At 42.4% G+C, this 271,711-nt stretch overlaps 3 protein-coding genes and 1 long non-coding RNA gene across 26 annotated transcripts; 2 read left to right on the top strand and 2 right to left on the bottom strand.

The window, feature by feature from the left end:
- The first annotated feature begins 54,997 nt into the window (after positions 1–54,997).
- On the top strand, positions 54,998–132,049 carry LOC101446258 (uncharacterized). The gene is made up of 6 exons (XR_011646415.1): positions 54,998–55,107; positions 58,270–58,337; positions 64,931–65,057; positions 65,267–65,362; positions 65,469–65,580; positions 126,273–132,049. It is a non-coding gene; the product is annotated as an uncharacterized lncRNA (long non-coding RNA).
- Positions 132,050–154,943: 22,894 nt separating this feature from the next.
- Positions 154,944–194,033, bottom strand: ZNF582 (zinc finger protein 582). Of its 2 annotated transcripts, XM_004480118.5 has the most exons (6): positions 193,941–194,027; positions 192,029–192,093; positions 191,849–191,932; positions 190,490–190,616; positions 189,897–189,992; positions 155,196–157,836 (listed from the first exon to the last, which is right to left on the bottom strand). In XM_004480118.5, exons 3-6 carry the CDS (start codon positions 191,855–191,857, stop codon positions 156,515–156,517), a joined length of 1,554 nt encoding a protein of 517 aa, XP_004480175.2. In that variant the 5' UTR covers positions 191,858–191,932; positions 192,029–192,093; positions 193,941–194,027; the 3' UTR covers positions 155,196–156,514. The 2 variants fall into 2 exon arrangements, with proteins under 2 accessions (XP_058136908.1, XP_004480175.2); XM_058280925.2 differs by lacking the exon at positions 192,029–192,093 and having other exon boundaries at positions 154,944–157,836; positions 193,941–194,033.
- A 16,405-nt stretch (positions 194,034–210,438) lies between these two features.
- On the top strand, positions 210,439–224,427 carry ZNF583 (zinc finger protein 583). Of its 3 annotated transcripts, none has more exons than XM_071209484.1 (5): positions 210,439–211,901; positions 212,781–212,881; positions 215,901–216,027; positions 217,395–217,493; positions 221,643–224,427. In XM_071209484.1, exons 2-5 carry the CDS (start codon positions 212,873–212,875, stop codon positions 223,118–223,120), a joined length of 1,713 nt encoding a protein of 570 aa, XP_071065585.1. In that variant the 5' UTR covers positions 210,439–211,901; positions 212,781–212,872; the 3' UTR covers positions 223,121–224,427. The 3 variants fall into 3 exon arrangements, with proteins under 3 accessions (XP_071065585.1, XP_023440868.1, XP_058136904.1); XM_023585100.3 differs by having other exon boundaries at positions 217,398–217,493; positions 221,643–224,241; XM_058280921.2 differs by having other exon boundaries at positions 210,444–210,580; positions 217,398–217,493; positions 221,643–224,241.
- A 17,110-nt stretch (positions 224,428–241,537) lies between these two features.
- ZNF667 (zinc finger protein 667) lies at positions 241,538–270,142 on the bottom strand. Of its 20 annotated transcripts, XR_011646414.1 has the most exons (9): positions 269,362–269,501; positions 266,296–266,420; positions 264,290–264,392; positions 263,200–263,380; positions 262,000–262,078; positions 258,791–258,866; positions 253,607–253,733; positions 250,894–250,986; positions 241,538–244,320 (listed from the first exon to the last, which is right to left on the bottom strand). XR_011646414.1 is itself a non-coding variant. In XM_058280917.2 (8 exons), coding segments are annotated over exons 2-8 (591 nt in total). In that variant the 5' UTR covers positions 266,306–266,420; positions 269,362–269,483; the 3' UTR covers positions 241,538–244,319. The 20 variants fall into 20 exon arrangements, 18 of the variants coding, with proteins under 18 accessions (XP_058136900.1, XP_058136896.1, XP_058136895.1 ...); XR_011646413.1 differs by lacking the exons at positions 266,296–266,420; positions 269,362–269,501 and adding an exon at positions 269,752–270,136; XM_058280917.2 differs by lacking the exon at positions 262,000–262,078 and having other exon boundaries at positions 269,362–269,483.
- Positions 270,143–271,711: the final 1,569 nt, after the last annotated feature.

Here is a 271,711-nt window from a genome sequence, read left to right as displayed (position 1 = left end):
TGCAAAATATGCAAAGGAAGCTCTTTAGGTTGAAGAGAAAGAATATCAGGTGAAAACACTGATTTTCAGGAAAGAATGAAAATGATCAGAAGTAGTTTGAAATGTGGAGGAAAGCTAGAGTGACCTTTTGTGTAGAGCCCTCTGGGTGCATTCAATGTGTAATGAAATTGATGTATTACATACCTGTAACATAAATGCTCACAAAAGATCAGAGATTTCCCACTCAGGGATTGCTGCATGTAGAGGTAATCCTTATCCCCTCCCCCAGAGATCTAAAGAAACAATATGGGAAAGCAGACATGGCTCAACTGATAGAGCATCCACCTACCATATGGGAGGTCCAGGGTTCAAACCCAGGGCCTCCTGACCCATGTGGTGAGCTGGCCCATGCGAGGTGTTGCCGCTGCCACCACTGCTGAGCACAAGGAGTGCTGTGCCATGCAGGGGTGTTCCCCAGATAGGGGAACCCTACGCGTAAGGAGTGTGCCCCGCATTGAGGTGCCCGGCACGAGAAAAGCACAGCCTGCCCAGGAGGGGCGCCACACACATGGAGAGCTGATGCAGCAAGATGATGCAACCCCCAAAAAAGAGACACAGATTCCTGGTGCTGCCGAGAATACAAGTGGACAAGGAAGAACACACAACAATGGGGGCTGGGGGAGACAAATAAAAATAAATCTCAAAAAAAAGAAACAATCTGAGGGAAGCAGACATGGCTCAACTGATAGAGCATCCGTCTACCATATGGAGGGTCCAGGTTCAATTACCAGGGCCTCCTGACCCGTGTGGTAAGCTGGCCCATGTGCAGTGCTGCTGCTGTGCTCAAGGAGTGCCATGCCATATAGGGGCGTCCCTGCATAGGGGTGCCCCATGTGCAAGGAGTGTGCCCTGCAAGAAGAGCCGCCCCATGTGAAAAAAGTGCAGCCTGCCCAGGAGTGGTACCGCACACATGGAGAGCTGATGCAGCAAGACGGCGCGACAAAAAGCATCAGTTTCCCAGTGCGACAGGATAACACAAGTGGATGCAGAAGGACACAAAGCAAATGGACACAGAGAGCAGACAATGGGGGGGATGGGGAGAGAAATGAATAAAATAAATCTTAAGAAAGAAAAGAAACAATATGACATTCCAAGAAGAAAGAAAAATAAATAATTCTTTAGGTAAAGTGCTACTGGTTGCAGTAGGGCAGAGGCCATTCCCCAGTACAGCACTGCCATCTGCTGGACGTAGGCCCAAGGACAACCCTTTCAAAAGGGTAACCGCTGTTAGGCTACTGCTGAGCTCTCTCTACAGCTGAACTCTTCCTCCATGGAGCCTTGTGATTCTCTGGTGTGACTTCTCCATTCTGCAGTAGATCAACTTGGACTTGATGATGAGCATCAAGGAGCCTGACGGGGAGTGAATAATGTATTCCACAAAAGACATTTTCGAGACCTCATCCACAGTCCAAGACCCTAATCCTGCGGGTGTGAACCCACTTGTAAAAATCTTTGAAAATATTAAAGTGAGTCAGGGTATGGCTAAGGCCCCATCTGTGAAGAGGATCTTCAAAGAGGCTATTTATGTAAGGCCAAATGGAAGCAGGCTGGCCCTTAATCCATATAACCGGGATCCTTATATGCAGAGGAAACTCAGATGTGGTCAGTCAGTAGAAGCCAGAGAGTGCAGGTAGAGATGCAAGCTGAGGAGCCGCACAGATTATGCAAGCCTGCACACAGAATGCTACAGACTTGGGAGAAAGCACGGCCTGTCAAGACCTTGATTTTGGACTTCTAATCTCCCAAACTGTTAGACAACGAATTCCTGTTGTTCAAACCAACCACTTTGTGGTATTAAGAAATTGCAAGAAGCACTATTCCCATGAAATATATGTCCCAGAGACTTAAAGCTTTGTCTGTTCATGTGCTGGTGGAGCCCTGAATCTCAGCAGAGTTGCAGCCAACTCCTACTCTCCAGTTCATCAGACTTGCCCAAGACAACTAACAAAATGATGATGATGGACAATGCCCATCCCCAAAAACAGTATGTACAACTACATTTCCATTCACCTGCCCTATGGGATCTAAGCCCCCTCTCAATCGGAAGCAGAGTGGGCACCCCCCCCCCAAATCCTTCAAGACTGAGGAATGAACAAACACAAGGGGGAATGCAACTATGGACCAAAGTAGACTTATTATTATTATAGTAATGGAAGAACTTGTAACATTGATATAAAGGCAGTGGTCATCAGAGGTTCTGAGGGGAGGGAGAGGGAAGAATAGGTATAAAATGGAGTATTTGGGGGACATTAGAATTGTTCTTCTTGATATTGCAATGACAGATACAGGCCATTATACATTTTTCAAAAGCTATAAAATCATACTTTGCAAAGTGTAAGCCATAATGTACACTATAAACCATAGTTAGTAGCAGTGCTTCATTATTTGTTCATCAATTATAACAAATATACCACACTAATGAAAGGTGTTATTCATAGGGGAAAATGTGAGAGGAGGAGTGGGGTATCTGGGAATCCCCTATGTTTCTTATGTAACTTTTCTATAACCTAAAACTTCCTTAAAAATTAAGAAAAGAGAAAAGAAAAAGAAATGGCGCTGTGACAACCAGTTAGTCATTTGGAAAAAGATAAAGTTAGATCTATACTTCAAACAATACAAAAGAATACCAAAAGGATAAGGGATCTATATGTAAAAACTAAAAGCATTTAAGTACAAGTAGAAAACATGGTAAAATCCTCTGCAACTTCAGTGTAAAGAATGGCTTTCTAACTCAAACTCAAACTCTAGAGGCAATAATTTTGATGACAATTTTTTATGCATTGCAAAAAAATGTACATAAACTCAAAAGATAACTGATAGCACAAGCAAGTGGAGAAAATTAATAAACTAGATAAATCCTTCTAATCACCAAAATTAAAAAAATTTGTGCATCAAAGGAAATTAACAAGAAAGTGAAAAGATAACCTGCACAGTGGAAGAAATCTGATAAGGGTCTCATATACAGAATATATGAAGTATTCCTACAACTCAACAAAAAGACAATGCAATTAGAAAATGAGAAAAGGACTTAAATGGACATTTCCCCAGTGATATACAGATGGCCACTAAACACATGGAAAGATGCTAAGCATCATTAGTCATTAGGGAAATGCAAATCAAAACCACAATGCACTATGTCTGTGTTACCACAAGAAAAATGGAAAAATCAAACAAACAAAACAAAACAATTCACAATGGGATACCACTCTACACCTGCTAGAATTGCTATTGGTAAACAAATGCAAAGCAAGAGGTGGTAAGGATGATAAGAAATTGGAACCCTCAGACACTGTTGTTGGTGGGAACATAAAATGGTGCAGCTGCTGTGGAAACCAATTTGGTGATTCCTCAGAAAGTTAAGTATAGAATTACCATATGACCCATCAATCCTCTTTCTAGGTATATATCCCCAAAGAATTGGAAAATGTGGACTTGAACAGATATCTGCACACTGATGTTCATAGAGACATTATTTACAATATCCAAAAGGTGGAAGCAATCCATGCATCCATCAATGGATGAATGGATAAACAAAATGTGATATTAATGCATAATGGAAAATTGTTCAGCTCTGAAAAGGAATGACGGGAGCGGATATGGCTCAATCCTGCTTTCCCCATGGGAGGTCCCAGGTTCAGTTTCTGGTGCCTCCTGAAAAAATAGAAAAACAAGCAACAAGCATAACAAGCAAAAAAACCCCACAACAGCAACAACAACCCAGGAGAGCCAATGTGGCTCAGTGGTTGAGCACCCGCTTCCCATATACAAGGTCCCAGGTTCAATCCCTTGCAGTAGTACCTAAAAAAAATGTATTAAAGTTCTGATACATGTGACAACATATATGAACGTTGAGACATCATGTTGAGTGAAATAAGCCTGACACAAAAGGATATATTGTATGATCTCACTTGTATGAAATAATTAGAATATGCACATTTATGGTAAAAAATTAGAATACAGGTTACCAGGGACAGGGGTGGGGATGGGGAATGAGGAGTTTGCATGCTTAACTGGTACAGAGTTTCTGTTTGAGGTGATGGAAAAGGACGGGTAATGGATGGTGTTGATGATTGCACAATATTTTAAATGTAATTAGCACCAGTAAATTGTATACTTGAAAGTGGTTAAAATGTAAAATTTTATGTTGGTGTATATGCTGCCATGATAATTTTTTTTTTAAATCTGTAGAACAGTACAAGACAAAGAGTGAACCCTAATGTAAACTATGGACTATAGTTAGTAATATAATTATAATATTTGTTCATCAGTTGTGACAAATGTTTACACCAACTCAAAATGTTCATAATAGGGAAAAATACATATGAGGTTTTATATGGGAACTCTAATTTCTGCATGATAAGTCTATAAACTTAAAAGTGCTCTAAAAACAAAAGAGAAGTATAAAGGAAAAAAGGATACCTGATATTTTGGGAGAAAATATCTGCAACATATGTAACTGGGAAAAAAAGTACAATGTAGCTGTTCATTAGAGCAAAAAGTAATGCTGGAAGGATAAACCAGAGACTAATGTAATAAGATGGGTTACCTCCACTGCATGGGTGAGAACAAGGTGGAAAGAACAGCAGGAGTGGGCGTGAGGAAAGGCATATCTCTAAATACAGCTATTTAATACTGTCCCAGCTTCAGTTGCACACGCTCAAATCAAATCACCAAGGATGAGGGGGAAACCTAAAATTGAATACAAACAGAAACATAGGAACCAAACCATATTTCAAATGAAAACACAACCACACCACACGAGGGTCAGGGGAGAACCAATCCAAATCACATTTGTACACGGCATTTTTTTCTTTATAACCTCAGCTAAAGACAAAAAGAACCCTAAATGGATACTGAACTGTAATTGGAAGGCTTGCCCCCATCCCGTACTGAGGAGTGTGTATTAGCAATTCTACTACTCCTTCCTGTGTTCTATGACTAAGTAAACAAGTAAGTATATTGTGGGTAATAGGAGCCAGGTTTCTCTGTGAGAGAAGGGTGTTTTAAATGTAGAAGTGTGCAAATACAGAATAAACTTTGTGGTGGTATTTCAGAATTGGAGTTATATCTGTGAACCATAGGTTTTAATATAAGCAATCAAGATACCCAAATATACAGCTGTATGTGGGTATGGATATATACATTAGGGTAGGCTGTCCTATTTGTCCTCTGACAGGACACCCAAGCAGTACCAGCTCACAAAAGCCCCAGATGCCGGTTTCTGGTTCAAAGTCCAGGCTGTCCTTGGTGGGAGGTGCCCACAAGCTCTTGTCGTTGACCCCAGCCTAGGAGTCATACATGGCTGTTGTCCATACCAGCACCCCAGCATCTAGTCTCTGCTGTTTGAGCAAAGTAAATGGACTGCCTGGGATCAGGCTATCTTATTGGTTCCCATTTAGCATTTCCAATTAATATTGACTAAAGGATGAGCTTATATGCCTTCTGTTTTATAATAATAGGGAAAACACTTCCCAATCGAGCACCATATTGATCTCCATAATGCATTCAGGTAATGAATACACTGCCACTTTACATAAATTCTGTTCAAACATTCCCATTTTCCCCTTAATCCTACCAACCATTACCAGGTGTGGCTTCCAGGTTCTTGGCTGCATCGCAGAAAACAATTTAAGGACATACCACAAATTAAGCAATCAAGCAGAGAGTTTATTGCAAAGTGAGAAAAAGTAAATGTACACACTCGAGATGTGAGTGTGGGCACTCTTAGTAGTGAAGAGGAATGCCAGTGACTTGGGGCCAGGGTTTAAGCAGGGATGAAACTGGAGAGTCTTCTTGCCTTGTGGCTTCAGTTGGTAGGGAAGAGGTTAGGGCCAGAGTGTTCTGTCCCTACTGGTTGGGCAGAATAAGATCATATCAGTTATTTTCTGAGTTTTGTAATGCAATAGCTCAGGCTTGGCTGCCCACAGTGGCTTGGGTCTAACAGCCTGTGTTAGTCAGCCAAATAGGTACTAATGCAAAACACCAGAACTCTGTTGGCTTTTATAAAGGGTATTTATTTGGGGTAGGAGCTGACAGATACCAGGCCATAAAGCATAGGTTACTTCCCTCACCAAAGTCTATTGCCACGTGTTGGAGCAAGATGACTGCCAACATCTGCCAGGGTTCAAGTTTCCTGGGTTCCTCTCTTCCTAGGGCTTGTTTCTCTTTCCTCACAACCAAGCTCCTCTGTGTGTGCTTACTTCCCAGGAGTCCAGCATCAAAACCCCAACAGCAAAATTCCAACTCTGTCCTTTGCCATGTCCTTTGCCACCAACTGGTAGGAACTCAACACCCTACTGACATGGCCCAATCAAAGCCTTAATCATAATTTAATCATGCCCAGGTACAGACCAGTTTGCAAACAATCCAATACCTATTTTTGGAATTCATAACTATATCAAACTGCTACACAGCCTATAGTGGTTTTTGTTGTCCCTGAGATACTGTGTTCACTCTCTCCCCTCCTTTCCCAGTTCCCTATTCTGACCTGCCTCAACTTCCCCCTCAGAGAGTTTTAACCCTTAATCTTTTATATAATATTTCTTTATTTATGCATTTATTTTTTCTAAGTTTTCTACAATGCACATGTATATATGTATATATATATATATATTTCCCCCCAAGATGGCTCCTTCATCTGTTTGCTTATTGGTTTTGCTCATTGTTTGCTCATTGTTTTTTGCTCATTGTCTGCTTGTTATCTGTTTGTTTTTTCTTTAGGAGGCATTGGGAACTAAGTCTGGGACCTCCCATGCGGGAGGTGGGAGCTCAGATGCTTGAGCCACATCTGCTCCACCCTCATTTTGTTTTTTTGTTTTTGTTTTCGTTCATTGTCTGCTCATTGTTTTTATTATCTGCTTGTTGTTTTTGCTCAATGTCTGCTCATTATTTGTTTGTCTTCTTTAGGAGGCACTGGGAACTGAACCTGGGACCTCCCATGTGGGAGGTAGGCACTCAACTGCTTGAACCACACTCACTCCCCTCACCCTTCATCTTAAGGGATACTGAGAGTGGAAGATCTTTTCTTCTGTGGCTACTTCCTGCTGGTTAGGGGCAGTAGTCCCTGCCTGACAAGGTAAAACTCTCTGGCTATTCTACTGGGGCCAGGGGAGTTTCCCAGAGTAGCAGCGAGCACTGACCCAAACTCGTGCAGGAATATTAACTTTTCTTGGAAAGCTTGTAATCTGGATGAGATAAATTTAATTAGAATTTTGAAGATACATGGTCCTACAAAGAGGATAAAGAAGATGGTAGTAAGTGGCCCTAAAAAGGGGTCAGCCATGACAGACTGCACCATGGGAGAAAGGCCAGGTACCTCCAGAGGCCACATTGTTCTGAAGCTACTGCACTTGATCTTGTAGGTTTTGAATGCTGTCTAGAACCGTTCTGGAGCAATTTACATAGAAACAGCATTCCTCTGAGGAAGAGGCAGTTTCCTCCTTGTGCCGCTGTTAGCGTGTTTAGGGCTCTGCAGTTTTGCAGCACCACAGCAGCAAGGGAGTCTTATTTGTTGTGTCAGGGCTCTAAGGTGCAGCTAGTTTCTTTTGTGCTCTTGGCTAACTCTAAGGAGAGATTGTGGTAGACCTGCTGGGTTCAGTATAAACTGCTAATTCTAGTTCCCGTGGTGGTGATGATGCCTAGCACAGCTAGAAGAGGGATGAGGAGAGGCACTGCCCTCTTAGTTACTGTATGGTTAGAAAATATGGGAAATGGGAGGGTGGGGTTTCCAGGACCATAGTACAAGGAGGGGGTGATGTATGCTGGTGACCACAAGCCTGTCCACAGGGGCAATAAGGAAAGTAAGACTTACCTCTGCAAAGAAAGAAAATGGCATGTGATAAAGTAGCAGCATGTGTGAGCTTGGTTCTTGGTGAGCTGGAACCCTGTTGAGAGCTTATGTTTACAGCTCGCTCATCAACCTACTAGTAGACAGTACTGACATATACCCATTGGGCCTGGGTCTTGAAACAGGATGCTTCTCTGGGCATCCCAGACAAGATTGGCTTCTCCCCGCAGGCCATAGGGGTCAAGTTTATGACATGCCTGTGACATCTTTGGTGGAGTGTTTTGGTCAGCATAGGTTGTGTTTAGAAGTATAGAATCACAAGAGCTGGCAGGGAGTCCCTCACGAGTCCCTCTTTAGGCCACCAAGCCTTGAGTGGATCACAAAGGTGAGCATTGTGGTGTTGATGAGGTACCAGATTAAGTAGGCATTTGGTCCCAGACTTGGGGGGAAGCAGCCAACATACCTAAGGGTTTGACCGGCTGAAGTGCTGTTACAGGAGGAAAAATTAAGTTCAATAAGAGTGTTGGGAATGTTCTGGGGTTAGAAGGGGATTGGCAGGGAACCAGGAGGCCAGTCTCCAGGAACTTTTAAATCATGGGCTGGAGGCCTTGACAGTTTGCTCCTTTATGGCATACTGTTTTCTGTTGGGTATGGGTGGGTGGTTGGGGTAGTGTTATAAGAGATGGAAACCTGGGAGACCTGGAGGGCCCATCCTGGAACTCTTGTGTCCCACACTAGGGAATTTATTTGATTAGCTATTTCCCAGGGAATTGTGCTTAAGGGGCATCCTGGACTTGGTCCAACACTGCGGCCAGGCAAATAGTCTTAAATCCCAGCTCACCAGTTTCCCCATCTGGGGTACCAGATGCTTCAGGGACCAGGCTAGGGTTTATTAACTGAATGTTGGCTCCCAGGGAGTGTGGATCTCATCCAAGTAGAGGAGCTGGGTCTTCTGGACTATTTAGGAACTGGTGGCTTATGAGGAGATGACCTATTCTTCAGGGGAGGGGTTTAGTAAATGGCCTGCCTCTCGATTTTCCATCAACTCCTACTATCAGGCACTACAGGGATGAGAGAGGTCTGGAGTGGCAGGTTAGACTGAGTAGGTGGCTCCCATGTTGATTAAGAAATTAACAACAAAGAAACAGATGCAGCTCAACTAATTGGGCTCCCGTCTACCATATAGGAGGTCCAAGGTTTGATGCCCAGGGCCTCCCAGTGAGGGCAAGCTGGCCCACTTGAAGTGCTGGCCCATGCAGGAATGTGGCCCTGCACAGGAGAGCTGCCCTGCATGGGAATGCTGCCTCACCTGGGAAAAGCTGCCCCATGCAGGAGTGCCGGCCAATACAGAGAGCTGGTGCGGCAAGATGACACAAGAGATACAAAGGAGAGAAAATAAGAAGACATAGCAGAACAGGGGAGCTGAGGTGGCACAAGAGAGTAATCACCTCTCCCACTCCAGAAGGTCACAGGATCATTTCCTGGAGCTGCCTAATGAGAATACAAGCAGATACAGAAGAGCACACAGAGAATGGACACAGAGAGCAGACAATGGGGGGGATGGGGAGAAACAAATAAAAAAATAAATCTTTAGGAAAAAAAGGAAAGAAATTCATAGCCTTACCTGCCACGTCAAGGGTCACCCAAGGCTCCTTCTGGTTGATGGTTTGCCTTGTTGCCCAAGGTGCCACGCTTAGCCTCAGGGCCCTTAAGTCCTCCTCGGTTGCGGTGACCAGGGCTTGTGGAGACTCCCACCCCTCTCTGGGGAACACTGCATTCCCAGGCCCAGTCCCCATCCTATCTCTACCTGGGGCAGGGCCCTGGCAGGTCTCGATGGCAAGGAAGCCTGGGTGGTCATGTTTCCAGTGGCCAGCCTCTCCACACTTGAAGCGGGTTCCTGCTGATTTGGAGCCTGGGTTTGGGTGGTCCCAAGGTGGCAGGGTTCCTTTAATGGCAGTGGCTACAAGGTGGGCCTGTGCCTGGGCCCTGCCTGCCCCTCCTTACCTATTCCTCCTCAACAGCATGATCATGATGTTGAAGACTGAAATGACTGTTCCTAAACAGGTATTCATGGAGGTCTGGGGACCCATGGGAAGTTTTGCAGCTTTCTATGAATATCTCTAATAGCCTGGCTATTAAAGTGAGTTCTCAGGAGGATTTGTTCTTCTCTAGAGTCAGGATTTACCAGACTGTATCCTTTCCTTGCCTTCACCAACCTTCTATGAAACAAGGCTGGCTTCTCGTCCTTCTCCTGAGTGATTTCCTTAAGTGAGTTATAACTGACCAGTTTGGTAGTATACTTTCTCATCCCTTCGAGGACTCTAGTCTTCAGATCTGCCTGTGCTCTCTGATAGTTCCACCCAGGCTCTGCATTTGGGATTACTACTGCCCCTACCACATGCTCATCAGACTGTTGGGCATCTAGTCTATTGGCAAGCCCTTGTGCCAGATGTGGAGCTTTTCCTCTGGAGTGCATCAAGTTGAGAGAATAATGTACATGTCACCTTGGGTTAGTTCAAAGGCCAGTGTGAGGTGCTGGAACTCTTCAGTCCTAGTAGGGTCTTCAGAGAATCAACCCAACTGTTTCTTGCATTGTGCCAAATCAGTCATGGAAAAGGGGACACCCTGATGGTGCCTGCATCCCCACCGGCCTTGAAGGACTCAGGGAGTGATCTAGGAGGGAATATTAATGAGTGCCCACAAGACCAGGGATTGAAGGTCTGGAACATGACTTAAAGTCTTAGCAAAAGACTGCAGTCTGGGGTCAGGCCAGATGTCTAGGAGCCAATAAGAAATAGAATGGCTAGGGACCAGGGGCCCTTTTGACAGGCAAGATAATAGAGAAGGGATTGTAAGGCTTCCAGACTACTAGGGAAAGGAGAGATAACTGGGCACGGCCATGGATGGGGGTCCCTCTTGGGGCCAGACTGGGGATGGCTACAAACACTGCTTCCACCAGCCTAAAGGCAGAAGCAGACCCTACAAGTTTTGAGAGAGTTCTGAGCAGAGTTTTGGGGTGGTTGGAGAAGGCACCAGAGGAAATGATAGTCATGTTCTAAAGGGAGGCATAAGGAGAGAATAGAGAAGTCCCTGAAGAGATGGAGAAGAGAGCAGAAAAAGGGCACATGCTGTGATCAGTTAGTCATGAACAGGGGAGGTATTGACAAGAGAGGAATTAAACAGGTCTGGTGGACCCCCAGTGGACTCCTGGTTGACTCAGGAAATGTCCCAAGTCAGGTTTCAAGGAGGGTTTCACCCACTGCTCAGAGTCTCCTTGAATCTGCACAGTGCAGGGCTAGATCCTGCCACCTCCATGGAAGGAGCCAGAGGACTCTGAGTAAATCAAAGTTATGTCCTGTGGGAGCTGAACCAGAAACCTGTTTGAAATGGTAAGAGGAAATGGTGGACAGACAAAAGAGGGCACAGACAGGCTCTGAATAAAACCTAGACTTATCTGTCTTCATCAGGTGGTGTAGAGTGTTACCTCCTGGCTGACTCACCAAAGATGTTCCTGGATGTGATGGCTAGGCTATTGTGTCAACTCTGCCAGGTAATTGTGTCTAGTTGTTTGGTTAAGCAAGCCCTGGGCTAACTATAATACAAAGGAATTTATGGACTTTTAGTCATCATTGACTTTACTGCAGTGGTAAATCACAGATAGCTGATTACAATTACATCAATCAGGGAAATTGCCATCAGCAAGAGTGATGCTCAACCCAATCAGTTGACCTTAAAAGGGGGAAATGATTCCAGCATTGAGAGAGAATTTCCCAGCTCATCTTTGGACAACCAACATCTCCCACAATTCATCAAGAACTTTCACTGGACTTCCATTGCAGCCCCTGGTTGCAGCCTGCCTGTGGAACCTGGACTTGTGCATCCCCATGGCTGCGTGAGAGACTCTTATAGAATTGCATACTATTGGCAGATATCTCTTGTTGATTCTGTTTCCCTAGAGAACACTGACTAATACTCTGGGTGTGGCTTGCAGGTTCCTGGCTACATCACAGAAAAGAATTTAAGGCCACACCACAAATTAAACAAGCAAGCAGAGAGTTTATTGCAAAGTGAAAAAAAGTGAAAGTACACACTTGAGATGTGTGAATGCTCTTACTAGTGAAGAGGCATGCCTTGTGACTTGGAGCTAGGGTTTAAGTAGAGATGAAAAGGGAGGGTCTTCTTGCCTTGTGGCTTCAGCTGGTAAGCAAGAGGTTAGGGCCAGTGTGTTCTGTCCCTATTGGTTGGGCAGAATAAGATCTTATCACTGAGAAATGGATGTGACTCAAGTAATTGGGCTCCTGTCTACCAGGGTTTGATTCCTGGGGCCTCTTGGTGAAAGGTAAGTTGGCACCCGTGGTGAGCTGGCCTGAGTGGAGAGCTGGCCCATGCAAAGTGCTAGCCCATGTGGAGTACTGGGGTAGGAAGACGATGCAACAAAAGGAGACACAGAGGAGAGACAATAAGAGATACAGCAGACCTGGGAGCTGAGGTGGCACAAGAGATTAAGCACCCCTCTCCCATTCTGGAAGGTCCCAGGATCAGTTCCTGGTGCCTCCTAAAGAGAAGTCAAGCAGACACAGAAGAACACAGAGAGCAGACATTGAGCACAAAACAACGAGGCAGGGTGGGGGGAGAAATAAATAAAGTACATCTTAAAAAAAAAGATCGTATCACTTTTGAGTTTTGTAATGAGATGGCTCAGACTTGGCTGCCCACAGTAGCTCAGGCTTGGCTGCCTACAGTGCTTTTTGTTGTCACTGAGATGTTGTGCTCACTGTATCCTTTCCTCTTTCCTTGTTCGCTATTTTGACCTGCCTCACAACCATGAGTTGTCTATTTTCCCAATCTAATTGTAGCTCCTGTTAGGGCTTCACCAATAGGGTTTGGTTTTACCTAGGAAAGGGAAGTTTTCCCTCATCAGACATAATATCCAAACCCATAAACAGTCCAGTAAGGGAGACACTACCACTTCATAGAAAGCATGTCCAAACATTACAACTTTCATCTTAATCCCATGAACCATTGCATCTTCATATTCTCCTTCAGGTTTGATAATTTGCTAAAACAACTCACAAAACTTACTGAATGTTATATGTACAATTATAAATATAAAGAATATAAATAAAAAAGAAGAGACACACCAGGGCATGGTCTGGGAGAGTCTCAGGGATGTATCTATCAATTGTGGAAGCTCACCAGAGCTTTGAGTGTCCTGAGTTTATATGGAGTTCCATTAGAGGTGTGGTGGAATCAATGCCTATGTGGTTTAACTCCATCTCCAGACCCCTCCCCTTCCAAAGGGGGTCTGAGAGAACATGGCTCAAATGCTCAGCCTTCTAATCACTTGGTTGTTTTTTCTGGTGTTTGCCTTCAGACTGCAGGTGTGGCTGGCCCCTCCCAGTCATCACCTTAGCAGATGAACTATCAGGTGTAGTCCTGGGCTTAAGGTGAGAATAATAGACACTTCTACCATAGGAAATTCCAAAGATTCAGAGGTTGCTTTCTCAGGAACTGAGAAAGATCAGCCAAGTTTTTTCATTATACTTTACTAAATGAAGTATCAATTTGATATGCTGAACAAACTTCTCTGAGGGAATAATGAAAGCCCATGAAGAAGAGCAATGAACACTTCAGGCATGAATAGAAACAAGAATACCTACTAAGTATCCACTCAGTCAAGACAGAAAGGGACAAATGAGGGGACGAACAGTTGGAGAGCTCCTGGGCTGGGAAAAATCCTTATATGAGGCCAGGAACAATTTGAGGAGAAGACCTGCAGGGTAATAGCACTCTTCTCAACATTACTGGCTCTCTACAGAACTTTGTGAACAGTTGTAAGGTAGTGAGATCTTACATATGAATTCATGAGGTCTCTAATGAGAGAATTTGAGAATTAAGTAAATAAATTAGTTTTTGTAGATAAATAATAAGTCAGAATATTTGCCTCATAAAAAAATTAGTTACTACCTAATGCCCACCAAAAAGGCTAAACATTTTTAGAAACTAACAATACAAAGCATTGGCAAGGATGTGGAATGACTGGAATTCTTATACATTGGTAGTGAAAGTATAAAGTGGTACAAACACTGTGGAAAACCTGAGTTTCTAATAAAGTTAAACACACAGCTATCCTCTATCCCAGTAATTCTACTGCAAGAGAAAGGAGTGCACATGTCTACAGTGGGAAGTGTTCACATGACTTTATTCAAAGTAGTCAAAAACTTGAAACAAACCAAATATCCATCAACAGGTGAATGGATAGCCCAACAAACTGCTACAGTCACTGAATGGAATTCTACTCATTAGTAAAAAAGCAAGTTCTTGATATAAACAGTACCGGGATGAACCATCAACATTATGTTGATTAAGAGAAGCCAGACACAAAAGAACTATAGCAGTTTGATATTATTGATGAATTTCAAAAAGAAATACTGGATTATGCTTATAAACTGATCTTTTCCTCTGGGCATATTAGATTTTATTGGATTCAGAAGTTTACTTGATTAATCAGGTAAATCTCCTGTGCCAGTTGAGTCCCTACCCACCAAAGGGTAGGGACTCACAGATAAAAGACATGGCAGGGAAGCGGACTTGGCCCAGTGGTTAGGGCATCTGTCTACCACATGGGAGGTCCACATTTCAAACTCCGGGCCTCCTTGACTCGTGTGGAGATGGCCCATGCGCAGTGCTGATGCGCACAAGGAGTACTGTGCCACGTAGGGGTGACCCCCATATAGGGGAGCCCCACGCGCAAGGAGTGTGCCCCATAAGGAGCGCCGCCCAGCACTAAAGAAAGTGCAGCCTGCCCAGGAATGGCACTGCACACATGGAGAGCTGACACGACAAGATGACGCAACCAAAAGAAACACAGATTTCTGTGCCACTGACAATGACAGAAGCGGACACAGAAGAACACGCAGCAAATAGACACAGAGAACAGACAACTGGGATGGGGGAGGGGAGAGAAATAAATAAATAATCTTAAAAAAAAAAAGACATGGCAAAGGACAGAGCTGAGGGTTTTTGATGTTGGAGTCTGATGCTGAAGTCTTAAGCTGGAGCCCTGGGAAGAGAGGAACCCAGGAAGCCTGAACACTCGCAGACGTCAGCAGCCTTCTTGCTCCAACACATGAAAATAGACTTTGGTGAGGGAAATAACCTATGCTTTATGGCCTGGTATCTGTAAGCTCCTATTCCAAATAAATACCCTTTATAAAAACCAACCAATTTTGCATCAAAACCCATTTGGCTAACTAATACAAGAACACATACTGTATACTTCTTTTTCTAAGAAAGCCAAGGACTGGCAAAACTAATCTATTAAGACAGACATTACAATAGTGGTTACTCTAGAGGGTTGCTGAATGGAAAGGAGCCCTAGGGAATGTTCTGGAATGAGGGAAATAACATTCTGTATTCTAGATGATGGTTATATGTGTATGTGCCCATATAAAAATTCACCCACTGTACTTATTAAGATTTGTGCATTGTGTATGTGAATTATAATCCAATAAATCATTTCTTTAAAAAAAGAAATTCATCTGTTGAGACAGGACAGACATTGACCCACAGAGATACACAGAGTCTTAGTTTGCCAAAGGCTGCCAATGCAAAGTACCAGAAATGGGTTGGCTTATTTATTTATTTATTTATTTATTTATTTATTTATTTATTTATTTATTACATTCAGAAAATACGAGGTCCCCATATACCCCCCACACCCTCACCCCACTCCTCCCCCCATAGCAACAATCTCCTCCATCATCATGAGACATTCATTGCATTTGGTGAATACATTTCTGAGCACAGCTGCACCTCATGGTCAATGGTTGACATCATAGCCCACACTCTCCCACGTTCCATCCACTGGGCCCTGGGAGGACATACAGTGTCCGGTAATTGTCCCTCCAGCACCACCTAGGACAACTCCAAGTCCCAAAAATGCCTCCACATCTCATCTCTTCCTCCCATTCCCCACACCCAGAAGCCACCGTGGCCACTTTCTCCACACCAATGCCACATTTTCTTCAATTACTAATCACAATAGTTCATGAATAGAATGTCAGTAAGTCCACTCTAATCCATATTCTATTCATCCATCCTGTGGACCTTGGAATGGTTGTGTCCATTCCACATCTATATCAAGAGGGGGCTTAGATTCCACCTGGATACTGGATGCAATCCTCCTGCTTTCAGTTGTAGGCACTCTAGGCTCCATGGTGTGGTGGTTGACCTTCTTCAACTCCATGTTGGCTCAGTGAGGTAAGTCCAATAAACCAGAGTGCAGGAGCTGAAGTCTGTTGAGGCTCAGGGCCTGGCTATCATATGGTCAGTCCAGAGATTCAGATCCTCTGGGTATGTATTAAACCCCAGCACCAACTACAGTTCTGGTAAACGTAACAGGAGAGGCTTGTGAAAAAAGACCACATCTGAGTTCAGCTCCATCACACAGAAACACCAACTCCAAAGAAGGGCCAACTGACATGGCACTGAACTCCATCTGCCATGACCATAGAACCTGTGGGTCTCTGTAGCCCTCAGAAGAACCAATACCCGGGGTTGTATCTACTTTATCTGTCTTTGAAACTCTGCTGAGGTGTGCATAAGGGCGACCCCTCTGATAACCTTCCAGCTCTTTTTTGGAGACTCATAGCCATATGAACTCATGTGTCCATTCCATTTCCCCCTTGATTCAGGTCAAAAAGCATTTTTAACTCTTAGTATTATATGTAGACTGAGATATTCTGCTGGTCCAAGTTTACTCTTGTATTCAAGGTCATTTTCTAGTTACATCATCAGCTGGTACTTGGTAGTAATCCCTTGGTGTCAGGGAGGCTCATTCCCAGGAGTCATGTCCCACGCTGGGGGGAAGACAACACATTTACATGTTGAGTTAACTTCAAGACTGGCTACATTTGAGCAACATGGAAGCTCTCAGAAGGTGACTCTTAGGCACCCTGCAGCTCTAGGCCTTGTGCTTATTTCAGGTGCACAGGCTCACAAGCATATTCATTGGTATCAAGGGCTCATTGTTGGATCTTCCTTCTCTTTTAGTCTTTGCTGTTGCACTTGGGGGATTGTTGCTGTTCCTTTAGGGACTGTGATAGAGCTCCCTTGGCTAGGAACTCAGCACTTCCTCAGTTGTTTTTAATTGTATCCACTATGAAAATATCCAAACATTTTTATGTACCTTGGATATATGCCCTAAAGAACTCCCTGCCAACCATGTGTCCCCTGTCAATAACATCCCACACCAGTATTCCTCCGCTGCAATTGTTGAACCTCTCTGTGATCCAAAACTTCTTGAAAAGCGAAGCCTAATATAATGCCAGGTTCCCTTATTTGTAAAATGGAATATAGCAATGAATGTAGAGGTGAGATATAGAATACATATTAACTTGGAAAAATTAAGGTAAAAATACATTGGGGTATCAAAAAATTAAAAAATGCAAAAACTTTTTGATGTTTTGCCTTCCATCACTGCAATAAGTGTTGCCCTGTATGCTACTTAGCAAGGCAACTACTTCAGTCTTTTCCTCAGTGTCTATGTCCTATCTTTTTCTTTTCTTTTTTCTAATTATTAAGCTTATCTTCACAAAAGTTTTAGATCACAGTAATTCATATGTACAATATACAGTACTCCCACATATCCAACATAAAACCTTTTCCCTTCAATGGCAATAATCTTTTTACATATTCATACTATATTTACTGAAACTGATGTACAGATATTGAGACAATAACTTACAAAAAAGGTAACATTTGTGTTTACATTGTGGTTTATATTTTAGACTATACAATTTTCTAAATTTTTAGTTATCTTATGTTTTACATTATGATTTACATTTTAGCCTATCAGCCCCTATATATTTTTGGTGTAATTTTACATATCTTCTATCCATCCTTGTGTACTCTTGTGAAACACTCCTATTGCCCACACAGTTACATTGGTTCCATCTATTTAATACTTCTTTCCCCCTCCCCTTAGGGCCCACAGTGACACTCAATCTTCATTGCTTGAAGGGCTATGTTCAGAGATACTTGCAACAATGTTGAGTACTTGATGCTCAACTGCCCTAATGCACTGGGAGCCACCATTTCTCTTGAGAGATACAGTTTCCTCTATTTGATGGCATCAGTCCTCCCCAGGATGTGGGTATACCTTCACTCTCATTATATGGGTCTCAATCCAATGGTATAACCCACTATGGCAAAATGAGCATTCACATATTCCTTAGTAGCCTGTCCTGCATCAGATTATCCCCTTTAAGCATCTTAAACAGGTAACTTTCCTTATTATATTTTCGAAAAGGTTTTCTCACCATTATACTCTCAAACAAATATCTGACAATCTCCTATGTTCATATGTTGCCCCACCCTCCCCCCAATTTCTTGGGCAATATTACCCATCCTCCCATTCCTAGCCCTCCTCAAGCCTGCAAAGCCCCACCCAAAGGTAACCTTATTCCCCTATTTTATCCCTTCCCTGTACAAATACTTACCTCCAGCTTATCATAGATTTCACTCATGTAGTTGTTAGCTTACATCCTTCCTCTACCCCCCAATTTCCTGTAAGCCTATCATCCAGTCTCTAGCTCTCTGAGGCAGTTTGGTTTACTCATTTCATATCATTGAGGTCATGTACTATTTGTCCTTCAATGCCTGAGTTGCTTCACTCAACATAAGGTTCTCAGGATTCATGCATGTTATCTCGTATGTTTGTAGTGTATTTGTTCATAAAGCCGAGTAGTATTCCATTGTATATATACCACATTTTATTTATCCATTCATCTGTTGATGGGCATTTGGGTTGGTTCCAACTTTTGGCGATAGTGAACAATGCTGCTATGAACATTGGTGTGCATATATCAGTTTGTGTCCTTGTTTTCAGTTCTACTGGGTATATACACAGCAGTGGAATTGCTGGGTCACATGGCAAATCTACGGTTAGTTTTTTGAGAAACCACCAAACTATTCTTCAGAATGGCTGGATCCTTCTGCATTCCCACCAGCACTGGATGAGTGTTCCCATTCCTCCACATCTTCTCCAGCATTTGTAGTCTTCTGTTTTTTTCATAGCTGCCAATCTTATGGGAGTAAGATGGTATCTCATTGTAGTTTGGATTTGCATTTCCCTGATAGCTAAAGATTTGGAGCATTTTTTCATGTGCTTTTTAGCCATTTGTATTTCTTCTTTAGATAAGTGTCTGTTTAAATCTTTTTACTATTTTTTAAATGGGTTGTTTATCTTTTTATTTTCAAGATATAGGAGTTCTTTATATATGCAAGTTATAAGTCTCTTATCCAATATATGTTTACCAAATATTTTCTCCCATTGTGTAGGCTCCCTTTTTACTTTCTTGACAAACGCCTTTGAGGTGCAGAAGGCTTTAATTTTGAGGAGGTCCCATTTATCTATTTGTTCTTTTGCTGCTAGTGCTTTTGGTGTGAAGTTCATGAAGCCATTTCCTATTACAAGGTCTTGTATATGCTTCCCTACACTGCTTTCCAAAGTCTTTATGGTCTTGGCTCTTATATTTAGGTCTTTGATCCATCTTGAGTTGATCTTTGTATAAGGTGTGAGATGGTAATCCTCTTTCATTCCTCTACATATGGATATCCATTTCTCCAGGCACCATTTGTTCAATAGGCCACTCTCTCCCAGTTGAGAGGGTTTGGTGGCTTTATCGAATATTATATGGCTATGTATATGAGGATCTATATCAGAACTCTCAATTCGGTTCCATTGGTGTGTGTGTCTCTCCTTGTGCCAATACCATGCTGTTTTCACTACTGTAGCTTTGTAGTATGTTTTGAAGTCAGGTAGTGTGATTCCTCCAATTTCCTTTTTCTTTTTCAATATGTCTTTGGCTATTCAGGGCCTCTTTCCTTTCCAAATAAATTTCATAGTTTTTCTAGTTCCTCAAAGAATGCTGTGTTGATTTTTATTGGGATTGCATTGAATGTGTAGATCAGTTTTGGTAGGATAGACATCTTAATATTTAGTCTTCCTATCCATGAACAGGCAATATTCTTCCATTTATTTAGGTCTTCTTTGATTTCCTTGAACAGTCTTGTGTAGTTCTCTGTGTATAAGTTTTCTACATCTTTAGTTAGATTTGTTCCTAGGTATTTGATTTTTCAATTTAGTATTGTAAATGGTATTTGTTTCTTGATTTCCTCCTGAACTTGCTCATATAGGTGTACAGAAATGCTACTGATTTTTGTGCATTGATCATATAACCTGCGACTTTACTGAGCTTATTTATGAGTTCTAGAAACTTTGTAGTAGTGCTCTCAGGGTTTTCTATGTATAGGATGATGTTATCTGCAAATAATGAAATTTTGACTTCTTTCTACCAATTTGAATGCCTTTTATATCTGGTTCTTGCCTCAGTGCTCCAGCAAGTACTTCTAAGACAATGTTAAGTAGAAGGGGTGAGAGGCAGCATCCTTGTCTTGTTCCTGATCTTAGAGGGAAGGATTTTAGGATTACACCATTGTAAACGATGTTGGCTGTGGATTTTTCATATTTACTCTTTATCATGTTCAAAAAATTTCCTTGTATTCCAATCTTTTGGAGTGTTTCTATCAAGAAAGGGTGCTGTATTTTGTCAAATGCTTTTTCTGCATTTATAGATATAATCATGTGATTTTTTTCCTTCAATATGTTTATATGGTGTATTACATTGATTGATTTTCTTATGTTGAAACATCCTTGCATACCCGGAATGAATCCCACTTGGTCATGGTGTATAATTCATTTAATGTGTTGTTGAATACGGTTAGCAAGTATTTTGTTGAGTATTTTTGCATCTAGGTTCATTAGAGAAATTGGTCTGTAATTTTCCTTTCTTGTGGTGTCTTTGTTTAGCTTTGGTACTAGGGTAATGTTGGCATCATAGAATGAGTTAGGTAATGTTCCTTCTGTTTCGATTTTTTGGAAGAGTTTTAGCAGGATTGGTGTTAGTTCTTTCCAGAATGTTTTGTAGAATTCACCTGTGAAGCCATCTGGCCCTGGGCTCTTCTTAGTTGGGAGGTTTTTAATGTCTGATTCTATCTCTTTTTTGTGATTGGTTTGTTGAGATCATCAATTTCTTCTTTCATCAATATAGGCTGCTTATGTGTGTCTAGGAATTTGTCCATTTCCTCTGAACTGTTGTTTTTGTTGGAATATAGTTTTTCACAATATCCTCTTATGATAGTCTTTATTTCTGTGGGGTCAGTGGTGATATCGCCTTTCTCGTTCCTTATTTTGTGTATTTGCATCTTCTCTCTTTTTTTCTTTGTTAATCTCACTAAGGGTTTGTCAATTTTATTGATCTTCTCAAAGAAGCATCTCTTGGTTTTGTTTATCTTTTCAAGTGCTTTCTTATTTTCTATTTCATTTAGTTCTGCTCTTTTCTTTGTTCTTTCTTCCTTTCTTCTCCCTGTGGGGTTACTTTGTTGTTTTTTTACTAATTCCTCCAAATGTGCAGTTAGTTCTTCAATTTTGGCTCTTTCTTCTTTTTTGATGTATGAATTTATGGCTATAAATTTCCCTCTCAGTACTGCTTTTGCTGCATCCCATAACACATAAAGATAATGTGTTATCATTATCATTAGTTTCAAGGTAGTTATTAATTTCTTTTGAGATTTCCTCTTTGACCCACTGTTTTTCTAAGAGTGTGCTGTTTAATTTCCATATCTTGGTGTGAAATCTCAGCCTCTGGCCCTTGCAGGTTTCCAGCTTCACTCCACTGTGGTCATAGATATTATTTTGTATGATTTTGATCTTTCTGAATTCATTAAGCCTTTCTTTGTGGCCTAGCATATGGTCTATCTTGGAGAATGACCCATGTCCACTTGAAAAAAATGTATATCCTGCTGTATTCGGGTGTAATGATCTGTATATGTCTATTCGATCCAGCTCCTCTAATACACTGTTCAAATATTTTGTTTCTTTAGTGATTCTCTTTTGAGATGTTCTGTCCAAAGTTGATAGCAGTGTATTAAAATCGCCCACTATAATTGTAAAGGCATCTATTCTTTCACTTACTTTTTCCAGTGTTTGCCTCATGTATTTGGAGGTGCCCTTGTTAGGAGCAAAAATATTTATGATTGTTCGTTCTTCTTGAGAGATTTTCCCTTTCACTAATATATAGTATCCTTCTTTGTCTCTCACAATTGTTTTGCATTTAAAGTCCATTTTGTCCGATATTAATATAGCTACTCCTGCCTTTTTTTGGTTATTGTTTGCTTGTAAGATTGTTTTCCAGCCATTCACTTTAAACCTCCATGAATCACTGGGTCTAAGATGTGGTTCTTGTAGACAGCATATAGATGGTTCATATTTCCTTATCCAATGTGCCAGTCTGAATCTTTTGATAGCTGAGTTTAATCCATTGACCTTCAGTGTTATTACTTTCAAGGAATTATTTATGTTAGCCATATTTTGATTGGACTTGTATTTGTCATATTTTGTTTGTTTTTTTCCTTCTCTTTTTGTCTTTTTTGTTGCTCTTGCACTCTCCTCCAACTCTGCCTCTCCTGTTTTTTCCTTTCTTCCTGCAGAACTCCCTTTAGAATTTCTTGAAGGGGAGGTTTCTTGTTGGCATACTCTTTTAATTTCTCTTTATCTGTGAATATTTTGAACTGTCCATCATTTTTGAATACTAGTTTATCTGGGTAGAGTATTCTTGGTTGGAAATATTTTTCTTTTAGTACCTTGACAATATCATACCACTGCCTTCTTGCCTCCATGGTTTCAGATGAGAAATCAGCACTTAATATTATGGAGGCTTCCTTGTATGTGATGGTTTTCTATTCTCTTGCTGCTTTTGGAATTTTCTCTTTGTCGTGAGCATTGGATAATTTGACAAGTATGTATCTTGGCGTGGGCCTGTTGGGATTCATGATGTTTGGGGTGCATTGTCCTTCCTGGACATGTACATCCATCTCTCTCAGTAGATTTGGGAATTTTTCAGCCATTATTTCCTGCAACACCCTTTCTGTCCCCTTTTACTTCTCTTCTCCTTCTCGGATGCCTATAACACGTATGTTTGTGCATTTTGCATTGTCATTCAGGTCCCTAAGTCCTAGCTGGATTTCTTCTATCTTTTTATCAATCAAATTTACTATCTGTTTGATTTCAGATGTACTGTCTTCCAGTCACTAATTCTCTCCTCTGCCTCTTCTAATCTGCTGCTATTTGCTGAGAGAGTATTTTTGATTTCTTGAACTGTGCTGTTCATTCCCATCATATCTGTTATCTTCATGCGTATGTCTGCAATTTCAATTGCAAGTGTATTCTTCATGGTGTTAATCTCTCCCTTCACTTCATTAAGCTGGTCTCTAATATATGTTTTGAGATCTTTAATTACTTGTCCAATGTTTTGCTCCCCTTCTTGGTTTTTAGTTTGTTCATTGGATTCAGCCATATTTTCCTGATTATTGGTTTGGTTTGTAGTTTTTTGTTGCTGTCTGGTCCTCATTTTATCTTGATGGGTTTAATCAGTTCCTTAGCTTCTTTGTCTAGTTTTGGGGATTAATTAGTTGTTGTTCTTGTGTAAGGGTTATGTCTTCTCTTTGTCACTTTGTTCTTCTTACTCTAATTTCTTGTTGCTAAGTTCACTTTGAAGGAAAATATTAGGGCCAGGGAAAGAAAAATGTGTAAGAAAAGAAAATGTGTAAAGTAGTATTGGTAATAAATGTTAACAGAGCAACAATGGAGATCTGGGAGAATGGATATTAGACTCATGTAAGTTGTGCAGAGTTATAGCAGTAATTAGAGTACCTATAATGAAATAGTCAACTGAATATGGGGAGGAATATAGTATGAATTAAAAAGTCAGTGTTTTCAAGAGAGAGGGAAGGAGAAAAGAAAGACAAAAATATCAAGAGTGGATAAAAGAAAACAGAACAAAGGTATTAGAAATTAAAAGTTAGACAATTTGGGGACCAAAGAAAGGGAGGTGGAATGTAAGAGAGACAGTAGATGATTGAGGATAGCAAGATGTGGGGGAAAGGGGATAGTGTAGGTGGCCAAAATCAATTCACACAGAAACGAGGAAATGTAGAATGAGGAAACACAAAAATGTGAAGCACTCCCTGCAGCTCCTATTATATAAATAAAATAAAATAAAATAAGAAGAGAGAGAAAAGAAAAAAAAGAGAAGAAAAAAAGGGGTGGGCAAAGAAAAGGGAGGGAAACAAGCAAGAAAAAGAAAAGAAGAAAAAAAAAACCTAAATAAATGAAAAAGGACCTTGGGGGATAAAATGGGAGAAAAGACCAGGAGATAATGCAATATTAGCAACCAAGACAATAAAAAAAGAGAGAAAAAGTGAAAAAAAAACCACAAATGCCGAGGCCTCAGACAATCAAGGACCTCAGATGGACCTCAGGGCATGGTGGATTCAGGGATTGGAAGTCTGTGATATTGCAGAGTCAAGAGGTGTGAGTTTCTGGAGTGTGGGCCACCAGGGTTTAGGGGACACAGAGCTGGGAACCATGCATCTGGTTAACAGGTGGCCTGGGAGCACCACAGCACAACACAGCCTTCAGGGATCCCCACAGCTGGGCATCAGCCCTAGGGGGAGGGGTCCAGCCTGCAAACTCTGACCTCCATGTCAGAAACCCAAAATTCCACCTCTCACAAGAATCTCCTCCGTCACTGTCTCACCAAATCAACTTCCAGACACCTTCCGCCCTGCAAGCCCACAAAATAGCCTGCTGAGGGCACTGCTGTACTACAAACAGCTCAGGGACCACCACAGATGGGTCGCCAGCCCTAGGGGGAGGGGCTCTAGCTGGAAGCTCTGACCTCCATGTGAGAAACCCAAAATTCCACCTCTCGCATCTCCTCTGTCACTGTCTCACCAAATTGACTGCCAGACACCTTCCACCCTGCAAGCCCCTCAAGCAGCCCACTCAGGGCTTGGGAACTCCTCAGTGCAACACAGCCTCCAGGAATCACTGCTCCTGGGCTGCCAGCCCCAGGGGGAAGTGTCCTGTGTCCAGCCCTGCCTCTGTGAAAGAGACCCAAAATTCTACCTCTTACAAGAATCTCCCCTGTCACCATCCCACTAAATCAACGTTCAGACACCTCCTGCCCTGCAAACACCTGAAACAGCCCAGTCCAGCAGGACCCCAACCCTACTCAGCCGCTTCTTTGCAGGAGAGATTATAAGGTGCACTCACTCAGACGCTATCTTGCCCCACCTCCTGGGTTGGCTTTTATAATGGGACATTTGGGTATAAGCTTAGTTCTGAGGCCATGAAATGTACAAATCAAGGCAACATCTGTTTCGTAAATGTCTTTGCATTTTTCCCATAACCTTTCTGATTCTTCCCCCTTTTAGTCAGCATTTCATTTCTTGGTGTTACAGGAAGTCTTTTTTTAAAAAATTATTTTATTTTTTTATTTTATTTTATTTTTCTCTCCCCTTCCCCCTCATTGTCTGCCCTCTCTGTCCATTTGCTGTGAGTTCTGCATCTGCTTGTATTATCCAGTGGCACTGGGAAACTGTGTCTCTTTTTGGTTGTGTCATCTTGCTGTGTCAGCTCTTCATGTGTGTGGCACCATTCTGGGGCAGGCTGTGCTTTTTTCACGTGGGGCAGCTCTCCTTATGGCACTCCTTGCATGTGGGGCACCTCTACAAGGGGGCACCCCTGTGTGGCATGGCACTCCTTGTGTGCAGCAGCACTGTGCATGGGCCAGCTCACCACATGGGTCAGGAGGCCCTGGGTTTGAACCCTGGACCTCCCATGTGGTAGATGGATGCTCTATAAGTTGAGCCATGTCCACTTCCCTACAGCAAATCTTGAGAAATAACTTTGTGAGTTCATGACTAATAAAGTATGCTTAGATTTCTCTTCTAGGAAACTCTAAGAATAATGTGATCTGTATACTGCTTGAATACCTTTGTATCAATAGATCCCTTATGTAATTTCTGTGAAAGTGTAATTCCTGTCCTGCTGGGAAACACTGAATGTCTCTTCCTTATCTGTCCTGAGCACTGCACTTTTCAATCATGTTCCCCCTGCACATGCCCTCCCCATCTGTACATAGACATGTAGTATATAATACCCCTTGTGCTTTGTGGAAGTGCAACTTGAGCCTCACAAGTGCAATGCTCTCTGCCTGCCACCATGGATCAGGATTTATGCCACAACCAGGTTTGGACTCTCCAAGACAGAGAGGATCTCCCCTTTGACCATCAAGGGCAAGGATGTAAGCCCCCTATTAAATGCCCTTTGTTCATCAAGCTCGACTTGTCTGAGTATTTCTTTGGTCTGCTGTATCCCTCTCAGTATGGTGGGAAGCTGTCATTTCACATGGCTCCCTGCTATACTCAGAACATCATCAGAGATGCTTTCTTACCAAAGTCAGCTGCCATGTGGTAAAGCAAGATGGTGGGCGATCTCTGCTTAGGTCTCTGCCTTCTCCTCCTCCAGGCTTTCTGTTTCTTTGATCCAAGCTCCTGGAGTTCAGCTGTGAGCTACCAGGCATAGGGCTTGTCTCTTTCTGGGCTCCTCTCTCAGTCTTGGCTGCTCCACTCTCTTCCTGAGCTATCAGGCTTATGGCAGTGCTTGTCTAGAGCCTTGAGCTGCTCCATGGGTCCAGCCCTTTGGAGACCTCTTTCCACACCTCTACTCTGCTTGTTTGTTCCAGACTCTGGGACCTCTCCCAGCCCTCAGGACTTCTGTTTTCCTGCAATTCTTTCTCTCACATGGCAAGATCAATAATATGGCAGTCTCCTTTTCTTCTGTGTCTTCATTTATATCAGACCCTACAAGAGAGTGAAGACTCAACCTTAGTCCAATCAAAAGCAATCAAGGCAGCGGACTTGGCCCAGTGGTTAGGGCATCCGTCTACCACATGGGAGGTCCACAGTTCAAACCCTGGGCCTCCTTGACCCGTGTGGAGCTGGCCCATGTGCAGTGCTGATGTGCGCAAGGAGTGCCCTGCCATGCAGGGGTGTCCCCCGTGTAGGGAAGCCCCACACGCAAGGAGTGCACTCCGTAAGGAGAGCTGCCCAGTGTGAAAGAAAGTGCAGCCTTCCCAGGAATGGCACTGCCCACACGGAGAGCTGTCACAACAAGATGACGCAACCAAAAGAAACACAGATTCCTGTGTCACTGACAACAACAGAAGCAGACAAAGAAGATAACAGCAAATAGACACAGAACAGACAACTGGGGTGGGGGGTGGGGAGAGAAATAAATAAATCTTTAAAAAAAAAAAAAGCAATCCAGTCAGTATTCTAAAGAGAATCTAATGCAATCAAAGGGTACCACATCCACAGGAATAGATTAGTTTAAAAACATAACCTTTCTATTTTTGGATTCATAAAAGAATTTCAAACAGTCACACACAGACACACATGCATGTGTCAGGGGGATTTTGGTAGTCAGCCCACTGCAGAGTTAGAAGAAAGAACCAGGGCCAATGCAATTTGGGTCTAGACTTGATAGTGAAATTATGAGATTTCTGGGACAGAAATTGGTTAGATCTAGCAGGCTAAAAGTACAATTCCATGTGTAATGTTCTGTAGTTTCTCAAATGTGTAAATAAGATTTACCTATGCCTAGGTCAATTCCACATTTAATAATAGTAATAGCAATTGTATTTGTCAGCTGAAGGGGTGCTGATGCAAAATACCAGAAATTGGTTGGTTTTTATAAAGGGTATTTATTTGGGATAGGAACTTACAGATACCAGGCTATAAAGCATAGGTTACTTCCCTCACCAAAGTCTATTTTCATGAGGTGGAACAAGAAGGTTGCTGATGTCTGCAAGGGTTCAGGCTTCCTGAGTTCCTCCTGTCGAGGGTCTTGCTTCTCTTTCCTCTGTGAGCTTACTTCCTGGGACTCCAGTGTAAAGCTTCAGCATCAAACCCCAATATCAAAACTGTAACATCAAAAACCCTCAACTAAGGGAAGGAGGAGAGAGGTATAGAATAGATGAAAGCAGGGCAACTGGAGGGCAATGGAAGTACTGCACGAGATCATGTAATGATGGATATAGGATATGTTAAATTATACCAAAAGTGTATAAAAGTCTATAAGCTAAAATGTAAACCATAATGTAAAACATAAGGAAACTAAAAATTTTAAAATGTGTGCAGTCTAAAATATAAACCATAATGTAAGCCAAAATGGAACCATGTTTGGTAGCTATGTGTCAAAATCTGTACATCAGCTGCAGCAAATATAACATAAACAGGTAAAAAGATCATTGCTGGGGAAAGGGTAAAGTGTTTGATATTGGATATATGGGAGTCCCCTATATTGTATATGTGAATTACTGTGATCTAAAACTTTTTGAACACAAAATTTAAAATTAGAAGGAAAAAATAGACACTGAGGAAGAAATGAAAGAAAGTGCCTTGCCATTGTACATACAGGGCAACACCTATTACAGTGATGAAAGGCAAAATGTTAAAAACAAAGCTTTATAATATTTTTCATTTTTTAATACTCCAATTTATTTTTACTTTATTTTAATTTTTCTAAATTAGTATGTATTCTATTTCTAAACTTTAAACCCATCACTGTATTTCAATTTCCTATTAACTGAATTTGGGAATATATTATGCCACCTTTTTGAAGATGTTTTTGACCACAGAGATGTTCATCTATGGCAGGGGAGGATTGCTGGTGTGGGGTGTTATTGATGGGGGGCACGTGGGTGGGAGGAAGTTCTCCAGGGCATGTATATAGGGGACATAAAAATGTTCATAGATATGTTGGGTATTTTCATAGTAGTTACAGTTACAAACATCAACTGAGGGAGTGCCGAGTTCCTACCCAGGGGAGCTCTGCCACATTCCCCAATGAAACAGCAATAATTCCCCAAGTGCAAAGGCAAAGACCAACAAGGAAGGATGGTCCGATAATGAGTCCTTGATACTGATGAATACGCTTATGAGCCCGTATGGCTGAAATATGCACTAGGCCTAGAGCTGCAGTGTGCCTAAGAGTTACCTCCTGAGACCTCCATGTTACTCAAATGTGGCCACTCTCTAAGCCAATCCAGCATGTAAATGCATTATCTTCCCCCCAGCATGGTTCATGACTCCTGGGGATGAGCATCCCAGGCTCTGAGGGATTACTACCAATCACTAGCTGGTGATGTAACTAGAAAGAGACCTTGAATAAATGGTCAAATCAGACCAGCAGAATAACTCAGCCTACATGTAGGATTATGTATTAAAAACTGCTTTTTGACCTTGAATAAAAGGGGGAAATGGCAAAGACAAATGAGTTTGTATGGCTAAGAGTCTTAAAAAAAAAAGTCAGGAGGTCATCAGAGGGGTCACATTTATGCACCCCTCAGCAGGACCCCAGAAAAAGCCAAAGTAGATACAACTCTAGGTACTGGTTATTCTGAAGGCTGTGGAGACCCACAGGGTACATGGTCATGGTGGATGGATTTGGAGTTCTGTGCCATGTCAGAGGGCCCTACTTTGGAATTTGTGCTCCTGAGTGTGATGGAGCTGGACTCAGATGTGACCTTTCTACACATTTCTCTTTTGTCACTTTTACTGAACCTGCAGTTGGTGCTAGGGATGTGGTATACTCAGGGGACTTGAATCTCTGGACTACCCATGTGCCAGATGGACCCTGAGCCTCAGCAGAGTTGCAACTCCTACTCTCTGGTTCATTGGACTTACCCAGGTCAGCTAACAGGGAGGTGAAGATAGTCAACCACCACACTAGGGAATCAAGAATGCCTACAACTGCAAGCAGAAGAATTGCATCCATCATTCATGTGGAATCTAAGCCCCCTCTTGATCTAGAGGCGCAGTGGACATCACCACCCCAGGGCCCACAGAATGGAGAAATAAAATATGGATTAGAGTGTACTTACTGATATTCTAGTATAAAACTATTGTGACTAGAAATAGAAGAAATTGTAGCATTGAGGTGGAGAAAGTGGCCAGAGTAGTTGCTGAGATCAGGGAGAGGGAAGAAGAGATGTGATGTGGGGGCATTTTTGAGACTTTGAGTTGTCCTAAATGATATTGCAAGGTCAGATGCTGGACTTTATATATCTTGCCATAACCCACTGAATGTACTGGGGGAGAGTGTGAACAACAGGGTAATCTATTATCCATGTAGTGCAGCAGTGTTCACCGATTGCAATGAGTGTGCCACAATGATGGGGGAGGTTGTTGGTGTGGGAAGAGTAGGGTGGGGAGGTGGGAGGTATACAGAAACCTCTTACATTTCTTTTTTTAAAATATTTTTTAAATAAAATTTTTAAAATTCATTTCTCTCCCCACCCCACCCCCAGTTGTGCTCTCTGTGTGCACTTGCTGTGTTTTCTTCTGTGACTGCTTCTATCCTTATCAGTGGCACTGGGAATCTGTTTCTTTTTGTTGCATCATCTTGTTGTGTCAGCTCTCCATGTGTGTGGTGCCATTCTTGGGCAGGCTGCACTTTCTTTTGTGCTGGGCAGCTCTCCTTACGGGGCGTACTCCTTGCATGTGGGGCTCCCCTACACAGAGGATACTCCTGCATGGCACGGCACTCCTTGCATGCATCAGCACTGCACATGGGCCAGCTCTTCATGGGTCAAGGAGGCCTGGTTTTGAACTGCAGACTTCCCATGTGGTAGGCGGATGCCCTATCCATTGGTCCAAGTCAGCTTCCCTTATATTTCTTAATGTAACATTTTTCAAGATGTATATATCTTCAAAAAACTACAATTTACAAAAATGATCGGGTGGGGGGTGGGGAGTGGGTTATATGGGAACCTCTAATGTCTTTTTTTTTAAAGATTCATTTTTATTTATCTCTCCCCTTCCCCTCAGCCCCCATTGTCCACTCTTTGTGTCCATTCGCTGTGTTTTCTTCTGTGTCCACTTGCATTGTCATTGGCACTGAGAATCTGTCTTTTTATTGCATCATCTTGCTGCATCAACACTCTGTGTGTGGTGCCACTCCTGGGTGAGCTGTGTTTTTTTTTACGTGGGGTGGCTCAATGCGGGGTGTACTCCTTGTACATGGGGCTCCCTACACAGGGTACACCCCTGTGTGGCACTGTACTCCTAGGGCGTGGCAGCACTGTGCATCGCCCAGTTCACCACATGGGCCAGGAGGCCCTGGGTTTGAACCCTGAACCTCCCGTATGGTAGGCGGACACTGTATTAGTTGAGCCACATCTGCTTCCCTGTTTTTTAGTGTAACATTCTTTGTGATCCATTAACTTTAATTAAAAACAGTGTAAAAAAACAACAACCCTCAACATTGTCCTTTGCCATATCTTTTATCTGTGAGTCCCCACCCACCAAGGAGCAGAAACTCAATGACCTACTGACAGAAGAGGTTTACTTAAGTAATCCAATATAATCTCATATGCCCAGAAGAAAAGACCAGTTTACAAACATAAGCCAATATTTCTTTTTGGAATTTATCAATAATATCAAACTGCTACACTCCACCCTCTGAATTCCAAAAAGACATTACAATATATATTTAAAAAACCAACACCTTAAATCAGTTACAATGCAAGTACTAAAACATATCATGATCAATTAAATAAATGCAGTTTGTGCTGGGACAAAGTTCTGTCTGCTATAGACCTCTGAAACTTACAAAACAATCCATATACTTCGAATACACAAATGGGCAAAAGATAAACACTTTCATTACAATAAGGAGAAATTGGGAGGGAAACATGGGTCATGGGTCCCCTACATTTCAGTAATCCTGCAGGGCATCCTCCATTCGATTTCAGCCTGAGAGTCATTCTTATGATGATGCTGTCTTCTCCTTGAGGCCATATGGAGACCCACCTTTTCCACCTGCTTGCCCAATGGCCATTTTCTTGGTTCCACCGTCATCAATCATCTGGATGTTGACCAAGCTCCAGACCTCACCCTCCAAGAGTGTTGGGGTGATTGCCACACCTTATCCAATCTTTGGGTTACAGTATTAACCCCCCTAGTAAAGTGACATGAAGACATTCCCCCTAACCTTTGGCATACAGGCTCAATGCTCTCAGGGCAACAGGTTGACTACCTTGCCTTCCCTAATCCATGGGGGACAGGTCCACCCCTCTCAGACTTGTGGGGTGCTGACCTTAACCTCCATAATCCTTGGGGAATGTGTTCCACCCTCTCTGCACCCTGGGGCAGCAAAACTTTCCCAGAACATTGGGCTGGGGCACACTCATCCTCTTTGTAAACATGGTGGGATTCCTCTCTTGGTCCAAGGTGATGTCTTAATTCCAGATCTCAGCTTCCATGGTTTTCCTCTTGAAGTTGTTTCCCCTTCCATCTCTCCTTTTGATCTTTCCATGTCCATTTATTCCATGCTAATGGTGGTTTTGTTTCATACAGCTCTCTCAAAAACCTTGTTGGTTTAGCATGCAAGAAGCAGGGGTCCAAGCCATCAGACAGTATGACTTTCCACAAGTCTTTCCTGGATAACTAGATCTTCAATCCTGATTTACAAGTTCCAAGCTTAGGTAAGTCCTCAAATGGGGCACCATCGTTTGGGAGCTTGATTTCCAGAGGCTTGGAATTCCTGGAATCAGTTTCTGTTTTTTTTTGTGCCCAACAATTCAGTTCTCAGCTTATCTTGATCTTCTAGCATTTTGCTATAAGCCACAAGCAGAAGCCAAGCCGCATTCTCCGAGTTTACTTTGGAAAGTTCTTCAACTAAATGCCCAGGCTTGCCATTTTAAAATTCTGCCTTTTATACACCACCAAGAGTTAATCTTGCTAAGTTCTCTGTGACTGTAGAACATGATCACCTTTCCTCCAGTTTCCAATAAGTTTCATCATTTACTTCTAAGGCATCATAAAAAGTCTCTTTAGCATCCATATTGCTATCAACAATCTCTTCAAAGCTCTGTAGGTCTTTTCTTCCAAGTATCTCACAATTACTCCAAAAAAATATCCCTTAACCATTTGTAAAACCATCCCAGAATTTTGGTAATTACAAAGATACTTCCCCATTCCTCAGTACCAAATTCTGTATTATTCAGCCAAAGGGGTGCTGATGCAAAATACCAGAAATTGGTTGGTTTTTATAAAGGGTATTTATTTGTGGTAGGAGCTTACAGATACCAGGCCATAAAGCATAAGTTATTTCCCTCACCAAAATCTATATTCGTTTGTTGGAGCAAAATGGCTGCTGACATCTGCAAGATTTTAAGCTTCCTAGGTTCTTCCCTTCCAGGGTCTTGCTTCCCTTTCCTCTGTGGGCTTACTTCTTGGGGCTCCAGCTTAAGGCTTCAGCATCAAATTTCAACATCAAAACTCCAATATCAAAAGCCCTCAACTCTGTCCTTTGACATACCTTTTAGTTGCAAGTCCCCACCAACCAAGGGGTGGGTATTCAATGTCCCTTAACATAAGAGGTTTACTTGATTAAGTAATCCAATATAATCTCATATGCCCAGAGGAAAATACCAGTTTACAAACATAATTCCATATTGCTTTTTGGAATTAATCAATAATATCAAACTGCTATAGCAATAGTATAATAATTGAAATAAGCCTTTTATATGCTATCTTTCTTAACCTGCACAACCATGATATAGAGAATTAATTTTCCTAACTTGAAAGATCTAAGTGCCAGAGTTGATAATGAAATCCAAGATTTGCTGAAAGTTAAACATTCCATTTTCAGTCAAGCCTCTGGGCCATAACTGTCATGCACATTGTAGCGTCTCCAGCAGCATCTGTAAGAAGTCAATTTAGTGCATTTTTTGCAGAAACACTTTCATAAACAAGGACACTTAGTTCTTTTTATTTTTTTATTAAATCATTTATTTAAAATATTACATACAAAAAATATGAGGTCCCCACGCACCCCCCACCCCTCCCACCCCACCACTCCCCCCACAGCAACAATCTCCCCCATCATCATGACACATCCATTGCACCTGGTGAATACATCTCTGAGCATCGCTGCACCTCATGGTCAATGGTCCACATCATAGCCCACACTTTCCCACTTTCCATCCAGTGGGCCATGGGAGGATCTACAATGTCCAGTAATTGTCCCTGCAGCACCACCCAGGACAACTCCAAGACCCGAAAACACCTCCACATCTCATCTCTTCCTCCAATTCCCCACACCCAGCAGCCACCTTGGCCACTTTTTCCACACCAATGCCACATTTTTAAATTTTTTTTTAAGATTTCTTAAGCAAACTTTATTAAGTAAACAGAGCTAATATAGGTGTATGTTTGACAGGTAAATGTAAACTCTAGATACCCAAGTCTTCATTTTTTTTTTCAAATTCTACTCAATTTATTCATTTTTTAAAAAGATATTACATTTAAAAAAATATGAGGTCCCCATTCACCCCCACCGCCCCCACCTCAACACTCCCCCCACAATAACACTCTCCCCCATCATCATGTCACATCCATTGCATCTGGTGAGTACATCTCCAGGCATCGCTGCACCCCATGTCCCGTGTTTCACACCATAGCCCACACTTTCCCACGTTCCATCCAGTGGGCCATGGGAGGACATACAACATCCAGCAATAGTCCCTGGGGCACCACCCAGGACAACTCCAAGTCCTGAAAATGCCTCCACATCTCATCTCTTCCTCCCATTCCCCACACCCAGCAGCCACCATGGCCACTTTTTCCACATCAATGCCACATTTTCTCAATTATTAACCACAATAGTTCATGAATAGAATATCATTAAGTCCACTCTGATCCTTACTGTATTCCTCCTTCCTGTGGACCTTGGCTTGGTTGTGTCCATTCAACATCTATGTCAAGAGGGGGTTTAGATTCCACATGGATATTGGATGCAATCCTCCTGCTTTCAGTTGTAGGCACTCTAGGCTCCATGGTGTGGTGGTTGACATTCTTCAACTCCATGTTAGCTGAGTGGAGTAAGTCCAATAAATCAGAGTGTAGGAGCTGAAGTCTGTTGAGGCTCAGGGCTTGGCTATCATATTGTGAGTCCAGAGATTCAAATCCCCTAGGTATATCTTAAGCCCCAGCACCAACTACAATTCCAGTAAAGTAGCATGAAAGGCTTGTGAAAAGAGATCCCATCTGAGTCCAGCTCCATCATGCAGAAACACCAACTCCAAAGAAGGGCCAACTGACATGGCACTGAACTCCATCTGCCATGACCATAGAACCTGTGGGTCTCTGTAGCCCTCAGAAGAACCAATACCTGGGGTTGTATCTACTTTATCTGTCTCTGATACTCTGCTTAGGTGTGCATATGGGCAACCCCTCTGATAACCTCCAGACTCTTTTTTTAGAGACTCATAGCCATATAAACTCATTTGTCCTTTCCATTTCCCCCTTGATTTAGGTCAAAAAGCATTTTTAACTCCTGTTATTATATGTAGACAGGGATATTCTGCTGTCCGAGTTGACCCTTTTATTCAAGGTCATTTTCTAGTTATGTCATCAGCTGGTACTTGGTAGTGATCCCTCGGCACCAGGGAGGCTCATCCCCAGGAGTCATGTCCCACACTGGGGGGAAGGCAGTGCATTTACATGCTGAGTTTGGCTTCAAGATTGGCCACATTTGAGCAACACGGAGGCTCTCAGGAGGGAACTCTTAGGCACACTGCTGCTCTAGGTCTTGTTCTTATTTCAGGTGCACAGGCTCACAAGCATAGTCATTAGTATCAGTGGCTCACTGTTGGACCCTCATTCCTTCCTGGTCCTTGCCATTGCACCCAGGGGACTGCTGCTGCTTCCCTAGGGACCACAACAGAGCCCCTCCAGCCAGGAACCCAGCACCCCCCCAGCTGTTGTTTTTAATTGTTTCCACTATGAGTATATCCAAACATTTCCATGCACCCTGGACACATGCACTGTATAACTTCCTGTCAAACATATGTCCCCTGTCAATAACATCCCATACCAGTATTTCTCCTATGCCATTGTTGAACCACTCTGTGATCCAAAACTTCCTGAAAAGTGAAGCCCAATATAATGCCAGGTTCCCTTAAAAGTAAAATGGAATATAGCGGTGAGTTTAAAGGTTAGATATAGAATACATATTAATTTGGAGAAATTCTACATCCTATCTTTTTCTTTTCTTTTTTCTAATTATTAAGCTTATCTTCACAAGAGTTTTAGATCACAGTAATTCATATGTACAAGATACAGTACCCCCACATATCCAATATAAAACCTTTTCCCTTCCACAGCAATAATCTTTTAACATATTCATACCATATTACTGAAACTGATGTACAGATATTGAGACAAAAGCTTTCAAACAAGGTAACATTTATATTTACATTGTGGTTTATACTTTAGGCTATACAATTTTCTAAATTTTTAGTTATCCTATGTTTTACATTATGACTTACATTATTAGTCTATCAGCCCCTATCTATTTTTGGTGTAATATTACATGTTTTATATCCATCCTTGCGTACTCTTGTGAAACACTTCTATTGCCCTCACAGTTACGTTGGTTCCATCTATTCAATACCTATTTCCCTCTCCCCTTAGGGCCCACAGTGACAGTCAATTTTCATTTCTTGAAGAGCTATGTTCAGAGCTACTTGCAAGTGTTGAGGGCTTGACATGCTCAACTGCCCTAATGCACTGGGAGCCACCATTTCTCTTGAGAGATACAGTTCCCTCTATTTGATGGAATCGTCCTCCCTAGGATGTAGGTATACCTTCACTCTCATTGTATGGGTCTCTACCCAATGATATAACCCACTATGGCAAAATGAGCATTCACATATTCCCTAGGAGTCTGCCCGGCATCAGATTATCCCCTTTAAGCATCTTAAACAGGTAACTTTCCTTATTATATTTTGAAAACGTTTTCTCAGCATTATACTCTCAATGAACATCTGACAATCTCCTATGTTCATATATTGCCCCACCCTCCCCCCAATTTCTTGGGCAATATTACCCATCTGCCCACCCTTACCCCCCTCAAGCCTGCAAAGCCCCACCCAAAGGTAACCCTTTGCCCCCGTTTTATCCCTTCCTTGTACAAATACTTACCACCAGCTTATCATAGATTTCACCCATGTAGATGTCAGCTTACAGCCTTCCTCTACCCCCCAATTTCCTGTAAGCCTATCATCCAGTGTCTAACTCTCTGAGGCAGCTTGGTTTACTTATTTCATATCATTGCATTCATGTAGTATTTGTTCTTTAACGCCTGGGTTACTTCACTCAACATAAGGTTCTCAAGATTAATCCATGTTATCACGTGTGTTTTTAGTGTATTTGTTCTTAAAGCCGAGTAGTATTACATTGTATGTATATACCACATTTTATTTATCCATTCATCTGTTGATGGTCATTTGGGTTGATTCCAACATTTCGTGATAGTGAACAATGCTTCTATGAACATTGGTGTGCCTGTATCGGTTTCTGTCCTTGTTTTCAGTTCTGCTGGGTATATACCCAGCAGTGGAATTGCTGGGTCATATGGAAAATCTATGGTTAGCTTTTTGAGAAACCGCCAAACTGTCCTCCAGAGTGGTTGGATCCTTCTGCATTCCCAGCAGGAGTGGATGAGTGTTCCCATCTCTCCACACCCTCTCCAGCATTCGTAGTCTTCTGGTTTTTTTTTCATAGCTGCCAATCTTATGGGAGTAAGATGGTATCTCATTGTAGTTTGGACTTGCATTTCCCTGATAGCTAGAGATTTGGAGCATTTTTTCATGTGCTTTTTAGCCACTTTTATTTCTTCTTGGGAGAAGTGTCTGTTTAAATCTTTTTCTCATTTTTTAAATTGGCTTTTCATATTTTTATTTTCAAGATATAGGAGTTCTTTATATATGCAAGTTATAAGTCTCTTATCCAATACATGTTTAACAAATATTTTCTCCCATTGTGTACGCTCCCTTTTTACTTTCTTGACAAACTCCTTTGAGGTGCAGAAGGCTTTAATTTTGAGGAGGTCCCATTTATCTATTTGTTCTTTTGCTGCTTGTGCTTTTGGTGTGAAGTTCATGAAGCCATTTCCTATTACAAGGTCTTGTAGATGTTTCCCTACACTGCTTTCCAAAGTCTTTATGGTCTTGGCTCTTATATTTAGGTCTCTGATCCATCTTGAGTTGATCTTTGTATAAGGCTTGAGATGGTAATCCTCTTTCATTCTTTTACATATGGATATCCAGTTCTCCAGGCACCATTTGTTCAATAGGCCATGCTTTCCCAGTTGAGAAGGTTTGGTGGCTTTATCGAATATTATATGGTTATATATATGATGATCTATATCAGAACTCTCAATTTGGTTCCACTGGTCTGTGTGTCTATCCTTGTGCCAATATCATGCTGTTTTCACTACTGTAGCTTTGTAGTATGTTTTGAAGTCAGGTCGTGTGATTCTTCCCATTTCCTTTTTCTTTTTCAATATGTCTTTGGCTATTCGGGGCCTCTTTCCTTTCCAAATAAATTTCATAGTTAGTTTTTCTAGTTCCTCAAAGAATGCTGTGTTGATTTTTATTGGGATTGCATTGAATGTGTAGATCAGTTTTGGTAGGATAGACATCTTAATAATATTTAGTCTTCCTATCCATGAACAGGGAATATTCTTCCATTTATTTAGGTCTTCTTTGATTTCCTTGAACAGTCTTGGGTAGTTCTCTGTGTATACGTTCTTTATCTCTTTAGTTAAATTTATTCCTAAGTATTTTATTTTTTATTTACTATTGTGAATGGTATTTGTTTCTTGATTTCCTCCTGAGCTTGCTCATATTGGTGTACAGAAATGCTACTGATTTTTGTGCATTGATCTTATAACCTGTGACTTTACTAAACTCATTTATGAGTTCTAGAAGCTTTGTTGTAGACCTCTCAGGGTTTTCTATATATAGGATCATGTCATCTGCAAATAATGAAATTTTGACTTCTTCCTTTCCAATTTGAATGCCTTTTATATCTGGTTCTTGTCTCAGTGCTAGAGCAAGTACTTCTAAGACAATGTTAAATAGAAGGGGAGAGAGTGGGCATCCCTGTCTTGTTCCTGATCTTAGAGGGAAGGATTTTAGGATTTCACCATTGTAAACAATGTTGTCTGTGGGTTTTTCATATTTACTCTTTATCATGTTCAAAAAATTTCCTTGTATTCCAATCTTATGGAGTGTTTCTATCAAGAAAGGTTGCTGTATTTTGTCAAATGCTTTTTCTGCATCTATAGATATAATCACGTGATTTTTTTCCTTCAATCTGTTTATGTGGTGTATTACATTGATTGATTTTCTTATGTTGAACCATCCTTGCATACCTGGAATGAATCCCACTTGGTCGTGGTGTGTAATCCGTTTAATGTATTGTTGAGTACGATTAGCAAGTATTTTGTTAAGTATTTTTGCGTCTAGGTTCATTAGAGAAATTGCTCTGTAATTTTCCTTTCTCATGGTGTCTTTGTTTGGCTTTGGTACTAGGGTAATGTTGGCATCATAGAATGCGTTCAGCAATGTTCCTTCTGTTTTGATTTTTTGGAAGAGTTTTAGCAGGATTGGTGTTAGTTCTTTCCAGAATGTTTTGTAGAATTCACTTGTGAAGCCGTCTGGCCCTGGGCTTTTCTTAGTTGGGAGGTTTTTAATGACTGATTCTATCTCTTTACTTGTAATTGATTTGTTGATATCATCAATTTCTTATTTCATCAATATAGGCTGCCTATGTGTTTCTAGGAATTTGTCCATTTCCTCTGAATTGTCATTTTTGTTGGAATATAGTTTATCAGAGTATCCTCTTATGATGGTCTTTATTTCTGTGGGGTCAGTTGTGATATCTCCTTTCTCATAACTTATTTTGTGTATTTGCATCTTCTTTTTTTTTGTTAGTCTAGCTAAGGGTTTGTCAATTTGATTGATCTTCTCCAAGAACCAGCTCTTGATTTTGTTTATCTTTTCATGTGCTTTCTTATTTTCTATTTCATTTAGTTCTGCTCTTATGTTTGTTCTTTTTCTTTCTTCTTCCTGTGGGATTACTTTGTTGTATTTTTACTAATTCCTCCAAATGTGCAGTTAGTTCTTCAATTTTGGTTCTTTCTTCTTTTTTGATGTATGAATTTATGGCTATAAATTTCCCTCTCAGTACTGCTTTTGCTGCATCCCATAAGTTTTCGTATGCTGTGTTATCATTATCATTTGTTTCAAGGTGGTTTTTTATTTCTTTTGAGGTTTCCTCTTTGACCCACTATTTTTCTAAGAGTGTGCTGTTTAATTTCCATATCTTGGTGTGAAATCTCAGCCTCTGGCCCTTGCAAATTTCCAGTTTCACTCCACTGTGGTCAGAGATATTATTTTTATGATGTTGATCTTTCTGAATTCATTAAGCCTTTCTTTATGGCCTAGCATATGGTCTATCTTGGAGAATGACCCATGTCCAGTTGAGAAAAATGTATATCCTGCTGTATTCGGGTGTAATGATCTCTATATGTCTATTAGATCCAGCTTCTCTTATATACTGTTCAAATATTTTGTTTCTTTAGTGATTCTCTTTTGAGATATTCTGTCCAAAGTTGATTTAGTGGTGTATTCAAATCCCCCACTATAATTGTAGATGCATCTATTCTTTCACTTAGTTTTTCCAGTGTTTGGCTCATGTATTTGGAGGCCACCCTTGTTAGGAGCATAAATATTTATGATTGTTAGTTCTTCTTGAGAGATTGTCCCTTTCACTAATATGTAGTATCCTTCTTTGTCTCTCACAATTGTTTCGCATTCAAAGTCCATTTTGTCTGATATCAATATAGCTACTCCTGCATTTTTTGGTTATTATTTGCTTGTAAGATTGTTTTCCAAGCATTCACTTTCACCCTCCGTGAATCTCTGGGTCTAAGATGTGTCTCTTGTAGACAGCATATAGATGGGTCATATTTCCTTATCCAATGTGCCAGTCTGAATCTTTTGATAGGTGAGTTTAATCCATTGGCCTTCAGTGTTATTACTTTCAAGGAATTATTTATGTTAGCCATATTTTGATTGGACTTGTGTTTGTCATATTTTGTTTTTATCCTTCTCTTTTTGTCTTTTTTGTTACTCTTACCCTCTTCTCCAACTCTGCCTCTCCTGTTTTTTCCTTTCTTCCTGCAGAACTCCCTTTAGTATTTTTTGAAGGGGGGTTTCTTGTTGGCATACCCTTTCAATTTCTGTTTATCTGTGAATATTTTGAACTTTCCATCATTTCTGAATGCTAGTTTAGCTGGGTCGAGTATCTTTGGTTGGAAATATTTTTCTTTTAGTACCTTGACTATATCATACCACTGCCTTCTTGCCTCCATAATTTCAGATGAGAAATCAGTACTTAATCTTATGGAGCCTCCCTTGTATGTGATGGTTTTCTTTTCTCTTGATGCCTTTAGAATTTTCTCTTTGTCTTGAGCATTGGATAATTTGACAAGTATATGTCTTGGCATGGGCCTGTTGGGGTTTATGATGTTTGGTGTGTGTTGTGCTTCTTGGATATGTACACCTGTCTCTCTCAGTAGATTTGGGAATTTTTCAGCCATTATTTCCAGCAACACCCCTTCTGTCCCCTTTCCCTTCTCTTCTCCTTCTGGGATGCCTATAATACATATGTGTGTGCATTTTGCATTGTCATTCAGATCTCTAAGTCCTAGCTGGATTTTTTCTATCTTTTTATTGATCAATTCTACTATCTGATTTCTGATGTACTGTGTTCCACATCGCTAATTCTCTGCTCTGCCTCTTCTAGTCTGCTGATATTTGCTGCAAGTGTATTTTTGATTTCTTGAACTGTGGTGCTCATTCACATCATATCTGTTATCTTTTTGCATATGTCTGCAATTTCCTCTCCAAGTGTTTTCCTCATATTTTTAAATCTTCCTTTACTTCATTAAGTTAGTCTCTAATATATGTTTTGAGATCTTTAATAACTTGTCTGAACTTCTGCTCCCCTTCCTTGTTTTTAGTTTGTTCATTGGATCCAGCCATGTTTTCCTGATTACTGGTTTGGTTTGTAGATTTTTGTTGCTGTCTGGTCATCATTTTATCTCGAAGGGTTTAATCATTTCCTTAGCTTCTTTGTCTAGTCTTGGGGATTAATTAGCTGTTGTTCTTGAGTAAGTGTTATATCTTCTCTTTGTCACTTTGTTCTTCTTATTCTAATTTCTTGTTGCTGGCTGAGTTCACTTTGAAGGAAAATATTAGGGCCAGGGAAAGGCAATTGTGTAAAAAAGGAAAATGTGTAAAGTAGTATTGGTAATAAATGTTAACAGAGCAACAATATGAGATCTGGGAGAATGGATATTAGATTCATATAAGTTGTGTAGAGTTATAGCAGTAAGTCGAGTACCTATAATGAGATAGTCAATTGAATATGGGGAGGAATATAGTATGAATTAAAAAGCCAGTGTTTTCATGAGAGAGGGAAAGAGAAAAGAAAGACAATAGTATCAAGAGTTGGATAAAAGACATAAGAAAACAAAGGTATTAGAAATTAAAAGTTAGACAATTTGGGGACCAAAGAAAGGGAGGTGGAATGTAAGAGAGACAGTAGATGATGGAGGATAGCAAGATGTGGGGGAAAGAGGATAGTGTAGGTGGCCAAAATCAATTCACACAGAAGTGAGGAAATGGAGGTTGAGGAAACCCAGCAAATGCGAGGTGTTCCCTGTAGCACCTATTGTATAATTAAGATAAAATAAAATAAGAAGAAAAAGAGAGAAAAGCTAAAAAGAGAAGAAATAAAAATGGGGGGGTGGGCAAAGAAAAGGGAAGGAAACAAGCAAGAAAAAAAGAAAGAAAAGGAAAACCTTAAATAAACGAAAAGGACCTTGGGGGATACAATGGGAGAAAAGACTAGGAGATAATGCAATATTAGGAACCAAGACAATAAAAAAAAAAAAGAGGAAAATGAAAGAAAAGAAAAAAAAAATGCAAATGCTGAGGGCTAGGACAATCAAGGACCTCAGATGGTCCTCAGGGCTTGGTGGATTCAGGGATGGGAAGTCTGTGATTTTGCAGACTCAAGAGGTGTGCGTCTCTGCGGTGTGGGCCACCAGGGTTTGTGAGTGAGCTGCAGGTGCCACTCCTTAAAGATGGTGCTGAGTCTCACAGTAAACAACTATGAGCCACCCCTAATTCTTCCCCACTCCTCAGCAACAAGATCCCATGAGCCAACCAGCCTCACTGAGTTAGCATAACCAATCGGGTGCTTCCCCCTGGCCACCCATAAAAGTTGTTGCACTTCCTCAATAAACTAGACCTGTACCACCAGCCTGCATCTCCAGAGTGGTCACTATGTGTGTTTCCTTGCTCTGCCGTCCTTACCTGTCCGGCTGAGGGGGTCTGCTGGGCAGACCCTGTCAATGACAGTTGGCGCCCAACGTGGGGCCTCCAGCCTCCGGACGATCTCACAGCGAGTCATCGAGTACGACTCTTGTTGCAGCCGGTAAGTGACCCTAAGTATGGGGAATCTTTCCTCATCTGAGAAGGCCCCTCAAGCCAGTGCGCTGTGCACCCTTTTAGTGAACAGATGCATCAAAATATCTGAAAGGGAATTCAATCAGTATTGGGATCTTGTTGTATATTTTAATGCATGACTTTCTACCACCACAATTTGGGATCCCACCACATGGGCAAAGCTGCTTAAGCGCGTTCACTCAGTCAAAGTCCATGAGGGTAAGACCTTTCCCCTTGGTCTTATTCCTGCCCTTTTAGCTGTCCATGCCTGTCTTACTGGCACCCCTCTAGAAGAACCTTCCCCCATTCCCCTCGAAGATCTAGCCTCTTCTTCTCCCTCTACTCCTGCCCTGCCATATGAACCTCTTCATCTTGAACCTCTATATCCTCTGCTTGTTAATCCAGCTTCCAATACAGATTCCCTCTCTTCTCTGTCTCCTGCCACTCCCCCTTTATAGTCTCCCCTCTCCTCGGCCGATCATTCCCGTGAGAAACAGCTCAGCCCTTCCTCTTTGAAACCACCAATTCCTCCTTCTACTCCTGCTGATGCATCTTCTCACCAAAGCCCTGCTTCCTCCTTTGAGGAAGAAAAGGAATTTATCTCTTTGGAGCCAGACAGGCTGCCACCTTGTGGCCTCTGTCCATTTCTCTCTAGGCCTAAACCTAATCTGCCTAATCCACCCACGTCTGCCATTTCACCTTCTGCTTCATCCTCATCCGCCATTTTCTCCTCTACTTCCCCTTTCCCCGTGCATTCCACCCCTCCTCCTCTGGCTTCCCCTTTTTCCCCGACCACTCCCATTCATCCTCCTTATCCACCAGTGCATGCCTTCCCTGTGAATTTTGCCCCTTCAGACACTGCCCCCTATAACTGGTATCCATGAGATCATAAAACTATATCTAATCTCTGCAAAGCTGTCCAAGAGGATGACCTTAACAGCCCCTATGCACAGATGTTACTAGATAATCTCTCCCTTGAACATAATTGTGCTGCCGATTGGAAGAATCTTGCCCATGCTATTTAACTCCTGGGGATTATGTTACTTGGAAAGCACTCTATATGATAAGGCTGAGACAGTTGGTGCCCGTAATCTCACCAACAACCTTACCACAACCCCCCCGATGCCTTGAAAGGAGAAAGGCAATGGACCCTCTCCACAATCCAAGCCACATGTCCTACCCAATATTTTGATCAGTGTCTGACCATAGCCAAATCTGCTTTTCATAAACTCAATCCACAGGGTAGACCTGTATACCTTGCCAAACTCTTACAGAGTCCTAATGAACCTTTCCCTGACTTTTATAGCCGAGTCAAAGAAGCAGTAGATAGAAAAGTTTCCCATGCTGCTGCAGCAGACACCCTCTTAAAAGATCTCCTTTGGGAAGGTGCAAACACTGAGTGTCGACAAACAATTATGCTCATTTGCAATAAATCCCCTGATAATTGGGTCCTTGCTTGTAGAGATATTGGCTCTACCTCCACATCTGCTATAGCAGCTGCCACCAACTCTGCAACAATCCTCGCCGTGGCCTTAGCCGATCAGTTGAGACTCTAAACACAAAATAGAACTTGTTACTGGTGCCATAGGACTGGCCACTTCACCAGGGACTGTCCAGAATCCAAAATATCTAGACCATCGAACACTCCTCCATCAATCTGTCCTAGATGCTGTAAGGGCTTGCATTGGAAGAGATTGTCACTCAAAAACCGATTTTCAGGGCAATCCTCTCCCACCTTTAAATGAAGTCAGGGGTACCTCTCAGCCCCGCAAGTAAGAGAGGAAACTTCACCTACCATATTTTGGACAATTCCCATTATGCAAGGAAAAGCTTTCCTCACCCTTACTGTTCAAGGAAAGCCCATTACAGAACAAATCGACACAGGTGCAGATTTGTCAGTTCTTAGCCTGTCTGATACTGACCCTTCCTGGCAGCTTAAACTAGGCCCTTTGGTCCAAGGTGTAGGGGGATTAAGACCCTCACACCAACTTGTGGATCCCCTCACATGGACCGACCCAGGCGGTAGGACAGGAACGTTTCATCCCCTTGTTAAGTATCACACAAATTTTGTGGGGATATGATATTCTTCCAAAGTTAGGAGCCATCCTTTCTACATCCTCTCAGGAGCACCCCCAAGCATAAAGGCCACTGGTCTTCCACCAATCAGTAAACCCGCACCTATCAAACTTATTTGGAAAACTCAAGAGCCTATATGGTCAGACCAGTGGCTGCTGCCCCGAACTAAATTAGAACAATTGGAAGTCCTTGTGCAAGAACAATTAAATTTACAGCATATTGAACCCTCCACCAGTCCTCATAACTCACCTGTCTTTGTAATTCAAAAAAATCTGGCAAATGGAGGCTATTACATGACCTTAGAGACATTAATGCTGAAATGACAAAAAATGGCTCTCCTCAACTGGGCCTTCCTCATCCATCAGCCATCACGTGCGATCATCACATCATTGTGGTAGATCTTAAAGACTGTTTCTTTTCCATCCCTCTTCATTAGGATGACCGTCAATACTTTGCCTTTTCTGTATCCGTTACAAATAATACAGTCCCTCAACAACGTTTTCAATGGAAAGTCCTCCAACAGGGAATGAAAAACAGTCCTGCTATATGCCAAGTGTTTGTTAATGAAGCCACTCATCCTCTTTTACCCTTTTGTGAGGTTGTTCACTATATGGATGATATTCTTATTGCTCATGCGGACTTGATTCATCTACAAAAATGTTTGCAATCTCTTCTGCACAACTTCAAACAACTAGGTCTCACTGTATCACCTGAGAAAGTGCAGAAATATCCACACTATACCTTTTTAGGCTATACCATTACAAAAGTTATCCAACCTGCCATCCCTGTATTACAACTGCCACAAAAATGTACCCTTAATGCACTCCAACGTTTGTGTGGCGATATCAGTTGGCTACGTCCGCACCTAAACCTGACCACCCATGAACTTAAACCTCTTTTCGACCTCCTGGAGGGTGACTCTGATCCCTCCAGTAGTCGTACTATCAGTGAAAAGGAATGCAACTGTCTCAAACTCTTGAAGGACAAAATGAAAAATCTCAGCCTAGCCCGTTTTCAGCCTGACCTCCCTCTTCTTGCTCTAATCATCAATACCCCTGAGACACCCACTGGTCTCTTATACCAGAACTCCCCCCTTTGTTGGGTACATTTATCCCTTAGTCATATGGGCAAAATTACTTCTTATTGTAATGCCATGTGCATCCTTGGAAGAAAACTCAGAAAAACAGCTCTTCAGTTATACGGCTTTGAACCCGATGTTTTAGTTCTACCTTTCACTCATGAACAGATACAACATCTTATTCAAACTGATTTAAATATGCAAATTCTCATATCAGGATTCACAGGTCTCCTTGACAACCACCTGCCAAAAGACAAACTTATCACTGCCATGACTCTCCTTCCCTTTGTTCTTTCCTCTCACCCCTTCCCTACAACTTCTCCCATTCCTCATGCTGTTGTAATCTTTACAGATGCTAATAAAACTCATAGTTCTATAGTTGTAAAAACCCCTGGTACTTCAGATTCTACCCATGTTGAGCGACATACTGGGCCCGTCCAACAAGGAGAAATATATGCCCTCTTCCTGGTTTTACCACACCATCAGTCCATTCCATCAATATCTTCACTGACAGTGCATATGTGGCCAATACTATCCGTGCACTGCCACATGCTGTCTTTAAAAATAAAACAACTGTCCAAGATGATTTGATGCTCTCCTTAAAATCTCTTCTTGAAAATCGCAAGCATCCCTGGTTCACTCAACATATTCGTTCCCATACTGGGCTGCCAGGACCTCTTGCCAGTGGCAATGCCTTGGCAGATTCCTTGCTTGTAATAAGATCAGTAACCACAGGTCTAGACCAAGCTAGAGCCCTTCATGCAAAGTTTCACATGTCTGCTCATTCTTTCCATCAACTCTTCCCCTCATTGACACAACAGCAGTGCAAACACCTCACCCACACATGTAAACATTGTGGCCCTCTCCTCCCCATAGGCCCTCTTCAACTCCAAGGAGTAAATCCTTGTGGTCTCCATCCAAACGCTATTTGGCAAATGGACGTTACTTATGTTCCTACTTATGGCCACAATAAATTTCTTCATGTCATAGTGGACACCTTTTCCAAATTCACCTTCGCCACTGCCCTTAGAGGAGAAAAAGCAAAACATGTCATTTCTGCCTGTCTTCAGGCTATTAATCAAATGGGCATACCATGGACCATAAAAACTGATAACGGACCCTGCTATTCTTCCAAAATTTTCCAAGATTTCTGTGCCTCATGGCGCATCACACACAAAACAGGTATCCCATACAATCCCCAAGGTCAAGCTGTCATAGAATGCACTCATTCCACTCTCAAACAACAAATTAAAAAATTAAAGGGAGAATATCCCCAAGACACTCCCCGAGATATACTAAACAAAGCCTTAATTACTATAAATTTTCTCACATTTGACAATGAATGTTGCACCCCAGCCATCCTACACTGGGGAGGACTAAGAAATGCCCCCACCCCCTTACCATTAGTTAGATGGAAAGATCTACTTACAAATACCTGGAAGGGACCTCATCCCCTATTAACCCAAGGATGAGGATATGCTTGTGTCTTATCAGAAACTGCAGAACAGTCAATCTGGGTCCCTAGCCAGCTCGTGCAACCAGTGGACAAAAACGATGTCACCTCATAATGACCAGGCGCCTCAAGACAGAACTGAACCACACCTCTCCTGTTTCCGGAGTGCAGCTAAACCCCTATTTTTCTTTTTTTTATTTCATGTTACAGCTCCATGGTACCTCCAGTGCAGAGCTTTGGGCCGCTATCAGAAACCCCCCTCTCGTTATGCCACTAGATGCTGAGTCGCTTCAATTTCCTGCCATTCTTACCAGTAATTGCACTATTGGACTCCCCTGCATAGAAACAGAGGTCCTCCAAACCAACTGGAGTTCTAATGTTAATGTCACAAGCCCCAAAACTCTTATATTTACCACCCTAAATATCTCTGTGGCATCCTATACCCAGGGAACAAACGCCACTTGTAATTCCTCTGACTTCCCACAACATGTTCAATTACTTCACTAGGAAACTGGTGACTTCTATCAAAATAAGTCTAGTAACAATTCTTATCGCCACAGCTCCTTCAAAGCAGTTTCAGGTTTCTTTCCCCTCACCACTTGGGGCAACAGATATCCATGCAATGTCAATAATACTGCAACTCCCAACTCCCCCTTGGACTAGATGCCCCTTCCTCCTAACTAGTAGTCCAACACCTTATCATACCATGCCGTCCCCAGAAAATAACTGGGACAACTGTATTTCTTGGAGCAGACCAGACCCCATTACAAAATACCTTTGGGCATCCAGCCCATTCCTTCCTATATATGGACCAAAGCATTTTTGCTGTGATCCTATCACGCTAAACATACAGCTTTTGGGTGATGGACTCTTTGTGGTGCAAATGCATGCTTAGATCTTTGCCCGTTCATAGTAATGAATGCAACTATTTCTAATGGAACATGGGCCTTTAATAATTCAAATGATTGGGCATTTAATGAAACTATGAATACCAGCACCTCCTTTGCAATATGTGCGTTGCCCTGTCTTTTTTTTTTTTTTTCGTTTTTTTTTTTATTGACTTTGTAATAATATTACATCAAAAATATATATGTGAGGTCCCATTCAACCCCGCTCCCCCCACCCCCCCCTCTCCCCCCCCAACAACACTCGTTCCCATCATCATGACACATCCATTGGATTTGGTAAGTACATCTTTGGGCACCTCTGCACCTCATAGTCAATGGTCCACATCATGGCCCATACTCTCCCCCATTCCATCCAGTGGGCCCTGTGAGGATTTACAATGTCCGGTGATTGCCTCTGAAGCACCATCCAGGGCAGCTCCATGTCCCAAAGACACCTCCACCTCTCATCTCTTCCTGCCTTTCCCCATACCCATTGCGTTGCCCTGTCTTGATCTCCCTTTTCTTTTTCTAGTTTCCACCAATGAGTCCTTTCAGTGCAATTCCTCTATGTGTCAGCTTACCAATTGTTGGAACCATTCCACACACTCCTTCGCTCTTGTTGTTAGAACTCCATCCCTAATATGGGTTCCTGTCAATGCTTCTGATTGGACTGGTCCCTCTGAAATAATAACTCATTTACATTTCAGGAGAAAAAGAGCTATCGGTCCTATCATAGCACTTGTCACTGCTATAATTACTAGCCTTGCTGCAGCTGCCACTAGCATTACTGCTATAGTACAGTCTAGTTCCAATGCCCAAACAACAAATGATCTAGTACAAAAGGTTGTTATTCCATTTCAAATGCAAAATTTAATTAATAATCACATTCATGGAGGGCTACTGAATTTACAACAAGTAGATTTACTAGAAGAGGAAATACAAGTATTAGCTCAGCTCATTAGAGTACCCTGTGATATAAACTATCCATACATCTGTCTCACTACCATCAATATAACTAGTATGCTTTACAATATAACCACAGCCAGATCAGAGTTATGACAAAAATTACTTGGACATTGGAACAGTGATTTCCTAAACTTCACCACTCAACTCACTTACCAAATCATTACACTTAACAATACCTGAGCAACCGTCCTGGACACCACTCTATTATCAGAAGTTTTCTCAAAAATAACCTCTCTTCACTCCCCAGAATCTAATCGTGTACATGATTATTGAAGCCATGTTTTTAATTTTCTTTTGCATTATAAAATACATGCTTTGCAAAGTGCAGTACCTCCGGAAAGATATAAAAAACTTAGTTCTTATACAGCAGGCTATGGTAAATGCTCTGGACACAAAAGAGGACAATGAAGAAGTTCTGCAGCATGCCGCAAATATCTTCAGTCTCACGGTACTGCGCAACATGTGCAACTAAAGAGTAGCACCAGTGTGCTTGACTGGTAGTCAATGATGGGTAAGATCTCCAGAGGGAGACAACCTAAGACAGGCACAGTCACCTTGGTGCTCATTCAACCACTGCCTAATGCTTCTTAAAAAACAAAAACAGGGGAATTGTGAGTGAGCTGCAGGTGTCACTCCTTAAAGATGGCATTGAGCCTCACAGTAAACAACTGTGAGCCACTCCTAATTCTTCCCCAGTCTTCAGCAACAAGATCCCATGAGCCAACCAGCCTTGCTGAATTAGCATAACCAATTGGGTGCTTGCACAACACCTAGCTTCCCCCCCGGCCACCCATAAAAGTTGTTGCACTTCCTCAATAAACTAGACCTGCACCACCAGCCTGCATCTCCAGAGTGGTCACTGTGTGTGTTGCCTTGCTCTGCTGTCCTTACCCGTCTGGCTGAAGGGGTCTGCCAGCCAGACCCCATAAAATTTGTTTCACTTCCTCAATAAACTAGACCTGCACCATCAGCCTGCATCTCCAGAGTGGTCACTGTGTGTGTTTCCTTGCTCTGCCATCCTTACCTGTCCGGCTGAGGGGGTCTGCCGGCCAGACCCCATCAATGACAAGGGTTTAGGGGACACAGACCTGGGAACCATGAATCCAGTTAACAGGGAGCCTGGGAGCACCACAGTGCAACACAGCCTTCAGGGATCCCCGCAGCTGGGTGCCAGCCCTATGGGGGGGGGGGGGTCACATCAGCAAACTCTGACCTCTGTGTCAGAAACCCAAAATTCCCCCTCACAAGAGTCTCTTCTGTCACTATCTCACCAACTCTCCTTCAGGATACTTCCCACCCTGTAAGCCCCCAAAACAGCCTGCTGGGGATGCCTCTGTATTACAATCAATTCAAGGACCACCACAGATCGGCTACCAGCCCTAGGGGGCGGGGCTCTAGCCAGAAGCTCTGATCTCGGTGTCAGAAACCCAAAATTCCACGTCTCACAAAAATCTCCTCCGTCTGTGTCTCACTAAATTGGTTCCCAAACACCTCCTGCCCTGCAAGCCCCTGGAATAGCCCACTTAGGGCTTATGAATTCCCCAGCGCAGCAGAGCCTCCAGGAATTGCCGTGGCCATACCACCTGCCCCAGGGGGAAGTGTCCCACGTGTAGCCCCGATCTCCATGAAAGAGACCCTAAATTTTACATTTACATGAATCTTCTCTGTCACCGTCCCACCAAATCAATGTCCAGACACCTCCTGCCTTGTAAAACTCTGGAACAGCCTGGTCCAGAAAAATTTCCAATGCTGCTCAGCCGCTTCTTTGCAGGAGAGACTATAAGGTGCATTCACTCAGACACCATCTTGCCCTGCCCTGACACTTAGTTCTTATAATCATTTATTATTTCATTTGAGGTCATGTGGTTTAGGGAAAACTGGATCAAATAAAAAATCTGGCACCCTTAAAAAAAAGTCTTAAAACAAGGTCTCTGGTGCTCCACATAGAACTTTTCATGCAGAAGTTTGACATAGTGCTGATAGTAGAATATAGGTATCTGAGTCCCTAACTCAAGGTTTCACACTACACTTCTAGAAGTGAAAAGCTATTTTTTTTAAACAGGGAATATAATTTGTCTCTATACTGTCCACCAACAATACGTAGAATTGTTGGGTTCCTCAAATGTCTGTGACTTGGATTTCTCATCTGTAAAATGGGCATAATAATACCCACGTCTAGGATATTACAATTCACGTCTAGGATTTTACAATTCAATACGATATATAATAAATGCATAAATATTGCTGGAAACAAAAAAAAAAGAATGACACGGAATTGTTACCGTAAGTGTGGCCATCTGCAACAGAAGGGACTGCCTGATATGGTACCACAAAGAAGAAACATGTTTCTTAATGAGAAGGTGATTTATTGTGAGTGCACAAGCAAGGAAATAGGGGGAATCTCCCAAAACCAGTTCAAAGTGAGAATGAGGGCTAGGGTTTTTATAGGTAAAGAAAAAGGGTAGGTGAGAAGAAAAACAAATTTTAAAAAAAGAAAAATGTTGCTTCCAAGGGCCTTGTGAGGAGGGTATGTGTAATTTCTTATTCCGGTGTTGTCTCAAGCTCATCAATCTTGTCCTTTGTTTCAGCAGCTAACAAACCACAATTTAGATATTGTTGTGTGGATGTCCATGTGAAAGGTCTTCCTGTTGGAAACTGAGGCATGGTGTTCTCGCAAAGGGAGACGTGCTATTTCCATGGCTACACTTTTAACATAGGAATGCAGCAATTAAGCCTTTCGAGTCAACAGGATAGAGCTGTCCAGAGCAGGGAGAGATACGAGCAAACACACTTCGTAGTTTGAAAGGAACACTAAATCTTTGTACTTTGAGATAAGTTCTTTAATTTATGAGTCTTGTTAATGTGTAGTTACACTGTTATCTCGATAGTTGGAGTATATATAATGTCACATGCAGTAAATAGTTGTCTGAGGAGTGATTACTCGCAGACCCCCTGATCCCAGCTCTCTTTCTTTCTCTCTTTGTTTCATTCTCTTTTCTCTCTTTCTTTCATTCCCGATACCCTTCAGGTCCAAATCTCCAACATCTTCCCAACTCCTCTCTCAGCCAACAGCTCAAGGATATCAAGATTTTTTTTTTCCTGAGGACAGCTACAGATTTACTGGGTCATAAGATGCTCCCAACACCATTCTGTCTGGTTTGCTTTGAAATGTTATCTTATTCCTGTAAGCAGAACTGAGGTCTGGTTAATAATCTTCAGGAAACTAAATGCAAAGAAGATACTTCTAAAATTAAATGAATAGAAAACCAGCTCAATTAGCTTGAAAGAAGGGTATTAGAAGGTCCAGGGCTGCTTAATTGAAATAATTTTAATAAGTACAGTTTTTAGCTATCAAATCCCCCCTTGTGTTTATGTTCTTCTTTTTAAAAAAATCTTTTTAAAGGAGATATCAAGGATTGAACCCAGGACCTCATAACAGAAAGAAGAATCTCAACCTCTGAGCTACAGCTGCTCCCTTCTTTTTCTTCTTATGAAGATATGTTTGTGAGCATTCCTTACATAAGGAAGAAGGGTGAAAGTCTCATTTTCTATAGTTACTTCCTATTGATTTTTTTTTTAAGATTTATTTCTCTCCCCCCCCCCCCACCCCAGTTGTCTGTTCTCTGTGTCTATTCGCTGTGTCTTGTTTCTTTGTCTGCTTCTGTTGTTGTCAGCAGTACGGGAATCTGTATCTCTTCTTGTTGCATCATCTTGTTGCGTCAGCTCTCCGTGTGGGTGGTACCATTCTTAGGCAGGCTGCACTTTCTTTCGTGCTGGGCAGCTCTCCTTATGGGGCGCACTCCTTGCGCTTGGGGCTCCCCTATGCAGGGGACACCCCTGCATGGCACGGCACTCCTTGCGCACATCAGCACTGTGCACGGGCCAGCTCCACATGAGTGAAGGAGGCCTGGGGTTTGAACCGCAGACCTCCCATGTGGTAGACAGATGCCCTAACCACTGGGCCAAGTCCATTTCCCCCTATTGATCTTTAGTAAAGAAATTTTCATCTAGATATAAACTCACAAAGACAATATAGGCAATAACAAGACAAGCATATGGGAAGCAAAATAAAGGCAGTACTTAAGGGAGCTAGGAGAGATTATCCTATTCAATAGGTATAGTACTTAATACTAATCAGTGCACAAGTATCTCTTTGCACTACAATTAATACATCTAAATTCCACATTTGCAAATTACAAGACAGGTTTGTCTGTCCATGGGAGCAGGCCGTAATGCCAATTGTGTTTGTTTAGGTTATAGTCATATTTCTATGATAATTATTGCTCCACTAGGTATATCCTTCACACAGCCAGCATACTGCAGCACCAATGTTCCTTGATGAAACAGGGAGTGTTCTATGGTCTGGTGCATAGCACCCTCAGGCACTATGAAACAGAGCCAGTCTGGGGGCAATGTCAAGCCATCTCCACCTCGCAGAGCCTCAGGAGACTGAAGCAGCATCTTTCCATCTACTTCAGGAGCAAGACTAGATGTTCCTATTCTTATTTTGTGCTAGGCGCTATTACAAGCATTTAATCCTCACAACCCTATTAGTAGAAATGTCCCATTTTACACATGCACAAACTGAAGCTCTGGACGGTTAAATGATTAGCAAAAATGGTCACATAGCAATAGCCTCTCTGCAGCTCTCAAAACAAGTCATCCTTAAAACACCCACAAAGATGCATAAGGTGTCTAACACACCAAATCCCATAACCATACATACAGTCACGAAAGGCACAGAGAATACAGCAGCAGGTATACCAACATAGACACAGAATTCCTTGCCCAGGAGGCGAGGGCCATCACGAGGGCCATCACGAGGGCCGAGTTAGGGAAGCCTCTACGTGGTAGCAGAGGAACCAACTGGAAAGGGGAAGAGTGGCGCTCTATACGCCTGCGCGGCACTCCCCCACCAGCTCGGTAACGAGGCCACGCCTCTCAGGATGACCCCGCGCCTGCGCACAAGGGCCGTCGCCCCCGCAGATGCTGGCACGCCTGTGCGGCCGGATCCCGGCACGTCCGTTCTCGCCACTGTAGAGAGGCGCCGCGCTGAGGACGCGCCTCGCACTACTGTAGGCCTGCATGTTCAACGCTCCGAAAAACCACTTCTTCCACGCCATGGCCTGAATGGATGGTGGCGCCCTGGCTCGCGTATCAAATCAGAAACTCCAAGTCCTGCGCACGCCCGTCGCTAGCAGAAGCCCTCAGGAGTCTCCACCGTGGGACAATGGCTGCGGACGCTGCACATGCGCACAGAAAGCGTCGGAGATTCCCAGAAGGCACCGGGCGCGTGGGCGTGCCCTGGGGTGCGCCCTGCGTTTCCGGCCAGGCGGGATCCTGAGTCCCGGAACCCTGCGCCGCAGCCTTTTCGTGGGATCATGCGGTGGGCTGAGGGGTTTGTGTCGCGCCGGGCCGCGTCGGCCGCGCCTCGGAGTCGCTGCGAGGAGGTCGAGAGGCTGGAGGTTCCGGAGCCTGTGAGTTGTGAGGCGCCTCGCGTGGGTGGGTGACGGCGATGTTTGTTTGTAGTCGGTTTGTTGGTGTCTGTGAAAGAGGACACCAGAATGTGTGTGCACAGCTCGTGTTACTAAGCTCATTTCAATTTGCTGTATTAACGATTCTGTCCCAGAATAGGCGACTGAGGCATTGAAAAAGGCCCCATTGCATTTGGGAGAACCGACACTGCACATTAAACAGTGCTTTCTTTTTGCTCTGCGTCTTTTATAGTTTCACTGAACATTTTCTCTTGTATGCTATTTTATATCAATATGTAAAGTTGTCCCAACCTTTTTACCAATTACATAATATCCCGTTTACTGGCATATTACAATATATTTTACCACTTGCCTATATCAGTGCCTATTTAGGTGATTTACAATCTGTGATATTAAAAACAATGAGTAATTTGTACAAATGTCATTGTAAACATAAGTGATCTGTCTCTAGGACAAATTCCTTAGCCTTTGAGTGTCTCAATATTGAGGTGTCTGTTTCTTTCAAAAGTTGAAAGACCAGGTTTGTACCTTCCATCCAGAGCGCCAACCCATAGATCAACTATCTATTTATAATATCCGCATGGCTATCTCAAATCTATTATGTCATAAATTGACTTCCAGCCTTCCCCTTCATATAAATGGCACCTCCGTTCACTCACAATGAAGTATTATTCAGCCAAAAGGAATGATGTTCTGATAACATGCTACAACATGAATGAACCTTGAAGTTGTCATGTTGAATGAAATAAGGCAGATACCAAAAGACAAATATTGCATGATTGTATGATCTTGCTTACATGAAATACTTAAAATAAGCAAACTTCATAGAGCAGGTTGGGGAGTGGCGGGGATAGAGGGATTGAAGAGGGAGTTATTGCTTAATGTGTGCATAGTTTCTGTTTGAGGTGATGAAAAAGTTGAGGTAATGGATGTTAGTGATGGAAGCACAATATTGTGAATAGTATTAATGCCACTGAATTGTACACTTGAAAGTGGTTAAAATGAGAAAATTTTGAGTTGGGTATATGGTAATACACTAAAAAGTAAAAAGGAAAAAAAAAACATGAAAAACAGTTGTATCTCCCATCCTAGTTTTCTACCTCTCTTCCCAAGAAATAACTGATGTTACCAGTCTCTTGATCATCTTTGGAAAGAAATTTTAGGCATAAACAGGTCTCAGAATTTGTGTCCTTTTCCCCACATGCTACAAATGGATGATAAGTCATCAGGAGACCTATCTCTATGTCCTGAGTTAGCATACTTTCTCTCCATCCTTCGCAATTAATCAATACACGGTTGAATATTGGAGGCCTGTTACTTTGTGGAAACTCACTCAATTTTGCTTGTCTGGCATTTCCTTATCATTAAATTTATGCACTTTTGGTTGACAGTAAGGTGTCCTTAGATGAGTCACATCAGAGGGCACTTCAGGTCAGTCTGTGTTATTGTTAGTGAAATGAATTTGGAGCATTTGGATAAGGTGGAGTCTGCCAGTTTGAAAATTGACCAGTTTTCCTTTTGTAACTAGTAAGTAATCTGTGGGGAGGTTCTTTGAGACAATATATATCGTGTTCTTCCTAAAACATTCACTTCAGTGTTTCTTTTACACTATTTTTTCCTAAATAAGTTATTACTGTGATGATTACAAAATTATATGTATTAGTTTTATTTTCCCTGTTCTCAAGCTTTGCTGAATTCTAGAGTCAGGCTGGGTTAGTAGCACTGTAGAGTCCCTCTTGGACCTGTCTCTGCCTCCTGGAGTCTTGTTTACTGGTTTCAGGATGCTCAACTTGCAGTCCAGAGGAAGGGTGCATTTCCAGAAAGACTGAGAGAAATATTTGGGGCCCAGAGTAATGGTATCAGTTAAAATCAACTTGTTTCTGTCACCTCTCATTCTGGTTCCAGAGAAATAAAACCATTGCTAGTGAGATTGGTGATATTTTGTGTAGCTTCTATGCCTCTATGAACTCTTCCAGCTCAGAGATTTTTGTTTCCAGTCTTTTTTTTTTAAGATTTTATTTTTTAAATTTCTCTCCCCTTCCCCCCACCGTATTGTCTGCTCTCTCTGTACATTTGCTGTGTGTTCTACTTTTTTTAAAAAGATTTATTTATTTCTCTCCCTTCCACCCCCTCACTGTCTGCTCTCTGTGTCCCTTTACTGTGTGTTCTTCTGTGTCCACTTGCATTCTTGTCAGATGGCTCCAGGAATCTGTGTCTCTTTTTGTTGAATCTCTGTCTCTTTTTGTTGCATCATCTTGCTGCTCAGCTCTCCGTGTGTGTGGTGCCACTCCTGAGCAGGCTGCATTTTTATTTTCATGTGCGGTGTCTCTCCTTTCAGGGTGCACTTCTTGTGCAAAGGGCACTCCTATGTGGGGTGCCCCCTGTGTGGCACGGCACTCCTTGCATGCGGCAGCACTGCGCGTGGGCCAGCTAACCACACAGGCCAGAAGGCCCTGGGTATCAAACCCTGGACCTCCTATATGGTAGGTGGATGCTCTATCAGTTGAGCCACACCTGCTTCCCAGTCTTGTCTTTTTTCTAAGATCTCACCAGTTCTTTTTTTGCTTGACATGGAATCTAGATCTTTGGTTTTGAAATGAAATTTGGACTCTTGACTCTGGAACCCCAATTTCTTTAGCAAATTGTTCTCTGGAATGAATCCCAGGGTAAGAGTTGTTCTTAGATGACTTTGAGAGCATAACTGGGAAGAGGTTAAGAGGTATGGCACTGTCTGGCTTCTAAGACCTGTGTCTGATTCTAAGACCTTTTCATGTTCTATTCTTCTCTGAAATGAGTTTCTAGACCTTTGATTCTGAAACCAAATCTGGATTCTAGTCTCTTCAGTATTAATTTGTAAAGCAAGTTTTTTTGTTGGGTAGCATAACCCAGGAAAGGTTTGTGATTGAAAGCGTCAGTGAGGATTTTCAACTGATCCACTTTGAATTTGGTGTGGCTGTACTTTTGATGTGTAGTTATGATCTTGTTTGAGGAGTTGTCCTGGACCATGGTGTTCAAACGTGTGACTAGGATTGTAATCCATCCACAGCGTTGTATTTTGATAGTGACATTTGTACAGAGGCATGGTTGAGAATGGGTGGCAGTGGTTTGAGGGCTGGTCTCTTAAGTTTCTTTCTTTCTCCTTAGCTTTGCATTCTAAGGCCTTTCTTCTTCAAAATTGGGACCCAGCAAAGTGAGGCTCATCCATGGCATAGGTAAGTTGTTTTATCTTTGTTTCTGGCAGTATCATCTTATTTTAAGTCCTAGGAACATCCACTCTCAACTGTACATCTTGTTTGGGCTGTAGAGACTGACACAGGGACAAGGTCCGGGTCCTTCTATTCCACCCAGTGTTCTTTGCTCTACTTTAAATGTTCACTTATTCATTCAGTTAATTACTGTGAATCTCCATTTCTATATATAGAATTGTGTGATCAGCAAATACTGAAAGTTTTATTTCTTCCTCTCCAGTTTGGATGACTTTGATTTCGTTTTTTTGTCTTTAACTGTTCTAACAAAAACTTCTAAGGCAGTGTTGAATAAGAGTGGTGACAGTAGGCGTCTTTGTCTTATTCCAGATCTTAAAGGGAAAGCTTTCAATCTTTCACCACTGAGTATGATGTTATCTGTGGGTTTTTCATATATACCCTTTATCATGCTGAAGAAGTTTCCTTCTATTCCTGTCTTTTGAAGTGTTTTTAATCAAGAAAGTATGTTGCTGCTGGGTATATACCCATCAGATCTGAAAACAAGGACACAAACCGATATATGTACACCAATGTTCATAGCAGCATTGTTCACTATCGCCAAAAGTTGGAATCAATCCAAATGTCCATCAACAGATGAGTGGATCAATAAAATGTGGTATATACACACAATGGAATACTACTCAGCTGTAAGAACCAATACACTACAATCGCACGTGATAACATGGATGAACCTTGAGAATCTTATGTTGAGTGAAGCAACCCAGGCATTGAAGGACAAATACTATATGACCTCAATGATATGAAATAAGTTAACTGCCTCAGAGAGCTAGAGTCTGGAAAAGTGGCTTACAGGAAATCCGGGGGTGGAGGAAGGATGTGAGTTAATGTCTGCAGGGGTGGAATCTGTGATGAGCTGGCGGTAAGTATGAGCACAAAGAAGGGACAAAATGGGGGCAAGGGGTTACCTTCGGGTGGGGTTTTCTGGGTTTGAGGGGGGCTGGGGATGGGAAGAGGGGTAATATGGTCCAAGAAATAGGTGGGAGGGAGGGGCAACATACGAACATGGGAGCGTGTCAGAAGTTCGTTGAGAACTAAATGTTGAGTAAAACGTACCAAAGTATAAGTAGGAGGGTTACCTGGTTAGGACGCTCAGGGGGTATGGTCTGATGCGGGACGGACTCCGGAGGGAATAGCTGAAGGCTCATTTGGCCAAGGTGGGTTCTACCATTGGGTGGGGTGGACCTATATCCTGGGGAAGACTAATGCCGTCGAATAGAGAGAACTGTATCTCTTGTGAGAAAGGACGGCTCCCAGGGCATTAGATTGGCAGGCGTTGTGGGCCCTAAGGGGGGGGGAAAATGGATGTGCAATGGATGGAACAAAGGTAAATAAGGGGGCAAAAGAGGAGTTATGTGAGAGTACACGAGGATGAATATAAAACAGCTAGTGGAAGGGAAAAGGTTTTATGGTGGATCTGGGGAAATACTGTATATTGTATATATGAATTTTGGTGATCTAAGACTCTTCTGAAGCTGACATTATGTTGGGATTCACTTTACGGGAAGTTTTGGATCACAGAGTGGTTCAACAATGGCAGTGGAGGAATACTGATATGGGATGTTATTGACAGGATATATCTGGTTGACAGGGAGTTATACAGGGCATATGCCCAGGGTATATGGTAATGTCTATATATACTCATAGTGGAAACAATTAAAAACAACAGCTGGGGGGGTACTGGGCTCCTGGCCGGGGGGTCACTGTTGTGGGCCCTGGGAGAGCAGCGGCAATCCTCCAGGTGCAACGGCAAGAACCAGGAAGGAAGGAGGGCCCAACAGTGGGCTCTTGATACTAATGGCTACACTTTTGAGCCTATGCACCTGCAATAAGAACAAGGCCTAGAGTAGCATTGTGCCTGGGGGTTTCCTCCTGACAGCCTTCATGTTACTCAAATGTGGCCACTCTCACAGCCAAACTCAGCGTGTAGATGTGATGCATTCCCCCCAGCGTGGGACACGACACCCGGGGATGAGCCTCCCTGGCACCGAGGGATCACTACCACATACCAGCTGAAGAAGCAACTAGAAAATGACCTTGAATTAAAGATTCAATGCGGAGCAGCAGAATATACCTGTCTACATATAATAACATGACTTCGGGAAGCGGTTTGACCTAATGTAAGGGGGAAATGGAAAGGAGAAATGAGATTATAAGGCTGTGAGTCTCTAAAAAAGAGTCTGGAGGTTGTCAGAAGGAATACCCCTATGTACAACTGAACAGAGTCTAAGAGACAGATAAGGTAGATACAACTCCAGGTATTGGTTCTTTTGAGGGATAAAGAGACCCACGGGTTCTATGGTCATGGCAGAAGGGGTTCACTGCCATGACAGATGGCCCTTCTTTGGAGCTGGTGTTTCTGCGTGATGGAAATGGACTCAGAGGGGATCTCTTTTCACAAGACTTGCATGCTACTTTATTGGAATTGTAGTTGGTGCTGAGTTTAAGATATATGTAGGGGATTTGAATCTCTGGACTGATAATATGACACCCAGGCCCTGAGCCTCAACAGACTTCAGCTCCTACACTTTGACTTATTGGACTTACTCCACTCAGCTAACATGGAGTTGAAGAAGGTCAACCACCACAACATGGAGCCTAGAGTGTCTACAACTAGAAGCGGGAAGAGTGCATCCAGTACCCATGTGGAATCTAAGCCCTCACTTGACATAGGTGTGCAATGGACACAACCAATCCAATGTCCACAGAGGAAATGTGAAATGGGTGTGGGAACGGTAGCCATGGGGGCTGTTGGTGTGGGGAACGGGAGGAAGAGCTGAGATGTGGAGGCGTTTTCGGGACGTGGAGTTGTCCTGGATAGTGCTTCATGGACAATTACGGGACACTGTAGATCCCCCCAGGGCCCACTGGATGGAACGTGAGAGAGTCTGGGCTATGATGTGGACCATTGACTATGGGGTGCAGTGATGCTCAGAGATGAACTTACCAGGTGCAATGGATGTATCACGATGATGGGAGAGAGTGTTGCTGTGGGGGGAGTGGGGGCCGGGGGCGGTGGGATTGAATGGGACCTCATATATTTTTTTTAATGAAATTAAAAAATAATAATAATAAATAAATATTTAAAAAATATATGTATATATAAAACAGCTAATATTACACCAAAAACATATAGGGGACGACAGACTAATAATGAAAACCATAAGACAAAACATAGGATAACTAAAAAATTTAGAAAACTGTACAACCTAAAGTATGGACCACATAGTAAGCACAAATGTCACCTTGTTCGTAAACTATAGTTTCGGAATCTGTACATCAGTTTCAGGAAATATGATATGAATAAGTTAAAAGAGTATTGCTGTGGAAGGGAAAAGGTTTTATGGTGGATCTGGGGAAATACTGTATATTGTATATATGAATTTCGGTGATCTAAGACTCTTCTGAAGCTGACATTATGTTGGGATTCACTTTACGGGAAGTTTTGGATCACAGAGTGGTTCAACAATGGCAGCGGAGGAATACTGATATGGGATGTTATTGACAAGATATATCTGGTTGACAGGGAGTTATACAGGGCATATGCCCAGGGTATATGGTAATGTCTATATATACTCATAGTGGAAACAATTAAAAACAACAGCTGGGGGGGTACTGGGCTCCTGGCCGGGGGGTCACTGTTGTGGGCCCTGGGAGAGCAGCGGCAATCCTCCAGGTGCAACGGCAAGAACCAGGAAGGAAGGAGGGCCCAACAGTGGGCTCTTGATACTAATGGCTACACTTTTGAGCCTATACACCTGCAATAAGAAGAAGGCCTAGTGTAGCATTGTGCCTGGGGGTTTCCTCCTGACAGCCTTCATGTTACTCAAATGTGGCCACTCTCACAGCCAAACTCAGTGTGTAGATGCGATGCATTCCCCCCAGCGTGGGACACGACACCCGGGGATGAGCCTCCCTGGCACCGAGGGATCACTACCACATACCAGCTGAAGAAGCAACTAGAAAATGACCTTGAATTAAAGATTCAATGCGGAACAGCAGAATATACCTGTCTACATATAATAACATGACTTCGGGAAGTGGTTTGACCTAATGTAAGGGGGAAATGGAAAGGAGAAATGAGATTATAAGGCTGTGAGTCTCTAAAAAAGAGTCTGGAGGTTGTCAGAAGGAATACCCCTATGTACAACTGAACAGAGTCTAAGAGACAGATAAGGTAGATACAACCCCAGGTATTGGTTCTTTTGAGGGATAAAGAGACCCACGGGTTCTATGGTCATGGCAGAAGGGGTTCACTGCCATGACAGATGGCCCTTCTTTGGAGCTGGTGTTTCTGCATGATGGAATTGGACTCAGAGGGGATCTCTTTTCACAAGACTTGCATGCTACTTTATTGGAATTGTAGTTGGTGCTGAGTTTAAGATATATGTAGGGGATTTGAATCTCTGGACTGATAATATGACACCCAGGCCCAGAGCCTCAACAGACTTCAGCTCCTACACTTTGATTTATTGGACTTACTCCACTTAGCTAACGTGGAGTTGAAGAAGGTCAACCACCACAACATGGAGCCTAGAGTGTCTACAACTAGAAGCGGGAGGAGTGCATCCAGTACCCATGTGGAATCTAAGCCCTCACTTGACATAGGTGTGCAATGGACACAACCAATCCAATGTCCACAGAGAAAATGTGGAATGGGTGTGGGAACGGTAGCTGCTGGGTGTGGGGAACGGGACTGCTGGGTGTGGGGAACGGGAGGAAGAGATGAGATGTGGAGGCGTTTTCGGGACGTGGAGTTGTCCTGGATAGTGCTTCACGGACAATTACGGGACACTGTAGATCCCTCCAGGGCCCACTGGATGGAACGTGAGAGAGTCTGGGCTATGATGTGGACCATTGACTATGGGGTGCAGTGATGCTCAGAGATGAACTTACCAGGTGCAATGGATGTGTCATGATGATGGGAGAGAGTGTTGCTGTGGGGGGAGTGGGGGGCGGGGGCAGTGGGGTTGAATGGGACCTCATATATTTTTTTAATGTAATAATGTAATAAATAATTAAAAAAAAAAAAGAAAGTATGTTGGATTTTGTTGAATGCCATTTCTGCATTGATAAAGATGATCATGTGATATTTCTCCTTCCCTTCATTAAAGTGGCATATTACATTATTGATTTCTTTTGTTAATATATTAATATTTAGCTGTACTTTTTCAGCCATTTTATCCCTAGGCTTTTATATGTCATATCTTATTTTTGTCTCTCTTTTTATTCTTTCAGTTACTTTAACTAATACTCTTTTCTACACTTTCCTTGCTCTCAATTTTACTTAATTTTCTTAAAGAATTTCTATTAACATTTATTATTATTTTTAAAGAAGCTTTAGGCTATATAAATGGTTCATTGAAAATATAAGGATTCCCGTATCCCTAACCTCTCCCCTGCACTTTTCCTCATTAACAATATCTTTCATTAATACGGTACATTTGTTACATAGAAATGATCCCTGAAAGTATAGTCGTTCTCTGTTTCATTTTGACAGAATGAAATATTTGTGCCTATAACTCTTTAAACCACTAACCCTTATCCTATTTATCCCATGCTTCCCTCACTTACTTGATATTTTTGTGTACTATCATTCTAATTTGGAAATAATTTATATATAAAATAGGCAGATTTTAAATGTGCAGTGCAATTTACTACACCCAGATAACCACCACAAAAATCAACATAGGTTTCTGTCACTCCAGTAACTTCCTTCATGCCTTGTACCATTAGAGGAACCACTTTCTTGTTTTTAATTGTATGGGTAAGGAATTCAGTCTGTGCACACTGGGAATGACTTTTTGCTAGGGCTGGTTGGTCCCAAATAGCTTCTTAATTAATATTTCTAATACTTAGAACAGTTGGGTTCATGTTTCAGAGGCCTCTACTTTTGCTCTCTCCCTCAGGTCTTCATGTGGTTTTTCCAGTAGGATAGCTGGACTTCACATGTGGCAGCTCCAAGTTGACAAGAAGGCACAACAGAAGCTGCCAGGCCTTCCAGGGCTTTGACCTGGAAGTGGTACAGTGTCACCTGTGTCACATTCAGTTTGTTAAAGCAAATCATGGTCCCGCTCTGGATTCAAGGAAATAGGACTACGTACAGGTGTAAATACTCGGAAGTGTAGATTATTGGAGACCACTGATGTAATTGACTGCCACATACATGGAGGATGAAGATGAGTTTGCTTCTTGTCTCATGTTCAAGGATGAGGCTACATTTCATTTCAGCCAAAAAGTGAACTATCCTGGTAGTCCAAAGAGCCGTGGCAGAAATGAGCATGAGAGGCTATCAGCAAAATTGAAGTGTTAAGTTCTTTTTGAATCACCTGTTTGCCTTGGACTTTTTCCCTGTCAAATATTTTTCTACATCATAATTTTAATAAACAAATAGTATTTGCTCTTTCCTGGTTTAACAGACTGCCCTTGTGAGACATAGAGTCCTGAGTCTCTAAACATGCTCCCAACTTTTAATTCTTTATCCTTCAACCAAGGACCATTAAGGGACCTGGGCTCTTTTAAGAAAGTGTTTGTCATTTCAGGGACCAGTAATAATCCAGGATGTGGCCATTTACTTCTCCAAGGAAGAGTGGGGATTCCTGAGTCTTGTTCAGAGAGATCTGTACAAAGCTGTGCTGTTAGAGAATTATCAAAACTTAGTTTGCCTGGGTAAGTGCATTGAACACTTGATACTGCATCTGGTCCTGAGTGTGTCTCCCTTTTTCTATTGGGACTCTTTGGTGAGGTTCTGAATTTCCATGAAATTTCTTTATCTCATCTGTCAGACATTCTTCTAAAATTTTCAGTAATGATTACAATGTTACTATGTCAAAATTCTTTAATAACCACATAGCCAATTCTTGTATTTATTTTCATAGGACTTTCCATTTTTGAGTCAGATGTGATTTCACTATTGGAACATGGGAAACTGCCCTTAATGACAGAGAAAGAAAAAGCAAAATGTCCATGGCCGGGTGTGTAAGAGGAACCATGTAGGGGTAAATGATATATTGAAGACCACCTGCTTCTAGAGGGCAAAGCACATTTAAAATGTGAAAAATGCTCCCTTCTCTACTTCAGACTTGCAAGAATTGAGGCTCCTTGAATTTGAGCTCCTAAAAGATTCCTGGTCATCTGATCATCTGACACTTATATCTGTTTTTACAAATGCCTGCAGCCTCAGAAATTGAAGGTATGTCCTTCCTCCTTCTCTATGGTAAGCTTCCTTTTTAACTGAAGTTCCTGTTCTTCAACAGCTTATCTGGTTTTCATTTGTATTGTGTAAGGCTCTGTATTTCAACAAAACACTCTTTACTATAAAATTTATTCATTAATAAACATTTCATTTGTAAAACTGGCCAAGTATGTTGGGGTCCCCAAGACTACCCCCAATATCAGTGATTTGCTAGGAGTCTTCAATGGACTCAACAATGGTAGTATTCATGGCAAAGATTTATTATAGCCCAAATATATAAAACAGAATCAGCATAGGAGAAAGGCTTATGGAGCAAGCTCTGGAGGAAACAATGAGGAAGTTTTTAGAGTCCTATTCCAGTGGAATCACACTAGATTGGCTTAATTACTCTACAACGAGTTGTAACAAAATGCGTGAGATATTATTTTCCATGTAAGTGACCTGGCCCACACACCAGGATGTCTCCTGTCCGACTAAGTTTGGGGAATCTAGAAACAAAGCAGACGACACAGAGACGGGGACAAGAGACACGAAGAATGGAGACAAGACAGGATTTTGATCAAGTCTCGTGTATTGAGGGTTGGTCAGGGGTATATATAGTCAGGGATGAAGGAAGTGACACATACTGACGACAACATATGTGTCGGTAAATGATTGGGTAACTAGATTTTGATTTTCGCAGCATACGCATGTGCAGATAGTTGTTTTGCAGCGTCTGTGGAAAGATTTTCGCGCGCTTTAGGGAGTGCCCAATCGGAGCGTGTCGCCTGAAACAGTGGCGGGAGAGGGAGAACAAAGGGGAAGAAGAAAGAGGAAGTAGGAAACCAAGGAATGACGGCCTTACAGCGCGACACAAATGAATCATGGCATTTTGTGTCGAGAGTGAAAGAGAGATGGCTCCCTACAGGTCCCCCTTCTCTCTAATAATTTTTTAGAGAGAGGAATAAAGGCTGGGAACGCTGATTCTGGGGGGACTGTGCCTGTCTTAGGTTGGGGCATGCAATTGACCAGCAGCATTAGTCTTTACCCGTCATTGGGAATTGTGGCAGCGAAAGGCCACGTCCCTGTCTTAGGTGGTTTTCGCTTGCTTGATCAATCAGCCCAGTTGCCCATCATTGGCTAGCCAGTCCAGCACCTCAGAAGACTGCTGCCTTTGTATAGGCTCGAGAGCATTGCTTGATGTTACCCAGGACACTTGTTAATTTTTGCAGGGGACCTTGGACTAGGATCAGTCGGGAGCTTTCCTGTATATCAATATGGCTCATCAGCTGGGTCACCAAGACAGAGCGGGAATAAGAAAAGGGTGATTGAAGCAGATAGACAGGGGGCGGATAATCCAGAAAGTAGGGGTGAGAGAGTATTAAAAGGCAGTCCCGGCCGCCTCTTCGTTCTCATCGTTTTCGGGCTGCTCTTCTTGTTTCAGAGGGTCATACTGCCGCAATCGTGCCAAATATACCGCATAGGCTGATATGGCTTCCATACGTTTTTGTAAGAATTTAAGAAGACAGGGTGCGAAGGCACAGACTATCATGATTATGATAAAGGGGCTGATTAAAGGTGCAAGCCAGGCCATGACCGGAGAGGTGATCCAAGCTGAAAAGGGGTGAGAGGGAGTAGGGGGCAAAAGTCCATTTCGTAGGTCTTTAAGTTTCTTGACGTTTTGCTCTACGATGCTAGATTCGTTTACATAGTAACAGCACTCTTCCTGCAAGAATAAACAGGTACCCCCTGTTTTGGCTGTAAGTAAATCTAAGGCTCTGCGGTTTTGTAAGGTTACTTGGCAAAGGAGGTTAGTTGCTGCTGCAGAGAGTTAAGGGATTGTGCAGTGGATTCTATACTGATTTGTTGTTGTTCAAAGTATTGTAAACTGATGAGGCCATGACTGAGGGCACCATCTGCTGTGGCGGCTGCAGGGACTGAAGCTGTGAGGTTAATTCCTACCACTATAAGGAGGAAGGCGGCTCTCTTTGACACAGATGGGGATAGTAAAAATTTTTTTGTTTGCCTTCTCCATAGTATGTTAGTTGCGGGGTGGTGGCTACTAGGAGGCAAGGCCTTATTTTTATAGAATAGAGCGTTTTTGGGTTATAGTTAATTTTCCGACAATTATAAGTAGGATTTTTGGTTATGATTAAATTGTAAGAGGGAAACAAAGTTACAATAAACTGAGTATTATTATTTTTGAAGATAATTATGGCCTGATTTTTAACATACATACAGGAAATATGGTTACCAATGCATAAGGGTTGATAATCAAATGGTAATATGAGGTTATTGATTCTTTGTCTTTCTTCATAGGGTTTAATTGGCAATCATTATTAATTGGTTTAGGGAGTATATGGGTTTTATTTAGATATATATGAAAGAATGGATCTTTCTAGGTTAACACTCTAAGTAATGGGGGATTAGGTATATAGGCCCGATAAGTGTAATTACCGGCAGCTTCCTTATTACTTAACGATCACCATCATCAGAAGTTGTAGAAGACTCCATCTCTTCATTCTGGGGTTTAATCCTTTTCGCAGATAACTAAATTTGTTCTCCATTTTCTGAAATGATAAGAGCATAGCCTCACCCCCTTACTTTAATCCTGCCTTTTTTTTTCATTCATTGCTTAAAATATCTTTCTAGAATATTGGTTGATCTTCATTTCCTGTGTCTACTGTAGATGTTTGACATTTTCCAAAGTGACATTCTGCAGGTGTTAATGAATTATAAACATTAAGAAAATGTAAAGTAAATAAAGCTTTTGCTAATTAATCTTTTGGTGTTATAATACCATTATCTCTCCCTTTTTGTTTTAAAAGCATAGTTTTTAGGGTATAATGGCTGCGTTTAACTATGGCTTGACCTGTAGGTTTATAAGGAATACCAGTAATATGCTTAACAGCATATGTAGAACAAAAAGAAATACAGGACTTACTAGTGTAAGAAGGGCCATTATTAGTTTTAATTTTCAAGGGGCGTCCCATTACAGCAAAAGCAGACCATAGATGTAAACGAACTTGATGAAACCGTTCTCTACTTTGAGCAGTAGCCCACATAAAATGAGAATAAGTGTTAATATAAACATGAACATATTGTAGTTTACCAAAGGATGGTATGTGAGTAACATCCATCTGCCATAATTGATTAGGAGTTAGGCCTCTGGGATTAGTTTCAGCTTGAAAAGGCACCGCTGTTAGTGGTCCACAAGTAGGACAAATGCGAATAATTTTTTGTGCCTGTAGTTTTGTTAACTTTTAATATTTATTTCGTAGGCCTTTAGCATTAATGCGAGTTAAAGCATGGTAATCACGAGCACTTTGTAAACACCCTACTAATAAATCAGCTTGAGCATTATTTGCTGTCATAGGACTAGGCAAAGGTATGAGAGCATATGTGAGTAATGTAAATAGGATGCTGTTTTAACCTGATGAGATGTCGCAAGTCAGTGAAAAGTTGAGATAACTCATCAGTAGCAAAGATATGAGCTGTTTCAATATGCTTGACAGTAAGACTTACATATTTAGAGTCAGAGGCAATGTTTAAGGGCTTTTAAAACATTTGTAAAACTTTAATGACGGCTGAAAGCTCCGTGCATTGAGCAGACCAATAAGGAGTTTGCCAAACCTGTTCTTTTTGAGAACGTATACTGCTTTTTTATTACTATTACTATTAGTAAATACTGTACAAGATGATTGGGCTATGCACACAGCCCTGAAAAGCACTGCAAAAGTCTATTGTTGGGCTTTTTACAGATAGAGGAATGCAGCTGGCTTGAGTTGTTTAAGAAGACACTAAAGAAAGTTTTAGCAAGTTTTAAAACAAAGTGATAGCAACACAGCGGATGTTAAACTCTTGCCATAAACTAGCAGTGTTTGGGATTGCTGCATACTACAGTGTGGTTACTTTAATCTATGATAAGAGGTTGTTTCTGTGACATATACTCTTTTATTATAATTAAAACTATAAATAACCACATTGTACTTTTCTTTAATATTATGCTGAAATATTGGTAGCTTTATATACTTTTAAGCATTTATAGAAACTTTTTACTCACACAACTTTAATTAACAGAGGATTAAAGGAAAGAAAAAACTTGTTAATTTTATAACACTTTAAAACACCTTTTATTCAACTTATAACATATTAAATGAACTCAATTATTACTTTAATTTTTCTTTTAAGGTAAAAGAACAAATCTCTTATAATTAGTTTGTAATAAAAGGCTCCTGTTCAGGATTTGGTTTTGAGAAAGCAGTTTTGAACATTATGTTCCTTTAAAAGAGAGAAAACTTTCCTTTCTTGGAACACCGAGGAAATGAGCACAAGAAGCACAAGGAGCTATTTTGATAAAACAGACTTTCTTTGTATACTGATTATTGAGGATAAAAACTTTAACCAAAACAGATTGATTTGAGAGGCCTTGAGAAAGGACAAAATTTTTAACTTTTCATCAGCATACTACTTGATACTAAAGCTTTTAAAATTTTATAGATAGACTCATCAAATCTTATTCAACTTTACCCATAAAAATTCCTTTTCCACCAACCTCTTGCACTTTCAGTATTTACTCAGGTCCCACACTACTCTTTCCAATAATCAATTATTTTATCTTAGGACGAAATCATCTTTTGTTTCCTTAACAATAAAAACACGTTCCATATAGCCTACATACGAAGTTATCAAGCAAACTTTTTATAACATAATACCATCAACACTAAACAAGCTTGTTAAAATAATGAACTTTTCTTTAAATGCAATATCAGAAACAGTTTCCTAGAAGCAAGTTGGCAGGGGAGGCTGGCTGTTGCCAATTTTTCCTGTTATAAAATTACCTTTTATTATTATTAATTCAGGTTTGTTTAAACACTTTAAACAATGCTTTATAAAACTTTTTATAATTATAACCATATAGACTATATTATTTTAAGACAAATTTTATCTTTACAGAACACATTTCTTTACTTAAAGTTACCACAATACTTTTTATAACTTGCCACATGCATTTAAGTTCCAAGAGTTCATGAAAATTAGCCATCCTACTTTAGGACAAAACGCACTTTTTTGCAAAAACTTATTAAATTTCAGTTAGCATTTTCACAAACTTTTAACCAAATATTCATTTAAGTTTTACATCCTTCATATTATCCTGTGAAGAAAAATAAGTTATTTATTTCAATCTAGGCAAGAACAACTTCTTATAAAAAGGCTTATAGTAATTTTGTTAATCGAGACTTATGATTTTTATCATTGTAGAGATTTTGTTAACATTTAAACTTAAGTATTAATATTAGCGCTTATTTAATTTTTGGCCTTTTGAATAGAGCTCTTTTATAAATTTTTATTAATTTATATTACCATCCAGAGGTATCAAAATATACACTGAATTTGAACAGACAAACACAGAACAATTACAACACATTAACAGAAACATACAGTTTGCAATTAACTCATAATTCTTACTTTCTTGTTATAGCTGCTTTTAAGTCCTCTGTTATATATCACATCTTAGATTGTACTTTTTAAGATTTCTTCTGGAATCCTTGTTGCCTGTAACATGCAAGCTTGTGCTTGGAAACATTTTTTATTAGTTATCAGCAATCAGTTAAGATAACTTGAGCAGCATAAATGTAGTTAAGTTTTTTTTTTTTTAAAGATTTATTTATTTATTTAATTTCCCCCCTTCCCCTGGTTGTCTGTTCTTGGTGTCTATTTGCTGCGTCTTGTTTCTTTGTCCGCTTCTGTTGTTGTCAGCGGCACGGGAAGTGTGGGTGGCGCCATTCCTGGGCAGGCTGCTCTTTCTTTTCACGCTGGGCGGCTTTTCCTCACGGGCGCACTCCTTGCGCGTGGGGCTCCCCCACGAGGGGGACACCCTTGCGTGGCACGGCACTCCTTGCGCGCATCAGCACTGCGCATGGCCAGCTCCACACGGGTCAAGGAGGCCCGGGGTTTGAACCGCGGACCTCCCATATGGTAGACGGACGCCCTAACCACTGGGCCAAAGTCCGTTTCCCTAGTTAAGTTTTTATTTTGCAGTTTAGACAGACCATTAACACACATTTTTGGATTATTACTCTGTAAGACTATACTGAGACTTGAAGTTTTGGAGAAAACTATTGATTTAAAACTGAAAATTCTTTTTAGACTTTGATAAAAATTTGGTACTAATTTTATTATTTTGGTTAAATAAGCCCAATCAGAATCAGCATGGAAACAAAACAAAACACAAATGTTGCCACGTTTTTGTTTTTTTTCCAGTGGCTTAACTATATTGGCCCCCACTAGCCCACAGCTACATTGTTATGTAGACAGCAGGGGGTTTGCAGAGTTGCTGCCAGAATAGTTTCCTTATCTTAGTTAACATTTTAACAACAGAGTTTTCTTACAAGCCTGATTTCACTGACTTTATTTAGTATTTTTACCTGTTTTAAATCTTTCAATAGTTTAAAAGGTTTTGGCTCAGGATGAACCTCAACACCCCTTGCAGATTATTTGTATCTGGTGGTATTAATAGCATGTAATGTTACCGGGAAAGCAGATAATAATTGTTTAACATAAGGCAAAGCATCGGCAACATCTGAAAAAGCTTTTTTAAAGATTTAAAGGGGGAAGTGGAATGCACACGAACTACCCTCACCTCATCATTTGCTTCATTATCTGCCTCATTGTTTTGCCTCTTGGTTTGCCTCTTGGTGACTGGATATGCAAAAAAAGGGGGGTTTTTCACCACAGGGGATGCAAGCCTTGGGTGGCCTTTTTAAGCAGGCACAGGTAGGCGGGAAGTCGATAAAAGGATTGTGGTTAACTGCCTTCCTGCATTTATGGTGTTCTAATTCTTTTAGCTGCTCTAGCTCCTTTAGGAGTTGTAAATGTTCCCTCTATAAGCGAATTTGCTCTTTTGTTTTCTCTATTTTTGCTGTGATTCCTTGGTTATCCTGACTTTCAAAATTGCCAGCACCGGTAGGGCGATTGGGCCGTGGCGCAGAGGGGGAGGGAGCATATGGTGGCGGGTAGTCAATGGCAGTGAGTTTCACTGACTCTGACCAGAGGTCAGAATCAGAGGTTTGGGAGCTTGAGCTTGCGCCAGTTTTCTTTTTGCGCCTATTTTTATTTCTCCTACCTGTTTTGGGTTTGGCCTCATTATTTTGAGATAGGGGAATTTCTTCTTCACTTTCTATCTTAATAGAGACTGAATCTGAATCGATAGGAGGCAGGCTAAGGGCAGTAGAAGGACTGGATCCGGGGGGAATCCGGCCCTGTGACACAATCTCTTCACCCTTTATAATTACATTTGCCACGACTGCGTCTCTATGGCGGACACAAACTATATCATTGATAAGGTTCCAATAGTTGAAGGCAGTTACGGGGATTTTTTCAGGACCAAAAGTTTTATAGAAATCCCGTAGGGCATCTCCTACTCTCCTCCACCACTGTTCATTTATGCTCCCTTCCTGTGGAAACCAGAGACAAACTTCTTTTAGGAAATCAAAGAATTCTAGGAGCTGTTTAACTTTAACCCTTACTCCTCGTGCCTTTAAAGCCTCACGTAGACCTTCTACAAACACTTTATGCTCACTCACTGCTTGTCCCATACTTTCGCCGATCACTTACTGAGATCCTGACCGTGCAGCAGGCTACTGTGCGGTGTCTCTTTGTACTCCGAGATCCTAACTGTGTGATTGACTCACATGGTGTCTCTTTAAATATCTTCTTTTGGGCCCATCAATCGGCGTTTTCCATATCATTGCCTGATTTGATTTGTCCCTTCGTGGTCGCCACTTGACCCGACCCGCCCGCGGGCCAGGCCAACACGACAGGACGTCTCCTGTCTGACCAAGTTTGGGGAATCTAGAAACAAAGCAGATGACACAGAAATGGGGACAAGAGACACGAAGAATGGCGACAAGACAGGATTCTGATCAAGTCTCGTTTATTGAGGGTTGGTCAGGGGTATATATAGTCAGGGATGAAGGAAGTGACACATACTGACGACAACGTATGTGTCGGTAAATGATTGGGTAACTAGATTTTGATTTTCGCGCCATACGCATGCGCAGATGGTTGTTTTGCAGACGTCCGTGGAAAGATTTTCGCGCACTTTAGGGAGTGCCCAATCGGAGCGTGTCGCCTGAAACAGTGGTGGGAGAGGGAGAACAAAGGGGAAGAAGAAAGAGGAAGTAGGAAACCAAGGAATGACGGCCTTAGAGCGCGACACAAATGGATCATGGCATTTTGTGTCGAGAGTGAAAGAGAGATGGCTCCCTACAGTAAGCTTATTAGAGGCTTAGTGCTCAGGGTTTTTATCAGGGGCTGGTCTCACAAGTACCTTCTGCCTAACATGACAAAATTCCAGACTCCCAGAAGAAGAGCTGGTGTTTAGCATGCACCACATTGTACAGACCATTTAGGCATAGTAAATTACTTGTAACAGTTCTGGGAATGGTGGAATCCCTCCCAAATTCCAGTTTCCTAGAGGCCAGTCAAGAGCCAACCTTGCAAATAGGTCTAAGGATAGCAATCTCAGGTCTACCATTGTAACAATTTTCTGCTCTCCAAGTTTTGTTTACTCAGAGTATTAAATCCTGCAATGACCTTCAGTTGTCTTGTCTTCAAGTTCACTAATTATTTCTTCTTACAGCTCCAATCTGCTGTTGAACCCCTCTAGGGAATTTTTAATTCCTGTTACTTTGGTCTTCAACTCTGTTTGGTTCCTTTTCACAATTTCCATTTCTCTCTTGATTCTATTCGTGTTCATCTATCATTTTCCTAATGTCCTTCAGTTCTTTGTACACATTTTCCTTTAGCTCCATGAGTCTATTCAGGGTCATTTTTTAAAAAGTCTTTACCTGGTGTTTTCTAGAGCTGGTCTTCCTCACTGATTTCTTTTTTTTTTTATTATTCATTTTTTAAAAAAATATTACATTAAAAAAATATGAAGTCCCATTCAACCCCACTGCCCCCACCCCCCACTCCCCCCACAGCAACACACTCTCCCATCATCATGACACATCCATTGCATTTGGTAAGTACATTTCTGGGCATCACTGCACCTCATGGTCAGTGATCCACATCATAGCCCACACTCTCCCACGTTCCATCCAGTGGGCCCTGGGGTGATCTACAATGTCCCGTAATTATCCGTGAAGCCCCACCAAGGACAACTCCAAGTCTCAAAAATGCCTCCACATCTCATCTCTTCCTCCCATTCCCCGCACCCAGCAACCACCATGGCTACCCTTCCCACACCAATGCCACATTTTCTCTGTGGACATTGGATTGGTTGTGTCCATTGCACATCTATGTCAAGAGGGGGCTTAGATTCCACATGGATACTGGATGCAATCCTCCTGCTTTCAGTTATAGGCACTCTAGGCTCCATGGTGCCTCACTGATGTCTAATGTTTTAATTTTCTCTTTTGCCTGAGCCATCACTTCCTGTTTCTTTGTATGTTTTGTAGTCTTTTGTTGAAACCTGGACATTTTGATATTTTCATGTGTTATCACTGGAATTTAGACTCTGAGGCATATGTTTCCTTAGCTTGTATACAGCTACTGTTATGACAGAGCTTTCCTTGAATGCCAGGAGCTCACAAAAAAAAACAAAAACGAAAAGTAAAAGTAAATACTTTTCCTAATTCTTACAGATTATTCTGAGTGTTCTCCTTCAGGCTTTATCTGTACAATGAGTTTAGAGAATAGATCCAGGTCAAAGTATAAGGGCCTGTGGAAAGCAGACTTGGCCCAATGGATAGATAGGGCATCCGCCTACCACATGGGAGTCGTGGTTCAAACCCCGGCCTCCTTGACCTATGCTCCAAATCCTTTCCCCCTCTGCCTTTCACTTGACTTACTTATTTTTCCTATTTATCTAACAATCTCTTCAGTCTTAGAACTTCTGTATCACCAAGTAATTATACCATGTTTGCCCTTGGTTATTTCTTTTATTTCATAATTCTAGCATTATTCCAATATTTTTTCTGTACTAAACTAATTGGAGATTAATTCTGTGTCCCAAAGCTGGACACATTAATTGCTGAAGACAATACATTCATATATGGACACAAACAACTATGATTTAGCTTTGTGTATAATATAAAACTGAATGTATAATTCAATTTGTATGTCTGCAAATTGCTCTTTTCAGTTAATAATACAACATCCCTGCAGGAATGAAGACATAATTAAGTTCAGTCTTTTTTAGTATCTGAGTATACTTCAGGGATAGATATACCATGATTAATTAGATGGGGTAGTCAGTTTATTTTCAATATAAAGAGTATTTCAATATGTATTCCCAGTATATCCTTAAAATTTTTTTTCTTTGTCTTCTCATTGTTTCTTTTATTATTTTTTCCCATTATATCCTTAAAAACTGGTGTCTTCATTTGTAGAGTAGATTCCTAATAGTGAGATTCAAAGGTCAAAAGACATATGTGTTTTGACTTAATTTAATTTGTTTCTAGTCTTATCTTTGTTTTTCTTGCTATTTTAAGATAAGGAATCACTTGTGGAAGTTAAGGAGTTATGTGCAAAGAATGATATTAATGATGTATCCAAGTATGATATGGTGATAAAACACATGGAAAACACATGTAAAGAATGTGGAAATGTTCACTGCCACCATACCCACCTTGCTGTCCATCAGAGAAAGCATATACAAAAAAAAAATTCAGTCGTTCAGATTGTCGTAAGTACTTTGGTCGTCACTCAGCTCTCATTCAGCATCAAAGAATTCACACTGGGATAAGACCCTATAAATGTAATGAATGCAGTAAATCCTTCAATCAAAGGGCACACCTCACTCAGCATGAGAGAATTCATACAGGTGAGAAACTTTATGAATGTAAAGAATGTAGGAAAACCTTCAGCCAGATGACTCATCTCACTCAGCATCAGAGTACTCATACCAGAGAAAAGTTCCATGAATGCAATGAATGTGGGAAATCCTTCAGCCATTCCTCAGCCCTTATTGATCACCAAAGAGTTCATAGTGGAGAAAAACCCTATGAATGTAAGGAATGTGGCAGAGCCTTCACTCAAAATGCACTTCTCATTAGACATCAGAAAATTAATTTTGGAGAAAAGCCCTATGAATGTATTAAGTGTAAGAAGTCCTTTGCACGTTTCTCTTCCCTGACTGAACATCAGAGAATTCCTCTGGAGAAAAACCATATCAATGTAAGGACTGTGGGAAAATCTTCACCCGGGGCATGCAACTTACTCTACACAGGAGAGTTCATACTGTAAAAAACCCTATGAATGTAAGGAATGTGGAAAAACCTTTACCTGTAGATCCAGTTTTGTTGTTCATAGGAGGAGTCATACAGGAGAAACACCCTATTAATGTTGCATATGTGGGAAAGCCTTCAGTACTCACTCTTCCCTTGTTACTCATAAGAGAACACATAGTGGAGAGAGACCCTATGAATGCCATGCATGTGGAAAGGCCTTTAACACCTCTTCATCAGCATAAGAGAATTCATACTGGTGAAAAACCCTTTGACTGCAATGAATGTGGGAAGTCCTTTAGATGCAGCTCTCATCTTACTCGACATTATAGACTTTATAAAGGAAAATGCTAGAAAGTAATACCAAAAGTAAAATTGTTAATTTTACTTGTTCTATGCCCTTGCCAGTACTTTGAACTGTCTGTATTTTAAAAGTTAACTGTTTTAGTGATACCTCATTGTACTTTAATTTATATTCCCCTGGTGACTGTTCATGCTGTCAATCTTTTCATAAACTTACTGGTTATATTCTCTTTTGTAAAGTGTCTCTTGAACTCTTCTGTTTATTTTTTATAATTGGGAATTCTCTCAGTTGTAAGAGTTGTATGTTTTGCAAATATTTTCTGTAGATTGCCTGGGTTACATAATGGTGATTTTTGAAAAGCAAAAGGTTTAGTTTCATCATACTCAATTTATCATACTTTTCTTCAGTGGTTGTGGTCTTTTGTGCTCTAAGAAATACTTGTGTATTCCTACTAACAAAATTTCTTGTATTTCTTTAGCTATTTTGGGTTTTCCCTTTTTGTCAGTCTATTTTTTATGACTAGTATAAGGGTTAAAGTTCTTTTTGTAGTTATTTGCTATGAATGCATTAACATGCAAGTGAGTTTTCTACCTTTATCTTGTATTTGGTCTCCTTGAAATTTCACTTACTAGTCCTTACTAGTCTTTTTAGTTGGTTTGTAGGTTTTTTGGACTTTTGTAAGCAGTGATGTCATCTGCACATAGAGTTGGTTTAATGTTTCCATTTCTGATCTTTATGACATTCGTTTTGTCCTTTTTGCCATTGCAGTGACCTCCAGAACAGAGTTGAATGGTATTGGTAAATGCTGGTGCCTTTGCCTTGCTCTCAATCTAAGGGAGAAACAGTTCATTATTTTACCATTAAATGTTATATTACGTATAGTTTTCTATATATTCTGATAAGGTTTTCAGTTTTCCTTCTTTTTATATTTTACTTAGAGTTTTTACCAAGCATAGTTGTTGAGTTTTGCCCTGTTTTCTTCCATCTATTTTAGTAATTATAGGATTATTCCCTTCATTCTCTTATTTCCCCCGTTTACATGTATTGATTTTCAAATGTTAAACTAACCTTGCATTTCTGGGATGAACACAGCTTGATCTGATCTATTACATTTTGGTATACTGTTGAATCTGACTTTTTAATAGCCTTAAGGATTCTCATATTTGTGTTCATGAGGGATATTCATGTAGAGTTTCAGTATTTTGTAATGCCTTTGTCAGGTGTTTTTTCAGAATTATGTTGAGTCCCTCCTTACTGTGTAGTAGCCTTGAAACTCTCCAGACTGTAAGTGATGATTCTCACTTTATTTCCCTTCTTATATTATTGTCCTTTATTTCTGATGTCTATTGTCTTAAAGAAACAATTGTTTCAATTTTTGTTATATTTAATTGTTTCAGGTAGGAGGGTATATCCAGTTTCTGATACTACATATTGACTGGCAGTAGGTATTTCATTATAATGTATTACTTAATTGTATGCTTATACCATAATTTATATATATATATATCACTATTAATAGCCATGTGGATTTTTCATTTTTGAGATTTCAAACAATTTTGTTCTGAGCATTCTTCTCTGTGTATTCTCATGTTTCTTAACAAGCATTTCTTCAATGACTATATCTAGGACTAATGCTATTGATAGGTTATCAGGTATATATTCAACTTGGCTAGCAAATAATCAGGGTTTTAGTAACTTAAGAATTATGTTGGTAAGAAGGGTTCATCTGGCCTGTAATAAATCATTTGGGCTAGCTGGTTATCTCTTAACATAAGATAGCCACCTGAGCAAGTTTACTCTGCAGTGACCAAACTGAATTCACTTTCTAACAAAGCCATGTTAAAATGACCACATTTGATAGTCAGTGGTTAGACTCACATTTTTGTTTTTATTTTTCCTGTCCCTTTTCCTTTTCTCTGTTTCCCAGGCTCTGATAGGTGCTGTTTAGATGAAACATATGATATTACCAATATTCTCCCACTTTCTCATTTACTCCTATACTTTGAGGTCACCCTGATTTTTTTTCAGTGATAGATTGAATCAGATGCCAACTTTATATCTCATATGTTTTGTAGATAAATAAGTGGAAATGTTTAGCATGTCTCTTTTCAGGTTGAACCAGTAATCAGTATTACTTAGAGGTTGCCAGGGGATGGGTGGAGAGGGGAGTATATGTATAAAAAACGAACTCCCAAACCAGGATACATAATTGTGGATTTTCACATTAGAGATTAAAAAGAAGTAAACCTAGGAGGCAAATCATATGCAAAAAATCATGATCAGAATGGTACAGATTTCATGAACAATACTAAAAAGTCATAGGGTAGGCCTACCCCAATCAAGATGGTAGAGTGAAAAGCTTTAGGGTTCTGTCCTCTCATAGAAGCTTGGAACATGCAGCAAGAACTGGCAAAAACATTTTTTCTCAAAGCTCCAGAAAACACTTAAAGGATTGCAGGAGTAGGACAAGCACTGAATTCAAGAAAAAGGCCACTTAAAGCGGGAGGGGGGGTGGATATGGCTCAAGCAGTTGGGCCCCTGTCTACCATATGGGAGATCCAGGATTAGATTCCCAGGGTCTCCTGGTGAAGGCAAGCTGGCCCTTGTAGTGAGCTGGCCTGAGCAGAGAGCTAGCCTGAGAGGAGAGCTGGCCCAGCCAGATGAAGCAACAAAAAGAGATATGGAAGCAGATTTGGCTCAACTGATAGAGCAACCACCTACCATATAGGAGGTCCAGGGTTCAAACCCAGGACCTCCTGACCGTGGTGAGCTGGCCCACCCGCGAGGAGTGCGCCCCACAAGGAGAGCCGCCCCACGTGAAAAAAAGCACAGTCTGCCCAGGAGTGGTGCCACACACACGGAGAGCTGATGAAGCAAGATGATACAACAAAAAGCAATAGATTCCTGGTGCTGCTGACAAGAATGCAAGTGGACACAGAAGAACACACAGTGAATAGACACAGCAGACAATGGGAGGGGGGGCAGAGGAGAGAAAAAATAAATGGAGAGACCATAAGAGACACAGCAACCCAGGGAGCTGAAACAGTACAAGAGACTGAGTACTTCTTTCCAACTCTGGAAGGTCCCAGGATTGGCTCCCTGTGCCACCTAAAGAGAAGCAGATGCAGAAGAACACACAGTGAATGGACACAGAACAGATGGGGGTGGGGGGAATAATAAATCTTAAAAAAAAAAAGCAATAGGGGAGCAGATGTAGCTCAAGTGGTTGAGTGCCTGCTTCTCACACACAAGGTCCTGGGTTTGATCCCTGGTACCTCCTATAAAACATGAAAAAACCAACTTGGGGGAGCTGGTATAGCACAGTGGTTGAGTGCCAGCTTCCCACATACAAGGCCCTGGGTACAGTTCATGGCCCTGGTACCAAAGAAGACCCCTCACAAGGTTGATGTGGAGCTAGCCTGCACTCCCAGTGCATGCAAGCCTGGTCCCAGTTCCAGCTGAAGCAGAGTAACCCTCATGTGCATACTGGAAGCATGGCTGTCACCCACTCTCTTGGTGGTGGCCTGAGGGACTGGAACCAGGAGCAAGTTTGCTGTCCCAAAACTTGCCCTTTGTGTAGAAGGCAGGCCACAGAGCTCTCCTACAGAACACTACAGGCAGGCAGTCAAGTCATGGCTCCCTGGGTCCAGGGAACGTTGGCCGTAGAACATACACTACAGTATCTGGGACTGTGAAAAAACCATTCCTAGGGAAGAGGGGTTATTGTATCCATATAAATGGAATTCCCAGGACCTCACACACATGCCCAAGATAAGAGGCAGAGATAATCAGGGAGGCCCCTATACCTTGGCCTTGAGTAGTCTCTAAAGTCATTGTACAGATTAGCCCTGGAGGAGAGCACTTTCCAGGTAAATGTGCATAGACTGGGAAAATTGTTTTTCCCCTTTTATAATTTACTTTTTTAGCTCCTAATATTCAGGGAAAACTCTGTCGTAAAAGCTTAAGAAACAGATATATGAGTCTAAATTCCAGCAGTGACACATTAAAATGTCAAAATGCCCAGGTTTTAACAAAATATACAAAGAAGCAGGAAGCAAAGGTCCAGGCAAAGGAGAGTAAAATGTTAGTAACAATCAATGAGGACAAGACCTGGAACATACCAGACAATGACTTTTTAAAAATGATCTTAGATATGCTCACAAGCTAAGAGAAAACATGTACAAGAACTAAAGGAGGGAAATGGACTTGGCCCAGTGGTTGGGCCGTCCGTCTACCACATGGGGGGTCCGCGGTTCAAATCCCGGGCCTCCGTGACCCATGTGGAGCTGGCCCATGTGCAGTGCTGATGCGCACAGGGAGTGCCCTGCCACGCAGGGGTGTCCCCCACGTAGGGGAGCCCCACGGGCAAGGAGAGCGTGCCCCGTAAGGAGAGCCGCCCAGCGCGAAAGAAAGTGCAGCCTGCCCAGGAATGGCACCGCCCACACTTTCCATGCCGCTGACGACAACAGAAGCGGACAAAGAAACAAGACGCAGCAAATAGACACAGAGAACAGACAACCGGGTGGGGGTGGGGGGGATTAAATAAATGAATAAATCTTTAAAAAAAGAACTAAAGGACATTAGGAAAATGATAAAGAGAATATCAGTAGAGAATGGAAATTGTGAAAAGGAACCAAACAGCTGAAGTCCATAGTAAAAGAAACTAAAACTTCCCTAGAGTGTTTAACAGCAGATTAGACTGCAGATGAAAGAATCAGTAAACTTAAGATAATTGAAATCATCCATTCTTTAGAGCAGAAAGAAGAAAAAATTGAACAGAGCCTGAGGAACCTGTGGGGCACTATTAGCCAAAGGAGTGCTGATGCAAAATGCCAGAAATCTGTTGGCTTTTATAAAGGGTGTTTATTTGGGATAGAAGCTTACAGATACCTGGCCATAAAGCATAAGTTACTTCTTCACCGAAGTCTTTGGCCACGTGTTGGAGCAAGATGGCTGCCAATCTCTGTGATGGGCCACCCTCCCTCTTCCATCTAAGGCTCCGTGGTCCCAGTTCATTTAGGCTTTGTCTTTCTCCCTGGGGCTTGATTCTTTCTAGACTCAGCTACTCCGTTCTTTCCACAAGGTCAGCTGTAGACTATCAGGCCTCCTCCCAAGGCCTCTGCCACGTCTATGGAGCCATCTTTATTCCTCTGTATTCTTCTCTGTGTGTTTACTTCTCAGGGTTCCAGCAGCAAAAAGACTCTAAACTCTGTCTTCTGCCAGGTAGTTTTCTCCTACTGATATCCTACTGACATGGCCCGATTAAAGCCTTAATCATTTAATCAAGTAAAAGTGAAACCTCTGTATTTAATACAATCTGAGATACCCAGAGGAAGACACCAGTTTACCAGCATAATTGAATATCTATTTTTGGAATTCATAAATAATACTAAACTGCTACAGAACCATTGTGCATACCAATATGCATATTGTGGGAGTCTTAGGAGAAGAAAGAGCAGGGCAGAGAATATGCAAAGAAGTAGTGGCTATAGCTGAAAATATTTTAAGGAAAGATAAGAAAAACATCTAATATACTCCAAACAAAATAAACCCAAATAGACCCAAACTGTAACATATTACAATCAGACTGTTGACTGCCAAAGATACAGATAGAATTCTGAAAGTCACAAGAGAGAAACAAATGTGCAACATACAAGGCAGCCTCAATAAGATGAAGTGCTGGTTTCCCACTGGAAGCCTTAGAGGCAAGGAAACAGTGGAATGACATATTTGAAGTGCTGGGAGTAAAAATTGCCACTCAATAATTATGTTTCTGATATAACTATTTTAAAAAAGAGATATTAAGACATTCCCAGAAATAAAAGCTGAGGGAGTTTGCACTACACTGGCCCTACAAGAGATACTAAAGGGAATTCTGTTGATTGAAAGAAAAGGACAATAGACAATAGATCATACCTGTTGGATGAAAAGGTAACAACTAGTAAATATAAATTCCAGTATTATGTTTTTGGTTCGTAACATCATTATTTCTTACAGAATCTAAAAAATGCATAAAATAAGAGAAATCAGTGGTTTGGGATTCATAATATGACTTTAAAAAACGGTCTTAAGTAATTTGTGATAAGTACTACATAAAGGTTGAGGAGTATAGGAATGTAGTTTATGTATACTACTGAAGTTAAGTTGGTATCAAAGAAAATTATATTCCCATACCCCTGTGATGTTCATAGTGGCATTATTTACAGTTGCCAAAAGAAGCAACTGAGGGAAGCAGATGTGGCTCAAGTGATAGGGCTTCTGCCTACCATATGGGAGGACCTGGCTTTGATCCCTGGGGCCTCCTGGTGAAAAAGAAGAGAAAGCATGCCTGCACAATGAGCCAGTACCTGTGTAGTGAGCTGAGTGCCCATGTGGTGAACCAAGTGCCCGCACAGTGAGCTGAGTGCCCATGTGGGTGCCCGCATGGCAAGCTGAGTGCCCATGTGGGTGCCCGCATGTTGAGCTGAGGGCCCATGTTGTGAGTGAAGTGCCCATACAAGTGCCCGCATGGCAAGCTGAGTGCCCATGTGGGTGCCTGTGCCGTGAACCAAGTGCTCACCTGGTGAGCCAGTGCCCATGTGGTGAGCTGAGTGCCCACATGGTGAGCAGAGTGCTCGCACAGCAAGCCAGGGCCCAAGCCAGGGCCAACATGGTGAACCAGGTGCCTGCGCAGCATGCCAAATGCCCATGCAGTGAGCCAGTGCCCACACAAGTGAGTCACACAGCAAGATGATGACACAACAAGAGAGAGACAAGGGGAGAGTCAAAGTGAAGCACAGCAGAAACCAGGAATTGAGGTGGCACAGTTGACAGGGAACCTCTCTCCACACTACAAGTCCCTAGGATTGAATCCTGGTGAATACTAGAGGAGCAAGATGAGAAGACAAAAAGAAAAATAGATAATCACACAGCGAATGGACACAGCAAAAACAGCAGGGTGGGAGAGGGGAAGGGGAAGAAAAAATACAATAAAGCTGTAATCTTAAAAAAAAAAAGCAACAAGTATTCATTAATAAATGAATGGATAAAATGTGTGTACATACAATGGAGTATTATTCAGTGTAAAAAGGAATGAAGTTCTGATACATGGGGCACCATGGGTGAACCTTGAAGACATATTGAGTGAAAAAAGGGAGACACAAATGAATAAGTAGTGTATGATCTTACTGATATGAAGTAATTGGAATTTGCAAAATCAGAGCATCAGAAACATAATACAGGAAAGCCAACATGGTTCAAATGATAGATCATCTGCCTACCATATGGGAGGGTCCAGGGTTCAATACCCAGGGCCTTCTGACCTGTGTGGTGAGCTGGCCCATACACAGAGATGCCGTGTGCAAGGAGTGCTGTGCCAAGCAGGGGTGTCCCCCATGTGGGGGTGCTGAGCGCACAAGGGGTGCACCCTGCAAGGAGAGCTGCCCTGCATGAACAAAAAGTACAGACCACCCAGGAGTGGTGCTGCATACACGGAGAGCTGACGCAGCAAGATGATACAACAAAAAAAGATGCAGTTTCCTAGTGCTGCTGAGGGTGCAGGCAGACACAGAAGAACACACAGTGAATGGATGCAGAGACCAGACAAATGCGGCGGGGAGAGAAATGAATCTTTCAAAAAAAAAAAAATTACAGGTTACCAGGAGTTTTGGGGTAGGGTAGGAAATAGGGAGTTAGTACTTAATTGGTATGGAATTTCTTTTTGGGTTGATGGAAAAGTTTTGGTAATGGATGGCTGTAAAATGTAACATTTTAATGTAATTAACACTACTGAGTTAATACATTTGAATGTGATTAAAAGGGGAAATTTTAGGTTGAAAACATGTTACTAGAATAAACATTTTTTAAAAAGCAGATGAAACTGTTAAAGATTCTAAATTTAAGCCCCATGGTAACTACCAAGAATATAGCAGATAATATACAAGGTCACGGAGACAAAAATTGGAGTGCAGGTTTCTGGGAATGGGAGATGGGGGAGTGCAGGTTGGTACATGATGGGTGCAGGGTTTCTGTTTGGGGCGATGGGGAAGTTTTGGTGATGGAAGTTGGTGAGTGTATTGCAACATCGTGAATGTGATTAGGCCCACTGACTTATATGCTTGGAGGTGGCTGAGATGGGGAAGTTTGTGTTATGCATATGTTCCCACAATTAAAAAAAAAAGGTAACTAGAGAGACAGTGATATCTGGCTACAGTGCTTCATCTTAGGTGCACAAGGAAGGAGAGAGAGGTCAAGGGAATATTGGGAGATATGAAGGAATTTGAAGTTGACTGTGGGCTGTATATCAATGTTGAATTTCTTGGACTTGATAACTTCACTTAAGGTGGTTACATAAGTGAATGTCCTTGTTCTTAATAAATATAAATGACAGTTTTCAGTCTTCAGGTATCGTGTGTACAGCCTATACACAAATGTTCAGAAAGTATATTGATGGTGGACCAACAGGCTTATTGATAGGTAGATGGAAAGATGGATGGTATTTTGGTTTCCTGCCTGCTAATAAAAATACCATACATTTGGTTGGTTTAACATCAGGAATTTATTGGCTCACAGTTTCAGAGTCTAGAAGGTTTGCTTCCTCCTAGGGTCAGTATTTCCTGGCTGGCCAGCAATCTTTGGAGTTCCTGAATGTTATGAGTATTATAAGTATCCAAAATTTTGTGTGCTGCCTCGGCATCCCTCTTACTTTGCTAAGCCACTTGCCCTTTTCTCTGGGACCTGTAAGTAACTGTCTTATCTCATGCATTGTGGTATTGGTTTCCCATTGTGTCATACCTAATATTAAACATAACTATTTTGAAACACCAGATCTTTTTGTCACATGGCAAGGCACGTGGCACATCTCCTTACTCCTCCCAGTTCTGTTGACTTCCAGCTTCTGACTGCTTCATACAGCTTTACTTTCTGTGTTCAGTTTCCTTTGCTTTTAAGGACTTTAGTCGTATTGGATTAAGGCCCACCCTCACTCAGTTTGGGCACGTCTTAACAAATAATATCTTCAAAGGTCCTGTTTACAAACGGGTTCATACCATATAGCCAGGGGTTAGGACCTGAACATGCCTTTTGTAGGGGACATGATTTGATCCCCAATAGACAGAGTGATATGCCATGTATGGCAAGGTGTTGACTTGGTAGATCTGGGTATTGGGGGAGGGGGGGGAGGTATTTCTATATTTTGGGATTCTTTGTGTGGGTTTTGTATTGTTTTTATAGCTGACCTGTTGGTTTGAAAGTATTTCAAAATAAAAAGTTTAAAGGGAAGCGGGTGTGGCTCAAGTGGTAGAGCTTCCACCTACCATATGAGAGGACCCAGGTTCCATCCCTGGGGCCTCCTGGTGAAAAGAGAAAGCATGCCCACATGGTGAGCCATTGCCTGCATGGTGAGTGAGTGCCTGCATGGTGAGTGAGTGCCTGCATGGTGAGTGCAAGTACCCACATGGTCAGCCAGTGCCCACGTGGTTAGCCAGTGCCCACGTGGTTAGCCAGTGCCCACGTGGTTAGCCAGTGCCTGCATAAGTGATTCATGCAGCAAGATGATGATGCATCCAAAAGAGAAACACGGGGAAGAGTCAAGATGAAACACAGCAGAAACCAGGAACTGAGGTGGCGCATTTGACAGGAAATCTCTCCACATCAGGGGTCTCCAGGATCAAATCCTGGTGAATCCTAGAGGAGAGAAAATGAGAAGAGAAGGCAACACAGACAGCAAAAACAGCAGGGCAGGAGGAGGGGAAGGGAGAAAATAAATCTTTTAAAAAATAATAAAATAGCTTGGGGTTTTCATTTTTAAAAAGTTTTAAAAATAAATCAGGTAAGTGGACTTGACCCAATGGATAGGGCATCCACCTACCACATGGGAGGTCTGCGGTTCAAACCCTGGGCCTCCTTGACCCATGTTGAGCTGGCCCATGCACAGTGCTGATGCGCGCAAGGAGTGCTGTGCCATGAAGGGGTGTCCCCCGCATAGGGGAGCCCCGTGCACAAGGAGTGCGCCCCATAAGGAGAGCCACCTAGTGCAAAAGAAAGTGCAGCCTGCCCAAGAATGGCACCACACACACAGAGACCTGACAGAGCAAGATAATGCAGCAAAAAGAAACACAGATTCCCAGTGTTGTTGATGTGGATAGAAGTGGTCACAGAAGAACACAACAGTGAATTGACACAGAGAGCAGACAACTGTGGGGGGAAGGGAAGAGAAATAAAAAATCTTAAAAAAAAAACCAACATAATATTTTTAAAAAATAAAAATAAATCACAAGTTGGTGGAGCAATGTCTTTAAAACTCTCAGGAAAAGACAATCACTATTGGTATATGCTACTTTTCAGGGAATAATATTTTCGTCCTTATTTCTGCAAAAATAAAATTAGTCATGCCAATAACAATGTCAAAAATACAATGTTAATACAATTTCTGTATGGAGGAAAGAAATGGAAATTATCTGTAGAAGTAGCACAGAGCAGAACTTAATCTAAGTGAATTTCAGATAAAGGAAGGCTCCATAGAAGATGCTGTGTATAATCCTATATTTTTAGTTTTTAGTTGAGGAATAACTTGTATACAATAAATTGTGACAATCTTAAATTTACAGCTAAATGGTATGTATATTTTTACATCCATTTAACTACATTCCAGAGAAATATATAGGCATTTCCATCCTTCTAGAAGATACCCTAATGGCCCTTACCAGTCAGTACCCCCAAACCCAAAAGGTATCCCCATATCTGATTTCTATCATTATAGATTAGTTTCTCTGCTTCCTGAAGGAGGAATCTTATAGCATATAATCTTCATCACTTATCTTTGGCTCAACATAATGTCTGCAAGATTCATCTTTGTTACTGTGTGTCTTAGTTTCCTAGCTGCTTAAAACAAATACCATACAATGGTTTGGCTTAAACAATGGGAATATATTGGTTCACAGTTTTGAGGCTAGGAGAAGTCCAAAATAGAGGCATCAGTAATATGCTTCTCTACAGAAGATTTTGGCATTCTGGGGCTGGCGGCCAGCAATCCTTGGTCTTTGGCTTTTCTTTCCCATGGCAGTGCACATAGCAATGTCTTCTTTTTCCAGGTCCTGGTGATTTCTGGCTTCCTCCTGTGGCTTTCTCTCTCTGAATTTCATTGTAGTTATAAAGGACTCCAGTAATCTAGGTTAAAGCCCAAACTGATTCAGTTTGGTTATGCTTTAAGTAAAGTAACATCTTCAAGAGATCCTATTTACAGTTAGGTCTACATCCACCAGAATGCCAACCAAGACCATGACCAAATGGATACACAATTCAATCCAGAACACTGTGGATATCAATATTTATTTTTTATTCCTGAATAAAGTTCCCTTGTATGAACCTACCAGTATTTATCCATTCTATATTGAAGGACATTTGCATTGTTTTCAGTTTGGGTCTATTTGAATATTTGCATCTATATTTATTAGGGAAATCAGTCTGTACTTTCTTTTGTTTTGTTTATCTGGCTTTGGTATTAGGGTGATGTTGGCTTCATAGAATGTGTTTTGTAGCATTCCCTCCTGTTAAAAATTTTTTGTTAAGAGTTTAAGCAAAGTCAATATTAAATAGTTGAATGATTTTTCATTTTGGGGAGTGTATTAGCCAAAGGGGTGCTGTGCATCTGATTTTTTCCCCAGCAGTGGCACCCCTCAACCATCTGATCCTCACAGCCCTAAGCAGTGCTGCTCCTTTGATTCTCAGCTAATGTGGTCCTTGGGGGCATGGTTGAGACTGAGCCTGCAAGCCTCACTGTGGCTGAACTGTGGTAGGAGCCCTCTGATCAACTGCCACAGCTTGTGCTGCGCTCTCCCTCCCCCTTTGGCTGGGGGAGGGAAGAGCCTGGAGGACACTGCCTCTCTAGTGTAGCTATAGCCCTGCCTCTGTTTGGTGTGCCAAGGTTGAAACCATCAAGTGCTCTCTGAGCTGATGGGACTGAAACTGCCCATGTGGTGCCAAGAAGCTGGTGAAGCCCGTCCTCCTCCGTTCCTGGAGTTGAGGGTGCAGGCTGAAACTCCTGTGGATGGCTGAGGAGACTGACACATCCCACCACCTCCCTCCCTCTCCAGGCACGGGGTTGGAGCCCCTGGACAGTGACCTGGCCTGGGCAGAGGAGCCAGTGTGGTCCTGTCAGCCCCACTACCACTCCTGCCAACTGTTGGTTAAAATGGAGACTGCCAGTTTCTAATTTGCTCAGGTTCAGACTTGAGTTGTACTTAGGACTGCAGTTGAGCCAGCCCGGTTTGCTAATCAATGGGCATGGCAATGCCCAGCCATCTCCTCCTTTCTGGCAACTAGAATTTCCACTTTCAGCCAGGAAGTGAGTGGGCAGGGGCCTTCACAGCCTGGAGCTGTCTTCTTATGACTCCTAACTGCATATGGCCAGCCTCCTCCTCCCGTTTTTCCCTGGATGGTGTATGGCATTCTAGAGACCCCCAAACAAGGGGTTTAGATAGATCTTGACTAATCACTGGCTACCCTGTAGGATGAGCTGACTCTTATCTTGCCCTTCCCTATTTATTTTTCACTAATAGCCATCCCAGTGGTGTGAAGTGGTATCAAGTTCTAGTTATGGGAAGTAGATGTGACACAAATGATTGAGCTGCCACCTACCACATGGGAGGTCCCAGGTTTGGTTCCCAGTGCCTCCTGGAGAAGGCAAGCAAGACAGCGAGTTGACATGATGGGCAGATGAGCTGATGCAATATGACAATGCTAGAAGAGACACAAGACATAATGAGAGACATAAAGCAGGGAGCGGAGGTGGCTCAGGCAATTAGGCTGCTCCCTCCCACATCAGAAGTCATGGGTTCATTTCCCAGTGTCCCCTGGAAAGGAGACCAGCACACAACAAGCAGACACAGCAGATGCAAACAACGAGGGGGTGGGGAGAAATAAATAAAATATTTTTAAAAAAATTCTAATTATACCAAATTCTAATTATACCATGATTCTTCAATCCAATGGTCAAAGAATTAAAGAGCATTCCTATCTAAGATTGGTTACTCTTTGAGTGTTTAGATAGCTTAACTACAAGAGGAAAATAGTGAAAAATTCTTTGACCATTGGATTGGAGAATCATATGATGATATACATATTGGTATAACTGGAATTTTTAAAAAAAGATTTATTTATTTCTCCCTACCCCCTCGTTGTTTGCATCTGCTTGAACATAAACTGCTAGCTTTAAAAATATGTATGAAATGGAAGCAGACTTGGCCCAGTGGATAGGGCATCTGTCTACCACATGGGAGGTCTGTGGTTCAAACCCTGGGCCTCCTTGACCCATGTGGAGCTGGCCCATGCGCAGTGCTGATGTGTGCAAGGAGTGCTGCAACACACAGGGGTGTCCCCCACATGGGGGAGCCCCATGCACAAGGTGTGTACCCCGAAAGGAGAGCCGCCCAGTGCAAAAGAAATTTCAGCCTGCCCAGGAATAGGCGCCGCACACACGGAGAGCTGATGCAGCAAGATGACGTAACAAAGAAACACAGATTCCCATGCCGCTGACAACAACAGAAGCAAATAAAAGAACATGCATGCAGCAAATGGACACAGAGAACAGACAACCGGAGTGGGGCATGGGGGGGGGGGGTGTGGTAAGGGGAGAGAAATAATAAATCTTTAGAAAAATGTATGAAAGACTATATTAGTGATTTTTAAATATTATTTAAAAACCCTTTAAGTGATTTGCTAATGTTTATGGATTTTTAAATGTAAATTAAAAATTAACACCTAGAACACTGGCACTCATAGGTACTCAATACCTGTTTTTTGCAATTTTAGGAGATTGTGAAGTATTGCAGATCTTGGTTTCTGTTTGTAAATCAGAGTTATACACAGGACCAAGAAAAGAGTCAAATATTTTCAGACTTGGAATATGTATAACAGGTATTTTCTGTGCAATTATATTTTGTTAAATCTTTGCCTGCAAACTGAACTACAATTTTAAGAGATGTAATCAGATTTCCTTTAAAATTTATTACTTTTCTATTCTAAATCTGTCAATTCTAGACATTTTAGGAAAGCAATTTCACCTATGATTTGAGACTTCTTGGCATCAACAATGTAAAGAGTGCAACCTTATATTTTAAAGTCCTTCATGATTGTTGTTATACCCTCCTCATTTTTAAAAATATTGCATAGTATTTTTATATAATTTGCTAATATTGGTTTACAGCATCCTTCTAAAGAAAAGTCTTCAAGATTATTGGAAAAACCTACTGCATTATTTCCCCATATTTCTATTTTTGAGTTTCTGAATATTTCATTTCTTCCAGAGCTATCTCTTTGGTTTAACTTTTTATAAAAGTCTTTATGATTTTCTGGTCTAAAGGTTAGCTATGCCCACATCTGACTGATTTTGTTAGAGTGCTGTTATCAGCTTCATAGTGTTCTCCTTGTCCAGCTGAAGCAGAAAATGTCTTAGTAGTTTGTGATTTAATTTTTAAAAAATAATTATCTTCTCTCCCCTTCCCCCTATTGTCTGCTCTCTTGTGTCCATTTGCTGTGTGTTCTTCTGTGTCTGCTTGCATTCTCAGCAGCACCAGCCATCTGTGTCTCTTTTTGTTGCATCATCTTGCTGCATCAGCTCTCCATGTGTGCAGCACCACTCCTGGGCAGGCTGTGCTCCACCTCCTAAAAATAGGGGAGGAAGAGACAGTTGGGCACCAACTTCAGCTACCGATGAGTAAATTCAGTGGGCTGAAGTATAATCCTGAGAACAGCTGAAGTTTGAGCCTGTCAAAGTCAGAAAGAGACCAGTGGCCACTTAACTCCATGCCTGGTATGAGGGGAAGCAGGGAGGACTGAAAATCACAGTGCTGGTAGGGACTGGTTTCTTTCCATCCAGATCAGATTGCAGGTCTAGCCTAAGTCCCAGTCCCACCTCTGGGAGGGAAGAAGCTGGGAGGACCTGTGCCAGCCTCTCCAGAAAATTACCAGCCAAGCTGCAGAGGTCAGTGATTGTCCTCCTTTGGCAGAGTAAGCTGCCCAGGAGCTATTCTGGAATTGGAAGCTCCATTTTCCAAAAATGGGAAGAGGAGATGGTTGGCCACTGATTTTGGCTACTGATTAGTAGACTTGACTGGCTAAGCTATAACCCTAGGAAAAGCTAGGGTGGGAATCTGTACAAGTCAGAAAGGCCAGTAGCTGCCATTTTGGCTCCATCCCCAGCCTGAGGGGTAGCCAGGACCAAAAATCACAGTGATGGTAGGAACTGGTTTCTTTCACCCAGATCAACCTGCAGCCCTAACCTAGGCTTCAGCCCCAACTCTAGCAGGGAGGAGGCTGGCAGGCCCTGCACCAGCCTATCCAGGTAACTTCAGGTAACTGTGGCTGGCACAGACTGAAAATTGGAAGCCTACTGGGGCAACCTGGACCTGAACTGCATAGATTGCTGCCCACACCTGCAGTCCCATCCCTGCCCCAGCGAAGGGAAAAAAGGACATGAAGCCTTCTCAGTCTCCCTGGGCAACAATAGTCTAGACCTATATGACTGGATTATTTCACAAAGCTGTGACCCTCCTATCCCTAGCAAAGTGGAAAGTTGCAGATGCTTCATTAGTTCCTGCAGCAGTGGGGCAACTTGAGCCTCCACAGCTTATAGAATCACCTACATCCTCAGTTCCTACAACCAGCAAGGGAGAAAGGGCAGGAAGCCCTAAACTAAAGAGAAAAACTACACCCAGAATAAATACTCCAGTAAGCCAGATGCCAAGACACCAACCAAAATTACAATCCACACAAAGAAACAGGAAGCTATGGCCCAGTTAAAGGAACAAGATACACCTCCAGATGACATAAAGGAGCTGAGACAATGACTCACAGATATTCAAGCAAATCTTCTTAATAAATTCAATGAGATGGCTAAAGAGATTAAGAATATTAAGATGTCATTGGATGAGCACGAAGAATTTGAAAGCATACATAGAAAATAGCAGATCTTAAGGGAATGAAAGGCACAATAAATGAAATTAAAAATACATTGGAACCATATAATAGCAGATTTGAGGAGGCAGAAGAAAGGATTGGTGAGCTTGAAGAAATGACCTCTGAAAGTGAACATACAAAAGAACAGATGAAGAAAAGAATGTAAAAAATTGAACAAGTTCTCAGGGAACTTAAAGACAGAAAAAGACATGCAGACATACATGTCATGGGTGTCCCAGAAGGAGAAGAGAAGGGAAGAGAGGCAGGAAGAATATTTGAAGAAAGAATGGTAGAAAATTTCCCAACCCTATTGAAGAACATAGGTATATCCATGTCCAAGAAGCACAAAGTACTCCCATCCAAAAAATTCCAAATAGACCAACTCCAAGACATATACTAATTAGCATGTCAAATGCCAACGACAAAGAGAGAATTCTGAGAAGAGCAAGAGAAAAGCAATATATAACATAAATGGGATACCCAATAAGATTAAGTACTGATTTCTCACCAGAAACCATGGAGGCAAGAAGACAGTGGTCTGATATATTTGAGATAATAAGAGAAAAACTTCCAGCCAAGAATCTTATATTAGGCAAGATTATCTTTCAAAAATGAGGACAAGATTAAAATTTTCATGGATAAATAGAAACTGAGAGAATTTCTAAGCAAGAGACCAGATTTTCAGGAAATGCTAAATGATGTGCTGGAGCCTGAAAAGAAAAGGAGAGAAAGGCCTGGAAGAGAGACTAGAAATGAAGATTATATCAATAAAAGTAACCAAAAGTGTCAAAAGAGTGGTAAAAATAAAATATGACAGATAAAACTGAAATAGGAATAAACTTAACCAATGATGTAAAGCATCTGTATTCAGAAAACTGCAACTCAATGTTAAAAGAAATTTAAAAAGGCCTAAATAACTGGAAGAACATTCCATGCTCATGGATTGTAAGACTAAATATCATTAAGACATCAATTCTACTCAAATTGATAAACAGATTCAATGCAATCTTGATAAAAAAAACTCCACCAGCATTTTTTTAAAATTGAAAGCATAATTATAAAATTTATTTGGAAGGGTAAGGGGTCCTGAATAGCCAGAAACATCTTAAAAGGGAAAAGTGAACTCTCATCTCCACACTTTAAATCATATTACGTAGCTATTGTGGTAAAAACATCATGGTACTGGCATAAAGACAGACACATAGACCAATGAAACCAGATTTATGGTTCAGAAACAAACCCTCACAGGTATGGTCATGTGAATTTTGACTAGCCTGTCAAACCCACACAGCTCAGGCAGAACAGTTCATTCAACAAATGGTGCTGAAAGAACTGGATATCCATAGCCAAAGGAAGGAAAGAGGACCCCTAACTCACACTGTATCCAAAAATTAACTCAAGATGGATCAAAAAACTAAAAATAAAAGCAAGAACCATAAAGCTTCTATAAGAAATTGCAGGAAAATATCTTCAAGCCCCGGTGGTAGGTGGTCAATTCTTAAAGAAGATAGGAGGACTGAGATGGACTACTGATGCTTAATGTATGTAAAATTTTAATTAGCTTTAATGCAAAAGTGTGGAAATGCATAGATTGGATGGTAATAAATAGTGAGTAACAGCTAGTTTATAGATGGGGATGTGACTGAAAATGGTAGTCTAGGGATGTAAATGCCAATAGACAGAATGCTAGAGAATAATCTAGGAACTGAATAGCACAGTAAACCAAGAGTTGGTTGATGGTACAGATGCAAGAGTATCCTTTGTGAGCTAGAGCAAATGTACATCACTACTGCAGGTTGGTGGAAATGTGGAGAAACATGGTAAAAATACAACTGGAGTGACCTATGGACTGTGTTTAGCAGAAATAATGTAATATGTTTGCATCTCTGCCAAAGATGTGCTGTGATGATAATGGGGCAGTATGGAAAATGTGAGCCAAATGTATGCTATGGACATGGTAACAATCATATGATATTTTATCTGTAGCAAATGGCACACCACATTGTGGTGTGTTGATGAGGGGTTTTGTTTGGGAATTCTGCACATGTGCATGATTGTTTTATAAGTTTACAATTTCTGTCATAAAAATATATTTAAAAAATAATAGGGTGGGTTGGGGGGGAAATGCCCCAAATGTAAGAGGACTATAATTAGTAGTAATATTTTGACAGTCTTCTTTCATAATCTGTAACAAATTTCTCAAAACAATGCACGGTGTTGGTGGAGGGTTGATATAGGACTCCTGTATAATATTATGGATGTTTACTTTGTAAGTCCACAACTTTTACTATATACTTATTGTTTATGAATGTTCAAATATAAGTGATATAAAGATAATAATAGGGTCAGTTAGGGGAAATACTTAAGTTAGTAATAATATTTTGACAATGCTCTTTAATCATTAGTTTAAAATGTTTAACAACAATGCAAGGTATTGGTGGTAGGGTGAGTTATGAGAGTCCTGTATGATGCTGTGTATGTTTGTTTTGTAAGTTCCCAACTATTACTGTACACTTATTGTTTATGTATGTTTATGTATTAGTGATATATTTCAATAAATTTTTCTAAAAAGGAAAAAAAGTCGGGAGGTCATCAGAGGGGTCATGATTATGCGTGTCTCAGCAGGATCCCAGAGACAACCAAAGTAGATATGACCCCAGGTATTGGTTCTCCTGAGGGCTTAGGAGACACCCACATCCTACGGTCATGGCAGATCACTCTGGAGTTCAGTGCCTTGCCAGTGGGCCCTACTTTGGAATTTGTGCTCCTGAGTGTGATCGAGTTGGACTCAGATGTGACCTCTCTACACATACCTCTTCTGTCACTTTTACTGAACCTGTGGTTGGACCTGGGGTTGGTGTCTGCTCAGAAGACTTGAATCTCTGAACTGGCCATGTGCCAGCTGAGCCCTGAGCCTCAGAAGAGTGGGAACACTGACTCTCCGGTTCATTAGACTAACCCAGGTCAGCTAACAGGGAGGTGAGAATGGTCAATCACCACACCAAGGAACTAAGAGAGTCTACAGGTGCAACTAGGAGAATTCCATCCATCAGCCATGTAGGATCTAAGCCCCCTCTCAATTTAGAGGTGGAGTGGACATCACCATCCCTGGGTCCTCAGGATGGAGGAATAAAATATGGATTAGAGCAGACTTTCTGGTATTCTACTATAGAGTTATTGTGACTAGCAATGGAAGAAATTGTATCATTGATGTGGAAAGAGTGGCCATGGGAGTTGCTAAGGGCAGGGAGAGGGAAAAAGAGTTGTGATGTGGGGGCCTTTTTGGGACTTGGAGTTTTTCTGAATGATGGACAGATGCAGGACATTATATATCCTGCTATAACCCACTGAATGGGCTGGGGGAGAGTGTAAACTACAATGTAAACTATAATCCATGCAGTGCCACAGTGTTCTAAAATGTATTCATCAAATGCAATGAATGTGCCACACTGATGAAAGAGGTTGTTAATGTGGGAGGAGTGGAGGTGGGTTGGGGAGTGGGGTATATGGGAACCTCTTTTATTTTTTAATGTAACATTTTGTGTGATATATGTATCTTTTTTAAAAAGACAATAAAAAATAAAAATAAGTTGTGTGATGTCTCTAAATGCCTTCCCACATTCCTTACATTCATAGGGCTTCTCTCCAGTATGAATTATCTGATACTGAATAATTAGTGATAAGTGCTAAAAGCCTTTCCACATTCAGTTCACTGCTAGGGTTTCTCGCCATTATGAGTTCTATGATGTACATTAAGTTGTGAGAGCTGATTAAAGCCTTTTCCACATTCCTTACCTTCATATAGTTTCTCACCAGTGTGAATTTTCTGATGTTGAGTGAAGAGTGACAAAGAATTAAAGGCCTTTCCACATTCCTTGGCTTCACAAAGTTTTTCCCCAGTGTGAATTCTCTGATGTTGAGGATGATTCCTTGCATTCATAAAACTTGTCACCAGTATGCATTTTCTGATGATTAAGAAGAGTTTTCTTCTGCCAAAAACCTTTTCTACATTCATTGCATACATAGAGTCTAGCTCCAAGAGAAAAGTTTTGAAGTAGGTTAAGGAATATTTGCTCTCTCAAAATGGGCTTTTCTTCATGGGTGATTATGACCTGCCAGTAATTTCCTTTCTCAATTCTCTAATCTCCATTAAATTCCCAATCAACTTGAAAATTGGAGACCACAGGATCTTTGTGTATAAATTTTTCCAATATCTCCAATTGGGATACCCATTCTCAAAGATGATGTAAAAGCAAAGAGATGCTTATTCTAGTCCCTGCTCTCAAACAGTTAAAGCTTATTTAGTAAAAAAGGGAAGTTTAAACTGAAAATGCCTTAAAAAATGAATGTGCTAGACAGATCCCAAATTTGATGGAGCAATTGGAAAAAAGGACAAGGAGAAAAGGGAATGAGGAGAGGTCATAATGAAATAAGTGAGGTTAGAGAGTTTTTTCACTTAACCTGCCTAAAAGGTTTGATAAAGTAAGGGTGCCCAAGGATATTCTCATGCAAACAAAAGTATAAAACTATTGCTGAAAACCCTTCGAGAACTTCATGTTGTGTGTGGAGTTTTTCTTTTTGGAGTAATAAAATTGTAAAATTTTTTTGTGGTGGTAAATGCACAACACTCTTATTTTACTAAAAACCACTGATGATACACTTTGGATGGATATTATGGTATGTAAGTATATCTCAGTAAAACTGCTTAAGAAAATAAAGAACTTCATGTTGTAGAAGAATTAAATTCTGAGTCCTCACCCTGTCAAATTCATTCAGTCTCATCTTAAGCTATGCATAGTGATGCACCATCCCTAGTTGCTGTTTTCTGAGCTGACAATACAAGATGCATCTTTCTGTTCTACTTGAAACACCCTTTTTGCATGGCTGGCTCTTTTTTTTTTATCATTCAGATTTCAAGTTCAGCCTCATTTCTTTAGATGGATGTCATCGTCTTAATCTAATACTTTCTTTTCTTTATTATTCTCCAACTATGAATCTTGCAAAACTGGGTGGGGGGGGGGGAGGGAGGATGCTGTAAAAATGCATAGGGTTTTTTGTAGCTGCTGGAGGTGTGAGCATCACTTTTTGGTAGAGGTGTGGATGGCCGTGGCCTCTGGCTGGGATGCACTGCACTCCCACAGAGCCAGGGGAGCCTAGCTGGATCTATGGCCAGTACAGTGGTAGTAGCTGGATTGACCATTAATGCTGCAGGATTTGCAGGCCATTATATTTTGCAAGCCATGAAGCATATGGAGCCTGAAGTAAAACAAGTTTTTCAAAGTCTCCCAAAATCTGCCTATAGTGGTGGCTCTTACAGAGGTGGATTTGAGTCCAACTGACAAAATGGGAGGCAGCTTTAACACTAGGTATAAGCCCTACTGCCAAAAAAGGAAAAATATGAGATGCTCATTGATGAACAATGCTCTTAAATCACCCAGACAAGGGAGGATCTCCTTATTTAGCAGCCAAAAATCAATGAAGCTAAAGATTTACTAGAAGGTCAAGCTAAGAAATGAAGTAAATATGTGATGAATTTTAAGTTCAAATAAATTTATGTATATGATTACCAAGTTTTTATATTAAAATGCCTCAAAGCTGTAAAAAAGTTTTTTTAAAGATGCATATACATATTGATGTATGTATATATACATATATATATATTTAGGGTAGGCAAGTGAGTAGAGTTTTTTGGGAACTGAGAAAAAGGAAAATACACTAGTCATGATGTGGGCGGGCTGCAGGGTGAGACATGTGCAGGGCCCTGGGTAGGCCTTTTGAGACCTTTCTCTTCCCCCTCCCCATATTAAGGAGAGACCCCAATTACCTGCTTTCCTGATTGTTGCCTTCCTTCCTTCGCCTGCCAGCTTTCAGTAAACTAATGGCAAGGCCTTTCTGTTTGGAGTTATCTGGGGCTGCTTTTGTGCCTTGGAATTTCAAATGAGACCTTGTGACCAGGGTCTTGGTGGGCTTTTCAACTGTAAGGGTTACAGCTCTGTTCTAGCAGAGGCCTTCCCTCAGGGCTCCAGGTGGGGTCTTGTGGCCACATTCTGACCAGAAGGGTCCCAGCTGTTATGGCTTTACTCTGACCAGCTGCCCTCTTTCCCTGTACTAACCTGCCTCAATGCCCCCTCAGAGAGTTACACCCTTATTCTTAGGGGGGAGCTGAAGGGCAGTGGTCATTCTTCTGTAGCTGCTTCCTGCTGGTCAGTGCAACACTCCCTGCCTGATAGGGTGTGAACCTCTCTGGCTATTCTCTTATTTACACAACTGTTTGTAATTACAAACTGTAGGAAACTACCTACATGTCTACACAAAGGAAAGTGACTAAGAAATATGGTGCTTTCAAACAATGAAGTAATATGCAGCTTCAGTCAAGAATAAGAAAGATTTCTAGGAACTGGCATGAGTGATTGCCAAGGTATACTAAATGAAAAAAGCAAAATAAAGTGTCTATAGTATCTTTATGTAAGAAAAATGGGATGTAATAATATATGTATATCTGCTTATTTGAATCAAAGAAATATAAGGAAAAATACAAAATAATGAGATTAGTTAACTACAGGGATGAGAAGGAGTGGAGTGGAAAGAAGAGATGAGAGTGAGAATGGGGTGGTAGAAATAAGGGAGGTGCCATACTTTTCTGAGTAGCCTATTTTATGTTAAGAACTTTTTGAACTGAACTTTATATACTAAGTACTTTTCATACTAAGAACCATACTAATATTTCACAAAGCTCAAAATTACATAAATAATCAAAATGAATAAGGATGTGAGAAAAATTAAAAATCAATACAAACAGTAACAAATGAATCTTACAATTGAATAACAACCACACTGAAAAGGGTAAGGAAGAATTAATCGAAGTATATTTAGAATATAGTATTTTGCCTGCACACTATAAGGCTAAAGGGAAAAAATCTAGAACAGAAATATCATGCTCTAGTTAATAAATGTGTTTCTTATAGAGGTATGGGTTGGCAATTCTGAAACTATGTTATGTGTATACAAGGAGAGAATAAATAAGGAAATGTTGTAGAAAAAGAACCATATCCCTCATTTCTTAAGAAGAAGCCAAAATAACCAAAATTGTTTCAGGCATGAACCAATGACGGATACTAAATTTATTCAACCCAAGTTTTAAAAAAATAGGATATCTTCTTTGTCTCAAAATATCTCCCCACAAGGTAACTTACTAATTACAAAGTTAAAAAAGCAACTTTACACTGGATAAACCTGGTACACACTACCTGGACCAAAATAAACATCTCTAATATTCAAATGTGTAGCTATTATATACCCCTGATATGATACACAAAGGTACAATAATATCACTTATGTAGCATTCTTGCCAAAAATGCATAACATCAAATCTAGTCATGAGAAAACACCAGACCAACCCAAATTGATGGACACACTACAAAATTACTGAGTAGTACTTTCAACAGTGTCCACTTCATGAAAGACAAAAGACTGAGGAATTGTTGTAGTTTGGAGGAGAATAAGAAGATATGTTAACAAAGGCAACATGGGATCTCAGAATGGATCCTTGACCCAAAACATGGACATTAATGGGAAAACCAGCAAACTTTAAGTAAGAATGGCAGATGGGTTAATAGTTCTGTCTTAGTTTCCTGTTTTCAGCACTTGTACCGTGGCTCTGTAACCTGCTAACAGTAAGAGAAGTGTTGTGTTCTTATTGCAGTCTGACACTCCAACTACATATATGTGCATATGTTATGGGTTGAGTTGTCCCCCCAAAAGATATGTTCAAGTCCTAGCCTCCAGTTCCACAATTGTGATCATATTTGGAAATAGGATCTTTAAAGAAGATATTAGTTAAGATGAGGCCAAACTGGATTAGATGGGGCCTAATCCAAAATGACTAATATCCTTACAAGGAGAGGAACTTTGTACACTGTTGAGAGATAGGGAGAGAAAACAGCCCTGGGGCAAAGGCGTGGACTGACAATGCCAGGAATTGAGAGAAAGCTACCGGCAGAAACCTGTAGCTTTCAGAAGTAGCACGGCTCTGCTGACAACCTGAGTCTGGATTTCTAGCATCCAGACTCCAAGACAATCCATTCCTGTTCTTTTAAGCCATGCAGTTTGTCATATGTTGTTATGGCAGCCTTTGGAAGCTAAGGCAACATATACGTAGCACAACATGACCCCCTCCTCACCAAATATGGCATTTTGAGAAAGAATTTATTATTTTAAAAAAGAAACATGGATGTATATTCCTGTCACATTCATTTTAAATTGTCTGTTTTTATATACAGGCATAAAGAAGATGTTCTCCAAAATGTTTCTGGGGCTTCCTCAGGGTATTGAATTTTCAAGTGAATTTTCACCTCTATTCCCCATAAAAATATCTGTCGTTCACATTTTAAAATGAGCACTTGTAAATTTGAGGAGTAAACAAATAAGAAAATGAATAAAATAAAGACATGCAGCCCTCCATTACCTTATTTCCAAGTTTAGATAATTTTTCTAAATAGGAAACATTTCAGTATCTACTTGTGACCTCTAATGCCTCAACTGAAATTGTGTTTTCATCTTTTCTATCCCATTTCTTTTAAAAAATGGAAACATGTAAAAAAAGAAAAAGAAAAAAAAAAGGAGTTGAGAAAATATAATATCCCCAGAGTAGACTAGAAGTTCTAATTCAAAGAAGGCACTCCCCTCTTTAAATGCAGAGAAGCACAGAGTAATATGTATGGGTGAAAGACATCCCCTCCCCCCCCCAGGAGCCCATGTGACAAGGTTACACATTGCTCCACAAATGTAGGAATTTGGAATGGACCTTCCTACACATCTCAAAGGTATACCCTCCTCACTGACTTTCTGGTATACCACCTGCAGTACATTCTTCTTCAAAATAATCCTTTATGCACCTGGGTATAGGCTTCCTGTCACATCTCTCTGCCATCCAGGGTTCTTTCCCTTTCTCTAATAAGGAGATAATGTTTGACTTGGAAATGGGAAAACCTGTGTATTAAATAAACAAACAAACAAACAAATAAATAAATAAATAAACACTGTTACAAAAATTGGTATTCCAGAATTCATATTGTCCCTGGTTATTAAGAAATGAAAGAGGGAAGCGGATTTGACCCAATGGATAGGGCATCCCCCTACCACATGGGAAGACCAAGGTTCAAACCCAGGGCCTTCTGACCCATGTGGTGAGCTGGCCCAGGCGCAATGCTGATGCATGCATGGAGTGCCGTGCCATGTAGGGGTGTCCCCCGCACAGGGGAGCCCCACACACAAGGAGTGCTCCCCATAAGGACAGCTGCCCAGTGCAAGAAAGTGCAGCCTGCCCAGGAATGGTGCTGTGTTGGTGAGCTTGCTAGCAAGTAACATCTAGCCAAAATGACTGCTAAGCATATATAATGGCTATCACAAATGGCACCGCCCTTCTTCCTCACCACCTTCTCACCAGAGAAGCCCCGCGCGCGCCAACTTCAAACCTGCCTCATCCAATCAGTAGCCGCTTCAAATTACCCCAGCCCCCCTAGCCTATCCATAATTGACACATCACCTCAAGCCCCCACCCCTGCCTATATAAGCGGTACCACTTCCCCAATAAACTAGACCTGCGCCACGAGCCTGCATCTCCGGAGTGGTTACTGTGTGTTTAACCCAGCTGTGTGACTCGTTGTCACTTACCTCGTGGACAGGCAGCCTGCCCCAACTGGGCGGGATTAACAGCAACAGTGCTGTACACAGAGCTGATGCAGGAAGATGACACAACAAAAAGAGACACAGATTCTGGGTGCCACTGAGAAGAATACAGGCAGACACAGAAGAACACACAGTGAATGGACACAGAGCAGACAACTGGGGGGGGCAGGGAATGGGAGAGAAATAATCTTAAAAAAGAGAGAAATGAAAGAAATGGCAAAAGGTTGGGAAAGGATGGCAAAGTCATTTTTGGAATGTGGAAGATGATATTTTAGGTATTATCCAACAAAGATGTCCATCCCAACTTTGTACAAAGTACAATTCCTTGAGAACAGATATTCAAGCAGTGATGTCAAAGCCATCTCCAAAATTCACCCCCAAAGCAACAGATATTCCAAGAAGAAAATTCTCAACCATTCAATGGTGATAAAATCTTACCTAGTGAGATGAAGTTGCTGAAGTTCTCCAGCATCACATCTCTGTACAAATCCTTCTGAGCACAATTCTGGTCTTCCCAATTCTTCCTGAGAGAAGACTATGGTCACATCCCTGAATATCACTAATCCCTGAAACAACAATTGTATTTTTGCCATTAAAGTAAATATTTGCAATTAGAAAAAAATAAAGATGGAAAAGAGCATTGTAAGAAGTGGGGAGACACACCAAAGGAATAAGGTGAGGCATGGGGAGGACAGTAAGGAAACTGCCACAATTTAAGAGAAGGGTCTATATGTTCTGAGTATTTCTACTTGGAACAGCACAATGTCCATTATAAAATGAGGTACTTCCATCAAAAGAAAGTTCAAAAACCAAAAAATAAAAATTCTCCTTAATGGAGTTTTCCAAATCAATGTCAGTATGAATGGAAGTAGGCTACATACTATGTAATCTGGGAGGTACAACTTCTTAATAATTTTTCTTACCACTTATTCTGTTCAGAAATTAAAGAGGAACTACAGGGAAACGGACTTTGGCCCAGTGGTTAGGGCGTCCGTCTACCATATGGGAGGTCCGCGGTTCAAACCCCGGACCTCCTTGACCCGTGTGGAGCTGGCCATGCGCAGCGCTGATGCGCGCAAGGAGTGCCGTGCCACGCAAGGGTGTCCCCCGCGTGGGGGAGCCCCACGCGCAAGGAGTGCGCCCGTGAGGAAACCCGCCCAGCGTGAAAAGAAAGAGCAGCCTGCCCAGAAATGGCGCCGCCCACACTTCCCATGCCGCTGACAACAACGGAAGCGGACAAAGAAACAAGACGCAGCAAATAGACACCAAGAAGAGACAACCAGGGGTGGGGGGGAAATTAAATAAATAAATCTTTAAAAAAAAAAAAAAAAGAGGAACTACACATTAACATTTGTTTTTCTTTATTTCAACATCTTTATAATAAAATATTTGGTAAATGAGACATACACTGGATCTGAATCATGGGTGGTTTTTGTCCTCCAGAAGACATCTGGTAATGTCTGCAGACATTTTTGGTTGCCTTCACTGGAGTAGTCCTAGCATCAACCAAGTAGAGGCCAGAGATGCTAATCACTCATCAGTGCATAGAACAATCTTCTATAACAAAAAATTAATTGGCCCCAAGGGCCATAAATGCCAAGGTGAGAAACTTGACATTAGAGAAATAATTTTATAACAAAATCATCTCAAAATGTCAAACAATCTGTGTATTATAGGATTTGCACATTTAAAAAACTGTATTTGTGTGTGTGTGTAAAGCTGCTATCTTAACCATATTTAAGTGTACAATTCATTGGCATTAATTAAATTGACAATATTATGGATCAATAAACACCCTCCATTGCCAAAACTTTTTCATCACCTCAAACAGAAACTCTGTACTTCAGTAACTCTCCATTCCTCCCTCCTACTGTAGCCTCTAATCTAATTTCTATCACTATGACTTTGTTTATTCTGAATATTTCATATTGGTGAAATTATACAATATTTGTCCTTTTATGTCTGGCTTAAATTTTTAAATTTTGATGTTTTTTATGTTAAATCTAAGAATCCATTGACAAATGCAAGATAATGAAGATTTTCCCCAAGTTTTCTTCTAAGACTTATAGTTTTGGCCCTTACATTTAGGTCATTGATCCATTTTGAGTTGATTTTTGTATGTGGTTTGAGGTAGGGGTTCATTGGTGTTTTAACTTGCGAAAGGGCTGCTGATGCAAAATATCAGAAATGTGTTGGCTTTTCAAAAAGGCTATTTATTTGGGGTAAAAGTTTACCGTTCCAAGGTGGTGAAAAGTCCAAATCAAGGCAATAAAAGAGGTGCTTTCTCATGCAAGTCAGGTACCACATGTTGAAGCAAGATCTCTGATGATCTCTGCCTTCCCCTCTGGGTTATACTGAGCTCTCCTGGAGCTCAGTTGAGGACAACCAGGCATAGGACCTTTCTCTTTCCTGGCCTCTTCTCTCAGGCTGAGCTGCAGGCTATTAGGCAAATGACTCATTTCTCCCTGGGGCCTCAGCTGTTTGAGTCTCTCTTTGTATCATATGGCAGAATCAAAAATAGCAGAGGTCTCTCTTCCTGTGTCTTAGTCTTTCTCTGTGTTTCCATTTATATCAGACCCAGCAAGGTATTGGAAACTTAGCTTGCGTTATACCTCACTGCTGTGGCCCAATCAAAAGCCCTAAAGTGATCTTATCAAGTAACCTAATCAAAGGCCCCCCAGCTGAATGTAATGCAATCAAAGGGCATCACATCCAGAGAAATAAATTAGTTTACAAACATAATCTTTCTCTTTTTTTGGGATTCATAAAATAATCTCAAACTACTACAACTAGCATAGTCACTGGCATATGGAAATCCAATTTCTCCAGCAGTATTTCTTGAAGATTCTATTCTCCCACAGAATGGACTTGACACCTTGCTGAAAATCAACTGGTCATAGACATAAGGATTTATTCCTGGACTCTCAATTTTCTTCTAATTGTCTGTATGTCTGTCCTGGTGCCATTATGACTTTGCCTTACCAGAGATTTGTAGTAAGTTTTGAAATTGGGAAGTATGATCCCTCTAACTTTGTTCTTTAAGTTTTTTTGGCTTATGGAGGCATCTTGTAATTCCACGTTTTGAAGATTTCTACACTCAAAAAAAGGCTATTAGTATTTTGATAGAGATTGCACATAATTAGGCTTTATTGACATTTTAAAAAATATATGTTTCCACTCCATGAACTTTGGATTTCATTCCATTTACTTAGGGCTTCTTTAATATTTTTAGCAATGTTTTGTAGTTTTCAGTGTGCAAATATTTCACCTCCATGGTTAACTTTATTCCTAGTATTTTAGGATTTTCAATGCTATTGTAATTTGAATTGTTTTATCAGTTTCCTCTTTGTATTGTTCATGCTGCTGTATAGAAGCACAAGTGATTTTTGCATATTAATTTTGGTGCCCAGCAAATCTGGTGAATTCGTGCATTGGCTGTAGATTATTTTTTTAGGGGTCTCTGGGATTTTCTATATATAGGACAATGCCATCTGAAAATAGTTTTATTTAACTGCTTCATTTCCCATCTGAATGCTCTGGCTTACATGTTCAGTACAATGTTGAATAACAGTGGTGACAGTGGGTATCTTTGTCTTATTCCTGATCTTATGGGGAAAGCTCTAATTCTTTCATTGCTCAGGATGATAAATGTCCTTTATCATGTTGATGAGGTTCTCATCTATTCCTAGTTTTCTGTGTGTGTTTTAACCATCAAAGTGTGCTGGATTTTGTTAAATGCTTTTGCTAGACCAGTTTTGATGATAATGTGATTTCTTTTGTTCAATTAATGTGGTCTGTTGAACCATCTTGCATTCATGAGGTAAATCTCATTTGGCTGTCATTGTATTTAATTCTTTTAAGCTGCTGTTGAATTTAGGTTGCTAATATTTTGTTGAAGAGTTTTGCTCAGTCTTAATTTTTTTCTTCTGATATTTTTATCTGGCTTTAGTCTAAAAGAAATGTTGGCCTCCTAGAAGGAGTTAGGAAATGTTTCCTTCTCTTTGGTTTTTTGGAATATTTTCAAAAGGACTGATGCTACTTCTTTGAATGTTGGTTAAATTCATCAGTGAAGCCATGTGGTCCTCATGGTTTTTTTTAAAATGAGAGATTGACAGATTCTGTCTCTACTTGTTATATGTCTGTTGAGATTTTCTATTTCTTCTTGATTCAGTTAGGTAATATGTGTTTCTAGCAATTTGACAATTACATCTAGATTATTTGTTGATCTGTAATTGTTGATAGTATTCTCTTGTAGGCCTTTTTATTTCTGTAACTTTGGTAGTAAGTTTCCCACTTGCACTTCTAATTTTAGTTATTTGCATCTTTTTTTTCTTGGTCAGTCCAGCTAAATGTCTGCCAATTTTATTGCTGTTTTAAAAAAACCAAAGGTTGATTTATTGATAATCTCTATTGTTTCTCCTTTATTTCATTATCTCCTCGCTAATTCTTTTTTTTCATGTTTTTTTAAAGATTTATTTATTTCTCCCCCCTTCCCATTATCTGCTTGCTGTTTGTTCTTCATCCACTTTTGTTGTCATCAGTGGCATGGGAATCTGTGTTTCTTTTTGTTGCATCATCTTGTTGTGTCAGCTCTCCATGCGTGCAGCGCCATTCCTGGGCAGGCTGAACTTGCTTTCGCGCTGGGCGGCTCTCCTTACAGGGTGCACTCCTTGAGCGTGGGGCTCCCCTAGGTGGGGGATACCCCTGCGTGGCACAGCACTTCTTGCGTGCATCAGCACTGTGCATGGGCCAGCTCCACACTGGTCAAGGAGGCCTGGGGTTTGAACCGCGGACCTCCTATGTGGTAGACGGACACCCTAACCACCGGGCCAAGTCCGCTTCCCTCTAATTGTTCATTATACCCTTCATCTGGTAACTCTGGGTTTAGTTTCTTCTAGTTCGGCATGGTATGAATTTTGGTTTTTGATTTGGATTTTTTTTTTTTCTTTTTAAAATGTAAGCATTTAAAGCTATATATATATATATATATATATATATATATATATATTTTTTTTTTTTTTTTTTTATCTGATTGTGTCATCATCTTTTTGGTGTCTCACTTCACCACACAGAGGCTATGTGGGGGCCTGCACCTCACCACACAGGTCTGGGACACCTTTTTTCTTTTTTTACCAGGAGGTCCCAGGAATCAAACCTGGGTCCTCCATATGGTAAACAGGAGCTCAATTGCTTGAGCCACAGCTGCTTCCCTATACATTCTTTCTGAGCATTAACTTCACTGCATCCCCTAAATTTTGTTGTTTTTCATTGGTCTAAAAGCACTTTCTAATATTCTTTGTGATTTTTTTTTTTAAAGATTTATTTATTTATTTAATTTCCCCCCCTCCCCTGGTTGTCTGTTCTTGGTGTCTATTTGCTGCGTCTTGTTTCTTTGTCCGCTTCTGTTGTTGTCATCGGCATGGGAAGTGTGGGCGGCGCCATTCCTCGGCAGGCTGCTCTTTCATTTCACGCTGGGCGGCTTTTCCTCACGGGCGCACTCCTTGCGCGTGGGGCTCCCCCACGCGGGGGACACCCTTGCGTGGCACTGCACTCCTTGCGTGCATCAGCACTGCACATGGCCAGTTCCACACGGGTCAAGGAGGCCCGGGGTTTGAACCGCGGACCTCCCATATGGTAGACGGACGCCCTAACCACTGGGCCAAAGTCCGTTTCCCAGTGATTTTTTTCTTTGATCCACTGGTTAAGAGTATGTGGTTTAATTTCCATGTATTTGTGATTTTTCCAGTTTCCCTTGTCTTGCTGATTTCTAGCTTCATTTCACTGAGATCTGAGATGTTTATGATTTCAATATTTTTAAATTTGTTGGGACTGCTCTTGAGCCCTAACATTTGATCTACCATGTGCATGTGAGAAGAATGTGTATTATGCTGTTGTTTGGTGGAGTATTCTGTCCTATTAGATTTAGGTGGTTTATAGTGTTGTTCAAGTCTTCTATTTCTTTATTGATGTTCTGTCTAGTGTCTCTATACATTATTGAAAGTGATGTATTGAAATCTTCAAAGATATTTCTTCAATTCTGTCAATGTTTATGTCATATATTTTGGGGCCCTGTTTTAGGTGAATATGTTTATAATTGCTAGATCTTCTTGGTGAATTGACCCTTTTATTAATATATAGTGTTCTTTGTTTCTTCTAACATCTTTTGAATTAAAGTCTATTTCATTTGGTATTTATTAGCAGTTTGATATTATTTATAATTCCAAAAGGAAGGATTATGTTTGTAAATTGGTCTGTTCCTCTGGGTATAATACCCTTTGATTGTATTAGATTCAGCTGAGATACCTTTGATTAAATTATGTTAAGATTTAGGGCTTTGATTTGACGTTAGTAGGGTGCAACTCAGTTTAAGTCCCTGCCTCCTTGCTGGGCTATATAAATGGACACTCATTTAAAAAGACACACAGGAAGGCGGGGCAAGATGGCATCTGAGTAAGTACACTGTCATCATCGCTCTTACAAAAGACCAGCTGTGTGGTGATGGAGTCCTACCAGAGCAGGCTGTTTCAGGAACCTACAAGTTAGGTGGTGTCTGGACATCCATCTGGAGAGACTGCAGCAGAATTGGTGTTTGCTCAAGGCAGAACTGCAGGTTTCTAACACCGAACGTGGAAGCTGTGGGAAGGTAAATCCCTTCCTGCTTTAGGCTAAGAGCCGTGGCATTTACTGAGAACTGCTGGTCATGGAGCAGAGTTTCCAAGCTCTGTGAGGCCCAAACACATGAACCCAAAACCTGTGTCCCCTGAACTCTCGTGGCCCACACTAAATACCCCAAGTCCACATTCTCCCAGGCCACTGTTTCCAAGCCCAGCACTCCCAGAAATCCAGCATTCACCTACCCCTCCAGATGTGGATTAACTCTATAAGTGGGAGAGTTTAGGTGGGAGGTGCAGAGGAGCCAAGGACTGCAGGTTCAATTTTCTGGACCCCCCTTTTTATTGAGTTTAGAGGAGATATTAGCTAACTTGGGAAGAGCCTAGGAATAGAGAATAGGCAAATCTGGTGAGAGAGCCCAATTTACCTAAATGCCCTGAGATAGGAAACTTGCTCTGGGAAACGGTGGAGTCAGAAAATTAACCAGCCCTCTTGTAGCACACCTAAGGGAGAGGGACAGTAGGACATGCTTTACAGGCTTCCAATAGCATATTTAGGGTTCCTGGCAAGGGGTGTGTGCTCTCTCAAGAAATTAAGAGTTACTTTCTCAGGTGAGATGGTTCACCAGGGACCCATCTGAATTTCCTACAGGAGCCCTCATGCAGCCTTCCTGCTGTCTTGGGAGAGAAGGAAGTGAGGAAAGGAGAAAGGGGGAAGGTCAGATTCCTAAGCAGTTTATTCAATTGCAAAGAGGATTCTTTGCCTGGGACCTTGTCTGGTCTTTACTATTGGTCTGTTTTCTTGTTTTTTTCTTCCTCTTTATCCTCCCACTGCCCCTTTTTTCTTTTTCTTTTTGCTTCCCTCTCTCTGCTTTTTTTCCCTTCTCTCTTTCTTTTTCCTTCCCCCCCTTTTTTGCTTTTTTTATATTAGTGCTGCAGGCAACATTTCTTATTTGCTGTGCTTCCTCATCCTCAGTTTTTTCTGTGAGTACTGATTTTGGCTACCAATGCTATCCCCTTTTCTTTACATCATACATTCCACCTCTCTCTGTTTAACCCCCAATATTTCTGACTTTTTATCTCTAATACCTCTACTCTGTTTTCTATCATTTATTCACTCTTTATATTATTGGCCTTTTCTTTTTCCCTCTCTCCTGACCACAGTGACCTTTTAATTCATAGTATGTTCCTCCTCATATTGAGTTTAATATCTCATTATAGGTACTCCACTTTTTTACAGTTATAACTGTACACAGCTTCCATTAGTTCTATATACATTCTCCTAGATCTCACATGGTTCTTCTGCTAACATTATCAATACTACTAATATATTTTTCTTTACTTACTCCTTTTGCTTTCTCTGGATCTAATACTTTCCTTTGAGGGAACTTAGCCAAAAACAAGGAAATAGAGTAAGAAGAAAAAAGTGAAAAAGAGAAGACTTAACATGCACACAAACACAGCAACTAATTAAATGCCAAGGCTACAATAAGGTAGTCAACAAAATAAGCCTAACAAGATAAAATAATGACCAGACAGTGAAAAAATCTACAGATCATACCAATAATCAGGAAAACATTGCCCAATACAATGAATAAACTAAAGACAGGAAGAGAAGTGAAACACCAAACAAGTAATTAAAGCTCTCAAAACATGTATCATGGACCAATTCAATGAAGTGAAGGAAGATATTAAGCATATTAAGAAAACACTTGGAAAGCATACAGAAGAAATTGTGATCATGCACAAAAAGATCACAGAGATAATGGGGATCAATAGCACAATCCAAGAAATCAAAAATACACTCTCAGCAAATAACAGCAGATTTGAAGAAGCAGAGGAAAGAATTAGTGATGTGGAAGACAGTATATCTGAAATCAAACAGATAGTAGAATTAATCAATAAAAAGAAAAATCCAGCAGGGTCTTAGGGACGTGAATGGCAAAGCAAAATGCTCAAACATATGCATTATAGGCATCCCAGAAGGAGAAGAGAAGGGAAAGGGGACAGAAGGGGTTTTGGAGGAAATAATGGCTGACAACTTCCCAAACCTATTGAGGGAGATGGACATACATGTCCAGGAAGCACAATGCACCCCAAACAGCATAAATCCCAACAGGCCTACCCCAAGACATATACTTGTCAAATTATCCAATGCACACGACAAAGAGAAAATACAAAAAGCAGCAAGAGAAAAGAGAACCATCACATACAAGGGAGGCTCCATAAGATTAAGTGCTGATCTCTCATCTGAAACCATGGAGGCAAGAAGGCAGTAGTATGACATAGTCAAGGTACTAAAAGAAAAGAATTTCCAACCAAGAATACTCTATCCAGCAAAGCTAGCATTCAAAAATGATGGAGAGTTCAAAATATTCACAGATAAACAGAAACTAAGAGAGTATGCCAACAAGAAATCTGCCCTTCAAGAAATACTAAGGGAGTTCTGCAGGAGGAAAGAAAGAAACAGGAGAGACAGAGTTGGAAGAGAGTATAAGAACAACTAAAACAACAGAAAGAGAAAAGAAAATCAAACAATGTAAGACAAACACAAATCCAAAGAAAATATGGCTAATATGAGTAATTCCTTGAAAGTAATAACACTAAATGTCAATGGATTAAACTCACCTGTTAAGAGATGCAGATTGGAAGATTGGATAAGGAAATATGACCCATCTATGTGTTGACTACAAGAAACTCATCTTAGACCCAGGCCCAGGGATTCAAGGAGGTTGAAAGTGAATGACTTGAAAATCTTACGAGTAAACAATAACCAAAAAAGGGCAGGAGTAGCTATATTAATATCAGACAAAATAGACGTTAAATGCAAAACAATTGTGAGAGACGAAGATGGACACTACATATTAGTGAGAGGAATAACCTTTCAAGAAGAACATTTATGCTCCTAACAAGGGTGCCTCCAAATATGTGAGGCAAACACTAGAAAAACCAAGTGAAAGAATAGATGCCTCTACAATTATTATGGGGGGTTTTAATACACCACTATCAACTTTGGGCAGAACACCTCAAAAGAGAATCAATACAGAAACAAAAACTTTGAACAGTATATTAGAGGAGCTGGATCTAGTAGATATAAACAGAACATTACACCCAGATACAGCAGGATATAAATTTTTCTCAAGTGCACATGGATCATTCTCCAAGATAGACCATATGTGCGGGCCACAAAGAAAGTCTTAATGAATTCAGAAAGATCAAAATCATACAGAATAATTTCTCTGACCACAGTGGAGTGAAGCTACAAATCTGCAAGGGCCAGAGGCCCAGATTTCATAACAAGATATTGAAATTAAACAACACATTCTTAGAAAAACAGTGGATCAGGGAGGAAATCTCAAAAGAAATCTATAACTACCTTGCAACTATGAAAATGATAACAAAACATACCAAAACTTATGGGATGCAGCAAAAGCAGTACTGAGAGGGAAATTTATAGCCATAAAATGATACATCAAAAAAGAAGAGCTAAAATTGAAGAACTAACTGAACACTTGGCGGAATTAGTATAAAAACAACAAAGTAACCCCAAGGAAGAAGAAAGAAAGAATTGACAAATATAAGAGCAGAACTAAATGAAATAGAAAATTAGAAAGCCCTTGAAAGATAAACAAAACCAAGAGCTGGTTCTTTGAGAAGATCAATAAAATTGACAAACCCTTAGCTAGACTAACAAAGAAAAAAAGAGAGAAGATGCAAATACACAAAATAAGAAATTAGAAAGGAGATATCACCACTGACTTCACAGAAATAAAGAGTATCGTAAGAGGATACTTTGAAAAACTATATGCTAACAAGAAGGACAATTTAGAGGGAATAGACAAATTCCTAGAAACACATAAGCAGCCTCTATTGAAGAAAGAAGAAATTGATGATCTCAACAAACCAATCACAAGTAAAGAGATAGAATCATCATTAAAAACCTCCCAACTAACAAGAGCCCTGGGCCAGATGGTTTCACAGGTGAATTCTACAAAACATTCTGGAAAGAACTAACACCATCTTGCTGAAACTCCTCCAGAAAATCCAAACAGAAGGAACATTGTCTAACTCATTCTATGATGCCAGCATTACCCTAGTACCAAAGCCAAACAAAGACACCACAAGAAAGGAAAATTACAGACCAATTTCTCTAATGAATGTAGACGCAAAAATCCTCAACAAAATACTTGCTAATCATATTCAACAACACATTTAACAAATTAAACACCATGACCAAGTGGGATTAATTCTGTGCATGCAAGGATGGTTCAATATAAGAAAATTGATCAATGTAATACACCATATAAAGAGATTGAAGGAAAAAATGACATGATCATATCTATAGAGGCAGAGAAAGCATTTGACAAAATGCAGCACCCTTTCTTGATAAAAACAATGCAAAAGATTGGAATTCCAGGAAATTTTATGAATATGATAAAGGGCATATATGAAAAACCCACAACCAACATCATTTACAATGGTAAAATACTACAATATTTCCCTCTAAGATCAGGAACAAGACAAGGATTCCCACTATCACCCCTTCTATTTAACATTGTCTTAGAAGTACTTCCTTGAGCACTGAGGCAAGAACCAGATATAAAAGACATCCAAATTGGAAAGGAAGAAGTCAAAATTTCATTATTTGCAGATGACATGATCCTGTACATAGAAAACCCTGAGAAGTCTACAAGATAGCTTCTGGAACTCATAAATGAGTTCAGTACATTTGCATGTTATAAGACAATGCGCAAAAATCAGTAGCATTTCTGTACACCAATATTGAGCAATCTCAGGAGGAAATCAAGAAACAAATACCACTTACAATAGTAAGTTAAAAAATCAAATACCTAGGAATAAATTTAACCAAAGATGTAAAAGACTTATACACAGAAAACTACACAACACTGTTCAAGGAAATCAAAGAAGACCCAAATAAATGGAAGAATATTCTGTGTTCATGAATAGGAAGACTAAATATTACTAAGATGTCTATCCTACTAAAACTGATCTACACATTCAGTGCAATCCCAATAAAAATCAACACAGCATTCTTTAATAAACTAGAAATTTTATTTGTAAAGGAAAGAGGCCTCGAATAGCCAAAGACATATTGAAAAAGAAAAATGAAATTGGAGGAATCACACCCCCTGACTTCAAAACATACAACAAAGCTACAGTAGTAAAAACAGCAGGATAGATACACTGACCAATGGAACCGAATTGAGAGTTCTGATATAAATCCTCATATATACAGTCATAATATTCAATAAAGCCACCAAACCCTCTCAACTGGGAGAGAATGGCCTCTTCAATAAATGGTGCCTGGAGAACTGGATATCCATATGTAAAAGAATAAAAGAGGATTACCAACTCACACCTTATACAAAGATCAACTCAAGATGGATCAAAGATCTAAATATAAGAGCCAAGACCATAAAGACTTTGGAAAGCAATGTAGGGAAGTATCTATAGGACCTTGTAATAGGAAATGGCTTCATGAACTTCACACCAAAAGCATGAGCAGCAAAAAAACAAAGAGATAAATGGAACTTCCTCAAAATTAAAGCCTTCTGCACCTCAAAGGAGTTTGTCACAAAAGTGAAAAGAGAACCTACACAATGGGAGAAAGTATTTGGCAACCATATATCTGATAGGAGACTTATATCCTGCACATATAAAGAACTCCTATATCTTGAAAATAAAAAGATAAACAACCCATTTTAAAAATGGGGAAAAGATTTAAACAGAAACTTCTCCAAAGAAGAAATACAAATGGCTAAAAACCACATGAAAAAGTGCTCCAAATCTCTAGCTATCAGGGAAATGCAAATCAAAACTACAATGAGATACCATCTTACTTCCATAAGATTGGCAGCTATGAAAAAAAACAGAAGACTACAAATGCTGGAGAGGATGTGAAAGAATGGGAACATGCATCCACTGCTGGTGGGAATGCAGAAGAGTCCAACCATTCTGGAGGACAGTTTGGCAGTTTCTCAAAAAGCCAGCTATAGATTTGCCATATGACCCAGCAATTCCACTGCTAGATATATGCCCAGTAGAACTGAAAACAAGGACACAAACTGATATATGCGCACCAGTGTTCATAGCAGCACTGTTCACTATTGCCAAAGGTTGGAATTAACCCAAATGCCCAACAACAGATAAATGGATAAATAAAATGTGGTATATACATATAATGGAATACTATTCAGCTTTAAGAATGAATACACTACAAACACATGTGATAACATGGATGAATCTTGAGAACCTTATGTTGAGTGAAGGAGCCCAGGCATTGAAGGACAACTACATGATCTCAATGATATGAAATAAATAAACCAAGCTGCCTCAGAGAGCTAGAGACTGGATGATAGGCTTAAAGGAAATTGGGGGGTAGAGGAAGGATGTAAGCTGACACCTACATGGGTGAAATCTGTGATAAGCTGGAGACAAGTATTTGTACAAGGAAGGGATAAAATGGGGGAATAGGGTCACCTTTGGGTGGGGCTTTGCAGGCTTGAGGGGGGCTAGGGATGGGAGGATGGGTCAGATGGCCCAAGAGATTGGGGGGAGGGTGGGGAAACATATGAACATAGGAGATTGTCAGGTATGTGGTTGAGAGTATAATGTTGAGAAAACTTTTTCAAAAATATAATAAGGAAGATTACCTGTTTAAGATGCCTAAAGGGGAGAATCTGACACAGGACAGACTTCTAGGGAGTGTGTGAGTGCTCATTTTTGTCATAGTGTGTTCTATCATTGGATGGAGAACCATAAAATGAGAGTGAAGGTATACCCACATCCTGGGGAGGACTGATGTTCTCAAATAGAAGGAATTGTATCTGTTGAGAGAAATGGTGGCTCCCAATGCATTAGGGCAGTCGAGCATGTCAAGCCTTCAACAGTTTTGCAAGTTATCTCTCAACATGGCCCTTCAAGCAATGAAGAGTGTCACTGTGGGCCCTGAGGAGAAGGGAAAAGAGGTATTGAATAGGTGGAATTAGTGTAACTGTGGGGCAATGTAAGTGTTCCACAAGATTATGCAAGGATGGATATAGGACATGTTAAATTACACCAAAAATGTATTGGGGCCTAGAGGCTAAAATGTAAATCATAATGTAAAACATAAGATAACTAAAAATTTAGAGAATTATATAGTCTAAAGTATAAAACACAATGTAAACCCAAGTGTAACCTTGTTTGAAAGCTATTGTCTCAATATTTGTACATCAGTTGCAGTAAATATAGTATGAACATGTAAAAAGATTATTGCTGGGGAAGGGACAAAGTGTCTGATGTTGAATATGTGCTAGTACCGTATAATGTATATATGAATCACTGTGGTCTAAAACGTTTGTGAAGACAAGCTTAAAATTAGAGAAAAAAGAAAAAGAAAGGATGTAGACACTGAGGAAGAGATGGAAGAAGTTGCCTTACCAATGTGCATACAGGGCAACACATTGCAGTGATGGAAGGCAAAACATCAAAAACAAAACTTTTTCATTATTTAATTTTTGATACCCCAATTTATTTTTACTTTAATTTTTCTAAATTAGTATGTATTCTATATCTAACCCTTAAACCATCACTATATTCCATTTTACTATTAATGGAACCTGGCAATATATTGGGCTTCATTTTCAGGGAGGTTTTGGATCATAGAGGGTTTTGATGGTAGCAGGGGAGGAATACTGCTGTGGGGTGTTATTGGTGGGGGGCCCATGCTTGGGAGGGAGTTCTCCAGGGCATATGGGTGGGGTGCATAAAAATTTTTAGATATTTTCTTAGTGGTTACAGTTGGGAATGATGGCTGGGGAGTGCTAAGTTCCTGGCTGGGGGAGCTCTGTCATATTCCCTAATGGGACAGCAACAATCCCCCAAGTGCAATGGCTAAGACCAATAAGGAAGGATGGTCCAACAATGAGCCCTTGATGCTAATGACTATGCTTGTGAGCCTGTGTGCCTGAAATAAGAACTAGTCCTAAAGCTGCAGAGTGCCTAAGAGTTATCTCCTGAGAGCCTCCATGTTGCTCAAATGTGGCCAGTCTCTAAGCCAAACTCAGCATATAAATGCATTGCCTTCCCCACACCATGGGACATGACTCCTGGGGATGAGCCTCCCTGGCACCAAGGGATTACTACCAAGTACCAGCTGATGATGTCGCTGGAGAACAACCTTGAATAAAAGGGTCAACTCAGACCAGCAGAATAGCTCAGCCTACATGTAATATCAGGAGTTAAAAATGCTTTTTGACATTGAATTAAAGGGGGAAATGGAAAGGACAAATGAGTTTATATGGCTATGTATCTCCAAAAAAGAACCAGGAGGTCATCAGAGGGGTCGCCCTTATGCACACCTCAGCAGAGTCCCAGAGACAGATAAAGTAGATACAACATCAGGTATCCATTCTTCTGAGGGCTACAGAGACCCACAGGTTCTATGGTCATGGCAGATGGAGTTCAGTGCCCTGTCAGTTGGCCCTACTTTGGAGTTTGTGTTCCTGAGTGTGATGGAGTTGGACTCAGATGTGATCTTTGTTCAGAAGCCTCTCCTGTCACTTTTACCAGACCTGTGGTTGGTGCTGCAGTTTAGTGTATATTCAAGGGACCTGAATCTTTGAACTGTCCATGTGCTAGCCAGGCCCTGAGCCTCAATAGACTTGCAACTCCTATTCTCTTACCCCAGCCAGCTAACAGGGAGGTGAAGAAGGTCAACCACCACACCAGGGAGCCAACTGCAAACAGGAGAATTGCATCCATCATCCATATGGAATCTAAGCCCCTTCTCAATACAGAGGTGGAGTGGACATAACCATCCCAGGGTCCACAGAATGGAGGAATAGAGTATGGATTAGAGTGGGCTTACCGATGCTCTATTCTAGAACTATTGTCATTAGTAATGGAAGTAAATGTAGCATTGAGATGGAGAAATTGGCCATGGTAGCTGCTGAGGATGGGGAGTGGGAAGAAGAGATGTGATGTGGGGGCATTTTCAGGACTTGGAGTTGTCCTGGGTGGTACTGTAGGGACAGTTACTGGACATTGTATATCCTCCCATTGCCCACTGGGTGAACTGGGGGAAAATGTAAATCATAATGTGGATCATTGACCATGTGGTGCAGCAGATGCTCAGAGATGTATTCACCAAGTGCAATGAATGTCCCATGATGTTGGAGGAGGTTGTTACAGGAGGAGTGGGGTTAGGGGGGTGGGGGTATTTGGGGACTCATATTTTTGTAATGTAACATTAAAAATAAAGACAAAGAAATTTTAAAAAGACACACAGAAGAATATACACCAGAAGGAAGAAAGAGAGCACCATTGACCCAGCAGAGGAGAGAACTTTGACCCACAGCCCCAGGAAGAGAGATGAGCCATTTTCCTGATAATCTGCAGCTGAAGAGAATAGAGCAGTTGAACTGAGGAAGCTTGGAAAGAAATAAGCTTTATGCCAGCCTACAGCTGAGATCAGAAGAAGCTGGGCCCCAGGAAGTGAACCCTGGACCTCCCATATGGTAGACAGGAGCCCAATTACTTGAGCCACATCCACTTCCCAATATTGTATTTATTGACTGTATAATATTCCATCACATGGCACAGTTTCAACCTTCTTTTTTTTTCTATTTTTTATTAGCTTCTTTGATACTTGGCACTGAAGTTACACAAGCTATCTCTAGGGATTTTTTTCAGTTCTAATGGCTTATGATTTCCAACTATTCATGCATTCTGAATAGTCTCATCTATAAGCACCCACCATCCCTACATTCACCTTTCCTCATTCCCAAGTAATAAGATACTGATGTTGGATGATCTAGGCTCACAACGATATGACCAGCAACCATCACATTCAGCTCAACTTCAAATATGACCTTGGTTCAAGCATTCACTTGGCAGGATTTCCTGGGCAATATATTCCTGATTCTGTACCCAAGCTCCCAAATGCCATACCCATTTTGAAAGATCTGAGAAAGCAGGCAACCTCTTTGTAACAGCTTGATATTGTTTATGAATTCTAAAAGTAGATAATAGATTATTTATGATTATTATTAAGGCTTTGATTGGGCCTGCATTGATAGGACGCTGCATTCCCACTCCCTTGGTAGCCAGGGACTCACAGAGAAAACAACAAGGCACAGGAGTTAATTGGAGGTTTTTTTGGATGCTGGAGCCCAGGGAAGTAAATACACAGAGAAGCAGGTATGTGAAGCCTCCCATAGACATGGCAGAGGCCCTGGAAAGAGAGACAAGCTATTCACCTGACAGTCTACAGATGGCCTTGTGGAGAGAACAGAGCAGCTGAACCCAGAGAGGAACAAGCCTGGGAGAAAGACTAGACTTAGCCCAGCTTGCAGCTGATACTGGAAGAAGCTGGGACCACAGAACCTTAAGAGGAAGAGGGAACCTGAACATTTGCAGACATCATTTGCTCCAAGACATGGCAACAGTCTTTGGTGAGGGTAATAACTTCTGTTTTATGGCCTGGCAACTATAAGATTCTACCCCAAATAAATACCCTTTATAAAAACAACAGATTTCTCATGTTTTGCATCAGCACCTCTTTAGCTTATTAATACACTCATTACATACAGAGACTAAAACTGACCAACAATTACTGCCCAATCTTGTCTAACGGAAAAATTTAAGGTATGGTGGGTGGTTCCTTTAAATAATGATTAGCTGATGAAATTGTGCTTTCATAGCAAGTCTTTCATATTTCCCTCAAGCAATGCATTTCTAATCCATCAAAGCTCCCGGCAGAACTGAGTCTGTTGGAGATTTGGACCCAAAGGGTATTGGGAATGAAAGAAAGAGAAAAGGAGAGAGTGAAACAAAGAAAGAAAGAGCGAGCGAGCTGGGATCAGGGGGTCTGCAAGTAGTCACTCCTCAGACAACTTTATTTTCTACATGTGGCATTATATATACTCAAACTATGAAGATAACAAGCAGTGTAACTACCCATTAACAAGACTCATAAATTAAAGAACTTATCTCAAAGTACACAGATTTAGTATTCCTTTCAAACTACAAAGTGTGTTTGCTCATATTTCTCTCTGCCCTGGACAACTCTGTCCTGTTGACTCAAAAGGCTTAATTGCTGCATTCCTATGTTAAAAGCATAGCCATGGAAACAGCACGTCTCCCTTTGTGAGATCACCATGCCTCAGTTTCCAACAGAGTCCTCAGGGGATCCTAAGTGAACCCAGGTCAGAGAGGAGACAGATTGCTAAACAAGGCTCTGGGTTATTTGATCCTTTCAAATGTTGGGAAAAAATCTGGGATCAGATGCACGGTGAGGCAGGAAATTTCTGTGGAAAAAGAACATATATATTATATACATATAAGTTGGCTGTAGCTTGAAGAAGGAAGAGAACAGCAACTCACCTGGGACATAGCTTTAGGTACAGAGGAAGTCAGTGAGTCCTCTTCTGGGTTCATTTCCTGGGGAAGGGTGAGTGCTGTGAAGGCAGAACCAGAGGAGGAAATAAAACAATGAGGAGCCAGGCCTGCCTCACAGCTCCAGGATGGTTGCATTTACACTTATCCCCTTTCTATGCATCTTTCCACACTATTCATGAATATCCTGAGTGCTTGAGACAGAATTCTAAGATGTTACCCCAAGTTTCTACCCTCTCCCTATGGTGTACATGCCCTGTATAAACAGTCCATAATTATGTCACTAATTAGTTGACTATGAGTTTACCAAAAGGAAGTTTATTTGGGTGGCCCTAACCTAATAACCTGAGCCCTTTAAAAACAGAAGAGGTGAGCCAAAGACAAACAGGTATTGTCAGTTCAGAGAGGTGGTCTCCAGGACTTGAGAGTGCTGGCTGACAGGTAACAAGAAAACAGGGATATCATTCCTACACTGCAAGGAAATATAATAAATTCTGCCCACTACCAGTAGGCTTGACAATGGATGCTGAGCTCACATGAGCACCTCAGAGCAGCCAAAACCTTGACTGCAGCTTTGGGAAACACTGAGCAGAGGAACTGGGGATAGAGAGGTGCTGGGCCCAGACTCCTGACTGAAATGTAAGATAAGAAAGGGATTATTTTAAGCCTCTGACTTTGTAGCCAGGTGGTACTCAGCATAGAAAACTAATACCCAAAACTGGGCTGGGAAGTGCCTGGACATATTCCAGCCCCACCCAGTCATGAGGAACCATCTCCAGCCTTGATGCAAAGATATGAAAGAGGTGTCTTGCCTGACTCAGTTCTCCAAAATCCCCAGAATTCCTGCCCTAGCAGGAAAGATGCCTGAAATGTTGATGAGATCCTAGGTGAGGTGTGATGTGGCATGAACATGCCTGCCCTTGTGGCCACAAGGACAAGGCGCAACCTCCAAGAGCAGCAGCCCGGACAAGGGGCTGCCCTTGGGCCAAGAAGCACTGCAAAACCTCAAACCAGGGAAAAGGGTAAGTGTGTGCCTTAAATTTTATAGAGATAAGGGAAGAAAGAAAGACTGTATACTGCCAGGAGGAAAACAAAATAAAATTTAAAAGCCACAGGATGTTGAGAAAAAAACACAAATTCCAGATGTTACTGCAGTTGATTTTGTCAGCTGGCACTGGATATCCACTCCACTTTTTTCTAGTCTGCCTTCCTCTATCACAGAGGTTGCAAAATAATTTTCCAACTCATTTGTACCTAGGATTCTGAATAGAAATAATATTCCATGCTTTAGATTCACATGAGTGAGATGTGGATGACAGAAGTAAGCTGAGAGTCAATTTTCAGATGATTGGGCTCTCACACAGGCCACCTTTTAGAGTATCACAGAGACATTTTTGGTTGTCACAACTGGGGAAGGTAAAATTAGCATCTGGTGAGTAGAAGCCAAGGATGATAATTAACATCCTACAACATGCAGGACAGTTCCCTACAACAAAGAATTATCTGGCTGAAAACCTCAGTGGTGCTGAGGTGGAGAAACCCTGGCCCTAAAAGACATCAGGTACCTCCACTGTTCCCCATCCTTTCTGCAGGATTCAGCCCTTTCCAGCCAAGGGCCTGAGACATTGTGATGTTTCCTTTTCCTCTCCTGAGTCTACTGTTCTTCCCCTTCCTACAGAGACCTTTTCTCCTGTGTTCCCTCATCTCCTTTTCTGAACCATCTTTTCCACTCTCTTCTAACTCAGGCCAACCACACTTCTAATTCCCACAAAATCACCTTGTCAATGTTCCAAATATTTAATTTTACACCCATGTAAACCTCTGAGCATAGAACCTTGGTGCGTGGAGTCATTCTCTCATCTGGACGGGGTAATGTATAAACACAACCAGTTAATTGTTTAAAAAGCAATATTAGGAGAAGTGGACATGGCTCAACTGATAGAGCACCCACCTACCATATGAAGGGTCCAGAGTTTAATACCCAGGGTCTCCTGACACGTGTGGTAAGCTGGCCCACACAGAGTGTGGCCATATGCATGGAGAGCAGTGCCATGCAGGGGTGTCTCCATGTAGGGGAGCCCCACATGCAAGGAGTGTGCCCCACAAAGAGAACCGCCCTGTGTGAAAAAAGCACAGCCTGCCCAGGAGTGGTATCATACACACAGAGAATGGATGCAGCCAGATAATTTAACAAAAAGAGACACAGTTTCCCAGTGCCACTAGATAATGCAGGTGGATGCAGAAGAACACACAGCAAATGGACACAGAGAACAGGCAATGGGGGTGAGGGGTGGGGAGAGAAATAAAATAAATCTTAAAAAAAGCAATATTGGGGAGGCAGATGTGGCTTAGGTGATTGGGCTCCCATATGACATATGTGAGGGCCCAGGTTTGATTCCTGGGGCCTCCTGGTGAAGGCAAGCTGACCTGCAGAGAGCTGATGGCCCCACGCCACCTTGGAGAGCTGACAGCAGACAGTGAGTGCAAACAACAAGGGGGGGGGATAAATAAATGAAGCAAAATAAATAAATCTTTATTTTTAAAAAAAGCTGTATTACGGAAGCGGACTTGGCCCAGTGGTTAGGGCATCCGTTTACCACATGGGAGGTCCATGGTTCAAACCCCGGGCCTCCTTGACCCATGGGGAGCTGGCCCATGCGCAGTGCTAATGCACGCAAGAAGTGCCATGCCACGCAGGGGTGTCCCCCGCGTGGGGGAGCCCCACGCGCAAGGAGTGCGCCCTGTATGGAGAGCTGCCCAGTGTGAAAGAAAGTGCAACCTGCCCAAGAATGGTGCCACACACATGGAGAAATGACACAACAAGATGATGCAACAACAAAAAAGAAACACAGATTCCCATGCCACTGACAACAAGAGAAGCGGACAAAGAAGACACAGGAAATAGACACAGAGAACAGACAACCGGGGTGGGGGGGGGAAGGGGAGAGAAGTAAACTAAATAAATCTTTAAAAAAAAAAGCAATATTAAATGGAGTGGTAGACTGAACGATATATTCCAATTTACATATGTTCTTAATCTTACATTGCATTCCTGTGAGTGTGATCCCACTATAAACAGGAACTCTTTTTTCCTTTTGTTTTTTTAATTAATTTATTTTTAATGTTACATTTAAAAATATGAGGTCCCCATATACCCCCACCCCCCTCACCCCACTCCTCCCAAAACCACAACCTCCTCCATCATCATGGGACATTCATCGCACTTGGTGAATACATCTCTGAGCACTGCTGCACCACAGTTTACACTCTCCCCCAGTCCACCCAGTGGGCCATGGCAGGACATACAATGTCCAGTAACTGTCCCTGCAGTACCACCCAGGACACCTCCAAGTCCTGAAAATGCCCCCACATCACATCTCTTCTTCCCTCTTCCTGCCCTCAGCAGCTACCATGTCCACTTTCTCCATCTCAGTGTTACATTTACTTCCACTACTACTCACATTAGTTTCAGAATAGAGTATCAGTAAGTCCACTCTAATCCATACTCTATTCCTCCATCCTGTGGACCCTGGGATGGCTATGTCCACTCCACCTCTATATCGAGAGGGGACTTAGATTCCACATGGCTGATAGATGTAATTCTGCTTACAGTTGTAGGCACTCTTGGCTCCCTGGTGTGGTGGTTGACCTTCTTCACCTCCCTGTTAGCTGGCTGGGGTAAGTCCAATAAACCAGAAGGTAGGAGTTGCAAGTCTAAACAGGAACTCTTGAAGATGTTTTTAGTTAAAGTGTGGCCCAACTGAATGAGGGTGGATCCTGATCCAGATTACTGGAGACCTTATATTGATAAGCCAGGAAGTCACAGAAGCAGAAATAAGGAGAAGGATATCACCTTGTGACATGAGGCAGGGATTCAAGCCGAGGAACCCCAAGGATTGTTTCAAGTCAGCACCAAATGCTGCTGACCCCAGGAGGAAGCCTTCAAAACCATGAGACAATAGATTCCCATTGCGTAAGCCAACCTTTGGGCAGTAGTTGTCATGATAGCCTGGAAAATTAAGACAAACAGTTCCTCCAGAAGTTGAACACAAAATCACCATATGACTCTGCAATTCTACTCCCAGGTATATACCCAAAAGAAATGAAAACAGGAACACAAACAAATGTGTAACAATGTACATATCAGCATTATTCACAATAACCAGAAGGTGGAAACAACCCAAGTATCTATCAACAGAATAGAACAAAATGTGTATATCTGTAAAATGGAATATTATTCAGCCATAAAAAGGAATGAAGTTCAGATGCACACTACAACATAGACGAGCCTTGAGTTCATTAAGCTAAGTGAAATAAGTCGGACACAAAATGACACATACTGTAGGATTCCACTTACATGAAGTATCCAGAATGGGCAAATTCATAGAGACCAAAAGTAGTTTAGAGGATACCAGAGGATGGGAGAAAGAAGGGAACTGGGAACTGCGGCTTACTGGTTACAGCATCTGTTTGGGTTGTGAAAAAAGTTTCTGAATAAATAGTGGTGATGGATAGTTGAATAATATTGTGAATGTAACTAAAGCCACTAAATCGTACAGTTAAAAATGGTTAAATTGACAAATTTTACATTATATGTATTTTTTTAATAAATCATGTTCATTGTATTTATGTTTGCATGGCCTAGCCCTGCCCAGATAAATTTAACTCAGAAATCCATGTATTTTTTTCCCAGATGGAGAGCAATTATATTCTCCTCTTGCAAGGATTTCTGATTACTACCATCTTAGCATTTTCCACTTTTTTTTCAACTCTGGCATAATTAAACTATTTGAACACTAAGAATGAACATATGTATTTTAGCACAATAAAATTAAAACAATAAAACATGCATGCAAGATCTGAAAAACAGATAACTATTTAAGAATAGAATTGATAGTAATTATAAGGAATCTGTCTACACAGAGTTTAAAAGAAGTTTAACAGCATAAATAAGACATACTTAAAAGCACTTGAGGAAAATGTGTCGAAGACCCTATTCACACAAAACAATCCATTAGATGTTAACACTATTAAAAAATTAAGTATTAGTTGACATGCAGGCAAAAAACATAAGCAAACTAAAAAACATGCAATATTCAAAGAAAGTGGTTACCCTCACTAGAAAAAGTGAAATAAATAGGGCAAGAATTTTCTTCTAAAGTAACAAAAGAATATTTTAATAAAGGCAGCCATGAAATTATGGGCACAGCCAGTCCACTTTTTTAAAAAAAGATAGTTAGATTATACAAATGTCACATAAAAGTATAGGAGGTTCCCATATGTCCCACTCCACACACACCCCACACCCTCCGACATCAACAACATCCTTCATTGTTGAGGCACATTCATTACAACTGAACACATTTTGGAGCTTTGCCCCTAAGCGTGGATTAAAGTTTACCTTGTAGTTTACACTCTCTCCCACACAATTCTGTAGCAAACCCACTTCTGAGAATGAATCAGAAGCAAGTATTTAAAAAATTTATGACTGAAGACATACATATTAGCAGTTTTGTTTGTTTGTTTGTTTTTGTTTTTTAGGTACCAGGGCGGGGGATTGAACCTTGGACCTCGTATGTGGGAAGCCAGCACTCAACCACTGAGTCACATCAGCTCCAGCAGTGATTTATTATAAAATAAAAACCATTTAATGACAAATGGCTTGGGTATCCAAAACTGTACCAAAATAAAAACACAAATGTTACAACTATTAAAAAATGCTTACTATATATTAATCCTACCTATCCTAGTATAAAATTTAAAACCTGAAAATTACTTTTGGAAATTCAAAATCCATTTTACAAGACAAAAAAAAAGTCATGTTTTGACACATATTGCCCCTTACAATCCTGAATTTTGCCATAGCAAACCAAGTTTTGAGACTTCCTAACAATAACATGATTCTTTTTTAGTTATCATCTTATGTCTCTAAAATATGTTTCATGTTTAATATCCACTTCACAGTGATAGTCTAGATTTTCATGGGTTGGGTTTTACAAGTCCTTCCTGCTACTCATTCTTTGCCCCTTCTTTCTACTCAGTGTAGACACAGATCTCTTTTCCTAATGTTCTCTACAAACAAATCTCCTTTGCTCTGAAGTGTTGCCACTTTTGGATGCTCCTGAAATATGAATTTCTTTCAGGGAAGACTTTATTTTTGAGGTAGTTCTTTAAGGACAATGTTCCTACTCTTCTACTGGCCAGTAATCTTCCTCGTAAGTTATTAACCTAGCTCCCCACCACCCCCACCCCAGCCTCCTTTTATAAACTTTCAGGCTCAGGTTATAGCAGACAGCCTTACTCAAGCTGGAAAATGAGAAAATGTTTATTTTTAAAAATGAGAAAGAATGGATAAACATCTGAATCAAGGAAAACCAGCAAAAGATAGGAAAAACATCATTGGAAAGTAACTGAAATAAACTAATGTTTTTACAAAATACTTTTTTTATGGATGGGAAAATTGATACAAATCTGTAAAAAAAGGAGGGGGGACAAAGAAGAATATAATATACAAAGTGGATTTAAATTACAAGTCAAGGAAGGCAGTTTCCTCTTTGAATGTCATGAAACTCAAGGGGGTATGTGTGGGTGAGAGGGGTCCCTCTGGGAGCTGACAAGGCCATTCCTTGCTCCACAACCCTAGCAACTCTGAATGGATCTACCCAGCCACATCTCAGAGGCATCCCCTCCTTGCTGACTTTCTGGGCTACCACCTGCAATGTCTTTCTCCTTCCAAATTATCCTTTACTCACCTGGGCATAGGCTTCCTGTCACATCTCTCTCTGCCACCCAGGGTTCTTTCCCTTTTTCTAGTAAGGAGATAATGTTTGGCTTGGAAATGGAAAAACCCATAATGAAAAAAAATAATGTCATAGAATGGGATCTTAAAATTCATATTGTCCTTAGTTATTAAGAAATAAAATAAATTGCAGAGGTCACAAGAAGATGACAAAGTCATCTTTGGAATGTGGAAATTTTTCAGGTATTATGCAACAGAGCTGTCCATTCCAACTTTGTACAAAGTACAATTTCCTTGAGAACAAAACAGATACTCAACCTGTGAAGTGAAAGTCATTTCCAAATTCATCCCAAAGGCAACAGGTATTCCAACAAGTAAATTCTCAACCAACCAGTGGTTATAAAATCTTACCTACTACCTACTTAGATGAAGTTGCTGAAGTTTTCCAGCATCACATTCTCTACAAATCCTTCTGAGTATGGTCCAGTCTTCCCCGTTCTTCATGAGAGAAAGCTATGATCACATCCCTGAATATCACTAATTCCTGCAACAACAAATGTGAGTATCTGGGCCATTAAAGAAAATATTTGCAAAACAAAGAAGAAAAGACCATTGCAAGAAGTGGGGAGATACATCAAAGAAGTTAAGGCATGGGGAGAACAACAGCCACAAATGAAGAGAAGGGTTCTATATATTCTGGAGTATTGCTACTGGGAACTATAAAATGACCTTCATAAAATGAAATATTTCCATTAAAAAAAGTTCAAAAACAAAAATTTTAAAAATCAGCTTAATGGAGTTCCCCAAATCAATAAAAGTATGAATGGAAGCAGACTATACATTTTGTATTTGGAAGATACAACTTCTTAAGCTAAGTGTGGATTTTTCTCATGGCTTCTTCTGTTCAGAAATTAAATAACAGTATGATAATGTATTAATATTTGCTTTTTTAGGTGTTCATTTCAGTTTCAACAAAAATGTTTGGGAAAAATTAAACTAGAGCATTGGATCTCAGTCAGTGGTGATTTTGTCCTCCAGACAGCATCTGGCAATGTCTGACATTTTTAATTGCCTTCACTGGAGTATAGTGTATTCCTAACTTCTCCTCAGTAGAGAACAGAGGTGCCACTGACCATTCATCAAAGCCTAGGCTAGCCCCCATTGACAAAGAATTATCTGGCCCCAAATGTTATTAGTGCTGAAGTTATGGAAACTTGAACTAGGGAAATAATTTTTCCTAGAATTATTCCAAAATGTCTAACTGAATCTCTGGATTAGAAACCAGCATTTGCACATTATTTAAAAATTAATTGAGGAGTGGAACCAGCAAGATGGCAGCAGAGTAAGGAGCTCCTAGAGTTGGCTCCTGCTAAGGGCAGTTAGCAAACACCCAGAGCTCTCTGGAGCTAGCTGAAGCACCTGTTTGGGGGCCCCAGGAGACCAGAAGAGCATCCTGCCACATCCTTGGGGGAGTGGAAGGAGGAGGCTGCCCATCTGCAGAGAAGACTCATAATTAGAGTCTCCATGCTGTGGAGGTTGGTGACCTTCCTGTCGGAGTCACAGACCTGAAGGGTATCAGGAATGAAAGATAAAGAGAGATTGGGAACAATTATCTTATTAATATAGGGTAAAGTGTCTGATTGTAAAGGATCTAAGGTGGCAGCAATTTGCTGGCATAAAGCCCACACAGATAAAGGAATGGATTCCCCTCTTTGATATACTCTTCATAGTACCTTCATTACCTGTTTCCACTGTTTCAGATTCAAAAGATTTTTCTCTTGTGGCTGAAACCAATAACAGTGTTTTTGTACTAGAGCAAAAAGTTCAAGTAAATCAGCAGTTTTTACTGAGACTCCAACAGTATTTAAAAGAGTTTTTAGTACCTGTGAATATTCTTCCAGACGTCCTGGTTGATTACCCATACCCTGATGCTAGCAGAAACAGAATTAATTAAGATTCTTACCACTGTATTGTCAGACTCAAGTCACCTTTCAATGGGCGCCTCAACCTTTCAGGAAGGTTTTCAGTTTCTGCGTTCCTGATACTGTAGTGGAAGAATCTCTGCTGCAGTCATTGCTTCAGGCCCCACGTTGGGCGCTGGATATCAGAGTCGCAGACCCGAAGGGTATCAAGAATGAAAGAGAGAGGATTGGGATCAGGGGATCTGAGAGTATTGATTTCTTAAGCTCATCAGACAAATTTATTGGTATCAGGGGCTTCTTTATATACCCCAAGCAATCGTGAGAACCAGCAACTATTCTAGCTAACTATTCCTGTTACCTCATTCTTAAAAACACAGTGGATGAGATAGTAACCAAAACTCACAATGTTCTATTATGTTATTGAAACAAATATACTCATAAATCTTGTTGCCCAGGTTGTTCAGTTCTATCAAGTCCTGGTTCCACTGGAATGTTATGTCTGGTTCTGCCAGAATGTTACATCTCCCTGAGAGATTAGTGACCTGCACATATATCTCTAGGGACGGCATGACCCAATTGTTAAGGAAATAACTTGCTATTATGGAAACAACATGCCTTTGTTTCCCACACATCCTCCACTGGAGGCACACGCAGCCTCAAGAGCTGTTCTGTGGCTAGAAGTGGAAGGCCCACTTCCCCAAAACAGGGGAGGAAGAGACAGTTGGGCACCAACTTCAGCTACTGATGAGGAAATTCAGCAGGCTACAGTATGATCCTGAGAAGAGCTAATTTGAGCTTGTCCAAGTCGGAAAGAGGCCAGGAGCCCCATTTGAATTCCGCGCCTGGCATGAGGGAAGCAGGGTACACTGAGAATCCTAGTGCTTGTGGGGACTGGCTTCTTCCCATTCAGATCATATTGCAGGTCTGGCCTAGGCCCCAGTGCCACCTCCAGCAGGGAGGAAGCTCTGGGGACCTGTGTCAGCCTCTCTGGGAAATTACCAGCCAAGCCATGGATGCCAGTGATTGTCCTACTCTGGCGGCACAAGCCACCCCAGGAGCTGCTCTGTGATGGGAATTGGAAGCTCCATTTCCCATAAACAGGGGAGGAGGAAATGGTTGGCTGCTGATTTCAGCTACTGATTGGTAGACTCAGCTGGCTAAGAGATAACCCTGGCAACAGCTGGGGTGTGAACCAGCCCAAGTCAGAAAGGGGCCAGTAGCTGCCATTCTGACTCTGCCCCCAGCCTGAGGGGAAGCCGGGATGACTGAAACTCTCAGTGTCAGCAGAAGCAGTTTCTTTCTCACAGATCAGCCTGCAGCCCTAACCTGGGCTTCAGCCCTGCCTCTGGCAGGGAGGAGGCTGAGGAGTCCTGCACCAGCCTATACAGGTAACTAAGGGAACTTTGGCTGGAACAGACTGAAAGTAAGAAGTCTACCAGGGCAATTGCAGTCATCTTGGACCCACACTGCATAGATTGCTGCCTACACCTGTAGCTCCAACCCACCTGAGGCAGGGGAGAAAGGGATGTGAAGCTTCATCAGTCTCTCTGGGCAAATACAGTCTAGGCCTTCACGTGGATTATTCCACATAGCTGTGACTCTGTCCCTACCCCTGACAAAGGAGAAAGTTGGAAGAAGATTCATTGGTCCCTGGCACAATGAGGGCAGCTTGAGCCTCCACAGCTTACAGCACCAACTACATGCTTGGCTCCTACTGCATAACCAGCAAGGGAGAAATGATAAGAAGCCCTAAACTAGGGAGAAAAACTGCACCCAGAAAAAAAAAAACTCTAGTAAACCAGATGCAAAGACACCAACAAAAAATTACTATCCGAAACCAAGAAACAGGAAGCTATGGCCAAGTTAAAGGAACAAGATAAGCCTCCAGATGCCATAAAGGAGTTGAGACAACTAATTATAGATGTTCAAACAAATATCCTTAATAAATTCAATGAGATGGCTAAAGAGATTAAGGATATTAAGAAGATATTGGTACTGGACATTGTATGTCCTGGCACGGCCCACTGGGTGGACTGGGGAAGAGTGTAAACTATAATGTGGACCATTGACCATGTGGTGCAGCAGTGCTCAGAGATGTATTCACCAAGTGCAATGAATGTCCTATGATGATGGAGGAGGTTGTTACAGGAGGACTGGGGTGAGGGGAGGTGGGAGTTATATGGGGGTCTCATATTTTTTTAATGTAACATTAAAAAATAAAGACACAAAAAGAAGACACTGGATGAGCACAAAGAAGACTTTGAAACCATACGTGGAAAAATAATAGATCTTATGGGAATGAGAGGTGCAATCAATGAAATTTAAAAAACATTGGAATCATATAATAGCAGATTTGAGGAGCCAGAAGAAAGAGTTGGTGAATGTGAAGAAATGGGCTCTGAAAGTGAACATACAGAAGAAGAAATGAGGAAAAGAATGGAAAAAAATTGAACAAGGTCTCAGGGAAATAAATGACAGCAAAAGGCGAGCAAACATACATGTCATGGGTGTCCCAGAAGGAGAAGAGAAGGGAAAAGGGGCAAAAGGAATATTTAAAGAAATAATGGTAGAAAATTTCCCAACCCTATTAAAAGACATAGATATCCATGTCCAAGAAGCACAGTGTACTCCCATCCAAAAAAAAAAAAAAAAAAAAATCCAAATAGACCAACTCCAAGACACATATTCATCAGTCAAAGGCTGAAGACAGAGAATTCTGAGAGCAGAAAGAGAAAAGCAATGCATAACATATAAGAGATATCCAATAAGATTAAGTGCTGATTTCTCACCAGAAACCACTGAGGCAAGAAGAGAGTGGCCTGATATATTTAAGATACTACAAGAGAAAAACTTCTAGCCAAGAATCTTATATCCAGCAAGACTGTCTTTCAAAAATGAGGGCAATATTAGAATATTCACAGATAAACAGAAACTGAGAGAATTTCTAAGCAAGAGACCAGATTTTCAGGAAATACTAAAGGGTGTGCTGGAGCCTGAAAAAAGAAGACAGAAGAAAGAGAAGCCTGAAAGAGAGTCTAGAAATGAAGATTATATCAATCAAAGTAACTAAAAGTGTCAAAAGAGTAGTGAAAATAAAATATGACAGATAAAACTCAAATAGTCAGGAATAAATTTAACCAATGATGTAAAGCACTTGTATTCAGAAAACTGCAACTCAATATTAAAACAAATCAAAAAAGCCCTAAATAACTGGAGGAACATTCCATGCTCATGGATCAGAAGACTAAATATCATTAAGATATCAATTCTACTCAAATTGATATACAGATTCAATGCAATCCTGATAAAAATTCCACCAGCATTAAAGAAAAAACTGAAAACACGATCATTATATTTATTTGGAAGGGCAAGAAGTCCTGAGTAGCCAGAAACATCATAAAAAGGACAAGTGAACCCTCATCTCCAGGCTTTAAATCGTAATACCTACCTATAGTGGTAAAAATAGCATGGTACTGGCCTAAAGACAGACACAATAGACCAATGGAACAAAATTTATGGTTTAGAAACAGACCCTCACAGGTATGGTCAAGTGATTTTTGACTAGCTTGTCAAACTCACACAGCTTGGGCAGAACAATCCATTTAACAAATGGTGCTGACAGAAATGGACATCCATAGCTGAAAGAAGGAAAGAGTACACCTATTTCACACCTCTCTGAGCTGGGTCTCTGACCTCTCACCTGCAAGCCAGAGATGACTACAACCCCGGATGACCTAGCAGTCCCCATAAAACGACTGAAGATTATAACTCAAAAATGCCATAAGAAAAAGAAAACAAGCCTGCAGGAATTAAAAGTAATGGGCCTTTTACAACAAAGAGATGAAGATGATACCCCCAGAAAATTGGTTTCTAACATACCTTGCTGTGGTGTCTAACAAAATCATCAAATTATTTCCCTGCCTATTACTGTTGGTAATTTATTGTCCACCTGTACCTGCTACAGTTTATTGGGCTCATGTGCTTAATCCACCTACCTTCTCCCTAGTTTCCTGGATGGACCCAGATCCTCCTATCTTTTCTAATGATACTTTTTATACTGGAGGCTATTGGCTTCCCCCCACTGAGCCTTTAATCTCCAAACCAGCAATTTATGCTTAATAGTACTATTACTTATATGTCTACTAATCCACCTATTTGTCTTTCTAAAACACTCAACACCAGTTGCCTTCCTATCTGCAAAACCCTTTATGAATATGACTAGAAAGGTCGGTTAGATTCCAACATCCCTGTTAGCACCATAAATTTCTGTTATACATACTGTCAGCTTTGCTGGGGAAGCCCCATTTCCCTGTTTCTCTGCTAATCTTTCTGCACCAGGCTATAGACACTGTAGACTATCTCAAGATGGACTACCATATTGGAAAACATGTCAAGATACTCATCCTCTTGTCTCTCATACTTGTAATTTTAGCTTTGTTTCTTGGGGACCTGGGTTTAAAGTTTATATAAAAAATGTTACTTACCATACTTTTCCTGTTAATAAAACAATCGGATGGAGTGGTGCCAGTAGTGGCAGTCCATCTGTTCAATTGCTTAACCCTCTAAAATCTCCATGGCATCTGAATATTTGGAGGCTGGGATTGCCTTTTTTTCCTAGAGAACATTGGACTGTACAATATACTATGGGTACTGTGGCCTGTTGTGATAATCCTCAATGCAATGCTACTATTGTGGCTAAAGATCCTATAGATTGTTACTGTTTGTAGAACCCATCCTTATGTGTTCCTTGCAGCTACTGTCCACTCCCTAATCTTTGAAGGAGCTGTTTATAATGTCACACTTAAACCTCCAATATACTATTTAAGTTGCTTGACTCACCACAATGTTACTACTTTGAATATTAATTCTTCATTTATTCTTCGATGACAGGCACAACAGTGGGTACCCATTAACCTCACACATGAATGGCAACCTCCTACAGAACTTTTCCTATTAGCTGAACTTTTAACAAGTTATAAGTGAAGCACTTCATTGGCACACTGATTGCCATGATAATCTCCATTGTAGACATTGCTGTGCTAGTCACTACTACTGTTATTGTTCTAACTACTTTAATTCAAACTGCTGAAGAATTAGATTCATTTATGGACAAAGTAACAAATGAACTTTTGAATCAAATGAATATAGATAGTGAAATTATGTCTAGATTAGATGCTTTAGAAGCTGCTGTTATGTGGATAGGACAACGACAAGAAGCTTTAGCTGTGTGAATTAAGTTGTCATGTGATTATAACTTTTCTCATTTGTGTAACCCCCCTGTCGTAAGATTTATTGAATGAAACCTGGCAGACTGTCCAGCATAACCTTAATACTGCTTTCTCCCATAAACATAATGAGAGCTTGCCTTATTACAAACACTTCTATCTCATAATCACCATGAACATAGTCAAAGATATATTAATGTGATTATGTCTGTGTTGCAATGCTTCTCCCCTTCTAATTGGCTTCCTCATCTGGATATACACAATTGGATACAATCTGCTTTCATTATATTAGTGATTGTAGCCATTCTTTATCTTTGTACAAGTTTGTAAAGAAAATATTAAAAGATGATATATTTCTCATGTTTTTAACTCATCTAAAAAACAAAAAAGGGGAAATGTGGCAAACCAGGCTGCCTCTGTGAGGCCTTGATGGAAGTTTGGTTTGGACAGCTGAACACAGCAGTCCTAAAAGCCTTCAGTGTGATAGCTGAATGCAGCTGTTGCCATCATGTCTGGCTGGGGAGCCTTGTAAGTCATGTAGTAGCCAGGAAAATTTGTTGAGTACACAAAGGGATGAAAGCAACTGTAATGTTCAGAAGATAGACTGCTGCAAATACACAATGAGACATTTAATCATGAGCTGTACTAGGTTAGACGTGCTTAGGAATAACCAAGAAAATAGATTCATGAGTTATGATTCATTGCTAATTATTCATCAAGGCTAGAAACAGGAGAAATATATACTGGGAGAAAAACTAATAAAGGGAGCTTCTTCTTTGATCATAGAACTGTTGTGTATGCATGTACTTTCTTCATGTGTCTAAGTCTTGCTGGACAAGGCTATTCCCACTTCTGAACCCCAACACCCTGCACCAACAAATAATTCATATTTAGCTTATAAATTCCAAGCCCTGCATATAGGAAAATGAATGGGACTTGGTTGTGCTGTTGAGACCCAGAAATTCAGAGGATATTGACACAGGAAAGTAAAGGGCATTGCTGATGCACCAGGAAGCTGAAGCTGCAGAGATAAGTCAGGCCTGCCTAGTTCCAGCCTTATAAATTAAAACCATTGCTTCCAAAATTCAAATATGTCAGCAGTTTCCTGGAGGATTACAGTGGTCAGACTAACGTGACTGGGCACACGCGGCGCCCGCGACTTTCTCTGGCAAATGTCGTCCTGCGGCAGAAGGGCGAGAACTCAGGAGCAAGCGCGTAGCGGGCGCCGCCTTCCTCCCAGACGCGCCTCAGCTTCTCCCTCGACTCCAGCGGAGACCGGGTGTGAGCGACCTGCGCGTCCTCTCGTCCTAAAGTCGCAAAGAAGGGAAGCAGGCTCCGAGGGCTTCCCAGCCGGCCGCTCTGGCCTCTGGCAAACGTGGTCAGGACCCCCGGGAAGCGCAGTCCCGAGGCACCTGGCCTCAGAAACGCCCCTCATCCCTCCCCAACGTATCCCCGCACCCCTAACCCTGCACGGCCGCGCGTGCGCGGTCGGGGGCGTCCAGGAGCCTCAGGGGCCGCCGTGACCGCCGGGCCGCCCTCCTGAGAGGACTCTCCCTCCACGCCGCAAGGCGCAAGGGCCTCTGGGAAAGGGACTCTGAGCCGGAAGTACTCTGGGCAGCGCTCGTGGTTTCCGCTGTGGACGGCGCGGACGGGGGCGCGTCTCCCTCGGCCCCTGCGGCGACCCTGCTGGAATAACGAGCGTCCTGAGCCACCAGTGGCTGGCTGGAGCCACAGTGCCCCTGGGAGGAGTAATCCGAGGCCCCCTAATGAATGCAGGGAGGATGATTCCCACCATGACTGGGCCTCAGTGGCAGGGCCTGCGGGGGCTTGTAGTGCGAAGCCTCAGTCTTGGTCACCAGAATATTCTGTGCCGGTGGTACGTGGCTTTTCATACCTGTCGTGAGTGGGGTGTGTGTGACAGGCCTCCTGAGACTACACCTGTGACTTGGGAGCAGGTGACTGGATACACGTGAGTGACCTCCAGGAGCGGATAGTGAATGGGATTCTGTGACAGTGGTGCAGGATGGTGGAGGAAAGGAAGTCACAGCTGGCTCTGCCATTGGAGGAGGGAGGGGAAGGGGTTTTAGTGGCTTTGGTGCCAAGAATTTGAAAAGGGACCCCGAAATGAGGGGGGCAATGGTGAGAAGGGAGGGTGGGGTCAAAGTAAGAAGGGCCAGTGGTGAGACGTGGGGGTGTGGCCAGTAGTGAAAGCCGCACCAAATTTGAAAAGCACGCCAGGAGTGAAAGTGGCACCCAGCCGCCCAGCCCGCTAGCGTACAGAGAGCAAGGGAGTGACGACTGAGCAGGAACTGTGGAACTTAGACATCTCAGGGAGGCCGTAACCCCTGAATTACCCAAGCAATGGGGAACAGGGGAGGGACCTGTGTGTTAGTTTTAGGGTATAAATATCTCTGTTTCTTATTGTTTGGCATGCTGGCCATTTTATCCAGGTCGTGTACCCATTCTTACAAGATTATTGATAAAATTCTTTTCTCCTCCACAATCAGGTGAGCACTTGTTTTCTTATAGGTGCAGCTTTTTTTCTAACAATCTTGGGGGCTTGTCCGGGATCCAAAGCTTCAGAGGGGGACCCCCAGCGCAGATGACGGGAAGGTGCACCCCGCTGATTGAGGGCCTTGGACTCCACCATTGTGGCCCACCTTTGACAGCTGAAAGGACCCAAGACCAGACTCTTAGATTTGCTGATTATGGACAAGAAAAGGGGAAGGGAAGACCTGCCTCTTGCTGACCAGGTAACCCTGTGCATGGGCCAAGGTAAGAAAAAGGATTATTAAGTACTGCCTTTGTGGGGAAATTCTGATGAGTCTGGGCTTGAAAGAAACCCAGACAATACTTAGAAGGGGGAACAGAGGCAGTCAGTCAACCGGGATGGGGGTATCTGTAAGATCCCCAGGGCACATTCCTTCAGGTAGTCCATTAGGGAAGATGTTGAAACATTGGACTGATAGTGATCAGACCAAAGGAAAGGAAATTGCTGCCCAATGTATTCTGGCCAAAATATGTGGTAGATGAGGATTGGCTCTGTGCCAACCTTGCTTTCATAATTCTTTCTGTGTTTTTTTATTTGTTCAGTATATGTTTTAATACCTCTGGGTGGTAATATTAAATCAACAATGAAAATTCTTAAAAGAGCTCTCTATTCAAATGGCTAAAAATTTTAAAAAGCACTTAATAGAGTATGGAAATCTTTGAAATGCCTAAATTGAGATGAATAGTTTATTCTTTTTTCACAGAACAGAATAAGGGATATGAGCCTTAAGTAGATATAGAAAGGTATAAAATTTTCTGGAAGTGCTGAGTAGAATTTGATAAGTTTGTTTTAAAGAATGTGTTTTTTCCTAAGATAAGATAGCTGTTTTTCATACAATCAGGATGGAGGTACACAGAACAAAACTTGCCATGTATATGGCAAGTTGTAGAAGGTATTGTAGAAGGTAGTATTAAGTAAGGGAATGTGTTTCATGAAGGTGGAATTTGTCTTGAGATGAAGCAACTATTGTCTATGTGGTTGTGGATAGTTACAAGAAGTTTGCAGAAGCAATGTTTAAACTGAAATATTTGAATGTCTAATTCCAGTGTCATTATTAAACAGAAACTGAATTGATTTTAATAACAAAAAGTAGTTTCATAACACAAGAAACAGTCAGAGGCCACCTTAATCTGCATATGAAAGTGGTAGTAAAGGAAAATAATCTTGATTCCATTGGGCATCTGTATTACTGAAGTGTGATCATGGTGAAGGTATAGAAGTAAAAAGCTCCATGGTGCTGAAGGATGCTATGCACCAGGCCAGTGGAAGACTGGAGCCAACTTTGTAGCTTCTCTCTAGGTTCAACAGTGCTGCAGCATGCTGTCTGTGTGAAGGACATGCTAAGTGGAACAGTGATTACCAGAGTGTTGTGAGTAGAACTTAAATATAATTGGCCTCATGGCCTGCTCCCATGTAGAGACGACTTGTATGGTGTTGCAAACCTGGAACTTAGATCTAATAATTGGCAACTCAAAAAGAAATTTATGCATCCATTAGTGCATTGACTGGTATTACATACTGTACCCATATCTCTATTCTAGATATATGCTTAATGATTATGGTGATATATTTTTTAGATCATATGCAGAGGGATATTGACATGTTAAAAGGTCCTGATAAACTTCATTTTCTAAGTAATGAACATGCTTAATCCAAGTCTCTCTCCTAGCCCTTATTCTAAAACCTTTCCTACTTGTGTCCTGGGGAGGACTGGCAAACCCACATGCCATCCTGCCAGGGCTAAGCATTTTCCCACCAGGAAGGAAACAGTAAAGGAGGTGGTTGGGATCCATTTCAGCTTAACCCCATCAAGATGGTCTATGGGCAACCTTTCCTCACCTAGGACTTGGAAACCAATTTCTGATTAAAACCTGCAAAATAAAGCCCATCAACTTTGAGACGATACAGCCTTTTCTGTTTTTCTGACCCAGTATCCTTTCAGTGAAACCCTATATCCTCAAAATTCTAATTAAGTTTATTTCTTCCATCTTGTTAGCCATACAGGGATTTCAGCCAGTTTCACCCAGGGTGCTATAGTCATCTTCCTCCAGCCATGATAGAATAACAGGAGGGCTTTACACCTTGTCAGGTAAGGCCTACTGCTCCTAACCAGTGGGAAGCAGTTACAAAAGAATAACCATCATCCTTCAGCACCCCTTTAAGAATGAAGGTGTAAGCTCTCAGAGGGAGAAGATAGAGGCTTCAGAGGGACTCAAATGGGCATTAGTGCAAACTCCTGTTCTAGCCTTCCCTTCCCTTGAGAAACCTTTCTGCCTGTTGGTTACAGTAGATAAAGCAAAGCCTGGGGGTTCAGACCTAAATCTGGGGAGGTCAAAGGAGACCTGTAGCCTTCCTTTCCAAGATTTTGGATCCAGTCTCCAGGGGATGGCCTGGATGTGTTCAAGCTGTGGTGGCAACAACTCTCCTGGTAGAAGAGAGCAGGAAGCTGACTTTTGGGGGATCCTTAGTCATTAGCACCCCTCATCAGGTCAGAACTATTCTGTCTCAGAAAGCAGGAAGGTGGCTGACTGACTCCCGAATTTTAAAGTATGAAGCTATCCTATGGAAAAAAAATGACTTGGTATTGATAACACCATAGCCTAAACCTGGCCTCCTTCCTTTAGAAGGGACCTGACCAAATGGAGGCTTCTGAGCATGATTGTTTAGACCCAATTGAGTATCAGACCTGAGTCCAGTCTGACCTTGGGGACTTTCCCCTGGACTTGGGGGAAAATTATTCATAGATGGATTCTCCAGGGTCCTAGAAGGAAGGAGGCGCAATGGCTATGCAACTGTGGATGGACTAACTTGTGAGATGAAAGAAGCTGGCTGATTGCTCAATGACTCATTCAGCTCAAATTTGTGAATTGTATGCATTAAATCAAGCCCTCAAGTTATTATGGGAAAAGGATGGTATAGTCTATACCAACTCTAAGTACGCCTTTGGGGTAATCCACTCCTTTGGAAAATTTTGGGAAAAGAGGGGATTGGTTAACAGCGAAGGAAAAGGGCTAATCTATGGGGAATTAATAAAACAAGTATTGGCTGATCTTCTTTTACCCAGGGAAATATCAGTGGTGCATGTAAGCAGATACCAGAATGGTCATATGTTTGAAGCAAAGGGCAATAGGTTAGTAGATGAAGAGGCTAGGGAAGCCCCCCTTAGTTCCTCTTTGATGATCCTGATACCCTCCATTCCCCAAGAGTTCAGGGTCCCCACATTCTCTGAAAAGGAGGTAAAAGAGCTGGAGCAGTTAGGAGCAACCCTAGATGATCAAGGGAGGTGGCTTCTCCCAGAGGGTAGGCAAGTGTAGAATAAACAAGTGATGACAGAGGTATTAGCAGTCTTACACCAAGGGAGTCATTGAGGGGTACAGGCCATGTGTGGTCTGGTTCTCAAGTGCTTTTGATGTGTGGGCCTTTATACTGTAGCTAAACAAATAAATGAATGTATAATTTGCCAAAAGGTCAATAAGAAAGTTTTAAGAAAGCAAGTGCCAGGGGGGGGAGAAGCCCAGCCTCAGACCATTCCAGAGTATTCAGGTTGATTACACTGAAATGCCCCCAATGGGTTGGCTGAAGTATGTTCTGGTTATTGTAGGATCATTTGACAGGATGGGTGGAGGCATATCCTTTGGCCTCATCTACAAGAGCAGGAACTTCTAAAATTATCCTTGAACAAATCATTTCTCATTATGGGTTAGTGGAAAATATAGACTCAGACAATGATAGCCACTTTACTTCCTGTATACTACAGAATATTATACAAAGCCTGGGTGTTACATGGAAATTCCATACTGATGTGGGCTATGGCTGGAAGGCTCTTTGTCTCTTCAGAGATAACTAAGTTGTTTGACTTGTGGGTGTGGAACGGTAAGAGGCTGCAGTCCTGCCCTTAGGGACTGGCAGCGGCTCCAGTCCCAAGAAATGTTTAACAATGCAAGGGCTATAAACTTTAAGTATTTAGGGGAAATGCAAAAACCAAATATGCTAAAGGCTTATCTAGAATGTCTGGAGTCCTTGCTAAAAGCTTACCTAAGATGTGGAAGAGATATATGCTAATTGAAGCCTATTGAGAACTGAAACAAAGGGACCATTTGGCCTTTCCTCTCTGTATAAAAGACGTTTGAAAATCTTGTTCGGGGCTCGGGATTCAAACTGGAAGCTCCCGAGTCTGGCCGGCCGTCAATAAACCATTTTTCCTTCTCAAAATCATTCCTGAGTCCTGGCCTCTCTATACTCAAATAATTGAACTTCTCTTAAATTCCACAACATATTTGGCGACTCCGCCGGGACTACAAATGAAGGCCAGAGACGGTAGCATTTTGCTGCCCCTTCCAAATCCCCGAGGAAGCCGGGAGGACTCGGGTGAACCCCAAATCTGGGCGCCCCTGGATTAAATTTAATCCAGAAAAGATGTGGGCTCCACCAGAATCTTCCCGACAAAAATCGAGGGCAATGGAAGGTCTGAAGAGAAAGATTCTGGGAACGAAAAAGAACTCCGAACATGGAAGAAGGTAAGACTCCCCGGGTGAGCACAGTCTGGAAGGCCCTAGCTTTAATTGCTAGGAAGGGGAGGCTGATCACCTCCCGAGAGAACCCTAGTAGCCCCAGAAGGCTGGGGGGAAGCCGTTCTCTCTAGGCTTGGGAAAAGGAGGAAAACCGGGGAAAAGCCCTGGTGTTTTGGGTTTGTCTAACTGCATGTTAGAATCTGGTACTGGTCTTATATCCACTAAAGGAGTGGAGTCTCGATTTTAATAGGAAGGGCTATTTATAGGTTCAAGTCCTAATGTCCTGGAAATTGGTCTAGATTAAGGGAAACAAAACTTGGTTACAGGAAAATGGATCGGCTTTTCTGGTGGAGCTTGGTCTTGGTGTAAAGTTTAAACAGTGGAAAAGTCTAGCTGAAATCTTTTGTTATGGTGCTAATTTGTGAATGAATTCGCTTTATACCAAATGTTAAGTGTTCTGAGGTTTGTGATGGCTGTGGGGGCAGCCATGGTGAAAATAAATATATAAACTTGTGGGTCAGATTAGTGACCTTTGTGCTTCTGTCTGTGTCAGCTCAAGGCTAGTGTTGGAGTTGTCCTTATGTAAAGTGGAATTACAGCTAAGCTGGAGCCCTCCCTTGCCGTTGACAAGGGAGTGAAATGATTCTGGGGCAAAAGCTGAGGAGTCTGGATGTTTGCAGAGTCTAGATGTTTGTGCATGCTCTGCTGTCTTGTCTCTGGTCTGGCCCTTTGCCGGGGCTTGGAGGCCATCTGTGTCCGCGCCACGCACCCAAGTTTGTTGGGGATGTCCCAGTCAGGGTGGCTGGGTCCCTGGGAGAGTTGCCAAATTTGAGTAGGTTCTGTCTGCCCATTTTGGCTGAAAGCTGGAAAGGGGGGAGCGGCTTGCCCCTTTCCAGTGAGTCCACCCTTCTATTCATAAGCTGCATTCCTGTTTGTTGTGCGCCTGACTGCCTGGAAGGGGGGGGAAGTGAAGAGGGTGAAAAGCAGAATCAGAATAAATGCAGTAAAGTTCCCTCCTTAGGGTGTCAAAGCCAAAATACGTTTGCATTCTGCTCAGGTTCTTAGAAGGTATTGTAGTAACCTTAAGTAAGAGAATGTGTTCTGTGAAGGTAAAATTTGTCTTAAGGGTATAAATATAAAAGTTTTACAAAGCATTGTTTAAGGTATTTAAGTGGCTAATTGCAGAAAGTCATTATTTAACAAAACTGAATTGATAATAATAATAATAAAAGGCAGTTTTATAACAAACTTATTCGGCAGCCAATCTCCCCTGCCAACTTGCTTCCAAAAAAACTGTTTCTGGTATTGATGTGGGCTATGGGTGGAAGGCTCTGTGTCTCTTCAGAGATAACTAAGTTGTTTGACTTGTGGGTGTGGAATGTAAGAGGCTGCAGTCCTGCCCTTAGGGACAGTGACAGCAGGCTCCAGTCCCAGGAAATGTTTAACAATGCAAGGGCTATAAACTTTAAGTATTTAGGGGAAATGCAAAAACCAAATATGCTAAAGGCTTATCTAGAATGTCTGGAGTCCATGCTAAAAGCTTACCTAAGATGTGGAAGATATATGCTAATTGAAGCCTATTGAGAACTGAAACAAAGGGACCATTTGGCCTTTCCTCTCTGTATAAAAGACGTTTGAAAATCTTGTTCAGGGCTCGGGATTCAAACAGAAAGCTCCCGAGTCCGGCCGTCCATCAATAAACCATTTTTCCTTCTCAAAATCATTCCTGAGTCCTGGCCTCTCTATACTCAAATAATTGAACTTCTCTTAAATTCCACAACATATTTGGCGACTCCGCCGGGACTACAAATGAAGGCCAGAGACGGTAGCATTTTGCTGCCCCTTCCAAATCCCCGAGGAAGCCGGGAGGACTCGGGTGAACCCCAAATCTGGGCGCCCCTGGATTAAATTTAATCCAGAAAAGATGTGGGCTCCACCAGAATCTTCCCGACAAAAATCGAGGGCAATGGAAGGTCTGAAGAGAAAGATTCTGGGAACGAAAAAGAACTCCGAACATGGAAGAAGGTAAGACTCCCCGGGTGAGCACAGTCTGGAAGGCCCTAGCTTTAATTGCTAGGAAGGGGAGGCTGATCACCTCCCGAGAGAACCCTAGTAGCCCCAGAAGGCTGGGGGGAAGCCGTTCTCTCTAGGCTTGGGAAAAGGAGGAAAACCGGGGAAAAGCCCTGGTGTTTTGGGTTTGTCTAACTGCATGTTAGAATCTGGTACTGGTCTTATATCCACTAAAGGAGTGGAGTCTCGATTTTAATAGGAAGGGCTATTTATAGGTTCAAGTCCTAATGTCCTGGAAATTGGTCTAGATTAAGGGAAACAAAACTTGGTTACAGGAAAATGGATCGGCTTTTCTGGTGGAGCTTGGTCTTGGTGTAAAGTTTAAACAGTGGAAAAGTCTAGCTGAAATCTTTTGTTATGGTGCTAATTTGTGAATGAATTCGCTTTATACCAAATGTTAAGTGTTCTGAGGTTTGTGGTGGCTGTGGGGGCAGCCATGGTGAAAATAAATATATAAACTTGTGGGTCAGATTAGTGACCTTTGTGCTTCTGTCTGTGTCAGCTCAATGTTAGTGTTGGAGTTGTGTCCTTATGTAAAGTAGAATTACAGCTGAGCTGGAGCCCTCCCTTGCCATTGGCAAGGGGGTGAAATGATTCTGGGGCAAAAGCTGAGGAGTCTGGATGTTTGCGGAGTCTAGATGTTTGTGCATGCTCTGCTGTCTTGTCTCTGGTCTGGCCCTTTGCCGGGGCTTGGAGGCCATCTGTGTCCGCGCCAAACACCCAAGTCTGTTGGGAATGTCCCAGTCAGGGCGGCTGGGTCCCTGGGAGAGTTGCCAAATTTGAATAGGTTCTGTCTGCCCATTTTGGCTGAAAGCTGGAAAGGGGGGAGCGGCTTGCCCCTTTCCAGTGAGTCCACCCTTCTATTCATAAGCTGCATTCCTGTTTGTTGTGCACCCGACTCCCTGGAAGGGGGGGAAGTGAAGGAGGTGAAAAGCAGAATCAGAATAAATGCAGTAAAGTTCCCTCCTTAGGGTGTCAAAGCCAAAATACGTTTGCATTCTGCTCAGGTTCTTAGAAGGTATTGTAGTAACCTTAAGTAAGAGAATGTGTTCTGTGAAGGTAAAATTTGTCTTAAGGGTATAAATAATTATAAAAGTTTTACAAAGCATTGTTTAAGGTATTTAAGTGGCTAATTGCAGAAAGTCATTATTTAACAAAACTGAATTGATAATAATAATAATAAAAGGCAATTTTATAACAAACTTATTCGGCAGCCAATCTCCCCTGCCAACTTGCTTCCAAAAAAACTGTTTCTGGTATTACATGCTACTAAGTATTTAAAGTAAAGAAAGGTTCATTATTTTAACAAACTTGTTTAGTATTAATGGCAATTATATGTTGTAAGAAGTTTGCCTGGTAACTTAGTATGTGGGATATATGGAGTGGGTTTTTATTGTTAAGGAAACAGAAGATGATTTCGTCCTAAGATAAAATGATTGATTATTGGAAAGAGTAGAGTGTGGGACAGAACCTGAATGAATACTGAAAGTGTAGAAGGTTTGTGGAAGGGAAATTTTTATGATTAAAATTGAATAAGATCAATATACAAAGAAAATCTTTTATCAATAGCTTCTTGTGCTTTAACCTCATCATTTCCTCAGTGTTTAAAGAAGAGTCTTACCTCTTAAAAGAACATTTATGTTCTAGAAATCAAATCCTGAAAAGTAGCCTTTTATTTCAAACTAACTGCAAGAGATTTATTCTTTTACTTTAAAGGAAAAATTAAGGTAATAAGTTCATTTAATATGTTATAAGTCGAATGAAAGGTATTTAAAGGTGTTATAAAATTAATAGGTTTTAAAAAAATTAATAAAAACTGTAACTAAGAGTTAAAATCATTTATAAATGCATTTATATTATAAAACAGTGGAAAGACAATAACTGAGATTATAGCTGGGTGAATTTAGCCTGAAACTATTATTTAAGTGTAAATTCTACACTAACCTTTCCTTTGTTTATGGTTACTTCAAGCCTAACCTCACCCTTTGCCTTTGCCTATGGTTATTTCATAACTGAGAAGAGCTGGGACATCACTGTCTCCTCTCCTGGTATTAGTAATCCTTTCTCTCATGAATTCAAGTGTAAACTAAATAAATTGCTGCCTGATAGAATAAGGTTAAATGGCCACTGGAGTTTTATTATCTCCAAAATCAAAAAGGGGGGTGGAGGGGGAGAAGTCTCCTGCCTTGACGGTCAGTGTTCCTAAGAGTGGCAATTCATGAGAGAAAGCAGTCTGTCTCCCTGAGGCTTCAAATAGCCTCAGTAAATATATATAAAATTAATCTTGTTGCTTATCCAAAATTCTGCTAATTTCAAAATAAAATATAAAGTTCTAAAACAAAATGGTGCTAAGGCATTGAGAACATTTTGGTTATTACAATCCATTAAGTAAGAAAGAAAATTCTTGTGGTAAACTGCATGGTCATAGTGCAAATTAAGAAGAGTTTCAAAAGTCTTTGAAAAGTTTAAAGTAACTAAAGTCATGTTGTTGTGTCAAACTATTCATGTCTGCCTATTTGCTCAAATTGTTGAGGTTAAATATGCAGTTATATAAGTAATATGCATTTCTGGACCCCTAATTAATTAAGCTAAACAGTATATAAAATAATGCAAATTATAAGTAATATCAATGAGTTGTGTTTGTGTCTAACTCTTTGTGTCTGCCCATTTAAAAAAAAAAAAAAAGCTCAATGTATGTCTTCATACATCAGGATAATATCAAATTAACAAATAAAAATTCTTAAAAGAGGTCTATTCAAATTGTTAAAAATTAAATATGCAGTTATATTTATAAATATTCTTAAAGCCCAAATTAAACTAAGCAGGATGAAAAAGTCATAGAAATCTGATTATGGAAACAATTGGGAAAGGGCCTCCTCTTCAAGACTAGGTGTGGCAGATTAAACCTATCTACTAGGCTAGGGAATTAAGAATCAGTTTGCCTGGTAATTTCCCAGTTTCAACCTTTGTCAGCCATAAATTGAAAAAAAAAAAAAAACAAAAACAAAGATTAGGTTAATTTTCACATAAGAAAAATGTTGACGTAACCCCACGGCCTGCTGCCTCAGTCTCCCACTCCTGGGTTGGACAGCAGTGGAGGAGACCAGTTTAGGCCAGTCCTATGGGCAGTGGAAGGATGCCCAAGAAGGAGCTAACTAAGTCGGTGCCATTTCAGCACTAAATTCTATTCCTTATTTGACAAAGGGGGGAGCAGGTAAAAACTAAAATGGTTGGAATGTGATAGAGGAAGTAGTTAAATCAAACTTTTGGGTGGGAAAGTTAAATCTCAGATAAGCTGTAACTTCTGAAGTATCCAATCTATGGAAAAACAGGAAGAGCTCGCATGCTAGGCTTAGGGGTATAAATTGTGTCATATTTCTTTGTTCGCGGCACCAGCCATATCTGGCTCTGCACCCCTTCTTGCAAGATTGAGAATAAATTATTTTCTTCTCCACAATCTGGTGAGCCTTAATTTCTTCCAGAAGATTACTTTCCAACGAAATAAAGGTAATTAGTGGCTCTATCAACAAATTTTCAGTAATTAAAGGAAAGTCCATAAAAACTATGGAGATCTTTCCTGGGTTATGATTTTAAAAAAATTAAGTAATTGTGTAATGTGTTTTAAAACCTGGTAGTCAGTATGCATGTGTTTTAAAACCTGGTAGTCAGTATGCTTTTAATTTAATAATTTTCATAACTTAAAGAAAAGAAGTTTTTTAGCTTCCTGTAAGGGAAAAAGAGAACATTCCTTGCATAAACTATTATGGTTTCAATTTTATTTAACTTGAGTGTAATCTCCCATAGTTAATTTATAAACTAAATTAACATTATATGTACAAAATCTTTACAGTAATGAAAATTGTAAGTTCACATTGGTGAAATTAGGCTAAAGGAAAAAGATTGTAGATATGCTCTCTTAAATAAAGAGTAAATTTCTTTCATTGGTAATTGTAATTTAGTAAGTTTATTTAAACATGAGGTGGCTAGTCAATGTGGTTATAGTCAATTATAAAGAGTTTGTAAAACATCTTCCAAACTGAAAATGTTTAAATAGTTCTAGTTGTAGAAGTCATTGTTAACTAAAGAAACTTAGATTGGTATTGGTAGCAGAAATAACTTCATGATAATAAACCTGTCTGAAGGCCACTGCAAAATACACATTTAAGTAAATGGTAATAAAAAGTTGTCTTGATTCTATTGGAAATATTCTGTTTTCATTCTAACAATGAAAAATAATATTTTATCTCTATTACTAAAGTAAAGTACCTACTGTTATCTTCATAGTAAAATTGTGTAAGTAAATAGTCATTTGATATATGTATTGCGTTAAGTTGTTTAAAATATATATAAAACAAGGAATAAACTTTAACATTGTCAAACTCTTGTGCATTCGAACCAGGCCTTGTATACATTACAGGTGGCCTCTCCATGTGAGTTATTGGCTAGGCTGGTCACTGACCCCTCAATTAAAAATATGTGCTATATCAGTCTCTGGTTCTGCTCCTGAAGTTGATGGAAACTATATTGCAGTTTCAAGCTCCTGCAGCCAATAATGACTCGGTACAGCCAAGTGTACAATGGATATCGCTTCCAGACTGGCACTGTTCCATGGTGCCAGAGAGCACTATGCACCAGGCTAGTAGAATACTGGAAAATCTCTCTAAGATGAAGGATGCTGCAACTTGCTCACTGCATTGAAGAACATGCTAAGTGGAGCCATGATACCAGGATACTGTAAGTAAAACTTAAACACAATTGGCATTATGGCCTGCTCTCATGGAGAGATAACATGTAAAGTATTACAAACCTGAAACTCAAAACTGATAATTGCAACTCTGAATCCTTATGCATTAAGTAATACATTAGTTAATATTAAGTGCTGCACTTTTATCCTGTACTAAATATATGCCTAATAATTGTAATGTTATCTTTTCTATTTTGGATCAAGTACAGAAGTATATTAGACATGTTAAATTCCTGGTAAAATCATTTTCTAAACAGTTAATAACATGTCTATAGAATAAGGTGGCAGTCTCAGCCAGTCTCAGTCAACTTCTATATTCCGCTGTATTCTGCTGTGTAGCAAAAGTGAGGCTTGCTTGCTGATGGTGAGTCACCTATTGAACAAGTCAAAATTGCTAGAAATTGTACAATGAAAACCAAGGTGTAAAAATCTTTATTCTGTAGTTCTGATCACTCCCACAGGTGAAAACTAAGAGTATTTCCAAATTAGTGTTCTAATCCTGAGTGAAGCCAGTTGCCCAAGGAGTGCCAGTTCACCAGGAGCATCTGACAGAGCGAATGAGTGTCAATCATTGAACATCTTGGAATGTGTCTTCAGACAAAGCTAAGTGTCTGTTGCAATTTCTCTCTAAAGATGGATAACTTAAAAAAGAATATATATGCTGTTTCCACCAGCTTTTAAGGAATTCCATCTTTATAGGCACCTAACCTTGTCTACCTCTGTAATCCAATGTGTCCTCTTTTAAAAACAGGTATTCCAAATTTTTAATTAAGTTTGTTTCTTTCAGAGTGAACATCTTATTAACCATATGAAAACTTCATCCATCTTCCTCCAGTTAGAATAAATTAAAGAGTTTTACACCTTATTAGGCAATGACTACAGCCCATGGCCAGCAGGAAGCAGTTACAGAAAAGAGATCGTCTCCCTTCAGCACCCCTTTTAAATTAAAGGTGTAAACTCTTTAAGAGTAAAATAAAAGTAATAGATGGATCTGGAACCTGACTGGAAATCCACGTGAGTGCCAGTGGCAGCAGAATAACTGCGGGAGGCCCCTGCCCAAGATTCTGCTGTCCAGAATGAAAAGTTCTAAACTTCTAAAAACAGTCCTGGATGCTGTACTAAAGACTGATAAATAATCAATCAAGACAACAAACAGCCATCCACCTCATAGCTCCAACAATAATTATGCCAAAGCTTAGCAAGTAAACTTTGGCAAAAGGGGGGGGGGGGAATGATGTGGGCTATGGGTGGAAGGCTCTTTGTCTCTTCAGAGATAACTAAGTTGTTTGACTTGTGGGTGTGGAACGGTAAGAGGCTGCAGTCCTGCCCTTAGGGACTGGCAGCGGCTCCAGTCCCAAGAAATGTTTAACAATGCAAGGGCTATAAACTTTAAGTATTTAGGGGAAATGCAAAAACCAAATACGCTAAAGGCTTATCTAGAATGTCTGGAGTCCATGCTAAAAGCTTACCTAAGATGTGGAAGATATATGCTAATTGAAGCCTATTGAGAACTGAAACAAAGGGACCATTTGGCCTTTCCTCTCTGTATAAAAGACGTTTGAAAATCTTGTTCAGGGCTCGGGATTCAAACGGAAAGCTCCCGAGTCCGGCGGCCGTCAATAAACCATTTTTCCTTCTCAAAATCATTCCTGAGTCCTGGCCTCTCTATACTCAAATAATTGAACTTCTCTTAAATTCCACAACAATACAACTTGGCACCCGCTGTCTTCAGGGAGAGTGGAGAGAATGAATCAGACTTTAAAGAAGCATCTTTCTAAATTTGTCTGAGAAACAAAATTATCCTGGATTAAGTGCTTACCCATAGCCCTATTGAGGATTAGAACTGCCCCTAGGAAAGAACTGGGAATCTCTCCTTCAGGAGTTGGGTTGGCACACTATAGTTCTGTGTTAAGATTGGTGTGGCTTAGGCTTTCTTGTGTATGATTGTGTCTGTTTATGTGTTTGGAGTTGTTGAGAAACTAAGTTTAAGATGATGTATGACTGCACATGCATGAAGTGTACGAATTTGGATTGGTTTGGTTACCTTTGAGATTGTGTGTGTGATGATACCTTCTTTAAGGTTAACTTCCCCCATTTATAAGTAGGCTTGTAATTGTACATTTTTTGGACTACCCTGAAGCTTTGGAGCAAAGAAAAGAAATTTAGCTGATGGAAAGTTTAAAATATGAAGATGGATTACAAAACAAATATTTATTATGGTGTGGCTGCTCTCTGCTCTGACCAGGCACACACATTTAGGTATTTATTTCCTTCTGCTGGATGGAAACTGATTGTAGAAAAATTCATGAAGCCCTGGACTGAGGAGTTGTCTTTACACACCCTGAAGCACTGGTTTAGGGAAGGCATGGCCTATGTCTGGTCTTTTAATGAGGACACAGCAGTGTCCCTATATCTGGAGCTCCTGTCCTTTTAATTTTGTCCCCATCAGGCCCCGTGGCTTCTGTGATCTCATGAAGTAAATGCCTTCTAGCTCTGATATTGCTTTCTCAAATTTATGACCTTGAGTCCATTTATATGCACTTGGAGGGGACAGGTGAACATTTCTCTGTAGGCCCTATATTTTTATGGAAGGAGATTTTAGAGTCCCACAGAAAGAGAATAAACCCTGACTTCTAGGGAACAGATTTACTCAAGCAATTGAGTGCCTGCCTCCCACATGGAGGTCCTGGGTTCAAATCTTGGTGTCTCCTAAAGGAAAAAAAAAAAAAGAACGAGCAGATGAGCCAAAAAAAAACAAGCACAAGCAATGACGGGAAAAAAACACCACATACACACACAAACTGACTTGTAGAGTTATTTTGAGGATCAACTAAAATAATGTAATATAAGCAAAGCCTAGACATTAGCTATTAATAAGTTATGATTACTGTTATTAGAAGAATAGGTGAGTTAGGCATAGAAAGCATGAATCTCACACTTCAAAAACCGAACAGCTGGGAGACAGTATTCTTGTTCCTATAATAGATGGAGGCAGAAGAAGTCTCTTTTAGGTATCTTCAAGCTTTTGAATTGTGTTGATACATTGCTTATCCAAAAATTAAGGTTTTTAAATAGAAAGAAACTAGAACATTGAGAAGTACTAGTTAATTTTAGAAGAAAATTTCCTGGAGCTAAGAGAACAAAAGCCTTTCTAAGCATATCCTGCATTAAATTCTTGAATTCCGAAGATTAAATGAAACTCTTCCAATGCCCAGAAAAAAAGTGCTTACAGTGCTAGGCAGACTAATAGCCGTCCAAAGATGTTGTGGTGGGTTGAATAGTATACCTAGTGTATTAGTCAGCCAAAGGGGTGCTGATGCAAAGTACCAGAACTCTTTTGGCTTTTGTAAAGAGTATTTATTTGGGGTAGAAGCTAACAGTTACCAAGCCCTAAACAATCTAACTCATGGTACCATAAGAGATACCATAAGTCCGTTGCTATGTACTGACACAAGATGGCAGGCAATGTCTGTAAGGGTTCAGCTTCATCCTTCCTCTTAAAGCTCCATGATCCCAGCTTCTTCCTATCTGTAGACTGGCATAAGGTTCGTCTCTCTCCCCAGGGCTCATTTCTTTCCAGGCTCAGCTACTCTGTTCTCTTCACAAGGTCAGCTGTACACTATCAGGCTCATCTCTCTTCCTGGGGCCTCTGCCATGTCTAATGGAGCCTTCTTTCTTCACATATCTGCTTCTCTGTGTCTACTTCTGTATGAAAATCTGTTTTATCAGCCCAAGGGGGCTGGGACTCAACAATGAGTCACACTCTAATGACATGGTTGAATCAAAGCTTTAATCATAATTTAATGAGACATCTTAGCTGAATCCAATACAATCAAAGGGTTATCATACCCAGAACAGACCAGTTTACAAACATAACCTCTATTTCTTTTTGGAATTCATAAATAATATCAAACCGCTACACCCAGTTTTGACATGTTCTTCATCCACATTCTAAGGGTATGGACTTGCCCAGTGCTTGCTTGACCAAAAAACTGGGCACAATTGCCTGGCTGAATTGACACAACAGCCTAACCACCACACGATCCCTTGAAGATATTATTTCAGTTAACAAGTGAGTGGCCCAGCTGAACCAGGTTAGGCTTTAATCTGAATTATTGGTGGTCTTTATAAACAAAATGAAACTCTGAAGTTCAACCTGATTCAGTTGGGCCAAAAGGCTCTATTTAGAATTGCTTCACACCCTCAGAAATGGATTAATATTGAGGATGTGTTTTTTCTGGGACGTATAACTCCAAGCTACCAGTCTGCCCTCTGGACTCCAAAAAGACATGTTCTTTGTACATGCCAAATACATTCATCCCATCACAACATCCCCAAAGCCTTAAGCCATTTTAGTAATGATCTTAAATATAAAGACTCATCTAAATCAATTTTGGGTGTGATCCATCCTCGGGCAATATTCCTGAGACCTGTTAACCCTAGAAAACAAGTTGTTTCTAATACACAACAGTGGGATGGCATAGAATAAACATTCCAATTCAGAATGGAGAAATTGGAAGGAAAACAGGAGTCATGGGTCCCAAACAAATCTGAAAACCCAGCAGGGCAAACTCCGTTAGATTTTGAGGTCTGGGTCATCTATGGATAGACATTTTGTCCTCCATATGTGATAGGGCAACTCCTTCCAAGCATTTGTGTAACAGCTATGCTCTCCCCAAACATGGGTGAAGGCTTCACCCTCTCTGAGCATCAGGCTGGTGATCAGGCTTTCCGTGAATGCAGGGACACCAGCACCACCCTCTCCAAGCACTGGGTGGTAGCCAGACTCTTCACCAGCGGCAGGGCATAGGCCCCACCATCTATGAGCACTGGGGTGGCAGCATTCTTTCTGAACATCAAGTTGCGAGGCCCACCTCTCCAAGAGCCAAGGGACGATGACAGCCCCCCTCTAAGGGGTAGACTCACCCTTTCCACACACAGAAGTAGACCTGTTCTCTTGGCCTGAGGAGATCTTTATGGTCCAGACCTTTGCTTCCATGGCTCTGCCCCTGAAGTCATTCTTTGTTCAATTTGTCCCTTCTCTGCCCTTTTCTGTCCAGTCTGGTAGTGGTTCTGCTCATACACCTTTTGTTGGTTTTGTGTGCAGTGGACGCAGACCAAACCATCAGATGATAAGTGTCTGTGGTTCCTTTTTAGATAACTGCACTTTCAATCCTGACTTCCACTGAAATGGCTGACTGGAACCATGCTCAGCCACACCTTCTTTAGCAAAGGATTGTTCAGTTATAACTTCATATGAAGCCCTGTCCTCTGGAACTCACTTTCCAAAAGCTTAGGGAGTTCCTGATAGAGCCCTAATCTCAGAGCACACTATTTGGATAGGCTCAGAATTTTCCAAACCATCAATTTCTGGCATCTTTGGGCTCAAGAATTTGGTTTTCAACTTAACCCCTTCATTTTATATTTTACTATAAGCTGCAAGGATAAGCGAGAGTACATTTTTGGCACTTGGCTTAGACATCTCAGCCAAATATCACAAGTTCCACTTTCAATTCAACATCAGAACACAATTTTGCCAAGGTCTCTGCCTCTTTATAACAGGCATCAATTTTCTTCCAAATTCCAGTAACACATTCATCATTTCTAAGGCTTCATCAGAAGTACTTTTATCATCCATATTTCTAACAGTGGTTTCTTTAAAGAAATCTAGGCTTTTTCTATCAAGTACCTCATGATTCTTCCAGCCTCAGTCTATACCCAACCTGTCATTTCCACTTTTTTTTTTTTTTTTTTGTATTTGTCATAGCACACCAAAAACTGTTGTAGTTTCCTGTCTGCTAAAACAAATACAATGAGTTGGCTTAACAACAGGAATTTACTGTCTCATGGTTTCAAAGGCTGGAAGGCTTGCTTCCCCCTAGGGTTGGTGTCATCTGACTGATCAGCAAGCTTTAAGGTTTCTTGGCTTTTTTTTTTTTTTTGTCTTTATTTTTTTAATGTTATATTAAAAAAATATGAGGTCCTGATATACCCCCCATCCCCATCGCCCCACTCCTCCCCCCATAACAACAACCTCCTCCATCATCATGAGACATTCACTGCATTTGGTGAATACATTTCTGAGCACTGCTGCACCTCATGGTCAATGGTCCACATCATAGTCTTGGCTTTTGTCACATGTCAGTGCCTTCTTCTTTCTCTTCTGGGTCCCTTTAACTTCCAGCTTCTGGTGGCCCCCCCTTGGTTTCCTTTTTGATTACTCCAGTAATCTAGAGTAAAGCTCAACATGAGTGAAGTAACCTCATCAAAAGGTCTTATGTACAATGGGCTCACACCCACAGGAACGGAAGACTACGAACAGGTTTTTTTTTTGGGTACTTAATTCCAAGCCTCCACAGTGGGCCATACAGTCTCTGTTGCAACTGTCCCACTCTGCTGTCATAGTGCAAAGTTAGTCCTAGAGAATATGTAAACACATATATGCTTGGCTGTATTCCAGTAAAACTTTATTTAATAACAAGCAGAATGCAAGATTGTTTGTTGATCCCTGTACTAGGCAAAGGGAATATTATGTAATGATAAAAGGCATGATTAATAAAGAAGGGTTAAGTCATATGTCTTTATAGGTCAAACAACATGAATTAAAAAGCAAAAATCTCTGGAAATTAAAGATCTTGCAAAAATTTTCAGTATTAGGAAATTGTGATCCAGTATACAAAATTACAAAAGGACATGGAGACATTTTATTATAATCCACAGGGTTAATAGATTTATTTAGAAATATGTATCCTAAAATAAAATATATATTACTTTTCCAGTGATCATGAAACAGCTACAAAAGTCAGTCTTGTACTTACCATACACGTCAATTTCCTAAAAGTAGATATTTTCAGCCCATATTTACCAATACTAATAAAATGAAATTTGAAGTTATATCATTTAGGATGCATTTGGCTGCAAGTTTACAAAATATCCAACTAAAAGTAGCGTCAGCATTCAGTTTATTTTTCTTACATAACAAGGCATCAAAGAAGAGGTGGTCCCAGAAATGGTCCAATAGCTCAGTATTTCCAGGGCTTTGAATCAGCTTCTCTGAGATCCTGTTTTCTCCTTTCCCAAGATGACTGTAGTGGCTCCAGGCAACACATTCTCACAGGAAAATGTTTAAAAGCAGGAAGTGAGAGGAGAGGGAGTCTCTCCAATTACTTCTCTTCTAAATGAGGATGAGCTCTCTCAGATGCCTCCAGCAAATCCCACTGGCTAACACTGGGACATATGGCCAACCTGAGCTGCCCAGAGGCTAGAGAATTAATAAGTGACATTGTCCAATTCTAAGGCAAGACACAGACACTGCCAATAAGATGGGAGAACTGGGTATGGCTGTCAGTAGACAACCAACATTTGTAACAGAAGAACTCATAAAATGATATTCCAAAATGTTAACTTGGGAATTAAACACTTTCCTAAATTTAGATTACTCCTGGATCAGGAAGAAATAGAACTGCAATTACTGTAAGGTGACCATTTTCTATTTCGTAGTTTTCTATAAATTTGATTTCCAGTGCCTGGGTGGTCTTCTTTGTCTGGTTTCTTGAATAATATATTTAGGGTATGTGAGTATAATTTTTCAGATTTTCATATATATGCATGCATTTAAGGACTATAAAAATTACTCTAAGTATACCTTTTGCCATATCCCATAGCTTTGTAAAACTCAATCTTTTCATTACCATCCGTGGTAACTGCATAGTTTATTTCCTTGTTAACCCAAGAGTAACTTGGTTTTTATTTTAGTTTGCAAGAAAACACATTTGGCTATTGGTATTTGTTAAAATTATGTCACTGGTTAGAAAATGTGATTCTGTAAACTATACAATTTTTCCCCCCAATCTTTCCCCCACTTCTTTGAAACAATCATGCTCTAAGAATTTACATTCATAAAATTTTTATTTGATATGAATTTTCTGACCCAGGTTATAGGATAAGATCTGAATAAAGGCATTCTCACTTGCAATATATTCAAGTCTTTCTCCAAGATTCAGGAATAACTTGTGACTTGCTTAAGTTAACGGGTTTTTTCCATTACTTCCATTCACATGGGTGCTTGCTAACATAAATTCTCTAATGATTAGTAAGGGGTAAGTGCTGATGGAAGGCTTTTCTACATTCATTATATTCATACGTGTTTCTCCATTACGTATTCTCTTGTGCTGAACAGCAGGTAAATCACGACTTAAGGTTCTCCCACAAGCCTTGTATTTATGGGGCTTTTCCTCAGTATGAACTGCTTGGTGTTGAATCAGTTGTGAACAGTGACTAAAGGCCTTCCCACATTCCGTACATTCATATGGCTTCTCACCTGTATGGATTCTATAATGTACAGTAAGATGTGAGACGCGTTTGAAAGCCCTACTACATACCTTACATTGGTAGGGTTTCTCCCCAGTGTGAATCCTCTGATGTTGCTTAAGTTGTGAGCTCACCCTAAAGGTCTTCCCACAAACTTTACATTCATAGGGTTTCTCACCAGTATGAATTCTTTGATGTCGAATAAGAGTTGAACCTTGATTAAAGGCTTTCCCACATTCCTTACATTCATAGAGTTTCTTGCCAGTATGAATAGTCTGATGTTGAATCAACTGAGACCGGTAACTGAAGGTCTTCCCACATTCCTTACATGCATAAGGTTTTTCACCAGTATGAATTCTATAATGTACTTTAAGATGTGAGATCCGATTGAAAGCCTTGCCACATTCCTTACATTGATAGGGCTTCTCACCAGTATGAATTCGCTGATGTTCAATCAGTTGTGAGCTTCGACTGAAAGCCTTTGCACAATCCTTACACTCATATGGTTTCTCACCAGTATGAACTCTCTGATGTTGTATAAAATTTGAACCAGAATTGAAGGCCTTTCCACATTCCTTACATTCATAGGGTTTCTTCCCAGAATGAATATTCTCATGTTGAATTAGTCGTGAGCCATATTTAAAGGCTTTACCACATTCTTTACATTTATAGGGTTTCTCAATAGTATGAATTCCTTGATGACTAATAAGGAATTCCTCTTGCCAGAATTCTTTTCTACATTCATTATATCCATAGGGTTTTTCTCCAGTATGAATTTCCCGATAAAATGTAACAGATGTTTGCTGGCCAAAAGTGGGAATTTCTTCATGATTGATGATCACTGGACTGAAATGTTGATCTGGATTTCTCTGTTGTCTGTCCAGTTGGCCTCCGCATTCCCAGTCATCTTGGAATCTCGAGTACTCAAGACCAAAGCCTGCAAGGCTTTCCATGATCTCCCATCGAGGTGATTCCACTTCAGAATAATGCCGCTTTGGAGACAGTACCTTGGTATCATTCCCAGACTCTAATACTGAAAGAGAAGAAAAAAGCAGATGTATTTTTCTTTTCCAGAAAAAAGGAACATTTATAATAAAAGTGGAAGGTGTATACTCAATGCTTGTAAGTGCTCAAATGTGGCTAAGCAATTAGCATAATGGGCAAATAAAACAGGAAAAGATGAAATGTTATGAGATGGAGGTAGTCAGAGAGAGGTTATAAGAGTAATTCTAGGGAAGCAGATGTGGCTCAAGTGATAGGGCTTCTGCCTACCGTATGGGAGGACCCAGGTTCAATCCCTGGGGCCTCCCAGTGAAAAAGAAGACAAAGCATGCCTGTGCGGTGAGCCAGTGCCCATGTGATGAGCTGAGTGCCCGTGTGGTGAGCCAGTGCCCACTTGAGTCACACAGCAAGATGACACAACAGAAGAGATGCGAATCGGAGAGTCAAGGTGAAGCACAGCAGAAACCACAAACTGAGGTGGTGCAGCTAATAGAGAAACTCTCTCCACATCAGAGGTCCCCAGGATTAAAACTGGTGAAAACTAGAGAAGAAAAAATGAGAAGACTAAAGGAAAAATAGATACAGAAGATCACACAGCAAATGGATACAGACAGCAAAAAAACCAAACAAACAGAAAGACATCAGGGGAAGGGGAGAGAAGGAGGAGGGGAAGGGGAGGGGGAAATAAATAAATAAATCTTTTTTTAAAAAATGAGTAATTCTAAAATGTTAGCACAGATTGGAATCACCTCTGAGTTGTTTTTTTTATTTAATGGATTTTCTATGAAACTCTAGAAAGGACATGTAATCTTGAGTGACAGGAAGGAAACCATTGGTTTTCTAGGGTTTGGGTATGTGGAATTGTCTGAGAAGCACCAGGTGCTAGGGTGACAGAAATGTTCCCTATCTTGACTGTGCTGGTGGCTGCACAGGTGCATGAATGTGTCAACACGTATAAAAATATTATGCTTAAAATGGGTGCATTTTATTGAATATGTATTATCTATAATAAAGTGGATTTTTAAAAAAATTGATGAGGAAGCATAGCTAGATCTGCATCCCAGCTAACCACTCAGAGGACAAGCAAGAGAAGGAGTCAGAGGACCGCACTAGTACATCTTTTTGTCAGGAGATGTGATGGTACAGTGGGAGTCACTCTCAAATGTTCACTGGAAGTTGTAAAAACATGGCTGGAGTCTTCTTCTGTGATGCTTTTAACCTTTGAAGTTTAACTGAACACTATGACTGGAGCCAATGTCAACTGAGTAGTTTCTCCCAGAGCTTTCCATAGCCTAAAGGTCATCTTGGATAAAGGGCTTTCTTCCTTGTTTAGAGGAGTAGGCTCAATTTCAGTGGGTGTGGCCCTTCCCAAAACAACATGCTTTGCTTCTTCTTCAATGACAAGGCAAAATTGAATGGTGTATTTGACCCTGATTCTCCCCAGATTACATGATTATGGCTGCAGTGGTAGGCTTTACTGCAATCACAGCGACCAACTTGGCGTATGAAGACTTAGTTACACTTTCGCTGTAGGCCCCAGTGGTTGCTGCCCAAATTGGCAAGTTTATGAAACCTGGGAAAGTGGTGCTGGTGCTGGCCAGACACCACTGCAGAAGCAAAAGCGTTACTGTGAAGAACACTACAGAACACAACAGCCATGCTCTGGTGGCTGGAACAGACTACCCGTCCCTGAAAAGTGACAGCTGCCATGGGCAAGAAGAAAATCGCCAAGAGGTCAAAGGTCAAGTCTTTTGTGAAAGTTCATAACTACAGTCACCTCATGCCTACAAGGTACTCTGTGGATATTGCCTTTGACAAAACCATTGTTAACAAGGATGTCTTCAGAGACCCTGCTCTTAAACCCAAGGCCCAGTATAAGACCAAGGTCAAGTTCGAGGAGAGGTATAAGACAGGCAAAAACAAATGGTTCTTCCAAAAGCTGCAGTTTCAGATGTCTTCTTTCAGTCATTAAAAATGAAAAATAAAAATTTTTTAAGAAGACTTCATTACAGTCAGATGCAAGGAACCACAGAAAAAGTAACCAGATGGTTTTGAATATTTTCATAAAGTGTTATCAGTCAAATTTAGAAGATTTTATAGAGGCATGTGTGCTTCATAGGCTGACATATCGGAGATCTATTCCTTTTGTTATTTTTTAAAAGTATTAAGCAAAAACTACTGGGATATAAGACTGCTTCAAGTACGGAAGATGATGAGTCTAAGAGAGAAGCATCAGACTTTTTAGAAATGATGCTGGTTGCTGCCCCCTCAAAAAGTTGTACCACAAGTATACCGTATCAACATGAAGTTGTGGCGGTGGACTTGGCCCAGTGGTTAGGGCATCCGTCTATCACATGGGAGGTCCGTGGTTCAAACCCTGGGCCTCTTTGACCCGTGTGGAGCTGGCCCATGCGCAGTGCTGATGCGTGCAAGGAGTGCCCTGCCACGCAGGGGTGTCCCCCGCATGGGGGAACCCCACGCGCAAGGAGTGCACCCCATAAGGAGAGATGCCCAGTGCAAAAGAAAGTGCAGCCTGTCCAGGAATGGCACCGCACACACGGAGAGCTGACACAACATGATGATGCAACAAAAAGAAACACAGATTCCCATGCTGCTGACAACAACAGAAGTGGACAAAGAAGACACAGCAAATAGACAGAGACCAGATAACCAGGGTTGGAGGGGAAGGGGAGAGAAATAAATAAATCTTTAAAAAACAAAACAAACAAAACATGAAGTTGTAAGAACAAGCCTATACAAAGAGTGAACAAAATATAGTTTTTTTTCAGACACTATCTTTGGTTGTTCAAGAAGAAGTCAATTATTAGTCTCCTTACCATGACTTAACTCATCTGGTGAGACACACTTTTTTTTTTTAAAGATTTATTTATTTATCTCTCCCCTTTCCTCCCCCCACCCCGGTTGTCTGTTCTCTGTGTCTATTTGCTGCGTCTTCTTTGTCCGCTTCTGTTGTTGTCAGCAGCACAGGAATCTGTGTTTCTTTTTGTTGCATCATCTTGTTGTGTGAGCTCTCCGTGTGTGCGGTGCCATTCCTGGGCAGGCTGCACTTTCTTTCGCGCTGGGCGGCTCTCCTTATGGGGCGCACTCCTTGAGCATGGGGTTCCCCTACACGGGGGACACTCCTGCATGGCACTGCGCATGGGCCAGCTCCACACGGGTCAAGGAGGCCCGGGGTTTGAACTGCGGACCTCCCATGTGGTAGACAGATGCCCTAACCACTGGGCCAAGTCTGACGCCCCCTGGTGAGACACATTTTAAGCACAGCCATTATGATGGCCACTTACAAATTGGTGGTCTATCTACTTAGTGGTTAGTATCATCTGTTTGCCATCCTATAAAGAAGACCAAAGAGTACAGTGGGCCATGAACTTTCTAAGCCAGCATGGTGACAGAAGAAAAATAGTGTGAGAACATTTAAATATACCTAAATGGAATTTTGTTCATTGGAATTAAAGTGATCACATGAAAAGACCAAGGCCGTCAAGGAAATGCCTTTAAAAACACTTCTTTCTCAAAATAGCCTTTTTTTTTTAACCATGACTATCAGACACAGTTGAGTTCTACTGATACATGGCAATTATACCGTTGTATTCCATGAGCACTTTCTCACTCTTCTAAAGTCATTCCTAATTATATACTGTATGGTAACAACCCCCAAACAGTATTGACAGTCATAAATTTCTAACTTCTGGCTTCAGTTCAATTCCCTATAAAACTGCAAAGTAACAACAATAATAGTGAGGCCCTCAGTACTATTCTTACATTTCTCTGACAGGACCTGGCACATTATTTTTAAAGTTAATTATTTGGCATTGGTATTTGCTGTTTTGGGCAATCGATGAGATTTTCTAAAAATCTTGTATGTTTTTAGCAATAAAATATTCTTGCTTCTACGTCTAAGAGGTGCTCAATGTTTAGCATAATTTGGACATTTAAATTACTTAATAGGGAAACGGACTTTGGCCCAGTGTTAGGGCATCCGTCTACCACATGGGAGGTCTGAGGTTCAAGCCCCCGGGCCTCCTTGACCCGTGTGGAGCTGGCCCGTGCGCAGTGCTGATGCGCGCAAGGAGTGCCGTGCTACACAGGGGTGTCCCCTGCGTAGGGGAGCCCCACGCACAAGGAGTGCACCCATAAGGAGAGCCGCCCAGCGCGAAGGAGGGAGCAGCCTGCCGAGGAATGGCGCTGCCCACACTTCCCGTGCCGCTGACGACAACAGAAGCGGACAAAGAAACAAGACGCAGCAAAAAGACACAGAAAACAGACAACCGGGGGAGGGAAGGGGAATTAAATAAATAAAAATAAATCTTTAAAAAAATAAATAAAATAAATTGCTTAATATATTAAATTCAAATATAAGTAGTTTGGGAGAAATAAATTAGTAATATGTTGATTCTTGGCCATTTTAGTGACTTGGCATATCCTTGTATCTTTTCTAATGTGGCACATGAAGACAGCTAGAATGCAACTTCTTTTCAGTGATTTATTAGTTATAAACCTGAATATCACCTACTTACCATACCTAGGAATCATTTACTTCAAGGGGGAAAGTTTACCACTTCTGAATTTTTCTCAGATGTACTTTCACATTAAGCATTTGAATCTTTGATTTCCAGAATATGTGTATAAATTACATGTATTTCATAAAGAATGTGGTATTTTCAGTTTTGCCCTTTTGTACACACACCCACACACATATACACAATTATCTGGGCAGTATATATAAACATAGAAGAGAGGCCCTCTACTGATTCAGCAGTTAGTGATTTTAATTGAATTATAGTTTTATAAATGAACAAAGTATATTTAACAAGAAATTTATTCTGCCTTAATTTCCAGAATGGTAAAATATAGGAAGATTCAAGTTAATTCAAGTTACCTTGTTAAGGATATGGCTTTTAAGTGTTGCTACTGAGTTCACCTGTACCTTTTAATACTTCAAGTATATATCATGTTTGTGGTGGCCCTTAAAGAAGATGTCACTGTAATTCTGTTAATGCTGGGTATATAAGGAACGTGCAATTAAACTCCAGTTCAGTACTCATTTCTGTATATGAACTGTCCATTTTGTGCAATGGCTTTATCTTAAGAATGACTCTTTGTGAACTTTTTAGGGAGACAGAGAATTCCATTTTAAGATTTTTCTTTAAAACCACTGGTCATTGTAGCAGTTTGATATGGTTATGAATTCCAAAAATAGATATTGGGTTATGTTGGATTATATTATCTGGTCTGTACCTGGGCATAATTAAATTAGGATCAGGGCTTTGATTGGGCCACATTATTAAGGTGTTGAGTCCCAACCCTTTGGTAGGTGGGGACTCAGAGATAAAAGGCATGGCAAAGGAAAGAGTTGAGGTTTTTGATGTTGGAGTTTGACGCTGAAGCCTTAAGCTGTAGCCCTGGGAAGTAAGATCACAGATGAAAAAGAAGCAAGCCCCAGGAAGATAGGAACCCTGAGCCCAGGAAGAAGCCCTGCGAAGAGAGGAACCCTGAACCCAGAGAGAAGCAAGACCCTGGAAGGGAGGAACCCAGGAAGCCTGAGCCCTCGCAGATGTTGGCAGCCATCTCCTCCAACACATGAAAACAGACTTTGGTGAGGGAAGTAACTTATGCTTATGGCCTGGTATTTGTAAGCTCCTACCCCAAATACCCTTTATAAAAACCAACCAATTTCTGATATTTTGGCAATTTCTGGTATTTGCCAATTTCAGCACCCCTTCAGCTGACTAATACAGTCATGTACTAGGCAGAAACAGTGTTCATAGCATTCTTCTGGGTTTTAGATAGGTTGTTTTGGAGATCTTTAATATAAATGTGACTGTAGTGCAACTCACATTACTGAAAATTGAAGTTTGTCTTTGCAAGCTTTCTCTATTGTCACCATCGAAACACAGTGCCCTTCTTAAACTCTCCTGCCTTTTCGAGTTTATTGTAATCAACAATAATTGGCTGTTTCTGAGATGATTTGGCTGGAGTTAAAAAATACCCCAATGTGGGAAGCGGCTATGGCTCTATTAGTTGGGCTCCCATCTACCACATGGGAGGCCCTGGGTTCATGCCCCGGGGCCTTCTTCTGAAGGCAGGCTCACCTGCATACTACAGAGAGCTGCTGGCCCAGGCACTGCGGAGTGCCGCCCAGCCTGCAAGCCCCACAGAGAGCCAACTCAGCAAGGTGACACAACAAAAAGGGAGACAAGTAAAAACGCAGAACACACAGCGAACAGAGAGCAGACAGCAAAACAAGTGGCGGGGGGGGGGGGGATAAAAAAATAAATACAGACACAGAAGAATGCACAGCGATTGGACAGAGAGAGCAGACAGCACGAGAAAAAAAAAGCCACGTGGGGTAGATAAAAAAAAAAAATCCCGAAGTATTTGGTGACAAAGGCAAGTTTAGTTTCCTTAGTTTTGGGATTCTTAATACTTTTTATAGAAAATTTCAGCTTTGACATTGTGAGGAACTCATTAAAACATAAAAACGGATTTGTAATAAAATTGTTCAGAAAATCTAAATCTATAGTGTTTGCCTTTTTAGGTGCCATTATACTGCCTTTCTGTGCCATTTGCCTTATGAAGAATAAATGTAGGACAGACTCTCACTAATCTTAAGGAGCACAAAAACCCACAAATGATGAATGATATGAAAACTAGTAGCTAAGAAACATATTATTTTGTGTAGCACTTTCATAGTGAGTGTCCTTCAAAGATGAAGAGGTATTCTCATCCTATTTGAATTAAGCAAGTAAAACTGAGATTGATCTTTAGTGCACTATATTATATGAGTACTATGCATATGCTAGGAGAATAAGAGATCCTGGTGTCTGATTTTGTTTCTTTCTGCAACAACTAGAATGAAGCAGTGAAGTTTGTTTTGAAGTACCGGGGCCAAGTATTAAACCCAGGACGTTGTATGTGGGAAGCCGACATTTTACCACCAAGCCACATTGGCTCCCAGTTTATTTTCAATTATGTTTTTTTTTCCCCAAAGCACAATCTGCAGAAGTTTACTTTATATATGACAGCAATAAATAAAAGCAACAAAAAAAACAAAAGCTACATATAAAAGTTTTATATAGTCTCTGAAATATTTGTTGAGTTTTTAAAAAAATTGATTCAAATGTTTAAAAAGAAAAAATCATACTCAATGCACTGAAAAAATTTTTTGGTTTCATCTTTTTTCTATTGGATGACTTTTTATTTCTGGTATAAAAATAGCACTCTTCAGACTGGCAGGTGCTTCTGGTATAGACTCCTCCCAGAAAACTGTATTGAATTCATTCAGGTTAAACTAGTAGATACTGAAAGAACATCCTGCAATATTCTAATAGAGCAGCAGATGGAACTCTGGTATCTGCTGGTTCACAGAAACTGTTTCCTGAGATTCAAACTCCAAATCTGAGAATTATCAACTCTGTGCTTATGAGATACCATAAAGTACTTTAACAAAAAAAAATTCATGAAAAAACTGCATCACCAAAGCTTTGTCTTAATTCTCATTAGGTATGTAACTTCGCAAAACAACTTTACTAGAGAGGACTCATAAGCCATTGATTTATAACTTCAAAATGATGATGAAATATTAGATTACTTAATCCTGTCTTTTGTCTCCTAAGAATACCTAATGTACAATAAGGAACAGCATTATCTTTATTAGGATCAACAGTTTGGATTGTAAAAAATAGTGGGTAATTTTTTTACTGGAGTATGAACGTTTCATCATTTTTCAATTCTTTTTATTTTTTATTTTTTGAGGAGGTACCAGGGGAATTGAACCTGGAATCTCATACATGGGAAGGAGGCACTCAACCACTGATCTACATCTGCTCCCCTCAATTTATTTCAAATTACTAAAATGTTGATTTGAATATGAAAGGTTTAACTGCTATAAATCAGTGTACCTCTAACTTTTTCAGCACTGTTCATGTTCACTTCTAAGCTATTTACAGGCTCTTCTGCCCAGACTGTCAATACAACAGGGATCTTTTTTGGACAAAGAACGAACTTCCTGCATGCGTGAATCTCTTCTCCATCATGCCTTTATATTTCTCATTAATCTATACACTGACTTTAATGCTGCCACTTTAATAAACTTTTAACTCTAATTTCACTTACTTTGTGTATTAATAAACAGCTTAAATGTATATACCTGTGCATATTTGAACAGTTATGACCAACCAGTTATAGCTAGACAGTTTCTTAAGAGATGAATCTTTTGACCATGTAAGGTTTGCTATTCTTGTATTTATGTACATGGGGCAAATAATCTGCATTTATCTTAACTAGCTGACTTTATTTGAATTGCTGAAATTCAAAAAAATGTGCCTATTAAAAAATTATGAACAAAATCAAAATTATACAAAGCACTTTCTCTGATCATAATGGAATAAAGTTGGAAATCCACAAGCAGCAAATAAAGGGAAAATTCACATATATATGGAGATTAAACAATATACTCTTAAATAATCAGTGGGTCAAAGAAGAAATTTCCAGTGAAATCAATAAATATCTCAAGACAAATGACAATGAGAATACAACATATCAGAACCTATGTGATGCTAGGAAGGCAATGTTGAGAGGAAAATTTATAGCCCTCAGTGCTTACATTAAAAAAGAAGAGGGAAGTAGACTTGGCCCAATGGATAGGGCGTCCATCTACCATATGGGAGGTCCGCGGTTCAAACCCTGGGCCTCCTTGACCCGTGTGGAGCTGGCCCATGCACAGTGCTGATGTGCACAAGGAGTGCTGTGCCACGCAGGGGTGTCCCCCATGTAGGGGAGCCCCACGTGCAAAGAGTGTGCCCCGTAAGGAGAGCCACCAAGCATGAAAGTACAGCCTGCCTAGGAATGGCGCAGCATACATGGAGAGCTGATGCAGCAAGATGACGCAACAAAAAGAGACACAGATTCCCGTGCCTCTGACAACAGAAGTGGACAAAAGAACACACAGCAAATGAACACAGAGAGCAGACAACTGAGGCGGGGGGGGGGGAAGGGGAGAGAAATAAATGAAAATAAATCTTAAAAAAAAAAAAAAGAGCTAAAATCAATGACCTAACTACACAGCTGGAGAAACTAGAAAAAGAACAGCAAGCTAATCCCAAAGCAAGTAGGAGTGAAATAACAAAGATCAGAGCAGAAATAAATGAAATTGAGAACAAAAAAAAAAAAAAGAAAATTAACAAAACCAAAAGTGGGTTCCTCAAGAAGATTAACAAAATCAACAAACCTTTAGCTAGACTAAGAAAAAAAGAGAGAAGATGCAAATAAGTGAAATAAAAAATGAAAAGAGGAACCTTACTACTGACCCCACAGAAATAAGAGATCATAAGAGGATACTATGAACAACTTTATGCTAAAAAGCTAGACAATGTTGGGAAGCAGACTTGGCTCAATGGATAGAGCATCCGCCTACCATATGGGAGGTCAATGGTTCAAACCCAGGCCTCCTCGACCTGTGTGGAGCTGGCCCACGTGCAGTGCTGATGCGCGCAAGAAGTGCTGTACCACACAGGGGTGTTCCCCATGTAGGGGAGCCCCATGCGCAGGGACTGCGCCCCATAAGGAGAGCCGCCCAGTGTGAAAGAAAGTTCAGCCCGCCCAGAAGTGGTGCAGCACACAAGGAGAGATGATGCAGCAAGACGACACAACAGAAAGAGACACATTCCTAGTGCCCCTGACAAGAATAGAAGTGGACACAGAAGAACACACAGCAAATGGACACAGGGAACAGACAACTGGGGTGGGGGAAGGGAAGAGAAATAAAAACCTTTAAAAGACAAACTAGACAATGTAGATGAAATGAAAAATTCCTAGTAAGGTACAAACAACCTACACTGATGCGAGAAGAAATAGAAGACCTCAAGAAACCAATCATAAGTAAAGAGATTGAAACAGTCATCAAATAGCTCCCCAAAATGAAAAGCCCAGGACCAGATGGTTTCACAGGTTAATTCTACCAAGCATTCAAAAATTTAATACCAATCTTACTCAAGTTCTTCCAAAAAACTGAACAAGAAGGAATGTTACCAATAGCACGAAGCCAATATCACCCCAATACCAAAGCCAGATAAAGGTATTACAAAAAAAGAAAATTAGGGAAGCGGATTTGGCTCAACTTATAGGGCATCTGCCTACCACATGGGAGGTCCAGGGTTCAAACCCAGAGCCTCCTGACCTGTATGGTGAGCTGGCCCATGCACAGTCTGATACGTGCAAGGAGTGCTGTGCCATGCAGGAGTGTCCCCTATGTAGGGGAGCCCCACATACAAGGAGAGCATCCCACATGGAGAGCTGCCCCACACAAAAAAAGTGCAGCCTGCCCAGGTGTGGCGATGCACACATGGAGAGATGATGCAGCAAGATGATGCAACAAAAAGAGAACAGATTCCCAGTGCCACTGTTAAGAATACAAGTGGACACAGAGGAACAAACAGCAAATGGACACAGAGAGCAGACAACGGGGGGAGAGGGGGGAGGAGGGGAGGAAGGAAGAGAAATCTTTAAAAAAAAAGGAAAATTACAAACCCATTTCTTTAATGAATACAGATGTAAAAATCCTCAATAAAATACTTGCTAATTGAATCCAACAACACATTAAAAGAATTATCCATCATGATCAAGTGGGTTTTATACCAGGCATGCAAAGCTGATCCAACACAAGAAAGTCAATCAGCATAATAAATCACATTAATAAATAAAAGAAGAAAAAGCACATGATCTTATCAATTGACACAGAAAAGGCATGTGACAAAATAAAACATCCTTTGTTGATAAAAATACTACAAAAAATAGGAATTGAAGGAAACTTTCTCAAAATGATAAAGGCCATATATGAAAACCCCACAGCTAACACTGTACTCAATGGTGAGACTGAAAGCTTTCCCACTGAGATCAGGCACAAGACAAGGATGCCCATTGTCACCACTGTTGTTCGATATAGTACCAAAGGTTCCAGCTAGAGCAATCAGGCAAGAAAAAGAAATAAAAGGAATCCAAATTGGATAGGAAAAATTGAAACTTTCACTATTCACAGATGGTATGATTGTATATCTAGAAAGTCCTGAAAAATCTGCAACAAAGCTGCTAGAGCTAAGAAATGATTTCAGTAGAGTGTCAGGATACAAGATCAACATGCAAAAATCAGAGGCGTTTCTATACACTAATACTATACAATCAGAGGAGGAAGTCAGGAAAAAAAATTCCATTTACAATAACAACTAAAAGAATCCAATATTTAGAGATAAACATAACCAAGGATGCAAAGCACTTGTATTCAGAAACTATAATGCATTGCTAAAAGAAATTTAAAAAGACCTAAATAATTGGAAGAACATTCCATGCTCATGGATTGGAAGACTAAATATCATTAAGATGTCAATTCTATCCAAATTGATATACAGATTCAATGCAATCCCAGTAAAAATTCCACTAGTAATTTTTAAACAAATGGAAAACACAATTATCAAATTTATCTGGAAGGGTAAGATGACCCGAATAGCCAGAAACACCTTAAAAAGGAAAAGTGAAGTTGGAGGACTCTCACTTCCAGACTTTAAATCATATTACCTAGCTACAATGGTAAAAATAGCATGGTATTGGAATAAAGATAGACACATAGCCCAATGGAACCAAACTGATGATTCAGAAACGGACCCTCACATCTATGGCCAAGTGATTTTTGACAAGCCTGTCAAGCCCTCCCAGTTGGGGCAGAACAGTTTATTCAACAAATGGTGTTGGGAGAACTGGATATCTATAGCCAAAAGGAAAAAGAAGATCCCTACTTCACCCTTATTAAAAAATTAACTCAAAATGGATCAAAAACCTAAATATAAAAGGAAGTACAATAAAGCTCCTAGAAGAAAATGTAGGGAAACATCTTCATGACCTGGTGGTAGGTGGTAGATTCTTAACCTTTACAACAAAAGCATGAGCAACAAAAGAAAACATGTATGAATGGGAACTTCTCAAACTTAAGCATTTCTGTGATACAAAGGACTTCATCAAGAAGGTGAAAAGGCAGCCCAGTCGATGGGAGAAACTCTTTGGAAACCATTTATCCTATAAGGGTTTGACTTCCATTCTATATAAAGAGATCATACAACTCAACAATAAAAGAGCAAGCAACCCAATTTAAAAATGGGCAAAAGATTTAAATAGACATTTCTCCAAAGAAGAAATACAAATGGCCAAAAAGCACATGAAAAAATGTTCCATATCACTAGCTATTAGGGAAATGCAAATTAAAACAAGATATCATCTAACATCACATACAATGGCCATTATTATAAAAACAGAGAATGATAAGTGCTGGAGAGGATGTGGAGAAATAGGAACACTCCTTCACTGTTGGTGGGAGTGTAAAATGGTGCAGACTCTGTGGAAGACAGTTTGGCGGTTCCTCAGAAAGCTAAATATAGAACTGCCATATGATCCAGCAATTCCTCTACTAGAAATATACCCAGAACAAAAAACTATGACACGAACAGACATGTGCACACCTATGTTCATAGCGGCATTGTTCACAATTGCCAGAAGATGGAAACAACCCAAGTGTCCATCCACCATGAATGGATAAACAAAATGTGGTATATACATATGATGGAATACTATGCTGCAGTAAGAAGAAATGAAATTGGGACATATGTGATAACATGTATGAGTCTTGAAGACATACTAAGTGGAGGAAGTCAGAAACAAAAGGATAAATATTGCATGGTCTCATTAGTATGAACTAAATATAAATAATAAACACATGGAATTAAAACAGAGTATGGCTTATTAGGAGATAAAAGGAGGGTTGAGAAGAACTATGGATGCTTAACACATGTAGACGTTTTAATTAATTTGACTGTAAAAGTGTGGAGATGGATAGAGTTGATAGTAACACATAGTGAGTAACAACTGGTTTATAAATGGGATTGTGGCTTAAAAAGGTAGTCTGGGGAAGTAAATGTCAATAGAAAGCTAAAGAATAATCTAGGTACTGAATAACAGAGTGAACCCAGAGGCAGTTGAGAATTGTGGTTAAGGGTGCAAATGCAAGAGAGTCCTTCTGTGAGCTAGAGCAGATGTACATCACTACTGCAGTGTGATGGGAATATGGAAAAGCATGGGAAAACCACAATTGGTATGACCTGTAGATCGTGTTAACAGCAATACTATAATATTCTTGCATCAGTGCCAAAGCTGTACTGTGTTGATAATGGAGATGTATGGAAAAAGTGTCCCAAAGGTATACTATGGACCATGATTGGTGGTAACACCTTGATGATATTGTCTCATAATCTGTAACAAATGTTCCACCAGAGTGTGGAGTTATATGGGATATATACACATCTGTATGATTGTTTTGCAATATCTGTAACAAAATATATTTTTTTAAAAAGTATAGGTTGGGGAAAAATACACCAAATGTAAGATAAGGACTATAATTGGTAGTAATATTTTGACAATGCTCTTGCATAGTTTGTAACAAATGTTTCACAACAATGCAAAGAGTTGGTGAAGCGGTGATGTATGAGACTCCTGTGTGATGTTACGTATGTTTATTTTGTAAGTTCACAATCTTTACTATAAATTTATTGTTTATGCCTGTTCATGTATGAATGACATACTTCAATAAAAAATTAAAAATTAAAAAAAAATTGAGGGCAACTGGCTCTCTATAGGAGGAAATACAATTAGAATCCTGCCATACATTATACTTAAAAATAAACTCCAGGGGGAGAACCAGCAAGATGGCGGCAGAGTAAGGCACTCCTAGAGTCAGGTCCTGCTACAGGGCAGTTAGCAAACACCCACAGCTCTCTGGAGCTGCTGAAGCACCTGGTTGAGGGCTCCAGGAGGCCAGAAGAGCATCCTGCAACATCCTTGAAGGAGTGGGAGGAGACTGCCCATCTGCAAAGAAGACTCGTAAGTAGAGACTCCATGCTGTGGAAGCTGATGCCCATCCTCCACTGGAGGCACAAGCCGCCTTGGGAGCTGCTCCGTGGTTGGAAATGAAAGCTCCACTTCCCCAAAACGGGGGAGGAAGAGACAGGTGGGCACCAACTTCAGCTACAGATGAGTAAATTCAGCAGGCTGAAATGTAATACTGAGAACAGCTAAAGTTTGAGCCTGTCCAAGCCAGAAAGAGACCAGGAGCCTCCAACTTAACTCTGCACCTGGCACAAGGAGAAACAGGGCGGACTGAAAATCCCAGTGCTATTGAGGACAAGCTTCTTTCCATCCAGATCACACGACAGCTCTAGCCTAGGCCCCAGTGCCACCTCCAGCAGGAAGGAAGCTGCAGGGACCTGCACCAGCCTCTCCGGGAAATTACCGGCTAAGCCGCGTACACCGGTGATTATCCTATTCTGGTGACATAAGCACCCCAGGAGCTATCCTGTGGCTGGAACTGGAAGCTCCATTTCCCAGAAACAGCAGAGGAGGAGATGGTTGGCTGATTTCAGCTACTGATTGGTAGACTCGGCTGGCTAAGATATAACCCTGGGAACAGCTGGGGTGTGAATCTGACCAAGTCAGAAAGAGACTGGGGGCTGCCATTTTGACTCTGCCCCCAGCCTGAGCGGAATGTAACTATGGCTGGCACAGACTGAAAATCAGAAGTCTACAGGGCAACTGCGGTCATCCCGGACCCGCACTGCATAGATTGCTGCCCACACTGCAGCTCCACCCCCACCCCCACCCCAGGCAGGGGAGAAAGGGGTGTGAAGTTTCATCAGTCTGTCTGGGCAACTACAGTCTAGGTCTGTACTTGGATTATTCCACACAGATGTGACTCTGTCCCTACCCCTGAAGTTGGAAGAAGCTTCACTGGTCCCTGGCACAATGAGGGCAGCTTGAGCCTCCACAGCTTACAGCACCAGCTGTATGCTTGGCTCCTAACACACACAACCATCAAGGGAGAAAGGACAGGAAGCCCTAAACTAAAGAGAAAAACTACACCCAGAAAAAACACTATAGTAAGCCAGATGCAAAGACACAGACAAAAAATTATAATCCACACCAAGAAACAGGAAATTATGGCCCAGTTAAAAGAACAAGATAAGCCTCCAGATGACATAAAGGAGACAACTAATGATAGATGTTCAAACAAATCTCCTTAATAAATGCAATGAGATGGCTAAAGAGATTAAGGATATTAAGAAGACACTGGATGAGTACAAAGAAGAATTTGAAAGCATACATAGAAAAACAGACCTTATAGGAATGAAAGGTGCAATAAATGAAATGAAAAAAAACATTGGAGTCATATAATAGCAGATTTGAGGCATCGGAAGAAAGGATTGGTGAGCTTGAAAAAATGGCCTCTGTAAGTGAACATACAAAAGAACACTTGAAGAATGGAAAAAATTCAACAAGGTCTCAGGGAACTCAATGACAGCAAAAGGTGTGCTAAGATATGTGTCATGGGTGTCCCAGCAGGAGAAGGGAAGGGAAAAGGGGCAGAAGGAATATTTGAAGAAATAATGGTAGAAAGTTTCCCAACCCTAATGAAGGACATAGATATTCATATCCAAGAAGCACAACGTACTTCCATCTGAAAAAATCCGAATAGACCAACTCCAAAACACATTCTCATCCAAAGACAGAGAATTCTGAGCAGCAAGAAAAAAAGCAATGCATAATATATAAGGGATATCCAGTAAGATTAAGTGCTGATTTCTCACCAGAAACCACTGAGGCAAGAAGACAGTGGTCTAACATATTTAAGATACTAAAAGAGAAAAACTTCCAGCCAAGCATCTTATATCCAGCAAGACTGTCTTTCAAAAATGAGGGAAAGATTAGAATATTCACAGTAATCAGAAACAATTTCTAAGCAAGATCTTCAGGAAATACTAAAGGGTGTGCTAGAGCCTAAAAAGAAAAGACAGGAGAGAGAGGCCTGGAAGAGAATCTAGAAATGAAGATTATATCAATAAAAGTAACTAAAAGTGTCAAAAGAGTGGTGAAAATAAAATATGACAGATAAAACTCAAATAGTCAGGAATAAACTTAACCAACAATGTAAAGCACATGTATTCAGAAAACTGCAACTCAATGTTAAAAGAAATTTTTTTTTAATAGATGTTCTTTTTTTTTTTTTTTTTTTTTAAGATTTATTTATTTATTTTATTTCCCCCCCTCCCCTGGTTGTCTGTTCTTGGTGTCTATTTGCTGCGTCTTGTTTCTTTGTCTGCTTTTGTTTCTTTGTCCGCTTCTGTTGTCAGCGGCACGGGAAGTGTGGGCGGCGCCATTCCTGGGCAGGCTGCACTTTCTTTTCACGTTGGGCGGCTTTCCTCACGGGCGCACTCCTTGCGCGTGGGGCTCCCCCACGCGGGGGACACCCTTGCGTGGCACGGCACTCCTTGCGCGCATCAGCACTGCGCATGGCCAGCTCCACACGGGTCAAGGAGGCCCGGGGTTTGAACCGCGGACCTCCCATATGGTAGACGGACGCCCTAACCACTGGGCCAAAGTCCGTTTCCCAAAAGAAATTTTTAAAAGTCCTAAATAACTGGAAGAACACTCCATGCTCATGGAGTGGAAGACTAATTATTAAGATGTCAATTCCACTCAAATTGATATACAGATTTAATGCAATCCTGATAAAAATTCCACCAGCATTAAAGAAAAATTTGAAAATGCAATCATCAAATTTACTTGGAAGGGTAAGGGGTCCTGAATATCCAGAAACATCATAAAAAGGAAAAGTGAACCCTCATCTCCAGACTTTAAATCATAATACCTACCTATAGTGGTTAAAAACAGCATGGTACTGGACTAAAGACAGACACAATAGACCAATGGAACCAAACTCATGGTTCAGAAACAGGTCCTCACAGGTATGGTCAAATGATTTTTGACTAGCCTGTCAAACTCACACAGCTCAGGCAGAACAGAACAATCCATTCAACAAATGGTGCTTAAAGAAATGGATATCCGCAGCATCCATGTGGAATCTAAGCCCCCTCTTGATACCGTTGTGGAGTGGACACAACCATTCTAAGGTCCACAGGATGGAGGAATAGACTATGGATTAGAGTGGACTTACTGATATTCTATTCATGAACTATTGTGATTAGTAATTGAAGAAAATGTGGCATTGGTGTGGAGAAAGTGGCCATGGTGGCTGCTGGGGGTAGGGAGTGGGAGGAAGAGATGTGATATGGGAGCATTTTCGGAGGTTGGAGTTGTCCTAGGTGGTGCTGCAGAGACAGTTACCAGACATTGTATGTCCTCCCATGGCCCACTGGGTGGACTGTGGGAGAGTGTGGGCTATGATGTGGACCATTGACCATGAGGTGCAGTGGTGCTCAGAGATGTATTCACCAAATGCAATGAATGTCTCATGATGATGGAGGTTGTTGTTATGGGGGAGGAGGGGGGTCAGGGAAGTGGAGGGTATATGGGGACCTCATATTTTTTGAATGTAACATTAAAAAATAAAGCCAAAAAAAAAAAAAAAGAATTGGATATCCATAGCTGAAAGAAAGAAAGAGGACCCCTATCTCACCCTTATCCAAAAATGAACTCAAAAACCTAAAAATAAAAGGAAGAACCATAAAACTTCTGGAAGAAATTATTGGAAAATATCTTCAAGACCTGGTGGTAGGTGGTGGATTCTTAAAGGAGATAAGAAGAGAACTGAGATGAACTACTGATGTTTAATGTATGTAGAAGTTTTAATTAGCATTACTGGAAAAGTGTGGAAATGTATAGAGTGAATGGTAACACACAGTGAGTAACAGCTAGTTTATAAATGGGAGATGTGACTGAAAATGGTAGTCTAGTTATGTAAATACCAGTTGACAGAATACTAGAGAATAATCTAGGAACTGGATAGCACAGTAAACCAAGAGGTGGATGAGAATTGTGGTTGATGGTACAGATCCAAGAGTGTCCTTTGTGAACTAGAGCGAATGTACATCACTACTGCAGGGTGTTGGGAGTGTAGAGAAGCATGGAAAAAATACAGCTGGGGTGACCTATGGATTGTGGTTAGTAGTAATAATGTAATATTCTTGCATCTATACAAAAGATGTACTGTGTTGATAGTAAGGCAATATGGAAAATGTGAGTCAAATGTACGCTATGGACATGGTAAAATCAGATGATATTATTTTATTTGTAGCAAATGACACACCACATTGTGGTGTGTTGATGGAGGGGTGTTGTTTGGGAATTCTGCACATGTGCATGACTGTTTTATAAGTTTACAACTTCTGTCATAAAAACATATTTAAAAAATAATAAGGTGGGTTAGGGGAAAAGCACACCAAATGTAAGATAAGGACTATGATTAGTAGTAAGATTTTGACAATATTCTTTCATAATTTGGGTCAATGTCTCATGACAATGCAAGGTGTTGGTGAGGGGTTGATGTTCTGGAACATGATATTATGCATGTTTGCTTTGTAAGTTCACAACTTTTACTATACACTTGTTTATGTATGTTCATAAATAAATGGTATAAAGATAATAATAGGGAGGACTGGGAGAAAAATACTTTGATTAGTAGTAATAGTTTGACAATGCTCTTTAATCATTAGTTAAAAAGGTTTAACAACAATGCAAGATATTGGTGGTAGGATGAGTTATGAGAGTCCTGTATGATGTTATATGTTTGTATTGTTAAGTTCACAGCAATTATTATACATTTACAGTTTATGTATATTTATGTATGAGTGATATACTTCAATAAATAAATTTTTTAAAAAGTTATGGGGATTTATCCAATGAACCCAAGAGCCAGTTTTAAAGGGTTCTCACAGGTCACATTCAAAAAAGTATGCGCACTGTGATAAATGATAATGAGTTACAGTCTGTTACTGAGTAAAATAAGAATCCATTAATCCATGTGATATAAATGAATTAATAGTAAAAAAAGAGAAAGTTGTTTTTCACAGTAAAATGCTCTCTGATCAATGAGGTAAACTGAAATGAAAAAAATCACTATTTTGTATCCATCATAGCAATCTGATCCAAGAAAGAAAAAGTCAATGAACTCAAAAGCCAGAAGGGAAGCCATCTGTGAGGAACAGGATGTTCATATGGTTTCAAAGTAGCTACGCAGATGAGGCTGTGCCTCTTCTCTGCTGGCTTCTCTCTGCTCAGTGCAGAGCCCACACATCTGAGCGTGGCTGCCTGCCCAGTCATTCCCTTTGTGCTTCTCGTGCTCATCAACCTCCAGCCACACTGGCCGTCCAGTCTCGCAGAGGTCCCCAGGGCCCCCTGCCCAGGTCTTTGCACACGCTGTCCAGAATACTGTTTCCCAAATGCTACTTACCTTCCATTTTGCAGCTGAAATGCCTTAGCTTCAGAGAGGCCGTCAGCTGTTATGCACCCAGAACGCAGGCTTTCCTTTCCTTCGTGTGTGCGTGTGTGTGCATGTGTTGTAAGAACACCTGGCTGCCTCATCATAGTGTAGCCAGTTTGTGGTAAACTTTCTGGAGCATAATCAAAGCTCAATACCTGTGGACTAACTCACCCAAATTCAAGCAAACAATAACAACAAAATCCCCATATAAATTCTTTTATAAAAACAGTCAAAGGACTTAGACATCTCTCCAAAGAGAAAATGCTTTCCTCAGAACCACTGTATTTGTTCTCCTTTTAGCCCTGAATGCAGGCTGAATTTTATAGCTCCACCTTTGTTGGGAAAGCATCTTCCATTGCAATGCACGCCGCTGTAGGTCAAATGTTACCTTTCACAGGTAGCTTTTTAAAAGGGATTTGATTGCTATAATTTTTTAAAAGAACAGTTACAAAATTATAACAAGGGAATTACTGTCCACAAATGTAAAGATAAAATAAAGGCAGTTTTAAACATGTAAGAATTTGGTAAGTTTCAGATACCCTTTCTGAAGATCTCTGGACTGTCCATGTGCCAGCTGGGCCCTGAGCCTCAGCAGAGTTGCAACTCCTACACTCTGGTTCACTGGACTTACCCAGGTTAGCCAACGAGGTGGTGAGGATGGTCAACCACCACACCAAGGAACCGAGAGAGTCTACAACTGTAAGAAGGAGAATCCCATCCATCAGCTATGTAGGATCTAAGTCCCTTCTCAATTTAGAGGTGGAATGGGCATTGCCATCCCAGGGTCCTCAGGATGGAGAAATAAAATATGGATTAGAGGGGACTTACTGGTATTCTACAATAGAATTATTATGACTCTAGCAATGGAAGAAATTATATCACTGATGTGGAGACAGTGGCCAGAGGAGTTACTGAAGGCAGGGAGAGGGATAAAGAGGTGTGATACTGGGGCATTTTTGGGACTTGGAGTTGTCCTGAATGACACTGCAGGGACAGATGCTGGACATATATCCTGCCATAACCCACTGAATGGACTGAGAGAGACTGTAAACTACAATGTAAACTGTATCCGTGCTGTGTAGCAAGGCTCCAAAATGTATTCATCAAATGCAATGAATGTACCACACTAATGAAAGAAGTTGTTGATGTGGGAGGAGTCGGGTATATGGGAACATTTTATATTTTTGAATATAACATTTTGTGTGACCTATGTATCTTTAAAGAAAAAGATAATTTAAAAAATGAAAAAATCTGAATTCACAAAAAGCAATGGTGAAAAAAATAAATCAAAGCATCAATAAGAAGCAGTGTTAATTATTAACTCTAAATAGGCATTTACATAATCAACTCATATAGCAGACATCATCAGTCAAAATTAAAGTTGTAAAAAAAAAAAAAGAAAATCTTAAACCTGTAAATTTAAAAACAACAACAAAGCAGCACATTTCTAAATTACCATTCTGCTAAAGCAGAAATTAAAACACTGGGACTGAAAGAAAAAGGAGAAATATGACCTCTTTAAACATACAGAATACTGTAGATACTAATGTAACACAAAATATGTAACATTCAGTTTATTAGATAACATGAAAAATGAGCACTAAATCAAACTTTCAGTTCAAGAAGGTAAACCAAAGTAATATAGAAAGTAAAAGAGCAGAAATTGATAAACTAGAAGAGAAACAGGTTAATTAATAAAGCACAGATCATCAAAGAAGCCAATAGTTTTGTAATGCCTAATAAAATAGCCCAAACTACAACATACAAACTAAAGGTTTTAAATGGACAAATGCAGAGGAATTGAAAGAAAATCTATTTTCAACATTATCAATAAACTTGAAAAATATCAAAAGAGCATTCCCCACCCAATTAAAAATGGGCAAAGGACTTGAACAGACATTTCTCCAAAGAAGAAAAATGGCCAACATGCTATATAAATGTCATTCATCATTAGGGAAACGCAAATCAAAACCAGTGACAGCGCAGCCCTGATCAAGATGGTGGTGTGTGGTACCTAAGTGCGTTGTCCCCGCACAGAAGCTTTGAACAACCAGCAAAAACTAGCAGAAACATCTTTCTCAAAGTTCTAGAGAACAGCTGAGAGATGGCAGGAACAGGATGAGTGGTCGGACCTCACGGAGCCCTGGCTGGCCCTGTCCACACCCCTCACTGGCAGGGTGCAGGGCTGGAGGGAGCAGAGCATGCCCAGCCCAATGTGTCGGGTGGTGGCCCGAGGGACTTGCCATCCCTTGCTTCGCCTGCAGAAGGCTGCTCATGGAGCTCTCCTACAGAACCCTGTGAGACAGCAGTGAAGTGATGCTGCCTGGGACAAGGGATCGCTGGCTCTAGACATAAAATGCAGTGCCTGGGACCAAGAGGAAACTGTTTCCTGGAGAAGTGGAGATGTGTATCCATGCAAACAGCAATTTCTAGGGCCACATGCACATGCCCAAGAGAAGACACATGCAGAAAGGATCAGGGAGGCCCTGACGCTTTGGCCTGGAACTATTCTCTAAACTCAGAGTAAGGATAGGCCCTAAAGAACAGGACTTGCAAGATTAATCTGCAAAGACTGGGGAAGGTGTTTTTTTTCCTTCTTATTTTCAGTTAGCTGTTAGCAATCATGGAACACTCAATCATAACACTAGATGGATACAAGCTTAAGGAATAGAAGCCTCAGGGTCTAAATTCCAGTGATAACACAATAAAATACCAAAATGTCCACATTTCAACAAAAGATCACAAAACATACAAAGAAACAAGAGTGATGGCCTAGACAAAGGAGAAATTTAAGCATTTAGAAAGCATCAATGAGGGGAGAGGTGGCTCAAGCGGTTGAGCACCTGCTAGCTTCATGGGAGGTCCTGGGTTTGGTTCCTGGTGCCTCCTCCAAAACAAAAACACAAACAAAAAGCAAACAAAAACCAACTCAGGGGAGCCAATGTGGATAGGGGGTTGAGTGCCAGCTTCCCATATATGAGGTCCTGGGTTCAATCCCCAGCCCTGGTACCTCAAAAACAAAGCAAAACAAAACAAAACCATCAATGAAGGAGACCATCTGGGGCATACTAGACAAACACTTTAAGAAAATGGCCCTGTAGCAGTTTAGTATTATTGATGAATTCCAAAAAGAAATACTGGATTATATTTGTAAACTGATCTCCTCTGGGCATATTAGATTATATTGGATTCATAGGTTTACTTGATTAAGGAATTATGTAAACCTCTTGTGCTAGTACGGCGTTGAGTCCCAACATTTTGTTGGGTGGGGAATCACAGACAAAAGGCATGGCAAAGGACAGAGCTGAAGGTTTTTTGTTTTGTTTTGTTTTTTGTCTTTATTTTTTTTAAGTTACATTAAAAAAATATGAGGTCCCCATATACCCCCCACCCCCCTCACCCACTCCTCCGCCCATAACAACAACCTCCTCCATCATCATAAGACATTCATTGCATTTGGTGAATACATCTCTGAGCACCGCTGCACCTCACGGCCAGTGGTCCACACTCTCCCACAGTCCACCCAGTGGGCCATGGGAGAACATACAATGTCTGGGGACTGTCCCTGCAGCACCACCCAGGACAACTTCAACCCCCAAAAATGGCCCTACATCACATCTCTTCCTCCCACTCCCTACCCCCAGCAGCCACCATGGCCACTTTCTCCACACCAATGCCACATTTTCTTCAATTACTAATCACAAATATTCATGGATAGAATATCAGTATGTCCACTCTAATCCATACTCTATTCCTCCATCCTGTGGACCCTAGAATGGCCGTGTCCACTCCACATCTATATCAAGAGGGGGCTTAGATTCCACATGGGTGCTGGATGCAATTCTCCTGCTTTCAGTTGTAGGCACTCTTGGCTCCCTGGTGTGGTGGCTGACCTTCTTCACCTCCATGTTAGCTGAGTAGGGTAAGTCCAATAAACCAGAGTGTAGGTACTGCAAGTCTTTTGAGGCGCAGGGCCTGGCTATCACATTGTTGGTCCAGAGATTCAGGTCCCCTGGGTATACATTAAACCCCAGCACCAACTACAGTTCCAGTAAAATTAAAAGGAGAGGCTTGTGGGCAAAGATCACATCTGAGTCCAGCGCCATCACACAGAAACACAAACTCCAAAGTAGGGCCAACTGACAAGGCACTGAATTCCATCTGCCATGACCACACAACGTGTGGGTCTCTGTCGCCCACAGAAGAACCAATAGCTGGGGTTGCATCTACTTTTATCTGTCTCTGGGACTCTTTTCAGGTATGCATAAGGGCAACCCCTCTGATAACCTCCCAGCTCTTTTTGGAGACTCATAGCCATATAAACTCATTTGTCCTTTCCATTTCCCCCTTTTATTCTGGTCAAAAAGTATTTTTAACTCCTGGTATTATATGTAGACTGAGATATTCTGCTGGTCCAAGCTGACCCTTTTATTCAAGGTCATTTTCTAGTTTCATCATCAGCTGGTACTTGGTAGTAATCCCTCGGCACCAGGGAGGATCATTCCCGGGAGTCATGTCCCAAGCTGGGGGGAAGGCAACACATTTACATGCTGAGTTTGGCTCAAATATGACTGGCCATATTTGAGCAACATGGAGGGTCTCAGGAAGTAACTCTTAGGCACCCTGCAGCTCTAGGCCTTGTTCTTATATCAGGTGCACAGGCTTACAAGCATAGTCATTAGTATCGAGGGCTCATTGTTGGACCTTCCTTCTTTTTTGGTCTTTGCCGTTGCACTTGGGGGATTGTTGCTTTTTCTTTAAGGACTGTGGTAGAGCTCCCCTGGCTAGGAACTCAGCACTCTCTCAGTTGTTGTTTTTAATTGTAACCACCATGAAAATATCCAAACTTTTTTTTTTTAAAAGAACATTTTTTCCTTTTATTTTTTTAGGAGGTACCAGGGATTGAACCTGGGACCTTGTACATGGGAAGCAGGTGCTCAGGCACTGAGCTACATCCGCTCCCCCCAAACATTTTTATGTACCCTGGATACATGCCCTGGAGAACTCCTGCCAACCATGTGTCCCCTGTCAATAACATCCCACACCAGTATTCCTCCACTGCCATTGTTGAACTTCTCTGTGATCCAAAGTCCTTCAAAAATGAAGCCCAATATATTACCAGGTTCCATTAATAGTAAAATGGAATATAGTGATAAGTTTAAAGGTTAGATATAGAATACATATTAATTTACAAAAATTAAGGTAAAAATAAATTGGGGTATTAAAAAATTTAAAACTGCAAAAGCTTTGTTTTTGATGTTTTGCCTTCCATCACTGCAATAAGTGTTGCCCTGTATGCAAATTGGCAAGGCAACTTCTTCCGTCTTTTCCTCAGTGTCTACATCCTTTCTTTTTCTTTTTTTTTTTTTCCTAATTATTAAGCTTATCTTCACAGAAGTTTTTGATCACAGTAAGAGCGGAAGGTTTTTGAGTTGGAATTTTGATGTTGGAGTTTGATACTGAAGCCTGGAGCTGAGCCTAGAGGCACCCAGGAAGCCTGAACCCTCACAGACGTCAGCAGCCATCTTGCTCCAACACGTGAAAATAGACTTTGATGAGGGAAGTAACTAATGCCTTATGGCCTTGTATCTGTAAGCTTCTACCCTAAATAAACACCCTTTATAAAAGCCAACAATTTTTGGTATTTTGCATCAGCACACTTTGGCTGACTAATACAGGTCCTAAATATACTCAAAGAGCTAAACGGAAACATGGACAAAGAAATAAAGGAAATCAGGAAAATGAGAGATAAAGACAAGGAGAATATCAGTAGAGAGATGGAAATTATGAAAAGGAAGAAAACAGAGGTGAAAGCCACAGTGACAGAAATTCAAAATTCTCGAGGGGTTATAAATGAAGCTGGTGAAGAAAGAATCGCTGAAGCTAAAGTTAAGTTAACTGAAATCATCCAGCCTGAGGCACAGAAGAAACAGAGAAGTGGACAAGGCCTGAGGAGCCCACTAACACCACCAAGTGGCACCTGAGGAACCTGCTGACACCACCAGATGTACCAGTGTAGGGCAACACCTGAGAAGCCTGCTCACCACCACCAGGAGCGCCAGCATAGGGCACCACCTGAGGAGCCCCCTCAACACCACCAGGTGTACCAGCGGAGCGTACCACCTGAAGAGCCCCCTCAACACCACCAAGAGCACCAGCATAGGGCACCACCTGAGGAGCCCCCTCAACACCATCAGGTGCACCAGTGTAGGGCACTACCTGAGGAGCCCCCTCAACACCACCAGGTGCACCAGCATAAGGCACCACCTGAGGAGCCCCCTCAACACCACCAGGAGCACCAGCGTAGGGCACCATCTGAGGAGCCTGCTGATACCACCAGGTGCACAGCGTAGGGCACCACCTGAGGAGCCCGCTCATCACCACCAGGAGCACCAGAGTAGGGCACCACCTGAGGAGCCCCCTCAACACCACAAGGTGCACCAGCATAGGGCACCACCTGAAGAGCCCCCTCAACACCACCAACAGCACCAGCATAGGGCACCACCTGAGGAGCCCCTTCAACACCATCAGGAGCACCAGTGTAGGGCACCACCTGAGGAGCCCCCTCAACACCATCAGAAGCACCAGTGTAGGGCACCACCTGAGGAGCCCCCTCTACACCATCAGGAGCACCAGTGTAGGGCACCACCAGAGAAGCCCCCTCAACACCATCAGGAGCACCAGCGGAGGGCACCACCTGAAGAGCTCCCTCAACACCAGCAGGAGCACCAGCGTAGGACACCACTTGAGGAGCCCACTGAAACCACCAAGAGCACCAGCATAGGGCACCACCTGAAGAGCCCCCTCAACACCACCAAGAGAACCAGCGTAGGGCACCACCTGAGGAGCCCCCTCAACACCATCAGGTGCACCAGAGTAGGGCACCACCTGAGGAGCCTGCTGACACCACCAGGTGCACAGCATAGGGGCACCACCTGAGGAGCCCTCTCATCACCACCAGGAGCACCAGCGGAGGGCACCACCTGAAGAGCCCCCTCAACACCAGCATGAGCACCAGCGTAGGGCACCACTTGAGGAGTCCCCTCAACACCATCAGGTGCACCAGAGTAGGGCACCACCTGAGGAGCCTGCTGACACCACCAGGTGCACAGCATAGGGTACCACCTGAGGAGCCCTCTCATCACCACCAGGAGCACCAGTGTAGGGCACCACCTGAGGAGCCCTCTCATCACCACCAAGAGCACCAGCGTAGGGCACCACCTGAGGAGCCCCCTCAACACCATCAGGTGCACCAGCGTAGGGCACCACCTGAGGAGCCTGCTGACACCACCAGGTGCACAGCATAGGGGCACCACCTGAGGAGCCCTCTCATCACCACCAGGAGCACCAGTGTAGGGCACCACCTGAGGAGCCCCCTCGACACCATCAGGAGCACCAGCGTAGGGCACCACCTGAAGAGCCCCCTCAACACCACCAGGAGCACCAGCATAGGACACCACCTGAGGAGCCTGCTGAGACCACCAGGCGCACCAGAAGGGAGCAGAGGGCAGAGAGAACAGCTGAGGGAACAAAGGGTGAGAACGCCACAGATTTAAGAAAGACATGAATATGCACATCCAGGATGCTCAGTGAACTCCAAGCAGGGTAAATGAAATGGAACCACCCCTCAACTCACTACAATCAAGCTGCTGAATGCCAATGATAAGGCAGAATTCTGAAAGCTGTTAAGAAAGATGCAACATACCATGTTCAAGGGAACCTTAATAAGATTAAATGCTGATTTCTTTTTGGAAACCTGGAGGCCAGAAGGCAAAGGGGGACGTATTTAAAGTGCTAAAAGCAAAAAAGCTGCCAACCAAGAATTCTATATCTAGCAAAACTATCTTTCAAAGATGAGGGAGAGATTAAGATGGTCCCAGGTAAAAACTGAGGGGTTTGTCACCCCAGATGGCCTTAAAAGAGATGTTGAAGACAGTTTTGCAGATTGAAAGGAAAGGACACTAGACAATAGATTGAAACCACAAGAAGAAATAAAGAGCTCCAGTGAGGGTAACAACATAGTAAATATAAATGTTAGTACTGTTGTATTTTTGGTTTGCAATTCCACTTTTTACTTTCTATAGGATCTAAAGCCAAATGCGTAAGGTGTAATAAGAAGTCAGTGGTTTTGGTCTCACAGAGAATAAATATGCAATGTGTGAAAAGAACTACATAAAAATGGGGGAATGGAGGAGTATAAAAACACTGTGTACACTATTGAAGTGAGGTTTGGTATCAAGGCAAATGAAATTTTCATAGACTTAGGGTAAGTTTAAGAGAAACAAAGAAAATATCAGAGAAAATATCAGAGTACGCAAGCTCATAATATACAGAAATTGGAGTATAGATTACCAGTGGCGGGGGGCAGGGAAAATGTGAAATGGGCATAGGGTTTCTGTTTGGAGAGATGGCAAAGTTTTAGTAATGGAAAGTGGTGAAGATACCACAACCTGGTGAATGTGATCAGTCCCACTGAATGGTATGCTTGAGAGTGCTTGAGATGGGAAAGCTTAGGTTGTATATATGTTCCCACAATAAAAAGGAAAAAAGAGCAACTAAAGAGAAGATGACAATTAAAGGTAATACAACATGATCCTGGACAGGATCTAACAAGGGAGGAGAGAAAGCTCAAAAGGACATAATTGGACCATATGGAAAACAGACTATGTAAGCTTTATATCAGTGTTAAAATTCTTAACCTTGATGACTGCACTCATAAGTGAATATCCTTGTTCTTAGGACATGTCCGTGACAGTATAAAAGTTCAAGGAGCATGAGGTATATAACCTACACTCAAGTGTTCAGAATAGGAACTGATAAGTAGATAAACAAATGGATAGAGAGATGGATTGACAGATTGAGAAGATACAATGATATGACAAAGGTGGCAAAATGTTAAATCTGGTGGATCTGTGTATCTGGGGGCATACAGTAGATTTTTCTTGATGGAGTTTCAATTATTTTTGTAACTGTTCTATAAGTTTGAAAATATTTCAAAATTAAGAGTTTAAAATGAAAAAATAAACTCACAATGACATATCAATTCATACCCACTAGGATAGATATGATTTTTTAAAAATGCAAAGTAAGCATTGGCAAGGAGGTGGAGAAACTGAAAGTCTCGTACATTGCTGATGCGGATGTAAAATGGTGCAGCAGCTGTGGAAAATTGTTGCGCAGTTCCTCAAAAAGTGAAACACAGTCTAGGAGGAGGCAGAAGAGCGAGCTGGAGGTTAAAAGGGGCAGAGGGGTGGGTCCATGTGGTGGAAAGGTGGGTGGGAGCTGCCTTGGCAAAGGAAGAAAGAATGAAGACATTAGCTATTTTGACATGTGGGAAGGAGACGTGGCACCATTTACTGAGTTTCTGAAGTCCACGCATGCCGGAATAATAATCTTAATGGGAACATATGATGCTGGAGCAACCACACTTAATGACGAGGAGTGGCTGCTCATGCTGACCTGGGGAAAGCATCTATTACTAACCGTGGCTTTAGCAACAACTGGGTCTTCTGTGGAGGGAAAGGCATTAAGGCAGATGGCCCTTCTGCGCAGCACATAAAGAACAATGAGTATACAAATATGAAGGGTGGCCTGAAGTTACAGAAACACAAGGATACAGCCCCCAGGAACAAGACTAAAGGAAACATGGAGAAAACTGAACAGGTGCACTAGGAATATTAATGGGAGAGCTGTACCAGAGCAACTTTAGGCAAATATTTTTAAAGCATGCAGTCATCTCGGTGTGTACATGAACATTATCTCGTCTGATATCAGGACTCTTTAGATATCTCTGTAAGTCACCATAATGAGCAAATCACTGAACCATTTCTGAGCACACTTCCCTAATAGTACAATGTTTAGACTGCTATGGTAATAATATCTTTTAATTCTAAAAGCATACTCAACAGATAACTGAATAGAACAGATTGTGAAAAATACATATAAAAAACTTACAGAAGGGAAACAGATGTGGCTCAAGTGATTGAGCTCCTGCCTACCACAAGAGGTCCCAGGTTCGGTTCCCGGTGCCTCCTTAAAGGAAGACAAACAGACAGCGAGTGCAAACAGTGAGGGGTGGGGAGAAATAAATAAAATAAATCTTAAAAAAAAAAAAAAACAAAAACCGGTTCTCCTGACCTTTAAAAAAAAATACTTATACCACCACACCATGGAGCCTAGAGTGATTACAACTGAGGGTGGGAGGATTGCATCCAGCATCCAGGTGGAATCTGAGCCTCCTCTTGACATAAAGGTGCAATGGACACAACCAATCCAGTGTCCACATAGAAGAGGTGGCATTGGATTGGGAAAAGTGGACATGATGGACAAAGGGTATGGGGAAAGGCGGGAGGAGGTGAGAGGTGGAGGCATCTTCGGGACATGGAGCTGCCCTGGATGGTGCTTCGGGGGTGGTCGCCGGACATTGTGAATCCTCACAGGGCCTACATGATGGAGTGGAGGAGAGTATGGGCCATGATGTGAACCAATGTATATGAGGTGCAGAGGTGCCCAAAGATGTGCTTACCAAGTCCGGTGGATGTGTCGTGATGGTGGGAGTGTTGTTGGGGGGGGGGAGAGGGGGGGTGGGGGGGTGGGGTTGGATGGGACCTCACATGTATATTTTTAATGTAATGTTGTTACAAAGTCAATAAAAAATAAAAAAATTTAAAAAAAAAAAAAAAAAAAAAAAAAGAGTGAAAAGGCAGCCAACACAATGGCAGAAAATATTTGGAAAAAAAAAAAAAAAAAAAAATACTTATGGGGAGCAGATGTAGCTCAGTGGTTAAGTGCCTGCTTCCACTGGATTTGATCCCTGGTACCTCCTCAAAAAAAAAAATATATATATATATATACACACATACAAACACACGTGTGCACGTGCCATATATGTAGATATACGGACTGATTTCTAAAATAATCCAAGATGGAATAATACCAATTTTAGGGGTGAGACTTTACTTTCTTTTACATATATTTACATATATTGCCTTTTGATGATAGTTGCTTTTAAATTAAAAAGGTATTTGAGGGAACAGAGATGCCTCAAGCCATTGGGCACCTCCCTCCCGCATGTGAGGTCCTGGGTTCAGTTCCCAGTACCTCCTCAAAAGAAGATGAGCACACAACGAACAGACACAGAGAAAGCAAGCATAAACAACAAGGGGGTGGGGGAGAAATAAATTCTTAAAAAAAAAGTATTTGACTAGTTGTGTGTATAATGTTAACTTACATTCTGACTCTCCTGATATGCCTCTTTTCTTAGTCCTTCCCTTCCTTACCTGTCATCCCAAGAAGCCTAGAACTAAAATGCTTGATATGAAAACCTCCATCAGGTATGTGAAAACCATGACAAAGTTCTTTTCTTTAATGTACACAGTACAAAGAAAAATATAAATCCGATGGCATTCAGAAGTATGGTGTGCTGGACTGCGTTAATGATCTGAGGCTGGAGGGGAAGGATACAGAAAGGGCAGCGATGCCAAGTCCCAAGCCAGTCTTACTGGATGGGTTAAGTTCAAGGTGCCTTTGAATTCTAAGTGGAGGTGTGGAAAAGGCAGCTGGATGCAGGTATTTAGAGTACAAGATACTAAAATCTAAAGCTAAAACTAGAAGCTAAATACTAAATACTAATTTGTACTTTCAACAGAACTTTCTGTGATGATGGAAATTTTCTCTGTGTATAAAACAGTAGCCATGAACCACAGTGTGGCTACTGAGCATTTAAAATGTGGTAAATGCAAATGAGGTACTGAGTTTTTTAATTTACGCAAGTTTAATTAAATTAAATGTAAAGGGCCACAAGCGGCTAATGGTTCCAAATTAGCACAGGTTTGGATGATATTCGTAGCATGGCATGGCAGTTTGAGATTATTTATGAATCCCAAAAAGAGAGAGTATGTTCGTAAACTGGTATGTTCCTCTAGGTGTGATACATACTGTCTGAATGCATTAGATTCAGCTGACATGTCTTGATTAAAATACCTGTTAAGATCAGGCCTTTGATTTGTCCATGTGAGTAGGGCATGACTCAGGGTTGAGTCCCAGCCTCCTTGGTGGGCTGATATAAATGGGCACTCATTCAAGAAGACATACGGAAGAGGAGAGAACTTGGTCATTTCAGTCCTGCCATGTGACAGTAAGGAGAAGCCCCAAACAGCTAAAGCCCCAAGAAGAGAGATGAGCCATTTGCCTGATAGTTTACAGCAGAACAGAACAGGGCAGCTGAGCAGCTGAGAAGGCCCGAGAGACCAGGCAGAGATCACCTGCCATCTTGCTTCAACACGTGGTAAGAGATTTTGTTGAGAAAGCAGCCTTGAGGTCAACTCTTTAGGGTCTTACTTCAAATAAATACCCTTTATAAAAAAGATTTCTGGGACTTTGCATCAGCACCCCTTTGGCTGACTGATATAAATGGTAAAAGAAAAGACCCATGAGGGATGGAAATAAACAGAAAAGAAGGGGCCCAGCCTGTGCACTGGGTGCACCAACCTTTAGAGTAGGTAAGGAACATCCGCCTAAGGAGGCTCAGGAACATTTAATGAGGCAGGCAGAGAACCAAAAGGCAGTGATGACCCAAATACACAGAAAGGTCTCAGGAAGCTGCAATCACCTTTATCAACGGCTAATGACAAGCTGAGGAAGATGGTGACTGGAGACCTGACCTCTGAATGTAGGAACTATGAGGGAAGATTTTCTAACTCAAAGGACCTGGTTCTTTACCAACCGGCTGGCCTGTTAACTTCCCATGATGCCTCACTCACCTGGGCATAGACCTCCTGTGGCCGCCCTCTCCACCATCCAGGGCTCTTTACCTTGCTCCAGGAAGGAGATCACATCAGGTTTGGAAATGGCAACACCTGGACAGGAGGAAAAAAAATGCCACCTGGTTATGGTGGAGGGGCCCCAGAATTTAGATCAAGAACCTGGTCACTGAGCAGGAAGGGTCATATGAAGGTCACCTGAGGGTTGGGAAAAATGCAGCATCAGCTGATGGAGCTGCTCTTTAAAATAACCACTCAATGATGCAACCAAGAGACAGGAGGAAACAAAACAAGAGATGCAACAAAGCAGGGAGTGGAGGTGGCTCAAGCAATTAGTGCCTCCTTCCCATACGGGAGGTTTCCAGTTCAGGTCCCAGTGCCTCCTAGAAGAGAAGACCAGCACACAACAAACAGACACAGCAAATGCATACAATGAAGGGGCGGGGAGAAATAAATAAATAAAATAAATCTTTAAAAATAAAATAACTACTCAAAAATGGCCAGTCAGGAAATGAAATGACACCCACAATTTGAAAGGGAAGAAACAGACATGACTGAAGGTAATCTCCAAACGAAGAAGCCAGTTCACCTACCCAGTGAGACAAGATTGCTGAAGGTCTCCAACATCACGTCTCTGTACAAATCCCTCTGAGCAGGTGCCAGCTCTTCCCATTCTTCTTGGGAGAAGACTACTGCAACATCACTAAACAGCACTGACCCCTGGAACAACAGCCACATATATAAATGTGTACTTCAGAGAAATATTTCACAATGGGTTGGGAGCAGACAGACAAGGTCTCTGCGGGAAAGGGTAGATGGTAAATAAGAAGGCTGGAGCAGAAGGCCCTGGTATGAGTGGGTGATGAGAAGGAACTATGCATGAGTAAAACAATGTTCAAGTATCCTTGAGCATTCCTTTTTACTACAAACCAGAAGCCCTGTACGCAGGTCTGGGATGAAAATTTAAATCCACTAATGGAGTTTTCCCAGTCCAAAAAATAATGTAATAAAGCACATGGCCTACTCTGTGTGTGGCATATAATGAATTCTCAATTAATGTGAGACCTACCATTTCTACCTTTAGGGAATAACAACAACAACAACAACAACAACAACAATTTTGATGGACTTTTCCCAAATAGTTTGTAAAATTTCTATCTTAGAAAATAGGCTATTCATTTAAGTTGAGAACTTCTTAGAGAAAAAATGTCAGGACAGATCACAAGCATTTTTCCTATGAGAAAAAAACTTGAATGAAGAGCACTTTTATTGACTATTTACTGACTTTATTTTTTTTATCACGTGAAAAGAATGACTCAACCATGTCTTATTTTGGATTCAGAGGTTGGATCAGATCTATTAAAGACTCTTCCAAGCTCTGATCACCCAGATTCTGAACAACTCATTCACCTAGGTGATCCATGACCTCCAGCTCTCCAATTTTCACTCTTGCTCTTAAGCTGAAGGAAGGTGACAGAGAATGATCCAGATTCAAATACTATGTTCAACCTCAAATTGAACCTTAATTCTGGCATCTAATCTCTCATGGAGTCCTAGATAAGCCCCAATCACACACCCACTCTACAAACCTTCCCAAACCCAATCTCACTACACATTTTTGAAATTAAGACCAACCAGTAACACCTCCCATGTGTGATGGCTCGTAGGTACTCATCTCCATCTCATCAAACCTCAGTTCCTCCAAGGGGAGCTCTCCTTTTCCTACAAAGAAATGGATTTCTGCCCCATCTGGTATCCTGGCAGAAGATCAAGCCATCAGGAGATGTGAATGTTGTACAGAAGGAATCCATGGGCGTTGGTCAAAAAGAGGGTCCGAGGTGCCTGGTCCTCATACTCCATAAAATGGGAGCCCCTGAGAACCATATTCCTGAATGACACCCGGATGGGAAGCTCCAGAAGGAAAGCAATGTTTACGTGATTTTAAAACTCACGAGGGACATGACTTGGAATTTCAAGAGCTGATAAGTCCTCTTCCTGGTTCCTATCTTGAAGGACAGACTCCTGAGGTGGCAGAGCTGGGGGAGGAAAGAGCACACATGAGAAGCCAGGCTTGCCTCACAGCCCTCAGAAGGCCCACAGGACAATCCTGTATCCCTTTGTTCCCCAGTCACCACAAAAATTGGAGTTGGGACATACTGTGGTCCTCACCCAACCCCAGGAAACCAAGCTTCAGCTCCTGCAAGGAGACAGGGAATCAGTGGCCCTGTTCGCTCCCATTTCCCCTAGGCTCCCCAAGATTCCACCTTGTTGCTGTTGCAAATCTGAGCCCAGGATGCCCACTTAGGCTCAGGAGAGGCCACACTGGTACTCAAGGACAGGAATGCTGTTTTTAGGCAGGCCAGGGAGCGTAAAGTGCCTGCCTGATCCGCACAGCCCAAGCCCAGGATAAAGTCTCAGAATCAGGCTGCCAAAACGTAATACCTCTAGAAGTCTCCCTGGCTGTTTTCCCAACTTCCAAATTCATAAAGGGCCCACAGCCTAATCTCAGGGCTCCTGGATACTACCTGCTTCAAGTCAACAAATGAAATGGGGACGTAGAACACAAACCTGCGCAATAATATTCACTAAGAACAGAACCAAGAATTAGTACATAACTGTCCACAAATAGGCAAGTGGTGGAATCATGTTTAGCACAGTCACGTAATGGAATGTTAAGCAACTATCAAAAATAATGTTGGAGGTGGGGCAACCAATCAGAATCACAAATAGCTAGGAGAAGGAAAAGTCTTAAAAACACCTGGCCTGGAGGCCCGTGCTTGTCTCACCCTGTCTCACTGGCACCCATGCCTTGGATGTGTACTTCTGTTTTCTTGTTTCTTAGTTTCTTAATAAATGGGGTTTTTTTTGGAGGTAGCAAGGCCTGCAACTTCCTAAGTGGGAAGCTGGCGTTCGACCCCTGAGTTGGATTTTTCCTTTGTTTGCTTCTTGCTCATTTTTGTTTCTAGGAAGCACCAGGAGCCAAACTGGGACCTCCCATGTGGGAAGCAGCCACACAACAGTTTGAGCCACATCTGCTCTCCTTTACTAAACTCTACTCCCTTGCCTACCCTAACCAAAAAAAAAAAAAAAGACGCTGGGCAACATTAACTGATGAAAGATATTCACAACTTAAGCCTTTGTAATTGTGAAAAAAGTCAGCAGAAAAGTCAGATCAACCCCTCACCTGACACATGGGCTAAAAACAAAAGAATAATATTCAGAGTAATGTCACTTAACCATGTAAGTTCATCAGTAAGTAGAACTTTGTAAAGGAGCTTAGGACAGCACCTGGAGCATTACAAACAATTCTAAATGTGTAAATGAAATAATTACAAATGTTGCATAGCATTCAGTCGTTTTCTTTATTATGACACTTTTACAAGCATTCTTTGTATTAGTTCTGTAATATTTTATTTTATGGATGCCAGGCGATTTACTCAACCATTGCCCCATTGCCCTATTTGAACAAGATCATCTAAAATATTCCCAAGTGTAAGAGTCTCTGCCTCTACAATAGTAATTCTGTTTTGAGGGGTGAGGGGAGGTACTAGGGTCAACCTGGAATTTCATATGTCAGAAGCAGGTGCTCAACCACTTGAGCAACATTCGCTCTCCTATACTAGTAAGTCTAAATCTTTCGGGGTCTTGTAACTCCTTGAACATCTCTGGAAACAAGACTTTGTCCCAGATTTAAAAAAAAAAAGAGAGACAGAGAGAGAAGAGAAGCGAAAAGAAAAGAAAAAAAAAGACAAAGAGAAAAGAAAAAAAGTCACGCATGCAAATGAATGCAAAACGTCCGCATCCATTTTCAGCCAACACACAGTCAAGGGCTTCGGGACCCGGGCTTGGCGCCTGGACGCCGAAAGGGGGCGAGAGCGGGCGCGCGCCGCGGGGCCGACGGGATATGTAGTTCAGAGCCAGGAAAACCGCAGAGCGACCCTGGGGCGAGACGTCCCGGTTCTGCCCAGGCCCGAGACCGGCTCGGCTGCGGAGCCCGCCCCGGCACGGGCTCCGGAGCGCCTCGCAAGCTCCGGAGCCGCTCACCTGCCGCCTCTCTGGGTCCTGCTCCCGCCGCGACCGCGCTCCCGGCAGCCCGCGGCGCAGGGACTCCTCGACGCCGGCGGACTTGCCGCCGGGAGCCGGAAGATGGCGCAGGCGCACAACGTCCGCCGGCGCGGCCTCGCGATTGGCCGGCGCCGCGGCGCCCTCTGGGAAGTGTAGTTTCTGGGCTCCCAGGTCAGGCGCGGGCGGGCGCGGAGGCGCGGGCGGGCGAGCGGCGGCACGCGGGGCTCTCGTGGCGAAGCGTGCTGGGTTGGGTTATGACCCGCCAAAAGCGCGTAACGGAGAAATCACCACTGCTGTGGAACAGCGTTTTACGAGAATGTTTGCAGGGACAAAAAGCCCACGGGTTTACCTGGGCACTACTTTAAAACCTTACTTCTGTGTTGAAATGTGAAATAATAAAGGAAAATGGAAAACAAAAACAAAAAAAAACCCGGGGGCTTTCCTGTTACGGGGTGGCAGCCCTCGCCATTCTCCTCGGCGACTGGGGACTTGGGCGGGAAGGCGAGGACCCTGAACTTCCCACGGCGGGTGGCCCGGCCCCGGGGTGCGGATGTCCCGGATGCTGGTGGGGCCGCGTCAGGCGACTCCTGCCCTGTCCAGGGCGGCACAGTGTCCCCGAGGCAGGCCCGGAGGCCAGTGCGCCTGCCTCCTGCTTTTCCGCCGCGTCTGTGACCTCTGCGGTGTGGTAGTTAAGAGTGTGGACTCGGGAGCTGGGTTCCAGTCCGGTTTGCCTCCGTTGCCTCAGTTTCCTCACTTGAAGATGAGGATGATAATGGCACGTACCTCCTTGAGCTGCTGGAAGGACTAAATGAGTTAATCTATGCAAAGTGTTGCTGCTGCTTCTGAAAAGGATGACGGTGCTTTCTGTCTCTGAAGATGCTTTTTCCAGGAGACCCACCAAATTGCCTCTTCACAGCCTCTTCAAGAGAAGATAGAGGGAGCAAATATAGCTCAGTGGTTGAGCACCTGATGTCCACGGTCCTGTGTTCAATCTCGGTACCTCCTAAAACAAAAAAAGACAGAGGCAGCATTTCCATTGCAGGCACAATGATGTAGTGGAAAGAGCACTTATTTTAGAGTCAGACAGCTGTGGGTGCAAATACCAGCTGGTCCATTCAGGTTCTTTAATGCTGATCTAAAGGTTTTTTGATCCATAAAAGGAGGCCTGTCATGGCTGGGCTTGCAGCTTTCTACTTAGGATCAAATTGCACAATGTAATAAAATCAAAGCTCAGAGCTTAGGTTTTACTGATTACTGATATTGAGACAAATTTTAAGCAAGAATTGTCGAATTTCATGCTGTAAACTTACAGCTCAAGGAGACAAGAGTTGTACATTTGTCTTACCTGGGCTTCTTCACAGTACGGGACAGTGTTATGAGTTCGAGAATAGAGGAGCACTGCAAAAAGTAATGATTTTTCCTATATTCACTGGTCCTGAACTCCGTTTGAAATCCCGTCGGGGTGTGTGTGTGTGCGCGTGCATGCATCTAAGTGCCCGCCTTCTCTCAGCTTTCTTTGCACCATTTATATCATCTCAGAATTCTCAATCTTCTGGAGAGGAATTCAGAAATTGTTGAAATGGCCACTTCAATTCTGAAAATTTTACGGAATGTAATAGAACTGTTTCCATTTAACAAATGATTTTTAAGAAAATCTGCGTAAGAGATGTGATAATTTTAAAAAAGTTAGAAGGTACTCAAACAAAAGAGGATAAATTAATTATTGTTCATAATCCCACAATCTAGAGATAATCACAGTTAAAATTTGAGGGCATAATTTTCCAACCTTGTTCTACTCAGTTGTTTACCTTTCTATTTGTCTTTCAATTTTGATATTATCCTTTTTAAAAGGAGTACATGCCACATAGTCCTAAGGAAAGTGCTTTTCATACCTGAAATTAGTCATGAACATATTTCACATATTAAACACTTATCTGTAATTAAATTATCCTTGCTCCATTTTCCATTCCATACTGTCAGCACTTATGCTAGTCTTAGACTAATTAGGCTTCTCCCCTGTCCTCCTCTTGGACTAGTCTACCCTCACTCCATTCCAGCCACAGAACACCTTGCTTTTCCTTTTTTTTTTTTTATTAAAGATTTATTTATTTATTTAATTCCCCCCTCCCCCGGTTGTCTCTTCTCTGTGTCTATTTGCTGCGTCTTGTTTCTTTGTCCGCTTCTGTTGTTGTCAGTGGCACGGGAAGTGTGGGCGGCGCCATTCCTGGGCAGGCTGCACTTTCTTTGGCGCTAGGCGGCTCTCCTTACGGGGTGCACTCCTTGCGCGTAGGGTGGCACGGCACTCCCTGCGGGCATCAACACTGCGCATGGGCCAGCTCCACACAGGTCAAGGAGGCCCGGGGTTTGAACCGCGGACCTCCTATGTGGTAGGCGGACGCCCTAACCACTGGGCCAAGTCCGTTTTCCGCTTTTCCTTAAACAAGCCAAGCAAGCCCCAGCTGCTCCTCCCCCTGGAATGCTCCTCTCTCTATATCTGCTTGGCTAATGTACTCACTTCTTTTCAAGTCTTGGTTGAGTCTCTAACCACCCTATTTAAATGCCTATAATCCATTTACAAAGGTTCTAACCACTGTTCACGTTTGGTTATTTTCTTTCAAACCTCACGATCTTCACGCACGCATTAAAGTGCAATTTTTTCTACACAAAAATACTGGCAAATTAATGTCTGGGTAAAGACATTTTTTTTTCCACTGTGTATATTAAAAATATTCACAATTCAAAAATATGGTAAAAACCATGAAAGTAGTTCTCTAAATAATGTGAAAATTAGGATATAACAAAATTGGTGATTGGTTCTGATCCTCAAAAGCACAACCTGGTATTATTTAATGTATTTATTTCTCCCCACCCCCTGGTTGTTTGCACTTGCTGTGTCTGTCTTATTTGTTCCTTTTAGGAGGCACTGGGTACTGAACCCAGGACCTCTGATGTGGGAGTGAGGCACCTAAACCCTTAAGCCACTTCTGTGTCCTGCTTTTTGTTGTGTCTCTCATTATGTTTTTCTTCATGTCTCTTGTCTCGTTAGCTTGCCACGCCTGCCCATCCTGCCAGCTGGCTGTCTTGCTTGTCTTCTTCAGGAGGCACCAGGAGCCTCTGCTCCCTGCTTTGTTGTGTTCTTCATTTTGTTTTTCCTCTTGTGTCTCTTGTGGCATCGTCTTGCTGAGTCACCTTGCTGTACCTTCCCATCACACCAGCTCGCTGTCTTCTTTAGGAGGCACCGGGAATCAAACCACAGACCTCCCATGTGGTAGGCGGGAACTCTTTCTTGGGCCACATCTGCTTCCTCTGGCATTTCATTAGTGTTTCATTAACTGTGACCTTACATTTCATGCTGCTACTGACATTTTTGGAGTCTATGTATTGTGTTATGACAGGGTTTTTCTTTAAGTCTCACATGAATTGTTCAGTCCTGAGAAATGCATTTTTTAATTTAACAATATAAAGGGTGAATACTGTTCCAGTATAATTTTTTCAGGTTTTTTCCTGTTATTATTGTTTTTTAAACCTTTTCCCTCCATAGGCACCTTGCTTCCCAGTATATTTCCACTTCTGTGCTTATTCCTATTGTCATGTTCGGTTATTTCCTTAGGAAAAAATTTTAAAAATGGAACTGCTTCCTGAAAGGATATAGTTTTATTAATGCAAAATTGCTCTCCTGTAAATCTGTGTTTTCTGTAATCCAGCCAGCGGAGTATGAGCTGTGTCTATTTCTTCACACCACTGCCAGCCCTAATAACGTTTGTATTAATCGCCCAAAGGCGGTGCTGAAGCAAAGCACCAGAAGTCTGCTGACTTTCATAAAGGATATTTATTTGGGGTAAAAACGTACAGTTACAAGGCCCTGAAGAGTCCAACCTTGGGTTGCTTTCTCACCCTAAATTACCTGCCACGTGTTGAAGCAAGGTGGTGGGCAACACCTGCAAGGGCTCAGCCTTCCTCTCTGCTCTCAAGGCTCCGTGAGCCCAGCTTCTCCAGATCTCAGCTGGAGGCTGGCACAGGGCTCAGCTGCTTTGTTCTCTTCAGCTGCAAACTGTCAGGCGAGTGGCTCAGCTCTCCCTAAACCTCCAGCATCAAAACTAATTCTCTCCTCTGCTGAGTCTTCTACTGTGTGTTCTCTTTGAATGTCCGTTTATATAGCCCACCAAGAAGGTGAGAACTCAGCCCCGAGTCACCCTAACGACCTGGTCAAATGAAAGCCCTAATCTTGATTTAATCAAGTAAATGTAAAACCTTTGAATTTAATACAATCAAAGAATACAATAATGCTATCATTATTATGCTTTACACTTTCTTCATTACTGATTTTGAAGAGCATCTTTTTGAATATTTACTGACCATTTTTTTGTTATTGAAATATGCTTATTTCATATGCTTTTTCCAGTTTACTAAGGGAATGTTGTCAGCTTAAATTCACAATTTCAAAATTCTTGACTTATTAGGATCATCTGTCTCATATGTTTTAGAAATAGTAAAATATTCCCTTGTTTATTATCTTCATTTTCTCCCATTGACATTTTTATTATGTAGTTATATATTTCAATCTTTTTCTTTATAGTGTTTTTTGCATTTTTAAAAAAGATGTGTTTTATTTATTTCTTTTCCCCCCACCCTTCATTGTTTGCACTCACTGCTTTCTGTGTCTGCTCATCTGCTTTTTTAGGAGGCACTGGGAACTGAACCCAGGACCTCCCATGTAAGTCACCCAGTCACTCAAGCCACCTCTGCTCCTTGCTTGTTGTGTCTCTGATTGTGTTTTTCCTCTTTGTGTCTCTTTGTTGCATCAGCTCGCTGTCTTGCTCATCTTCTTTAGGAGGCACTGGGAACTGAACCCAGGACCTCCCATGTGGTAGGCAGGTACCCAACTGCTTGAGCCACATCTGCTTCCCTGGATTATGTTTTAAAAGATGTTCCTCATCCCAAGAATACATAAAATATATTTTCTTCTAGAACTTTTGACCTATCAACATTTGACATAATCACTCCTTTCTTGATACCCTTTCCTTAATTAGCTTCCTATATACTGCATTCTCTGGTTGCTGTTCTTGTTTTCCTATTTCACTGTTTGTTCCCACTTTTCCTTTTCTATATCTTCCTTTCCTCCTTGATTTCTTAACTTTGTAATGTCCTAGGGCTGAACCCTGACCTTTTCTTTTCTCTATCTACATTCACTCCCTTTGCAATCTTATAGTCTTAATTAGCATCTGTACACTACCAGCAAATATGTATATTCAGCTGAAAGCTCTCATCTGAGTGCCAGAATCATATAGCAGATCACCTACTCAATAGCTCCACTCAGATGTCTAATAAAATTCTCAAAGTTAATATGTAGACTCTTCTAGGCTGTCAAAAAAGACATCCTGGGTTCTTGGATAGAATGTCTCAAAGATGTTACTCCTTAAGTTAATTTAGAAATTTAACGTAAACCTGATGAAAATATCTAAAACCTTATTTCCCTCCTTGGAAATGGACAAATGGATACTAAAGTTCAAATTTAAAATAGCTAGGAATACCCTATTATATATTAAAACATCTAAAAAGCTTCTATAATTAGAACTGTGTGATATTGGCATACGTATTGGCAGAACAATAGAATAGAATACAATAGAATAGAATACTATCAAATACAGAAGGAAATTTGGTGTATAATAAAGATGATCAATCGCTGGGGGTAAAGATGGACTTTTAAATGAATAATGTTGAGGAACATCTGGATAGCCATTTGGAAAAAAGAAAATTGGATTCATACTTCATATCATGCAAAAGAATAAACTCCAAATGGATCAAGGTTTAAATTAAACCATACAAGTGTCAAGCAACTCCTAAGCTGGATTTGGTAGATTTATTTTCACAGTAGGTGGTTGTATTGATTTTGGAACTATTTTTTGTACATTGTAGTAATATAACCTATGCACGATCAAACTTACCTAATTCTGTATCCAAGTTTGCCTAGTTTCTGGAAAGCCAACTAAATGATAGAGACCCTAAAAGCTTTGAATATTCAGAAAGGATGTAGACTGAACGTGCATTCTGTATCCAAGTTTCCTGGGGGCTCGTCTGGGATCGCTATGAAGGCCAGAGATGGCAACAGTTGATTGCCCCTTTCTAACGCCTCTGAGGAAGTCAGGAGGGCCCAGGCGAACCCTAGTCCAGGGTGCTCCTGGACCCCTTTTAGTTCAGAAAGAGGTTGTGGGCTCCACTAGAGCCCTTCTGGAAAAAATACCAGAGGCACTGAAGGGTCTAAAGGAAATTCTGAGAATGAAAAAGGAGCTCTGCATGCCAAATGGGTAAGACCCCCGGGGGCATAATATAAGAAAAGCCTATCTGTGAACATTAGAAGGGGGGCCTGATCAACTCCCAAGAGGAAGCAAAAGTTTTGGGGGATGCCATCTTCTCCAGGTCTAAAAAGAAAGAAAAAAAAAACCTAATGTTTGGTTTTAGGTGACTGTGGGCTGGCATCTGGTTTTGCCTTCACTGAGATAGGGAAGCTTTGGTTACAGTGGAAGAGGTGTTGATGGGTTTAAGTCCCGCTCCCTACCTCCCTAAGAAAAAGGCCTGTTGCCTCTTGTGCCTTTATTTTGGTTGCTCTTTCTCTCTATCCACTGCCATAGGAAATGAGGCATCAATATTCCAGTGATTTCCACTGGGATGCATCCTTAAGAATTGGTCTAAATTTGAAAGATCTTGGTTACAGAAAAATGAATTGGTTTTTGTCATAAAGCTTAGTCTGAATATGAATTGAGCAATGGAGAAGTTTAGCCAGAAATGTCTTTTAAATTTTTTTTAAAGATTTATTTATTTATTTCTCTCCCCTTCCCCCCTACCCCAGTTGTCTGTTCTCTGTGTCTATTTGCTGCGTCTTCTATGTCCATTTCTGTTGTTGTCAGTGGCCCGGGAATCTGTCTCCTTTTGTTGCGTCATCTTGTTGTGTCAGCTCTCCGTGTGTGTGGCACCATTCCTGGGCAGGCTGCACTTTCTTTTGCGCTGGGTGACTCTCCTGACAGGGTGCACTCATTATGAGTGGGGCTCCCCTATGCAGGGGACACCCCTGCGTGGCACGGCACTCCTTGCGCGCATCAGCACTGCACATGGGCCAGCTCCACACGGGTCAAGGAGGCCCGGGGTTTGAACCGTGGACCTCCCATGTGGTAGACGGACGCCCTAACCACTGGGCCAAGTCTGCCGCCTGTCTTTTAATTTTAATGCTGGATTGCAATTGAGTTTGTTTAAGGGTAGGCAAAGAATCCTGTTAGAAGTTCCCCCTTGCTAAAGTTGCAATAATTAACTAGCTGTAACTCAGTTCCCTCTGACATAAAGAAAGATAAGCCCCCTCCCCCCAGAGCCTATGACAGCACTTCCCAAAAGTTAAACAAAGAAACTTCCTAAAAGTAAAAGTAAAAAGTAGAATATTTGGAAATGGCCATACCAGAGAAGCAAAAATTATGAATCAAATTGATGGGCTTTGTGTTTCTGTCTGTGTGCCATGGCTTTTTAGTGTTTGTCCACTTATTAGATGCCAGTGTATGTTTTCACACCTCCAGATGGTGGTATTGAATTGTGTGAAATGGTGAACTTTGGTTAGGCTGGAACTCTGGTACGCCAGGTCAGTAGACTAAAAGGGTGTCTCTTCAGTCTTCCTAGAATGATAAGCACTGCTCTGGCATGCCAGTGGGCTCCCCATGAGAGTTCCTTCTGAGGAATCAGAAAGTTCTGCCTGCTGCTGGTCCACATGGCCACAGGGCAGCCTCTGTGTGGAACCCTGAACTCCAGTTAAGCTGGCGTGAAAAAATTAAAAAAGGAATAGGTAGATCCAAGGCCTAGAAACCTCATGTCGTGTTTCCTTAAAGAAATGAAAAACTACACCTCAAACTTCTCAGTTTAAACTCAGTCATGCCTATGAAAGATGTGAATAGTGATAAAAATAAAGAAACCTCACATGCCATCAGTTAAGGTCAAAAAGTTCCTAGAAATGCTAAAGGTATAAAATTCTTCTGTTTTAATCTGTGCATAACCTTGTTTTCAACTTTAAAATCTGTGTTTAACTTTGTGAGTTTGTTTGTGCCTAGGAAATCAGATTTGGGGTTCACCTGTTACAAGTTTGATAACAATGAAAGGTAACCTAAAAATGAATCTTTAAATGCCAGTACTGTCTTGCCAGTGGATTTAATGCATAAATCACAAGTGAAATTTATTTAATTGCTGGGAAAGCAGAAAAACTACACAAAGTTGTTACTAATAAAATTGTTTTAATTACTTAGTTAATAAATAAAGGTGCCCAAATTGATTATTTATTTATTTATTTCTCTCCCCTCCCCCCCAACCCCCCACCCTGGTTGTCTGTTCTGTGTGTCTATTTGCTGCGTCTTTTTCGTCTGCTTCTGTTGTTGTCAGCGGCAAGCGAATCCGTGTTTCTTTCTGTTGCGTCATCTTGCTGTGTCAGCTCTCTGTGTGTGTGGTGCCATTTTTTTTTAGGCAGGCTGCACTTTTCATGCTGGGTGGCTCTCCTTACAGGGTGCACTCCCTGCGTGTGGGGCTCCCCCATACTGGGGACACCCCTGCGTGGCACAGCACTCCTTGTGTGCATCAGCACTGAACATGGGCCAGCTCCACACGGATCAAGGAGGCCCGGGGTTCGAACCACAGACCTACCATGTGGTAGACAGATGCCCTAACTGCTGGGCCAAGTCCGTTTCCCCAAATTGATTTTAAGTAAAAACTTTCTAGAAACTAAGAGTTGAAATCATTGTATAAGTGCCTTTATATATATATATATATAAATTAATAACTGAAATTATAACAGAGTAGATGTAGCCTAGATTTCAGCTATTGTAATGGTAATCTTAAACTAATTTACCTTTGCTTGTGGCTACTTCAAGTCTATCTAGTACTTACTATAGTAATGGTAATTATAACTTAAACTTACCTTTAATTATGTTTTTTTATAACTAACTTCATCTAGCCCCTAGCCTTCAACTCTTGTGATGGTAATTATAAACTGAGTTTGCCTTTGTTTATGGTTACAGCAAGTCTGGCCCCACTCCTTGCCTCTGCTTATGGTTCTGAAGCAAAGAAAAATTGTCTCATAGCATTGAAAACATTTTGGGTATAAGCCATTAATTCAGAAAGCCACCAAGTGGGGAAACCATAAACCCCTAGTCTGGAGAAGCATGCAAAGAAAAGCCTTCAGGGAGATCTTTCAAGTGTTGTTTTAGGCTGAACTTGTTTTGTAAAAAAAAAGAGAAAAAAAAGAAAAGTTTTAAGTAACTAAGTTGTGTTTCTGTGTCAAACTATTCATGTCTGCCTATTTGCTCAGGGTGTATCTTCATACATCAGGATAATAATATCAAATTAACAAATAATTCTTTAAAAAACTCTATTCAAATTGTTAAAAATTAAATATGCAATTATATATGTAATAAATATTCCTAGAAACCAAATTAGGCTAAGCATTATGGAAAGGTCATATAAAAATCTGAATATAGAAACTACTGGAAAAGTGAAAACCTTTTTTTCTGAGCTGCTCTTTGATCTGCCAGTCCCCACGGCCTTCTCTTTGCAAGAGCTCTGAGGGAGGGACCAGGTTTGGCAGATGAAAATTCTGTCTTCTAGGCTGGGGAACGAAATCAGTTTTTCCTGTAGTTCCCCATCTAAAACCTTTTAACAGGGAAACGGACTTTGGCCCAGTGGTTAGAGTGTCCGTCTACCACATGGGAGGTCTGCGGTTCAAACCCCGGGCCTCCTTGACCCGTGTGGAGCTGGCCCATGCGCAGTGCTGATGTGCGCAAGGAGTGCCCTGCTACACAGGGGTGTCCCCACGTAGGGGAGCCCCACGCGCAAGGGGTGCACCCATGAGGAGAGCCGCCCAGCGCGAAGGAGGGAGCAGCCTGCCGAGGAATGGCTACGCCCACACTTCCCGTGCCGCTGACGACAACAGAAGCGGACAAAGAAACAAGACGCAGCAAAAAGACACAGAAAACAGACAACCGGGGGAGGGGGGAGTTAAATAAATAAAAATAAATCTTTAAAAAAAAAAAAACAAAAAACCTTTTAACAGCCTTAAAGAAGGGTAATTACTAATCCTATCACCAAATTTCAGTAAGTAAAGGAAAAGTCCTTGAAAGCCTTAAAAAGGTCCTTACTAAATTATGATTAAAGCCAATTAAATAATTATAACATATTCCAGATCCTACAAGTCAGAGGCTTTAAGATTATTCAGTTTTAGAATTTTATCAAAGACAAGATGCTTTAGCCCCCTGTAAAGAAATTTAAAAAAATTCTTTGTATAAACTATAACAGTTTCAATTTATTTAGCTTGGGTGTTATCTCTTTGGTTTATAAAATACCAAGTTAATAACGTAACATTATATGTATTAAGTCTTTAATATGATAAAATTCTAATGAAGTTAAGTTGAAGAAATGTAGATCTGCCCTCTCCTAAATGCATAAAGTAAAATCCATCAGTTGCTAACTGTAATCTAAGGTAAATTAACCAGTCTGTATAGTTGTTGTTTAATTATAAAGAGTTTGTAAAACCATCTTCTAAACTTAAGCATTTAAATAGCTAGTTCTAAAAAGCCATTATTACCTAAAACCTAAATTGATGTTAACAGCAAAAAGTAACTTCATAGCAATAAAACCTGTCTGAAAGTTACCTCAATGTGCATATTCAAATGGTGGTAATAAAAAGTTACCTTAATTCCATTGGAAATCTTCAGTTTTCATTTTAAAAATAGAAAAAGTAGTTTTTCCTCTACTACTAAAGTAAAATACCTGTGTAATTAACGTCTTCATGGTAAAAGTGTAAAAGTAAAAAGCAAAGTACTAAAAGTTCATTTAATATGTAACACATTGCATTAAAAATGTTTACAACATATATGAAAATCAAGAGATAGACTTCCAGATTGTCAAACTCTCTTGTGCATTCAAACCAGGCGTCCAGTACACTGCAGGGTACTTCTCCATATGAGTTATTGGCTAGGTTGGTCATTGACCCCTAAAACAATAGAAGTGTCTACTACATCTCTGGTCATGCTCCTGAAGGGGATGGGAACTACTTTGCAGTTTCAAACTCCTGCAGCAGCCAAAAATGCTTGGTACAGCCAAATGTACAATGGATATCACCTCCTGACTGGCAATATTTCATAGTGCCAAGAGCGCTATGCACCAGGCCGGTGGAATACTGGAATCCACTATCCTAGCTTCTCTCTAGGGTCAACACTGTGGCAGCTTCTGTGAAGAACATACAAAGTGGAGCAATGAATACCAGAGTACTGTAAGTAGAACTTAAACACAATTGGCACTATAGCTTGCTCCCATGGAGAAACAACCTGTATGGTATTGCAAACCTGAAACTTAAAGCTATTAATTGCAGCTCAAGGAGAAACTTATGCATTGTGTAGTAGATTAATTAGTATTAAATACTGTACCTATATCCTATTCTAAATATATCTCTAATGATTATGGTAATGCTTCTAGTAAATCATATGCAGAAAGACATTGAACATGTTAAAAGTCCTGGCCAACTTCATTTTCTAAGTAATTAATAAACATGATTGTGAAATAAAAAAAATGACAATCTTGTCTGAAAACAGTGGGGTCAACAGCCCTTTTAGTTAAAAAATCACCAAATTAACTTGGAGGCAACCACTCACAATCTTTACCCTACACCAGGTGAAGGATGTGCTTGAGTCCAGGGCCACCACTGGCTTACAGGTGGCCAGTTAATTAATACCAGGCTCAATTACCAAAAACCCCCAAGGTGCAGATAAGGGTGTGTCAAACTCTCAACCCAGCCACCCTACCCCAGTAGAGGGCCCAAAGTGAGATCCCAAAGAACCCTTTCTCCACTCCTGCCTAGAAAGTCTTTACCAAAACTACTCAAGCAGGTCAGATCTAAAGAATAAGCCTCTTGTGAATCCAAATATCAAATGGTTCACAGATGGAAGCAGTTTTATTAAGAGAGGAATTAAAAAGGCAGGCTAGACAGTGGTTTCTCAATTTGAACACAGAAGCCAAAGCTTTTCCCCCTGGAACTTAAGCCCTGAAAAAAGAGCTAATTGCCCTTACCCAAAGTTTAAATCCAGCCACTGGGAAACAGGCTAATATTTACACAGACTCTAAGTATGCCTTCCTTGTCCTTCATGCTCACTCTGCTGTGTAATGAGAACAAGGCCTGCTTACTAACAGTGGGTCACCTATTAAACACAGGCAAAACCCTAGATTTACTTAGAAGCTGTCCTCAGGAAGTAGCATGTATGCATTATCCAGGGCATCAGAAAACAAACACCGTTATAGCAAAAAGAAATGCTCAAACTAACGCAGCTGCTAAAGCAGCAGCACAAAACCCAGGTTTCCCTCCTACCGCTTATTCCAGCACCGGTACCAGCACTTGAACTTCCACAATATACCCAGTGTGAACCAACCAGGGCAGCTAGACTGGGGGTTCACCCTGGAAACTGATGGGTGGCTTGTTAAAAATTCTCGTCTACCTACCAGGAGCAGTGCAGTGAAAAGCCTTCATGAACTTCACCAAGGCACTCATCTGGGGAAGGATGCCCTAACCAGCTTAGCCAAATGGGTTTTCAAAAGACAAAGCCTGGTAAAAACAGTCAAAGAAATTACCAGAAGTTGCCCAATTAGAGTCAAAATATAAAAACTTAACTCTGTAGTTCTGATCACTCCCACAGCTATTAAAGTTAAAGGAATGTCCAGCTTGGTGCACTAATCCTGAATGAAGCCAGCTGCCCAAGAGAGTGCCAGTTCACCAGAAGCACCTGATGGAACACACAAGTGCCAGTCATTGGACAGCCTGAGATACCTCTTCAAAGACAAAGCTAAGTAGTGTCTGTCAAAATCAACTGTTTCCTCTAACTCTAGTCCAAATGCCTATTGCTAGGAAAAAGGCAAACCAGACTTTCCTTTAAAAACCTGCCTCTTGGCAGCGGACTTGACCCTGTGGTTAGGGCGTCTATCTACCACATGGGAGGTCCGCGGTTCAAACCCCGGGCCTCTTTGACCTGTGTGGAGCTGGCCCACGCGCAGTGCTGATGAGCGCAAGGAGTGCCGTGCTACGCAGGGGTGTCCCCCATGTAGGGGAGCCCCACATGCAAGGAGTGTGCCCTGTAAGGAGAGCCACCCAGCGTGAAAGAAAGTGCAGCCTGCCCAGGAATGGTGCCGCACACAGGGAGAGCTGACACAACAAGATGATGCAACAAAAAGAAACACAGATTCCCATGCCACTGACTACAGAAGCGGACAAAGAAGACGCAGCAAATAGACACAGAGAACAGACAACTGGGGTGGGGGGAAAGGGGAGAGAGAAATAAATAAATAAATCTTTAAAAAAAAAACACAAAAAACCTGCCACTCTTCATCTCCTTTAGCTTGAAAAGAGAAATGCCTCTTCTCATTCCTCTCTTCTACCATAGGAACTGGTATTGACAATTTATACCTAACTCTGTTGTCTATTGCAACTTCTCTCTGAAGTTAACCAACAGCATAAAATAACAACAACAACAAAGAGCTGTTTCCCACCAACTTAAGGAAAATGCAGCCTTTTCAGGCACTTGACCTTTTCTACTTCTGTGGTCTAGTATCCTTTCAGTGGAACCATATATTCTAAAAATTTTTATTAAGTTTATTTCTTCCAGAATCAACATCTTATTAGCCATATGAAAACTTTGTCCAGCTTTGCCCAGGATGCCAGAGCTGTCTTTCTCCAACTGAGATAAGATAGCAAGAGTTTCACCCGTCAGGTAGGGCTGACTGCCCCTGACCAGCAGGAAGTAGCTACAGAAAAAAAGATCATCTCCTTTCAGCACCCCCTTTAAGAGTAAAGGTGTAAACTCTCTAAAGGAAACAAAAATAGGGCAGGCTAGTAAGATAAATCAGTAGATGGATCTGAAACCTAGCAAAAAGTCTCCTCAAGATACTGCCACTCGGAAGAAAACTTCCTCCAGAAGCCAAGAGAAGCCCCAAATATTTCCAGAAATTTTATCATTAGGCCTTCCTAAAATATTAACGGATTAAAAAAAGTGGTCGAGTTGGTGAACAGCTGAAACTCCTCCCATGCTCTCATCATACTTCCCTGCTTCCTCCCCTTAATAATAGCTAAATAAAGCAGTAAAAACACTGACAGCTACCCACTTCATAACTCTGAAAATAGTGATGCCAAAGCTTAACAAGCTTAAGGTGACATCAAAGGGAGGATATAATATAGCCTATGAATGAATTCAAAGTTACCTAATTCTGTATCCAAGGTTTGCCTAGTTTCTAGAAAGCTAAGTGATATAGACCCTATAAGCTTTGAATATTCAGAAAGGATGTAGACTGAATGTGTATTAAATCTTATATCCAGACGGAATGTGGGTGATACATTCATTCAAGCTTAGCTGGTATTCAAACGAACCCCTAAACCCTAAAAAAATTAAGAAAGTCTTTTTAACCCTTAAACCTCTCCTGACCTCACCCCATATGTCTCCTGTATAAAAATAACCTAAAGCCCCTACTCTGTGCTTGGCTTTTTGGACAGGAGTCTGCCGGACCCAGCCGGTCATAATAAATCTTCCTTCTCAGAAAATTCCTGTGTCCTAACCTTCAATATGTGATCACTGAATCCTCTCTGCTTCTACTGCACTAGAACTGAGCAAATAAATATATTGATTTCAGGCGAGCCACTCTCTTCCTGTAGGAGAAGTAAAGGTACAAATCTAGAATGGTGGACAGTAAAGAAGAACCCTAGGTGTTGGATTGTTATGTACTCATGACTAACTATGTGTATGTGCATGTATCTATAGACTAGCCAGGCGATGAAGGTTAACATCATTAGTGAGAAGTCAGGCTGATGGTATGTACTCTTGATATGATGGGCTAAAAATGGAATTTCACCTCTGTTGTCTTTGTCCCAAAACACACACCCCAGTATAATCATGAGAAAAACATTGGCCAAACCCGGTTTGAGAGACATTCTACAAAATAACTTGACCACTACTCCTCAAAACCTTCGAAATCAGTAAATACAAGGAAAGTCTGAGAAACTTTCAGCCAAGAGGAACCTAAAGAGACATGGCTACTAAATGCAATTCGGTATCCTAGATGGGATCCTGGAACCAAGAAAGGATAATAGATGAAAACTAAGGAAAATCTGAATAATGTGTATTATTTAGTTAATAATAATGTATCAATATTGGCTCATTAATTATATCAAATTACCAAACTAATGGAAGATGTTAATAATAGGAGAAATGGATTAAGATAAATGAGAACTTTCTTTGCAACTTTAAAACTTCTAAAAGTTTATTTAAATCTTACTATTACTTTTTTTATGAGGTTGGGGGGTGGTGGCGGACCTCCTATGACGTCAGGGCTCAACCACTGAGCCACATCGGCTTCCGGAGTTGGTTTTTTCCTTTGACGTATTCATTTTTTTTTCGGGAGGCACATGGAAACCCGCCAGGGACCTCCCATGTGAGAGGCAGGAGCTCAACTGCTTGAACCACATCTGCTCCCGCTATGCCTTTTTTTTTAATTATTTATTTTTAAAAATTACATTAAAAAAATATGAGGTCCCATTCAACCCCACCGCCCCCACCCCCCACTCCCCCCACAGCCTTTTTAAAGGATCTATATGTATTTCCTAGTTCTACTTGCTGAGTGGGCCTGGATTCAATGGCGGCCCAGTAACAATGAGTATACCAAGTGCCCAGATCCTGGTTTCTAAACACCCTTCTCTAACAAAAGGATTCGGCTTCTGGGACAAATGTCTATTAGTGCGGGCCTTTTTGCTTGTTCACCGCTGTGTCCCCAGCGCCAACAACACTGCCAGTCGCACTGTAGGCGCTAAATAAGTGGGGATCGGAGGCAGGGTAGGGAGGGGAGGAAAGAAAACCCGGGCAACGGAGCTCTTAGCCGCACGTACACCAATCCCGAGCCCCTTTCCAGATCGCCCTGGGCAGGGTGAAGACCCCCAGGAACTGCGCCTCTTTAGAGACCCGGGTCCCAGCCCCGCCAGCGGCGGCTCTTTCGGGGGTGCACTACAGCGCGGCCAAACACGCCGCGAGGCGACGACGGCTGCTGCGCGTGCGCAGTCCGTCTCCACAGACCTTTCGCGCGGCTCAGCCCCGCCCACGTAAGCCGGCGGCACCAGAGCAGGCTGCGCCTGCGCACTCCAAGGTGCTTCCCAGGCCTCGGGCGGGTTTCGGCGAGGAGCGGTCGGTCGGACGGCCTGGCAGGTCTCGGCCCATCCTTGCTCGGGTTCGGAAGACCAGGGGTGGGCGGCTGTGGGCAGCAGAGACAACGCGAGTCAGAAAGGGGACCTCTGGGCTGAGAACCAACTACCAGGCCCGACGTTCGCTCTCGGCAGGCAGCCCCAGGATGCTTTGCGCCGCGGCGTCTTAGCGCCGGACTCCATTTCCCAGCGGCCACTGCGGCCCGTCCAGGCGGCCGGTCTGAGTCCCGCGGCCTCTTTGTGAGTCCTTTGCGTCCGCCTCGAGATCGAGTCCCCGCCCCGGCCCGCGGGGGCGCTCAGCTCAGGGCCTCCGCGGTCCTCTCGAGCCGGCGCCGACTCGGAGGGAAGCGGCCGTGAGGAGTCCGCGAGCAGGCGGGTGGGCACCTGTGTAGGCCTGACAGGCTGGATGGGCGCCTTGGGCGGCCGGTCCGCCGGGTGTGAGGCCTGTGACAGGGTGTGCGCCTGAGTGACCGTGTGTCGTGGTGTTGAGTGGGACTGTGTGACCGTGTGTGATGATGAGTGGGCTGTGTGCCCATGTGTGATGGTGAGTGGGACTGTGTGACCGTGTGTGATGATGAGTGGGCTGTGTGTGGTGATGAGTGGACTGTGTGCCCATGTGTGATGGTGAGTGGGACTGTGTGACCGTGTGTGATGATGACTGGACTGTGTGCCCGTGTGTGATGTTGAGTGGGACTGTGTGACAGTGTGTGATGGTGAGTGGGACTGTGTGACAGTGTGTCATGGTGAGTGGACTGTGACAGAATGTAATGGTGAGTGGACTGTGTGACCGTGTGTGATGATGAGTGGACTGTGTAACTGTTGTGTGATGGTGAGTGAACTGTGACTGTGGGATGGTGTGACTCTGACCATGTGTGATGATGAGTGTGACTGTGTGACAGTATGTGATGGTGGGTGGACTGTGTGACAGTGTGTGATGGTGAGTGTGACTGTGTGCCCATGTGTGATCGTGGGTGTGCTGTGTGACAGTGTTTGATGGTGGGCTGTGTGACAATGTGTGATGGTGAGTGGTCTGTGTGACAGTGTGTGATGGTGGGTGGGACTTTTGGGACTGTGCAGTGGTGAGTATGACTGTGTGTGGCTGTGTGAGACTGTGAGAATGTGTGACCATGTCTGTGACAGTGATTGAGACTGTGACAGTGTGTGATCATGTGAGAATGTGTGACGTTAGGATGGTGTGTGACAGTAAGTGTGTGGGGAGTGTTATAACACAGGCCTGTCCACCACTGCCAGGGGGCGCTGCCGGCCTGTGGCTGTGGTTTGTGTGTCTGGTTTGTGTGCTGGGTGGTAAGCTATGTGTGGGTGCCCTGGGAGGCCTTGTGTTCCAGGGTTCGGGAGACTGATGGCGGGTAGAGAGGAGAGGAGTGGAAGAGAGAGAGAGAAGGGGAGATACTTGGAGAGGGAGTGACTGTGAGAGGAGCCCCAGCCCTAGGTCTGGAAAGCAGAGGACCCCCTGTTGGACTTCAGCCTTCTCTGGCACAGAAGGGTGGTCTTTTGATTTCTGTCCTAGTCTCCAGGAGGTGCAAGGAACTGAAGAGGAAAAAGGCAGGGGAGACCTATGTGTTATGTGCTGTGCTTATTTTATAAGGCTAACGGTAGCCCATACTGAGATTTGAATCCAGGCCTGTCAGACTTTCTACCACATAGCACCACTGTCTTTGGAAAAGATATTTATGAAAGTAAGTGATTGATGTTTGTTAAGCACAAAAGTATGCCAGGCTCTGTGCTAAATACTTCATGTGAATCTCTAGGTACTATTTCATTATGGGGAAACTGAGATTTGGAGTGGTTTAACTCATTGAGGTGCAGAGCTAGTGAAGGTTATCTCTGAACCCAGTGGTTCTTACCATTAAGTTATCCTTCTTCTAACATAATAACTACTCTCCAAGGCAGTGAGATCTAGTGGAAAAGAACTCATGATTAAGGGGTTCAGATGATTGTGCATACATAATGTTACCTCCTACCCCCAGGAAGTTGCTCAGAAAAATCAAGAGATTTGCCTTCAGGTATAATTTGTTATAAGCCAGGATCAGAAGCTGGGTGCTCTGACTCTTATTTGGTGCAGTGTCATCCAGACCATACAGCTCCTCTAATGCCTGTGAAGATGCTTTCCCTGAGGCATTCGCTTTGTAGATTCATCTCTCATCCCTGTAGAAAGGGTATTTCCCTTCAACATTATCCTCTGGTGGAAAAGTTGATACCTGGTCACAGTTTGGCTTAATTACTTAGCACAATAGAATCTTAGATAATTTCACCTATGAAGAGCCTTCATATGTGAAAGGGGGACTCCCTATGTTGTAGTGTCATTCTGAAAGATAAATTCTGTTATTTTTTATGAAAATGTGATTTATATACAGAAAATTTATATTGTATTCTTGAGACCTAAAGCACATGGGAAAAGAATTGTAAATTTAGATACAAATGACTAATTTAGTGACATATCTACATCCATGGTAGGGGGAAATGGGGAAAGAGAAGGAAAGGAGGGTTTCTTTGCTAGAAATGCTGGGAGCTGCAGGGCAGACCTGGCATTTTATGGTTTCTTTATTCTTCTCCAGCTCTACTTTCTCAGGATACTACCTTTCTCCAAGAGAGGAGCCCAAAAGAAGAGGACAGGAGAGCTGTTATAAACTCCTAAATTCTTAAAGTCATGTCTGAGGTAAGGTAGCATTACTTTTCTCTTCCCTGAAATGCCATCTTGTTTTTCAAGTTATATGAACATATTGCTTTTCTTCTGAAATTTCCCACCCTATCGAAGTTCCATTCATCCATTGACCTGGTCCTCATTTCCTCCATTCCAATAAAAGGAAGGTCCCCAAAAGCCCAGCTTCCTTCCCACCCTCCATCTTCATACAAGAAATGGTTCAGCACTTCTTAGGGATTGAGTGTCCTCTTAGAACCTCTCAAAAGGCAAAAATACACTGCATGGTGGGATATGAAAGCCTTCATTGTGGGGGTTTGATTCATTGAAGTTAAGATGTGTGTTTAGAAGCAACCAGTAGCTTAGAGCTTTTCCTTATACATGGGTCTGAGTGGAAGGCAGAAAAGGAGAGGCTATTGAGTGGTCTTAGTCAAAGTACATGCTCTTGCTCAAGGTGATTTTGAGGAGTGGCATATGCTGGGTCTTGAATATTAATATTGAGTCAATTAGGGGAGGAATTTTGCCAGGCACCCTGGACTTTGAAGAGTAGGATTCCATGGAAGTAATTAGGTTCTATTTTTAGGGACATATGAGTTAATAGTGGGCCAAACTATGATATTCTAGATCATCTTGATCATCTTTCTTTTGATCAGGAACAAAGAAAAGATACAGTTAAGATTAATGGAATTAATATGGAAGAAGAGCAGGAAAGTGTTTTAAAAATAGTAATAAGTGGAAGCTTGAGTCTATGTTAACAAAGACTAAATCACAAGCTATAATGAAAATAGTATATGATAGGGAATGAGGGCAAGAAGAAACAAATGAAAAGATCAGTATATAATAAAGTCCAGAAACAAATGGTAAGTATAATAAGAATTGAAAATATTCATTTACTGAACATATATTTACTAAGTACCTACTCTGTACTAAGTGTTGGTAATACTGTGGTGAATAAGAGTAGACTGTCTTTATCTCCTGAAATTTTGTGTCTATTAGTTTGCTTATTATATGATGTTATTTTAAATCCAGGGAGGGGGTGTATTATTCACTTAGAAATAAAAATTTATTCCTCGTATTATGCATTAAATTCATTCTAGATATGTTAAATATAAAAGATAATACAACCTGCTAGATGAAAATATTAAAGAATGGTTGTAAAGAAGAAGGTAAGCCAGGAGAAATCAACTAGACTAGTACTTCCGATAGAAATTATTGTGATGTTGGAAATGGTCTATATATCTTTGATGTCCAGTAGTGTAGCCACTAGCCACATGTGACTGTGGAGCACTTGAGTATGCTAGTGTGATTGAAGAACTGAATTTTTAATGTTTATTTAAAAATTTAATTTTAAATAGGCATGTGTGACTAGTAGCTACTCAATTGGACAACACAATGCAGGCTCATAAAATGATAAAGCCAGGAATACAATTATAGGTTATCTTGTTCAAGTCATTCATTTTACAGATGAGGAAAAAGAGGCCAAGGGAGGAAGTTAAATATTCATATTAGGAGTTAGTGACTGAGTTAGTGAAAGGAAGTTTTAATAGACATTGAGGGTCAATAACATAAATGATGGAGAGTGATGATTTCAAAAAGTATTGGGAAAGAATGAAGGACACTCGACAGACTGTGACAGGTCACATGTGAAGAGACTGGTCCCCTACCAAGAACCTTCCATGGCTTCCCATTTTACTTGGAATGAAATCTAAAGTCTTCTTCACTCTATAATCAAACTGGTCAACTTCCTGTTCCTCAAATTTACCAAGTTACCTCACTCCTTTGCTCCTCACTCTTCTATAATTCTCTTTACTTAGATCCTTAATTTAGCATACAGTACTATTACTTGAGAACTGTACTATAACATTTAAAAAACCCTTGCTTGTTAGACATGCACAATTGTGTGTGTTCCTCTAGGGAGAGCTGTAGGTAGTTTTTGAAGAACAGATTTGGAAATGGTTACTATTATTTAACTTAATTAGGATAGTGTTTAAAATTACTATTATCTTGTCTCTTAAGTTGCCCAGTAAGTTACTGTCTTTGAAATTTAGTGGGATTATCAAGAACTATAATCCTTGGTTGCCCTTACACACTGAACCTCAGGACAATTTTTATTTCCAAAGGAAAGTAACTTTTTTCCTATTAGGTACTGACTATATGGACTAAAAAATATCCCCTCCTTCTCAAACATTAGAAGTTAAAGGCTTTGATACGTTGTATTTTGTGATTCTACCTTTTTGTTTGTTTCAGTGCAGGTACGTTTTGAAAAATCAAGCCTGCCATTTATTTAAAACCATCCATTGAAATGATTACCTTTACAGCTGGTTGGCAAATGTTGTCTTTGCCACCAACCGCCAACTCAGTGGCACACTCACACATCAGGTTATCTGTCACTGACGTTCCTAATAGTTCTGTTTTGGCACACATTTGTTTAAGGCATATTCTTGCAAAATCACAATAAAACTATTTTCATTACATATGTATTTAATTTTAGAAGGTAATATATTTGAAGTATCAGATATGTTTATGTATATACTCCGTCTCTGGGACATCGACTTCCATTGTACACAGTTTGGAAATGCTGATATAGACCACATACATGTTATAAGGCTCAACTCATGGCCTGCTGCCTCCTGGAAGCCGTTCTTCACTGCACCAACCATTCCTGCTTTCCCCATATCGAGAAATGGCCTGACATTTAGTATGAATAACTTTATTTTACACGTGATTGTTTACAGTGTCGTTTCCCAATTTTGCATGTGTTTTATAAATCTTTTCTCCTCCACAGGACTGTAAATTCTCCACAAGTAGAGACTGTCTTGAAATTATACTTTCCATGGTCGGTGACAGAACATCAAGACTAAGCAAAGAGAAATTGTCCAGCTATTACATGACATGGGTCACTCAGCACCTAAGATACTGCCAGAAAATTTCAGTGTGCAAATAATTCTCCAAAAGTGTAGACAATTTTACTCTTAAAACCTAGGCCCATGTGAGAGGTGTGCACATTGGTTGAGCAAGAATGTATTTGTTGTTTTAGAATTTGGTGACATTTGTGGATGTGGCTGTAGATTTCTCTCAAGAGGAGTGGGAATGGCTGAACTCTTCTCAGAAGAATTTGTACAGGAAGGTGATGTTGGAGAACTACAGGAGCCTGGTATCACTGGGTAAGGAGGTCTCCCCATAATTCATAGTCTGCACAAAGGACTACTTTCCAGTGTGAATGTCTGGGAGCCTCTGACTGCTTCATTGAATTTCTCTTCCTTGTATCCCCGCCAAAATAGTTTTGAGTTTTGTGGAATAGGTAGCTTCATTAGGCTGGTCCTACAGGTTCATCCTCCCCACATCCTTCACATACACTTGACCTCTTCCTCAACCTCCTTCTATAATGTCTCACTTTCCTGAAGACAAAAGAACTTGATCTTTTTTATGGGCCTGGCTAATTCCCTTTTTTTTTTTTTTTTATAATTTTTTTATTTTTTATTGACTTTGTAATAATATTACATTAAAAATATATATGTGAGGTCCCATTCAACCCCACCCCCCCAGCCCCCCTCTCCCCCCCCCCAACAACACTCGTTCCCATCATCATGACACATCCATTGGATTTGGTAAGTACATCTTTGGGCACCTCTGCACCTCATATACATTGGTTCACATCATGGCCCATACTCTCCTCTATTCCATCATGTAGGCCCTGTGAGGATTTACAATGTCCGGTGATTACCTCTGAAGCACCATCCAGGGCAGCTCCATGTCCCGAAGACGCCTCCACCTCTCATCTCTTCCTGCCTTTCCCCATACCCTTTGTCCATTATGTCCACTTTTCCCAATCCAATGCCACCTCTTCTATGTGGACACTGGATTGGTTGTGTCCATTGCACCTTTATGTCAAGAGGAGGCTCAGATTCCACCTGGATGCTGGATGCAATCCTCCCATTTTCAGTTGTAATCACTCTAGGCTCCATGGTGTGGTGGTTGTCCTTCTTCACCTCCATCTTAGCTGAGTGTGGTAAGTCCAATAAATCAGATTGTAGGTGCTGGAGTCTGTTGAGGCTCAGGATCTGGCTATCACATTGTCAGTCCAGAGATTCAAATCCCCTAAATATATCTTAAACCCCAACATTAACTGCACCTCCAGCACATTAGCATGAAAGTCTTATGAAGGGAGATCCCATCTGAGTCCAGATCCATCACACATAAACACCATTTCCAAAGAGGGGCCATCTGCCCTGGTAGTTAACCCCATCGGCCATGACCATAACTCCCATGGGTCTCTTTAGCCCTCAAAGGAACCAATATCTGGGGGTTGTATCTGCTTTATCTGTCTCTCTGACTCTGCTCAGTTGTGCATGAGGGCAAACCTTCTGCCAGCCTCCAGACTCTTTTTTAGAAACTCGTAGCCATATAAACTCATTTCTCCTTTCCATTTCCCCCTTACTTTAGGTCAAACAGCATTTTAAAGTCATGGTATTTTATGTAGACATGGATATTCTGCTGATCCGCAGCTAATTCCCTTTTTATCCCTTGTAAGCAGGAGTTTCTGTTTCTAAGCCAGATGTGATTTCATTATTGGAGCAAGGAAAAGAGCCCTGGCTGGTGAAGAAGGAGGGGACAAGAGGCAAATGTCCAGGTGAGTGAGAGATAACCAGGGAAGTATAAGACTTTGCAAGGGAAAGCTCAGCTATTCTCAGAGTTCCAGCTTATCATTGATATTTCCTGAGTAGCTTCTCAAAGGTTATGGCTGGGGCAGAAACATTGAGGTGTCTTTCGCATGAGCTCCCCGACTTACTCCCCTAGTGTATGTGCTCTCACACACTGCTCTTTTCTCTGACAACCCATTTTCCTATTCTCTGGGTATAAATCCTTCACAGCTTTTCCTTGTCCTTGCCTTTTAGGTTTGCATACGTACTCCATTCCATTTTTTAAAATTCCAGACATTGTAATGCCTCCCCACTCCACCCTATCCCCCTTTCTGGTCACTCATTCCTTTTAGATTGAAGGATTTATTTATTCACTTTTTCTTTTACCAAGACTCATTGAGTTACTGCTTTGAGCAGAGCACTCTGCTAAATTCTTGGGATTATTCAGAAGTTTATAAACAATTGAAATAAAAAAGAAAGCATTTGCAACATTTACAGTTTTATTTCCAAGTTTGCGAATCTGTAAAGTGATAACATTTAATAGAAAAAAGAAATAAGTTGGTAGCAAAAAAGGTGGTGAATTGGGCTTGGGACATAACAGATTTTATTATTTTTATGACATGGGGATATTTCCAAGTGAAAAAATGCTACATGCAATTGGATTAGGAGACAGAGGTTCAGAATAAAAGTGTGATTTGGAGATGTCAGTGTGAATGAATGAGATCGTTGGTCTAAAAGAGTGAAAGATAAAGCCTGATGCTGAAGCGTTTGGGAGGAAGTGGGTCTTTGACAATTTTCTTAGTATCCTCTTTGGTAAATAGTCTCTCTATAGTTCCTGTCTTGAGTCAAATTTTATAAATTTTAATTTTTCTAGATAATTACCATTTTCACTTATGCTATTAAGTTTATTTCTATGTATTTGAGCAGTGTAATCACTTATAATTCTTTTTTCTTGTTTATCGATAGTGGTTTCCAATTTTTATTTCTTATTCTATATAAACTTTTTTTTGTTGATTTGCCAGTTTTATTTCTTTTTAAAGACTGAGTTTATGGATTTATCTATCAGTGTTACCATTCTTCTCTTTTCCAGTTTTCTCTTTTTCTTGAAATGAATACTTAACCTATTCATTTTCTTATTCAGCAATGAAATTATTGAGGGATATGAATTTTCCTCTGACTATAGCTTCAGCAGTCTCCCAAAGATTCTGATATTTGTATGTTTTTATTATTGCTTTTTTGGAGATAATGTACTTTTGTTTTTGATAATGTACTTTAAAAAAAATTTCTTCACTAAAGAGTTGTTTAAAAGAGAGTTTTGTGGGTTTTATTATATTTTGATTAGATAATTTTATTGTATTTGATCAGATAGTGATTATAACTAGTTATACTTTTTAACAATTTGAGAATTTTGGCCTAGTGTACAGTTAGTTTTTATAAATATTCCATAGGTTTTAAGGTATAATCTCTATTTTGAGAGTAAAGAGCTTGTTTTGTATCATGATCTTTACTTTCCTAGTATATTGTCAAAGTCTGTCTTTGCCTTATTTGCTTTCATCTATTATTGTTTTCTTAACCTTGTTAAGGAATAATAAGTTTATGTTCAATAAACTGTACCTATATAAATGATATAATGTGATGAGTTCTGACTGTTGTATACACCCATGAAACCATCATAACAAACAAGACCCCAGTGTTTCCATCACCCCAAAGAGTGATTGTGCCCCTTTGCAGTCCATCCTCTCTCCACCCTCAGCTCTAAGCCAACACTAATCTGATCTTTGTCACTTTGGATTAGTTTGCATGGAATGCAATCATGGAATCATGTATTTGTTATGTCTGGCATATTTCACTCAGCATGATTTTGAAATTCACTCATATTGTTGCATGTATAAGTAGTGTATTCCTTTAAGTGCTGAGTAATAAGTCCATTATGTGGATGTCCCACATTTTGTTTATCCATTCACCTGATTATATGGACATTTATGTTGTTTCCTGTTTTGGGCTATTATGACTAAAGCTGCTATGAAGCTGTCATATGCAGGATTTTGTGAACATATGTTTTCATTTCTCATGGGCAAATACCATTCTCTTGTTTTCCCTCTCTTTTATTTTTGTTCCTCTCTTTCCCTTTTCCTGTCTTCTTCTGATTGAATATTTTTCAGAATTCCAGTTTAATTTATCTAGAGGCTTTTAAAAAAATTATCTTTTTTTATCCATTCGCTTTTTAAGTATATGCCTTTTTTACTTTATGTTTTCAGTGGTTGCTGTAGGGCAGTGATGCTCAAAATGTGGTCTCAGGACCAGCATTATCACCTTGTATCTCATTATAAATGCAGATTCTCAGGACCCATCCCAGACCTACTGAGTCAGAAATTCTCTGCGTGGGGTGCAACAATATGTGTTTTAGCAAGTCCTCCAGGTGATTCTGATGCACCATATAAGTTGAAATCATGGCTCTAAGGATTACAGTATATATCTTTAGTTTTTCTCAGTTGAATGAGAATATTATGAGTGAATATACCTGTATTTTTATTTTTATCATGCTTTTTTCCAACTTATTTCTGGGTTTAAGTATATTCATTGTCATCTGTCAGTCTTTTAATATTACTGCTCTATCTATGAGTCTTCAAGATTCCATCTTCATGTTGACTTTTAGGGAGCATTCCCTAATGTGATATGTAATTATTTAGAGGGGAGGGTGGAAGTTGGACACGCAGTGAAGCAGTGTGGCAAGTGTTAGCAGCCTAAATCCAACCACATTGTCTTTAGATTGTTTTTCCTACAGAAGCTTATTCTTTACTATGATAATATGTCCACTTCAGTGATTGTAGTCCACTTAATTTCAGTCATCTGCCCCATTCATGCAAGTAGATCTTTCTAATGAGAAGATGAATTAGTGTGGTATTTTATGCATTATTTGCTCTTTACTCTATATTCCACATATATTAAGCACCTTCTGTGTACCCAGCCTTTTCTCAGCCCTGGGTATACAAAGTTAAAACAAGAAAAGTTCCTGCACATGAAAGTTTTCATTCCAGTGGGGTTGGAGAGTAAATAAACCTGTACTATGATGTCAAATAAATTAAGTCATCTAAAGAAAAATAATGCATGGCAGGAGGTTTGATAATGATAGGCGCATGTGATATTTTATATAGGGTGGTTGGGGAAGGCCATAGTAAAGAGGTGATATTGTGAGCAGAATTTCAAGTGAAGAAATGCATTGACGAAATAGGTCAAGGAAATCTCTGGAGAAAAGTGCTTTCTAGGTAAAGAAACAGCAAGTGTAATATTCTTAAGGTAGGAATAGAAGGAATGTCCTTATGACTGAAGTGGAATAAGCAAGGAAGAGAGTCAGAAGATATGGTCAGAGAGATCTGGAACACAGTGCTTTGTAAACCATGGTAGCAGTTCTCAATATTATAAATGAGGTGAGAAACCATTAGAAAGTATTGACCAGAGGAAAAGGGTGATCTGATTTGGGACTGGAAAGAGGATGGCTAATTAGGGCCTGGGCCAGGTTAATGAAAGCAAAAAATCTGATACAAAGTTACTTTTATATGAAGGCACCTTAATTTCAGCGAACAGCTAAAAATTCATAGTTGGTTGGAATATATCACATAGAAAATCATGTTCAGGAAGACCATTTTCTGGGTCTAAAGGGTTAACCATAGTGTTTCATGTACAGCCTGCCTGGTATGTCTTTGGGCCTGGAGAACCTCTGAAGGTTTTGGGGCCCCGTTGTTGATATTATGATATTTGGCTTTTTAAAGATAATTAACTCCCCTCCCTCCCCCCAAAAGAAAGAAGAATATAATTAACCTAGCTTAAATGCAGGGTTGCCAGAGGCAAGAGAGGAAGGGTGTTTGGAGACTTATATTCACCTAGATATAAAATGATGATTGCGATTTCTGTGACCTCTTTACTTCATTATTTTTCTGATATTTACCTGATTATGTATGATTAATTTATTTCCTTAACTTAAAGTTCTCATTCTTTAAACTTTTATTCTTTTAGACTGTATTTGAGAGCTGTTAAATCATCAAACCTCTTATGTATTTTATTCACTTATTTTTGTTTAAAATTTTTTCTTCTTCTAAAACATAAATACAAATGATAGTTGTTTTCTTGATATCTTTTAGATTGGGAGTATATCTTCGAAAACAGTGAATTTTCATCAAAGCGAGATATTTATGAAGAATCATCCAAATTAGTGACAATGGGGAGACGCCATCTTAGTTATGGCCTTGATCACTCCAGTTTGAGAGAAGATTATGAGAGTGAGGGCTGGTTTAAGAACCAGTTGAGAAATCCGGAGGCACATCCTAGTCAATTAATCATCACTCATAAAGAAATCCTCACTGATAATCAAAGTAATGAATATAATAAATCTTGGCGAACTTTTCATCAGAATGCAATACTTGATATACAACAGGGTGTTCCCACCAAAGGAAGAGTACATAAGCATGAGTCACAGAAGAAAAGTTATCGAAAAAAAGCTGTTGAAATGAAACATAAGAAAGCCTATATAGAGAAGAAACTTTTGAAATGTAATGAATGTGAGAAAGTCTTCAACCAGAGCTCATCCCTTACTCTGCACCAAAGAATTCATACTGGAGAGAAACCCTATGCATGTGTGGAATGTGGGAAAACCTTCAGCCAGAGTGCAAACCTAGCTCAACATAAGCGAATACATACTGGGGAGAAACCCTATGAATGTAAAGAATGTAGGAAAGCCTTCAGCCAGAATGCACACCTTGCTCAACATCAGAGAGTTCATACGGGAGAGAAGCCTTATCAGTGTAAAGAATGTAAAAAAGCCTTCAGCCAGATTGCACACCTGACTCAGCACCAGAGAGTTCATACTGGAGAGAGACCTTTTGAATGTATTGAATGTGGAAAGGCCTTTAGTAATGGTTCATTTCTTGCTCAGCATCAGAGAATTCATACAGGAGAGAAACCTTATGTATGTAATGTGTGTGGGAAAGCCTTTAGCCATCGTGGATACCTAATTGTACATCAGAGAATTCATACTGGGGAGAGACCTTATGAATGTAAGGAATGTAGGAAAGCCTTCAGTCAATATGCACATCTTGCTCAACATCAGAGAGTTCATACTGGAGAAAAACCTTATGAATGTAACGTATGTAGGAAAGCCTTCAGTCAAATTGCGTACCTTGATCAACACCAGAGGGTTCATACCGGAGAGAAACCCTATGAATGTATTGAATGTGGGAAGGCTTTTACCAATAGTTCATCACTTGCACAACATCAGAGAAGTCATACTGGAGAAAAACCCTATATGTGTAAGGAATGTAGGAAAACATTTAGTCAGAATGCAGGCCTTGCTCAACATCAGAGAATACATACTGGAGAGAAACCTTATGAATGTAATGTTTGTGGGAAAGCTTTTAGCTACAGTGGATCTCTTACTTTACATCAGAGAATTCATACTGGAGAGAGACCCTATGAATGTAAAGACTGCAGGAAATCTTTTAGGCAGCGTGCACACCTTGCTCATCATGAGAGAATTCATACTATGGAGTCATTCTTGACTCTTTCTTCTCCCTCTTCCTCCACTTCCAGTCATTTGCCAAGACCTGTAGGTTACATCTCTTAATGTGTCTGGAATCTGACCCCTTTAATCCATCATCTTTGTCCAAGCCACAATAATTTGAAATGAACTTTGGAAAAAGCTTTCTAACTGGCCTCCCTGTATTCACCATTGACTCCCTCAGTTGTCCACATTACAGCTAAACTTATATTTTTAGAAATATAAGTTAAATCATTTCATTTTTCCCTCAGTGGAAAGCCCTTCAGTGGCATTCCATAGTTCTGTGGTTTAAAGCACATATTCCTCAAAATAGCCTAAACCTGCCCTCTACCAGGCTACCTTTCAGAAGCCTCTCATGTCAATATCCATCTTATTCTCTGGATTCTTATCCAGAATTAAGAACTCATATTCCAGTATCAAATAGATCTGGGCTCTAATCTTTGCTCTTCCACTTTCAGTCCTCTGATTTTGGGGAAGTATCCTGTCTTTGTAAGCTTAAGTCTTTATTATTTATATTATGGAAATAATAGTGGTACTACCTCAAAATTAATGGGAGGATTAAATAATGCATGTATATTTCTCAGCAGAGTGCCTAGCATAAAGTAACAATAAACATATAAAAAGATACCATGGTATACAAAGAAGAGCTGATCATCTCAGCCGTGATTAGCCAAGAAAAAAAAGGATGAAGAGAAACAGCTCAGGATTGGGAGATTGTAAAGGTTTTTGACTAAGAACAATAGTCATTGTTCTAAAGATGGGTGATGATAAGTACATTAGTACTGATGTTAGATTCCATGATGATACAAGGTAAGATGGTCTCATCATTTCAGCCTGAATATACTGACAATACTTTGTTAAGAAAAACTAATTTTATTATATATTCAATAGTTTTTAAGAACCAGATTTTAAAAAATAATTTTTAACATAACAGACTATACTGAGATGTATGCATCATTTTACATTTAAACCAAGGAAAAATGCAAAAGAGAAAACTTGAAAAGATCAATAAACAAAAAAAGAATAGACAATGTATAAGTTTGACACCCCTCTCCTAATTCCAGATGAATGGACAGCATCAAACCTATGTCATTTAAAAAGAGAAACTCCCAAGCTTCTAGCCTTTAACCAGAATTAGAGGGGATGAAAACTAAAACCGTAGGTCTGCTCATAAACTGCTCACAACATGTTTGGTTTGGTATACATTGACTTTAATACTTCCAGGAAAGTATGTGTTCTTCAGTTCTCCACAGTCCCAAATATTCCCTTTTGTTTTATATCTGACCTGTTATATTCTTTATATTACTTCTCTGGATCCTGATGGTTTTGCAAATTCAATTTTGCAATAATTCATATATGAGTATAGATAAAAAGAGAATGATCAAAGCTTAATGCAGGGTGAAAAAGAAGATTTGAATAAATAGACATATCCTCCTGGGTGGGAAGGCTTGGTATCATAAAGATGTCAATAGTTTCAGGTGCTGCTGCTAAGGATAGAAACAGTCACAGAGGAACACACAGCGAATGGACACAGAGAGCAGACAACTGGCGGGGACGGGGAAGGGGAGAGAAATAAATAAGTAAAGATGTCAATAGGCCCAGGCCCCAAATTAATCTACAGCAAAAAAGCCAAAGAAGAATTTTTAAGGCTTCAAACATGTATGAGTGCACATGTGTATGCATATATGTCTATACAGAGTCATAAAAATATAAAAAGGTGACGTTTCACATCAGTGGGTTAGCAGTATTGAGAAAATTCATTCTGCTCTGTACAAAATGGCTTCATTCTGTCCATGAAGATTATTTCCAGGTGGGTAATTTAAATATGAAAAAATTGTACCAGAGGACACCCACATTTATCATGGAATGAACAGTCTTCCTTAGCATGGTATGAGATCCAGAAACTACAAAGGAATTAAGATTCAGAGGTTTACATAAGATTAAAGCTTTTTTAAAAAGGAGATACCAGGTATTGAACCCAGGACCTTGTACATGCAAAGCAGGCACTCGACCAGAGCTACACCTGCTCTGCAGAAGATTAAAACCTATGTGATCAAAGATAGTATAAACAAAAAGATCTTTTAAAATCAGAATGGGAGAAATTATTGCAGCATATATATTATGAAATCCATATCCTTAATGTAAAAGTGCTCCTACAAATCACTTAGAAAATGACACCTGGCCCTCCCCACACTGCTGCCAGGGCAAAGGATGTGGATAGGCAACAAATGACTGATAAACGTGGTACAAAGTGACTTTCACAGGATTAGGAAAAATACAAGTTAGCCACTTTTCAACTTGAGAATGATTTTTAAAAAGTGCATTGTGAAAGCGCAGGAAAGCGGATACTTTTATGCACTGATGTTAGGAAGTATGGATTTTTAACAAAGTTTGTTAATACCAGAATTTTCAATGGAAACACCAAGATTTTCCTTTGCAATAATAGACTGAGGACACAAATTTGTCTTTCCTCCATGTCCCAATTAATAGATAAAAGAATGGAAATGGTGCTAAACAAGAAAAGGAGAGGGCAGTGTGTGGAGGGATTAAATTTGTAAAAGCAAAAAGGGAGAAGTGTTCTTGAAATGTAGCGGAAACCCTTATTTGAGATGTCTGAATGACAGAAGGGTTTTTGTAATAATACCCAATCTGCACAAACCATGGAGAAGCTCAGGCTTGGAGTTGGCTTGTGTAGAGGCTGGGGGTGTAAAGAAGGCATGATGGAAAGCCTATTAAGAGGCTTTCTATGCAAGGGCTGTGTTGGTAACCCCTGCCAACAGCTTCCCCACTCCACCCACTCCTATAAGTAAATTGAATGGAGTCGCTGCATCACACCATTCACAAAAATAAGGTCCAGGTGAGTAAAAGCCTAAATGTAAAAAATTAATACAGTTGTTAGAAGAAAACAGAGGAGGATATGTTTATAACCTTGGTGTTGGGCATAGATTTCTACAAAAAAAGACACAAAAGCAATAAAGGGGAAGATAGATGGAACTGACTACATCAAAATTTAGCATGCCTTTAAACAAAGTTAAAGGAAGAAAGTATTTGTAATACAGTATAAAGGGAAAGATGTAACACTTTACATTAATAAAAGACTTTTTATTAACTATCCCACACATAAGCAAATGTAAAAATGGGCAAAGGATAAGAATGGGCAAACCATAGAAGAAATACAGATGGCCCATAAATATGAGTACCCACTTAACCTCACTTGTATTAAAAAATGCAAATTTAAACAATATAAAATCAAATATTGGAAGTGATGTGGAGAAATGGGGACTCTGATTGCTATACTTTCGTGAATTTTATAGTACTAAAAATATTCATATATACAAATACACATACAGTATAGTTGCTGATATATGAAAAATTGGAAAATCTAAAATTTCCATCAGTAGACATGACTGGAAATACTGCAGCAGTTTAAAATTACTGAATACTCTGATGCATTTGACTAAAGAACTTATTGAATGAAAAAGCAATTTGCAGAATGACACATTTATTTTAAAAATACATTTCTCATACATTTAGTGTGTAAATGCTTTTTAAAAGTTGTGGACCCATCTGATAACTTTATTTTGGGAAGGAGACTAGGATTAGGGGTCCTAGTCAAGTGGTAATTGTGATACCTGTATTGTGTGGAGTTTTAAACAAGAATGTAATATAAATCTAAATATTTAAATATGAAAAAATTGAACTTATGGAAAACTAGGGCAGCTACAGTAAGAGTTGACAGCCTACACTAAACCTTTCTATAATTTAGTGAATCTTATCATTGACTTGCCAGCTCTTTCCACATATACAGAGAGCCCATTAACCCTTCCTATTCAGGGAAACAGACCTAGAGTGGGAACAAAAGAAACCCCTGCCATCTACCTAGGATAGTTAAACAATGTCACCATTCTTAAATATGAGGAGACAGCTAAAGTATCATTACCGGGAAGAAAGTGATCAACATAAAAAAGATGAAAAGACAATTATACTTGAAGCAGGGAAAGTTTCAGATAAACAGAAAAAAAAAAAAATATATATATATATATATATGAGTGCAATATTTTACCAGAGGTAAGGTGTAAAACAAATTGGGATGTGGCAAAAAAGGGAACAATTAGATAAGAACTCTTAAGAATTAAATATACGTATGTAATATATGTATATAATTGCTAAAATAAGAGGTCTGAAGGGAATAAGGGATCTCCAAGTACATAAAGAGACAAAAGGTGACACAAAAGGGAACAAGTTTAGACGGTCCAACATCTGACTTCCAGAAAGATCTCTGTTTTTTTAAAAAATTATTTTGTTTTTCAATGTCAATTTTAGATTTGTCTTTATTTTTTAAATATACTTTTAAATTTTCTTAAAAAAAAGATATTTAGATTATATAAATGTTACATAAACAGGGGATTCCCATATGTCCCTTTCCCTACCCCTCTGTTTTCCCACATTAACAACTTCATTAGTGTGGTACGTTGATTACAATTGATGAGCACATTTTGGAGCATTGCCACTAAGTGTGGATTATAGTTTACGTTGTACGTTAGACTCTCCCCCACACAATTTTGTAAGTTCTCACAAGATATATAAGGGCCTAAACCTCCAGTGGCCACTGCCTCCACATCAGTGATATAATTTCTTCCATTGGTAGAATCACAATAAGTCTATAGTAGAATACCACTAAGTCCACTCTAGTCCATAATACATCCCCCAGTCCTGAGGATTCTGGGATGGTGATGCCCACTCCACCTCTAATTGAGAGGGAGCTTAGATCCCAGGGGGCAGATGGATGGGTCAGTCTTTCTTGCACTTGTAGACTCTCTCTGTTCCTTGGGATGTTAGTTGTCCATCTTCATCTCCTTGTTAGTTTCTTGGGTGAGTCCAATGAACTGAGAGTAGATGTTCAACTCTGCTGAGATTCAGGACCCAGCTGGGATGTGGAAAGCCCAAAGATTTAAGTCTCCTGGACATATACCTATCAACTCTAGCACTAACTACAAGTTCAAGTAGAAAGGGCAGAAGAGCCATATGTAGGGAAAACACCACTGAGTCCAATTCTGTCCCACTGGGGAGTATAAATTCCAAAGTAGGGCCCACCAGCAGGGTGCCAAACTCCTGAGCTGTCAGCCCTGCTTATAGTGTCTGGATGTCTCCAGAGCCCTCAGGAGCCTCGCTATTTGAGGGAAAATTTTCTTTGGCAGTCAATGAAATCCTGCTGAGATGTGCTCACTTTGAAGTCTCTTAGCCATATAAACTCATTTGTCTTTACCTCTTCCACCTTTTGGTGAAAGACTTCTGTCATTAACAGAGAAAACAGAAGGGGGGATGTATCAAATGATAACTTTTCTAGACACAAGGAAAACATGAGTTTTCAGCTTGGAATAGCTCACTGAGTGCTGAGCAGGCTGAATTAGGAAAATCACCACCACAGCAGCAGGGGTGAGTAGGGAGGGGACACAGCCAGAAATATCCTTGTGAAATGTCTGAATACTAAAGATCAGAATATCCTAAAATCTTCTCCCCAAATTTCAAAGTACTCTTAAATTTAACAAGAATCAGGCTAGCTTGAGCCTTCCTTCCCATCAGTAATACTGGATGATAGAGTACAGAACAGTTCCTACCAAGTTATGAAGTAAAATTACCTTGAACCTACAAGTCTATGCGCAGCCAATAATTAAAGCACGAGGCCAGGTATGGATGTTTTCAGGTATGCAGGCTTCAGTTTACTTCCACATGTCCTTTATTAGGGCATTAAAGGCTAAGCTCTAGCAGAATGTGGAAGAAAAGAAGGAAAGCAACAGGCCAGGCTTCAGAAAAGAAGGCTCTACCCCAGGACAGGGTGTCGAGGCTGACTAGGGAGACCACCCTGCAGCAAGCATAGAAACAGACCCAGTTGCTGGAATTCTGGGAGTCAGTGAAGAAAATCTTCAGGAAGAATGGAACGGGTTCCATTAAAGAGAATGAGGATGCAGTTGTAGGAAATACTGAAAACAAAAGTTTGTTCTTAGGAAGAAGGAAAGAAAGCAATTACTAGCACTAGGAAAAGCAAAGGAAAAGCCATACCAGATGTTATGGTACTAATATAAAGCAAGCCCCCATAAAATGTGGCATGATTTTAGAAAATAACTAGAATATGGAAAAAAAAATCCACTTGACCTGCTATTAGGAATAGTCTCCCTGAAGTGGGCACTGGGAGGGGAGGAATTGGAACCTTCACGGAGTACTTGGCTCTGCAGAGTATACTGTTTACACAATGATAATACGGTAGTGCGTCTTTATTTTCCAGCTTTCAGATCTATAGTCAAATCACTGAAGTCTCTCTCTCCCTCCCTCCTTCCCCCCTTCCCTCTCCACACACAAATAAACACTCTCCACAGTCTACTTAATGTAAAAGGCAAGAGTAATGACAGATTGGAAGGTGGGCAAAGGCAGGGAAATGAGAGGTCAATGCAATTACAAGGGGCAGTAATATTTTCATCCTACTTAGAGGGAATTCAAGAGATCTGCTGAAAGTTGATTGATAGAATAAGAAATATAGTTTAATTATATTTCAAGTTACAAATACATACAATGGAGGAACTAAAACATAATTCATTTGGTGGGAGGAATTGAATCCTTATCTGTCCTAGGAAAGAGCCATAGAGTATAAAAAACTGATAAACCCAGAAATAGCAACTGCAGTCAGAATTCCTTCAGAACTCCAACTCAAAGTGGCTTAGGATAAACCTATTGATTAACTCAAATAACTGAAAAAAAAAAAATGGGTCTTGATATGGAACAACCTTGATACGACATGCACAGACTCACCAGAGGTTTGCAACTCTCAGCCCTGCTTTCGATTGTTTCATTCTCTGGCAATCTCTGCCTCTTGGGGGGGAGGGGGGGATGTTTTTAGGCTTAAAAAGTCCTTAGAGCTTTTAATAGCAAAAGGAGGAGAGTCAGCCTCTGTTTCAATCCCTGAAGGAAGAGGAGTGCATGCGTTGGCCCAGCTCAGCCGTGTGCCCACTTGGAACCAAGGCCTGGGTCCCTGGCTTGGCTCCTCCGTCCAGCCTGGGTCAGCACACATGCCTCTGCCAGGGGCGAGTGGACACCAGACCCACCTCGCAGAAACCCCATGGGATGGGGAGAGGCTTGTGGGGGTTGAGACTCAGTGTCCAGGAGGACAGAGGGGGAGTAAGAGTAACTGATCTCCACTACATCGGGGGTTATAAAGGTTCCCAAATCTTCATTTGCAATAGAAATCCACAAATCTCTGAATACTATCTTATATATAAAGACACTTACACACACAATTAGGGTTGCCAGGTAAATATGGGATGTCCAGTTAAATCAGAACATTAGATAAATTCTGATCCCACATATTACAGGACACAAACCTATATTAACATTATTTGTTGTTTATGTGAAATTAAAATTTAACTCAGGATCCTGTATTTTATTTGCTAAATCTGGCAACCCTACTTTTAACTCATTTGGTGGTAAAATCTGACCTGAATTGTCATGAGGTATTCATTGACATTCATTGCAATGCAAACAGTCATATCTTTTGCTGCAGGAATACTAATGTATTTGATTAAAGGTTGCAGCTTCACACCCTAATGAGAGTCATAATATATACTATTTTGACTTTTAAAAATTTTGGAAATTGTAAATTCTGAAACCTAGCTGGCCTTACAAGTCTCAGGTGGACCATGTAATTTAGAACTGTAATTTAGAATTGTGGTGGTGAGCACAAGAACCTAAACCAACAATCGTTAAATAGTTGAATTGTTAAAGTATTTGTCTTTGGGATATGGGATTGTGGGTAGGTCAAGAAATAGTTTTTCTAAGTCCATATTGTTTGACTTTTACAATTTCCCTATGTGTAATAAAATTTTTAAAATTAAAATTCATGTACCACTCTTTAAAGCAGCAATTTTATTGCTAGGAATTTATGCCACAGAGACATAAGGGTTTAAGATCAATACGCAAGAATGTCCATCATACAATTATTTATTAGTGAAATATTTAAAATTATTTATATGTTAGTCATTAAGTCACTGAAAAAGTAAACTATGATACACTGGTTCAATAGGGTACAATGAAGAATAAGGTCTATAAATAAAGACTAAATTTTTATAAAAGAAATATATCCTTAAAGTATGTGTTAAATAAAACGCTAAATCGCGTGGCATCTATAGATTGATCACAATGTAAAATTTAAAAGGCAATTGAAAAATCTATATTCATTCCACAGATATTTATTCAGCCCTTGCTATGTGCCAAGATCCTTGGCCGGTGGTGGAGAATCAGAATAGACACAGACTCCACCATTATGGAAACTGGAGTGTGACTGGAGGGAGAGTTCCTAAAAACTCCCACAACTCTACATCTGCCAGCTAGGCAGTGCTGTGAGGGAAGAGCACAGGTTGCTCAGAGCACATATAGCAGTGCGGAGCGATTTAGTCTGGGGATAGGAAAGGGTTTCCTGGGGGAAGTGAGGTTTGCGCTGAGACCTGAAAGTTGCGTGAGTGCTAACTAGGGAAGAAAAAAAATGTGAGAGAAGAGTGTTCGAGGCTGACAAAATAGCATAATTAAAGGTTCTGAGTTGGGAGGGTGTATGAGTAAGGTCCATTTGGGGGAAGAGAGTAGTTGTAGGTGCTTGAGGCCCACAGAGATATGATAAGTATTTCTGAATCCCATGTAGGCTTGTTTAGGCCATGGTAAAGATTCTGCTCAGGGACAGAGGCTGGACATTGTGTGTCCTGCCATGGCCCACCAGGTGGACTGGGGCAGAGTGTAAACTACAATGTAAACCACTACCCATGCAGTGCAGCAGTGCTCCAAGATGTATTCACCAAATGCGCTGTACCACAATGGTGGGAGAGGCTGTTGATGTGGGAGGAGTGGGGTGGGGGGAGGTGGAGGTATATGGGGACCTCTTATATTTTTTGAATGTAACATTTAAAAAAATAAAGAGAAGAAAAGAAGGGATATGAGGTTCTCATATGCCCCACACCCCACCCTGCCCCCCACGTCTCCCACATCAACAACCTTTTTCATATTGTGGCACATTTAACTTCTAATCTTCCCTGGATGTACCCTATTGCTTCGTAAATAGTGGAATGCTTTCTTTCTGGGGGTAATTTCAAACCTGTGAGGGTTGCTAATGCTTGGTAAGAAAAGTCTTCTGTAGTTTACACAGGCAGAAATCAATGATTGATAATGAACTTTACTTTTCCTTCTGGTTAAAGCTTCAGATAAAATTGTGCTACAAAAAAGATTGTGCTCTCTCCATGAAGGGTTTTAAAGAGGGATGTGGATATGGAGACTTGACTGCATAGCACCACTTGGCTTCAGGGAAAGTGGCCCTCGAATGAGGCAAGATAGTGGAGGAACAATCATAAAGGAAAGGAAAGTTGCTGATTAGTGGTAGTCATTCCAGAGGTAGGAGGTGACTACCAGTCCTAACTTAGTGGAAGGGAGAGAGAGTTCAGCTATGTTTAATCTTGTAGGAAGGGAGGTGCATGTTGAATCCAAAACACAAGTGCTGCCATTGCCACAGTGAGGGCCACGACATCTTGTCAGGATGCACACTGTGGGGTTACCTAATCCACTTGTGAGGCTGGGGATGGACAGGATGCCTGATCTCTGAAGCCCAATCCACTGAAGTGAGGAGATGGAGCAGCTGAGTGTAAGAGCCTGTGCTGGTCCTTGCAAGTGGCAAGGAGAGGTTAAATTTCCATGGATCAAATGCAAACAGTGGGAAGTGGCTCGTCATTAAGCTCTCTTGCTAGTCACCCTGAGATGTCTTCATGCTGGACAAGGTGACGGCAAGAGGCTGGGGCTGGGGTGACAAGAAGTAGTTGAGCCTCACCTGGACCACTCAGGCCAGGGGACCACAGAGCTCTTGCTTTTAAGACCCTCCAAAAAAGACCTCTTTCACAGAGGATGTCAGACAGACACAACCAACAGAAAGTGAGGCTGTTTCCATAAAGGGCTGCAGACCTGATCGATGAAGAAGGTGAATGCCAAGTGAGGAAACTTCATTTTCCTACTTCCTTCTCCAGATCTCTTTAAAGATTTATTTATTTATTTAAATTTATCTCCCCTTCCACACCCCCACCCCCTGTTGTCTGCTCTCTTTGTCCGTTCACTGTGTGTTCTTCTGTGTCCTCTTGTATTCCTGTCAGCGGCACTGGGAATCTGTGTCTCTTCGCGTTGCATCATCTTGCTCTGTCAACTCTCCATGTGTGCGGTAACACCCTGGATGGGCTGCACTTTTTTCCATGCTGGGTGGTTCTCCTTATGAGCACAGTCCCTGTGCACGGGGCTCCCCTACGCGGGGGACACCCCTGCGTGGCACAGCACTCCTTGTGTGCATCATCACTGCACATGGGCCAGCTCCACACGGGTCAGGGGGCCCTGGGTTTGAAGTACTCACATGTGGTAGGCGGACGCCCTATCCATTGGGCCAAGTCTGCTCCCCTCCAGATCTCTTTAGAAGAGTGGCGTAGACGGTGCATCCCCACAAGGAGGGTAACCTGTACGTATGAGGAGCCTTTAAAAATACTCACTTCCGAATTTAAGGTGGTGAAGCCAACATGTCTCTGTTCCTTTCTCCTTTCAGAAACCAAGTTAAAACAAGAAATAAGTAAAAAATGTGGAAGCTCCGTTTTTGGTGACATCAAGAAACATCCATAACTGTGAGCCTCAGAGTCCAAAAAGAAGTGCTGCTAAATGTAGTCCAGGAAGAGGAACCTGCTGCTCCATCAAAGAGCACAACCCCAGGCAGAGGCACATTTGGAAGGACTAGAGCCACAATACCAAGTGGATTAGCCTGGCTCTAGATGCCTCCCTCAACTCTTTACAACCCAGGCCTGGGCAGGGTGTGGGCGGGCGAGCTCAAGCTGGAAGCACTCTAGGTTTAAAAGGCAATTGGTCATGTGACAGAGGAGAAGAGAAACTGCAAAAGGAGAGGCTAAGGCTTTTCTGTTCAAAGAGTGGCCCACACACCAGCAGCACATTGGCATCATCTGAGATGCCCTAACCAAGACCTAATAACTCAGAACCTGCCTTTAGAAGACCCACAGGCAATCTGAATACACACTAAAATTTGAGAAACACTGGGCTAAGACAAATTCCCTGCTAGTCAGGAGCACTGCCTTTTGGTAAATAGCAAGATCAGCAAGAGCTCCCCTCACTGAAAATTTAAAAGTCCAGCCTTTCAGAGACTCCACAGAACACTGGCAGACTCAGACTTCCAGAACTTCCCTCCCAAACTGGACAATTATTTTTTAATTAAAAATAGAGAATGTGCCAGCACCATTGAGAGAGGAAAGTAACACCATCCCATATCACAAACTATGAAAAATGTTATAAGAAATAAACAGGGCCAAACTAAGAGAACATGTCAGATTCTCTGCCACTCCCTGCCCTTTGGTAAGAACAGCATAATGGAGAAAAAGTAGGTGGAAGAAATTCTGAAAATCTTCACTAATATGTCCCAGTTTGATGGATAAGGTGTAGGCAGCGCTGGACAAAAGTGCATGAAATTCCTCTAAGAATCATTCTTTTTTTCTTTTTTTCTTTTTTTTTTTAGAATCATTCTTCTTCACTATATTGATACTTAATTTTTAATGAAATGCAGGCAATGTCTATAAAAATATGCCTACCTTAGATTCAACCATTTACTCCCCCAAAATATTGGCAAATATACCAAAAACATATGTATATGTATAAGGTGGTAATAGTCTGATGATGTTATTTCATCATCATGTAATGTGTTGGTGGAGGAGTGATGTATAGGAATTCTGCACATTTGCATGATTATTTAGTAAATTCACAACCTCTCTAATAGATATATATACATATATATTTTTAAAAAGCATATGTACAAAAATGTTCCAATTAACATTTTTTAAAAAGATTTATTTTATTTCTCCCCCCTTCCCTGTTCCCCCTCTTGTCTGCTCTCTGTGTCCATTTGTTGGGTGTTCTTCTGTGTCTGCTTTTATTCTCGTTAGATGATTCTGGGAACTGATCCTGGGACCTTCTGAAGTGGGAGAGAGGCAGTTACTCTCTTGCACCGCCTCAACTCCCTGTTCTGCTACATCTTCTTATTTCTCCCCTCTGTGTCTCTTGTTGCATCATCTTGCTGCACCAGCTCTCAGCATCAGCTGGCTCTCCTGCACAGGGCAGCTTTCCCATGCTGGGCAGCATTGCCGTGCAGGGGGGCACTCCTGCACAGGGTGGCATTCCAGTGTGGGCCAGCACTCTGCATGGCCAGCTCACCATGTGGGCCAGCTCGCCCTCTCCAGGAGGCCCTGGGCATCAAACCCTGCACCTCCTATATGGTAGATGGGAGCCCATTTGGTTGAGCCACATCCGTTTCCCTGGATATTGTTTTTAAGAGTAAAAAGATGAAAAGTAAATCCTAGATCCATAGTGATTCCTGTCCTCTGTAAATGCTTACCGAGATTTGCACTTCTAGTGAAGATGGAATTATAAGGAATAGGTTTACCCTTCCATCTAAAACACTAGAAAACTGGGCAAAATATATGAAATACTGGAGTTCAAGAGAGTGGACACCAGACTGTGAAATACAGTGATGCCTGAGAGATGGGGAACTTAGGTGGTGAGCCCTTTGATTTTCCCAGCCTACTTCATGGAGAGTGTCCAGGCTATGGTACAGGTTGAGATATGGAGCTGGGAGTCAGGGAAGCCAAGATGGCTAGTTTGTGGGGTGGAGTGCGTGAGAGGACAGCTGCACAGAGAAGAAACCCTGGGCTTCTGTAGAGGCTTGCCCTCTTGCCTTCACCTGGGTACTGACGAGCACATGAGGAAGCTACCTGAAACTGGAGGAGCTGATGGGTTACAAGAAGAGACTGCCTGTGGCCCGGGTGGCGCGGCCCAGCGCAGGTGCCCGCCCTCCTGCTCCGCCGGATGGCCAGACTCGAGGGTTGCCAAGGGACAGCGCGGGCGGAAGGGGCAGCTGTGTGCGACCAGCTCCAGAACAGGCCCTGGCGGGGCTTCTCACGCGCCCCGCGGCCGCGTGTCTGTGACCTGCGGGGACGCGCGCGGGAGGCGGCGGGCTCGCCCTGCGGAGCTTCAGGGGCTGGGCCACCAGGCGGCCCCCGCGGAGGGCCCGGGAGCGGCGTGCAGGCCCGCGCGGAGAGGCGACAGCCGGGAGGCTCTGTGCGCGCTGCCCAGGGCCAGGGGCCGCAGGAGGCGCCCCGGCGGGCCTGGCGCTCCTCTCCCCAGCCGGCCGGGGCTGGCAGCCGGAGGCCTCCGCTGCCCGCTGCGCACTCGGGCTACTTTTTTCCCTTCATTTTCTTTTAAATGTTACATTAAAAAAAATGAGGTCCCCATATACCCCCGCCACCCACCCCAGCCCTCCCACATCAGTTACGCCTTCCATCATTGCGGCCCATCCACTGCCTCAGGGTCGGGCTACTTTCAAAACAACTGGGGCCAAGGCTTTCAGCTTGGGGCTGATGGCTTTTCCAACAGATGCAAGCTGCTGAGAAGCGAAAGACCACAGAGCTGCCACACAGGACCCGCCTTCCGCTCACTTGATAACAATCCATGCCCCCGGCCCACGTGCTGTTCATGTGTGTGTAAGATGTTATCTGTGTTGTATAGTAGCAGCATTCAAGGTTGCTAAAATACGCAGACAGGCCAAGTGTCCATCAACCAATGAATGGCTAACAAAATGTGGCATATCCATGCCATGGAATACTGTTCAGCTGTAAGAAGAAATGAAATCGGCATGCATAAGACGTGGATGAAACTTGAGGATGTTATGTTGAATGAAATAAGCCAGTTACAAAAGGACAAATATTGTATGGTCTCACTAATATGAACTAAATATGAGCGGAAAGTGGACTTGGCTCAGAGGATAGGGCCTCCGTCAACCACGTGGGAGGTCGGCGGTTCAAACCCCAGGCCTCCTTGACCGGTGTGGAGCTGGCCCATGCGCAGTGCGGATGCGCGCAAGGAGTGCCCTGCCATGCAGGGGTGTCCCCCGCGTAGGGGAGCCCCATGCGCAAGGAGTGCGCCCCGTAAGGAGAGCCGCCCAGCGCGAAAGAAAGTGCAGCCTGCCCAGGAATGGCACTGCACACACGGAGAACTGACACAAGATGACACAACAAAAAGAAACACAGATTCCTGGTGCTGCTGATAAGGATAGAAGCGGTCACAGAAGAACACACAGCGAATGGACACAGAGAGCAGACAACTGGGGGGAGGGGGAGAGGGAGAGAAAAAAAATCTTTAAAAAATATATATGATGAGTAAACTTACAGGGGTAAACTCTAGAGTATAGATTATTAGGAGATAGAATGTGTGTTGAGAATGGGAGCTGATGCTTAATGTATGTAAAATTTTTAATAAGGTTTATTGTAAGTGTGGAAATGAACAGAATTGATGGTAACACATTACAGTGAGTATAACTAACTGCTGATATACAAGTGTGATTGTGGCTGAAAGGGGTAGTCTGTGGATATAAATGTTAATTTAAAGGAAACTGGGAAAATAGGTGTAATATGGCGGCATTTTTGGCACATTGGAATGTCCTGAATGACATTGTAATGACAGATGCAGGCCATTATATACCTTGTCATAATTTAGAAAATTGTGTGGGAGAGAGTTTCAACTATAAGGTAAGCTATAATGCACATTTAGTGGCAATGCTCCAATAAGTTTTCATCAATTGTAACAAATGTACCACACTAGTAAAGGATGGAAAAATGTGGAAGGGGTAGGGAGTAGGGCATATGGAAATCCCCTACATTTTTAATGTATCATTTATGTAATCTAAGTATTTTTATTATTGTTTTTTTTTAAGATTTATATTTATTCTACCCCTCCCCCCCCCAGTTGTCTGCTCTCCACATCCATTTTGCTGTGTGTTCCTCTCTGTCCGGTTGTTATGTTGTCGTCAGCGGCATGGGAATCCGTGTCTCCTTTTGTTGAGTCATCCCGCCGCATCAATTCTCCGCATACGCAGCGCCACTCCTGGGCAGGCTGCACTCTCCCTCCCGCTGGGCGGCTCTCCTTACGGGGTGCACTCCTTGCGCGTGGGGCTCCCCTACGCGGGGGACACCCCTGCGTGGCAGGGCACTCCTTGCGCGCATCAGCACTGCGCATGGGCCAGCTCCACACGGGTCAAGGAGGCCCGGGGTTTGAACCATGGACTTCCCATGTGGTAGGCGGACTCCCCAACCACCTGGCCAAGTCCGCTTCCCTAAGTATCTTTAAAAAATAAAAATTAAAAAGAAATTTTAAAAAGGAATCTAGAGAATAAGCTAGGGAATATATATACCAGTGATTTTGGTGATGGATGAAGATTGTGGTTAATAGTAGAAATATAAGCATGTTCTTTTACAAAGTGCCAAGAATATGGTGGTACACGGGAAAGTTACAACTAATGTAATTTATGGACAACAGCTAAGAGTAATATTGTAACATTTTTCCAGCAATGGCAAAGAGGATATATCAATTATAAGGGACAAGGGTATAAAATATATAAGGGTATAAAAGTGTATGGGATCTTTCTCTTTGGAGTAATGAAAACGTTCTAAAATTGACTGAGGAGATGACAGCTCAACTCTGATGAAAATGAGAGCCACCAAGTGCACACTTTGAATGGATTGTACAAAGCTGTATAACACAGGGAATGCAGTGGTGGTTGGTGGGCTGTGGTTAACACAACAAACGTGAGAATGTTTGCTCACAAACTATTACTAATATATAGTACTAATACAGGGCATTAATAATCGAGTGGTTGGGGAAAATACACCAAGTGTAAGGGCTACAGTTAGTACTATTTTGATGATGCTCTTTCGCAGTCTGTAACAAATGTTCACAACAATGCGAGGTGGTGGGGGTGGGGAGATGTATGGGAGCCCTGTAAGTTCTTGTAAGTTCACAACTTTTACCACACACGTAGTGTGTATGAATGTTCATGGCTGAATGACATGCTTCAGTAAATTTAATTTTAAAAAAGAATGTTTCCAGGAGCACGGGCATTGCAGGTGCTCTCGGCGGGTGGGGGTGGGGGTGGGGGTGGCTAGCGGGGCCACGCGCCAGATTCCATCTCAAACTAGGGGGCTGCTGCAGGCGGGCCGGTGGCTCCAGGACAGAAACCTTAGGCACGGTGTGCGCTCTGCGCCCGCCGGGGCGCCTGCTGGCAGTGCCCTGCGCCCCAGGGGGGACCGCTCGGTCCGCCGCCGCTGGCCTCGGGGAGGCGTGTCCAGGGCAGCGTCGGCGCGGCTCCAGCAGCCTCGGCGCTGCCCGTGGGGCTCCTGCAGGCCCGCGCTGCCACCAGGCTCCCCGCCGCGTCCTGCCCAGGAGGGCCCGGAGGAGTAGCGAGGCGTGGAGGGCGGCCGTGCCAGCGTCGGGAAAGGGCCGTCTCGGGAGGGCGCAGCCAGGAGGGCGCGTCTTTCGGCGAGCTGGGTCAGCGTGAGGCTAGGCCCCGAGTCGCCCCGCTACCCCTCGTCTCGAGCCCGGCAGGGGTGCGCGCGGCCTGCAGTGCCGGACCGGCGCCGAGCAGCGGGGCAGGCCCTGCTGGTTCTCAGGGCCCCCTTTCAGGGAGCGCGGGAGGGGCCTGGCGCCTGCGGGCCCCCGTGGGGCGGCTCCTCGCCTCCGGGGGTGCGGCCCCGCGAGGGAGGCCTGCCGAGCGGCAGTCTTTCCGCTGACTTGCAGGGAGCTCCTTGCTGGGCCTCCCTTGTCCCCTCGGGTTCACGCTCCAGCACGGGGGTTCTTTTTTTTTTTTTTCCCCTAAAGATTTCTCTCTCGGCACCCCCTCGTGGTCGTTTGCACTGGCTGTGTCAGTCTTCCTTGTTTCTTCAGGAGGCACAGGGAGCAGAACCCGGGACTTGATATGGGAGGCAGGCGCCTAATCGCTCGAGCCACCTCCGCTCCCTGCTTTGCTGTGCCTCTCGTGTCTCTTGTGGCAGCAGCTTGCTGCACCTGCCCGTCACACCGGCTCGCTGTCTTCTTTAGGAGGCCCTGGGAACCAAACTGGGGGCCTCCCGTGTGGTAGGCGGGAGCTCAACTGTTTGAGCCACGTCTGCTTCCCAGCACAGGGGTTCTTAACCAGGGGTCTGTGAGCTTGAATTGAAATTCAAATAAACATTCTTGTGGGGAGGTGTTGGTGCAGGTGTGATATGTTTATTAAATGATACACCTTGCTGTGTGGACTTAGTAAGGGGTCTGTGGAAGAAGATAGGTTAAGAACGCGTGCTCTAGCCAGGGCTACAGTGGTCCAGTCTGCGGAGAAGGGGGCGCCCCACAACTGACAGTGACTGTGGCCTGAGTTTCTATCAAATACGGGGCATCTATGGCCTCTGACCTGCCCTAGCAGCACCGCCGTGGCCAGGAACCGCCTACCTGTCAGCAGCCCCCGAGGCCCCTCACGGCCGCCCCGACCTGCCACGCGCACCCAACGTGCCCAGCGAGGGATCGTGGGCCCAGCCTGTTCCCAAGCCTGCTGGGCTGCCAGGGGGCCTGGGGGGGCGGGCAGTCCATAAAAACCCGCAAGCAAGGCACGCGTGCGCCACGCCCCCCTCCGCAGCCCCTGTGCGGGGTCTGGGGGCACTGGCCCCCACTCCAGCTCTCTAGGCAGGGGTCACTCCCTCCCCAACACTGCAAGCGCTAGCTGGTCCCCCTCCCGTCTGCCCCTCCTGTCTGGCTCCCGGGCAAGACCCTCGAGGAGACTGGCCTCCTGGAGGGAGGACGCGCCTGCTCACGGCAGCTGGCCCTCCCCTCTGCTCTCCCGTCTCCATCATCTTGTGGGTGGCTACTGGCAAGGCAAAGGCTAAAGGGCCTCAGTGACTGGGTGACACCACGCTCCCACCTACCTGCTCGGAGCCCTCCCTGCTCTGTCCTCTGCGCTGGCGAGCCGGCCGGGGCAGCCGTGTGCAGGACCAGGAGGCGTCTCCCGCACCCCTCGGGGGAACACAACCTTGGGCGCCTTTAGTTACTGTGACTCTGGCTGGCGGGGCCCACCAGTGACGGCTGCAGGGATGCCGCCGCAGCGGTGCTCTGGAGACCGGCCTCCGCGGGCCATCTCGCCTTTCTGGCCGTCTTGGCCTGGCTGCAGGAGCTCCGCTCGAGGCGTGCCCTGTGCTCCATGGGTTCAGGCCGCAGGTCTCACGATGAGCGTCTGCACAGGGGCTTACTTTCCTCTTGGTGCAGCTCAGCACTCAAAGGCTGGCGAGGGTCCAGTGGACGGGTGCTACCACTCAGCCAGGCCGAGGCGCTGGATACTGCCCAGCAAGCGGCAGCGCTGCGCCACACTGACGCGGCCGGGTTCCCATGCTGAGTCCCAGCCCCCTAGGGCTGCCCAGCACTGACTGTTCCAGCAAATAGGCAATAGAGTGGATGGAACCCACTCACCACCCGATCCTCTGTGAAAGTCCTCCCCTGACTCTGGTCGCCGACTGCAGCAAGTCTGAATTCAACGATCTTCAAGTTGACCAAGAAAAACACCTGACCATGAGATGGCAGTAACACGTAAGCTGTTTATTGGGGCTGCGGCTTTGACAGGCTCTGACAGGCATGCATGTGAAGGGGCAGGCCCTCACAGCAGGAAACCTTCCAGAGGCCAGCCAGGGGGCCACCAGAGGGGAGGCAGGGAAGGGATAACTCGCCAACTCCTGAGGAGGGGGCCGGGGGCTTCCACGGCAGGTGCCAGGGTCAGCTTTATGGACACCCTCTGGGCTAGACAGCCCCAAAGGCCTAGCAGCATGGCGCAGTTGCTGTCAAAGATTCTTAGGGTAAGCAAAGCAGGTTGACTCCAAATAGCTAAAAATTGCTTATTTCAGCTTTAAAAAAAAAAATTGAATCTAAGTATTTGAGTTTTTTGCCAGTGGGTTTTTCTAATAGCTCCAAGCTGCTGTGAAGAAAAATCACCACAGGGCCACTACCCTAAGGCTATCTTTGGCTCCTTTAACACCCCACATTCTACACATGATCTAGTCCACGTCGGTGTCCTTACATGAAAATACTGATATTCATATAAATATAGACAATTTATTTCCAAATAAAATAATTTTTTCCCTGCACTGAATTTCTCATTCTTCGGTACTTCCTGGTTCTTTTCCAACTGGCCTGTGTCAGCCATGTTAGATTTCCACACCGCACAGCTCATATATCCTCAGGTTCCTGGAGACCGTCCAGGGAGGACTTGCTCCACACCAATATGAGCGCAATCTTCATCCACTTAAAGACTCGCTCCTCTTTCTCCTCATCCACGTTTCTGCTGACCAGGAATTCCCTCACATTTGATAGTTCTAAGTTCTGAAGGAGAGACAAACTCTTCACACGACCTCAAATCAGGCTCAAAGCCTGATTTGGACTTCACATCCCACTGTTGGATGTGACCAGTGAAGTATCTTTAGAACTGTACTGAAATTAGAATTCAGTAATTCCTATGAAATGAAGAATGGTCTTCCATCATGATGACTGACCCAAACTTCAGCACTCGCTACTTTGAAATTAAAGACCGGTGATAACGTCACTGCCTCAGTTGATTTCAAATCTTCAGGTCAAGTCGCAGGTGACATTTTCTCTTTGGCTCTCAATATGGGACCATTTGTCATCAAACGGTCCCATATATACAACATGTCTGTGGCACAGAGAAACACATTTTCCCATGCCTCTGCGGCTGCTCTGTGGACACTCTTTTACAGATTTAAAACCACTCTAGGCTTTTTCTTCAGAATGTGTATTCTGATGTCGAATAAGGGATGAGCTCCGACTATACGCCTTTCCACATTTACTACATTCATAGGGCTTCTCCGAAGAATGACTCCTCTGATGTCGAATAAGGTCTGAGCCGCTGCTGAAGGCCTTCCCACACTCAGCACATTCGTAGGGCTTCTCTCCCGTGTGACTTCTTTCGTGGAGAATGAGGGATGTGCGCTGACTGAAGGCCTTCCCACACGTCTGGCAGGGGTAGGGCTTCTCTCCAGTGTGAATTCGCTCATGCTGGGCAAGGTGTGCACTCTGACTGAAGGCCTTCCCACACTGATCACACTCATAGGGCCGATCTTCGGTGTGAATTCTCTTATGTCGAGTAAGGGATATTCGGTGACTGAAGGCTTTTCCACATTCCTCACACTGATAGGGTTTTTCTCCAGTATGAATTCTCTCATGTTCAATAAGAAATGACTGGCGGCCGAAAACTTTGCTACATTTATTGCATTTGAAAGGTTTCTCTTCAGAATGAATGTTCTGATGTATTTTAAGGTTCGCAATTCCAGAAAACATCTTCCCACATTCCTTACATTCAAAGAGTTTCTTTTTCTTTGTATGAACTTTCTGATGTTGAATAAGGGATGAATGCCGATTACAGACCTTCTCACATTTATTGCATCTGTATTGTTTCTCACCATTATGAATTCTTAGATGTAGAATAAGGGTTGAAAGCAGCCTGAAGACCTTATCACATTTATCACATTTGTAGGGTTTTTCTGAAGTGTGAACTCTCTGATGAAGCATAAGGGATGAAATCCTACTAAAGGATTTCCCACATTTTCTGCATTTATAAGGACTCTCTAACATGTGATTTCTCTGCTGTAGATTCTGACTTAAGGACTTCTCAGTTTTCTGGGTTTTCTTTCCACTATGAATTCTTTTATGTATAACAAGGACTGATTTCTTATTGAAGCCTTTTCCACAAATACTACAGTTATGGAGTTTCTTTTCACCATGACTTGTCTTATGAAGCAAAAAGGATGGCAGTAGATTGAAGGCTTTCCCACATTTTCTGCACTGGTGGATTTTCTCAACAATACAAATTTTATGATGTAAACTGAGGGATGGGCACGGCCTCAAAGCTGTTCCATAGTCAAAGGTTTGCTTTCCATCATGCATTCTCTCATGTAGAATAAGGGTTGTTCTTTGATTGAAGCTTTCCCCACATTTATCACATTCATGGCTTTTCCTTACCAAATGAATTCTCTGATGAAGAACAAGGGATGAGATCCGCCTGAAGGCTTTTCTACAATTACTGCATTCATAAGGCTTCTCTCCAGTATGAAAGTTCTGATGAAATTTAAGAGATAAACTCCCACTAAAGGTTTTCCCACAGTCGTTACATTTTAAAGATTTTCTTTCTGAATGCCCTTTCCTGAGTTTTATTAGGACTGAATTTCTTTTGCAGGCCCTCTTTCTTGTGGGAACTTTCTGTTGTGCAGAAATTGGTTTCTGATGGATGCTTTTTCCAGATTTGTTGCACTGATTTGGAGGTAATTCTTTCGTCTCACACTTAGACCCTGAGTCTGAAAGACATCAAGAAATTAAATGTTTCTGTTTTCCTGTGCTGAAAAAATGAAGCCTCTATAGTAGAAATGTAGGTATTAGCACTATCAGTCAAAATAACAACACAGTGACGATAACCATGTCTTCTTATGGTTTCAGTTACCATACTAAGAATGTCAAAGAAATACTGGAATTCAGGAGAGTTTGGAAGTTGAAAATGAATAAATGGTTTTACTTGTAGGAAAATTTTTATACCATATAATACCACATTAAACTCCATTGGCTGTTCATTAGATAAATATATTTTTATTACATGAAATATTCAGAAAAGGCATATGTGCAAAGACAGAAGGTAGTTTAGTGGTTGCTTGCCTGAGACTGGAGGTAGGAATGGGGATTACCTATAAATAGGCATGAAGTATTTTATTGGGGTAATGAAAATGTTCTAAAACTAGATTATGGTGATGGTTATCCAAATTGGTAAATTTATCAAAAATCACCAAATTTTATAACATGTAAAATATACCTCAGTAAAGTTAAAAATTTTTAAAAAAGTATTCTTTAATTGGATCTTAAAAAATCAAACCTAGCCATAATTAGAATTGTCTATTCAGATATTTAGAAAGATGAAAACTTTCAACCCAGAAGTAGGAAAAAAGAAGACAAAAAGGTAACATGAGACTTAAAAAAACAAAACACACTAACTAAATGGACCAACTAAATGGTCCAACTAGTATAGAACATGAAAGTACATTATTTTAAAATATAACTACTTTTGTTACAGACTGCTTACAAGACTGAGTGAATGGCACAATAAATAGCACACACAGGGCTGCAGAGCTATGCTGTCCACTAGCCACATGTAGTTACTGAGCAGTTAGAATGTGGCTGGTCTGGTTTGAGATGTGCTATGAGTGTAATATATACACTGGATTGTGAAGACCTACTATGAGAAAAAGAATGTAAACTATCTCATTTTTAAAATGGATATGTTAAAATGATAGTCTTTTGGATATAATGGGCTAAATAAAATAAATTATTAGAATTAATTTCACCAGTTTCTTTTTTATTTATTTTAATGTGGATACTAGAACTTTTTTCACTTGTATCTCACATTATATTTCTATTGGACAGCTCTGCTTTAAAGGCTGACTTGGAATTTACTGAAGTCCTTGCCGTGTAACTATATCACTTTGAGAAACTCTCTTTAGTTCTACTATCATCAGGACTGTAATCTTTCAAATGTAGATACTATTACCTACCTCACAGATTTTTGTGATAACCAGAAATAACATATATAAAATATCTGGCACATACTACATAATTCCCATTTGCCATTGTAGCAATTGAAAAACTGAGAACTGAAGCTTTCTTGTTTTTCTTAGATAGTTGGACATTTAGAAGCAATACTCCATTTGAATTGAAATGAGGTTATTTATGGCCTTTATTTATCCCACTTAGAGATGCTAGTCATATGTTTTTTGTAGGTATATTAATGTGTTTGGTTATGTGGAAATACCAAGCCCTTGCTTGGTATTTTATACAATACACAATATATGACATGTTTACCATTCTGAAACCTGAACAATTCTGAATTGTGAAGCACATGTGGCACAAAAGGTTCTGGAGAAAGCTTTGTGGACTTGTGGTTATTTAATATATGGTAGGAACTACTATTATAATTTTATTCCTAGAAATAATACAAAACAACCTGACCAAATGGGGAATTAAGGAAGGGAGAGAATGGAAATCTTCACAGCGAACCTAGTGGCACTGACCAAAGAAGAAACCCAAGATTTACCCAAAATTCCTTCCTGTTCTGTGCCCTGCAAGCTACATTAGAACTGCTGCCTCTCCCACCCCACTTTTCTCAAATTCCTGTATTCTTTTCCTTCTCCTTTGTGCCTGCTTCACCTAGGACCTCACTAATTCTTACAGTCCCTTCACTCAACTCCCTGTCTTCAAGGCAGAAGTCCCTTAACTCACATTATGCCTTGAAATTAATCTCAGGTGAATTCGTTCAATATTAAAATATAAAAACATTTTTTACAAAAAACATAAATAATACAATAGAGAATACATCAAAATTCTAGAGGGCAGATGAATTTTTAACAATAGAAAAAACAAGAGAAATAACAATGTGAATGCCAACACCTTCCACCATGCAAAAATAAAAACCTTTTTATATACCAAAATAGAAAAATAAGAGGTAATAAAATGCCAAGGCAAAGGAGAGAATGGGGAAAGATTTGAAGCAAATGTGATGCCAAACAGTTGACATCTTTACTATATTAAACCTCACTATTCAAGTTGAAAAGAAAAAGACATAAAGTTCACTAATAGATGGAAGGGGAAAGATTGGGAGCAGGAAATATAAAGAAGAATAAGTAAAAACAGAAAACAAATGCCAACAATGTATGAGAAGGTTGGTGTGGCCTATCCAGTGTGGGCTGAAAAGCACAGGCTCCAGCAGTCACTCAGGTGCAGGGAGGCTTTTCTAAGCCGCCAGCCCTCAGCTAGGCCTCTGCTTGCTTGCGGGGGACAGAGGATCCTAACAAGTGTTGTGAGCATTAAATGAAATAATATACGTGCAGGCCCTAGAACGGAACCTGCACACAGTGAGCTTCAGTACATGTTGACTGTAGTTAACTCACTTTATTAAGAAAAAAACGCAATGACAACATCTGGTATTGGTATGTAATCAAACCCCGGAGTCATTTCAGAAATATGTATCTGGGGCCTGAAAAGCGGTCCTACCCTTTGGACCCAGTTATCCTATTTCTGAGACTTAATACTAAGGAAAAAAGCAAAAAACACTTATATGGATACACTGGAAATGAGAATCTAGATGTGTAATGGTCTATGAGCAACCGTAGTAACATAATTTCTATAAAACAGTAAGTGAAAATGGCAAAAGTATATGACCTTTATAACTATGAAAATTACTTCCCCCCAGCATGGGACATGACTCCCAGGGATAAGCCTCCCTGGTGCTGAGGGATTACTACCAAACACCAGCTGATGATGTAACTAAAGACCTTGAATAAAAGGGTAAAATCAGACCAGCAGAATATCTCAGCCTACATGTAATATCAGGTGTTAAAAACTGCTTTTTGACCTGGAATAAAAAGGGGAAATGTAAAGGACAAATGAGTTTATATGGCTATGAGTCTCCAAAAGAGTCAGGAGGTCATTAGAGGGGTTATGTTTACGCATGCCACAGCAGGGTCCCAGAGATAGCCAAAGTAGATACAATCCCAGGTACTGGTTCTCCTGAGGGCTATGGAGACCCACAGGTTCTACGGTCATGGCAGATGGCTCTGGAGTTCAGTGCCATGTCAGCTGGCCCTACTTTGGAGTTTGTGTTCCTGGGTGTGATGGAGTTGAACTCAGATGTGACCTTTCTATGCATGCCTCTTCTGTCACTTTTAGCAGACCTGTGGTTAGCACTGGGGTTGGTGTATACTCAGGAGACCTGAATCTCTGAACTGTCCATATGACAGCCGGGCCCTGAGCCTCAGCAGACTTGTACTCCTACCCTCTGGTTTATTGGACTTACCCAAGCCAGCTAACAGGGAGGTGAAGAAGGTCAACCACCACACCAGGGAGCCAAGAATGCCTACAACTGCAAGCAGGAGAAATGCATCCATCATCCATGTGGAATCTAAGCCCCTCTTGATATAGAGGTGGAGTGGATATCACTATCCCAGGGTTAACAGGATGGAGGAATAGAGTATGGGTTAGAGTGGACTTATTGATATTCTATGATGGAACTACTGTGACAGTATGGAAGAAATTGTAGCACTGATGTGGAGAGGGTGGCCACGGTGGCTGCTGATGGTTGGGAGAGGGAAGAAGAGATATGGTATGGGGGTATATTCAGGATTTGGAGTTGTCCTAGGTGGTGCTGCAGGGACAGATGCTGGACGTTGTGTGTCCTGTTGTGGCCCACTGGGTGGACTGGGGGAGAATGTGGACTACAATGTGGACCACTGTCCATGTGGTGCAGCACTGCTCCAAAATGTATTCATCAAATGCAATGAATGTGCCATGATGATGAAAGAGGTTGTTGATGTGGGAGGAGTGGGGTGAGGGAGGCGGGGGGTATATGGGGACCTCTTATATTTTTTTAATGTAATGTTGAAAAAAAAAATAGAGAAAAGAGAATAGGAAAAAAAAGTAGTATGTATGTTTACCTATTTTCTTCTTTTGCTCACCTTAATGTAAAGTGGTTAAATTTGTTTTCTAAGTAAAAAGTGTTTTAATGAAGCACGTTTCCTCTCCTTCCCACATGTCGCGGCCTGTGCTGTGTGACCCGTCTTCTGCTAATACACATCACTTAAGCTTGGAAGCCTCAAAGACCCTCAGGACCAGCTACTTGTCAAGGGCTTCCAGGTTCCCACTGCTGTGGCCCGTACCCTGTCTCCTTATTCGCATCCGTATCTGCGTCCTCACAGGTCTCTGCGTGCTCTGCCTGGCTCCAGAGACGCCTCTATGTGGCCCGTGCCCGCTCTCCCCATCAACGTCCTCACAGGTCTCTCTGTGTGCTTCGCCCTGGCTCTGGAGGGAACCTCTATGTGACCTGCGCCCCCTCTCCACATCTGCGTCCTCACAGGTCTGTGTGTTCTGTCCTGACTCCAGGGGTACTTCTACATGGACTGCTGCCCCTGCCTCTTCATAGATCAAGATGTTATTGTACTTTTCTACTTGGATACTCCATTCATTCTTAGAATTAATCACCCCTCCTTAAAACCAGGCCTTCTACAAACAGGCTTGTTTCTACAGTCCACACACAGCTAGAGGGACTCTCGTACAATCTAAGCTGGGTTCTACCTCTGCCCTGCTCCCCTAGCTCACTCCTGTAAAACCCAACCCAACTCCTTTTCTGGGTCCCACAAGGCCCCAAAGGGCCCAGGGCCGGGGCCCTGCTGCCTACTGCCCACACCCATCCTCAGCTGGGAACAGCCACACCCTGCAGAGCCTGTCCTCGCCACTGCACCTTTGCACTTCCTCTCCCACCTTTCTGGAGTTGACTGCCCCTGCTGCCTGCCAGCTGCACCCCTCCTCGGCTGCGAACAACCAAGCCCTGCAGAGCCTGTCCTCACTGCTGCACCTCTGCACTTCCTCCCCCACCTTTCAGGAGCTCTGACTGTCCTCGCCCCCTCACTGAGTCCCATGGCCCTCGTTCCCTTTCCCTGCCTCACTTTTCTTCAGGGCATCCACACTCCTTGGTACGTTACTGACATCTGCTTGTTTATCTGTCTGTCCTTCGCACTCCAACTGTGTTGGGGCAGGGCTCTGTGTGTGCACTGCTTTACCTCCTTGGCAGAGCGCCTGGAGCAGCACCCAGCATAAACAACGTGCTCCAAAGCCGCTGGGCCAGGCCTTCTCAGTCTCCGGCCTCCAGCCCTTGGGGCTGGGCAGCTACATCCTGGGACTGGCAGGATGTTTAGCAGCACTCTTGGTCTCTGTCCACAGATGCCAGCAGCACCTCCTCACCCAGCTGTGACAATCAAAAAGGCCTGCAGACATTGCCAGATGCCCCCAGCTGAGAACCATCGGATGAACTAATGAGTGGCACTAGTTCATCTAGGTTCAGAAACCCTGACCTGAGAATGCTCTCCTGCCAACCTCTGAACTCGCTCTCTGAGCTGGGATGGTTTGTGTCTTGTTTCTCCTATGGCCACATGGGTTATAATGATAAGTGGTTAATATTTTGTCATTATTATAACAGCATACATTTATTAAGCACTGCTCAAAAGTCTTCATGACATATATCATCTCACTGAATCCTCTCAGCAACCCTGTAAGGTAGGGACCACAGCTTTTGCCTCTCACGCGGGAAATCTGAGGTCCCCAGAGGTTAAGCAATTAGCTCTATCGAACAGCTTAGTCCACACTGCTGACGCCCAGCTCCCAGCAGGGTATGTGTCCTGTCTATGTAGAAATTCAGTGCTAGTTAAAGAGACAAACATATAGAAGATTATACAGCCTGATCAACCAAAGTGGAATCTGTTAGAAAAGGGAAGGAATCATTGAAAAGTAGCCAAAAAGAAAAAGAAAAACAAAACAAAATGAAAAGTAGACCAAAAAAAAACCAAACAGGCATGGAAAGGCTTTTTTTTTTAAGGAAGAAAATCATGCAATTTGAATATTGCCATTAGAGGTGAAAACACACCTTCTCTGAGAGAGGGCGATATGAAAGCAGAGATGCAGGGACAGTGATGGGTAGGGGTGAAGGTGGTCACGGCAAAGCTCTGGGAGCAAGCCTCCTGCGGTCCAAACCCAGCTCCTCTGCGCTTCCCAGCAGAGCTGCGTCCGGCAGTGCCTCAGAGGAGGCTAGATGGCTGCGACCGTGCGTGGGTCCCTGAGCCCCTGGTCCGCAGGCTTGTCATCCGTAGAGCAGGGCTAATACTACTTCCCTGACATGGACGTAGGGCAGGGGGAACCTGGGCTCGGGAGAGCACCTGACACTTACTGGGCTTTTCTCCCACAGACCCCTGGACCTCAGCAGTGGGGGAAGGGGCTCTGCAACCCTGTCTTAAAGCGCCGCCCCCTCCATCCAGTGGGCTCTTACAGACGTTCTCACTCACCAGGCCCCCGGCGTCTTCGCACTGGCTCCACCGTCCAGGGAGCTTGCCCTTTCTCCAGCAGAGTGATCACATTCGGCCTCCGAAGAGACAATCCTGCACACGGGACAGAATGGGATTGACTGTGATGTGGGAGGGACAGAAACCAGAGCCACGCCCAGGGTCAAGAGGAATTGCGTTGACACGCGGAGCAGAGCGTGTGAAGGGCAGCGCAAACGGGGAGGATTAAAACTCAGTCAGCCAGGAGGATTAAAACTCAGTCAGCCAGTGGAGCCATTCGTCTCTGACTCTAAGAGGCAAGCTATTTTCCTGGGAAGCTGGACCGGATCCTTCTGAGGCTGGTTACTGAGCTGCTTGTCGCCTTTCAGTTCCAAGTCCACGCTGTGCCTCAAGACGCTGGGGCTGGAGGTCAAAGCACTTGGCCTTTGCCAGCTGCCTGTCTGCTCCACCGTCAGAGGCAGCAGCGGGAGAGGGGCGGGGGCGCCAGGACGGGCTGGCTTCCTGTCTCGTCACATCACCCAGCACTGGCCCCTGACCCCAGCAGCAGAGCTGGCTCCCCCCGCCACTCCCAGAACTAGCCTCATCTTGTCCCCTGAAGTTGAAACAGCCAGGCAGCAGCACTGCCTGCCCCCCCGAACCCTGAGTCCCAGCTCTGTGGGGCCCCTCCTTCAAGTCCTAGTAATCAGGATGGAGGCTGCACCAAGCACTCACTCGGTCGGTTACCCCTGCAGCCTCCCAGCACCCATGAAATCCACCCTCACATGAAACGCTCCCTTAAAACAACTGAGGTGTCCTCTAAAGGTCATTTACAGAGCTACCACATGACCCAACAATCCAACAATTCTGTTCCTAGGTATATATCCAAGTGAAGGGAAAACATACGTCCATGCAAAAACGTACACATGAATGCTCATAGCAGCCTTACTCAGAACAGCCCAAAGGTGGAAACAACCAAAATGTGCACTCTAACGGTCAATTTCAGGTGTCAGCTTGGCAGAATTATGGCGTCCAATTGTTCAGTTAAGCAAGCACTGGCCTGATTGTTACTGTGAGGGTATTTTGTGGATTTAAGTCATTAGTTACACGACTAATTTCTCCACATGAGAGAAGAAAGGGGGAAGAAAAGAATAAAGGACAATTCACAGCTCTGCCAAAATTGTCTTTGCAATTATTACTATAACAAAAGATGATTTAATATGGTCACAGAATGTATTTGCCTGGCTCACAATGGAAAAAATAGCATAACCTTGGCCTTTATACAGCCAAGTTAGTCAGACACAAGCTTATAAAGAGAGAGAGACTTCCAAACTACAACCTGCACACTCTCTTATTTAAGATGAAACCTAAGACAGTATTTTTTTTAGGAGGTACTGGGGCTGAACCCAGGACCTCGTACATGGGAAGCAGGCACTCAACCACTGAGCCACATCCGCTCCCCAATGAAAGCTGGTTTTTCACTTGTTTGCTTTTCTGTTTTTAGGAGGTACTGGGGAGTGAGCTCAGGACCTCGTACATGGGAAGCAGGCGCTCAACTACTTGAACTCCATCTGCTCTCCTCAAGGACAAATTTTAACTTAAAAGATGCATTTAGTAGGAACCAAGAAACTCTCTATTTAAAGGAATATGAAAATCACCGAGAATGTTTTGAATGACAAAAGCTGCCAATGCTCCTTAGACAGTGAGAATTTCTTCCTGAAAACGACATCTTGTCACCAGAAGACCCGCCTGGGGCATGAGACCTGAGAACGAAGGGAAGAGGCCGAGGGCAGCAGCAGGGAGAGCTGGAAAAGCTGGGCAGCTGAGGCCACGTGCCGTCAGGTAAGCGCCAAGCATGCGAGGCCGGACCAGCCTGCGGTCACCCTCGCTCCCCGTGTGCGCCTCGGGGCATGGCCGCCAGAACCGGCCACAGGAACCCAACATGCGGCGGAGGCTCGGCACCAACTGCCTGGCCTGACCGTGCGACCAGCGCTACATCCACGGCAAACCCAGAGACGTAAGATTAACCACACAATCACCCTTAGGCTCCCCGTAAAGTGACTTACCTCAGAGTACTCTTTCCTCTGACACCTAGATCCCCCAAATTTAAAATTTTCATTGAGTATGGGACATCAAGAAGTAATTTAAATCAGCAAGCTTTCCTTTTGCTCTCCGGCTAGTTAGGACCGCACCTTCACTTCCAAATCAAAGAAGAGCTTAAAATCCCACCAAATACTCAGAATTTTATCTGAAAACTCACTGGTTTATTTACAAAAAGCAGAACAGGTGTGGTATGTCTATACAATGGAATATTTGGCAATAAAAAGGAGCGAAGTCCTGATGCTAAACCTGGCTGAACCCTGAAAGCAGGGTGCTGAGAAGCCAGAACCAAGATCCCACGTCACCTGAGCCCATGTGTGAGTTGCCCGGAACAGGCCAATCGATGGACAGAAACAGACCAGTGGTCTCCCAGGGCTGGAGAAGCTGGGGGAAATGAGGAGAGTATAATCTCTTGGGGGTTTCTTCCTGGGGTGATGAAAATGTTCTGAAATTTATTGTGGTAATGGTTGCACGACTCTGAATACATCAAACTAACAACAATGAACTGTACACTTCATACAGGTGAATTATACGGTATGTGAATCTTATCTTAATAAAGCTGTTAAAAAACAGAACAGAACAGAACTGGGGCACTTGCGCTTTCGGGCTGGCCCTGGAGGGTGGGAGAGGCGCTCCTTACCAAGGGAGACCAGGTTCTGGTAGTTCTCCAACATGACGTCCTTGTACAGATCCTTCTGGAGGGGGCTCAGCCACTCCCACTCCTCCTGGGAGAAGTAGATGGCCAGATCCCCAAAGGTCACTGGCGCCTGGAATGGAAAGTCACATGTCCCTTCACTGCAGGCATGAGCTCCCACAGGGCTGGAAGAAATGGGGGATTCGTCCCCAATATGGGAGACATGGGGTACCAGGGAGCATTCGGGGTTCTGAGGCCATGAGGGGCAGATTTATCAGATAATTTAAATAAAATACAATGCGATATGATGCAGATGTTATTAAATACTATGCTGCATAAAAGAACAAAGCAATTAGTTGACATTTCTCCAAAGATACACAAATGGCCAAAAGACACATGGAAAGCTGCTCAATATCACTGGTCACCAGGGAAAGGCAAGTCAAAACCATAATGAGATGCCCCTTCACACCCACGAGGATGGCTATTATTGGGAAAAAAAACAACCCAGGAAATAACAAGTGGTGTTGGTGGAGAAACCGGGCCCTCACGCACTGATGGTGGGAATATCAACAGGTGCAGCCACCACTGTGGAAAACAGTCTGGCAGTTCCCCAGAAAGTCAAACACGGGATTGCCATACAACCCAGCAATACCACTTGTAGGTATATACTCCAAAGAATTGAAAGCAGGGTGTGAACAGCTATCTGCACACCAGTGTTTACAGCACTATTCATAACAGCCAAAAGTGGAGGCAACCCAAGTGTGCACAGAGAGATGGATGGATACGTGAAATGCGGTCTGTCCATACAATGAACGTTACTCAGCCTTAAAAAGAATGAAGTTCTGAGACATGGGACAACATAGATGAACCCTGAAGACAACATGTGGAGTGAAATAACCTAGACAGAAAAAGACAAGTCTTATATCATTGTACTTACATGGAATACCTACAAGAAGCAAATTTCATGGAGACAGACAATAGGTTACAGGTTACCAGGGGCCAAGGTAGGGTTGGGGGCAGAGGGCATTATTGCTTAATGGGTGCAGAGTTCCTGTCTGAGGTGTTGAAAAAAATTGAAGAAATAGATAAGGGTCATGATAGCACAATATTGTGAATGTAGTTAATACTATTGAATTGTATCCTTGAAAGTGGTTAAAATAGGAAATTATGAGTTGTATGTTACTACAATAAAAAGTTAAAAATTTGGGTTGGGAACAAAGCTGACCTCACGGAATCCACTTCCAGATGGCTGTTATACTTGATTACAGCACAGTGGTTCCCACAGCCAGAATGAATTTCCATTACTTGTCACTTATCACTCCTGCCTTAAGTTGTTTTTATCCCAATTATGGACTACAAGAGCAGGGATGGGATCTTACTGACTGCTGTATTCCCATAGGTGCCTAGTCCAAAATCTTATTTAATAAATGCCTGAGGTTTACTGAGCAAGTCACCAGACAACTGTAAGAAGATGCTACTCACTGGAGCACTCTTTAAAATAACAAAAAGTTAATGTTCTTCAGGTAAGGCACAGATTGTGGAAGGAATATGATGCAGCTATAAAAAATAATGTACCCTTGTATTTGCTGGCCCTGAAAGGTGTTCCTGGGAAGTGGACTTGGCTCAGTGGATAGGGCGTCCGTCTACCACATGGGAGGTCCACGGTTCAAACCCTGGGCCTCCTTCACCTGTGTGGAGCTGGCCCATGCGCAGTGCGGATGCGCGCAAGGAGTGCCGTGCCACGCAGGGGTGTTCCTCGTGCAGGGGAGCCCCACGCGCAAGGAGTGCGCCCCCTAAGGAGAGCCATCCAGCGTGAAAGAAAGCGCAGCCTGCTGAAGAATGGTCCTGCACACATGGAGAGCTGACGCAGCAAGATGATGCAACAAAAAGAAACCTAGACTCCCGTGCCGCTAACAACAGAAGCGTACAAAGAACACAGAACAGACAACTGGGGCGGGGGGAGTGCGGGGGAAAGGGGAGAGAAAAAAAATAAAAAAATAAAAAAATAAAAATGAAAATAAAAGAAAGGTGTTCCTGACATATAATTGATGATGTACTGCACTATGAAAACACTGATCAAGAATACGACTCGATGGCAGCGGACTTGGCCCAGTGGTTAGGGCGTCCGTCTACCACATGGGAGGTCCGCGGTTCAAACCCCGGGCCTCCTTGACCCGTGTGCAGCTGGCCCATGTGTAGTGCTGATGCGCGCAAGGAGTGCCCTGCCACGCAGGGGTGTCCCCTGCATAGGGGAACCCCACGCACAAGGAGTGCGCCCCCTAAGGAGAGCCGCCCAGCACGAAAGAAAGTGCTGCCTGTCCAGGAATGGCGCTGTCCACACGGAGAGCTGACACAACAAGATGACGCAATGAAAAGAAACAAATTCCTGTGCCACTGACAACAACAGAAGCAGACAAAGAAGACGCAGCAAATAGACACAGAGAACAGACAACCGGGGTGGGGGGGAAGGGGAGAGAAAAATAAATAAATACATCTTTAAAAAAAAAAAAAAAAAAGAATATGACTCCCAGATTTCCAGGGTTCTAGTCCTACAAGCCAAATGTCTTCCCTCAGGCAAGTTACCGAGCTCCCCTGAGCAGGGCATCAATTAAAGGAGTTGAGATTCGCAAAGTGTTTAGAACAGGGCCTGCATGGCACACAGCAAGTAAACTACACTAAAAACCTACAAACGCTTACCTTTTTCCAAAGCCCAGTTTCTGGCTAGCATCTGTTTAAGTGGGCAGCGGTGTGCTGTGGTTTAAAAGGATCCTCTGAGACAGCATGATTTGCTAATTCTTATCAGAGAGGTCATGTAGTGTTTGACCTTCAATGCTAACAGGGAGGTGAGAACGGTCAACCACCACACTACGGAACCGAGAGTCTACAACTGCAAGCAGGAGAATCACATCCATCAGCCATGTGGGATCTAAGCTCCTTCTCGATTTAGAGGTGGAGTGGTCATAACCATCCCAGCATCCTCAGGATGGAGGAATAAAAGATGGATTAGAGTGGACTTACTGATATTCTACTATGGAACTATTGTGGTTAGTAATGGAAGAAATTGTGGCACTGATGTGGATAAAGTGGCCACAATAGCTGCTGAGGGTAGGGAGAGGGAAGAAGAGATGTGATGTGGGGGCATTTTTAGGACTTGGAGTTGTCCTGGGTGGTACTGCAGGGACAGATGCTGGACATTGTATGTTCTGCCATGGCCCATGGGGTATACTTGGGGAGAGTGTAAACTACAATGTAAACCACTATCCATGTGGTGCAGGAGTGCTCCAAACTGTATTCACCAAATGCAATGAATGTCCCATGATGAAGAAAGAGGTTGTTGATGTGGGAGGAGTGGAGGTGTGGGGAGTGGGGTATATGGAGACCTCTTATATTTTTTTAATGTAACATTTAATAAAAAGAGAGAAAAAAAGAACACAGGAAGTAGATACATAGATAAGAAAAACACAGAGGGGGAGAGAAAAAAACTCAGACAGCTTGATTTGTTTAATTCATATCAGAGAGGTCATGTAGTATTTGTCCTTCAATGCTAACAGGGAGGTGAGAATGGTCAACCACCACACCACGGAACCGAGAGATTCTACAATTGCAAGTAGAGTTGCATCCATCAGCCATGTGGGATCTAAGCCCCCTCTCGATATAGAGGTGGAGTGGACATTGCTATCCCAGGGTCCTCGGGATGGAGGAAAAACATATGGATTAGAGTGGACTTACTGGTGTTCCATTACAGAACTATTGTGACTCTAGCAATGGGAGAAACTGTATCACTGATGTGGAGACAGTGACTATGGGAGTTGCTGAAGGCAGGAAGAGTGAAGAAATGAGATGTGGGGGCATTTTGGGACTTGGAGGGAGTTGTCCTGAATGACATTGCAGGGACAGATGCAGAACATTATATATCCTGCCATAATCCACTGAATGGACTGGGGGAGAGTGTAAACCACAATGTAAACTATAATCCATGCAATGCAGCAATGCTCCAAAATGTACTCATCAAACGCAATCAATGTACTACAACGATGAAAGACGTTTTCAATGTGGGAGGAGTGGGGGGTGTGGGGAATGGGGCAAATGGGAACTTCTTATACTTTGTAATGTAACATTTTGTGTGATCTGTGTATCTTAAAAAAAAAAAAGACAGTAAAAAAAATTTTTCACTTTCAAAAAAACCACACTGTCTTACAGTTCCCTGATATGGTAGACGGAATGATGGTTCCTAGAAGATTCCACACCCTAATCCCTGGGGCTGCTACCGTCCAGGACACTGCAGAGCTAACCTCCTGATGGTGAGGTTCTCCTGGGTTATCCAAGGGCCCACAGCCCTGGCTTTCTCCAGCTGGGCAGAAGAGCAGAGGAGAAAGACACGGGGAAGAGGGAGTGAGTGGGGCTCCACCTGCTGCTGCTGGCTTGTCATGGAGGAAGGGGGCCTCGTGCAGCGCGAGAGGAAGTCATGAGCTTGAAAGAGGCATGAGGCCACAGGGGAGGCGGCAGCTGCCGGTACCTTGACTGGAGAGGCCCGGCTCAGCCACGCTGTGCCTGGGCACCTGGCCAGTGACCAATGTGGGCTGTTGTGAGCCATTAACCTTGTGGTAACCTGCATGGCAGCCACAGGGAACTAGTACACAGAACTCAAAAGGCTTGTTGTAGAAACCCATGCCATCACGAGAGGGTGAAGTCTGCCTTCCTGGGAAGCTGGCTGCACACAGCAACCTCAAAACAGTTAGCTGCGTCCTCACTGACCTGTCCCAATGACCCCAACAGGAATCAAGGACCACGTGGCACCCAAGAGGCCCTCCTTATATTAATAAACTCGGAGACCACCCCTGGAGCTCCCTCAACGCCCCTGCCTCCACGGCGCCACAGGGCTCTCGACTCTACCTCGAGGAACTGCAGCCTCCTGGCCGGCGGCTCCTGCCGTGCTCCAGGGAGGGCATCTCCTCCACACGGCAGGGCCTGGAGATGCCAACCGAGCAGGGGATAGATGCGTGCATGCCGAAAGCAATGGACAGAGGGGGTGATCCTTGTGTTCCCTCCCCCCATGGCGACAGCAGGAACCAGGAACCAGGTCCTGCACCAGTCTCTGCCAGGCAGGAAGTTACAACAGAAGGAATCAGACGGGCCAGGTGTTACAAGAGGAGAGAGAACTTACCCAGAAGGTGAGCAAGCTCCACTTACCTTGGACTTGGACTTCCCCCGTGCAGCAGGCATTCTTTCCTCCCCCTTGAGGCTCCACGCTGGGAACAAGGCGGCACTGGGGAAAGGAGTAGGGGCAGAGGAGAAGTCACGAGACCCTTACCCTGACACACACACACACACTCCAAGGGACGTTGGAAAATCCCTGGAGGATTCCTGCCCCTTCTGGGCCTGGGATGGCCCTTGGTTGCTGCTGGCTGCTCCTGAGAGCAGAGCAGGCTTCAGGGGCTGGCAAACGGCTCACGTGCTGATGCCTACCTGTCCACTGGACGGGTGTACCTGGGAGATGCAGGCGCTGCCCAGGGGCCAGCTCTCAGCACCGCACACCCCAACAGGGGGAGTCCACAGAGAAGACCACATTCCTGAGGCCACTGCTGCGTGGGAAACCAGAGCAGGAGCCGGGGCTGGGGGCGACGCGGCGGCCGGGGGCAACTGGGGGCTGGGGGTGACAGGGAGGCCAGGGCCGGGGGCAACCGGGGGCTAGCGGTGACAGGGCGTGGCCAGGTGCAAGGGGGCAGCCGGGACCGAGGGCGATGGGGCCAGGGGAACTGGGGCTAGGGGCTAGGGTCGGCCAGGGCTGGGGGCGATGGGCAGGTGGTCGTGGGAGGCCTTCCTGGGGCTACCCCATCAGAGTGCTGAGCCTGGCGACCACGAGCCCTCACGCCTCCAGGTACAGGGGCAGCAGGTACGAAGGTCCCGGGGCAGAAGCGTGCTTGGTGTGTGAAGGGGTGCAGACGGTGGGCAGGAGGGGAGACCACCCACACCTAACCTCAGTCCCGGCCCCTGGCAGTGAGTGAGGCTGTGTCTGGGGAGGGGCTGTGGCGGGCTGAGGCGGGCCGAGGCAGCAGTGCACCTGTGCTGCGAGCGAGGCAGCTGCGGCGGGGAAGGGATTCGTGACCTCACTTAACTAACCGGAAGTTAAAAACTGGTGCTCAACTCAGTCATCGTAAAACTTTAAGGTACGTTTGGAACAAGCTGAATGTATGAAGGTACGTTTCCAATTAAAAACTCACAGAATTTAAATATATATCAAGTATCTGAGATGAAAACGAAGCGTTTGAATTGAGATGTGCTGCACGTGTAAACCACATACCAGACTGTGAAGCCTTAGTAAGAAACAACGAATGTAAAACGTCTCGTGGATGATTTTTATGTTGAACATATGTTGAAGTGGTAATATTTTGGATATACTGAGTTAAACAAAGTATATGACTATATTAATTTTAATTATTAACTTGCTTTTTTCCTTTTCGTTTTTTTTTTAATGGGGCTACTGGAAAACTTAAATAAGGATATGCCTCACACTATGTCCCTACTGGACAAAGCTGCCCTCTGTTTCCACCAGACCCACCACTCCCGATGGGAGCGTGTGTCTGTGTCTGTGCTGTCACCACCCCCCATGGCCTGGGCATGGTGACAGCAGGCACCGGGGCTGTCTTGTCCGCTGCTCTACCACCAGGGTTGAAGGCATGCCTGGCGCAGAACGGGGCTCAGGAAACACTCGCCGACCAGCTCCCTAACCCTCCGCACCGCCCGACAGCACGCTAGGGTGGAAGGCCACCGTTCTGAGCTAAGCCACGCCAGAGAGAGGGTTCTGCGGCGAGCTGGAGGTACGTTCCTGCTCTGTTAGGCCGAGGCAGCCGCTCCACAGCCCTCTAAACTTGTCTTTTGGAAAAGAGCAGAAATGGGCCACGCTTTCATTGTTCCCTGTTTTGAAAAATTCCAAATCTATAGGAGAGTAAAAGAATAGCAGAATGAGTACCTGGTTACCTTTTACCAAAGGTTAACGTTTTCCCATTCACACTTTTTAAAAAGACTGCATCATTTGAAAGTGGCAGCTCACCCAGGCTGCTTCGGCAGCAGCTCCAGGGCACATGGCACCCACCAGAGACCAGGAATGCAGACACATCTTAAAAAGCCATTTGTGGTTTTTCTATGAAAAAGGCACAACAGTCCAGAGAATGGAAATACGGAAATCTCCCTCTACAGATCATCTCCCCCACCATCGCCCCTTATAGGGGCTGAGGGGAAGACAAACGAAGCCAGGGCCATGCTCAAGTTCAGGGTTAGAAATTGGGCATGTTCTGATTCAATACGTGAATCACCAGATGCCCTGACCTGACCTAGTTACAGGAACTCAGCCAGGAATGCGTGTGGTTTATTATTCCTCTCCTTGTAGGAAGGTAAGAGGCAGGAAGATGGGATACGAAGGTGATTAGTAAGACCAATAAACAGAGTCCTTCCCTGTGCCAGGCACAGTCTATGCAGACTGTTATTCAATCCCCAGCCAATCCCGTGAGCAGATACTATTATTAGTGACAACTGCAGAGGAGGAAACTGAAGTGCAGAGAGGGACAGGATGGGAAAGTGGCACAATGAGGGCGCATACCCATCTCCTGCCTCCTGGCGTCTGGCTTTAGCTGCGCCGTGTGCCCCCCTCGCCCTGGTGCAGGAAACAAACTGTGCAGAAAAGGGTGCACTTGGTAGGCCCGCTTGCACGGCTGGCCCTCGGCTGGCACCTGGGAGCTGGGATGGTAAACAGCTCTGAAAGAAACCCTAACCAAAAAGGGGGGCTTGCCATGCCCAAATAGGTGGTTTATACTGGCCACCTGCTTTGCCTCTGCCTTCTGTGATCTTGCTATGCACCAGGCCGACGCCCTGTGTGACCAGCCCCCATGAACACCCTAAGGTCCCTCCTGCAGCTCACATCTTACTTGCCAGCTCGCTGCTGGGGGAATCCTGTGCTGTACCCGTTGAGAGGAAATCTGCCACCCGTTCCTGGTTTCTCTTCTCCCTTTGTTGATTTTGCTTTGTGTCCCTTCTCTGCAATAAGTCACAGCCATGAGTGTGACCGACCGCATACTGGGTCCTGTGCATCCTCCCAGTGAATCGTAGGGACCCCGACACACAAGCTACTAAGAGATAACCTCTCCCACTCGTCAGCTGTCCAGCTGGATGGAGGAGGGCCAGCGAGGAGCCGGCTCTGCTGCCAGACAGCATGGCCAGTGACTGGGTCGCAGAGGGAGGTGGCTGTGGGAGGGATTTCCCCAGCCCTGCAGAACGGTGCGTGGACCACTACACCAGGCAGGGGGTGTCGTGCAGTCAAGCCACAGTCCGGGCATGGGGGCGCTGGGGCACTGATGCCTGGGGCAGGCAGAACACAGGCCCCACAGGGATGCCCACGTCCTCACCTTCGACGAGTGAGCTGTTACCTCGTGAGGCCAAAGAGCCCTGCACGTGTGGGTGAAGGCGCTGGATGACCCTGGGGTCCTGGAAAGCAAAGGAGGGAGGCCGCAGGTCAGAGCAGATGACAGAGAGGAAGAGCGCGGGTGCTACAACACTGATCCTGAAGGCAAGGGAGGCCCTGGGCCAAGGAGCAAAGCTGGCCTCCAGAAGCTGGGAAAGGACCAGAGCATCCGCAAAGAAACCCCGACCTGCCGACACCCCCACCTTGGCCCAGGAAGGCCACCTGGGCTTGTGGCCGCCACTGTAAGAGAAGTAGGTGTCACCCTAAGCCACCAGCTCTATGGCTGCCACAGCCAGAGGACACTGAAGTGACACTTCTGTCTTTTCCTTCTAGTTCATGTACCCAAAACGTGGGCACTTCTTAACCTTTATCAGCGACCCGAGGCTGAAAACTGTTAAGTGAGGGGAGTGCTGGAGATGGGCTCGAGCAAGAGCCGGGCTTCTGAGGCTCCTCCTTCGGGGAGAGAGGAGCGGTGAGGCGTCAGTGTGGAGTCCTTCCTGAAACACCTGCAGTCAGAAGATGTTTATTATCTCTGGTGCATTAAGAGTGGCCACAGGACCTGGGGAATGACACCCAACCAAGAGAAGGCTGAGGCCTCTTGTTTCAGAGACAAACTGAGTGGCCTTCAATTTGCTGACGGCCCTGAGCAAGTTTCCCTCCTGCCTAAAGTGGGGGGCAGGATGGCCTGCCCAAGAACCCTGGGCTTTCTGCGCTGGACACCAGGGCAACAAAGGGCTGGTAAATGGTGAACAAGCGGCTTTTCAGGGAAGGTGGAAAGGAAACTCTCATTTGTAGGCTCGCCAATTTCCACAGTAAAAGCTCCCACCACGGCTGACCCAGAGTTACCAAGTTATGTCACTGACGTGACCACGTTCCCGTGGTGCGAGCCGACCCCGGCACGGCGCTGCTGCGGGGCTGCTGGGGGTGAAGCTCCACTCTTAGCCTGGAATGCTCAACATCCCCCAGCAGCAGAGGAGGACAGTGCGCATCTGTGGGTCTGGAACGTGCCCCAAAGCACCTGCCCCACCACAGAAGACCCTTCTGAACTCTTCTGTTTCACTGTGAAAATCCATGTGACTTCTGCATTCTGCTTGATAATAAGTCTGAATTTGTTAACATAAAAATTACACTTTAAGTCATTTACCAGATAGGTGAACCACTTGGCTTTTCCCTTCTGATTCCTCAGGTAAAACTGGTTGCTCCGGGAAGCTGTATTGTGCTCATCCTTCAGTTTCTCACTGCTGATGGCATCTAGCCACACATGCCAAATTTGAAAAGCATGCTTCTTGTCCACGAAATAATTTTCTCCAAGGAATTCAGCACTGCTGGGGAGGAGAGAACAGCAGTTTGATATTAGATGACTCCGGAGTTAGAGTTTTCCTCTGTGAATTATTAGCTGTGGGAAAGCAGCACAGAGGCTCAGTTTGCTCATCTGTACAAAATGGTAAAGAAAATACATCTCACCTTTGGTTGTTAGGAAATTTACAGGAGAGCTCTTTAGAGGTATCTGGTAACTTCTCACCCTCAGTAATTTAGTACAAACCAAGCATCCGGGGAAGCAGACTTGGCCCAATGGACAGGGCATCCGTCTACTACATGGGAGGTCCACGGTTCAAACCCTGGGCCTCCTTGACCCTTGTGGAGCTGGCCCACGTGCAGTGCTGATGCGCGCAAGGAGTGCCCTGTGGTGCAGGGGTGCCCTGCTGAGTACGGGAGCCCCACGCGCAAGGAGTGTGCCCCGTAAGGAGAGCCGCCCAGCGTGAAAGAAAGTGTAGCCTGCCCAAGATTGGCACCACACACATGGAGAGCTGACACAACAAGATGATGCAACAAAAACAAACACAGATTCCCATACCGCTGACAACAACAGAAGTGGACAAAGAAGAACATGCAGCAAATGGACACAGAGAACAGACAACTGGGGGGGAAGGGGAGAGAAATAAATAAAAAATAAATCCTTAAAAAAAAAAACAAAAGAAAAAAACAACAAACCAAGCATCTGGGAGACCAATGAAGACTGAGACCCACTAAAAAGATTGGGGTGATAATTCTCATACAGTGCTAGTAGGAAAGAATATGATGCCTCTACAGAGGGCAATGGGGCAACATCTTTTAAGACTGAAAATGTACATTATTGGGTTAAATGTACATATACCTGAATGCAATAATCTCTGGTATTTATCCTTAGTTGTCTTTTCAAGTATGTGGAATGACAGATGCACAAGGATACTCACTGTGCCAGGTCTGAAGGAAAAGAGGTATGGTTGCAAAGTGAAGGCAGACCTGGAATCAGGCTGTCTGGGTTGAACTTCCTTTTTTTTTGAGGTACCGCCCAGTCTGTGGAAACACAAACCCCGCTCTGTGTACTATGTGAAAAGATTTCTGAAAGTCCTGAAGGGGAAAAAGGGTGCAGAATGGCATATGTTTTTCTGCTTAAAGCAAAACAAACAAAAGGATAGAACTACCTGAGTTTGAAGAGGTACAGACAAGCTCTCGAAGGGTAAGCACTGTTGCTAACAGTGAAGCAAGCCTGGGTCGCTTGGTGTGGGAAAGGAAACACTTTCCTCTAAATACATTTTCAGAGCATGTATCATGCATATATAACTTCCTCTTCTAAACAAGATAAAAAAAGAACAGATTTGGTTTCCTCCCTCATAGGATGGTGCTAGGAATAACCCTACCGCAGCATGAGAACCATTTCTTTTTTTAAAGATTTATTTATTTATTTCTCTACCCTTCTCCCCCACCCCCCCCACCCCCGCCCCAGTTGTCTGTTCTCTGTGTCTATTTGCTGCGTATTCTTCGTCTGCTTCTGTTGTTGTCAGTGGCTCAGGAATTTGTGTTTCTTTTTTTGGTTGCGTCATTTTGTTGTGTCAGCTCTCTGTGTGTGCGGCGCCATTCCCGGGCAGGCTGAACTTTCTTTAGCGCTGGGCGGCTCTCCTTACAGGGAGCACTCCTTGCGCGTGGGGCTCCCCTACGTGGGGGACACCCCTGCGTGGCAAGGCATTCCTTGCACGCATCAGCACTGCACGTGAGCCAGCTCCACACGGGTCAAGTTTCTGATAAAACATCCAACACTGGTCACTTGTACTCCTCTACTTTCCTCCTCCAAGTTAATTTCTCTTGTTCCCAGAAGTCCTGGGGAGCCCCAGATGGCTCAAAGGTGTAGTGCCCAGCCCTAACTGTACATCAGAATTTCTTGGGATCTTTTAAATGAATACTGATGACTGGGTCCAACCCATGTCAGACCAGTGAAATCAGAATCTCTGGGGACACCGCCTGGGCCTTTTTTTAAAAAAAGTTTTCCAAAGCGATTGTAATGTAAAGCCATTTACATTCAGAACCACTGCTCCAGAATTCCAGAACCCTGGGGTTGGGCTGGAAATCTGACCTCTCTGTGTTTAATTAAGCCTAGCCCTCAGCACTGGAGGCTGCAGGTTTTTGAGTTCAGAGGCTAAGTCTCAGATCCCCTGATCAGGTGATTCCAAGAAGTCACAGTGCGGCAATCACTCTTCCCATAACGGGGCCGGCTGTGAGGCTGACTGAGATATCCACTGAAAGTCTAGGTGTTGATTCGAGAATGGCACATGCTGCCCCTCTAATTCTTTGACTCAGCTTTACTTTTCAAAATAGTTATCACTACCCGCTGTAACCTTTTTTTTCTCCCCTACTAAAGGCAAGCTCCAGGTGAGCTGGGACCTTGCCTGTGTTGTTCACTGTCCAATGCCCAGAGCTGAGTATGGGTGCCTGGCCACAGGAGGCCACCACTGCTGAATGCACGAACCACTCCTGGAGCATCGCTGGGCTGCATACCACGGATGGGGAACACTACCCCTTTACCCCCTTTTCTGTCCCTTCTTTTCCTCAGCCCCCTCAGTAGCCTCCATACCCTCGTGCCTTGGGACTGTCCCCTCATCAGTCTTCTAGGGCCAAGGTTTTCAGTGGGGGGGCAATTTGCTCTCTAGGAGTCAATACTGGTTGTCACAACTCAGGGAAGTGCTGCTGGCATCTGAGGGCTGAGACTGGGGTTGCTGCTGCGCATCCTACAGTATGAAAGACAGCTTCCCAGGGCAAAGACTTACCAGCCCCAAACGTCCACAGGGCCAGGCTGAGGGACGTGGCTCTAGACAGAGACCCCGTGCTATTGGGAATACTCCCCCTCACTCCCTGCTACTTCCTGCCTCCGGTCGGGACCCCATGGTCTCCCCACGGATGTCATTCCCCTAGGCCCCTTACCTACCAATTATCATCTCAGTTTTGCAGATGAAGAAACTGAGGGCCAAGGAATTCAAGTCATTTCTTCCAGAGTCACAACTAGCGAGCGACGGAACCAGGAGTCAAAGCCAGGCAGTCTGGCTACTCTGGCTAAAGGAGGGAACACTGTTGAACTGGGAGGTCAGACCCTCAGCTACCAGGGCCCCGAAGAGTCCCGAGTTCAGGGACACAACTCATCCAGTATTCACAACGTCACCCCTACCTCTGCACAAGGCCAATGAACACCAGCATGACAAACACCCCACGTCGACACAGGCTCTCTGCTGGGGTCTCACCTACCTGCCTCATCCTGTTTCATTTCCCCCAACAACACGGGGACAGGCGCTATGATCCTATGTTAACAAGAAGAAAAGTCACACACAACCACAACACGGTTTCACACCACCACACACCTGTGCAGCTTCTCAGAATCCTCCACACGGGGAACCCCCAACTTCAAGTTACTTAAGCTACATGCCAGGACAGCACAGTCGCACGATGCCACCCCCCCCAACTGCCAAATCACCAACACAGGAGGCAGAGACCGCCAGGCAGGCAAGCCGCCCCGCCACAGTGCCCGTCACCCACAAATGCACACACACCAGTTACCACACACACACACGTCCTCAGGCACAGCACACACCCCGCCACCCCCACCACAGTGCCCGTCACCCACAAGCGCACACACACCAGTTACCACACACACACGTCCTCAGGCACAGCACACACCCCGCCACCCCCGCCACAGTGCCCGTCACCCACAAATGCACACACACCAGTTACCACACACACACACGTCCTCAGGCACAGCACACACCCCGCCACAGTGCCCATCACACACAAATGCACACACACCAGTTACCACACACACACGTCCTCAGGCACAGCACACACCCCGCCACCGCGCCCATCACCCACAAATGCACACACACCAGTTACCACCATACACGTCCTCAGGCACAGCACACACCCGCCACTGTGCCCATCACCCACAAATGCACACACACGTTACCACACACACACACGTCCTCAGGCACAGCACACACCCCGCCACCCCCGCCACCGTGCCCATCACCCACAAATGCACACACACGTTACCACACACACGTCCTCAGGCACAGCACACACCCCGCCACCGCGCCCATCACCCACAAATGCACACACACCAGTTACCACACACACACGTCCTCAGGCACAGCACACACCCCGCCACCCCCGCCACAGTGCCCATCACCCACAAATGCACACACATCAGTTACCACGCACACACACACGTCCTCACGCACAGCACACACCCCGCCACCGCGCCCATCACCCACAAATGCACACACACCAGTTACCACGCACACACACACGTCCTCAGGCACAGCACACACCCCGCCGCCCCCGCCACAGTGCCCATCACCCACAAGCGCACACACACCAGTTACCACACACACACGTCCTCAGGCACAGCACACACCCCGCCACCGCGCCCATCACCCACAAATGCACACACACCAGTTACCACACACACACACACGTCCTCAGGCACAGCACACACCCCGCCACCGTGCCCATCACCCACAAATGCACACACATCAGTTACCACGCACACACACACGTCCTCACGCACAGCACACACCCCGCCACCGCGCCCATCACCCACAAATGCACACACACCAGTTACCACGCACACACACACCTCCTCAGGCACAGCACACACCCCGCCACCCCCGCCACCGCGCCCATCACCCACAAATGCACACACATCAGTTACCACGCACACACACACGTCCTCACGCACAGCACACACCCCGCCACCGTGCCCATCACCCACAAATGCACACACACCAGTTACCACACACACACACACGTCCTCAGGCACAGCACACACCCCGCCACAGTGCCCATCACCCACAAATGCACACACATCAGTTACCACGCACACACACACGTCCTCACGCACAGCACACACCCCGCCACCGTGCCCATCACCCACAAATGCACACACACCAGTTACCACACACACACACACGTCCTCAGGCACAGCACACACCCCGCCACCGTGCCCATCACCCACAAATGCACACACATCAGTTACCACGCACACACACACGTCCTCAGGCACAGCACACACCCCGCCACCGTGCCCATCACCCACAAATGCACACACACGTTACCACACACACACGTCCTCAGGCACAGCACATACGCCGCCACCCCCGCCACCGCGCCCATCACCCACAAATGCACACACACCAGTTACCACACACACACGTCCTCAGGCACAGCACACACCCCGCCACAGTGTCCATCACCCACAAATGCACACACACCAGTTACCACACACACACGTCCTCAGGCACAGCACACACCCCGCCACAGTGTCCATCACCCACAAATGCACACACACCAGTTACCACACATACACGTCCTCAGGCACAGCACACACCCCGCCGCCCCCGCCACAGTGTCCATCACCCACAAATGCACACACACCAGTTACCACACACACACGTCCTCAGGCACAGCACACACCCCGCCGCCCCCGCCACTGTGCCCATCACCCACAAATGCACACACACGTTACCACACATACACGTCATCAGGCACAGCACACACCCCGCCGCCCCCGCCACTGTGCCCATCACCCACAAATGCACACACACGTTACCACACACACACGTCCTCAGGCACAGCACACACCCCGCCGCCCCCGCCACAGTGTCCATCACCCACAAATGCACACACACCAGTTACCACACACACACGTCCTCAGGCACAGCACACAGCCCGCCACCCCACGCCACGGTGCCCATCACACACACACGCATGCAATCGACCACGCAAACCCCCAGGCACAGCCACACGCCCACCGGCTCCGGCCGCCGCGGGCCCCGCCGCGGCTCTTTCAGCCGCACACCACAGGGCACCGGGAGCCTGGGCCCCTCACCAGGCAGGCTCCGACGCAGCCTCGCACCAACGCCACCCCCGGCCCCCGCACGGCCACAGCCTTCCCCTCGCCCACGGCCCTCGCCGACGCGGCCAAGGGCCCTGCGAACCCCCTCACCTCCGCCTCCGCGGCCGCGGCAAGCAGCGCCACAAGCGCAGCGGCCGAGGACCCCGCTAGGCTCGCGCCTGCGCACTCCCCTCCGCGGATCCCGCGCCCCGCCCTGGCCCCACCCACCCCTGAGCGCAACACCTAAAAGCGCGCGCCAGGCCCCGCCCCCAAACAAAGCCACGCGGACACGCACGCGCGGCTCTCTGGGGGCCGTTCCCAAAGGCCCTGGCCTGAGGCTCCGCCCCCACGCAATGACGCACGCACGCACGTCACGCAAGCAGGACGGCCTGGGCCTTGTTCCTGTCGTTAAGTCACGTACACTACACGGGCAGGGAGGCCCTTCCTTGGGTTGCTCACCAAACCCACCTGACCGCTTCGTTGCCCTCCCAGGCTTCGCACCTGCGTGTTCTCGCTGGGGGCTCCGTGCCCCAACGCTCTCCCCCTTGACCCCCATCGTCAGCAGCTCTTGGGGCCGGGCTCCCCTGCGAAGGCTAATGCGCACTCCTGTGCCTGCGCGCTTCGAGCTCCGGTTGGGGCTCCCAGAAGCCCCCGCGGCGCGGCTCTGGATGGAGGAGAGGCCGAAAGTCGCGGGCTGCGCTGGCCGGGGGCTATCTGGTCTGGACACGAGTTGACCCGAGGAAGGGGCGGAGGCCATTCCTGCAGGCCAGCAGTGGACTCTCACTAGCGCCACCATCGAAGGAGGAGCCCCAGAGTTCCTTTGCGGGGCGCCTCTCCTGCTCCCAGACTTCACCTTCCAGCCTCCAATGCGTCCTGCGGGGTAGCGGAGGGCGGGCAGGGAATGGTCACGAGACCCAGGATTGGTGGTTGTGCCGGCGCGTGTGAGGATCCTGTGAGTGAGTGTGATTCTGTGACTGGGTAGGAGAGCGAATATGTGGGGGGCTAGTTTTGATCCTGCTTCCTTACCTGACTTTGGGTTGGAAACTCTGACTATTGTAGAAGTTGAGAGAGGTTCAGTTATTTGTGTATAGAAAAGCCAGGACTCAGGAATGATTTTGAGAAGGAAAGATGATTTATTGACCGCTGGGGTGCTTTCTGTTTCAAACCCGAGCCTCGAACAAGGCTTTCAAGTTCCTTTTATACAGGGTGGGGAGTCAAATGGTGCTTCTATCAAAGAAAACTACTTTCTTTGTTAAATGTTTGCCTGAGTATCAGGTAGGTTTTGAATTAACATATCGCCCACATTTCAGGTGAGCTTGAATTAGCATCTTGCCCACATTCCTTCTGGATGCAACTTTGAATAAACATTTAGTCCTACATCCTTTCTGAACATTCAAACCGCTATCACTTAACTGGATTTCTAGAGACTAGGCATACTTGGATACAGAATTAGATGATTTTGCATTTATGCACAGGCTGTATTATATTTTCCATTTGAGGCCCAGTCCAAGTTCCATTAAGTTTGGAATCACTGCCATCAGAGTTTCCCTGGACTGACTGGTATGTATATAGAGTTTGCATTGCTAAATTGCCGCCTGGGATTGGAGTCGTTGCCGTGGTCACCAAGAGCAGGACTGCAGCCTCTTGCCTTTCCACACCCACAAATCAGGACAGACAGTTTCGGTTAAGGTTATCTCTGAAGAGACAAAGAGCCTCCCACCCATACCCCACATCACAGTGACCTCTGAAACCAGTGTATTGAGAGAGGACATGTACTAGGATTTCAGGACTGAGAGGGAATGCTAGTAGGGAGATGGTTTCAGCATGAGTGTGTTCGGGACAAATTCAACAATTGTAGTGGCTAGTGACTGAAGCCATAGATTGGATAGTATATGTTAGGGGATGGTATGGAGTGGTTTGTAAACTGGATATGGTGAGGCAGTGTATGAGGAAGAAGTATAAAAGATTCATGATTCAGAGAAAAGAAGGGTAGTAGTGACAAAAGAGAAGAACAGGATTTGTTCAGGTTCGAAATTAGAAAACTCTACAGCCAGAAATCTCAGGTAATATCTAAATATTGGTCAACACTAATGATCTGTGCCGCATCGAAGCAAGTAAGATGTTCTAACAAAATTCTACAGGTTTTAGTGTCATGTGACATGAGTTTTGGGTTCTTTAGGGATTTTTACTTGCAGGTCATCTAGGGGTTCACAGAAATACTTATTTGAAGAATTTGTAGGGTCGGTCTGGCTCATTGTTGTAGAATTCGAGAGAGGTTCAATTATTTGCGTTTGGAAAGGCCAGGACTCAGGAATGATTTTGAGAAGGAAAAATGGTTTATTGACGGCTGGCCAGACTCAGGAGCTTTCTGTTTCAAACCCGAGCCCGGAAGAAGATTTTTGAGTCCCTTTTATACAGAGAGGAAAAGCCAAATGGTCCTTTTGTTTCAGTTCTCAATAGG

The sequence above is a fragment of the Dasypus novemcinctus genome, chromosome 18 (assembly GCF_030445035.2).
Source record: "Dasypus novemcinctus isolate mDasNov1 chromosome 18, mDasNov1.1.hap2, whole genome shotgun sequence".
Taxonomy (NCBI): Eukaryota; Metazoa; Chordata; class Mammalia; order Cingulata; family Dasypodidae; genus Dasypus; species Dasypus novemcinctus.
This window is presented reverse-complemented; position numbering and strand designations above follow the sequence as displayed.

Bases quoted from the DNA above. Each gene is read 5' to 3' on its own strand.
- ZNF582 (XM_058280925.2), bottom strand. The intron at 189,993-190,489 runs GTAGGTGAACTG...CCTCCTGTCCAG, and splicing joins CAGCAATCTTGTCTCACTGG to GTGTTGCCATTTCCAAACCT. The intron at 157,837-189,896 runs GTGAGTGAGGCA...CTTCTCTTTCAG, and splicing joins CACAGGAGGTCTATGCCCAG to TATTAGAGTCTGGGAATGAT.
- ZNF583 (XM_071209484.1), top strand. The intron at 216,028-217,394 runs GTAAGGAGGTCT...ATCCCTTGTAAG, and splicing joins CAGGAGCCTGGTATCACTGG to CAGGAGTTTCTGTTTCTAAG. The intron at 217,494-221,642 runs GTGAGTGAGAGA...GATATCTTTTAG, and splicing joins GACAAGAGGCAAATGTCCAG to ATTGGGAGTATATCTTCGAA.
- ZNF667 (XM_071209471.1), bottom strand. From the start codon at position 270,046: ATGGTGGCGCTAGTGAGAGTCCACTGCTGGCCTGCAGGAATGGCCTCC. The intron at 263,381-264,289 runs GTGAGTATCCTT...TCTCCTCCCCAG, and splicing joins TTTCCTTCAGACCTGGCACA to CAGTGCTGAATTCCTTGGAG. The intron at 250,987-258,790 runs GTAAGTGGAGCT...TCCCGTGTGCAG, and splicing joins GGGGGAAGTCCAAGTCCAAG to GATTGTCTCTTCGGAGGCCG.